At 53.3% G+C, this 263,153-nt stretch overlaps 82 protein-coding genes across 82 annotated transcripts in view; 39 read left to right on the forward strand and 43 right to left on the reverse strand.

Annotated features, from left to right (window-relative positions):
* Positions 1-4,866: 4,866 nt before the first annotated feature.
* Positions 4,867-6,162, reverse strand: TRIREDRAFT_121285 (uncharacterized protein; the record flags this gene model as incomplete). The annotated part of the gene is made up of 3 exons (XM_006964559.1): positions 4,867-4,898; positions 4,961-5,388; positions 5,486-6,162. The coding sequence occupies 3 exons, from the start codon at positions 6,160-6,162 to the stop codon at positions 4,885-4,887; spliced, it is 1,119 nt and encodes a 372-aa protein (XP_006964621.1). The 3' UTR covers positions 4,867-4,884.
* A 2,034-nt stretch (positions 6,163-8,196) lies between these two features.
* TRIREDRAFT_59944 (calcineurin) lies at positions 8,197-10,005 on the reverse strand (the record flags this gene model as incomplete). The annotated part of the gene is made up of 3 exons (XM_006964560.1): positions 8,197-9,114; positions 9,203-9,792; positions 9,960-10,005. 3 exons carry the CDS (start codon positions 10,003-10,005, stop codon positions 8,197-8,199), a joined length of 1,554 nt encoding a protein of 517 aa, XP_006964622.1.
* Positions 10,006-11,800: 1,795 nt separating this feature from the next.
* Positions 11,801-12,923, reverse strand: TRIREDRAFT_60033 (uncharacterized protein; the record flags this gene model as incomplete). The annotated part of the gene is made up of 4 exons (XM_006964561.1): positions 11,801-11,915; positions 11,984-12,116; positions 12,220-12,603; positions 12,689-12,923. The coding sequence occupies 4 exons, from the start codon at positions 12,921-12,923 to the stop codon at positions 11,801-11,803; spliced, it is 867 nt and encodes a 288-aa protein (XP_006964623.1).
* A 1,472-nt stretch (positions 12,924-14,395) lies between these two features.
* On the reverse strand, positions 14,396-15,862 carry TRIREDRAFT_60232 (uncharacterized protein; the record flags this gene model as incomplete). Its single annotated transcript, XM_006964562.1, has 7 exons — positions 14,396-14,481; positions 14,575-14,646; positions 14,707-15,307; positions 15,363-15,468; positions 15,531-15,618; positions 15,671-15,731; positions 15,797-15,862. Coding segments are annotated over 7 exons (1,080 nt in total), but the record flags the coding sequence as incomplete, so codon positions are not given.
* A 1,402-nt stretch (positions 15,863-17,264) lies between these two features.
* TRIREDRAFT_106205 (uncharacterized protein) lies at positions 17,265-19,448 on the forward strand (the record flags this gene model as incomplete). The annotated part of the gene is made up of 1 exon (XM_006964378.1): positions 17,265-19,448. One exon carries the CDS (start codon positions 17,265-17,267, stop codon positions 19,446-19,448), a length of 2,184 nt encoding a protein of 727 aa, XP_006964440.1.
* A 2,460-nt stretch (positions 19,449-21,908) lies between these two features.
* Positions 21,909-24,043, forward strand: TRIREDRAFT_76949 (uncharacterized protein; the record flags this gene model as incomplete). Its single annotated transcript, XM_006964379.1, has 5 exons — positions 21,909-22,648; positions 22,738-22,805; positions 22,881-22,886; positions 22,971-23,596; positions 23,660-24,043. The coding sequence occupies exons 1-5, from the start codon at positions 22,557-22,559 to the stop codon at positions 24,041-24,043; spliced, it is 1,176 nt and encodes a 391-aa protein (XP_006964441.1). The 5' UTR covers positions 21,909-22,556.
* Positions 24,044-24,460: 417 nt separating this feature from the next.
* On the reverse strand, positions 24,461-27,155 carry TRIREDRAFT_121289 (uncharacterized protein; the record flags this gene model as incomplete). Its single annotated transcript, XM_006964563.1, has 2 exons — positions 26,780-27,155; positions 24,461-26,716 (listed from the first exon to the last, which is right to left on the reverse strand). The coding sequence occupies exons 1-2, from the start codon at positions 26,975-26,977 to the stop codon at positions 24,461-24,463; spliced, it is 2,454 nt and encodes an 817-aa protein (XP_006964625.1). The 5' UTR covers positions 26,978-27,155.
* A 502-nt stretch (positions 27,156-27,657) lies between these two features.
* TRIREDRAFT_22050 (uncharacterized protein) lies at positions 27,658-29,649 on the reverse strand. Its single transcript, XM_006964330.1, has 3 exons — positions 29,187-29,649; positions 28,612-29,096; positions 27,658-28,557 (listed from the first exon to the last, which is right to left on the reverse strand). Exons 1-3 carry the CDS (start codon positions 29,601-29,603, stop codon positions 27,960-27,962), a joined length of 1,500 nt encoding a protein of 499 aa, XP_006964392.1. The 5' UTR covers positions 29,604-29,649; the 3' UTR covers positions 27,658-27,959.
* A 459-nt stretch (positions 29,650-30,108) lies between these two features.
* Positions 30,109-30,767, forward strand: TRIREDRAFT_60406 (uncharacterized protein; the record flags this gene model as incomplete). Its single annotated transcript, XM_006964380.1, has 2 exons — positions 30,109-30,347; positions 30,425-30,767. 2 exons carry the CDS (start codon positions 30,109-30,111, stop codon positions 30,765-30,767), a joined length of 582 nt encoding a protein of 193 aa, XP_006964442.1.
* Positions 30,768-31,088: 321 nt separating this feature from the next.
* Positions 31,089-32,033, reverse strand: TRIREDRAFT_60300 (uncharacterized protein; the record flags this gene model as incomplete). Its single annotated transcript, XM_006964564.1, has 1 exon — positions 31,089-32,033. The coding sequence occupies one exon, from the start codon at positions 32,031-32,033 to the stop codon at positions 31,089-31,091; it is 945 nt and encodes a 314-aa protein (XP_006964626.1).
* A 793-nt stretch (positions 32,034-32,826) lies between these two features.
* On the forward strand, positions 32,827-34,098 carry TRIREDRAFT_60215 (uncharacterized protein; the record flags this gene model as incomplete). The annotated part of the gene is made up of 1 exon (XM_006964381.1): positions 32,827-34,098. One exon carries the CDS (start codon positions 32,827-32,829, stop codon positions 34,096-34,098), a length of 1,272 nt encoding a protein of 423 aa, XP_006964443.1.
* A 936-nt stretch (positions 34,099-35,034) lies between these two features.
* On the forward strand, positions 35,035-36,261 carry TRIREDRAFT_60163 (uncharacterized protein; the record flags this gene model as incomplete). Its single annotated transcript, XM_006964382.1, has 1 exon — positions 35,035-36,261. One exon carries the CDS (start codon positions 35,035-35,037, stop codon positions 36,259-36,261), a length of 1,227 nt encoding a protein of 408 aa, XP_006964444.1.
* A 381-nt stretch (positions 36,262-36,642) lies between these two features.
* Positions 36,643-38,904, reverse strand: TRIREDRAFT_76954 (uncharacterized protein; the record flags this gene model as incomplete). Its single annotated transcript, XM_006964565.1, has 5 exons — positions 38,693-38,904; positions 38,615-38,620; positions 37,588-38,538; positions 36,898-37,505; positions 36,643-36,838 (listed from the first exon to the last, which is right to left on the reverse strand). Exons 1-5 carry the CDS (start codon positions 38,765-38,767, stop codon positions 36,643-36,645), a joined length of 1,836 nt encoding a protein of 611 aa, XP_006964627.1. The 5' UTR covers positions 38,768-38,904.
* A 541-nt stretch (positions 38,905-39,445) lies between these two features.
* On the forward strand, positions 39,446-40,372 carry TRIREDRAFT_121292 (uncharacterized protein; the record flags this gene model as incomplete). Its single annotated transcript, XM_006964383.1, has 3 exons — positions 39,446-39,598; positions 39,679-39,867; positions 39,933-40,372. The coding sequence occupies 3 exons, from the start codon at positions 39,446-39,448 to the stop codon at positions 40,224-40,226; spliced, it is 636 nt and encodes a 211-aa protein (XP_006964445.1). The 3' UTR covers positions 40,227-40,372.
* A 395-nt stretch (positions 40,373-40,767) lies between these two features.
* On the forward strand, positions 40,768-42,603 carry TRIREDRAFT_76960 (uncharacterized protein; the record flags this gene model as incomplete). The annotated part of the gene is made up of 3 exons (XM_006964384.1): positions 40,768-41,827; positions 41,873-42,360; positions 42,439-42,603. 3 exons carry the CDS (start codon positions 40,768-40,770, stop codon positions 42,601-42,603), a joined length of 1,713 nt encoding a protein of 570 aa, XP_006964446.1.
* A 1,448-nt stretch (positions 42,604-44,051) lies between these two features.
* TRIREDRAFT_121294 (glycoside hydrolase family 16) lies at positions 44,052-45,875 on the forward strand. Its single transcript, XM_006964385.1, has 4 exons — positions 44,052-44,690; positions 44,769-44,869; positions 44,983-45,652; positions 45,735-45,875. The coding sequence occupies exons 1-4, from the start codon at positions 44,432-44,434 to the stop codon at positions 45,830-45,832; spliced, it is 1,128 nt and encodes a 375-aa protein (XP_006964447.1). The 5' UTR covers positions 44,052-44,431; the 3' UTR covers positions 45,833-45,875.
* A 460-nt stretch (positions 45,876-46,335) lies between these two features.
* TRIREDRAFT_60392 (uncharacterized protein) lies at positions 46,336-47,068 on the reverse strand (the record flags this gene model as incomplete). The annotated part of the gene is made up of 3 exons (XM_006964566.1): positions 46,336-46,689; positions 46,798-46,893; positions 46,988-47,068. The coding sequence occupies 3 exons, from the start codon at positions 47,066-47,068 to the stop codon at positions 46,336-46,338; spliced, it is 531 nt and encodes a 176-aa protein (XP_006964628.1).
* Positions 47,069-47,710: 642 nt separating this feature from the next.
* Positions 47,711-48,963, reverse strand: TRIREDRAFT_3434 (uncharacterized protein; the record flags this gene model as incomplete). The annotated part of the gene is made up of 2 exons (XM_006964310.1): positions 47,711-48,386; positions 48,470-48,963. 2 exons carry the CDS (start codon positions 48,961-48,963, stop codon positions 47,711-47,713), a joined length of 1,170 nt encoding a protein of 389 aa, XP_006964372.1.
* Positions 48,964-50,101: 1,138 nt separating this feature from the next.
* TRIREDRAFT_106219 (uncharacterized protein) lies at positions 50,102-50,527 on the reverse strand (the record flags this gene model as incomplete). Its single annotated transcript, XM_006964567.1, has 2 exons — positions 50,102-50,283; positions 50,350-50,527. 2 exons carry the CDS (start codon positions 50,525-50,527, stop codon positions 50,102-50,104), a joined length of 360 nt encoding a protein of 119 aa, XP_006964629.1.
* A 438-nt stretch (positions 50,528-50,965) lies between these two features.
* TRIREDRAFT_60095 (uncharacterized protein) lies at positions 50,966-51,739 on the reverse strand (the record flags this gene model as incomplete). The annotated part of the gene is made up of 3 exons (XM_006964568.1): positions 50,966-51,052; positions 51,115-51,453; positions 51,518-51,739. 3 exons carry the CDS (start codon positions 51,737-51,739, stop codon positions 50,966-50,968), a joined length of 648 nt encoding a protein of 215 aa, XP_006964630.1.
* Positions 51,740-52,392: 653 nt separating this feature from the next.
* TRIREDRAFT_27398 (uncharacterized protein) lies at positions 52,393-53,948 on the forward strand (the record flags this gene model as incomplete). The annotated part of the gene is made up of 2 exons (XM_006964342.1): positions 52,393-53,771; positions 53,843-53,948. Coding segments are annotated over 2 exons (1,485 nt in total), but the record flags the coding sequence as incomplete, so codon positions are not given.
* A 394-nt stretch (positions 53,949-54,342) lies between these two features.
* On the reverse strand, positions 54,343-57,123 carry TRIREDRAFT_121295 (uncharacterized protein; the record flags this gene model as incomplete). The annotated part of the gene is made up of 2 exons (XM_006964569.1): positions 56,489-57,123; positions 54,343-56,435 (listed from the first exon to the last, which is right to left on the reverse strand). The coding sequence occupies exons 1-2, from the start codon at positions 57,063-57,065 to the stop codon at positions 54,343-54,345; spliced, it is 2,670 nt and encodes an 889-aa protein (XP_006964631.1). The 5' UTR covers positions 57,066-57,123.
* Positions 57,124-62,013: 4,890 nt separating this feature from the next.
* TRIREDRAFT_106223 (uncharacterized protein) lies at positions 62,014-63,549 on the forward strand (the record flags this gene model as incomplete). The annotated part of the gene is made up of 3 exons (XM_006964386.1): positions 62,014-62,536; positions 62,821-63,033; positions 63,263-63,549. The coding sequence occupies 3 exons, from the start codon at positions 62,014-62,016 to the stop codon at positions 63,547-63,549; spliced, it is 1,023 nt and encodes a 340-aa protein (XP_006964448.1).
* A 552-nt stretch (positions 63,550-64,101) lies between these two features.
* On the reverse strand, positions 64,102-64,778 carry TRIREDRAFT_121297 (uncharacterized protein; the record flags this gene model as incomplete). The annotated part of the gene is made up of 3 exons (XM_006964570.1): positions 64,102-64,333; positions 64,413-64,502; positions 64,569-64,778. The coding sequence occupies 3 exons, from the start codon at positions 64,776-64,778 to the stop codon at positions 64,199-64,201; spliced, it is 435 nt and encodes a 144-aa protein (XP_006964632.1). The 3' UTR covers positions 64,102-64,198.
* Positions 64,779-65,701: 923 nt separating this feature from the next.
* Positions 65,702-67,609, forward strand: TRIREDRAFT_60551 (amino acid transporter; the record flags this gene model as incomplete). The annotated part of the gene is made up of 2 exons (XM_006964387.1): positions 65,702-66,706; positions 66,770-67,609. 2 exons carry the CDS (start codon positions 65,702-65,704, stop codon positions 67,607-67,609), a joined length of 1,845 nt encoding a protein of 614 aa, XP_006964449.1.
* A 468-nt stretch (positions 67,610-68,077) lies between these two features.
* On the reverse strand, positions 68,078-70,424 carry fdh1 (formate dehydrogenase). Its single transcript, XM_006964571.1, has 5 exons — positions 70,114-70,424; positions 69,865-69,912; positions 69,300-69,454; positions 68,688-69,232; positions 68,078-68,594 (listed from the first exon to the last, which is right to left on the reverse strand). Exons 1-5 carry the CDS (start codon positions 70,114-70,116, stop codon positions 68,233-68,235), a joined length of 1,113 nt encoding a protein of 370 aa, XP_006964633.1. The 5' UTR covers positions 70,117-70,424; the 3' UTR covers positions 68,078-68,232.
* Positions 70,425-77,741: 7,317 nt separating this feature from the next.
* On the forward strand, positions 77,742-78,485 carry TRIREDRAFT_106229 (uncharacterized protein; the record flags this gene model as incomplete). Its single annotated transcript, XM_006964388.1, has 3 exons — positions 77,742-77,762; positions 77,879-77,919; positions 78,169-78,485. Coding segments are annotated over 3 exons (379 nt in total), but the record flags the coding sequence as incomplete, so codon positions are not given.
* Positions 78,486-78,650: 165 nt separating this feature from the next.
* Positions 78,651-79,582, forward strand: TRIREDRAFT_76971 (uncharacterized protein; the record flags this gene model as incomplete). The annotated part of the gene is made up of 1 exon (XM_006964389.1): positions 78,651-79,582. One exon carries the CDS (start codon positions 78,651-78,653, stop codon positions 79,356-79,358), a length of 708 nt encoding a protein of 235 aa, XP_006964451.1. The 3' UTR covers positions 79,359-79,582.
* A 1,098-nt stretch (positions 79,583-80,680) lies between these two features.
* Positions 80,681-82,408, forward strand: TRIREDRAFT_47127 (peptidase M18-like protein). Its single transcript, XM_006964361.1, has 2 exons — positions 80,681-81,025; positions 81,096-82,408. The coding sequence occupies exons 1-2, from the start codon at positions 80,780-80,782 to the stop codon at positions 82,368-82,370; spliced, it is 1,521 nt and encodes a 506-aa protein (XP_006964423.1). The 5' UTR covers positions 80,681-80,779; the 3' UTR covers positions 82,371-82,408.
* Positions 82,409-82,892: 484 nt separating this feature from the next.
* TRIREDRAFT_106234 (uncharacterized protein) lies at positions 82,893-86,413 on the reverse strand (the record flags this gene model as incomplete). Its single annotated transcript, XM_006964572.2, has 8 exons — positions 82,893-83,617; positions 83,680-83,974; positions 84,031-84,120; positions 84,214-85,507; positions 85,577-85,622; positions 85,699-85,749; positions 85,824-86,051; positions 86,374-86,413. 8 exons carry the CDS (start codon positions 86,411-86,413, stop codon positions 82,893-82,895), a joined length of 2,769 nt encoding a protein of 922 aa, XP_006964634.1.
* A 5,238-nt stretch (positions 86,414-91,651) lies between these two features.
* Positions 91,652-92,599, forward strand: TRIREDRAFT_59833 (uncharacterized protein; the record flags this gene model as incomplete). Its single annotated transcript, XM_006964390.1, has 1 exon — positions 91,652-92,599. One exon carries the CDS (start codon positions 91,652-91,654, stop codon positions 92,597-92,599), a length of 948 nt encoding a protein of 315 aa, XP_006964452.1.
* A 187-nt stretch (positions 92,600-92,786) lies between these two features.
* TRIREDRAFT_106236 (uncharacterized protein) lies at positions 92,787-93,884 on the reverse strand (the record flags this gene model as incomplete). Its single annotated transcript, XM_006964573.1, has 4 exons — positions 92,787-92,815; positions 93,017-93,292; positions 93,524-93,563; positions 93,789-93,884. 4 exons carry the CDS (start codon positions 93,882-93,884, stop codon positions 92,787-92,789), a joined length of 441 nt encoding a protein of 146 aa, XP_006964635.1.
* Positions 93,885-94,089: 205 nt separating this feature from the next.
* TRIREDRAFT_106237 (uncharacterized protein) lies at positions 94,090-96,027 on the forward strand (the record flags this gene model as incomplete). Its single annotated transcript, XM_006964391.1, has 3 exons — positions 94,090-94,246; positions 94,314-95,558; positions 95,780-96,027. 3 exons carry the CDS (start codon positions 94,090-94,092, stop codon positions 96,025-96,027), a joined length of 1,650 nt encoding a protein of 549 aa, XP_006964453.1.
* Positions 96,028-96,994: 967 nt separating this feature from the next.
* Positions 96,995-99,121, forward strand: TRIREDRAFT_121304 (uncharacterized protein; the record flags this gene model as incomplete). Its single annotated transcript, XM_006964392.1, has 1 exon — positions 96,995-99,121. The coding sequence occupies one exon, from the start codon at positions 96,995-96,997 to the stop codon at positions 99,119-99,121; it is 2,127 nt and encodes a 708-aa protein (XP_006964454.1).
* Positions 99,122-99,409: 288 nt separating this feature from the next.
* TRIREDRAFT_60116 (uncharacterized protein) lies at positions 99,410-105,018 on the reverse strand (the record flags this gene model as incomplete). The annotated part of the gene is made up of 16 exons (XM_006964574.1): positions 99,410-99,662; positions 99,754-100,227; positions 100,322-100,798; positions 100,917-101,058; positions 101,132-101,196; positions 101,378-101,449; positions 101,512-101,632; positions 101,694-102,053; positions 102,122-102,284; positions 102,339-103,093; positions 103,169-103,402; positions 103,464-103,746; positions 103,811-104,040; positions 104,106-104,634; positions 104,710-104,840; positions 104,919-105,018. 16 exons carry the CDS (start codon positions 105,016-105,018, stop codon positions 99,410-99,412), a joined length of 4,389 nt encoding a protein of 1,462 aa, XP_006964636.1.
* A 948-nt stretch (positions 105,019-105,966) lies between these two features.
* Positions 105,967-107,700, reverse strand: TRIREDRAFT_59796 (uncharacterized protein; the record flags this gene model as incomplete). Its single annotated transcript, XM_006964575.1, has 3 exons — positions 105,967-106,903; positions 106,975-107,230; positions 107,334-107,700. The coding sequence occupies 3 exons, from the start codon at positions 107,698-107,700 to the stop codon at positions 105,967-105,969; spliced, it is 1,560 nt and encodes a 519-aa protein (XP_006964637.1).
* A 782-nt stretch (positions 107,701-108,482) lies between these two features.
* TRIREDRAFT_47134 (uncharacterized protein) lies at positions 108,483-109,501 on the forward strand. Its single transcript, XM_006964362.1, has 2 exons — positions 108,483-108,744; positions 108,828-109,501. Exons 1-2 carry the CDS (start codon positions 108,489-108,491, stop codon positions 109,454-109,456), a joined length of 885 nt encoding a protein of 294 aa, XP_006964424.1. The 5' UTR covers positions 108,483-108,488; the 3' UTR covers positions 109,457-109,501.
* Positions 109,502-109,637: 136 nt separating this feature from the next.
* Positions 109,638-111,583, forward strand: TRIREDRAFT_106242 (uncharacterized protein; the record flags this gene model as incomplete). Its single annotated transcript, XM_006964393.1, has 4 exons — positions 109,638-109,739; positions 109,905-111,004; positions 111,035-111,205; positions 111,556-111,583. The coding sequence occupies 4 exons, from the start codon at positions 109,638-109,640 to the stop codon at positions 111,581-111,583; spliced, it is 1,401 nt and encodes a 466-aa protein (XP_006964455.1).
* Positions 111,584-112,598: 1,015 nt separating this feature from the next.
* On the forward strand, positions 112,599-113,689 carry TRIREDRAFT_3447 (uncharacterized protein; the record flags this gene model as incomplete). Its single annotated transcript, XM_006964311.1, has 2 exons — positions 112,599-112,739; positions 112,826-113,689. 2 exons carry the CDS (start codon positions 112,599-112,601, stop codon positions 113,687-113,689), a joined length of 1,005 nt encoding a protein of 334 aa, XP_006964373.1.
* Positions 113,690-114,436: 747 nt separating this feature from the next.
* On the forward strand, positions 114,437-116,630 carry TRIREDRAFT_106244 (uncharacterized protein; the record flags this gene model as incomplete). Its single annotated transcript, XM_006964394.1, has 2 exons — positions 114,437-115,261; positions 115,353-116,630. The coding sequence occupies 2 exons, from the start codon at positions 114,437-114,439 to the stop codon at positions 116,628-116,630; spliced, it is 2,103 nt and encodes a 700-aa protein (XP_006964456.1).
* A 1,097-nt stretch (positions 116,631-117,727) lies between these two features.
* On the forward strand, positions 117,728-119,449 carry TRIREDRAFT_106245 (catalase; the record flags this gene model as incomplete). Its single annotated transcript, XM_006964395.1, has 3 exons — positions 117,728-117,743; positions 117,806-118,723; positions 118,818-119,449. The coding sequence occupies 3 exons, from the start codon at positions 117,728-117,730 to the stop codon at positions 119,447-119,449; spliced, it is 1,566 nt and encodes a 521-aa protein (XP_006964457.1).
* A 1,054-nt stretch (positions 119,450-120,503) lies between these two features.
* Positions 120,504-121,908, forward strand: TRIREDRAFT_29716 (uncharacterized protein; the record flags this gene model as incomplete). Its single annotated transcript, XM_006964348.1, has 4 exons — positions 120,504-120,590; positions 120,675-121,487; positions 121,559-121,600; positions 121,681-121,908. Coding segments are annotated over 4 exons (1,170 nt in total), but the record flags the coding sequence as incomplete, so codon positions are not given.
* A 1,588-nt stretch (positions 121,909-123,496) lies between these two features.
* Positions 123,497-125,266, forward strand: TRIREDRAFT_106248 (uncharacterized protein; the record flags this gene model as incomplete). The annotated part of the gene is made up of 2 exons (XM_006964396.1): positions 123,497-124,912; positions 125,210-125,266. 2 exons carry the CDS (start codon positions 123,497-123,499, stop codon positions 125,264-125,266), a joined length of 1,473 nt encoding a protein of 490 aa, XP_006964458.1.
* Positions 125,267-125,703: 437 nt separating this feature from the next.
* TRIREDRAFT_106249 (uncharacterized protein) lies at positions 125,704-128,032 on the reverse strand (the record flags this gene model as incomplete). The annotated part of the gene is made up of 3 exons (XM_006964576.1): positions 125,704-127,278; positions 127,332-127,430; positions 127,490-128,032. 3 exons carry the CDS (start codon positions 128,030-128,032, stop codon positions 125,704-125,706), a joined length of 2,217 nt encoding a protein of 738 aa, XP_006964638.1.
* Positions 128,033-133,158: 5,126 nt separating this feature from the next.
* Positions 133,159-134,618, forward strand: TRIREDRAFT_106250 (uncharacterized protein; the record flags this gene model as incomplete). Its single annotated transcript, XM_006964397.1, has 4 exons — positions 133,159-133,173; positions 133,281-133,376; positions 133,469-134,213; positions 134,278-134,618. 4 exons carry the CDS (start codon positions 133,159-133,161, stop codon positions 134,616-134,618), a joined length of 1,197 nt encoding a protein of 398 aa, XP_006964459.1.
* A 4,426-nt stretch (positions 134,619-139,044) lies between these two features.
* TRIREDRAFT_106251 (uncharacterized protein) lies at positions 139,045-140,036 on the reverse strand (the record flags this gene model as incomplete). The annotated part of the gene is made up of 3 exons (XM_006964577.1): positions 139,045-139,066; positions 139,157-139,663; positions 139,948-140,036. The coding sequence occupies 3 exons, from the start codon at positions 140,034-140,036 to the stop codon at positions 139,045-139,047; spliced, it is 618 nt and encodes a 205-aa protein (XP_006964639.1).
* A 1,819-nt stretch (positions 140,037-141,855) lies between these two features.
* Positions 141,856-143,924, reverse strand: TRIREDRAFT_106252 (uncharacterized protein; the record flags this gene model as incomplete). Its single annotated transcript, XM_006964578.1, has 6 exons — positions 141,856-141,858; positions 141,995-142,000; positions 142,038-142,064; positions 142,847-143,425; positions 143,569-143,590; positions 143,791-143,924. The coding sequence occupies 6 exons, from the start codon at positions 143,922-143,924 to the stop codon at positions 141,856-141,858; spliced, it is 771 nt and encodes a 256-aa protein (XP_006964640.1).
* A 2,194-nt stretch (positions 143,925-146,118) lies between these two features.
* TRIREDRAFT_106253 (uncharacterized protein) lies at positions 146,119-147,044 on the forward strand (the record flags this gene model as incomplete). The annotated part of the gene is made up of 2 exons (XM_006964398.1): positions 146,119-146,485; positions 147,031-147,044. The coding sequence occupies 2 exons, from the start codon at positions 146,119-146,121 to the stop codon at positions 147,042-147,044; spliced, it is 381 nt and encodes a 126-aa protein (XP_006964460.1).
* Positions 147,045-150,190: 3,146 nt separating this feature from the next.
* Positions 150,191-152,714, reverse strand: TRIREDRAFT_3449 (uncharacterized protein; the record flags this gene model as incomplete). Its single annotated transcript, XM_006964312.1, has 3 exons — positions 150,191-151,644; positions 151,811-152,281; positions 152,378-152,714. The coding sequence occupies 3 exons, from the start codon at positions 152,712-152,714 to the stop codon at positions 150,191-150,193; spliced, it is 2,262 nt and encodes a 753-aa protein (XP_006964374.1).
* Positions 152,715-167,431: 14,717 nt separating this feature from the next.
* Positions 167,432-169,974, reverse strand: TRIREDRAFT_121306 (uncharacterized protein; the record flags this gene model as incomplete). Its single annotated transcript, XM_006964579.1, has 2 exons — positions 169,478-169,974; positions 167,432-169,284 (listed from the first exon to the last, which is right to left on the reverse strand). The coding sequence occupies exons 1-2, from the start codon at positions 169,908-169,910 to the stop codon at positions 167,432-167,434; spliced, it is 2,286 nt and encodes a 761-aa protein (XP_006964641.1). The 5' UTR covers positions 169,911-169,974.
* Positions 169,975-172,955: 2,981 nt separating this feature from the next.
* Positions 172,956-173,763, reverse strand: TRIREDRAFT_47136 (uncharacterized protein). The gene is made up of 2 exons (XM_006964363.1): positions 173,709-173,763; positions 172,956-173,541 (listed from the first exon to the last, which is right to left on the reverse strand). The coding sequence occupies exons 1-2, from the start codon at positions 173,749-173,751 to the stop codon at positions 173,072-173,074; spliced, it is 513 nt and encodes a 170-aa protein (XP_006964425.1). The 5' UTR covers positions 173,752-173,763; the 3' UTR covers positions 172,956-173,071.
* A 2,209-nt stretch (positions 173,764-175,972) lies between these two features.
* On the forward strand, positions 175,973-176,839 carry TRIREDRAFT_59830 (uncharacterized protein; the record flags this gene model as incomplete). Its single annotated transcript, XM_006964399.1, has 1 exon — positions 175,973-176,839. One exon carries the CDS (start codon positions 175,973-175,975, stop codon positions 176,837-176,839), a length of 867 nt encoding a protein of 288 aa, XP_006964461.1.
* Positions 176,840-177,428: 589 nt separating this feature from the next.
* TRIREDRAFT_106258 (uncharacterized protein) lies at positions 177,429-178,011 on the forward strand (the record flags this gene model as incomplete). The annotated part of the gene is made up of 2 exons (XM_006964400.1): positions 177,429-177,441; positions 177,623-178,011. 2 exons carry the CDS (start codon positions 177,429-177,431, stop codon positions 178,009-178,011), a joined length of 402 nt encoding a protein of 133 aa, XP_006964462.1.
* A 972-nt stretch (positions 178,012-178,983) lies between these two features.
* On the forward strand, positions 178,984-181,097 carry TRIREDRAFT_106259 (cutinase transcription factor 1 beta; the record flags this gene model as incomplete). Its single annotated transcript, XM_006964401.1, has 3 exons — positions 178,984-179,002; positions 179,121-179,623; positions 179,718-181,097. The coding sequence occupies 3 exons, from the start codon at positions 178,984-178,986 to the stop codon at positions 181,095-181,097; spliced, it is 1,902 nt and encodes a 633-aa protein (XP_006964463.1).
* Positions 181,098-182,522: 1,425 nt separating this feature from the next.
* On the forward strand, positions 182,523-184,674 carry TRIREDRAFT_121308 (uncharacterized protein). The gene is made up of 5 exons (XM_006964402.1): positions 182,523-182,950; positions 183,101-183,333; positions 183,505-183,720; positions 183,818-184,221; positions 184,320-184,674. The coding sequence occupies exons 1-5, from the start codon at positions 182,615-182,617 to the stop codon at positions 184,613-184,615; spliced, it is 1,485 nt and encodes a 494-aa protein (XP_006964464.1). The 5' UTR covers positions 182,523-182,614; the 3' UTR covers positions 184,616-184,674.
* Positions 184,675-184,845: 171 nt separating this feature from the next.
* TRIREDRAFT_121310 (uncharacterized protein) lies at positions 184,846-187,542 on the reverse strand (the record flags this gene model as incomplete). The annotated part of the gene is made up of 7 exons (XM_006964580.1): positions 184,846-185,145; positions 185,208-186,127; positions 186,190-186,527; positions 186,595-186,762; positions 186,852-186,928; positions 186,994-187,177; positions 187,430-187,542. The coding sequence occupies 7 exons, from the start codon at positions 187,540-187,542 to the stop codon at positions 184,846-184,848; spliced, it is 2,100 nt and encodes a 699-aa protein (XP_006964642.1).
* A 2,188-nt stretch (positions 187,543-189,730) lies between these two features.
* On the reverse strand, positions 189,731-191,226 carry TRIREDRAFT_76986 (uncharacterized protein; the record flags this gene model as incomplete). Its single annotated transcript, XM_006964581.1, has 3 exons — positions 189,731-190,083; positions 190,144-191,028; positions 191,194-191,226. The coding sequence occupies 3 exons, from the start codon at positions 191,222-191,224 to the stop codon at positions 189,731-189,733; spliced, it is 1,269 nt and encodes a 422-aa protein (XP_006964643.1).
* A 774-nt stretch (positions 191,227-192,000) lies between these two features.
* TRIREDRAFT_60591 (uncharacterized protein) lies at positions 192,001-192,771 on the forward strand (the record flags this gene model as incomplete). The annotated part of the gene is made up of 2 exons (XM_006964403.1): positions 192,001-192,116; positions 192,192-192,771. The coding sequence occupies 2 exons, from the start codon at positions 192,001-192,003 to the stop codon at positions 192,769-192,771; spliced, it is 696 nt and encodes a 231-aa protein (XP_006964465.1).
* Positions 192,772-192,979: 208 nt separating this feature from the next.
* TRIREDRAFT_121312 (uncharacterized protein) lies at positions 192,980-194,337 on the reverse strand (the record flags this gene model as incomplete). The annotated part of the gene is made up of 3 exons (XM_006964582.1): positions 192,980-193,786; positions 193,869-194,089; positions 194,176-194,337. The coding sequence occupies 3 exons, from the start codon at positions 194,335-194,337 to the stop codon at positions 193,306-193,308; spliced, it is 864 nt and encodes a 287-aa protein (XP_006964644.1). The 3' UTR covers positions 192,980-193,305.
* A 1,492-nt stretch (positions 194,338-195,829) lies between these two features.
* TRIREDRAFT_76992 (uncharacterized protein) lies at positions 195,830-197,567 on the reverse strand. The gene is made up of 2 exons (XM_006964583.1): positions 196,313-197,567; positions 195,830-196,257 (listed from the first exon to the last, which is right to left on the reverse strand). Exons 1-2 carry the CDS (start codon positions 197,481-197,483, stop codon positions 195,947-195,949), a joined length of 1,482 nt encoding a protein of 493 aa, XP_006964645.1. The 5' UTR covers positions 197,484-197,567; the 3' UTR covers positions 195,830-195,946.
* Positions 197,568-199,208: 1,641 nt separating this feature from the next.
* Positions 199,209-200,111, reverse strand: TRIREDRAFT_106267 (uncharacterized protein; the record flags this gene model as incomplete). Its single annotated transcript, XM_006964584.1, has 7 exons — positions 199,209-199,221; positions 199,252-199,259; positions 199,290-199,297; positions 199,543-199,599; positions 199,734-199,844; positions 199,889-199,911; positions 200,038-200,111. The coding sequence occupies 7 exons, from the start codon at positions 200,109-200,111 to the stop codon at positions 199,209-199,211; spliced, it is 294 nt and encodes a 97-aa protein (XP_006964646.1).
* A 2,746-nt stretch (positions 200,112-202,857) lies between these two features.
* Positions 202,858-204,427, reverse strand: TRIREDRAFT_39587 (uncharacterized protein; the record flags this gene model as incomplete). Its single annotated transcript, XM_006964356.1, has 7 exons — positions 202,858-203,219; positions 203,274-203,350; positions 203,429-203,828; positions 203,878-203,980; positions 204,035-204,043; positions 204,119-204,138; positions 204,250-204,427. Coding segments are annotated over 7 exons (1,149 nt in total), but the record flags the coding sequence as incomplete, so codon positions are not given.
* A 2,306-nt stretch (positions 204,428-206,733) lies between these two features.
* TRIREDRAFT_76995 (uncharacterized protein) lies at positions 206,734-208,204 on the forward strand (the record flags this gene model as incomplete). Its single annotated transcript, XM_006964404.1, has 1 exon — positions 206,734-208,204. One exon carries the CDS (start codon positions 206,734-206,736, stop codon positions 208,201-208,203), a length of 1,470 nt encoding a protein of 489 aa, XP_006964466.1. The 3' UTR covers position 208,204.
* A 1,737-nt stretch (positions 208,205-209,941) lies between these two features.
* On the reverse strand, positions 209,942-210,400 carry TRIREDRAFT_106270 (uncharacterized protein; the record flags this gene model as incomplete). Its single annotated transcript, XM_006964585.1, has 1 exon — positions 209,942-210,400. One exon carries the CDS (start codon positions 210,398-210,400, stop codon positions 209,942-209,944), a length of 459 nt encoding a protein of 152 aa, XP_006964647.1.
* A 997-nt stretch (positions 210,401-211,397) lies between these two features.
* On the forward strand, positions 211,398-212,456 carry TRIREDRAFT_121315 (uncharacterized protein; the record flags this gene model as incomplete). The annotated part of the gene is made up of 4 exons (XM_006964405.1): positions 211,398-211,439; positions 211,504-211,522; positions 211,645-211,719; positions 211,837-212,456. 4 exons carry the CDS (start codon positions 211,398-211,400, stop codon positions 212,418-212,420), a joined length of 720 nt encoding a protein of 239 aa, XP_006964467.1. The 3' UTR covers positions 212,421-212,456.
* A 3,069-nt stretch (positions 212,457-215,525) lies between these two features.
* Positions 215,526-224,521, forward strand: TRIREDRAFT_106272 (polyketide synthase; the record flags this gene model as incomplete). The annotated part of the gene is made up of 11 exons (XM_006964406.1): positions 215,526-215,729; positions 215,827-215,959; positions 216,048-216,319; positions 216,533-216,875; positions 217,039-217,129; positions 217,237-217,307; positions 217,376-217,461; positions 217,675-218,395; positions 218,469-218,619; positions 218,685-223,278; positions 223,349-224,521. The coding sequence occupies 11 exons, from the start codon at positions 215,526-215,528 to the stop codon at positions 224,519-224,521; spliced, it is 7,839 nt and encodes a 2,612-aa protein (XP_006964468.1).
* A 138-nt stretch (positions 224,522-224,659) lies between these two features.
* TRIREDRAFT_60067 (uncharacterized protein) lies at positions 224,660-225,607 on the reverse strand (the record flags this gene model as incomplete). Its single annotated transcript, XM_006964586.1, has 1 exon — positions 224,660-225,607. The coding sequence occupies one exon, from the start codon at positions 225,605-225,607 to the stop codon at positions 224,660-224,662; it is 948 nt and encodes a 315-aa protein (XP_006964648.1).
* Positions 225,608-225,819: 212 nt separating this feature from the next.
* TRIREDRAFT_106274 (uncharacterized protein) lies at positions 225,820-227,223 on the reverse strand (the record flags this gene model as incomplete). The annotated part of the gene is made up of 4 exons (XM_006964587.1): positions 225,820-226,164; positions 226,435-226,712; positions 226,950-226,962; positions 227,020-227,223. Coding segments are annotated over 4 exons (840 nt in total), but the record flags the coding sequence as incomplete, so codon positions are not given.
* A 69-nt stretch (positions 227,224-227,292) lies between these two features.
* Positions 227,293-228,828, forward strand: TRIREDRAFT_47153 (uncharacterized protein). Its single transcript, XM_006964364.1, has 3 exons — positions 227,293-227,404; positions 227,473-227,635; positions 227,757-228,828. Exons 1-3 carry the CDS (start codon positions 227,378-227,380, stop codon positions 228,818-228,820), a joined length of 1,254 nt encoding a protein of 417 aa, XP_006964426.1. The 5' UTR covers positions 227,293-227,377; the 3' UTR covers positions 228,821-228,828.
* A 307-nt stretch (positions 228,829-229,135) lies between these two features.
* Positions 229,136-231,043, forward strand: TRIREDRAFT_106276 (uncharacterized protein; the record flags this gene model as incomplete). The annotated part of the gene is made up of 6 exons (XM_006964407.1): positions 229,136-229,282; positions 229,388-229,569; positions 229,695-229,717; positions 229,806-230,428; positions 230,519-230,743; positions 230,798-231,043. The coding sequence occupies 6 exons, from the start codon at positions 229,136-229,138 to the stop codon at positions 231,041-231,043; spliced, it is 1,446 nt and encodes a 481-aa protein (XP_006964469.1).
* A 60-nt stretch (positions 231,044-231,103) lies between these two features.
* Positions 231,104-232,246, reverse strand: TRIREDRAFT_77000 (uncharacterized protein). The gene is made up of 2 exons (XM_006964588.1): positions 232,143-232,246; positions 231,104-232,051 (listed from the first exon to the last, which is right to left on the reverse strand). The coding sequence occupies exons 1-2, from the start codon at positions 232,149-232,151 to the stop codon at positions 231,323-231,325; spliced, it is 738 nt and encodes a 245-aa protein (XP_006964650.1). The 5' UTR covers positions 232,152-232,246; the 3' UTR covers positions 231,104-231,322.
* Positions 232,247-233,536: 1,290 nt separating this feature from the next.
* TRIREDRAFT_22064 (uncharacterized protein) lies at positions 233,537-235,888 on the reverse strand. Its single transcript, XM_006964331.1, has 3 exons — positions 235,470-235,888; positions 234,461-235,208; positions 233,537-234,381 (listed from the first exon to the last, which is right to left on the reverse strand). The coding sequence occupies exons 1-3, from the start codon at positions 235,547-235,549 to the stop codon at positions 234,088-234,090; spliced, it is 1,122 nt and encodes a 373-aa protein (XP_006964393.1). The 5' UTR covers positions 235,550-235,888; the 3' UTR covers positions 233,537-234,087.
* A 2,250-nt stretch (positions 235,889-238,138) lies between these two features.
* Positions 238,139-241,181, reverse strand: TRIREDRAFT_121319 (uncharacterized protein; the record flags this gene model as incomplete). Its single annotated transcript, XM_006964589.1, has 6 exons — positions 238,139-238,822; positions 238,896-239,158; positions 239,223-240,536; positions 240,596-240,710; positions 240,886-241,029; positions 241,080-241,181. The coding sequence occupies 6 exons, from the start codon at positions 241,179-241,181 to the stop codon at positions 238,139-238,141; spliced, it is 2,622 nt and encodes an 873-aa protein (XP_006964651.1).
* Positions 241,182-242,537: 1,356 nt separating this feature from the next.
* On the reverse strand, positions 242,538-243,357 carry TRIREDRAFT_60000 (uncharacterized protein; the record flags this gene model as incomplete). Its single annotated transcript, XM_006964590.1, has 3 exons — positions 242,538-243,062; positions 243,141-243,224; positions 243,292-243,357. 3 exons carry the CDS (start codon positions 243,355-243,357, stop codon positions 242,538-242,540), a joined length of 675 nt encoding a protein of 224 aa, XP_006964652.1.
* Positions 243,358-244,858: 1,501 nt separating this feature from the next.
* Positions 244,859-249,988, reverse strand: TRIREDRAFT_60051 (translation initiation factor kinase; the record flags this gene model as incomplete). The annotated part of the gene is made up of 6 exons (XM_006964591.1): positions 244,859-245,572; positions 245,637-246,055; positions 246,120-247,119; positions 247,175-247,513; positions 247,569-249,722; positions 249,785-249,988. 6 exons carry the CDS (start codon positions 249,986-249,988, stop codon positions 244,859-244,861), a joined length of 4,830 nt encoding a protein of 1,609 aa, XP_006964653.1.
* Positions 249,989-250,751: 763 nt separating this feature from the next.
* On the forward strand, positions 250,752-252,847 carry TRIREDRAFT_106283 (uncharacterized protein; the record flags this gene model as incomplete). Its single annotated transcript, XM_006964408.1, has 2 exons — positions 250,752-250,806; positions 250,914-252,847. The coding sequence occupies 2 exons, from the start codon at positions 250,752-250,754 to the stop codon at positions 252,845-252,847; spliced, it is 1,989 nt and encodes a 662-aa protein (XP_006964470.1).
* A 451-nt stretch (positions 252,848-253,298) lies between these two features.
* TRIREDRAFT_3462 (uncharacterized protein) lies at positions 253,299-254,360 on the forward strand (the record flags this gene model as incomplete). The annotated part of the gene is made up of 2 exons (XM_006964313.1): positions 253,299-253,443; positions 253,519-254,360. 2 exons carry the CDS (start codon positions 253,299-253,301, stop codon positions 254,358-254,360), a joined length of 987 nt encoding a protein of 328 aa, XP_006964375.1.
* Positions 254,361-254,485: 125 nt separating this feature from the next.
* Positions 254,486-255,954, reverse strand: TRIREDRAFT_77007 (uncharacterized protein). The gene is made up of 4 exons (XM_006964592.1): positions 255,709-255,954; positions 255,258-255,640; positions 255,109-255,196; positions 254,486-255,052 (listed from the first exon to the last, which is right to left on the reverse strand). Exons 1-4 carry the CDS (start codon positions 255,936-255,938, stop codon positions 254,542-254,544), a joined length of 1,212 nt encoding a protein of 403 aa, XP_006964654.1. The 5' UTR covers positions 255,939-255,954; the 3' UTR covers positions 254,486-254,541.
* Positions 255,955-256,328: 374 nt separating this feature from the next.
* Positions 256,329-258,074, forward strand: TRIREDRAFT_77009 (uncharacterized protein; the record flags this gene model as incomplete). The annotated part of the gene is made up of 5 exons (XM_006964409.1): positions 256,329-256,357; positions 256,412-256,440; positions 256,866-256,914; positions 256,968-257,399; positions 257,489-258,074. The coding sequence occupies 5 exons, from the start codon at positions 256,329-256,331 to the stop codon at positions 258,072-258,074; spliced, it is 1,125 nt and encodes a 374-aa protein (XP_006964471.1).
* A 477-nt stretch (positions 258,075-258,551) lies between these two features.
* On the reverse strand, positions 258,552-259,215 carry TRIREDRAFT_106287 (uncharacterized protein; the record flags this gene model as incomplete). Its single annotated transcript, XM_006964593.1, has 3 exons — positions 258,552-258,705; positions 258,896-258,982; positions 259,085-259,215. The coding sequence occupies 3 exons, from the start codon at positions 259,213-259,215 to the stop codon at positions 258,552-258,554; spliced, it is 372 nt and encodes a 123-aa protein (XP_006964655.1).
* Positions 259,216-260,292: 1,077 nt separating this feature from the next.
* Positions 260,293-261,916, reverse strand: TRIREDRAFT_3464 (uncharacterized protein; the record flags this gene model as incomplete). The annotated part of the gene is made up of 4 exons (XM_006964314.1): positions 260,293-260,805; positions 260,877-261,621; positions 261,716-261,792; positions 261,893-261,916. The coding sequence occupies 4 exons, from the start codon at positions 261,914-261,916 to the stop codon at positions 260,293-260,295; spliced, it is 1,359 nt and encodes a 452-aa protein (XP_006964376.1).
* A 1,008-nt stretch (positions 261,917-262,924) lies between these two features.
* TRIREDRAFT_60331 (small GTPase of the Rab/Ypt family) overlaps positions 262,925-263,153 on the reverse strand; it is a gene marked incomplete at both ends in the record, with an annotated part of 1,016 nt that continues 787 nt past the window's right edge. The window contains 2 exons of the mRNA XM_006964594.1: positions 262,925-263,034; positions 263,092-263,153. The exon at positions 263,092-263,153 is cut by the window's right edge and continues 41 nt beyond it. Of these exons, the coding sequence (XP_006964656.1) occupies positions 262,925-263,034; positions 263,092-263,153 (172 nt within the window). The remainder of the gene's footprint in view (positions 263,035-263,091) is intronic.

Below are 263,153 nucleotides of genomic sequence, written 5' to 3' on the forward strand. Positions count from 1 at the left end.
TTTGTGATGATTAGTTTAGCTAAGTTTATTTTTATTTTAGGAATTATTATGCTATTATAAATATATAGTATAGCCTTAGTATTTATATATTTTAAAGGTTAATTATAACCTTTATTAATCCTTTTTTAAGATTTTTATATATATTAGTGTTTTTTTATATTATTTTATTAATATCCTTTTATATAAGGATCTTTTTTATAAATCCTTTTTTAATTAATTTACTATATGCTAGGGATTTATTATATTTTATAGTTTTATTAATTAAAAGGTAAAGTAAAGTTTTAAAAAAGATCTTTAATTTAAAAGTATTAAATTAATACCTATAGTTATATTTTATATTATTAAGATCTTATAATTTATATCTTTTATAAAGTCCTTCTTTTATTTATTATTTAAATTATTCTTATTTAGTAAATTCTTTATATTTATAATAAATATAAATATCTTTAATTTTAATTATATTAAAGTTTAAAATTTTATTATTTTTAAATTCCTTATTTATTAGCTAAGTAATAAAAGTATTAATGCTTTTTTTATTTTTAGGTTTTTTTAAAAAATAACCTAATTCTTTTTTATTATTAAAGTAGATTTTATATATATTATTATAGTATATTATTTAGTTAAAATATTTATAGTTTATAATAAGTATTATTATATTAATATTTTTCTTATTTTATAATTTTAAAATAAGTAATTATTTCTTATTATTATTTTTCTTAAAGCTGCAGCAGTATTTCTTAATATATCCCTTTTTTTTATAATTATAATATTTAATATTTTATTTATTTTATTTCTTTTAGTTAATAGTATTAAGGTTTATTAGTTTAGGTTTTTTATTATTATATATTATAAAGTTATACTTTTTTTTATAATTTACTATATTTCCTTATTAAAATATCTTTTAATTACTATATTTCTTTACACTTTATTCTTTTTATTATTTATATAATTAATTATTAATTTAAATAGCTTTTTTAAAAAAGGCTTTAAATATTTTAAAAAGTTTATTTTATATAAGTTTATCCTTTACTTTAAATTTTAGCCTTTAATAATAAAAAACCCTTTTTAATATATTATTTATATTTATTTTAGCACTAATTTAAATAAATTCTGCAGTAAACTTTAAGTATAACCCTTTCTGCTTAAGGTTAAGGAGCTAATTTTTAGCTTTCTTCTTTTTATTTATAGCTTTAAAAATATCTTTAACTTATTATTTAAAGTGCTTATAGCTATTATATATTACTATAATATTTACCTTATATATATTAATATTATTAATAATAGCTTTAAAATCCTATTAGTAAGGTTTAAACTAGTTTTTAATAGCTTTTTTTAATTAAAAAGCAGTAATTTATACCTTTATCTTATTTATTAAAATAGTTATAAAAAAGTACTTAAAGTATATTTTTATATTTATAAAAAATGCTTTAATTTTCCTTATATTTTTATTATATATAGCTAGTATTAGTAGCTTAATAATTTTTTTAAGTTATTTCTTTTAGTATAAAGCTAGTATATTAATAGCTAGTAGTGCTTATTAATTTAATTAAGCTTTTAAAGCTATAATTATATTCTACTATTAGGCTTATTCTTAAGTTAATTATTAAATTAAGTTTTTAAAAATTATAAGTTATTAAAATACTATATTTTTTACTATATTTTAAGTAGTATTATTAAGTTTTATATTTTTATAAGTTATTATATTAACTTATTATAATTACTTATTTTTATTTTAAAGTAATACTTTTTTAATTAATATTACCTTAAAAGTTTAAGGTAACTTCTTAAATAAAAGTTATTATTATATAATAAACTAGGTTTTTATAATTAGTAAAAATACTATTTTTTAAAAAATAAACTATTTAAGTAAATAGCTTTAATAAAAGAGCTATTTAAGTTTATACTAGTAAAAAGTTAAGTTAATACTTAAGGTATATATAATTATATAGCTAGTTAATATATTTATATAATAAATATTTAGGTTTTAATTTATTTATATTATAAATACTATTAAGTAATAATAACTAGCTATTTAAACTATTTAAATAAGTAATATAAATATAACTTATATATCTAGTTATCTTAATATCCTTAATATACTTAATTATTAAGTTTATTAAGTTATCCTTAATATACTTAATAGTTAATTCTATTAAGTAGCTCCTGATTGGCTAAACAGTCTGATATTTATCCAGTGCCGCCTACTAAGGGTGGCCTATTATCGCAACCATAAGGCTGGGTCGTGACATAATACTTAAAAAGAAAGGGGTGGACAAACGCCCTCGTCCAACTTATACAACTCTTTCGGCACGCCACTGGCGGCATTTTGCCTGGTCCGACCTTGACACAAAACGGCTTCAAAGAACAATGCAGTGGCATCCAGAGAGGAGAAAAAAAATCTGGCCATGAGAGTGATTAAAAGGTCATGATCAAAATTGCAGTATGTGTGATGCAACAACACTATAAAATCATCTCCACAAACAATCAAACTGCCCACAAATGGGGAAGTCTACTTTGAGATATTCTATGAGCTGGTAGATAAGAGCAACATGAATTTCAAGGGGTGCTTGGTGTGTCAGAAATATAGAAGAAGAAAAAAAAAGAAGAAGAAAAAAACCTGGTGAACTACAAGGAATGAGATGAAGAATAAAGTTTATGGTCCCGGAGTTTAGAGCATGCGTCCTGGTATCACACGAGGGAAAGAAGTCGGGTTGAATCCTGAACATACGGAAACCTGGCACAATATGACTACAGCACTGCAGTGCAAGAAGCTCTCTTGCGTCAACAGCAAGGCAAATACGTGCAAGATTCGGCACAGAATATAGGTGCAATCATATCGCTTCTTACTAAAGCATCACGCCCTGAAACTGCTTCACACATCAGAGGACGTACGGCTCTCTCCAACAAGACGGGGGCGGATTAAGCATGTGAGCACGACAAGCGAAACCGAAAGGCCCCAGGCCTCTAGGACGTACCTCTCTTCCGATTAAATTCTCTCTCTGGCTGGAGGCTCGTTAAACGTGATGCAGTGGACATGTGGGATCAAGCAGGTTCTCTTCTTCACTGTTTGGGGCAAGCCCAAGCAGCAATGAAAAGGGGGGCGTCGTCGAGTCGGGTTGTCGTCGAGTCGGGTTGTCGTCGAGTCGGGTTGTCGTCGAGTCGGGTTGTCGTTGTTTCGAGGTCGTCGTCATCGTGTCGCCGTCGTCGTGCCAAGATCGAGATCGTGTCGTCGAGATCGTGTCGTCCAACTTGGAGTCATCGTCGATTCGAGTTCGTCGTCGTCGTTTTCGTCACCGAGGGGTTTATCGTCGTTCGTCGTTGTCGATTCGAGGTCGTCGTCGTTGTCGATTCGAGTTTGTCATCATCGTCGTTCGTCGTCGGGGTCGTTCGTCGTCGGGGTCGTTCGTCGTCGAGTCGTCGGGGTCGTTCGTCGTCGAGTCGTCGGGGTCGTTCGTCGTTGAGTCGTCGGGTCGTTCGTCGTTGAGTCGTCGAGGTCGTGGTCATGGATTCGGGGTCGTCGTCGTGGATTCGAGGTGTCGAGATCGTCGTCGTCGTCGTCGTGTCTCGGGGAGTCTGTCCTGTCTCGGCTTGTCAGCATATCCCTCACGGCATGTCGAGCAATGTCAGTCTTTCTCACCTTCCATGCCTCCAAGAGGCATCAGCAAACGAGATGGGGCTCAATATCTCCCCCGTGGCATGAGGAGCGAGCCACCTGCTACACAAGCACCGAGCTGGCACAACCCCAGCACGAGCAGGCGTCGCCCCGGAGGCCGGCGAGGGCCAGGCCTCGAGGGAGAGTCCCTGCACGCGCCGGAGTCGTCTGCCGCTCCAGGTGCCTGTGCGGGCGCAGGTGGGATCTCCTCATGCCACGTGTCGCTCAGTCTCAGCTGCTTTTGACCATCGAGGATATCACGGAGCCGAAGTTCGATGATTGCCCGGGCATCTGGAGCACTTGAGGCGGCAAGCACCGAGCTGGCACAACCTCAGCGCGTGCAGGCGTCGCCCCGGAGGCCTGGCCCCAGGGGGGAGTCCCTGCGCGCGGTGAGGCTGCGTTGCCGCTCAAGGTACTTACCGCCTCAAGATGCGTCCAGATGCCGCAGGCAACCGATCGAATTCGACTCGTGATACCCTGATGGGCAAAAGCAGCTGAGAGGAGCGAGTTGGGGAAGAAAAGAAAGGACCGGAACGAGGGGGGAACGCTGACCCCTTATATATTTTCTGCTTCAGGCACTATGGACCATTGTTGAGAGACCCAGGAGCCTCAACTCATTCGGGCTCTTCTCTTTTCTGTCAATGTTTCCGGCCAAGGACTCAACAACTAGAGTCTTCTCTCACCACGACCAGTAAACCAACAGGAAACTCTCCGTTACGGCTGGTTTCCGGGAAGAAGTCAGCAAAGTCAAATATCTGCTGGACCAGCTACTGGTCAGGAGAGTGTACGAGTTGGCATCGGAGACTATGCTTGCGGATAGGGTCAGTCCTAGTCATCTTCTTGGAAACATGTCGAGCATTGTTGGGAGGTCATCTGAAGCATCTTTCGTACAAGAACAGCTCAACACCTCTTAATCTGTGCGCCCCAAACTTACTTTGACCGCTTGCTGGTCAGCCAAACGCAGAAAGTGTATCAGTTATCAAAGGCTCGGGAATATAATACAATCATCTAGCTGTCTTTGCACACCTCGGTCAGACGAGACACAGCCATAGAGTTCCCAAAACCCAACAAGCGCACTGAGTCAATTCTCCATCAAGCAATTTTGATCATTAGTAGAAAGTCTCGAATCAAAACCAATCTTAAGCAAGCAATTCGCTTCAAGTCCACACCGGAAACCCAAATCCCAAAGCAGCAAAAACGAAAAAGGGGGGGAACCCTATCTCAGCCTCCCCTCAAGTCTTTGGATCTACACACAGTCAGTAACAGAGACCCTTGTCCATCAGACATCACCACCTCACCCAAACTCACCTATGCAAATGGCATTCGGCTTGTCATGCTTCTGATGACACCACACATACACCCTCCTGAACGGATCCGACGACTCGGGCTGCTTGCGCTGGCTGCACAGCCACCCGACCATGCCCTTGCTGGTGGCATTCGTGCAGAAAGTAATGCAGCAGTCCGTCAGCGCCGGCAGCCAGACGTAGCTGTGCGCCTCGAAGCCCAGGTCGGTGCCGCCCTCGTCGTCGATGACGGCCGTGGCGTTGCCGAGGAACTTGTTGGCGGCAAAGGCCTGGAAGGCAAAGGTGTTGGCCGAGGTGGTCTGGTTGTTGAGGAAGGTTGGCGTAGGGGAGGAAGAGGCTGATGAAGTCGTCGAGGATGTTGATGTTCTGCTGCTGCTGCTGCTGCTGCTGGTCGTCGAGCTTGGCGATGGAGAGGTTGATGTTGGCGGGCCGCTGAGAGAGTAAGAGTCAGTATTATGAGTACGCTTTAGTTTGTTTCGTCGATGAGACTTTTTTTTTTTCTTCTGCATCTGGTGAAAGAAACCCTCACCTGCTGGTCGTCGCAGCTTCGTCCACAGAAGATGCCCCCCCTTTGTCCTTCTTCGAGGCCAGTCCTCCCCCAACGCCACCCCCTACCGCCGCAGCCACCACCAACGCAAGCACAATCCCAACCAGGATCCAAAACGTCTTCTTCCTCAACCCCAAGATCCTCTTCTCGGCACCTTTCCCTGCTGTCCCCGCTCCCTCAACATCGACTCTCGTCCCATCGGGCGTCACCTCATACGGACTGCCCCCCGCCACGGCAATCTTGGTCGTGTCCATGTCCTTGGGGATCACCGTCTGCGGCGCGGAATCGCCCTCGAGGTACTTGCGCTTGTACTCGGCCTCGAGGCGGGACAGGGCTTGGGGCGTCTCGTCCGGCATCACCACTTCCGGCAGGCCCTCGTCGTGGGCGGGATACATGCCCATGGTAGGTCCGTAGCCAGAACTGATTGTCGACGACGGACTGGCTGCTCGCTCGACGGGAGGCGGAGAGAGAGGAGGAGAAGTAGCGGTACCGGCAGCAGCAGCAGCAGGAGGAGGAGGAGGAGAGTCAGGAGGAGGAGGAGAGTCAGGAGGAGGAGGAGAGATCAGCTGGCGCTCGTCTTCCGGCGGCGACTGCTTCTGTGCGGCTCCGTCTTGGCCTTTATGCTGGCGCTCGCCGGGTCCATCTTGTGCCGGATCCATAGTAAGAAATATAGTAGTGAAGATGGACAGATCAGACACCTAGTGTGATATTCGGGACGGTGACGAGTCAAAAGGAGGAGACGGACGAAAGCTTCTCGTCAAAACGGACGGGGGGGGCTCCCCAAGCTAAATCACCACCAACCTTGGATAAGAACAGCCCAATTCGACTGGACTAGTCATGAAGAACAGGGTCCTCGTCTGCAGTTTATACCAGCCCAGGACATGGCCAAGACCAATCTCCAGACGAATCCTCAGCCGCCTCATCCTGTCCTTTTCTCCCCTCGGCCGCAACTCCGCTCGAGCCTTTCTTCAAATGTTCTAAATCGAATCCTGTCCTCCTCCTCCTCCCCCCCATGCATGTCTAAGTTGTTAGCTCAGGACGTCCGTCTGCACATCATTTCCCCAAAGGAAACTGACTCAAAAGGGTGGAAATGAACACTGAAGCAAAAAGTCGTGATAGGTCCAAGCTGCCGGGTCACGCCTTTAGTTCCAGCCTTAACCCAGCTCTTGGCTATTAGTATGTACCTATTAACACACACTCATCGTAATTGTACCTCCCTTTACGACCAACTACTACCGCAAAGCAATGACAAGGATTCTCCAGCTCACAAGATGCTCAATCTTCTGTAAACGATCCCTGACTTGCCGAAAATGGCATCGCAGCCTCTGCGCCGTGTTTCATCGCGCCGTTGTCGCACACGTTGCCCTCCTTGGACGAACCTGAGGGGCCGTAAGACGGGCAAAATATTGCCCGGGGCATTACTAGGTAGTACTATCACAAGCCAAACCAGACCAGACCAATGGACGGGACGGGACGAAACAGAAGCATTTCTGACAACCGTCAAAGTTGCAGATCATTGTGTCTTGAATTCTTCGTGTTCTGTATCATCTGTCTGATCACATGCCTGGTTGCCTACACTCCTTGATTCATGCCGGATATCATTGTCAAAGTCTAGAACTCGTCCAAACTCTGTTTAGCAGATACTAGTAATAGTAGTATCCAGTCTTCATTTCCCTAGTCTCGAGACAATTTTCTATCCTCATCAACTTTTCAACACAACTACCCACGTTCACAATCATAAACCACAAACATCAGCCCTCAAAATCCCCAAAGATCTCCGCGCTTGGCAAAGAGAGAAAACCGCCCCCAAGCCTCGCCTAGATCCAGAGATGACAAGGGGGCAACATCAGCTCGTCCCCCGATCCTGGGACTCTCGAGAAAGGATCCGCACTCCTGGCACAGCCTCTGAGACTTCTTGACACGGGCATCATTGCTGACCCCAATCGGTCGTAAGCGCAAAATCCTCTTTTTTTTTTCAGCCGCATTGCAACGTCAATCGTAAGAAATTAGAACAGGCGCAAAAAAAAAAAAAAAGCATGAATTTAAACCTATCATGGGCGGGCCTCTCCCCCCCCTCCTCATCAACAATCAGGGGCCCCATCGTCAACGCTCGCGTGACAGCGGACCCCTATCCTACGTACCAACATATACCTGGTATACTCCTAGTACTAGCAGACTGTTACAACAAGAGGAAAACAAAGACGAGATACAAGTATATCAGAAGCATCGCCGCAGCATGGGATGGTTGACACCTCCGCGCAACGACCTTTGAGCACTGCACGCCTTTGCTTCACAAACACAGCGAAATCACATCATGGAAATGCAATGTCATCGCTTCCACTATCCTCACCCATCCAATGACCCCCACTCTCCCATCGCCAAACCAACCCCGACTCTTTTTTGCTCTAGCCAAAGCCTAGTCTTTGATTCATAATATAACGTTCAAAATGGAGAGGAAAGCAAGATGAGATCGATGATATGGGTAACATGAAAGCATCAAGTCATCGACTCCATTCAAGAGGGAGCTCGCAATTGCCAGTCCGTATCCCAAATCCTTCTAAATCCCATTGTCGCTGCGAAACTTTGCTGAAAATCCCATTGCCCTTTCATGATCTGTTCTTGCGGTCACTAAAAACGTCCAAAAAATTGTCAGTCTCCCGACACAGCAGCGACTTCGTGCCGAAGGGTACCACTTACGTGCTGAGTCTCCGGGACAGCTGGTGCAGCTTCTTGTCATTATCCGCCTCCTCCGCCGCCTTCTGCAGGGCGATTGCCCTCTCCTCCTCCTGATGCTTAACCACTTCCTCGTGGGTCGGGGGAAGATGCTCGTTCTGCAAGTCGACTTTTCTGGCATCCTCAAATGAGCTAATGGCATTCTTGATACCTTCGGCGCCGAGCATAAGGGTGCCGGCGGGCAGTCTTCCTCCCGAGACGGTCTTGAGCTCCGTCACACGCTCTGACTCCTCTCGCAGAACCTGGAAGACGCGCGACATGCGGCCGATGGCCAGAATCTTGTTCTTGATCGCCCTGCGCTTGAACTCGATGGAGTTGGGGTCCTCCAGAGCACTAGCAGTGGACGGCGAGCTGGGCCCGGGGGACTGTGACGACGGCGTCTCCTCCTTGAGCTCTTCCTCCGAGCACGTGCTCAGGATGGCAATGAGCATGTCGGTAATCTTTTCACCCACGAACGGCAGCGACCAGGTGAAGACGTCCATAAAGTTGGGCAGCCAGTAAGGGTGGGGCGTGCAGTTGAACTGTCGAATGTTCATGACATTGTTCTCGTACTTGAGCACAGCCGCCTTGTTGTTGTAGACGTCGAGATAGTTTGGCGCCGAGAAGATGGTCATGACACTGGGGAAGCCCGTCGTCCGCGTCTTGCGGTACATTCTGTAACCGGCATCCTGGGCTTCGTGGGCACGAATCACCGACAGCAGGTTGTTCTTTTCGAGGAACGCACAGGCGGCGTGATATGAGAAAAAGTACGAACAACCACGCACGTGGTTGTGCAAAAAGAAGTCGCTCGACTTTTCCTGCCCAAAGTCTTCGAGCGGATCGGCCCAAAGGATATCGCACATGAGGCCCTGGGTCGGCGGCTCCCTGAATCGATCAATCTGCATTGTTGTGTTAGCCAGCCTCGGTAGTTGAGCGGGACGAATTCCTCCACGCATGTCCTTGGTCTTCAGCAGCGGGATATCTTACACTTCTCAGGTCGTCGAGTGTGTGCAGTTCGGGACTCAGACCACCGTGGATACACAAAAACTGCTTGTTCATAACGGCAGCCAGGGGAAGACAGCAGAATGACTCCATGCAGGCTTCGTACACGGCCTCGGAATACTTGTGCTTGCACTCCAGCTTAAAGGTGAAGTAGTCAGTCAGGTGGCGACACTCGTGGTTGCCTCGCAGCAGCCACAACGTCTTGGGGTAGTGGATCTTGAGGGACCACAGGTAGAGAACGCATTCGATGCTAAAGTATCCTCGATCGACGTAGTCGCCGAGGAAGAGATATCGCGTCTCGGCAGGGTCGCCTCCGACCTCGAACAGCTTCATCAGGTCGTAGTACTGGCCGTGGACGTCGCCGCAGACGGTGATGGGGGCGTCCATCTCGAGCAGGTTGGGCTCGGCACGCAGGAGCTCGGTACCCTTCTTAATGATCCACAGCGCCTGCTCCTCGGTAAGTCGGCCCTCGCGGTAGAAGTGCTGCTTGAGAAAGTTGATGTCGGGCTTTTCCTTCTTGTCGTCTTCGAAGAACTGCTCGTCCGTAGGCTTGAACATGGCCGGCGCCTGGACATCTGTAGACGGGCGGTGCCGCGAGCCGTCAGCGAAGCCATACTGGGGACGTTGCGTGTGCCTTTTGGTGGGCGGCGAATCCGACAAGCAGCCTCCCCATATCGACGACAGCCGCGGGGTAGCTGAGAGAAAGACGCCGACACAAAGCACAGGGTGCAGCCAGACGTACCTTTGCACACTCGCTCGAGCGTGCTGACCTGGTTGCCATCCTCCATCATGTGGATGGTGAAGTCGATCTCGGGCAGCGGCTTCTTCTCCTGAATTGCGCGGATGGCATTGTCGACCTGGGCGGTCCGTCGAGGAGCCTGCTCGGCGTGGTCGCCTTCGGAGTCCATGGCGGGCAACTAGGTAGGTAGGTAGAAGGCTGGAGAGTTGGGAGAAGACCTAGAGGCTCGAGGGAAAGGAGAGGAGAGGCGCGATGGTTTCGGGGGCCTTTTTGGGGGTTTTAAGGGACCAGGACCTGGAGGCCGTCGGGAGATTCTGCGGTCGAAGAGGCCCAGGAGCGTGGCGGGTAGCGGTGAGGGGCGACAAGCAGCAGGCCTGCAGCTGGCGGTTCGGACGCTGGGGGCGAGGCAAGTCTCGTGGGCAGCGGGAGACAGAGAGATTCGACGTGACGGAGAGCCGAGTCGCGGTGTCGAGACGAGAAATCGGAGCGCTGGCGAGGCAGAGGCGAGATCCCTGGGTGCAGTGGTGGAGGCTGACAGGAGAAGAACCTAATGTTTGGGGAGCTGGCCATGGGGTAGGAGGCTGGCTGCTAACCTGCTAAGGCCTCTGCTAGGCCACATCCACGCCGCTAGGGGAACGGAGGTCGTGCCAACTTTAGCACCTGGAGCCCGCTGCTAGAGCCTGAAGCTTCCAGTCTGGCGTGCTGCTGGGCCTCGTACTGCTACCAGCAAAAGGCGAGGCCGAGCGGGACAAGTTGGTGTCTTTGGTACTTCTTTGTGTGTGGTTGTAAGCCTCGTGCTGCCCAATCACGGCGTCACATATTCGTGTTACAATGAGCGCTGATGGCTGTGATTCATACCTAGCCAACTACAGTCTCTTGCTACATATAGAGCATATCGTTACACATAAGTAACTCCTCTCCTACTCCCTACGAGGCATCCAGTGCTTCGTCTTGATGGCATCAGGGACTCTGTGACGATTCTCATGGCAGCCCAGGCTCTGGAGTGCGCCACCCAGTCAAGCCAAATAAAGGGGCGGGGAGGCGCGACATGGATTCATTGACATCACCCGCCACCATCTCAGGCTTCAACTTGAGTCCTACCGTGAATCAGATTAGAGACTCCATCCTTTTGAACAACAACCGCCAGTCTCCTTGTTGTGTCTCTCACAACTGATTTCTCAAACAATGATCAAATTTACTCCTACACAGCTGTAGCACCGAGGCAAACGGTTGGGTTGCTCCCTTCATGTTGCTTTTTATCAGGTACCAACTGAAGCTGCCCCTCCTTTTGCCATGCGTTTTGCAAAGTCTCCTGGCATTGGACCAGCGGAAAACGGAGCCCAGCAGAAGGTCCCTTCATGCTCATTGTGTGCTCCCGCTGCAGCCCCGCCTTCCATTCCGCCGCCGGACCCTGAAGATTTCGAGACTTGATGCTTGTTTGGGCGGCATTGATGATGTAAGCCTCGAAATGGAGAAGCTCGCATCGCTGCTGTTCCATGTCTTTATGTTAGGCAATTGGTGTTGAAGCAATCATCAATTGAACCCGATCCCACCGACTTTGTGCACGATGTATTGATCAAACGACAAGTAGCGCATCATGAAACAGGTATCTGTGACATTTGGCTGATGAACTCGAACTTATATCATTGTGCTTCATTTTGCCTTGATCTCCAAGACGCCAAAGTATGTAATACGCAGCAAATCTACCTGTATCTTATCCTCTATTGCAACACCATCATGTATCATGTCCTCTTTCACATCCTTGGTCTACCTCTTTCTGTTGCTTTTTCTCCCCTTCTTGTTCTTTCTTTGTTTTGTATACATGTTGATCGATCAGGAACCCCTCATGGCAGGCTGTAGCCGCCATCCACAATCATATCCAGACCCGTGGTGTAGGAGCTCGCATCGCTGGCCAGGTAAAGATATGCGCCCTTGAGCTCGCCGACACGACCCTCGCGACTGTACAGGCACAAACATGTCAGTACCTACACAAACGCAGTGGACAAGCAATTCCTGCTGCAACTTACCCCATGACAATCTTGTCCTTCCACAGCGTCTTGGTCTCCGGGGGCACAAAGTTGGAGATTTCGGTAATGATGTATCCGGGAGACACGGTGTTGACGCGGGCAAAGCCCGTCCACTCGACCGCCAGACTCTTGCCTACAAAACAGCCACCTGCGTGTCAGTCTCTCTACTACCATTGAAATTCATCCACAGCCAAAAAACTGTGTGTTATCATTATCATCATCATCCCTCAACTTACAGAAATGAATCACGGCGGCCTTGGAGCTGTTGTACACGGCCTGCAGCTGCGGCACATTGACGATGCTGCCGCTCATCGACGCCGTCGCGATGAAGCTGCCGGCGATGAAGTTGTCCAGGGGCTTCCCGTCAATCGTCGTGCCCTCCTCCTTCTGGCGGCGGAAGTGGGCGCCGGCGCTCTTGGCGCACCACATGACGCCGTCGACGTTGACGGACATGACGTTGCGCGCCGACTCGACGGAGCCGTCGATGAAGGCGCCCTCGGTCCATGTGATGCCCGAGTTGGCGACGAAGACGTCGAGGCGGCCGTTGAACTCCTTGATGATCTCGGTGATGGCCTTGTCGACGGCTTCGGCCGAAGTCACGTTGACCTGGTACGCCTTGCCTATGCATTGTGCGTACAAACCGTTAGCCAACAGCTCTCCTCAAACTTATTGGAATAAAAAAAGAACACCGAATTGGACACGCACACTTGACGCCGTATGTCTTGGCAATGTCCTCGGCCGAGGTCACGGCCTGCTTGTTGCTGTTGTACCAGATGGCCACATTGGCTCCGGCCTCTGCGAATGCCTGGGCCACGGCCAGCCCGATGCCCGCACCCGCACCCGAGACTATCGCCGTTCGGCCCTTGAGCGAGAACAGGGGCAACACTCGCTCGACATTGGGGACGGCGGCGTTGTCGTGCGGAAAGGCGCCGTTCTTCATCTGTGTCATCTTGGCTGAGGTTCGGTTTGGAGATTGGCGTAGAAACGAGGGTCGGAGATCAAGAAAGAACGAAGTCGGTCGAAATCAAGATGCCTGCGAGTGAATGGGGGGGTTATCAAGGAGTGCTGGACAAAGCGACACCATCACCAGTAACACATGCTGCGGGGGAGAGAGAGACAACCTGGACTGGACGCTCCTTTATAACAATATAGGTACTGTACGCTGCCATGCAGTGGCATGTCACCGCCGGAACAGAAGCCACTGCCTTCCCACGGCGGGACCGTCTCTGCAGGTGCGACATTTACGTCCATTTGGCCAAGTTGACGCGCTCCAATGTCGACTCGTTATCCTGGCTCTGGTCTCGATGCTGGACCTCGTCACTCCTCCTCCCGGCTCCAGCTGGGCCCCCATGTGGGGATGCGCTGTCAACGGGGTCACCCCACGTTGGAGTTCTGGAGCCTATCGCCGTATGTATCTTCCAACATGCAGTATCAAGGTGCCTGTCTGAAGATTGTGCAAGTCTTGTCGTATGGATCAGAGATAGGCCAGCTCGTCTCAGATTAGAGGTCATTTGCTGGTGAGGTTATTCTGGCAAGATGCTTGTTGACTGATTGGCTTACACAAATCTGTACCTCATCTCCAGCAACCTCACAGCCCTGCTAATCTACAGTCTGGTACTACAGTACATGTACCTTAGTCTAATATCACTTCAAGATGCTCATCAACTGCTTCTTTCGGCACCCCTCTGTGCCTGAGTCGAGATCCCAAGCTATCATTGATCTCTCCTCCCACCTCTTTTATCCGCACCAACAACAAGCAACAAACTCGCCAGTGGTGGGAGCCGCTTGTTGGGCCGCGCCAGCCCGATTGCCTAGCTAGCTAGAAGCTTCCTAGCGGGATCCATTTCCGCCCTCTTTATGCGATCTCGGACTTTGTTTTTCATTGCATAGGTAGGTAATAGGTAATAGTAGTACTATTTCGGTCGAGGAGTTGAGGCTGGAGAACCCACGTCATCGACACTTGTTGGCTGTGGGGGTGGGGGATGCTTTACTACCTACTCAGTAGTACATAGGTAGGTGAGGATAGTATTCGTCTTCCCTATCAGGAGTTGAAGACTGAAGAAATTGAGTCGATTCAATGCGGGATGGAGGAAAGAATCACGGAGACTGCAAATTGAATATATACACACATTGAATGAATACGAACACTATTTAGGTCGGTGGTATGGTGATGGACGTCGCATTTGTGTGCGCATCGTTGTTTCACACGTGTGCTCATATTTGCTGTCTGTTCCTGTTGTGCGACTTCTCGGTGAGCTAGCTGCACGGGAATCTCTCATCTGAACCGACCGTCTCTTAGCGGACAGCATTTCTTATTCAAGGCTTATCATCGTTTCACTATCTATCAATCATTCGCCCAACTCTAGTACGGGTCTGGCACCAATTGAGCCTGTATATACGATAGTCCAATCGTTACCGCAGTTGCATGTTCGAGGCAATTACATCCTCACGCGGAAAATTGGTCAATTTCCAGCGTGAGACAAAGTCATCTCGACTGACTATTCCACACCATTCATTAGTCGTGGCTCCCATCGCAATGTGCAAGACAGCCACACAATATGGCCAATAAATAGTTGTAGAAAAAGACTCACTATAGGCACCGCAGATGCGCCGCAATCCCTCGAATGCGCTTCTCCCGTGGAGCACTCGCCAGTTATCAAAGACTTGACAGTGTCAGTATTTGAATCTGATCAAAGTCATTCAAGGACAATCCATCCACTTACTTAGGACTCGGCCGGGCTCCAGCTGGAACCAGTATTCGTGATCTTTCCGCTTCAGTATCGCATTCCATTTTCGTGCCGCTTCGTACCACGCATCAACGTCGACATCCAAGGGGACAACACCGCGATCATCGTTGTTCCATCGGATCCTGTGCAGCTTGTCACCGCTGACCTCAATCACGGGGTATGCCATGTCCGGTGCAATCGCCACTCCCTGATTGCCGCTTGCATGCCATGGGAGCTTGACGCTGCGCAGTATCTCAAAGTCTTCTGGCGACTCTCTCCTCAGGGTCTCGGCAGCATAAAACCCATCCACCAGCAGTGATTGTCCACCCAAGACCTCGGAAGCGGGCTTGTTCGTGGGCGGTGTATGGGACAGCAGGTGGAATGCTTGTAGTCCGGCAGGCTCTGTAAAGTATGTCGTGTCCGTGTGTGCTGGGAGGGCCAGATTGGTGTAGGCCGTATCAGCAAGGGCCAGATCGGGGATGAAGTCGTAGAAGCCGCCGTAATGAGTGTTTCGAATGGGGCCAATGCTTTCGAGGAGCTTCTCCGTGTCTTCTGGAGTCTTGGGAGAGTTGACGACGAAACAGAACCCGTATTGGCGCTACTTATGGTGAGCTTTTTGTCATTGGAACATGGAGATTGCAGCATGCACAAACAATCTTGCTGGTCAGCTCGGCCATCCCCGTGGAAGAGCCGCTGCTCATGACATTCTCAAAGTCGACCTCTGGGGGAGCTGAGGATATGGCTGCGCCCCATAAGCTCCTCTCGCTGAGATGCAAGTCAGGCGTCTGGATATATACCGTGAGTCTTATGAGGCAACTTACTCTTGGTTTAAGAGCTCCTTAGGTTGGGTACTCTGGACATTGCTACGCAGCCAAGACCAAGTATAGTGGCTTCTATGAGAGTCCGACCCTGGCGGATGTTAATGAAAGTCATGGCGCGCGTAGTACAAAGGCGAGCGTACACAATATGTCAACACCTTCAGCCTTGGCCGAAATCTCCGTAGGCGAAATGTCCTTGGGTATCTGCAAGCATGTCAATACGAGCACTCCGTGTACCAGCACCGGCGACTGCTTTGGCCAATAGTTACCGCAAAGGTGTCAAAGTTGCGCTGCAGAGTATCCTGGTTTACGCACTGAGCGCAACGGCAGTTGTCGCTACACGGAGAGATTCGTCGGTTAGGGCAAGGCTATTCCATGCTTGATGCTGTCATGTGTAACATGTGAGTGAGTGCACGCACCGAAGCCATAACTTGGACCTTGTAGCACGTGTTAGTGTTTGGGGAGTTCGTAGTAGTAGCTGATGATACAGAGATAGGTAGGTAGGTAGTTACAATTCAGCTTTGACTGATAATCCAGACTCGGTGCTCTGGAAGACGAGCCCTTTGGAGCTTGTCCCGAGCGTTGTCGCATAGAATCGTGGTCGTGGGAGAGCAGCCGAGGCTTGCCGAAGGATGAGGCTACATGCATGCGTGCTGTGGCCTCTAATGCGGCCAACGCTGGAGCTGGAGCACGTTAAATGAGTTATGGTGAAAGGTCAAATTGGGGAGGAAGAGAGTGTGCGACCAACCTCAATACCCGGCCTCTGGATAAGAAAGACATGACTTATAATCGGCAATGAGAGCAAATGACAAGTAAGTAGGAACGGATAACAGCCAAGAGAGGGCATGTCTCGAGACTCGTTCCACCAATTGGGGGGAATACCTCAGCGGTGGCATGGCTCGGGTGGGATCCCTTGTAGTTCGCTGTGTTATGTAATACACCCAGTGAACCTCTCCTTGGTTATTAATTACTATGTAGTAGTCTTTTGCCTTCATTCTTGTCCAAGCCGCTGTTCGCTGTGGCGCCATGCACCCGATCTGCAGCTTTGATGTTGTGCAATCAATGTCCGCGGGTCGCATTCGAGGCCAGTTCCTCACCATGCTCTAGACGACAGCCCTGCAGATTCCAGAGTCCAGAGGCACTTAGGCATCTGTTGCGGGTGGTGTTTGCGCGGCAAGCTGCTCCAATCCTACCTGCATGGTTCATGCATGCCGTCTGCAAACGTGCGCCTGTTTTGCCACGTGAAGAAAGACGGGTTGACGCCAGGCGCTATTAAGTAGCTGGCACGAGCGCACCACTAGAAACAATTGAATTTGCAGCTCTGACCGGACCTCTCTCATGAAGAGCTGCAGCTGGCAAGTCCAAGTCCAAGTTTGAATCGTCCAGCGCCTCTAATAAACAGAAGTTGGGCCCAAGTCGCTGCTTCTAGTCGTGCTTCGTGCTTCATATCAGTCGCCGATCCAGCAACAAGGCTCCTCTTTTATCGCTCTCTTCTTCTCTCCTCTTCTTCTTATCTTCCTCCTTCTGCAACCTGCCTTGACGGCTCTCCCAGCGAGGCGCCTTCGATCGCCACGGTTCTGAACCGCTTTTTTACTCGACAAAAACCAGTTGTACGCCTCCCTCCTGGTCATGGAAACATCGTCATCGAAGCGACGCCGCTGCACGATAGCCTAAAGTCCTGCGAGAACCCCCAAAGAGCGTTGGATACCGAGCAAAGGGAAAAGCAGCTCCTACAGCATGAATTCGCGACAGCGCGGGTTCGACACGTTTTACGACGACCAGGTCGCAGCCCGTCGCCAATTCTACGCGCGAGAGACTGCTGTGAATCGCATCAACGGCGTCGCCGTCCTCGTCACCGTCGCCGCCCTCCTGGTGACTCTGCTCGCCAAGTTCTACAGCCCCGACGGATCGCTCGAGGGCATCTTCTCGCTGCTCGGCACTTTCTTATGGGACGCGCTGGTATTTCTCACGCCTGCGCCGCTGCTGTTTGCGCTCGACGACTGGATGGACTCCTCCGCGACGCGACCGATGCGCGATACTACGAACCAGAGCAATCATGCGGCGAAGAGCGAGGCGATGCGGAGGGTCATGGGCCTGGACCGTCAAGATGGCGTCATGAACTCGGTGCTTCGCGCAAGAACAAGAGCGCTGTCCATGACGGGCAGTGTTCTGGGCCTCAAGACAGACTCGGACCGGCCGGCGGGACTCGGGAACCGAGATAATTCGTGCTACCAGAACAGCGTCCTGCAGGGGCTGGCTTCTCTGCAGTCGATGCCTGGCTACCTCTCAGCGTGCCTCAAGGGTCTGGAAGAGGCAGGGCATGCAGCTGATGGGAATGTGGCTCACACGCTGCGCGCGCTCATTGCAGATCTCAACAATGTTTCGAATAATGGGAAAACAATCTGGACGCCTTCTGTCCTCAAGTCGATGAATACTTGGACGCAACAAGACGCCCAAGAGTACTATAGCAAGGTTCTGGACGATGTCGAAAAGGCAGCGGCGTTGGCAGCCAAGAAGCTATCTGCTGAAAAACTCGCGGGATTGGAGTGTGGCGACTTCAGCAACACGGACGAAGGCTCGACTAGTGAACACAGCGACGACAGTGGCTACCAAAGTCAGTCACCAGGCTCGAGAGCGGACTCTATCAAAACTTTGCGGAACCCCTTGGAGGGCCTTCTGGCCCAGCGAGTGGCCTGCGTGCAGTGCGGCTACTCAGAAGGGCTGTCCATGATCCCATTCAACTGCCTGACTCTCAGCCTCGGTCTCGACAAGAATCACCACGATCTGTACGAACGACTAGATGCATACAGCAAACTCGAGGCTATCGAGGGAGTGGAGTGCCCGAAATGCACCCTGCTGAAAGCACAGAGACTCCTCACTAAGCTTGTGGAGAGAATGCGATCAGAGGGCGCGACCGACGATAAGCTGGGGGAGCCTCTACGAAGACTAGAAGCCGTCCAGCAGGCGCTTGAAGAAGACCAGTTCGACGAAGAGACAATCAGAGATCGCTGCAAAATCGCCGCACAAAGCAGAGTCAACGTGACAAAGACGAAGCAGATGGTGGTCGCGCGGCCGCCTCAGAGTCTGGCGGTCCACGTCAACCGATCCGTCTTTGACCCGTCAACCTTCAACATGATCAAGAACTCTGCGCCCGTGAACTTTCCGATGACGCTGGATCTGGGTCCATGGTGCCTGGGGAGTGCTGGATCCGCGAGGTCCGCAGACAAGGATGCCGCAGCTGACAAGATAGCCCAACACGCGGAGGAGCGCTGGCAACTGGATCCCATGACATCCATGGTCGCGGGAGACATGGGCGAATCGAGGCTGACGGGGCCCATCTACGAGCTGAGAGCGGTTGTGACGCATTACGGGCGGCATGAGAACGGGCACTACATCTGCTATCGGAAGTATCCGCCTCTCAAGTCGCAGAGCGCCGATCATGCAGATGACAAGGCCGTGGCCTCGCCTGGATGCCCGGCCGACAACAAGCCAGCCGAGCCGAGCGCGGAGGACGAGACAACGACAACAACAAATGATGAGAAGCCCAGTTACAATGACAGAGACTCGACTTGGTGGAGGCTAAGCGATCATAACGTGTCGCCAGTCAACGAAGAGACCGTCATGAATCTGTCGCCCGGCGTCTTCATGCTCTTCTACGAATGCGTCGACGCTTCCATGGTTTTGCATTGCGACGACGAAATCGAGGCGCCAAAGTCTGCGAACATTGCCTCGCCTGTCACGATGAACCAGGACGAAGGCAGAGCGCAGAATGGAGCCCCCACTACCCCGGCAGCAACGGCATCTTCAGGGACCGCTCGAGGCGAGACTATCCCTTCGACGGCGGCCGCTCTGGGGGCTGAGCAGTCGGAGGCGGCCTCTAGAGGCACTCCGGAGGCGGGAGATACATCCTCACCAACATGATTTGTTAGTCAACGACGCCCTATGGTTAAAACGGCATGGTTGTTGCAGTTTCTATACTCTCCGTCTTTTCTTCGTCTTATGATTGAATTGCATAGCGTTGGCGTTGGGTGCGGGATTCTGGAAAAAGCATTCATGATAGGATCTGGATTCCGGTTTGTACAACGCTAGGAGTACTTTTATTGGGATCGAGGGCGGATGCCCTCGCCTTGAATTGTCGTAGGACCAGATGAGGTCCATGCCAATAACCACTAGAATTGTATCAACACCAATTTCATACTTTCGCGGCTGAGAAACTGAAGGACAGTGACTTTTGAAGTGGTTCGACCCATATTAAACGGCGATGCCCGATCGTTGCACTGGATCCGTAACGGAAGAGGAGGCAGCACAGCCACGGGGGACTGCCAGCATGTGATATTCGGTACTCTCTCCCGTCATGAAGTGATCATCCGAGTAAGCGTCGGTCGTGCAAAAGATTTCAGCTCGTTTCGCGCTGAGACTCCCTCTCACTCGCCTCTCGTCATTGTTACGCCAAACACCTTTGTGCCACCCAGTGTCGATGGGAGACCTCGACTGCCTCTGTTGCTGCTAGTGGCGCCGTTTCAATGCTCATTTTCGCATTGTCCCAGGGCATGGCCGATCCACTGGTCTGGATAATTCCAAAATGGCAATACGCTGGAGCTTCGCTGGCCGCAGCATTGATATGCCCCGAGCTCGAAGAGCGTCTCACGACGGCAACCGGGACGCTTTGAGAGAGAGAAAAACAAGCAATACGCTAGACAAGGGCCCAGGAATCTCGGCCCAATCGGCGCCACGTTCAAATCGTCCACTGGCGCTTGTTCCCGTACAAAGATGCTACGGGCATGGATGCTCCCTGCAAGGCCCGCTGGTCGGCGGAAAAGCTTGGCGGGCGAGCAAAAGCCCGTTATTCGCTGCGCCGCGATGGAATAGCGCTTTATCAAAGGGTTCTGCAAGGGGGAGGGGAGCCTAAAATGGTCAGGAAACATCACCACAGGGGGGTGTTTTGGGCGTTTGGTTAGAGATGGCTGGACGGCTCCAAAGGGGGGCAAACTACTACTAGGTAGTAAGCCATGGCAGAAGGGCAGATGGCCCCCCCCTTTTATCCCGGTGAGCCCTTGGTAATGCAGGAATGCCGAGAGGGCAAGAGATGCGCCTCGGAAGGGGGACGAAAAGCTGTCTGGCTATCCATTAGCGATTACTGTTCTCTTGAGCTAGACGAGGCTAGATGAGACAGCGCGGGACAGATGGTGGGAGGAGAGATCTTGGTGGCTTTTAAACGGGCGCCCACCCGGCCTTGGGGGTGAACGGATGTGGTTGGGATCTGATGCAACGGCTGTCCGTGATGGATCGACTGAGATCAATGATCTCTCTGCAGATGAACATCCGACGTGGCAGCAGATTAGGCCACTTCTCGCTCACTGCAACAAGGCGCATGACGCGCCCCTCCTATCCGCAGACTGCTGCCAACTCCCTCCCTGCCTACCTACTTACACAGGCTTGGGTTGATACGAGGCGAAGCTATTCGACGGTGGATATGGATGGCTGAGAGCAAGAGGCCGCTAGCACCATATCGGGCGTCTTCCGTCTCCCGGTACGTAAACTTGTTGCGAAGAACGGGTACTGATACCGTCTGAGTGACACCGACTTTGGTCATTGTTTCATTTGCCTGGATCTTGTAATAGAGCGGAGGCCATCCGTAGCGGACTGCCAGTGAGTCGGCAAAATGCAAGAGGCGAGGAAAGGCAGTTTGGATGCAAGTGTCTCAATACGGTTGCAATATTGATTCCGTGGAGGCGGATGAATGAAGAACACAGGCCTCATTAACGGTATTATCCATGCCTTGCCGGCAGAACGCAACGCCCTCAATGCAGTGCGGTTGCCATCACCACTGTAGACGTATGTATATCCACAGGTGCCTTCTTCCAACCCTCGGGCTTTCCTTCCCTTGCATTCATTTCTTTCCACCGCCAGTTCGAGCAAACGTGGAAGTGCGTAACAGAAGTGCGTAACAAAATTGCAAAGTACTGCTTGACAGCTTCTACGCCTCCAGCAAGCGCGCGTGGTCCCAAGCGATACTTCGTATAAGGTACCCGAACTGCTAGGTAAGCGTGCTGCTGCGGCAGGCGCAGAGACACTTTTGCGCCTGCCAAACCGCATCCATTCCCTTGCTGGGGCATCCAAACAAGCCTCTGGCGACTCGGAGAGCTCCTTCCATGCCAACCACATGTGGCAAGCACGGCAGGCGCAAGGTAGCAGTGCTCGCCGGTGGCTTTAACTTTGCCGGCGTGCCGCTGGTCTGGATTGGCCGTTGGACGCTCCTGCCATGCCATCGACTGTTCATACAAGTAAGTGTTCTTTCCCTACCCCTCCACTTGGCACCTGCCTGCCCGAGCTTTCCTTCCTCGGCGCTTTTATCTTTTGTCAGGCCAGCTCTCTCGCCTGCTTCTTCATTCCTTTTCCTGCCTCTGTCTTGTTACGCTCTTTTCACGAGAAAACCATTGTCATCTTCGGTTTTTGGTCTTTTTCAGCGCATTTGGATTTGGCATTTTCTGAGCTTCTGCTCTGTACTGATCTCGATTTCTCTCTTTTTTTCTTTTTGGTCCAGCCGAACAGAACTGCATCATCGACTCCAGCTCGCCCGACGTTTTTTCCCCGGAGCTGGCGCCTCAGTCTTGGCACTGGTGATCTTGACCGGAATCGCGACACCCCGGTAGCTCTGCACAACAGAAGCAGCAGCAGAAGGCGACGAACAAGCACCAATCGATACCAATCGCAGCTATTTTGGCCCTCTGGTCATTCGGCATACCAACTGGAGAAGCGGACAAATATCCCTGCTGCTTTTTTCGCATCTCGATTTGCAGTAGACGGCGGTTGACCACTTCTTGCGCCGTGCGACCCTAGCGGCGGCAGGGTCCGGAAGCTGCGCAGCGCTGTCAGTCGAGTTCGAGAGAAGGGCCAACAGACAAGACATCGTATATCTGTTCTCATCCCTCCGGTTTTTCTCCTGGCGGAACCAGGCAACAGCGCGTCTCAAACGGTCGCCTCTTCAAAAGCCGCAGAAGCTTCACAGCTGCCAGCGGCAAGCCGGCCATGACCGTTTCGAATGGAAATCGCGGCTTACTGCCCATGATGGAGGCCGTGCCCTCCATCAAGGTCCAGGTACCCGTCTGGGCGTATATTGTGTAAGAGATTCTTGTCCGACTGCGCACTGGAGCGGGCGGATGCGGCTGCAGTGTGTGAGTACACAATCTGAGTGCTGACTTGCATGTAGAAATTGGATGTTCTTTTCGAATGTAACCATCATCTTCAACAAGTGGCTTTTAGACACTGCTGGATTTAGTAAGTTTTACAGATTCCAGGGACAGGGATGCACTTCTGAATTGACGGACGAGAGAAGCTAACAAAAGACTATAGAATACCGTAAGTCGTACTCTCGTCGCCCAGCCTCCGAAGCAAGCAGCACTCTTTCTTATACGGCATCGTCATGTACTGACGCCTGAACAGCCATTCTACTTACATGCTGGCATCTCATCTATGCCACCATTGCAACTCAAATCCTCGCTCGCACGACGACGCTCCTCGATTCCCGCCGCAACATTCTCGTCAACGGCCGCCTCTACCTCCGCACCATCCTTCCCATCGGCCTGCTGTACTCCGGCTCTCTCATCTGCTCAAATGTCGTGTACCTCTACCTCTCCGTCTCATTCATTCAGATGCTCAAGGCCGCGTCACCCGTTGCTGTGCTATTCGCCTCTTGGTCCTGGGGCGTTGCTGAACCGAGCTTGTCCAAGTTCATCAACGTCTTGGTCATCGTGCTTGGCGTTGCCATCTCCAGCTTTGGAGAAATTCAGTTTTCATGGATCGGCTTCTTCTTCCAGATTGGGGGCACTTGCTTCGAAGCCGTTCGCGTGGTCATGATACAAGTCATGCTCAGCGGCGAGGGCCTCAACATGGACCCCCTCGTCAGTCTCTACTACTATGCACCAGTCTGTGCTGTGATGAATTTCCTCATCGCTCTCGTTAGCGAATTGCCCAGGTTCAGGTGGGACGACGCCGTCAATGCCGGATTTGGAATGCTGTTCCTCAACGCCTCCATTGCCTTTGTCCTCAATGTTGCCAGCGTGTTTCTGGTAGGCTTGTCCCGTTACATCTCTGTATTAGTAGTCATGCCAAGCGCTAACGTAGGTCCTCAGATTGGCAAGACCTCGGGCCTAGTCATGACTCTTACAGGCATCTTCAAGAGTATCCTGCTTGTTATCGCCTCTGTTCTCATCTGGTCTACCCAAATCACCTTCCTTCAGACTGTGGGCTACATCATCGCCCTTGCCGGACTCACATATTACTCCCTTGGCTATGACCAACTCGCCAGCCTTGGTACAGCATCACTTGCCTGGATCAACGAGTTTCTTTCGATGAATGGCGGGAACAGTGCAATGAGGTCTAAGAGAGCGGTCGTGGTTGGCCTGTCCTCATTGGTGGCAGTAATGGTGGTACTGGAGTTGACCATGAGCGAACGGGGGAGGCGGATGCTGGCTTCCTCGTGGCACGACAGACATGGCAGGCATGGACATGAATGATGGATGTTTATAATGAGTGCAAGAAAGATCAATAGAGAAATATGATGCCATGTGCGTTGACGCTGTGATGACTGGGAAACATGGTTAAGCATGGTCAAAATACGTGAAGGATCTCATATGAAATCATATGAATAACCCCTGTTGCGCGGCAATATCGTCTTCAAAAGTATCTAACCGTAGTGACTAAGACCTGGCGAAGCAGGTCCCTCCCAATTTCCTTTCCGTACCGAACCTCTTTCCCATTCATGATCGAGGGTATCTTGTCTTTAGGTTTGTTGATGAAGCCATTCAGCATTACCATTCCATAACCCTCTAAACTGTTTAGGTATACTAGACGCGCGCGCACACTGAATGAGGTAAAGAAAAAAAGAACATTGAACATGAGCGCCGCTCCATTTCTCCCAATGACGAACCTCCTCATCGACTTCGACTCCGACGGCGGCTCCGGCTGCGATGTCTGTCGCGGCGGGGGGACAGGCTGCGGTCTCTTCTGGCGCGGCGGTCTCTGTCTCTGTCCCGATCGTCGTCGCGGTCGCGATCTCTGTCCCGGCTGTGGTCTCTGCGAGGACGAGGGCGGTCTCGATCTCGGTCTCTATCCCGGTCTCGGTCCCGGTCTCGGTCTCTATCGCGGGGTGCTCGGCGGTCCCGGTCCCGGTCCCGCTCACGCTCGCGGTCTCTGTCTCTGACGCTGTCTCTGTCTCGTTCGCGGTATCGGGCCCTATCGCGGCTGTTGCTCCGCGATCTGCTCCTAAGTCTCTCGTCGCGGCCTCCGGGGGCATATCTGTCAACTCCCTGTCCATCACCTTTTATGCTCTGTCGCGTGCTCGCAAGTGTTCTCTCACCACTACTAGTCTTCCTGTCGTCCACGCCGGGGATCGGCAGGCCCTTTTCTCTGGCGTCCTTCTGAGCCGCCAGGTAAGCCTTGGCCTCCTTCTCCCGCTTCTTGACTTCCTCGAGCTTCCACTCTTCCAGCTCGTCTTTGGATGCCGCGAGCGGCAGGGTCGACGAGCCGGGTCGAGAGCGTGAACGGCTGCGTCGGTCGCTCGTGCGGTCTCGTTCCCTGTCCCGGTCGCGGTCTTTGCGATCCTTGTCTCTATCGGCGGATCGTTCGCGGCTGCGGCGACGCGGGGAACGTGCGTCGGACCTGGGAGGATAGTAGGAATCTGCTCCCCCGCGGCGACTGTCCCTCGACCGGCTGCGTTGTCGTCGAGCCCGGGACCGGCTCCTGTCTCGTCGATCGGCGCGCCCGTGAGACCGCGAACGTTCTCGGCGATCGCGACTGCGGTCCCTACTACGGTCCCGGCGATCAGTCTTGAGTCGTGAGCGGCTCCTCTCGCGTCGCGCAGATCGAGGCCGTGACCGACTTCGAAGTCGCCGGCGCGAAGTGCTTCTAGCAATAGATCGGTCCCGCCTGGCCCTCGAGCGACTTCGGTCCCGTCTGTCATCCCTCCGCCGCCGAGATCGACTCCTGTCTCTGCGTAGCCTCGAACGGCTTCTATCCCTTCTATCTCTGATTCGGGAGCGACTCCGATCGCGTCTTGGTGAATCTGAACGGTGATCACGGCGGCGCCGCTCATCAGCGTCCCGTATACGACTTCGGTCCCTATCCCTGTCTTGATCTTTGTCGTGGTCTCTGTCATGAGTTCGTGATACGCTTCGGCTAGAACGGCGCTCCTCTTTGAGTCCCGCTGGCTTCGGGTCGATAGACGACCTCGAGTCCCTCCTTTCGATTGGTTTCCTAGACTCCGCAGTCTTGGAAGAGTCTCGTCGAATCGGGTTGATAGCTGAGGCTGGACCAATCTTCCTCGGGGGAGGGGCCAGTGTAGTATCAATGTCCATTTCCAGCTTGATGCGGGTCGACTTGCTGCTTTCACGCAATAAATCGGCTAAAGCCTCTTGTTCCAGTCGCTCGTGTTCCTCCTTGGACAACTTCTCCTTCATCTCCTCAGACAGAGCCACCTTTTCCTTGCGGGCGCTTCCGTTTTCGCGGTCACGGTCACGGTCGCGATCTCGGTCTCGGTCTCGGTCCCTGTCCCGATCGCGATCACGATCTCGGTCACGAGTCCTGTCCCTGCTCCTGTCACGACCTCGGTCTCGATCGCGATCCCGGTCGTCGTCGCGATCCTTCTCCCGCTTCTCTCGGTCCTTATGCCTCTGCTCACGCTCCAAGTCGCGCTGTCGCTCTCTCTCCTCGCGCTCTTGCTCGCGCTTTCTGCGGCGCTCGTCCCTTTCTTCCTGGCGTTTGAGTTCGGCCTTCTCTCGCTCCTTTTCTTCCCGTCGGCGCTCTTCCCTGGCGATACGCTTCTTCTCCTCTTCAATGGCCGCCTCCTTTCGCCTGAGCTCCTCTCGCACCCTTTCGCGCTCGGCTTGCTTGGCGGCGGTGTCGGCAGCATACTCTTCGTCCGTCTTGGCGCCGCGCTTCTGCTCTTCGTCGGCGAGTTCCGCGCCAATTTCGGCTCGCCTGGTCTCCCTGATGCTTCGCTCGATTGCGGCCACGTCAATCAGCTCCCCAATGACGTCTTTCGCCTTGTCGTAGACTCCTGATCGTTCCAGCGCGCCATCAATCAAAGCGGCGGCCTTTCTGGGGTCAAGCGTGAGAAGCTGATGAGGATTGCGCTCGACTTCTTGCTCCGCAACCTCGAGAATGGCCTTTGTAACTTGGGCCTCGTAGTCCTGGAAGAAAGACAAGGTTAGCAACAGCAAGGTAGTGCTTCAAAACTCGGTTGGTATGCGTACACTGGCTGCAAACTTGTCCCAAACTTGCTTCCTTATGGAGTCGTACGCCCCTTCTTTCTTGAAGCTATGCGCCAGGGACTCGATCGCCGCTCGAGTGGCCGACGGCAAAGGCAGCTCGGAGGCCTTGAATTTCCGCACAACGGGTTCGGCGGCAGTCGGTCGGTCCGCCATCTTGGAAGGCTCTGCGGGCGTCGCCATTTCACCTCTGGATCCTTCCGTTGCGCGCTTGTTGCGTGGATGCGGCGCGCGCGCCCCCTCGTGATGCAGCGGTTCGAATGGCTCTTCTCATCCGAGATCAAGACATGTCGCCGAAATCAATCAGACACTTGATTTGAGTCGCAGCGGTCAATTCGGTTCCCCTAATCGCATTCGGAGGGCCAGCTTGGGCATGCCTTTGATATATGATGAAGGGAAAGTGCAGAGGAAAGGGCAGACAAGAGGCGGGAGGATCAGCAGGTGAACGCCTGCTCACGTGACGACAATTGTATGTCGGGCTACACCTGCCTTAGGTATGTACTCGGGGCTTCAAAGCGACACCAATAGTTGCATTAATCGAGCGATGTCAAGTTCAAATTTATGCTTGAGTGGCTCTTGTTGAGATTTCCAGCAGCAGCAGAAAATCAATTATACTGACTTCTGTTACTGAGCCTTGATGGGCATGCGCTGCTTTGATATTCTTGCATCGGTTGAGCCTCCTAGTCGTCCTTCATGGTGTCAGAAGAGGGGACAGATCAATGGATCTGGATACCTTCCAGTGCCCTCAAAGAGCTACAGGCCTGATCACAGTTGAGATTTTTTAAAAGTCATATCGTAATGTTACTGTTTGCCATTGTCATTGCATCCATTCAACGCTATAACAGCTACAGAGCAAACATCCTAAATCAGGCAACCAAGTAGTACTAAATGCTCTGCTCTCTAAAACAAAGAAAGAAGGGATGGTGTTCGCAGCCGGTCGTGTATGCGTATAAATGAACGTATAATCATGATGTTATCGTTCCATCATAAAAGTCGTCGAAGCGGAGATTTTTCTTCTTCTTCTTCTTCTTCTTCCTCGTCCTGTCGTCCTCGGGAGATGGGTGTGCCAATATCTCTCCATCCTTTCCCCCCCCTTTTCCATTTTTCCCTTTTGCCCTCACTGGTATACATGCCATTTCGGCTCCTCCTATCTTTGCCTGGTCGTTTAGAACTCGCCGTCACCTCCGTGCCCAACCATATTAGCCATCCAAAGGCCGACCAAGCCCCACCAGCCAATTCGCCAGCCCCTCAAAAGACCTTCCACACCCTGACCCTTCTTGTATGTTGGCTGGAGGTTCTTGGTCTTGACTTTGCCGCGTTTGCTCAACACGGGCTTGGGTGGAATCTCTCGAGCACCCTCCTCGGTGACAATATGGTACATAGTGCCAAAAGTACCATAGTACTTGCCAATGGGCACGATGGTTTCGAGTGCTGGTTCGTCGTCATTGAGAGCTTCCAGATACTCAGGTTCGGAGAGCACAGAGAGCTGGCCTCGGCGGAGGACGGTCTCCAGGGGTAGCTTGATCAGAATTCCCACCGACGAGGCAAAGAACTTGGCAGCGGAGAACGTCATGGGCGCAATTTCGCTTGTGAGCATGAACTTGGTCTTCAGCGCCAAGGGGGTAGAGAGGGTGAAGATGGGGTTGACGAGGGAGTGCAGAATGGTGGGGACGACAATGCTGGGAGGGCAGTAGTAGGATGGCAGGGCTCGAAGGCTTGCGATGGTCCTTCGCTGGCCCTTGAAGGGGTTTGTGAGGATCAACCTGTTGTCAAGTCAGCCTGCGAGATTCAGTAGCCCCTGAACATGTGTCACATACCTCGTGCGGACGAGATCGAGAGGCGCCAGTGCAAGGCTGGTTGTGACGGCGGCGGCGGCAGCCACAAAGAGTGAAGCCCAAGGATACGGAGATGCAATATCCACCAGACGGTCGATGTTGTCCCTGACCCCCAGGTCGGGCACATTGAGGACAGCACTCAGGAAACTTCTTGACCAATTCTCCAGTAGAGACTGTAAGACGGTGTATAGAAAGGTCGCGTTTGCACCCTTCCAGACCCCCCATGCGCCGTCTCTCTGCCATAGCTGCCCAATGACGTCAAGAACAGCGTCGGGGCGACGAAGATTCAAAAAGTGCTCCGGAACAGCGGGCACCTTCTTGGGCGTCGTCGGAGATTGGAGAGGAGACTCTGCCCGTCGAGTGCTGGGTCGTCTCTCCGCCGGGGGCTGGTTCGAACCCCAGGGATTCGGTATGGCGGGGTCGCTTGTTGTGAAGTATGCCGGCTCATCATTTTCGGAATCCTCTCCCTATGATGATTGCCGCATTAGCTCCGATAAGAAAAGACAAGCGACAAGAGTGGTGTATAGCTAGATGTGCAAGGCTACATGAATGCTTACCTCGAATGCCGAACCAGCTCGACTTGGTACCTGAGGGGGGGCAACAGGCGTCTCTGGCTCTGCAGCCACCGTGAGGGCAGCCTTTTCATCCTGATCCCGGACCTGCAGGATCATCTTGGCAACCTCGAAAGGCTGCCCAAGCAAGACGGACATGTACTTCCATATCAGCTCGTCAACGAGCTCCCGGGCGCTCTCGACGACCGACGGCGAATCGGACATGAGCTCCTTGTAGTCGAGGTCATTGAGCATGTTCTTGGCCTTGGAGGCGTACTTGGCGCCGCTCGCCACATCGTAGCTGTTGCCGCCAGAGAAGGGATTCGAGCTCGGGATCGATACCGGCTCAGCCCGCTCCTCGATGGTGGGAGGCCGGTGGTACGGCCGCAAGGGGTTGACGACGTGCTCCTTTGTGTATGACATGGTATGATTGGGGGGGAGGATAGAGGAGAGAGATGCCGGATCTCTGCCTCTTGGACGTCTTCTTTTCAACCCGAGTTGGGCTCCTGTGGTGGTACTCGAGATAAAAATGCAGTCATTGGCAACGCAGAGCTCAGGTGGGAAGCTGAGGTACAAAGTACATTGACAGACTGCTTGCTGCGGTGCCTCCCCCGGTAGATGCATCGTGCAGCCGATAAGCATCCTTATCGCGGCTATTCCCACCGTAGACTTGCAGAGCTTCGGAGTTGCGAGCGTCCAGCGAACCGGAGGCGGTTTATTAACGAGCACGTCCGGCTTTGCTCTTCGTGATTCCACTACCTGAGGCAGTCATAAAACTGCTGAGACCTTGTCTCTGGGCAACTGGCGATTGTTCAGCCCAGGCCAATTCCATACTGCGACGACAGCCACTCGACACTGTCTCACTTGATCTGACTATATATATATATATTTTTTCTTTCTGCCGCCGAATCCCGGTCAAGCACTCCACATGTCGACCTCCAGGACGCTCTCACGAGGCCTTGCGAGGCTATCGCAAGCCGGATGCCGTCCAAGTCTCTCTACGATTGCGCCGAGCAGAGGCCTGACTGCCTCGCCGAATGCTTTGAGGATATGCGCGCCTCTTCCAAGAGCTCTTCCCTCTTCCCAATTGCTCCCGAGCCGCCGCGCATTCTCTACAACCCCCCAGAGGCGGCATGGCCATGTCACCCCGCCAAAGCCCGGTGAAGAGTGAGCAGCAAAACCAGCCTCTCCACTTCAAATGCCAGCGAGGAAAAAGAACAGATGTGGCTAATATCCAAACGCAGGCTCTGGGTCACATTCATCGACAAGGAAGGCGAAGAGCACAAGTTCGCCGTTTCGGCCGGCGACAACCTGCTCGACATTGCGCAGGCCAACGACCTGGAGATGGAGGGCGCCTGCGGGGGCTCCTGCGCCTGCTCGACCTGCCATGTCATTGTCGAGTCGGAGGACTACTACGACAAGATGCCCGAGCCCGAGGACGACGAGAACGACATGCTGGACCTCGCCTTTGGGCTGACCGAGACCAGCCGTCTGGGGTGCCAGGTGAAGATGACCAAGGAGCTGGACGGCCTGGTCGTGAGGTTGCCTTCGATGACGAGAAACCTGCAAGCGAGCGATTTTCAGTGATTGTGCGGGAGGTGGTTGGTAGTGATTACGGCATGTCAGATGCCGGCAACTGGGGAAAAAAGAACAAAAGAAATGACACCCTGTATTTATACGATTGGACAAAATAGAAGTTGGCGGATTGGGTCGGCGAGCCTTGGGGTTGGGCGCAAGCATTCTTGCCCAAAGGAGGGGGTATCTTTGGGATGGAATATTGTATACCTAGTGATGTGTAGATCTGAAGACAGGCCGAACTTCGCTCCCCGGATAGAATAGGTACATATGGAAACAAAGTAAAAAACATGAGCAAAAGACAAGCACGAAACCCCAATGATGAAACTAGCCCTACGCCTCTTCCAACGGCGTCTTCTTCAAGCCGCCACCCCCCGAAGCAATCAAATCCAAGAAACCCTTTTTGCTCATCTCGTTGACCTTCTCCTCCCTTGACTTGGCACCAATGATGCCCTCCTTTCTCGCCGCCCTCTCCGCCTCCGCCGCCTGCACCTGAGCAGCGCGTACGGCGTTGAACATGCGAATGACACCCCTCTGCGCCGTCTTGCGCAGCGTCTTCTCAATGGCCAGGATCTCCGACGTGGTCATCTCCGGCTCGCCCGACTCGTCCACCGACGCCACCAGGACGTCCTTGACGCGGCCCTTTTCCAGCGCGACCCTCTTCTGCTCCTTGAGCTTCCTGCGGGCCTTGGCCTCGAGGGCAATGTCCACGGCGGCCTTGGAGGCTTCGTGCGCGGCGGCGCTCCGGGAGAGCACGGGGTCGGACCGTTTTGATGCGGATAGCTTGGTTGACAGAATCTTGGAGAGCGACGTCGCGAAGGCCGTCGGGTCGTTTCGTTTTGACTTTGTCTTTGGTGCGTCTACGCCAAGGTCAAACTCGTCGTCATCGTCGTCGTCGTCGTCCGACTCGCCCTCTCCTGCTTCATCTTGTCCCTCTTCATCATCATCGTCGTCGTCCTCCTGCTGTGCAGTTTCCGGCTCTGACTCTGATTTTTTGGACTTTGACTTTTTGGCAACTGCCTTCTTCGTCTTCTCTACAGGCGCCTCCTCGTCAGAGCTCGAAGAAGAGTCCTCGTCGGCACCAGCACCATCGTCCGCGGGCGCATTGTGAATGTCGTCGTCGGAATCCAGCAGGTTGACGGGGTCAAAGGCCTGCTGCTGCTGCTGCTGCTGCTGCTCCTCTTCCGGCTCGGAGTCGCTGTTGTAGGCTTGCGCTTTTCGCTGCTTCTTGTTCGGGCGATGTGACTTGTTGTCGTTGCGCCGCTTCTTGTTTGTCATTCCAGCCATTGTGTTTGAACTCCGGTTTGTGCTGGATGGAAAGCAGATGGGATGGATTGATGATGCTCTTTTGCTGGAGAAATCCGAAAAAGTCAAAAGATGCGACTGAATTCTGCCGTGCCCAGCATATTTTTTTCCTCCTGCAGGTCCCTCGCATTGGGGAAGGCGGTGAAATGCCCCGCTGAGAGAGCTTACAGGTGGGTCGACGGTACGTATCCTAAAGTAAGGTAGTACTAATCTCCAGGGTTCCTTTTTGAGGCAGGCCGAGTTCTGGCTAAAGCAGCAGCCCGTCGATTGTCTTCTTTGGCCTGTCAACTCGTTTGAATCCTACAGAATTGCATGATGTCCAGTCCATCCCCAGCATGAGGCGGCTTTGATATTAGGCAAGGCTACGCCGTTTCCGGACCAGACAGCACAGTTCACCATCGACTCTGGCTTGTTGGCCATCATCTACATACAGCAGTGCTCCTCCAGCTTGCTTATGTCCGCCTTGTCGCATCAACTTATACGCCTCACAGCTCCGTGCGCACTCGGCTTTTTGCGGGGCACCGCCGGTGCAGGCGGCCGTCACTACATTCTACTCTCACCAACACCATCTGCTCGACTGGCTGGGCGTGAGGAGCGAGGCTCTGGAATAATCCATTCATTGATTGATTCGCTGTAAGGCTGCTGGATAGTGCATTTTAATTGCCGGTGTTGTCAGGACAGGCTTGGCTCTGCGTTGCAATATAACCGAGCATCTTCAGACCCATCATCGCGTTCTCCCCCTTTTCAGGAGGCTTCACAGCAGACCATGTTCGGACAGTACTCACTCGGTGGCAACCCGGCCGATGGCGCCTTTCGAGTGCCCAAGCTCAACCACAAGAAGTCGAGGTACGGCTGCCAGCGGTGTCGCACTCGGCGGGTCAAGTGTAACGAGGCAAAGCCCGTCTGCCAGCACTGCGAGCGCCACCGGGCCAAGTGCATCTATGATCGCCTCCCGCAGAAGAATAGGGAGGAAGAGACCTCCCCGAAGTCCTTCAGTGTGGCCCCGGCTGGCGAATCGAGGACTTCCGAGACCGGTTCAGCCAAGCACTCGCCTCTGTCGGCCGTGGATCCGCTGGACGAAGATGCTATCGAGACGAAGCAGCGACGGTTGCTGGAGACGAGGCTGATGCACCTCTATCTCACCGAGACGGGGCCCTCGCTCCCCATCGATGACAAGACGTTCAGCGTCTTTGCCAAAAAGATCCCCAAGATGGCCCTGGACTCGGAGGCCCTGCTGTATGCCATCTATGCTCTCGCGGCCATCCACTCGCTCATCTGCCACATCGACGACTCCTTTGACGGGCTCGACGTGCATAGGCGCTACCTCGCAATGGCTGTCCACGAGCATCAGAGGGAAGTCAGTGAGCTCAACGAGTCCAACTTTGAAGTCGTATGCCTCACGTCCCACATGCTGCGCATCAGCACCTTTGCAACGCTGCGCTTCCGGAGCCGCGAGCCGTACACTCCCCCCCTCGAGTGGATCCTGATAACGGGGACGACGCAAGCACTGTTCAACAAGGCCTGGGGCATCATCATGGCGCACCCCGAGTCCATCGTGTCGGGCATGATGAAGAGCTCGCCCGCCATCTACGACGCGCAGGCCAAGTTCGGCGAGGCGCACCGGCGGGGCCTGGAGTTTCTCCTCGAGCGGGATGCCGAGGACCTGGTGGCCGAGCCGTGGGACGTGGAGATCCGGGACGCGTACGAGACGACGCTGAGCTACATTGGAGGCGTCCTGCACCTGCTGCACCCCAGGGACGGCGTTTACGACGTGGATGATGCGAGGCGGAGGATGGTCATCTTCCCCATGGCGGTGAAGAAGAAGTTCCTGGAGCTCACCTCGGAGGTGCGGCCGAGGGCCATGGTGATTCTGGCGTACTATTTCTCGATTCTCGTGATTGAAAAGCTGTGGTGGGTTGGCGATGTGGGCAAGATGGAGGTCAAGGGCATTGCCGCCAACTTGCCGGCCAAATGGCGGAGAATGGTGGAGTGGCCGATGCGGGTGGTTGAGACGGGGAGGATCTTGCCATTGTCGTAATGAGTGAGTCGAACCGGGTCTCCAAATTGTATGAATTCGACCGTGAAGGGAGGTTGAATTGATTATTGTGTGCTCTGTGCAAATGTTGTGTTGTGGTAGAGCGAAGATGATGGCCCTCTCTCTGATACCTTAGTACTTATATAAAGTGCCCAGGAGAAGCCACGGGGTTTCAATCAAGCCCCTTGTGTTGGGACGGCACTTGCAAGCGGATCAATCATGCACATTGACTCGTCTTTACAATGCACGCCATACTATATAGAAACCCGCATATTAAACAATCCAGTCTCTTCGTTCTCGCTTTGCCAAAAGGCTTCCTTCTCCAGGGTGGGACGTTCGCTCTCGGTCTTCTACATCGGGTCTAGCCTCAGGCGAAACGAAACAACAACCTCATTCAGCTCGCTTTCGCTCAGCTGATTGGCGTCGTTCTTCGGCTTCGTTCCGAAGTAATAGCCCGAGATCGAATCAATAACAACCAACATTGACTGCCGACGAGACAGAGCTTCTTGCGTCTGGTACTCTCTAGAACTACCGAAGCTCTATACTATGTTGGCTGATGCATAGGGCTGGGTCTTCGGATTCGTTGCGAATGCGAGGCAACGAGAAATTGGCAAGACGGACTTACACGGGGGGGTCTAGGATGTTACTTGATCATTGTAAGAAGTAGCTTCAGGCAACGCATGAGAGTTGTATATAAACGCTCGATTCTCTCCATCCATGAGTCTCTTGTCGAACAGAGATACAGTACAGAAAGCTTCTTCTCAACCATTGGCTAGACTTACATCAACTCCCTACAAATCCACATATACAATTCTCAACCATCGTATCGCCCTCTTCCTCAGCATCACCACTCCTCAAAGTCAACACATCCCTCATCATACACCATCCAAAAAAGAAAAGAAAAAAATGACAGAACAAAGCAAGCCCCAACCCTCCCCCATGCTCCGTCTCAGCCCCGACCCAAGCTTCCACTTCGAAATCCTCCGCGCCGTCTCCATAGCGCCCTACCAAGGCGCCGACATAGGCGAGGTCCTCACCGCCGCAGCAGCCATCCTCCCCGGCGACTTCGAGAGCTACTACGCTGCCTTCCACTCCCTCGCCCTCCGCGTGCGCAAGCAGGCCGCGACCATCGACCCCAACAAGTTCCCCGTCTCCGCCAGAAACGCCTACTTCCGCGAGGCCACCTATCTCCGCTCGGCAGAGTTCTTCCTGCATGGCAACTGGGACGACGAGCGCATCAAAACCACCTGGACGGAGCACAGGGCGGCCTTTGACAAGGCGCTTGCGCTGCTCCCCGTGCCGGGCGTGAGGGCCGACCTCCGGGCCGAAGGGGGGGAGTTCCGCGTCCCCGTCATCTTCTACGGCTGCGGACGGCCCGGCCGGCATCCCACCGTCATCATGTGCAACGGCTACGACGGCTCGCAGGAGGAGCTGTATCATGTTGCCGCCGAGGCCGCCCTCTCGCGGGGCATCAACGTCATCACGTACGAAGGACCGGGCCAGCCCACCGTTCGCCGCGAGCAGAACCTCGGCTTCATCCACCAGTGGGAACGCGTCGTCTCCGTCGTCATCGACTACGCCCTGACGCGAGACGACGTCCAGCCCGACGCCCTAGGCCTCTGGGGATACTCCCTGGGCGGCTTCCTCGCTGCCCGCGCCGCCGCCGCCATGGAACCGCGCTCCGAGCCTCGCATCGCCGCCGTCATGGCCATCGACGGCGTCAGCGACTTTGGCGCAGGGGTGCTCGAAAAGTTCCCTCCGGAGCTGCTCGCCCTGTTTCAGAATGGCAACAAGGAGGCCTTTGATCAGGCCGTCAGATCAGCCCTGTCGAGGCCCGGCGCGCCGACCCCTTTTCGCTGGGCCGTTGAGCAGGGTCTGTGGGCCTTTAACCTCAAGTCGCCGTTTGAGTGGGCGACCAAGTGCCTCGACTTCAAGCTGGGCGACGCCGTCCGCCATATTGGGGTGCCGTTCTTCGTGGCGGACGCGGAGAATGACGAGTTGTTGCCTGGGCAGGCAAAGGGGCTTGCGGACGAGGTTGGAGAGCTGGCGACATATCACTTGTTTTCAGCCGAGGACGGGGCGGGAGAGCATTGCTCCATCGGCGCGGCTGTGCTTCAGAACCAGGTTGTGTTCGACTGGTTCCAGGACGTGGTGTCGAGAAAGTGAGGCCACGATGCGACGGTAATGGAGAATGGATCCCTGTCTCAATGTCCATGAGTGTCAAGATAATCAAGAAACAGTGTTCCATTCTGAGTGACAAGCGTCCCACTCTTTGCATACCTAGCTATATATAAACTCGATAGAATAACAATGTCCCTTATCTCACAATTGTCAGCATAATGGAAACCAACCAAGACACGTTGACATGGCCCTGTCTTCATCCCAAGAAAACCAAACGAACAACCTGTCCATACCCGACTTTCCCTGCAAGTAGACTCCAGCGTATGTAGATACTTGTCCCATACCATCGACCAAAAATGACACCCAAAATTCATACCGGCAGTGAGCCAAACAAACTCCAAGGTGTTACTTTGTTACATAACGGGCTTACCAACCCCTGAGCCTATCCCAAAAGGACCCCGAAGAAGCATGCTTCACCTCCTCAGGAGGAACCGGCGGAGCTGTGATGGTCGTGTTCCACTTTTCGTCGCCGCTGATGAAGAGGCGGTAAAGAAGCTTGCTCTCGCCGTCTTCCTCTTCAATAGTGAAGGAGCCAAACTTGGACATGCCGGAGTGATGGTATCTATAAACGCGGTCAGGATGACTGGCCGATTTTGATGAGCATATAGGGCCCAGACTTACTGAATCAAGACATCTTCCTCGTCCACCTGGCTGTACGAAGGAATTGGAGAAGCAAACTGGTTGAGCGGACTGGTGGAAAACTCGTAGACGGTCGACTCCTCGGGCCAGTCGGACTCTGGAGGGGGCGGGAACTTGGTTGCGGCAAATTCGTGCCTGTCGCCGGACAAGATGACGACGCCGATCCCGCGGGCCGCGACATCCCACATGGCTTCGAGTATCTTCTTTCTCTCGACCAAGAATCCGCCCCAGGTGTCCTTCACGTTCACGGGCCAGTTCTTCGTGAAAGGGATGGAAGAGGCGACAAACTTCCACCTCACGCCCTTGGGCTCGGGTCGGGCGAGCCAAGCCAGAAAGTCAGCCAGCTGATCGGCGCCGAGCATCGTCTTCTCCGTCGCATTAAAGGGTAGCGAGTTGCTGGAGCGATAGCTGCGGGTGTCGAGCATGAAGAAGCTCGCCGGGCCCTGCACAAACTCAAACCACGTGGCGCCGCGTCGACGCTCGCTCGTCGTACCAGCGGCCACAGCTCGCGGAGGGTTGATTTGAGCCTGGTAGATGTGCCAGGGGTCTACAGCGTTCTGGTACACGCCGGTGCTGTTGGCATCCCAATCCTGTGCGAAGCCGTTGTTAGTCGATACGATATCGAGGCTGACTTGGTGTTCAGTGAGTTCAGTGAAGGGGGAGGGAGTTTACATTGGCAATCTCGTGATCGTCCAGGACATGGATCCAGCTCAAGTTTTGGCCAACGGGGGGCCAGTCCGGAGAGGCGTATACCTGTCGGTATTGCATGCGATATTCATCGACCGACTTTCCAAAGCGCTCGGGAACATCGACGTAGATGAAGTCGCCCAGGAAGAGCATAAACTGCGCACTCAGCTCAGGGAGCCTCTTGGCAAGATTCCGCAGACCTGGAATTGCCAGCGGATGATCAAAGGGCGAGTAAGGGAACCGCGGCAGGATGCAAGACGTGGACAAGAAGGTGTATTTGCCTCCGTTCTGAGTTGGCATCTTGCCAGGCTGGGGCGCCGCAGTCAGCTCGCCCGTGTGATTGTTCGAGGTCCGCCACTCATACTTTTGCTGCTCCGTGTAGCTCAGGAGCGGAATGGTGAGAACACTGGTGAAGTCTGTCTCGTTAGAGGTGGCCTTGACGCTGCCGACGGACTGCCAGATGAGACCGTTGTAGTGCCGAATCTGGAAAGTGACGGGCATCTTGGCCTGGTCGGGCTCGCGGATGAGAAAGTTGGCCTCGTTGTGAGAGACATAGCCGAGGCGCACAAAAGACAGGTCGTCGGCAGGATAGTACCAGCGGGCGCGGTACAAGGCATCGGCCGTAAGGGCCACGAATACCAGGTTGATGAGAAAGCTCAGCAGGGAGCTCAAGGGCCGCTTTGCACTGGGGGCGCCGTAGAAGATGATCTTCCAAGCCGGCACGTCCTTTTCGGAAAAGGAAATCGTCTCCTTCACGTCGACCTCATCCGCGACCAGCTCCTGGTCCGGTTCATCATCCGGCGTGACTACGGTTTCCTTGACCGTGATGTCGACCTCATCATCCACAACTTCAAGCTCCGGCGGAGAAAAGTAACTCGTCAAGAACGCAGGAATATAGATGGCAAACAGAGCAAAGATGATAGACGGCAATCGCGCCTATGATGTGGTTAGGCATGCATGTTATGCTTACTTACTTTCACGGTCTCAGGACGAGCAGGCGGCGATAACTTACGGGAAACTACATGTGGCGTCAGCTCAGAACACAATGTCACCTACATCCCACGGAAGAAGGGGAGAGACTATCACGTACAGCACGGAAGAAAAGAAGGGCTCCTATCCTTATTGCGACCGAGGACGCATTTGCGACGCTCCTTTGGATGGCCATGATGCCAAAGAGGCCAGCTTCCACCCCCGCAAGGTCAGACGGCGAGGGGTCGCTGGGAGGAGCAGGGCGCTTGGAATGATAGCCAAAGAGGGGTTGTGAAGTAGCAGATGCGCGGTACCAAAGATGTTGAAGCTAGAAAATGAGTCTCGTCACCTCATGGCCATGTCACGGAAGTGGAGGAGAGAAGCAGAGGTGGACAGCTCGTGAATGTACAATCGACGTCACTATAACACGGATAACAACAAACTGGGCGCGGGATCACGCCAATAATATAGCGGTGTCTCAGCTGTGGCTGGAGCGGTACGTATCCCGACCTATCCCCCGACCTATCCCCACACGCCGCTTGCCGTGGGCGTTATTACAGGCGATCCAACGCTGGAGCTCTTAGCGGGATAGGTAGGCAAGGTAGGGGAAGGTAGGCATCAATGCAGCGGCTCCAGCAGGCAGAAGGCGGGCGGGTTCAGGGGGCGGGGTCGCGAAATTCCGTGCCGAGACAGCTAGATATGCACATGTACAGTACATGTGGCTTGTCAAGTAGCCGTTGCTTGGGGACCAGAGAGTGGCTGGTGACGAGTGGCTGGTGGGCTTCAACACCAAGACTCGGGCCAGTGTGTCCCATTCACACGCCTCCCTGATCCTGATCCAGCCCTCGACAACGCCGACCTGCACAACCACACGATGAGACTGCCAACGCTGGTAGCTGGCCTGATGGCCTTGATGGCCTCCAATGTCGCCGCCACGGCATTGACCTACAAGCTGACCGCCAACGAAAGGGCCTGCTTCTACGCGGCCACCAAGAACCCGAACGAGAAGATTGCCTTTTACTTTGCTGTGGGTGGCGCCCCCCATTACTGTAGCAGCAATCATGCTGTACTTGCTTCACACATGTACTGACTAACCGCGCGCATTAGGTGCAATCGGGTGGTTCATTCGATGTCGACTACATCGTCGAGGGCCCCGGCGGCAAGGTGATCCTGCAGGGCGAAAAGGAGCGACAGGGCGACTTTGTCTTCACCGCGCAGCAGGTTGGCGAGTACTCGTTCTGCTTCGACAACGAGATGAGCACCTTTGCCGAGAAATTCGTCGACTTTGAGATTGCTGTCAGTACAAGCGAACGGTGGAAACAAGGGATCCTAAGAGACTAATAAGTACCTCTTTCGTCTAGGTCGAAAACGAGTCTCGAACCGCACAGCTCCCCTCCAAGCAGGGCTCATCACCGGAACAGACGTCTATCCTGGAAGAATCCATCTACAAGATCTCGGGCCAGCTGTCGACCATTTCACGAAACCAAAAGTACTTCCGAACACGAGAGAACCGCAACTTCAGCACCGTGGCGAGCACGGAGAAGCGCATTGTCAACTTTAGCATGATCCAGATTGCTCTCATCATCTGCATGGGGGCGCTGCAGGTGTTTGTTGTTCGGTTCTTCTTCCAGGGCGCGCGCAAGGGCTACGTTTAAACGAATGATGCTTTTCTTCTATTTTGCAACGCAAGGCATACGGATATGCAATCGACGACCCGTTTGTCCCGCATGAGCTGGGATGGTATGGACGGAGGCGTGGCATGAGATACCTTGGGTAGGCCAACGTGGCCGGAGTCTTTTGGCTCGAACACAGCTGGTGATGAGCCTCCAGGGCACAACACGGAAAAGGGAGATGCCTCCCAAGAAATGAGATGAAACATATACCTTTAATTGCATCAATTGATCATTCAATCTTGAGTGCCTAATACCTTATGTAGCCAACTGCGAGCGATACACTTGGCCGCTTGGAGTACATACTGACCTAGGTACCTTACATAAGTGGACGTCTGAGGCGCTCACAGAAATTCAAGCCACTTTTGCGGAGCCGAGACTCTTGACTTACGCCACACTATTGCCTAGAATCCCTGTCAGCCCAGCCACACCTTGCACCGCCATACCTGGAATTTCTCAACCCAAAAGTTGGCCATCGCCAGCTCTCGCCGCTTTGCATCCGTCACCTCACGCGACGCCCGGCAAAATGACGTCCATGGCCGCATCACTGCAGGCGTCGCTGCCCAAGCCGAAATACACCGGAGAGGATGAAGAGGCGCCGTCGCGGGCGCAGCAGCGCGGGCCTCGCATCGTAGGGCCGGGCCAGCTAGACGAGACGCAAATCGTCCTCAAGCGCAGCGGCCCTCCCCCGTACGGCCAGCGAGCGGGATGGCGGCCTCGCTCGCAGGAGGACTTTGGCGATGGCGGCGCATTCCCCGAGATCCCCATTGCCCAGTACCCGCTGGACATGGGCAAGAAGGGCGCCAAGACGAGCAATGCCCTGGCGCTGCAGGTCGATGCCGAGGGCAAGGTCAAGTACGACGCGATCGCGAGGCAGGGACACGGCGAGGGGCGCATCATCCACACATCCTTCAAGGACCTCATCCCGCTGAGGCAGCGAGCCGATGCTGGGGAGATTGATCTGTCGCGTCCAGACAAGGAGTCGGTCGAAGCGACGACGGAGAGGACCAAGAACGCGTTGGCAGCTCTCGTCAGCGGAGCCGTGGCGGCGCAGAAGCCCAAGAACCTCAACATCGGACAGCGAAAGGACCCGACCTTTGTGCGATACACGCCGGCAAACCAGATGGGCGACAACTCGAAGAAGCAGGACCGCATCATGAAGATTGTCGAGCGGCAGCGAGATCCCATGGAGCCTCCGAAGTTCAAACACAAAAAGATTCCCCGCGGCCCCCCGTCACCACCTCCTCCCGTCATGCACTCGCCACCGCGAAAACTCACCGCCGAAGACCAAGAGATGTGGAGGATCCCGCCCCCCGTGTCGAACTGGAAGAACCCCAAGGGTTTTACGGTGCCGCTGGACAAGCGCTTGGCTGCAGACGGACGAGGCTTACAGGATATTACAATCAACGACAAGCACGCACAGTTCGCGGAGGCGATCAAAATGGCCGAGCGCCATGCCCGAGAAGAGGTCCAGCAGAGAGCTCTCATGCAACAGCGGCTGGCGGAGAAGGAAAAGATGCAGAAGGAAGAAAACCTACGGGCTCTGGCCCAGAAGGCGCGGGAGGACCGAGCTGCAGCTGGTCGACGTGGAAGAAGGGACTCAAGGGACTCGCGAGACTCACGGGATTCAGGCTCCAGATCACCATCACGGTCTAGCTACAGTGGCTCAGAGTCTAGAGGTTCCGATAGCGAGGACTCAGAAGTTCGGGCCCGAGAAAGGGCACGAAGAGAGAAGCGGAAGGAAGAAGAGCGGAAACTGCGTCAAACACGAATGGGCGCCGAGCGGCGTATCCAGGTTATGGCCCGGGAGCAAAATCGAGACATTTCCGAGAAGATTGCTCTGGGCATAGCCAAGCCTTCACAGTCCAAGGAAACGATGTACGACTCACGGCTGTTTAACCAGTCCAGCGGGTTCGACAGCGGATTCAACGAGGACAATCCGTACGACAAGCCCCTTTTTGCCGCTCAGGATGCCATCAACAGCATCTACCGGCCGCGAGCAAACCTGGACGACGAGGATGCGGAAGCGGGTGACCGGGAGATGGCCAAGATTCAAAAGTCAAGCCGGTTCGGTGAGGCGCTGGGCAAGGGCACCTTTAAGGGGGCCAGCGAAGCAGAGGTCAGTTTTTTTTTTTCATCTTGTCTCCTTTGTCTGTCAGCTCGTCGTAGCATTTGCTAACCGGTGTCTGTTTCACAGGCACGAGAGGGACCGGTGCAATTCGAGAAGGACGCTGCCGACCCGTTCAACGTGGACAAGTTTTTGTCCGAGGTGGACCAGAACTCATCTTCGAAGCGAGGATACGGGCTGCAGGACGAGGAGAGGAGGGCCAAGAAGGCTCGCGTGGAGGAGGATGACGATTAGAGCGAACATGTATCATTTTCTCCATGTCCATTATAATGAATCAGAGAGGTCGACTTTGTTGACTGTCGCTTGCGATCTGGAGGGGTCAGTCAGTTTTTTGCGGTTACGGTTAGATTTGCCTGGAGGGGGGGCGGTTACAGAGAGCCCATCATCACATGGATATTGAAATGCAAAGAGGACAATTACCCTGATATAATACCGATGCAATACAACATGTTACTGTTGACCGTAATAATAGTATCCTGTCAGTCTACAGCACGTGAAATGGTATCACATGTAAGAAAAGAAAAGCCCATCCACACCATCGAGCCCGTCAGAACCCACTCACACTCGGACCGTCACTCACTTGAGTGGCTTCGTATTGACATTGACTTTTGCACTGCCTCCTCCGTTCCTGAATAGTAGCTCGCCTTTTTCCCCTTTTTCCATCCCACCCTCTCTGTTTCTTGCTCTTTGACAGCTATTGGCTCCAGGGCTATCACAGTCGGTGCCTACCTATTACTACCTCCATTCTTGTGCAGAACTGGCTGCGATGTTTCCCTTTTTTGTACGCACCGTCTAGTTAAAATAAGTCGCTGGTGCCACTTAGATTCCCACTTGACAAGTTTGTAACACCGACGCGCGTCATTGTTATAAAAAACTCTGTGTCGATCCGGCTTCATTATTCCCGATTTTTGTTCCTATCTGGGCTTTCCTGATATTCGTTTTCGGTATTGATCTTTGATAGTGAATTTGCCTGCTCCTGCATGTCCGTTGAGAAGTATTTCGTTTGTTTGTTTTATATTTACGTCCGTGACTTAATGTCGGAATCTCCTTAAGGAGCAATGTGGACGGCCCGAGCTAGCTATATACTTAATTACAAGATACAGGACCATTCAAGGCACGTAGGCGTGACGCAAGGAAAAATAAAAATGAGAAGTATTTCCCTCGACGTTGAAAACAGGTCTAGGTTAAGGCAGCGACGACGAGTACTTGAACATTACGGATATACAACCCAGGGTAAGCTATTGGCCTGCCAGGAATACGCATCCAATACGCCCAGTTCGACGACCGGGGAAGCGGGATTCCTTTAGATGCCGGGGGGTGGTTTGGATTGATAGGGCAGTGCCGCTGTATCCGGTCCTTGTCCATGGTAGTGACTGTGCTCTGCTTGAAATATCACTTCGTATTATTGATGAGGCGCAAGAAGCCGTGAGTGAGCAACGAGGTACGAGGCCCGTACTAAATGTCTGCCTTATACATAGGTAGGTATGGTAGTACCTGTAGTAGTACTATGTGGACTCGTAAGAGGTCAATCCGTACCCAACGTGAACCCACTCAGTTCCGTTTTCCCGTCTGTTTCCTCTGGTCTTCTTCGCCTGTCAACTTCACATTCTCGTATTATTTGTGCTTGTCTCTGATTAGAAAGCCTTTGTTGCGCTTCTTTTTCCATCTTCGCAACGTCGCTCTCTTGATTTTGGACTCTGTCCTGAGTCGTCGTTATTTGCCGTGGGCAGCTTGTTGTCACCAACTACCTGAATTGCGCTCGTTATCGCGAGTAGGAGCAGCCCTTTGGTTTCTCTTCCCAAAGAGGCTATCGCCGGAGTGATATTAACCAGACTGCATTCATTGGCCGGGATTGCCATCCATCGACTCACATCGTTCGTTGGTTCGCCTTTTTAGTGAAATTGTTGTTTCCTCTCAGACAAGAGAGACGGGAAGAGAGGGAAGCGAGAGGGTAAAGAGGGAATTATATCTACCACTTTCCTGGCGTGCTATTCGCCCTTACCTTTCCTTTCTCCTCTCTGGGCAAACCAGGCACATCCTTTAAACAAGAGTTACAAGCGACATGGAGCGAGGCAGTGTAAAGCCGGGCGAGGTGCCCCCCGGATATGAAGAATATCCCCTCGACAACCGAGGCCATCGCCAGTCCGGATCCTCATCGCCTGCCCTGTGGAACCCGAGATACTGGTCCAAGAAAGTATGGATTGGCATTGCTGCCGTTGTCGTCATTGCCATTGTCATTGGCGTGGCTGTTGGCGTCACGCAGGGGAAGAAGAGTTCATATCCCGACTACTCACAGTTGACATATACCCTCAAGGATACATGTGAGTCCAGAGATGACCCTTTTCTTCTTCTTCTGCTCGACAATGGTTTCACCATGCTGACCAACTGTCGATAAACAGTCCAGGGAGAAACCTTCTTTGACAACTTCAACTACTTTGAGGGCTGGGATCCTGCCGGGGGATTCGTTCACTACGTTCCGCAGCCTCGAGCCCAACAGCTGGTGAGTGACTACTCTCATAGAACAACCACACACTACATACACACAGATCACGAGAGGGCCGAAGAGTCTCATCCAATCACTGTCCATTCACACGTCGCTAACACGGGCGGTAGAACCTCACTTTTGCATCCCAAGATGCCGCCGTCCTCAGGGTCGACACATCCGTCGGCCCCGGCAGCAACCCCGACGCCTCCACGGGCCGCTTCTCCGTGCGCGTCGAGTCCAAGAAGACGTACAACGACGGCCTCTTCATCTTCGACGTCCGCCACACCCCCTACGGCTGCGGCACCTGGCCGGCCCTCTGGCTGACGGACCCGTCCAACTGGCCCGACAACGGCGAGATCGACGTCATGGAGGCCACCAACAAGGCCGACGACGGGAACCAGATGACGCTCCACACCTCCAAGGGCTGCTCCATGGGCGTCAAGCGCAAGCAGACGGACAAGGCGCTGCAGAAGGACTGCGACTCGTCCAAGAACGGTAACGCCGGCTGCGGCGTCCAGGGCCCAGACAGCACCTTTGGCACGTCGTTCAATGCCAACGGCGGCGGCGTCATGGCCATGGAGTGGCGGGACGCGGGCATTCGCGTGTGGCAGTTTGCGCGCAGCGCGATTCCCGCCGACATTACCGGCCAGAAGCCCGATCCGAGCACCTGGGGAGAGGCGGCGGCGGATTTCCCGAGCACGGATTGTAACGTCGGGAGTCACTTTAGGAACAACTCGATTATCCTGAACATTGACCTCTGCGGCGACTTGGTGTATGGCGTGTGGGATAGCTCTGGCTGTGAGTTGCCCTCCTTATTTGTCTCTTTTGAAACCCCGGGTATCCGATGAAGATGCTGACTCTGCTTGCCCCCTTTCTACAGGTTCCAGCAACTGCACCGATATAGTTGCAAACAACCCCCAGTCCTTTGTCGATGCTTACTGGGAAGTGGGCAAGTTCCAGGTTTACCAGGCCGCGTGAGGGGGTGCGAGGAAGCTGGGCGCAGCTTTAATGAGGGTAAGGTTATACAAGATAATATACCAGAACGAGGCATGGATTCTACATAGTAATGAAAGTAATGGTACGTTTATGAGAAGATGATGCGCGTGTGCTTCATTGTTTAGTAAGCCCGTCCATGGCTCACCGTTCTGAGAGTGCTTCTGAGAATACTCTATAGCAGCCAGGGTATTGTTATACACATGGTATCTCTCCCCTTTCTCCTTGTTATACACATGCTTTCCCCCCCCCTTTTCCTTGATATATCCCCTTTTCTGTCCTCCAAGGGCCTCGCCAAAGTGGAGATATCGTACCTGAAGACAGTTCCGCCAACGCCAGCCCAGATGCTCTATATGTACACTCTACCGGAACTCCCCAACCAATTATAATAAGTCAAAAGAAACAGATGATCCCAAATCCTCACATCATCACCATCACCATCATCGTACCAACTCCCCACCAATTTTTCCATCTCCTTTTTTCCCGTTCTACTCGTCGCTCGGCTGCCGCATGTACGCATCAATCGCCGCACTAAACGCCGCAAACGCAACACACCCGCCAGCAACCGCCTGAGGCCCCGCGTTCTTGGCCAGGATGCCTCCCGTCAGACACCCCGCGGCCACGCCGTTGACGAGGTCGTTCTTTGCGCGCAGCCCTTCGATGCCGCACTCGATGCCGGAGAAGAGGGCGCCGACCTTGCCAAAGTTCTTGGCCATGCTCCACGAGCGCGTGCCCATGTCCTTGAAGCCGATCTTGAGCTGCTGGCGGAGGGGCAGGGATGTGATGGCCGGCTGGCCGTTGGCGCCTTGGAGGGGGCTTCCGAAGGGGGTGTCGTAGGACATCTGCATGATGAGGCCGGGAGTATTATTAGACATGGTCAAGGTGAAGAGTGGGGGGGTGGTGGAAAAGATGGAGGTTCGTGGATGGAGGAGGAGGAGGAGGAGACGTACAGAGGCCATGAAGAGACCAAAGAGGCCGCCCATGCCGAAGCCCATGACGCCTGACATGATGGACTTGCCGTAGCATGATTCCATTGCGCCTTGGATCTAGATACGGAGGATACGTCAGTAAGCCAGATGCTTGAGAGCTGAAGGGTCAGGGGGACCGAGAGAGAGAGAGTGAGAGAGAAAGAGTGCTTACAGCTCGGACGTTGGGGTCTTGGTTGGCGCCCATCGGCGGAAGGGGAGCGTTGCCCCCGCCAAGAGGAGATGGAAAGCTCATGATGGCGAAGTTGTTATAATAATGCTTTGACGAAAAAGAGAGACTCGAGTAGACTCTAGATTATTGCGCGCGAGAATGTTGTTGTACGTGTGAGGGTTGTAGGTAGTAAGTAGTGTGATAATATGCGCCGTCACTGCAGATATCGAGTGGATTGTGAGCGTTGAATCCCGTTTAGCTTCCGATAACGAAGAGGAATTATTTCTGCCGCCCTTGACCGCCTTTGGACCGGAGAGCGTTGAGCGGCGGGGCGGAAGAGCCCCGCTGTGGGGCATTCGACCGGAGCGGGAGCGGGAGGAAAGCCGGAGGTGGGATTTGTGTGACTTGGAGAGGATCGAATGATACTGGGTATATCATCGACCAGAAGCCGAATATGTGATGACTTTTCAGCTTTACACAACTTTGTGGAAGACATCAGATGGTATCACTAAGCGCAACTCTGGATATAGAGTGTTACACATGTGCTTGGAATAATAATAATATTACACAACCTTGAAAAACTCCAGTACGCTACCTTATCCAGATGCCATGTAAAAGACTGACAAAAACTCCAACACATGCCAGCATGCATTGTTCATCTAGTCCCTTCAAAAAAAAAAAAAAAAAAGCCCTCAAACATCAACTCACCCTCCCCCATTCAGCCTCTCACTCATCACAAATAGCAGCCACCGCCTTATCGATCCAAAGCTGGTTCTTCTCATCCTCGAGATACTCCCTCGCGAGCGTCTTCAGCTCCTCCATCTTGGTATAATCCGCCAGCCCAATCTCGCTCTTGCCCAGCGCCGGATTCAGCCGGACGTACCTCGTCTTTGCGTGCTCGGGCCTGTTGTTCAGCGCCGTCATGTGCCGCGAAAAGTCCTTGCCCTTGGCGTTGGTGTTTGTCGCAAAGCCCATGACGGACGCCGCGACGCCGACGAGCTGGAACCACGACTCGGACGGCGACGCGTCGGGCCGCGTGTAGCCCGTGCCGAGGCTGACGACGCACGACACGGGCGGCGCGGGCTCTGCGGGCTCGACGAGCTCGTAGCGGGCGTACCACAGCTGGTCGATTGGGTTGTTGTTGAGCAGGCCGCCGTCCCAAAAGGTCAGCTGCTGTGGGCTGTTGTTGTTGTTGTTGTTGTTGTTGTTGTTCTCGGGCCACTTCACCTCGGGGAAAAAGGTGGGCGCGGCAGAGGTGGCGCGTGTGGCCAGGCTGATGGTGATCTTGTCCGAGTGCTCGCGCATGGCGTCGTTGACCTTTGACTTGACGTGGATGGTGTTGTTCTTGTACGTCCTCAGCAGCACCGTTTCGGCCCTGTTCTGCGCCGTCGTGCAGACAAACCTAGAGATCGATTCATCCGATAATCAGCCAACCATATAATCTAATGAAAAGGCAATCCAGAGGGATGAAAGGAAGAGACTTACATCCTGCCTGCGTTGGGATGCAGCAGCGGCGCCTCGCCCTTGAGCCTCCGGTCCTCCTCGTCAAGCCCATACTTGCCCACCACCCGATCAATCGCCTTCTTCAACGACTTGTCGTCGAACCTGCTGCTCTGCACCAGCGTCTTGCTGTTGTTGATCATGGAAGCCAAGCCGTTGGGCATCCAGCTGGTGATGTTCCACCCCCAGAGCCGCGGGCTAAAGACCTCCTTGGCAATCTCGTCGTACTCGCTGATGGCCTCGGACGCCGTCATGCGCAGCCGGAACAGCATGATGCCGATGATGCCGCCGGTGCTGGTGCCCGCCGCCAGCTCGAAGAAGTCGGCCGGGCGGCACTCGTCCTTGAGCCCCTTGCGCGCCTGGACGCGGGCCATGATCTCCTTGAGGATGATGAGGGAGGCGACGCCGCGGACGCCGCCGCCGTCGAGGGCGAGGAGGCGCACGCCGTTGAGGTGTCGGGTTTTGGGCAGGTAGACCATGTTTTTGGAAGAGGAGGAGGGTATGTGTACTAGGTGAAGGAGCTGATGAAGAAGAAGTTCGGGGGCTACATGAGAGACTGAAAGAGTGCAGCTCTTTTATAGCCTATAGTTTGTCTATTACATGTGGGTTGAAGATGACCATGGCATTGCTGTACACTATAGACCAATACTATTGCGCACACGCAGCAGCTGCTGCACACTATCACCACATACTCGCAGACTATTTACCGGCCCATCCCGTTTCCAGAGCCGCCACAGGGCTAACTATTGCCTCCTGGCCAGCTGAGATCGAGCCCGCTGGTGGTTTCTGCCAGTCTGCCAGTCTGCCTACCGTCTAGACTCCAGCCCACGATCCACCCTCGCGGGCGGCCCGTCCGCTAGCCGCTCAACTTCTTCGCGGACCCCTGGAGATAGGACTACATAGTAGTAGCAGTATTACTAGTTGCAAAATCTTGCGCCTCATGGATTGAGTGATGGATGACCCGGTGAAAAGCTGAATGTGATGATGGACGTGATGGCTGTTGTTTGTGGTTAAAGCGTCTCGGTTATGAAAAGGCTGGTTGCTGCCCTTGCATTGCGCTGGTTGCATGGGTATCTCAGCTGGTGATGATCTTATCGCTAATCCCTCTGAGCTGAGAGTTCTACTGCTGAGACTGGACTTCTTCACTTGTTCATCATCATGTGCCGACAGCTGAACCGCTCCCTGAGTTCTCGTCAGTGTTGGTGACATCAATGTAGAGAACCGAAAGTGGCTGGCTGTGTCCTTGACGCATTGGAAATATAGTACCACAGTCGAGTATCTATGAATAGCTGGCCCAAGGCGTAGCAAATGGTCACCAACAGATGGATGCGTTCCCACAGAATTAACGTGAATTGATCAAAGTTTCTGTAGCTTCGACTTCGAGACTTGGTATCATGCAAATGCACTTCTCTTCTCAGCAGCGAACAGAGTTTCGCCTCTCGCCTCTGCGTCTCTGGGCCTGTTGGACAGCTGTGTTTGCCGGGTGCTCAGTAAACCCTTTCTCTACCATCCGAACCCGTCCAATTGATATCAAGCCTGTCTTCACTCTACATTTCCAGGCTGTCCAGTTTCCCAAATTGATCCGATCAAGCCAGTTGGCCCTTTGGGAAGCTCGCCCTAACAAGCTTTCTCTGCATCCCAGTACCCATCAGTCGTTGAGCTCGCAGGACTGTCCCCAGCCATGGGATCCAGCATCTGTCCCTTGCGGAACTCACCGAGCTCACGCTTGTGCTCCACCACAAACTCGCGAGCACAAGGCGATCTGTGTCCCGTCTGAACGTTTTGGAAATAGTGTTCGACTGGAGAAGTGGGAGCATCAATCAGTATCAAGTTCAGGAGGCTGGTCATTGATCTGTAGGACGCACAGAGCATGAGCTTCGAATACTTGCGGCGCGCATTCGTCCCCATCTCCCGTTGCATGATTTCGGCGCACGCCTTCCAGTCGTGCACTCGATCGGACGGTTTCACAGCCTTTGGCGACTGTGGGACAATCGTCTTCCAGAAGAAGCGCTCTTCCTGCTTGGACCACGTTTTGCCGCCCATTGTGTGCGAGGTCCGTATATTGGTGTCCTGCGAGGGAACGCGATTCGACGAAGACGAATGGGTATGTGGTCCGAGATGCCGAGTATCAGTATGAAATGCCCAAGAGCCGTCGATTGGAGAAGATGTAGCAGGGCTGTTGGTATGGCACCAGGTCTTGCATGATCGATAAAGTTTGCTGCAGACTCAAATGCAAAAAAAGGCCGAGATATATATAGCAGTGAGGCCACGAGGTCAGCACCGCCCGATGCAGTGATTCACTGCATCAGAGCAATCATTTGAGTGTCCCTGCTGACCTCAAGACAGCACAACGGATGAAATTCTCTCGCCACGGCTATCTCCCAGGTTCTGTCCGTGATTCACAGATGCATCCAATGTGGAACCGGTGTATGATGCCCTTGAAGGTAACCAAGCAGCTTGAGCCGATGGCAAACATTGCAATTAGTACTTCTCAGAGACACGAGGCTCCGGTGGTCTGACGCCTCGCGCTTGCAGGAAGCCCGCCAGACAGTGATCGATCCGGGAGAACTGCAATCGTGTTAGCATCACAGGCAAACATCTCTCTAACGGTTCAGTCAACCGGGACTCACGATGCTCTTCTGCTTCAGCGGCACCACGCCGTCCCTTATCCAAAACGCCCACGCGCCCATCATGTTCGCCAGCATCACGTCCGTCATCAGCCTGTCGCCGACAACAGCAATGTGCGACGGATCAGTCACCCCCGTCTCGGGATACTTTTGAAAGTACGCCATGATCTCGGCGCCGCAGCCAGGCTTCTTGGTCGAATGGGGAAGCACAAAGACGCCCGTGTTCTTTTCCACCTCTGCGGCGAGCTTGAGGTCTCTGTCCCAGCTGGTTGCTCCAGCAGTGTTGGAGACGACCAAGAGCTTGCGCCCAGGGTACGCCTGCTTCAGCTTTTCAAAGTGTTGCTATAGCCAGATTGTGTGTCAGTGATGCTACAGAGCCTCAGATGGCGGCGTTTTGCCATCATACCTTGTAGGCGGGATACACTTCTTTGGCGTCGGGATAAGCAAAGCAGTCGTCCTTGTCGAGGACAACGGCCTTGATGTTGGCTCTCCGGCCGTCTCTCTGCAGGGCCGCGTCGAGAGGGATGGGCAGGTCGTTGAACGTTGGCGCAATGTGATGAGGCAGACACAAGCCGGGCTTGAGCAGCAGCTTTGCCGAGTTTAACGATCCATACAGGTTGAAGTTCATTGTGCTTGTTGTTCTTCTTTTTTTTTTTCCTGAGCTATCACACCCAGATATCAGCCTGAAGGCGGAGGAGATTGAGGCGTAATTGAATGGTGACTCAGTATCAGGTACACGAGCTTTAAGAATTCCTTGTTGAATCGGCCAGTTCCATCACATGGCAGTGGGTCGGATTGGCGCTGCACCACCTGCTCGACTTTTAGCGCTTCACGGCCCTGAGCTGCCGCTAGCTTCAGCGCGTCAAGGGACCGCGTTGAGTGGTGCTGCCTTTTGCAGGGAGACCTGGAACTTCAACTCGACCTGGTTCTACTCGGCATCTTCAGTTGGCCTTGACGACAGCATCACAGCACATTCCTTGTTGCGCGAGATAGCAGATGGAAAACTGAATCAATAAAGACATCAAGCTGATCAGCAATTGCCTTGAGACCTCAGCTAGGCACCTTGTTCTTGATATCACCCTCTCGGCCTCTCCAACCAAGCAGCATCACCATACTAAAACTACAGATACATACATTCTCATCGCCATTGAGTCTCGCAAACTCCTTCCAATGGACTCCAACGAAGATGAAGCCGCCGACATCCCCTCTCTAGGCGACAAGATGGACCTCGACATCCAAGAAACAGCCACAGAGCCCGAACCCACACCCACAACCACAACCACACCCACGCCTCGCCGCCGCGGCCGCCCTCCCAAGCCCAAATCCAACAACACCACCCCCAACTCAAAACCCGCCCTCGTCCCCGTCTTCGCAACGCCCACAAAGGCCATAGGCTTCAGCGCCGCCCTCACCCCCGGCAGGGCAGCCGACCGCTCGGCGAGGAGGAAGAGCGCGCGCGCGCTGATAGACCGCGTCGTCGGGGACGCAGGCAGCGATGACGAAGACGACATTGCACGGCAGATCTACGACTCGAGCGATGCCGGCGACGAAGACGATGACGACGACGGCGAGGAGGACGACCTCGAGTCAAAGACGGACGCCGAAGCCGCCACGCCCTCGAAATCTCGCGGCAGACCCAAGGGCCGCCCAAAGAGACAGAGACCCAGGTCGCCCACGCCGCCGAGGGACCTGCCTCCCCACGAGCTGTACTTCCTGCACAACAAGCCCGGCCGGCCCAAGACGTCGGACAACACCCTGTCGTCCCTCAACCTGCTCTCGCACGACGAGTACTTTGCCGTTCTGCGCGAGCACCGCGACCGCCACGCCGACAGCATCGAGTCTCTCGAGCAGCTGCACGCCGAGTCCTTCCCGCAGTGGGCGTTTGAGCTGTCCCAGGGCTTCAGCGTGTGTCTCTACGGCCTGGGCTCCAAGCGGCACCTCCTCCGCAAGTTCGCGACCTACATCCACGCCAACGCCAAGAGGTCGATCAAAGCCGGCGCCAGCAACAACAGGATCGTCATGGTCAACGGCTACGCCCACACGACCAACCTCCGCGAGATCCTCAGCGTCGTCGCCTCCGCCATCGATCCCACCCAGCGAGTGCCCACCTCCCAGCCCGCCGTCATGATCCAGACCATCTCCTCCCTCCTCCTCTCGTCCGCCGCCACCACGAAGAAGAAGAAGCTCACCCTCACCATCATCGTCAACTCCATCGACGCACCCCCCCTCCGCAAGCCCGGCTCCCAGGCCATTCTGTCGCAGCTCGCCGCCCACCCGCAGATCCACCTCGTGGCCTCCGCGGACACGCCTGATTTCCCCCTGCTGTGGGATATCGGCGTCCGCTCGGGCTTCAACTTTGTCTTCCACGACTGCACCACTTTTTCTCCCTTCACAGCCGAGCTCGACGTCGTCGACGACGTGCATGAGCTCCTCGGCCGGCAGTCCCAGCGCGTCAACGGCCGCGAGGGCGTCGCCTTTGTCCTCAAGAGTCTAACGGAAAACGCAAAGAACCTGTTTCGCCTGCTCGTCGGCGAAGTCCTCATCGCCATGGAGGACGAAGGCGACGACGGCGTTGGGTTGGAGTATAGGATGGTGTATAACAAGGCCGTGGAGGAGTTCATTTGCAGCTCCGAAATGGCTTTCCGGACGCTCCTCAAAGAGTGAGCCCCCCTTTGCGTCCTGTTCTGCCGCCATGATGATCGATTCGCTGACGAGCAATGCTACTGTGTAGATTCCACGACCACCAGATGTTGACGAGCCGTAAAGACAATCTTGGAACGGAGTTGTTGAGCCTGCCATTTCGTAAAGAAGACTTGGAAGCCATTTTAGAAGACTTGACTGCATAATCCGTTTCTTTCCCTTTTGTTTCTTTGGTATGTTGGCGTAGGCGCGAGGGTAGCATGTCAAAGGGGGATGAAAAAGGGGGGGAAACAGGCAAACGGAACGCAAAGGAGCATTAGACCAAAAAGATACCAATAGCCGCGGCGCATCAATACTTGAGACTCTTTCATTGCGTAATCAGCGATGTCTCTCTAGAAGTTCCATCTTTCGTTCATGCGAAGGCGATATCTAGCATCAACACCTATCACCTGTCTAACTCGTCATCTGTATCTATACCATCAATACATACAGATGAGGAGGAAAATGGATCGTAACAACATGTGATCCCCCACATCCCGTCAACAATCCCCAGAAAGAGAGAAAAACGCCCCATGCCATGCTTCTATATGCTCAAAATTCAAGTGCTTTCACGCATGTCCAGAGAACCACTGGCACAATGACGTTATCGTTGCCTCCCGTCAGAACCGCCTCCGTCAAGCTGGCCATGGACGAACACGCAAGGGCGTGCCCGGCTCTGGTCGCCATGCTCGTGCCTTCGCCAGCAACGGGCCACTGTCCCAGCCGGAGCCAAAGGCTGGCTGTCGTCAGGCCAAGAAAGACGGCGACTGTGAATGCTAGACTCCCCTCCAGACTCTTGCCGCCACCCCAGAGCCACTTGCGGTGGCCGAAACGGCGCCCAATTAGGGAGGCGGCTGCGTCGCCCAGACCAACACAGACAACGCCCGAGACCATGCTAATCTCTCTGGTAGGTATCTCCCATCCGGCCAGGTAGTCGGATCCGGTCCGCGGCAGAGATCCCAGAGACAGCCAGAGCGGAATGGCACATCCAATGAGGAGGAAAATGTGAGATATCACAACAGGCCCGCGAAAGTCCCTTCCGTCCACATACGGAGCCAGGAAGGAGGCGATCGGCTTGGACAGGGGTGGCAGCTGGCTTGCCCGCAGTAGATCCAAAATCAAGAAGATGGCCAAGACGATGGACAGGGCCAAGGCAACAAATGTCGGATCAATGAATGTTGCTGGGAGAAGCATGCCGACCATCATGAAGTGGAATACCTTGCGCCGGGTGTCGACTTCGTACGTGTTCTTCAGCTGGAAGACGATGGCAAGCCCGACGACCAGGATCGCAACCCAATAAGCGCTTATGAAGAGGCGCGTGTTGGCCTCGCCAAAGTCATCATGGCGCACATGCTGCACCCAACCGAGATGACATTCTTTCGCGCAAAAGGAATCGAGCCGCGGTGGTAAGCAGATCCAGCGTTCCAGATTTGCACTGACCACTCGATATCGAAAGGCAGGCAGGTCGCCGAAGAAATAACCAAGAGCCCAGCCAATAGGCTCATTGCCGTTGAGGGCATATGTCTGTATATATGGGCGGATCACGGCCACTATGATGACCGCCAGGCTCACATACACATACCCTGCGTACAGCCATTTCCTCCGTGCTGCTTGTGCTGGCGTGAACTTGAAATAAGCCCGGACAGAGACGGACGCTGTCCGCTTTCGCCTGCCGGATGGAGTGTGAGTTGCTGCTTTGCGAGCGACCTTTTCAGGGTGAGGTGTCGTGTGTCTCCGAGAGATGCCGCTTGTATTCGTCCATCCATTGTCGCCACTGGGCGAGGGAATTTTGTGTATATCGGAGGGTGCGTCTGCGGTCGCATCGAAAGTTTGGACCCTGGTAGGACTACTGAATCGCACATCGTCCTCGTCCTCATCGGTCGAGAACAGAGCATCGTCACTGTACACCTCGTGAGGTGACCCCAGAATTTCGCCCTTGAGCTTCCTCCAGCTCAACAGCCTCAGCAAAGACTTCCACAGGGAACGTCGCTGTGGGTATGGCTCTCGTCGGAACCGCCATTTGGGTACTCTTGCCAGCACAATCCCCCATCTGATCACAGCACCACAGAGCACAAGTAGGCTCAGGCCTCCGCCCCAGAGAAGGGCCTTTAGTATTTGGATCTGAGGCGACGATGCGAGGAGCAACACGTTGATCAGCGCAATTGAAAGGAGCTGGAGTTCGGTCGTCAGGAGGCTGGTCGTGGTAAGATGATGTAATACGGCGCACGCGGTCCGGTGTAGAGGGTATAGTAAGACGAGGTCCTCTTGCGCGAGGAAAGAATAAGTGGGCGCAAACCGAGACTGATCTGACAGAGAGGGCCGCCAAATCAGAGGCAGACAGGACAGGGCCCAGTGGAGAGAGTCGTATGCCGCGTAATGCTCGAGTTTGGGCACCACTTGCTGAGGGATCGAGCTTATGGCAAGTATCAGGTTCGGGAGAATCACCGCAGGGTTGTTGACGGAGACGAGTAAGGATACATAAATCGTAATCGCTGGGGGATATAGGAGAGGAGCGGGATCGAAGACTGTGGGAATCTTGAATAGCGTGTTCGAGGATGCTTGGCGATTTTTGTAACTCCAGATCGCAGCACGAAGCGGATATAGCAGCAAGAGCCCTCCGTAGAGGACACCAAAGAGATGGAAATCTATAGCCAGTCAGAATCAGATCACAAGTAGAGGGAAATAGTATATGGTGCACCTTTGCGCCAAGTGGCCAGAATCGGTGACAGCAGCGTGTTTGCCTGCACCATGCCCGCCAGGGTTGCAATGATGCCGACCTCAACAGCTCGCTGCACTAGTATCCTCTTTCGACGGATGGCCTCTGGCAGAACAACTCTCTCACTAGGTCTCTTGCCATTATGCGACGCCTTGGGGCCTGACGCGGGCACAGGCTCCTGCAGGACGGCGGGCGACAGCAGGGGCGTCGAGGTGCCGGAGATGACCTCGTTTCGGCCTCTCAGCCCTTTGTGGGGTCGCAGCTTCGGCGGCGGCAGGCCCTTCAGGAAGTGTTCGTCGTCGGCGTCGGTGCCGCTATCGCTCGCTGGCGTCGATTCCTTGGTCAAGGCGGCGAGACGAGATGGTGATAGCTGGGTCGCGTCGCTGCGCAGCTCTGGAGATGCAGGTCGTTCGGCGTGGGAGACGACATGATGCGAGGGGCAGGGCAGCTCGGAGCTCTGGTGGTGATAGGGGTGAGGCGACCGGTCTAGGGCTCGGAGCGCATCTTGCTCATCTGGATCCAGAGTCTCTGCCGACTCCGGGCTGAGGTGAGTTGGCATGTCGTGTGCGGCCACTTTTGCAGGGAATCATTGAAGACGGCTGGAGTGGGATGTTGAAGCCCCGAGGCCGGATGACGTAGGAAGCGTGTGACGGGCTCGAGCAGATTCAATGGCTGCTGCTCGGACGGGTTCAGCATGCACCAGAGTATCCAAGCTCACATTGAAAACAAAAGACGGGGCGAGGAAATGGAATGGGGCAGATTGCAGACGGCACTCAAGAATCGCCAATTTTCACATGAAAGCGACGTGTGCCCAAGCTTGACCGGGACGATGCGCATCCCTGGTGCCGTTTGGTGGCCGGCACCATCACGTGAATGGAAGTCGAAATGCTAGCCAAAGTCACGACGCTGCAAATCATCCGTGCATGGTACATGCAGCTCCCAGCCCTTGAGGGATGGTGAATCTGTCCTCAGGAACGACTCGAGCTGTTAGGCACCTTGCAGGTATAGTATCCGTTCATGGCGACATGATTGGCAGCAAATGTACGCCGTTGGCATCTTCAGCGGCATCTAATATTAGTAGCTGGCCCTGTCGTGCCTGATCTACTCTAGCCATCGACTCGTCTTGCCACTGAACCCTCGCACGGCAGTTCCATCAACTCCATTGTTTCGTTGCTTGATACCTTACCTTACATTCGATGGCACGAATCTAGAGAGTACCCCTCATCGTTGCACCAAGGTTGGTGATATGCTAGCAACAGCCACGTTGAAGCTAGCGACTGACCAGCTGTTCAAGTTTCCATATATGGACCATGATCCAAAGTAGACGCAAAGCTTCACGCCTCAAAAGGATTGCAGCTCCCAAGTAAAGGCATCCCGGGGGAGACGCAAAGATATATGAGGAAGACGGCCACTTCTCCCCTCCTCACAAGGCTGAACAGGGCCGGGAGTTGCCAATGCAATGCAGCTTAGATCGAGACAAGGATGCACACAGCCGCCGATTTGGCAGATACTACTACAGTAATACCAGGATGAAGTGGCCTCGAAATACTGCAACCCAGATTCAGCTGCGGTGGAGATCCTCCGCAACGACCGCAGGCCATCTTCGGCGACATACCAAGGGACACACATTTGAATCCGACGAAGTTTATTGAGGGCTGGCGGTTGCGACTAGCAGCTGGTGAGGGTCTCAAGGTTGTCTCATTGACACACGATAGAATCGTACTCCGTTCAGCAACGCTGGGATCTGGCCGAAGGCGGAATCTGTGCTGATAGCAGGTTGGCACAAAACGAAGCATATCCTACAGGTGTTCCAATGTGTTGTCTGCCCTCTTGGTCCACTCGTTCCATCAAGTCAGCTTCGAGAAGTCTTCACAGAAGCTTTGGTACAGTAACAAGTCCACTACCCTTGCCTGTTGTCTCGATTAATCTCCATGAGGCTGACGGCAGCCGCGTCGCCGAACTCGCCAATCTAGCCCTTGCTTGAGTGCCGAATATGTCTCGGCTGAAAGGTGCAAACTCTGCTACTACTAACCTTTTGCAAGTTGGCTCAAGAGACCGAGTACTAATAGGTACATGATTCAATGGGGCCCGGCCAAGCCTCCAAGCAGTTGTCGTTCGATTCGAATACGAGCCCGCCCGCGAGAGACTTGGGCTGAGCCGGCTCAGTTGGGAGCCTCGGTGGTGATGTCAGTTACGGAGTGCGGTTATTACGGAGTCCTAGGTAATCGTTGGCTAGCTGAACAATTGCCGTCTTAGCAGAAACTGCTAGCTTCTTCTTTTCCTTCATGATACGGGATACCGCTTCGGGGCGATCCCGCGGAGAATAACGAGGAACAAGTAACCCACGCAGCTGGGAGGTAGCAGTACTGCTAGTAACAGGAATACTCGTAGTTCGCAGGACATGTTCACATCTGAATCTTGGTCGCATCCGCATCGGTCTGCTTGTTGAGCGCCTGGAAACGAGATCATGGTTACGAGATGATGCGGTCAAGGAGTTGTTGTCTCGCAAAGGGGTTACACCGCCCCGTTTTCGCAGCCATGGACAGCAGGGCCTGTCCTGTCCTGTCCTGTCCTGTTTGCCTCTCCTGTCCATGATCCCCCGGCTGTGGGTGTGCAAGAGAGGGTTGGTGCTTTGTACGCGGTCACAAAGTACGAGTACCTACGATACGATGCACAGGTCAGCAGCGGGAAAGCCGGCACCGAGGGCGACGAAGCAGCCTGTGGATCGAGATCACGCCACGCCTTTGGTCGACGAACAGATGCAAAGGCGATTCGCGCAGGACCCAAATCGAGGCAAAGCAGTTGTAATTGCTCCGTATGTTCTGGAAGAGAAACCATTGACAGGGACTCATCATCGCCGTACAGTACGCGCAACCATTTGTTTTGTGCTGTCTGGACACAATGGCACGGCGGAAAGGGTGATATATGACCATGACGGCCACGGAGTCTCACCAGGAGACGGGGATGCCACTTCGTACATGCATGCAGGTGCTTCGTACGAGCAGCCACCACGGCGGAGCGACGGCTCCGCCACCAGCATCTGCTAAATAAGGATACGGCACCCAAAGGAAAGAAAAAAAAAAGGATCCGACATCCAAGAGAAAAAGGATCCGAGAAGAGAACACAAGGAGGGGCTCCCTATGTTGTCTGATATGTGACGAGGGCAAGAACCAGACAAGCATCGCCAGTCCCCGACGGTTGATGCCGAGGCGATACAACAGAGATCGGGCAGCCAAGTTTTCTCCGAAGCTCTGTGTGTCTTGGGATGCTTTTAGCCAGTCGGGATCTCAACCAAGCGGCGGTTTGTAGCCTAGCCGCCGGCATCATGCTAGTCATTGACGTCGAATCGCCGGAGGGTGGCGACGCTGTCCTGCCGGCAAGTGGATTTGCCCTGTGCGCGAGCGAAGAGTAAACAGAATCTTGGCCCAGCCCCCAGTAAGACGGGCGGAGAGATGGGGTCAAAGCTCGTGAAACGGCGCCGAGGTGAGGCGTTGCCATACGAGTACAGTACAGTAGTAATCTCATCCATGGCCCCAAACGGCATGTGTCTCTGCGTCTGCGTCCGTCTGGTAGGGTGAGCGGGAGGGATTCAGCAATTGCTCCGAGACGTGATCCTCTGGTGAACAGAGCACTCTGGTGATATCGGCGAGTCTCGCTCTGTGTTCTGCTGGTGTTGATAATAGCGCCAAGAGGCGGTTCGGTTGCCAGTTGTCGAAATCGACGCCGCATGGGGCGAATCAACAATGGGATGGATAGCCTCAGAAAGAAACCCGACCAGAGCCATGCTCGACCCGAGCTAAAAACAGGAACAAGGGCCATGACGTGGCGTTACCTGTGCCGCCTGGTTTGCCGCTGGAATGAAGCTCTGGGCCAATGAATCTGATGGAATCCGTCGACTCAATTGGCTGCTGCTGCTTCACCACTCACTCACTGTTTCAACGGCTGTGCGCCCCCCCTTTGCAGCCTCCTCCCTTGATGGACGGGATCCGGGCTGGATTGTATCACGTCAGGGCGCCAGACATTGAATGAATCCTTCGTAGTTGTTCCTCATTGACTCGCGCAAGCTCCCCCCCAGCGCTAACAACAGAAAGCACTGACGATGGCTTGCAAACCAGCCGCTCTGCAGCTGCTCGACTGAAACCTCGTCATGGTCCCGGCAAAGGCTCCCCCCGTCTGCCCCCATCAGAGCCCATCTGCATCCAATCCATCTCTCCCCCATCGGCTTCTCTTCCCCCCCTGCAGCCCGCCTAGTGGCCGCTAGAGCTCTCCCAAGGCCCAAGCACGCAGCCGCTGCCGGCCAGTCAGAGACAGCAGCCGGCTTGCGTCTGGCAATATTGGCCCTCAACCCGGTCCAGCCAGCCCATGCGTCCCGCTGCTGCCCGCTAATAATGACGCATGGACATTGGCGATGGATAAGCTGCCTGCCTTGCTATCGCCCTGGTCCTTGCATTGCTGTGAGCTGTCATTGATGCCGTCCTTGCCATGCCATGGCAGCTGAAGGCACGGGGTGGGCTGAGGCTGGGAACCGGGAACCTCGTATCCATGGATAGCAGCAGCACGCAGAACTGGTGATACAGGCGACGCGGTTGAGTCGCACGGCCGCCGATACGGACGACAGGCATCCATTGCTCTCTGTTCTCTCTGGTACTACCGTCGCCATTGCCATTACCTATCTACTGTCGTACTATCAGAGTCCCTTATCCTTGATCCTTCTTATCTTCACAGCAAGGAACGCAACAAGGAACAACCTCCTGTGTTGGGCTTTATGCAAGCCCAGTGACTCCGGCCTCCTCGCTCTCCACCAGACCACAGCCCCCCCAAACTTATACTTTTCCGCCGTCGAGGAACCGCCGTCTCTTCTTCCACCACACTTTTCCCTCTCCTCCCTCGCCTGCATACTACCTAGGTATCTACAATCTGTTGCCTCTACCGTACGCATACGGACTTGTACTCCCGACTTCTCACTGCCAACTATTCGTCTCCGTTGGCCCAAGACAGCAAGCAGCTCGATCGATCTGACTGGCTGAGCCAAGACGGGCAAACGTGGACCTCAGCTGCATCTCGCTGCCCCAGATTTGCCCCCAAGCCCAAGAGGAGACTTCCAGACGAGCAGTGAAGCTCCGGAGAGAAGACTCAGGACCCGCATTCACTTCAGAACTCTCTTGCTAGACGTCTCGGGTCCGGCTGGTCGAAGCCAGAAAAGCCTCTCCGCTTTGTGGTGGCGTGCGTCTCGCATCCGTCCAGTCTCGTAACCTTCAAGACACCCCCTGCTCTGCCCTGCCCTGCCTGCAGCTACACGGCAACCGCACATCACTCACTCTCTCTCAAACGCCCCCTCATTCGTCCTCGTCGTGAGACAGTCCGGTATATTATCCGCACTCATGGCTCCCATGGGCTACAGTGACCGTGACGGCCACCTAGAGGCTGGACTTCTGAGGAGCGACCAAGGAGAGAAGCAGACCGGACATCAGCAGCAACTAACCCAGACGACTCCACGCAAGAGCAAGATGGTTTACCTTAGGCGGGCACTTGTCATCGTCGCCGTCGGCTTCGTCCTCGGCCTGGGCGTGGCGACGGCTCGACCCGGCTTCGTCGACTGCCACAGGAACTCCAAGATGGCCGTGGCCAAGGCTCACGGGGCCAGCAGCGAGTTGGTTGGGGAACTCGACAAGACGTCTCCCGACCTGCTTCACCGGCTGCTGCATGCCTATCTCCCCGAGAGATACCAGCACGGCGTCTTTGCCTCGGACGCCGAAGCCATTGATGCCATCCATGAGAACGACCCTTCTGTTGCCTCTGCCATTGTCCAGATCGCCAAGAGACAGGAGGACGGCTCGAGCAACAGCAACACGACCATCCCCAGCAGCCCTTCAAGCACTGCTCCGCCCGCCTCGGCCACGGAGTCGGCGTCGGACTCCTCGACTACTGCGGATGCAAACGCTCAGTCGACGACGGATGCCCCATCGTCCACGCCGACTCCTTCGGACACGAGTGCTCAGCAAACGTCTACTCCTGATTCTACCTCATCGGGTAAGTGCCATACCTACAGATGCTGTAAATAATCGATGCCAAGCAACTGACTTTAGCATTCATAGACGAACCTGCTAGCACCACTGCCGAGTCTACCGCAGACACATCCTCGGCCTCTGCGCCTGCATCCACCACGGCTGAGCAAACCACTGCCGCGGAGCAGACAACAACCAACGCCCCCTCGACTACCGCGGCTCCCAGCACCTCCCAGGCCCCTAGCACGACCGATTCTGCTTCCGAGTTCACTGCTACTGCTTCTGGTACGTCTACTACTACAAGTGAAGATATCACCACTACGGCTGCTTCCTCCTCTCCCACTACCGCTCCGGAGTCCTCCACCTCTTCTGGTAGGTTGTCGTCAGACATCGCCTCGTCTTTTACTACTTCGGATGCGTCCACCTCTGCTTCTGATACTTTGCCCCCTTCCTCTGTGACCTCCTCCCTCCCCAGCTCAACTCCGCCACCGGAATCGACGACGGCGACCGAGACCACTACTGGTATGTCACAGATTTTCGCGCTGTCGTTTGACATTGTCGAGACGGACATGCCAGCCCAGAAGTTGGATGCTGGACCATCTGGATGTAGAAAGGAGACTTGGGGTATCTTGCTGCAGCAAACTGCCTGAAGATTCGTTGGCCGGAGCTGCCCTATTTCTTCCTTACCCTCGCAGCCGCGAGACGCTCCACTTGTGGTTGCGGCAATCATGGCTAACAGATGCGTTGACAGATGACACCATTACCTCGACAACTGCTGAAGCCAGCGAGACTCCCAAGACAACCATTACTTCTGGTTCCAAGACGACGTCTGCCCCCGTCCTCCACACTTACACTAGGACTCTTCCCGATGGCGGCACCACCACGATGACGTCCACCTCGTGGGTTGCCGTTCTGCCCACCAGCCAGGCCGATGGATCAAAGAGCCCCGACCTTCAGAACGCTGCATCCGTCCCCCGCGGCCAGGTGCTGCTGCCTGCTGCCATTGGCCTCCTTGCCGGTGCTGTTCTGATGGTTTAAGCCGGACAATCTCTATCCTGTCCTCTCACTCTCTTTTCTTCTCACTACCTCACTCGTTTTTTTGTTTTTGTTATTTTGATCTGCATAAGCATAAGCGTTTCGATGCTGGGGAATTGGCGACGGCGTATCATTCATTCCTTTATACTTAATCACACGACATCTACGGCCACTTCCTAAACACTCCTTTTTAATCACAACAACCGACTCGGCGGACACATAGATTGGGCAACTGCATTTCTATCTGCATCTCTGTATTTTCTCTGGCAGCAAAACGGATTTAGACTGGGACGGGGCTCCTTACACGGAGAGGGCCCCTGGCAACTGTGAACATGATTGTTTGGCACATATGGCATCAAAAGGGGACAATTGTGTATTTCGGCTTATATAGCGAAGCAATCATGCATGCAATTGAAGCAGCACACTTTCAGGCGCACCTCCCTTTTTTCTAGTCATCTGTCTCGCGATAATGATGAGAACGCAGCTTTCTCAGTGAACATGTCAAGTTTGATTTGAAAGATATGGTGGGTATACATAGCAGGTACCTAAATTTCAGCAACCAGGGACAGGAACGCCCAAAACTCCAATTCCATGCAATACGATGTAGTAGCTCTTCCAACTCTTTCCAACAGCCCTGACCTTGCTTGCGTCCCTAACCAGGTCCAATCTTGGGCATATCGTGATGCTCGCTCAGCCTAGACAGGTACGTGTTGAGCTCCTCGACGCGCTCCTTGTGTGTTTTGAGCAGTTCGGGTCTCGCGCCGGATGATTGCGCAATTTGGAGAAGCTGCAGTTTTTCAAATGTAAAGCCACATGGTCAGCAAATCTCGACAGGAGAGTCGGGAGAGAATGAGGTAATGCCATACCCTCTTCTTCCTGGCTTCTTCGTACCGCCGCTCTGCCTCTGTCTTGTACACCACCGGATCGTCGTCTTCGTCGTCGACTTGCTGCTGGTCCTCTCCGTCTTGTTTCCCTTGAAGCTTGTTCGTCTTCTTCTTCTCCTTCTTGTCATCGTCCTCTACGGGGCTCTTTAATCTCTTTTTGGATAGATCATCATCGTCTTCGTGTGTTTTGGTGAGCGCGGTGCTGCTGCTGTTGCTGTCGGAGCCGGTGGAGAGGTTCTTTGCGAGGTCGGATTTGGCGGAGGAGGACTTCTTCTTCTTCTTGGTGATCTTTGCGCCTTTGAGTTTGAGGGCGCCGCCGCCGACGACTTGGTACTCGTCGGAGCCCATGGTTCTCTTGTACCAGCTGTGCAGTGTTACTGTTTCACTCACACCAGGAAGAGACGCGATGATGGAGTGGGTGGTGATGAGGTGCTCATGAAGCGACAATAGGTAGTGACAATAGGTAGAAAGCGAGGGTTCGAGGTCGCAAGTTCAAGGTTCTAGAAGCCGCGGCTCTTAGTCAGCAAGGAGACGTTGAGAGAAACAGCAACATGGAGGAGAACCGACAATACGACGCTAGACTAGCATGTTTGAAGCATTGAATTGCATGGAGGAAAAGCCGCCCAATTGGAGCGCTGCAAACAAGGGAGGACAGTCAGTACCTTACCTACCTTAGTAGAACAAGGGGGGGGAAGGAACCCAATTGCTTGCTGTTGAATCCTGGTCCTGGCACGAGGGGAAAGCAGCGGCTCGTGTGCGCCTTCACGTTTTCGACGTTCTCTGATTTCAAGGGTTTCCACCGACTTTGTTTCTCTCTCTACCTACTTTATTCTCAGGGGGGGTTTTAAAGAGAAACAACACACTCAATCGCTCATTTCTTCCTGTTCGCTTCTTTCACTATCGGAGACCTCAATTGCGAATATCCTGTTGCGAATTGTGTGCTCGTCGAAGCGGCTTCGTCTCGAGACTGCGCATTCCTTTCCGTCTTTCCTCCATTGGGTGTCTACGATTTTGCGACTTGTCGTCTACGGATACCCAGATTACGACGATTACCCCAAATCCCCACGATTCGAGAAGGCAGGCCTTGGGACGACATGGGCTGTTTCTGCTAAACTCGCCGGTCGATACAATTCAAAAAGCGTGAAATCCCCCCCCAGCGTGGGTGGCCAACATTCAAGAGGGGGAAGCAGTACTGCAAGGAATCGAAAGAAGGAAGGGGAACCAGAACAAGGGCGGGCAACACGCAACAGAAGCAGATCCCGGCGCCCACGATGCCCATACAATCGCAGTCGCGGGACTCGCTCGAGCTCGCGTCGCTGGCCAGCTCCAGCGTGGCCTACGACGGCGCGGCGTCGGACGTCTCGTCGCGCCCCAGTATCTCGTCGTCGCGGCGGCTGTCCATGGTGGAGGAGGAGGACCCCCTGGACGAGGGCAACCCGGCGGCGCGGGGCCGGCTGGGCCGCTCGTACTCGGTCTCGTCGGCCTTTGACTTCGCCGGCAACCTGTTCCCGCTGAGCTCGACGGCGGGCGCGGGCGGATACGCACCCATTGGCGCGCCGACGTCTGCCGGCCTGCGGGCCAGCGGCGGCCTGGGCGGCGGCTCGCTCGAGAAGCTCAAGACGCTGACGTACCTCAACGGCCTGTCGCTCATCATCGGGCTCATCATCGGCTCCGGCATCTTCTCGTCGCCCAGCCAGGTCAGCGCCCGGCTGGGGTCCCCCGGCGCGGCCCTCATCGTCTGGGTGGTGGCGGGCATCCTGGCCTGGACCGGCGGCGCCTCGTACGCCGAGCTGGGCGGCGCCATCCCCCTCAACGGCGGCTCCCAGGTGTACCTGGCCAAGACGTTTAGCGAGCTCGCCGGCTTCCTCTTCTCGTGGGTGGCCCTGCTGGTGCTCAAGCCGGGCAGCGCCGCCATCATCGCCATCATCATGGGCGAATACTTTGTCCGGGCCATCATCGGCGCCGAGGCCGAGACCATCAACCCCTGGATCAACAAGGCCGTTGCGCTCGTGGGCATCTTTGTGGTGACGTTTCTCAACTGCGTCTCGACGAGGGTCGGCACGCGGGTCAATGACTTTCTCATGTTTCTCAAGTTCGTCGCGCTGATTGGCGTCACTGTTGTGGGCATCGTGGTGGCCGTGACGGGCCTCTCGTTCAAGGGGCCGGCGAGCAGCGAGTGGAAGTCGCACGATTGGTTCAAGGGCACGTCTTCGGATCCGTCCAACTGGGCGATTGCGCTGTATGCCGGGCTGTGGGCCTATGACGGCTGGGACAATGTGAGTTGCTGCAAGTAATCACCACGACGTTCTCCAAGAGACTAACACGGCATGCTTCTTCAGACAAACTACGTCGTTGGCGAGTTTCGCAACCCCAGCAGAGACCTCCCGCGCGTCATCCACACGGCCATGCCGCTCGTCATCCTCTCGTACGTCCTCGCCAACGTGTCGTACTTTCTCGTGCTGCCCCTGGCATCCATCAACGCCTCCAACACCGTCGCCGTCATGTTCGGGTCCAAGGTCTTTGGCCCCCCCGGCGCGCTCGTCTTTGCGCTCATTGTCAGCGCGAGCTGCTTTGGCGCGCTCAACTCGTCCACCTTTACGGCCAGCCGCCTCATCTACGTGGCCGGCAAGGAGGGCTACATCCCCGACATCTTTGGCCGGCTGGGCGTCGGCAGCGGCAGCCCCGACAGCGACCACGGCCTGTCGACGCAGCGCTCCCGCAGCTGGCTCTCCAAGAAGTTCCGCAGCTGCTTCGGCGACGAGGACGCAGGCCTCTTCTTCACGCCCGTCTACGCGCTGCTGCTGAACGCGGTGCTCACATCTGGCTACTGCATCGTGGGCGAGTTCAGCACGCTCGTCACCTTTTACGGCGTCGCCGGCTACACCTTTTACTTCGTCACCGTGCTCGGGCTCATCGTGCTGCGGGTCAAGGAGCCGCACCTGGAGCGGCCGTACAAGACGTGGATCGCCACGCCCATCATCTTCTGCTGCGTCAGCCTCTTCTTGCTCAGCAGGGCCGTGTTCGCGCAGCCGCTGCAGACGATGATTGTGGTGGCGTTTGTCGCGGCGGGCATACCCGTGTACTTTTGGCGGATCAGGGGGAGGGACCGGTCCGTGAGGAGGAGGAGCGGCGGCGATGCTGGGGATGCCGAGAAGCCGTGGTGGCGGTTCTGGAGTTGAATGCATTCCTCATGTCCGAGGAGGGGTGATGAAGATTGCCCATTTTCTTTTTAATGATGTCAAAAAGACTAGCACACCATTACCTTTTATAATGTCTTGTTTGCGCGTTGGTTTCTGCTTCGATATGAGGGATTGCTGTCTTTTGGCTGGGTGGAACGGCTTCAAAAGGGGTCAATGACTTATTATGCATAAGGGCGGCGCTGGAAAGGGCATGACTTGAATGCTATGAGAGCTGGAATGAGTATGTAACGCATGTGTGATGGCTGTCAAACAGAGCAGTATTCTGCATCTCATACGTCAGCTAATGAAGAGACATATAAATTTACATCAACACGGGCTGAGTTTGAACATTGCCATGATTATATAAGATGATAAAAGAGACATTCTGCTGCGGGCTGGAGATTTAGAAATAAAAAGGGTTGCAATTGCTATACGCCGTCATTATTTGAGCGTGATATACATGTACATAAACTGCCTTGTTTTGACCCAAGAGGTTTCAAGTTTCCTCTAGGAGGTTTTGCTCCCCTTATTCAAGCCAGACCAACCCATATACTCCCATACTCAAGACAACTCATTCTTCCACCGTCTCCAACACTCCCCCCCCCAAAAAATGTCAACAATCTTTACTGCTTGACAGTGTTGATCTTGTCGCGCTGGCCGTACGACTTGGTGGCCCAGTCGCCCTGGTAGACGATGAGGTCCTCGGGGCGGTAGTCGTGCCTGCCGGACAGGTAGCTCTCGAGGATGGCCTTTGTGCCGTCGGCGTAGCGGCGCTGGGCGTCGAGCGAGGTGCCCGACATGTGGGGGACCATGGCGTTGCCGTAGCCAAAGGGGTTGACGGCGGTGCGCAGCGGGTGGTCGCGGGGCGCGGGCTGGGGGAACCAGACGTCGCCTCCGTAGCCGGCGAGGTGGCCGGTGCGGAGGGCCTCGGCGACGTCCTCCTTGACGACGATGGCGCCACGGGCGGTGTTGACGAGGTATGAGCCTGGACGGGATGACGTGGTTAGTAAAGGGGGAGAAGAAGAAGAAGTTGATAAGGGTGGGGGGAAGAAGAAGAAGATATCATCAAAGTGCTCACCCTTCTTCATCTTGCTAATCAGCTCCTTGTTAAACAGGCCCTTGGTCTTCTCGTGCAGCGGGCAGTTGATGGTGACGACGTCGCACTGGGCCAGCATCTCCTCGAGGGAGTCGACGCGGCGGCAGCCAATCTCGGCCTCCTTCTCGGGCGACAGCGCCTGGTAGTCAAAGTAGAGCAGCTCCTTGCAGCCAAAGGGCTTGAGGCGGCGCAGGACGCGCTCGCCGATGCGGCCGACGGCGACGGTGCCGACGACCTTGCCCTCGAGGTCGTACTCCTGCTTGGCGACGGCGGCCACGTCCCAGTCGCCGCGGGCGACCTGCTCGTGGGCGGGGACGAAGTTGCGCAGCAGGACGAGGATGGTCATGACGACGTGCTCGGCGACGGAGACGACGTTGGAGCCGGTGACCTCGGCGACGGTGATGCCGCCGTTGGTCTTGTTGGCGGCGACGAGGTCGACGTGGTCGGAGCCGATGCCGGCCGTGATGGCGATCTTGAGGTTCTTGGCCTTGGCGAGGCGCTCGGCGGTGAGGTAGCCGGGGTGGAAGCTTTTTTAAAACGTTAGAGTGGATGAAGAGAGAGGGATAGAGAGAGAGGGGAGGGGAGCCAGCTTACGGAGTGGTGATGATGACTTCGGCGTCGACCAGCTCCTGGTCAAACTTGGAGTTGGGGCCCTCCTTGTCAGACGTGGTCACCAGCGTGTGGCCCTGGTCCTCGAGCCACTTGCGGATGCCGAGCTCGTTCTGGGTGGTGCCGAGGAGGGCGGGGACCTGGATTGAGAGTTGAGAGAAGAATGTCAGTCATCATTGGAGTTTGACGGATATTGTTGATAATTGCATAGAAGCAGAGAAGAATTGATCAAGACAAGCTGATGATGCTGCATCGCATGTGAAAATGGACAGTGACATATCGGGAAGCTTGAAGCTCGCCCCCACATGGCCTCGGGTTTCCCCGCATTTTGCTGCAGAGCATCGCCAAGAGCTGGTCTGAGCTCAAAATCTCAAATCCTCTTTTTTGTTTCTTTTTCTGGAATTTTGTAACGAGAGACGGCGATGCGCGGCCCCCACAAATAAGGTCCGAGAAGAAAACAAGACTCGTAGCACCAGGACACAAATTGATTGCAACAGATAGAAAAAGGAAAGAAAAAGAAAAACATAAAAGGAGACGGAGCTGCACTCACTTCTTCGGCGTGCTTGCCGCCATCATAGAGGACGAGGAGGACTTTGACCTTTTCGCGGGGGGCGGTTGTCAGCGTGCGGATAGTAGACGACGACGGCATCAGGCGCGGCGTGGCGGAATAGGAGGAGGAAGCGCCCAGCTTGGGAGCGGCAAAGGCGCGGGAGGTGGAAAACTGGCGCGAAGAGGCCAGGAGAGAAGGGGAAGCTCGCGAGGCGAGAGAGATGGAGCGAGAAATGGGGCGGAAAGATACCATTTTGGCGGTTGAAGAGAGAAGAGGAGTGGAGAGGATTCCTTGGTTGGGTTTTCTTCTTCAACGGTTTCTCTTCTCGGAGGGGCGATAAAAGAGCTTATATATATATATATATATGATGTGTATATATATGTTAATATAAGACGGGTGTGAGGTCGTAATGATGTGGCCGGCTTCGGAAAGTCACAGCTGGAAAATAGATGCCGGTACAGGGGGGGTGGAGAGGGCGGATGGGCTGATCCCGTCGATAGAGGCTGGCTGCTACTTTTCTGATCGAGGCTTGCGCAATTAGCAAGGGGGGGGGGCTCCTATCAGAAAGATAGGGAAGAGTTGGAGAATCGGGTGGCTTGAGATGGGGGGTTGGAGTCGTAGAAGAAGGAGAGCCGGTAGCAGAAAGCAAAGAGTCGCAAGCACCGATATTTATGTCTCGACGACAAGAGAGCAGCATCGGGCCCCCCTTTCACACAAGTCAGAATCGCCTTGTCTACAGCTTTCCGCTTGCCCCCTCTCTCACTTTGTCATGCTCTGCAAACTGACACATGCGAACCCAAGGCAAGCCCCTCATCTTTCTGCTCTCCGTACGTAATGCCTCAAAAGCCGCTCCCCCCCTCCAATCTCACTTGTCTACCTCTTCCGTACGAGTAACTGTTCCGTCACTGTATCCTCCTTTTTTCTTACTCCTCACTTTCCCCATCGCCCTCCTTTCGGGCTTTGGGAACCACCTTTCTTCGCTGCAGACTCGGCATCCCACCGAAAACGGGCCCGCGCCTTGGTCTCGTTCCCTCCCATTGGACCTCGTTCTTTTTTTCTCCAACTGTTTCGTTTTTCCCGTGGCTTCCAACCGGGAAAAAGAACGGCAAGAGTGGAAGAGGGTGGGGATGGGGTCATGAAGGCAAGGGGATCAACGGGTTGCATTTCATCTAGCCGAGAAAGAAAGACGTAACTCTGGCGACGTTGCGAACAGGGCAGAGAGAGACCCGGTGCTGGTCCGTACATATCTCGGGATTTCGGGGTCGTGTTGGAGATGTGGGGGAGAAGAATGACCCTGGCCTGGGGCTTTGGTTAGCGCTGGGAGCGGGGGAACGGAGCTGTGATCTGATGTCTTTGTCGTGTTGTCATTGCTCTCAGTCGTGTCATCTTTGCTACAAGTGTTGTAGGTGAGTGAGATATGAGGTGAATTATTGAGGCTATTCATGGCTTCATCGGTGTAAGTCGATGTCTTGCGTACCTTATGGCAGAGAGCATCGACCGCTTGTTACTGCTGCAACTCGCTTCATCACAGGCTGTCCTGATGCATGCACTCCAAAATGCTACCACTTCTCCACGGGTTTCCCATGACTATCAAACGCACTGCATTTGCTGCTGCAAGACTGTTGGTTCATGCCTTCACACGCAATGCCACCCTGCTAATGCACGGCCAAGACGCAGGTCTTGCCTCGATACGGAGCGCATCGCGTGCGGCTGGATGAGGCAATTTTATCATGTACTTCTGCCGCCAATTACCTGGTACTCCAATCTCGATACTCGTCTCCAGCCATCCAGGCCTCACCTGTCATTGTCATTGTCGCTGTTGTCTGTCTGCAATAGTATGTAGGCTGCGCGAACGTGACAAATTGCCATGCACGGAGCCTAAAAGTTGAGCCGGATACCTACATGTATCAATCTACACATGCAGCCAATCAACTCCCCTCAAGCCGCTCCAACCATTTGCCCTTTTGGTTTCGTCTTCCTTCATGCATGTTCCAATATGTCTTTTCTAACCTCATCACATTGAAGACTGATTGGCTCCATCTCCTCTTTTCCCCGCCTCCAGAGCACCCCTTTGGCCGTTTGTGCTGATGAGGGGTTCCCAAGCTCGAAGCTCGAGGCTGGGATGATACTGTGTTAGTAGTTTCGAACAACAACATCAAGTCCGTAAGCATCCTGCAGCTGACATGCCGCTACCAATTTGTTATGTCGGTTGGTTCAAAGGTGCGGCGTGCCGCTTCTTGCCGCTGAAGATGAAAGCTTGGACCTTGACTTCCTGCATCGACAGTTCAAAACGAGTGCGGAGTGCAAGAGTAGATGTACATTCTAGGCTCTGCTCCAATTCCCGACATCACACAGCGCTCGTGTATTTGGGGCAATAATTGAATCACTTCTTGCAGTTGAGTTTAGCTGATTGTCAAATGGATGGCCAAGATTGGGGTCGCTTACATTCCTTTACCCTGCTATTACAGATATTGAACAAGGCTGGTGACGGCCTCATCTCCGCTGGCCGTTCGACATCTGTCAATTGTCATTGTACCTAACTAAATCTCGAGATCATTGCGCGAGATGCTCTATATCAGTACAAGACTTATACGTCTAGTGTTGAAACAACTATCCTAGACATGTGACCATGGACCAGCTTCAAATTCCCCAAACCACATCAACGCCACAACATTTCCCCAAACACGGCTACACCAATCGAAACACAACCTCCAACAACACCTTCCAGATAATGGCTGTGGCTCAATATGGGACAGCACATCACCTCCGGGCTCATCATACCCCTTCATTCATCTAAATCTCGCGTCTCATGCAGGAACGAGCGGGTCGGTGTCAACGGGTCCTGTCTCTGGATGGATTCATCGTACGACTAGGTCGATTCTAGAAGAAGTTTACTTTGATCTATGCAACTTCCACTGGGAGGACTACACGGCAGACTGTCCTTGTTGTGCCCAATTGGACGGACGGCATCCTACAAGTATCCACTGCTTTATGTTATCAGCATGTCACAATTCGGGCGAGCTGAACGACATCTGACCCCGGGGTGTTGCTGAGTCCACCAAGCAGAACCTGTATGTAGGCATCCTGAAGATGTTGCTCAGTTATTGTTCCTTGCGCAAACATACGAAGGCATAGGTATGTCACCACATCTCAGGCATGCAACTATGCTCGATGTAGGTGGTGTTCAATAACCGAGAGATGGTCATTGACACCCATCACTCTCACCTCTTCATCATGGACTCATGGACTTGTGTTCATATATCAAATCTCACCACAAGTCGTGTACATCGGCATATGAGATTGTAACTCCATATCGATCAAGCGATACCCAAGTACCTTATGAGAACTGCAACTTATACGATCAGCTAGTCTGAGTTTCTATGAGGTATTGGTCGGTAGGTAGCTTCAGCTTCAGCAGCTATGTACCTTCTCGCATCCCCCACGAGATAACATTGAATGGCCTTCCAAAAGACATCTCCTCAAACCTAGATCAATCGATCAACTACCCTATATCGCATCTATCCCTTCTAAGCAAATCCCCGGCGCATCGTTCCATTCGTCCTCATGCTAATATTCGCCGCCTTTCGTCATCGTGTAGGAGAATCCATCCTTTCTCAGACATCAACTTCGCTTCAAGGAATAAGCCCAAGATCAACCTAGTACATGTATGCATAAGACAACACCCACTCGCATGTGCGGGCACCAACAAGAGCCAACAACCATGTCACATCGTTACTTGTATACCCTCAACCCGTCGCATTTGCCTCTACATACCTGACATGCACTGTATGGCAGCTTTCATTTACATGTACCTTAGGTAGTACTACGTGCCATTTGCATTCCCAATTTAGCCACCCGACAGCATGCAGGAACTCGCTACGGGAATCTGCTCCCCCGCTTCTGCTGCTCCCTCAAGGTTCACGCTCTTGTTCTCACCGAACCCGAATCTCCGAACCTCCTCCTCCTCCTCCTCCTGCTTTCCGACCTCCCCGGCCCCCGCCGCCAATAAATCATCGATATGCAATGGACCTCCATTCAAAAGGCCCGCCAGCCCATAATGTGCATCCGGAAACCTCGCGCGCGTGGCCAGGCCCCCCTCTCGCCAAGCTACAGTATCCATCGATCGAAAGAATGGCCAAAGATGCCCACTTCGCCGAAGCTCCTCCATTAAACTCGGCGTTGTCCCTGCGTTGGCCGAGGCGGATGCACTTGAGCGCAGATGGGGGGACATTGGCCTCGTTTGGACGCAGATGCCGCATATACATACTACGTTCGATATTTTCTTTTGCCGCCGGTGCTGGAACAAAAAACCTCTTCGTGACTTCTCTGTCTTGTCGAATGTCTAATGGGAATTATCGCGACAAACAGTATTGATTCCCCTCGTGCAACAAGTTATGAGATCGAGGTTAGGATCACAGCTACGAAGTGCAGCGAGAGGGTGATGTCGGGGCGTCAACCCCCCCGCCCTCCTTACCAGCGAGGCAATTCCGAGCGATTGAGTGCTTACTGCGGGTTCAACTCCGTCGGTCTTTCGGGTCAAGAGTCGAGGCCTAAGGGGGGGCCTTTCGATGGAGATGAAGATAACAACGCGTCATCACTCGGGCTGCACGGCTCGGGGGAAGTTGTTTGTTGCTCGCTGAATGCTGATAAAGAAGCAGAGAGCCCGATCTCCTGAATGGATGCCTTGGAGGAGTAAGAAGACTATGCTTGAGTTCGGCGGGATTCCTACTCTTCCTTTTGTTGAATTTCCCTGACATTAAGTATTCGATGCATCTGCTAATGGTACAGTGGCAAGAATGATAGCCACAGGCAGGCAGCCTTGAGAGCGCTGCACAGGAGAAGCAATATCCAGCAAAGGGTTTGTCCGGGCAGGGAGCGCTCCTGTGCGAATCCCAACACCAACGAAAAACGCTTGTCGAGAACTACAGCCAACATTGCACAAGGCGAACGTGCCTCACCGTGACGCAGCCGAGTGGCCTTTCAACTGGCAGGACAACTCACATTGATGCTCGCATAGTCACGCTCACAACTTGGGACTCCCAAGTTCAATGCCCCAAGTTCAATGTCTTGCGTCTCGCGCAGCAGTCAGAAGAAGACATCCATGGCTCTCGAGACTCTTGGAATTGGGCATCGCAGAGCATCTTTATACGCCTCCATGCGCGACATTCAGGGTTCGAAGATGGCTAGATATAATATGCAGTTCAGGAGACGGTCATCAATGGACGCCCAGGCGCCCTGTCCCAGACCAGCCCCTTCGACCTGGTTGCATCATGACCCCCAGAATTACGAACAAGACAAATGACAGAGCAGGACAGCTCGAACAAAGTGTCCATGTATGGAAGGCATGGGCAACAGCGCTTTTGTCAAAAGGCACAGGCATTGTTGCTATTCGGGCGATTCCACTTCGCTTCTACAGCAAATCCTCCCCCCCTATCTTGCCTACCTAATTCTGCTGCGTGAGACTTTTCCCCATGTGCCGTTGTAACCAAGCTTCCAAAGCGTCCGCCCTTGAATGTGAGAGGACAAGATTGCATGACGCTCGGAGACGGCGTGTTCCCCTCTCCTCTTCCTTCGCCATCCCCTCCAGTGCCGATGGAGTACAGTACAAGCCAAGAGTGATGCTCGTAATGGTTGTTGTGATGTATCTGAGATGCAAAGCTCATAACTCAAACGACGTCAAATCCGGTAAAGCTATCGCTAGCAAGCTTTACTTCTCACCACATATCGTGGCGTCCGACTTTGGAGCCGAGAAAATGCATAGATTGATCGTTCTCTTACAGAAAGATAGGTATTATCAAGTGGAACACCACACAATACACATGTGGTAGCATATTGCTCTGAGCAGCTTACTGTAATTACACAACTCTTTCGATTTTGGGCCTTCTAGAACATTAGAACCTTATCATCTGGACAGCCCTATAAAGGTGATCTGCGATTGAGTGGTCTTCAGTCTTGGACGACATTTCGCTGCAAGCCTCCCTGTTCTTGCGAGTTGCTATTACTACATGTACCCTACAACTCCTATGACTTGGAGATACTTTATTCTCCAAGCCAACTATGAGCTTCAATTATTCTACTGGCAAGAGACAGCTTCTAAACTCAGTACAGAACTTGATTCTGCCGTGCACAAAGCTTGATCGAGCGTACGAAGTCGTCAGGCATTGTCCAAATTGAAAGGCATCGACATACCTGCCTGAATCTGCCGTTGAGTCAACGCAATTCAATCACCAATGTCCATCGACGACGAATAGCCTATCCGCCTCCTTATTAGACCTCCTCCTTGAACCTCTGCATCATACATTATGGAATCCACAGTTGTCCCATTGCAAGTCAAGCCACTACCTACCTAGTCAAGACAAGAAGCATTAAACAGCGGTGTGTTGCACGGCTACCAACACCTCGATTCCCACACAGCACACTTGTCAGAACCCATCTCGCAACAAACGTCCTAATTCAGCACGCTCGACAAGACGATGCCCGGATAGCCGCTCATCGGGGCTGAATAGCCGCAAACAAGCGGGACAGTCGGCCGCTCGTACGTCCACGCTGCCGCTGTTGTTGTTGCTGTTGTTGTTGTTGTTGTTGTCCGTCTCCCTCGCCCAAGCGACAAGGACCCCCCCCTTCGTTCGCCAATCCCGGCTCAGGGGTCCCTCGTATTGCCGGCTCTCGTCCCAAGAGCTCGTGGCTGCAATGCCTACAGTAGAGAAGGGCAAGGGCCGGGCCATCGGTCATTTTCTTGTCCAGATGTATAACTTCCGATGGGCTGTGGCGCATGTCGGCCTTTGGGCAGCGATGCCTGCGGCCATGCAGGAGGCGCTCTGCAAGCTGATTGATTGATGGCCAAGAGACGGGGAGCATTGGACGATTGTAACTCGAAGAGGTGCATGTTTGGTACAGTATACTGAGACGGAACCATGATCCGGACCAAAATCTGCGCATCTTGCATTATTATAACGTGATATTGATGAAGTTTTCCCGAGAAAGGCTTATAGGGTGGTGTATGTGATACGATGCACAGCATCGAAGTACGGGACATTGTGATGGTGCTACGGTGAGCGACGCAGGTTATAGCGATGGGGAGAAGTTGTCGGGTGAGTGAAGTGTCCCTTGTCGACACACAATACGAGACAATCTTCCAAGACAACGAGATCCTGAAAGCCGATGGTTATGGGATACTCGTATAGGCTCCGATATCCCAGATCAGGCACTGCACGATGCCGGACGTGAAGCCCTCTGCTCAGCGGAGGTCATGGCTAGGGCCTGGCAGGGCATCAGAGCATTGATGTTTGTTCGTGAAGGGCTATCGCTTTCTCAAAGCCAATCGGACAAGCCGCAAGGCGACTCTCGAACAATTGCTCGTGTTGAGACGGACTTTTCCCATACATACCGGTCCAGGATTGTTGATGCAGGGCGGGAAGGACAACACCAAACACTCCCTCCCGCCACGAGGCTTCACGATGAAGTTGGGCTTTCTGTCTAGGCACTAAGCATGGAGTCAGTCAGCAGACAACAAATCAAGTCTCCAGCCGCTCCCCTGACAACACCTTATTGCAGGTACTACTAGGAGTAGCATGGAATCTTTACAGTCTGTCTTGAAGAAGAAGGAGGAACATATACGAAGCAAGTGGAAATCCCTTGGACCCAAAAACAAGGTTGTCAAGTACGAGTAACTGCAATGCCGGTACGCGCCGAAACAGGCTGTGCAGCATTGGATTCCATGCTGGTGAGAAGGGGGGGAAAAGCAAGGGACTGATGACGGCGATGAGGGTGACAGGGCGATCATGATGTGTTTTGGGAAAAGCTGAGCCGGATCTCATTGCCGATTGAGACCCGTGAACAGGCTGCCATTCCGGACCTGGGCTCTGGATTACATAACAATGCCGTATGAGGTCGTACATGTATGTATTGAGAAGGTGAGATTGTGTTGGATGGAGTTGTTGTGGCTGGGGCTGGGATACACCGAACCTTTGATGCATCTGCACACCTTCTTCTGCCTGTACTTGAACATCTACAGCACGAGATCAAGGCCGATTCAGCAAGCCCCTACATCAGATAGTATGTAATACACTGATACTTTGGCTAGACAAATTCCTATTACCCGGAATCACCCTTTGATAGATCAAGATGATAGCCTGGCTACCACTTCCCCAACGAGGAAAGAGACAAAGCCTCCCCCATGTCGACTGAATACGAGCATGACGATGCCAAGGGATATTTGCCGATCATGCAGATGGTGGCCGGCATTTTGCTGCCAGCCTCGCCTCACTTCGAGCATAGCGCTGCTAGGGGACTAGTTTAGGGCAGCCTGGGGGACCCGTCTAGGGCGCCTCTAGCCCCCGAAGCGGCCTACAGCCACAGGCCCTTGGCAGCGACTCGCGGCCATCTGGTCATGCGCGATGGCGCTGAGCTTCACAAGGTCGATGGGGATCATGGACCGAAAGATGGGGATGCGATTGCTGGGGGAGAGGGATTACCGGCGAGGGGAAGCTGCTGTGCGTGGGTTGAGAGTGGCAATCTGGGATCCCACCCATGCCAATTCTCCGATGCTTGCTCGAGCCGGAACTCTGCATACGAGTATTACACGGACGGACAAAGAAAGGCCATCTCGAGGGTCCGACCAGGTGTGTATATAAGCTCGCCGCCTTGCCCGATTTCAAGACGAACTCGCTCTCCATCCAACAGCAGCAGCTCCGACCAGACAAAGAAACACCTTCAAGCACAATCTCAAAGCACATTCACAAATCACAATCACAATCCTCACATCACACATCACCACCACCACCAAGATGCTCGCCTCTGCTGCTGTCCTCGCCCTCGTCGGCGCCGCCGCTGCCTCGCCCATGGCCGTCGTCCCCAACTACCCTCCCACCATGCAGTCCACCGGCTTCCGCCTCGTCGTCAACGTCACCGACAAGGCCCGCGACTTCACGCCCTCGATCCAGAACCTCTACATCAACACCATCCACGTCGGCGCCGGCCTGAACCAGGTCGGCCTCGGCACCAAGGACAACAACCCGAGCATCTGGTACCAGAACGGCACGGCCGCCGACTCCCGCTTCGGCGCCTCGACCCTCATCACCGACCAGGGCACCCCGCTCTCGCCCTACGGCCTCTCGCTCGTCAAGAACGAGGGCTCCGCGACCTTGTCCACGGCCCGCGCCGACGGCGGCCTCGGGACCAAGGGCGTCGCCATCTCCCACTTCCCCGAGGGCTACCGCTACCTCGTGCCCGAGACGTACGTCGTCTGCAACGAGTCCCTGGCCTACTACCAGGGCACGCACTTCCTCGTCCTGGAGCAGGCCGCCACCACCGTCAGCTCCACCGGCCAGATCGAGAAGAACATCCCCGAGGGCTGCGCTCCCGTCCGCCTGCTGCCCGAGTGCGCCACTCTCGAGTCCCTCCCTGCTGGCTCCTACTCGAGCCACGAGTTTGCCATTGACACCGACTGCTACCCCGACGTTGCCTCCATCAACTGGAGCCTGTACGGACCTTAGATTGGATGTCGTGCAATGCGACTCTAAAGGGGGATGGGGTTTTCTCTCTCCCCATCAGCATCATCAACAACAACAACACGCGGAGCATCTACTGGAGCTTGGTACGACTGGTTAACTTTGACTTGACTGATTTGCATTTCGAAGCGATGGACATGTTTACGGTGTTTTACTTTACAATACTCGACATCGCCCAGAGCGTAGGGGCGTATAAAGTAATGTTTTAATTTATATAGTAATACACGACTTAATTTCTCACATTCGTCCATCTTCATCCTGGTGCTGCTGATGGATAGGAGGTTCTCTTCTCTGCTAGTGAAATGATTCTTGTTTATGTGAGTAGAAGCTTTTGCAAGATATGGATTAAGCAAAGCACTTGCTTCTATACTTAGCTGGATAGTAGACTGCTCTATTACATGTATGCTATCGTGACTTGCTTCTCATCCAAGTAGAAACATCTATTTGTGTCTACCCAGTAAAAAGAGTGTCTACAAATTCCTTGATAAGTAGCGATTAATTTTACCAGGTATGTACCTTATATCAGTTTAAGGATGCTGAAATAGATACCTAATCCTAGGTTATGCTCTACAATATCCAAGGTACCTAGGTAGATGGTGTCTGTCTTTGGTACTAACATAATACCTTTACTCTCTATGTAGGTATGTGACGACATTCTGACTTCTAGAAGCCTTCCCCGCTGGTCCTGACAATCTTCAATACACAGAATTCGCCAGTCATCCTCTTCTAGCGAACTGTCTTGATACCAGAGGAGACAATGGTCTTTCTCCAGAAGTGGCTGTCATACCAGGCGTGTACTACCTAAGGTAGTAGTGCATGTCCATGCACTCTCCAAGTGCATACGTCAGTGCTCACATGCCGCCATCGTCACCACCTCTCCCTTGCCAAGATGCTACTAAGGTAAGGTACGCCTGTAATCCAATATCTATCGGCCTCGGTCGGTGCATACTTATGGCGCCTTATCCGCTATAAATCACCCCCATGACCGCTGATAGGCCGCTCCCCCTTAGCGCCGCCCAGGGGACCCGATGCCTATCGGAGCTGCTGCTACCCCGGTTTATCTGCTGCGCCATCTGGGGGAACTTGCGCCGCATCTCCTTCCTTGTGACCTCCCATCATCCCCAACCTCTTGTCTCTCTTCCCCCCGTATTATCGCATCTCTCCGTCGCCCTTCATAAATCCCGCCCTCTCCTCCGCATCGGCTTCGCTTTGCTTCCGTCCTCGTCGCAACCATGACACGGCGCGTTCCTTCTTCCCTCGCTCTTCGACACCAAGCCTCGGCTCAGTACCAGGCGCAACCTCAGGCCCAGGTCTCCTCTGCCTCTGCCTCTGCTTCTGTCTCTGCTTCTGCTTCCTTTGCTGCGACTCCCGCCTTGAGCGCCTCCAAGCACTTCGTCATCGCAGACATGGACGGCCGCCCGCCTCTCGACAACCGCGCCTGCGTCAACTGCATCTCCAAGCTGTCGCCCAGCGAGGTCTGCCAGGTCAACTGGCATGTCGACACCGACAACGCGTGCCGGCTGTGCGCCGTGCGGGATCTCAAGCCCGAGGCCTTCACCAAGCCCTTTTGCGACTTCCTGCGCGAAAACCCCACCATCTTCCACACCGTCGAATACTTCAAGACGAAGCTCCGCCAATCCGGCTACGTAGAGGTATGTGCGCCTGTGACGGCTTCCGAGGGCAGTGCAAACGGGAACAGGAAGCTGACAAACCGCCCTCTAGCTCCCTGCGCGCGACTCCTGGGCCGACAAGATCCAGCCCGGCGGCAAGTACTGGGTCACCCGCAACGGCAGCTCTCTCATCGCCTTTGCCGTCGGCAAGTCCTACAAGCCCGGCAACGGCGTTGGCATGATTGCCGGCCACATCGACGCCCTGACAGCCCGACTCAAGCCTGTCAGCAAGAAGCCAACCGCGGCCGGCTACGTCCAGCTCGGCGTCGCCCCCTATGCCGGCGCCCTGAACCAGACGTGGTGGGATCGAGACCTGAGCATTGGCGGCCGCGTCATTGTGCGCGATGAGAAGACGGGCAAGACGTCGAGCAAGCTCGTCCAGCTGGACTGGCCCATTGCAAAAATCCCCACGCTGGCGCCGCACTTCGGCGTTGGCATGATGGGCCAGAACAACCCGGAGACGCAAGCGGTGCCCATCATTGGCTTGGAAAGCTCCGACGGCTCTGACTCCGAGCTGCTTGGCTCTACCGGCTCCTTTGTCAACACTCAGCCGCCGAAGCTGGTCAAGCTCATCGCCAAGGAGCTGGGCATCACATCATACGACTCCATTGTCAACTGGGAGCTCGAGCTGTTCGACTCACAGCCTGCCACCGTCTTTGGCCTGGACAAGGAGTTCATCACCGCCGGCAGAATCGACGACAAGCTGTGCTCGTGGTCCGCCCTCCTGGGCCTTCTCCACTCCACAGAGCGGGACTCGGACAGCTACATCAAGCTGGTGGCCCTGTTCGACGACGAAGAGGTTGGCTCGCTGCTGCGACAGGGCGCCCGAGGCAACTTCCTCCCCCTGACCATTGAGCGCCTCGTCGAGGCTCTCAACCCCACGACCTACGGCCCCGGCCTCATCGGCCAGACCTTTGCCAAGTCGTTCCTCCTGTCCGCCGACGTCTCCCACGCCGGCCACCCCAACTTCCTCGGCAACTACCTGCCCGAGCACATCCCCAAGCTCAACGTCGGCCTCGTCGTCTGCAGCGACAGCAACGCCCACATGACCACCGACGCCGTCTCCTCCGCCATCCTGCACCGCGTTGCCGACCTCTGCGGCGCCAAGCTGCAGGATTTCCAGATCCGAAACGACTCCCGCAGCGGCGGCACCGTGGGACCCATGCTGTCGAGCGCCATGGGCGTAAGATGCGCCGACGCTGGCCTCCCGCAAATTTCAATGCATTCCATCCGCGCGACAACGGGCGCACTGGATCCCGGATTGGGTGTGCAGATCTTTAAGGGTTTCCTTGACTTTTGGGAGCAGGTTGATGGCGAATGGGAGTAATTGGCGTGGATATTCATTGGGGGGCGGACTAGATGTATTGTGATGCGAATAATGTGCCGAGTAGACGAAGCGTGTTTCATTTGGGCAAGAGTAATTTGATAGATACATTTCACGTAGACGGCATTGCCTTAATACAGCGGATAGACATCGTCAAATGATGCATTGGGATGTAAATGTATGTGATTCAACGCTACAATATGCCTCGTGTCCTATTGATGCAAAGTTTCGTAGGATATCGTCTCGACTATAAATACCTAACCCCCAAGTCAACTCTCTGACTGGTCACCCGATACTACCTTTTCTCTTGAATCCCCAGTCTAATTTCTCATGAAAAACAAAATGTCGTTTCAGCGTCATTCAGACAATGATAGGGGGAGGGTGGTATTGCCCCTGAACTGCGAATGCCTTCCTTCGTCGATGCATTTACCCGCTGCTTCATACTACTTACTACTCCATCTCAAGACCACAAGCACTAAGATATAAAAAACGCCTCGAAAATGTGAAACCCTTCAACAAACAAAATCAAGCTGCATCCCCAGACTGGGGTCGCATTCCCGCCAAGCTGCCGCCATCGGGATCATCATCCTCGTCGTCATCATCGTCATCATCAAAGTCGTCGCTTTGCCCAGCGGCACCAGCCCCATCGCCGGTCCCGTCGGCAGGCCTGCGCTTCTTCTCAAAGTCCTGCTTATGCGCTTCGGCCATGATCTTAGAGAAAGCTCGGGTGATGCGCGGGGAGGGCTGTTGTTCGGGACGGCGCCGGAGACTTCCGCTGGGAGCGACGCCAACGGCCGTCGAGCTGCCCGAGTCGTAGGTCGTGGGGCGCTCCGCTGTCTGCGGCCGCGGTTGTTGCGCACGCTCTGATGGGCGCTCTCCTTGCGCTGCTAGCATGGGGCTGGATTCGCTGCTGGCCTGCTCTAGTAGAGGCTCGATGTGGTACGGCAGAGGGACCTCGCGAGAGGCCTTGTACTGCGCGACGTTGGCGCAGTGCTCGTTTTCCACTCGCAAGAGCGACCATATGCCTCGGCGGAAGACTTCCATGAAGCTCACCAGGAAGGAGACCATGGTGGAGTGCTGGAGGTCGTGGGTGAAGATGGCGTAGAAAATCCACGAGAATCGAAGGATAGGATCAACAACCATGATCACGTAGTAGACCCAGCGGTACTTGAGAGCCAGGATGTCACGCAGAGCGACGTGCCGGCTCTGGGGCTGAAGTAGGGAGAAGTCCATGAACAGATCCCAAATGCCTAGACGAGTCGCCTGTTAGCACACGAGACGGTGTCGCACTGGCTCGAAAGCAGCCACTTACTGGTATATAAGCCATTGACTGTTGAAAAGGTGGCAAACAGAGCAAGGTCTCTATTGTTCTGGCGAATGCGGTACATGGAGAGCGTCATGTAAGACAATATGGTGGCAGTATATTTGCCGCAGTTGACGAGATGTGGGAAAATGTTGCGCGTGTCTCGGTAACGTCGAATGCATTGGAGAAAGCGCCAGATGGCAGGCAGTGTCGTCAGGAATCCCAAGAGGCGGGAACTGGTCGAGTTGCACTGCCCAGGACTATGCCAATGATTGGCATACAAGCAGAAGAAGAGCTCAATATTCTGCCTTTTGAGTCAGCTATCGCCCGGTGGTGGTCAGTCAACAAAGCAGCACTTACCGCCATGGAGTATGTCAAGGAGCAATACATGTCGCCCAGGAAAAAGTCGCGGAATTCTACAGGGTATAGACCAGACAGAAGAAGACGCCACTGCCATTTGGTTAGCATTGTGGAAGAGCGACAGACCCCATTAGGGGCTGAGAGGGAGGGGGGGGGTGGTAAGGGGAGGCTTGAGGTACTGACATGCGAATATGCAAACCACCTGCGGGTCTTGTGAGCCATCACAGGAGCGGGGAATAATATGATGACGAGGGTCAAGCCAACCAAAAGAACTGGGTAATAGAGAAACATGGTATCGTTGCCATATCTGCTGAAGTTTGCCCACATGATGAGCCCGAAGACAAGAAAAAAGAAGGAGGGAAACTCAGCAATCCGACGCCAATCGAGCTGGCTGCGCTGGTCGAATTCAAAGATGAAGGGGTAGTTGATGCGGTTCTGCAGCCAAACGTAGCAGTTGATGCAAAAGAAGGAGAAGAGCATGAGCATAAGGAAATAGCCGCCGTACAGCTGCAGTAGATAGCTTGTTTGAAGACGAACTGTTGGATCCTCGTCATTCAGTAGCTCAACGCCGTAGACAAGGCCCTGGATGGTAAAGACAGCGCCAGTGCCGATCAAGAAGCCATTGAGGAATGAGCTGCCAGACTCGTCTTTGGGTTTCTTGTTCATCTTGCGCAGCTTGCCAACCGCCAACTTCTGGTTGCCGCGCTCAAAGTATCGAGCATAGAGGTCCTCGACAGTCTTGATATGGCCTTCCAGAACATCGCTATTGACGAACCAAGCCTTGTTGACCTTTTCGTTCATGTAGCGCATCGGGGGCCGAGCGTTGACGGCCTTGTCATACTTCTTGTTGAGTTTTCGGAAAGCGGTGCGGTTGAGCAAGGCGTACGACTTGAGAAGCTCCAGACTGCGATAGAACTCTTGCACTGCCAACTTGAGCTTTCGCTTTGCTGTCCTATACGCAACCTCGTCATTTTCTGGCCGCCGGACATAGTCCATGCGATCCTCTGGAGCCCTGCCGCCGCCTGTGAGATGCGGCGTGCGCGGCATATCCTGGAGGGCTTTCGAGTTGGGTCCCAGTGGAAAGATTTTCGTCTTGAGCGGATGCATCCAGCTGAGCGACCGGTCAGGATTGCTCTCGTCAACCTTGTGATGTGATGACCGGGATAGAGAGCTGTTGGCCCTCTCGTTGGCGAGTTCCTGTATGCGTCGATTGCGCATCTCATGGAGCTGTTCTCGCAGAATCACCAACCGCTGCCCGGCCCGATCCTCATTCTTCTTGTAGAACGTCTCCACCTTGTCCAGCTCCGCGTCGAGGAATGCGTAAAACTGCTGTTCTTTCTCCCGAACAAGGTCAAGGCTTTGACGTGGAAGGCTTGATATCCGAGCCGACTCTCTGGCGGTAGACATGCGATGAAGAGACTCCTCAGCACTGTCTTTCGGCAGCGTTGCGGCGTCCAGGGGGCCCGATGAAGATGACCTGTGGAGGTCGAAGCGAGCGCTTTTCATCGAAGGACTGAGAATCCGCTTGCCACCCGGTGAGGAGGACGTTGTATGTATGGCGGGAGCAGGAAGCTCAAAGAAGCTGTCATTGCCTATGCTCTGATTGCGATTGTGGCTTGCACCCTGCTCCTCCCGCTGGCCGTCATCGCGGTTATCCTGAAGGGCCACCTGCGAGGGCGACTGCGGGTGTCCTGGGGGAGTGGGCACGAAGCTTCCATACTGCAAACTGTTGCCCTCACTGCTCAGGGCATCGTCTTCTGCCCTCTTTGCAATGGAGACCGGCTCCGACTGACCATGCCATCTCGCGATTGTCGCATCGTCGTCCGTGTGTCGACTGGCCTCGATGCGGGACGAAGGGTGGGGAGTAGGCTCCGTTTGAGGGCTTGCGACTGCGAAGAAGGACGGAGGACGGCGTGAGTTGAGGAGTCGGGGCGTCGAGCCGGAGGTTCTCTGGATGGCCGAGGCAACGGCTTTTACGTACTTTTTGCCAGCCTTGTAGTTGAGATACTTGATTCGCCATTCTGGATGGTGACACAGAGGAGAAGAAATGACAGGTTAGCAACGTGAACTTTGGGTGGGTGCACAAGTCAATTGTTGGCCAATTCCCCTCTTGATCTTGAAGCCCTTGCACTTTGTGCTGCTGGTGGCATCGAGCAGGAGCAGGAGTAGGAGTAGGATTTGATTAAGGAACAGGAACAGCAACAGGAACAGATATAGGAGTAGGGAAGAGAAAAGACTAACAAGACGGAGCAATGCAAGGGGAAAATCTTCAGCAAGAAAAACACCAAAGACAGCAAACAGCCAATCAAGCCAATGTCAGCATCACGACAAGCAAGTGCTTACCAGGAACCGCCTCGCGCTCGAGCTCCTTTGCGAACTTCATGGTCACCCTCGACCTCGATCTGCGGCGTCTTCACCTTGCGCCTTGTGTAGAACCGGGGGAGCTGCACTGCGCTTTTCGCCGCACTACTACTCGTATAATATCGAGTTCGAAACTTCGCACACAAGGACGGAAGCCTCGCCAGGCCCGGCGGCAGGGGCGAAGATAAAAACAGCCGTCGGCCGGGGCTGCAACTCGTTCGCCAAGAGCTTCTTGTCGTTCTTGTCGCTTCTTGGCTTGCCCTCCTTTGGGCTTGGCCCTGGATAGTCGGCAAGGCAAGGCGGAGGCACGGCTGTCTCAGCTGCACAGGCTTTCGCTTTCCAGGCACAGGAATGGGATGAATCCGAGGATGGACCTGTGAGAGTCGGCCGCTGAGACACGTGCGATGCCGCTGTCTTGGGGATGTCTCGCGGGCCCCGCTCTTTTTTGGCTTGACGCAGATGCAAGACCTGGTTGACGTCAAGCCACGGACTAACACGGAGAAAAAGACGATGGAAAAGAACGAAAGAAACGAAGAAAAAAAAAAAAAAGAAAGATGACCGCGTCGCGCGGCGTGCTGCTGCGTGTTGGCTGAACCAGGTCAAGCCCTTACTCTTTTGTGCTGAATGCGTGTTTCTTCGCCTGTTCTGGGCCGGCTGCTATTGATGTTTGGACCCTGGAAGGCTTCCCGTTCAACATCCTCGTGCTACCATGGACTGAATATATACGAAACAGCCTCCTTTTGCTGCCCAAAGAGCGGTGGGCGGAATACCTGCTAGTTCTGGCTGGATTACGGCGCAAAAAAGCGTTATGTCAAATTTGGCCCCCCCTGAGCTCGCCGAATGTCGCTGCCCCCAAACCGCCACTGGCTTTTCTCTCAGCTTCATCCTGTTCCGTTGGGACAGGGGCAGCACCGCACGGATGGATGAACGGTGATGCATCGACGGCTTGTGCGGAGAATGTTTGCTTCACGAGAGGTTTGCACCGAACAGATACAACATGGCGAGACTGTTCACCTGCTGATGCTCAGCTCTTGCGGCCTCTGATGCATATAAAAATTCCGTGAAATCGAGGCATCATGGGGATACAGGGGTCGCATCCTCCCATTCCAGCCCGCACCCAACCCATCAGCCAGCACCAGCAAAAATCACAAGGGCAGATTTCAAAGAGGAAATAAGCAATTCCCTAGTCAACAGATCGGCCCCCAAAACGAGACAGGATCAACATGTGTCGTGCTGAGATCCAGTACCACTTTTGCCCGTGCAGGAACCCGGACTGCAAGGCGCCCAGCACCACATGCCACGAGCAGCGTCCGCCCCCAAAGAACCTCACCCAAGGCCGGCTGGGCCATTACGTGCCCACTGGCGGCCTTGAAGTTGACTCATGCTTCGAATGGGACCTGGAGCGGCTGAGTCCCGGAGCGTCACTCGTTGCGACCCGATGCCCAAAGCTCGCAGAGGGGGCTGCCTTGGTGATCGGAAGCCTTTGCAGCAAATGTCAACACGAGTGTGCTGACAAGCAGACGGGGCCGGCCGGTCCAAGAACCTGATCAATCACAGCATCTGATACTTCTCCCTCCCTTTGCTTGACAGATGTATCATGTCTTGGGTAGGGCTCTGATTCGAATGAGATGCCAAGTGTGGCGCAGGAAAATGTTTCATCAAGGTAAGTAAGGTAAGGTATTAGGTAGGTAGGTATCAAGCTGGAGTTGGCCCTGTGTCGTACCTGGAGGGACCTCTCCACGCTTAGGCGGGAGTTTGTCCCACTCGACAATATGGATTGGGCACCATCAGGAACTGGGATTGCAAAATTGGATGGTAGAAGAGCATGCAGGTGCTACATGCTAGTTTTTGCGAATGAGAATTTTTCCTTTCCAAATCAACTTCGACCGTCCAATAGTGTGACACAATCAACGGGGTGCGTGCTCCGTCGACGACCGTGCCATTAGTAGGTACTCGTAGTATCATGAAGCCCCATCACGCGAACTGCCTTCGGCTGCAACGGTTCTTCTGGAAAGCTATCCGACGGGGGCCATGCAATGCAGCGTGCCTCATTCGGGTCGCTGGATGCTCGTCTGGCAGCTGTCAATTCGACAGAAATGGATTACGTCAACGCATAGTAATAATTTGGCCGTGGATCCGATGGAGAGAGGTCGAAGCGAGTGGAGGAGACGAGTGTGATAAGATGCCGTTGCAGCGCATACTCGTAGTAGTAGATTGCGGAGAATAGGCTGCCCGGTGGTTTTTATGGGTGCAAACAGGGAAGTGGTGCATTAGCGATGGAGTGGGAGAGAGCTTGGTCGAACCGAGTGGCACCGCATTCTCCTCATCAGCTAACGGACGATGGGGGTTTTTCTGTGCGATGGAACATCCTCGACGCTGTCGTTGAAGGTGATGGCGCTTGAACTTGGGGCGTCGTGCTCTGGTAGAGAGGGTGCAGAGACAGATGGCTGCAGATTCTAAGTCAGCTCGAAATTGGAGGCCAATGTCAGGTGTTTCAATCTGAAACCGTGGACATGGAGAAGACCACTGTGAATGAAGAGTCTCAAGGCTGCGAGTCAATCTTATCGCATCGTATGTCATCCGTGTGAGGCCAGAGACACAAAGGCTGCGGCCCCACCGGTGTGAGATTCTATCTCCACGATTGTCAGGTCGAGTTTCTGTCTGCAGCCCATCTCCACACGCGCAAGTGTCGGTCTCACTCCGAGCTCTGCCGGAGGAATGGGCACGACGTCAGGGAAATGGCTGGGCTGAAGTTCGGCCTGGAATCTGGTTCGACGGCACGACGACTATCAATCATCAATGTCTTCGGTGTAGGAGCAACAACGGGCGACCCGTGTCATGATCGTGCCGACAAATAGGCCGCCGCTGGAAGAAAACCTGCAGAAGCCTATTGATGCTCCGTAGGTAGTAGCACCACGAGGGAGGCCGAAAAAGCATCACGCCGTGCGTCTGCTGGCGTATTCGGCAAGGTTTCTTTTCTCCAGATCTGACTGTGCCGCAGAGCCGTAAGACTTCCAATGTTCGCTCCTGGATGCTCCGACAGCCGTTGCGTGGGAATCAGCAGATGGCGCCGCTAAATCTGCCGGCGAGAGCCGGGAGACGACGAGATCATATAGATCCAGGCACGAACTCTTACCACTCGCACAGGCGGTTCCGGAAGGAGGGGGGGAAACAAGGGCCGGTGCTACAGAACCTTGTACGACGGCACTGCGATCACGCTCGTACGCCTTTTTTCTGGGTCTATGTACAGACGGGGGAGATTTCTACAGCCAAGATGCTCTTCATTCCCGGCGATGCCGGTGACATCAGCAGTGGGCTCTTCCATGGTAGCTGCACGACGGTCCACTGAAGAGGGAGAAAATGGCGAGAACCACAATAAAATGGCCGACGCCCTTGCTTGGCAAGGCAGACTCTGACAACCCGGATGGGCTGCTACGTAGCAACCGAGGCGTATTACTGACTACCTTGCCTGGAACAGTACCTAGTATTTGGATGCAACAACTTTGGGCAGCTTTTTGCAATGACATGGATTGAAACACGGCGCGGGACGCCGCAGTGGCCTTTAATCAGAGAGACTCCTTGATTTCTGGGGTGAATGCTTGCATTGCAAGAAGGGTCCCCGAGGGGGGGGGGAAATTGCGCCTATTCGGGAATTGAAACCTGTGTGATTGGATTTTGAGATTGAGAGGAAAACGTGGCATGAAACGAAACTTCATGCCCAAACATGGATAGAGCCTAGGTAGGTAGATGGGACGGGCGGACGACAGCGTTTGGGTGTAAGTTGCATGGACCACGCCGACGAGTGGTTCACTTGTCAAACGCTGCTTTGTCCTATTGCTGTTCAATGTTTGGCGTAGAAGTGCTGGCTAGGTGTTTTACTCGCCGCTTCAACCCCTCTATATCGTAAGGTAAGGTAGTACTAGAAGTACATAGTGTCATAGAGCCTTAGGCGAATGTCACGTTCAGTATACGTACCTTACTACTCGAAGTCCGTCCGTCCTAATGCATCATCGTCATCGCCTATAGCCCCTCCCCTGTCAATCAACTTCTCGCTGCTTCCACGAGAGTTGGCATTGTCCCATCAAAATGCCGAATTCAAATTCCCACCTGTTTCCATCCTCCAGGTAAGCTCAACACTAGCAATCTTTTCACCAGCGCTAGTAATAACCACGCCATGGTGCGAGCGGGCCATCTCGCGCGTGGGCTGCAGATGTTTCTCACCATCCGGGCAGCTAGCGAGGGGAAGGGGGGGAGAGGGGCCACTCGCTCTGTGTTCAATCTCTTCCAATCTCCATTCACTCGAGATGACGCCTGGCAGGTCACCGAGTGAACAGGTAGTAGTAGTACTTGATGTGCTGTACCTGCGAGTTCAGTGAATGCTTCGACGCTACGAGGGTGACGAAATCTACCTATGCTTGACATCTGCTAGGTAGTCATTTCCGGCACTTGTGAACAGCAAGTGGGAGTTTGCTGTTGACCTAACCCGGGCCAAGACGCCACTGCTGTTCAATTCGCCGAGCCCACGACATGTACATCAGCCCCCGGTGCCGTCATCACCGACGTGCAGGTACCGGCTCCGGCACTGGCAATGGCACTCGACAGGCCGGGGGGGCCATTTTGCCTCCAGCTTCCAGGGCCTTTTGCTGCAGCCGTTCAGGTTCTTCCCGCCTCTTCTCCCCCTCCTCTCCAAGGCCCGCTAGCGCTTCAGCTGCCCAGAACCCGTCCAGTTGAACCATTCTAGCCTCTGCAGTGGGACGGGAAGCGCTAAATCCGCTGGGAGCAGTTCCAGGTTCCACGCCCGCCAGGTCACATCAAATATCTCACCCTCCCTCCCACCTTTTTTTTCCTCGATCTCCTCTTGGGCCATATTATATCATACCTCCCATCTTGTGCGCCGCAGCCTTTCACCCAGCTGCGCGTGTCTTTTCTGGCTGCCCTCGGGTACGGCTCATATCTTGTTATTCTTTTCTCCTGCCGCCTTCGTCGACTTGCGGCCAAGGGCATCGGCCAGTTCGGGACTGTGCCGCGGAGATTCGATCCGCGGACCTGCTCCCCGCTGACAGCGCACGACCATTCAAACAACTCCTGTTTCCTCCCTCCCGACAGCCTCTTCCCGGTCTCGCCCGAGCCAAGGGAAGAGCTTGCCTCTGGCCACTGCTCGCCGGGCAGGAAAATGGACCCTGGCAGCATATACAGCCACTCCCGCACGCGGACAACGTCGTCCACCGTCTTCCCACCGCAACAGCAGCATCCCCCGCCCATGCTTTTGTCGCACCAAATGTCGACCCAACAGTTGAATCGGCGATCGCCCTCCGTGAGCACCTTCAGCAACTCGAGCGCTCAGCCGGCCGCCGCGTACCGAACATCGTCCAACTCGGATCTGCGACGCTCCATCTCCAACCGCTCCTTTGGACAGCCCCAGGCGTCGGGCTATGTGGCCCTCTTGCGGAAGCAAAAGGCCACGGTCTGGTGCGATCGCGCCCAGTATGAGGACCCCCGGTTGGTCGCCCAGCAGCGGGCTGCCAAGATGCGCGCCAACTTGGAGGTCAGCGGGGGAAACCGAGCAAGTGGCTCAGCTGGTTCCTCGTCAGGTGGCCGCACGAGCACGGGCATAAGCGCAACAACAAAGGTCGCTGCCAAGATTCGGCATCACGGCAAGACACCTGTTGTAGGCTATGCCAACGAAAATCACGTGGGCGTCGGAGGAGTGCCCATGCGCCTGAGCGCCACCGAAGTCGAGGGCGAGAGCAGCGGGGAGGAAGATTTCGCATCGCGTTCGCACCACCGCCGGACGGGAAGCAGCGGACGCAGCAGCATAGGCAGCAGCAGCCGCCGCAACGTTTCCTACAGGGCCTCCGGAGGCACTGTGACCGGGACCGGCTCTCAGAGCGGCAGGCGATGGAGTCCTGGAGACACGCCCGAGAGGGCGGGCAGCTTGGTCGAGCAGCCGGAGGACAGTACGCCAGTTACTGACGACGGCGCCAGCGGCACAGCCCAGAGCACGCACAGTGGAAGCAGCGCTGAGCGCGCAGACAACGTGGGCGAACTGGGAGCGCCCCCCAGACTTGCGAGCAAGTCACTGATGCACTCCGCCCTGACGAGAGAAAAGAGCGTCAAGTCTCCCGAGGAGCTCAAGAGGCGAGGAAGCGTCGACGAGCGAACAGCTACCCTCACGTCCCAGCGCCTCTACATCGCCAACCCCGATTGAACATCATCATCTCGCATACTTTCTGACATACTTTCGCCTATACCTCTCAACATTGCTACGCGACGACACACGACGCCATCTCATCTGCCCGCCATTCGTTACCTCGAATCAACCTCGAACACCATCGTCGCCACTGTAAACGACAAACTTTCCGATCGCTCGAGCGCACTTGTTCTTTTATTTTTCCCTATCCGCCCTCTCTCGAATCTGGTCTACCTGCATTGTTAGGCGTTTGGATATGTTTTTATCGCTTTGGGCAAGGCTGGAGGCGCTGTCGCCAACATGGGCTCTTTCTTTCTAGTACGCCTCGTACTTTTGTTTACTTTGTACTACATTACACCTTCGCTTCTGGAATTGAGCTTGCTGGTTGAGCGAGCCCGCTGATTGGAATGGAATTGGGAGAAAAGTACTACTTACAGTCGATGTGCCCCCGTGAGGGCAGTTGGAAAAACAAGATAATATGACGTAATGGATAATCTGTAATCTTCTTTTCCCGGCGGGTGAATTTCACTGACAACTGTATCCGGGCATGTGTGGGATGTATTCTGAAACGTCGGAGTGTGCTCTTGTTTGCATGAATCAGCTTGGCACATCTGTCGTCATTGATCTGCTTGAGCCGTCGCATAATGATGCCTTGGCGAATCTTGAGCTCTCTGGGCCGACTTGCAGACAGACGGCGGGATTCAACATACGCTGATATGATTCAATAGCATGATCCGTCCTGCTTTGCATTATATTGGAGTTGAGGAGGTATTTCGAGTTTCTATCCTAAACGACAGCCTGTGAGCTCTCTGTACCTACCGCGGGAGGTTCCATGATTCAGGTTTGGTTGCATAATAAGAAATTTCGTCTCAACTGAAGCAAAACCTCGCAATTGCTACCTTGTGAACATGCATCTTGAGAGCTCAGTGTAATTCCGCTTACATTGTACAGATTGGACACAGAGATTCCATTCTCCTGGCGCCTAAGTTGTCCAGTCCTGTGCTTATCATACCTATGTATGTTCAACGCCGTAAGAGACTGGCTTCCATGAAGATGTGTAAGCTCGTCGTTAGTAATCCCGGCGATTAGCCGTGGCAGCTCGCTCCTTCCTCCCCACACCGATTAACGCGTCAAAGTGGGAAGCGCCAAATTAACGCGACTTGAGCAATCGCGACTCCCACTAACCATCCAATTCTGTACAACACACCCCCAACCTCGAAAGCACTGCCCTGTCATCTCCCTCATTGCAAGCGTCTTGTCGTCGAATTTCCTCTCCATTTTCCAAAAGACCGATTGAAGCCATTTTGTCCTCTGTCTCTCACTTTCTCTGTCCGTGTGCTGCTTCGCTCAATAGGTAAGATCCACTTCCCTGCCTCCGATTGAACGTGCCCCTCTCCTTTATCTGCATGCAAATGGAAAGCAACGTCAGGGCTCCCGCTACTGCTAGAAACAGTCTCTAATGCCATGCAGTGCAAGTTATACTCATCTTAATTACGATAGCAGCGACAATGCCTCTGCTCGAGGTCTCACACAATGCAAGAGACCTCGAATCCTCGGGTCGAAAGAGGACGCACAACGAGTTTGCCGCGGAATCGGCAAAGATTGATCCCGTGGAGGATGCTAAGAACATCTCGCCTGTGGACATTCAAGAGCCGGACCATGATTGTGAGCACACAACAACTGCTGCACTCTAAGAGAGGAAAAAAAAGGACCAATCGCTGACATCTCCCAGCACCCCTCTCTTCCCCATTATCATCGCCTGGCCGCCCAGACGCAGAGAGCGATCTGCCACTGCCATCTTCACCGTCAAAAGCGCCTGAGACCCAAGGATCCTCGGGAGCGGCTGTACCAGACTCAAACCCCGCCTCAGACATGAATCCTCCAGCCAAGCGAAAACGCCTCACAGCGGCAGAGAAGGAGATGCGCGATAAGGAACTTGCCGAGAAAAAGAAAGAACGCGAGGAGCAGGCTGCGGAAAAGGCGATGGAAAAGGCAAAGAAAGAGGAAGAGAAAGCGGCGCGAGCAAAAGAAAAGGAAGAGAAACGAAAATTGAAAGAAGAAGAGGATCGGGTCAAGGCCGAAAAGAAGAGAAAGAAGGAGGAGGAATTGGAGCGAAAGGCTAGAAGTCAGAAGACCCTCGGCAGCTTTTTCAAAATCCCCAGCATGCCCAAGCACACCGACGGAGAAGAGGCGACGAGAGAGAATAGCCCCGCAAAGGCCAATTCATCAGCGGCCAAGGAGAAGCCAACAGTGTCGGAATACTCAAAGATGTTCCAGCCATTCTTTGTCAAAGACAACACTCAACTGGCACCAGCGATATCCCTGATGGATGAAGCGACCCGGGCAATGAAATCCAAGAACCTGGACGACTATATCGCGAACCAGCCCAGCGAAGATGCTCCGCCCAAGTTCGACCCTTTGAGCGCCTTCTCCCTTTCGGCTCTCCCCGCTCGCCGTGGCAAATTACACCAACCGGTCCGTCACCTCATGGAGATGGCCTACAAGGCTACACAAGATTCAGTGACTATGGGCAGTGCAGATTCTAGCAGGATCTACACAGAGGTCCAGGCGGGTCTCAAGAAGATTCCTCTGAAAGTGATTGCCTTTTCTCAAGATGTGCGTCCGCCCTATTACGGCACCATCACTTTCAAGCCCTTCGTACTCGGCAAAGGAAACATGCAGAAACTCGCGAGAAGGTCCATGTCCCGTCGACTACCGCTCGACTACGATTACGACTCGGAGGCCGAGTGGCAGGACGAGGAAGAGGGCGAGGATCTTGATCTTGAGGATGAGGAAGAGGAGCTGGATGATGAAGACGACATGGACGGGTTCCTTGATGATTCCGAGGATGTCGGACTCTCTAGGAGAGTGTTTGCCGACACCCTGAAGCCGGACATTACGGGCCCTTGCTTTGAGAACCAGAACCGCAAAGTCTCAATCTTGACCTTGAGCGACAACAAGATGGAGTTTATCCATGGTGAGATTCCAAAAGTCTGTATGTGAGCTTATTCGAGACTCGGCTAACCCGCTTTCTAGAAGGACTTGATCAGCCATGGGGCATTGACCCCTTTTCCACCAAGTACTGGGAACCCGAGCCTGTCAAGGCTGCCAAGGGCAAAGCGCCAAAGGCAGTCAAAGCCGAGGATGATGCCAAGCTTCCCCCATCTGCTCCTGCAAACGCCTTTGCCGCGTTGGGAGGCGCTGCTGGATCCAGCTCAGCGCCAGGCAAGCTTGTCAAGCCTGAGCTTCTGAATGACGTCAAGAAGGCCATCTTGGACAACAAGGCTCTCTCCAAAGTCGGCATCGTCGATTTCATCTTTCATCAGTTCAAGGATCAAGCCTCACGGCTGGAAGTCAAAAACACAATTGAGCACGTCGCGGAAAAGAAGGGCACCGGTCGAACCAAGGAATGGGAGTTGAAACCCGGCCATGAGATAACACTGTGAGGTACTCTGGTTTTGGGAGGGTCTCGCTGGTCATATCTTTTGCCGTTACGATTGACGAAAATCAGCTTAGCATGGCGTTCTTTGGACGATGACAGGTCATTCCGGTTGTCCTGGGGATTTTCCCCAGCTCTGATTGTGAGCTTTGGGCTGGGACTGATTCGCATAGCTGGAGATTGTGTATATTAGATTTTTTTGATGCCATAGTCGGCACATGTTGCATCTCGAGAGTACATGTAGCCAGCCGGGCAACAAGTTGACTTTGAGCGCTACACAATGGCGTTCATGCCACCTTTCAGCCCTCGCTGGTGAATTGCCGTGCTGGGCATGATTCCTTGTCATCTGCAAGCATCCATAGATTCCCTTTTGTGTAATCTCACCTACCTAGGTACGTCTGATCTAAAGGCAGTAGTAGGTGGTACCTTATTCGGCACGCATAGAGGATCCACGAAATCGCGGGGCTTGCAAAACACATATCAAGCAATTCGCCAAGGCAGATCCCCAGACGCCCCTGTCCGTGCGGTGCGCTAAGCACATGCAGACGCCAGACTCGATTCATTGCGCTTGACCGATCCTTTCCAGCTTCTGCTTCACTTCTCTTCTCTCTTCTCCTGCAACCCTCTAGCATTGCTCCAACCGAAACAGCACGCACGGCTTCTTGCACAATGAGGTGACGAGGCAATAATCTTATTGGACTTTTTAAAGCCTTCTGCATCAACTTCCGCCCTATTCGATTGCGTCATCATCTATCCAACAACCTCCTGAGTCTTCGGTCCTTTCATCCTGAAGAAAGGGACAGCAACCCGTCGTTCCAGGAGAAGCGAGATTGAACGACCGCCCGCAATTGCACAGAGATTGCAATGTCGCGACGATCCAGCTTATGACGAGCTCGCAATAACAGGATCCTCGCCTCGCACCGAACATCACAATCGCTCAATCGCCGTCCGCGCGACATGCGCAGTCGCCCGGAATGGAAGATCCGTGGGGTTCGCCGTGGGCTGTAGACTCTCCGGCCAAGATCGAGCTCCCAGCCGCGCCCCAGACCGCGCACTTTTCCGCCGACCACCTCTTCCCTCGACGCGGCTCTCGCTCGCCGGCGCCGTCGCGATCGCGGTCACCGGCCGGGTGGGAGGATGACGAGGCCTGGGGCGGGTGGAATGGCGGTGCGGCTTCCGAGGGCGGTGGCAGCGGCAGCGGCAAGGAGAGTCCCGGGTGGGGGAGGAGTCCTGGGCTGAAGCCGCTGCAGGTTGCCGCGCCTTCGGTGAGGTCGCTGTCGCCGGATCCTTGGAAAGAGGTGGCTTTGAAACGACTGGACACGGCGGCGCTGGAGGACGGAGAGCGGGAGCCTAGGGAAAGGAGAGCTTCGGAGACGTCGGGTGACGATCGAGCTGTAGATTCTGCAATCAGTCTTGGAGAAGGGCAGGGTCTGCAGAGAGGGAACGAGCTGAAGATTGACACGCCTCTCGTGGTGCCGTCGTGGGATGATGATGCGGACGGCACATGGGCTGCGGGAGCCGCGCCGGAAGCGCCGGCTATCGATGCAGGGATCCCGGCTATTCAGCTCGAACAGCCAGACTTTGCTCTTGACGCTGGAGTGCCAGTACTTGATGCTGTCTGTGTAGAGGAGAAACAGAGCTTTCCTACGGCAGCTGATGAGTCTGCCAGAGAAGAGGAAGCGACTGTATCGCCGGGAAAGTTCGAGGTGGACGACCAACCCCCATCCTTTGCTGCCATCGAAGCAGTCAAGATTGCTGCTGAAGATGTGGCAGTCGTAACAGAACCCGAAATAAGCCAGCCTTCCTTGCCAACTGAGGCTGAACTTGCTGCCGAGTCTGAGGCCTGGCAGCAAGAATCGGAGGTTAAAGTGTCCAAAGCGCCAGCTGTGAGTGTAGTCGATGGCTTGGGAGTACCAGCTCCCACGCTCCCTGAGACTATGGAACATGCTTCCTCGCGGGCATCAAACAAACCGGGCATTCACTTTCCTATCGATCTTACGCTACTCGACGACTTATTCCCCAACACGCCACCCATCACAACTCAACCAGAACTGGTGCCAGATGTCATCATCGACGACACGTTTGCTTCAGGCAGCGAGCGCAGGGCATGGTACCTCATTTCCCGCTTTGGGTCAATACGGAAGCACGACATGGGAGATGATGACAACTACGTGCGAGTAAGCTGGGCCGGGTCTCACATTCGAGAACAGACTACTCAGACGGTGAGGAGGTGGATGGAAGAAGACTCCATCACCGGCCGCGTGGTCCTCGGCAGACGCCTTGGCGGCTCGGGTGCGGCCATGTTCAACTGGAACTCGTCAGCGCCGCCGGTGGAAATCGGAGAGTTCCTGGGAAGGCATTCGAGGAATTCATCCATGACGGTGCACTCGGCAGCCGCATCGCCCACTGCGTCATCATTCGGTTGGAACAGCAGCGTCCCATCATCACCAGCGGTTTCTAAGCATCCCCTTGCCAATGAGGTCCCGCAAGAAGATGCACGAGGGGTGTCATCACACAAAGACATCAAGGCCGACCCGGCTCTACAGTCGCTGTCTCTTGCGCCGCCTCCTCCACATACCGCTCGGGCACATATCCCGGCGCCCATCCACATCCCGCCCACTTACAGCATACAGCAAGACGAGGAGGACGACGACTGGGGCGAGATGATGACTGCCACGCCGACGACTACGACATCATTCACCGAGGACGAAGAAACCGCGAGCAAACGCCACAGCGTTCCTCCTCCTCCTCAATCTGCTTTCCAGTTCGATACTGTAGTCGAAAGCCCGAAGCTGATGCCACCAAAAACTGAAAAGGCTCCGAGCAAGCGGCCGTTCTCATGGCACCTGGGGCAAGCGCTCAGCAAGCCCTTTAAGCGAGGGCCCAAGACGCCCTCTACACCAACATTCTCTAGCCCGCTCTCGAGGCCATTGACGCCGCCCCAGGTTGCTCAACCTGTGACGCCTCGGCATGGGCATGACGGGTCGGCCAGTGTGTCGTTTATTCAGCCGGCGCAAGGGCCTAATTTGAGCGCGGAGGATGAGGACACGGTGGCCAGGCTGTTGGGAGAAATTCCTGATCTCACGTATATGTTGCGATGATATCAATGTTAATGCCAAGAGGAGGATTTGTCGAATATTGGTGATTTAATATAGCATATTGCAATAGCAAGGCGTACCTGGGTTGTGTAGATAATTTGATGGTCATGTACCCTGGGTGGATAGCTCAAATATCGCCTTCGACATAGAACTTGTATAATTTTGATGCGGCGTTTTTATTCATGTCTATCCATTAATATGGGCTTCTAAAGTCATCGTGATCCAGTGACCTTAATTTCCATCATTCATGCTAATTACTCGTAAACTTCGTATATCATGCAAACAGCAAGGCTACTCTCGTGAAATATCGTCTAAACTCCTCTTCTTATTCGTCTTGTCAGAAGCGTAAAGCCTCGCAAACGGACCCCCCTTCATGAGCAACTCCTTTGGAGCACCAACCTCGACCAGCGACCCTTCCTCGAGCACGGCAATGGTATCAAAATCGAGTAGCGAGTCGAGACGGTGGGCAATCATGATGACTGTGCGGTCCTTGAACTCGGATTTGATAACGCGCTGGATTTGGGCGTCGGTTTGATTGTCGATGCTGTTATATATGATTAACTTCTTTAACCCTCATTTTCACTTTACACAAAGGTGGGTAGAGTGTAGTGATGGAGGAGTAAGGAGAAACGTACTTGCTAGTAGGCTCATCAAGAATCAGGATACTGCTCTTCTTCAAAAGCGCCCTGCCCAAACAAAACAGCTGCCGCTGCCCATGCGAAAAGAAAGTCTCGTCGATCCTCTCGTCAAGCGGATCTTTCCCCTTCTCGACCTTTGCCCGAATGACGTCCCAAATCGCCGCCCTCTTGAGCGCGCTCACAATGTCCTCGTCGGCATGCGCGCCCAGCGGGTCGGCGTTGAAGCGGATCGTGTTGGTGAAGAAGAAGGGGTCCTGGGTGAGGCAGCTGAGGCGCTGGCGGACGAGGGGCTTGGGGATGCTGGATATGTCGATGCCGTCGAGGAGGATGGCGCCCGAGGGGGTGTTGGCCATGCGGAAGAGGGCTTGGATGAGGGAGCTCTTGCCGCTGCCGCTGCGGCCGACGAGGCCGAGTCTTTGGGAGGGGGGGATGGAGAGGGTGATGTTGGTGAGGACGGGGTGGGAGGTTGAGCTGTTTGAGATGGAGACGTGGGTTTAGTTGTCATGATTTTTCTTCTGGAATATGAGGAGGAGGAGGAGGAGGAGGAGGAAAGAGGATTACGCACTCGTATTGTACGGATAGACTGACAAAGTCAATAGACCCCCGTGAAGGCCATTCTTCAGGAGGCACGTAGTTTTCCTCGGGGAGCAGTTCCGAAGGTGTAGTTTCTTCAAAGTTCTTGATGCGCGTGACCGCCCCCAGGGAAGTCTCCAGCTGCGACCACGCGAGGATGATGCCCTTGAGATTGAGCCCCAGATTCATCATGTTGACGAGCGCGACGCCGAGCAGCGAAGGATTGAGCTTGCCCCTGAGGACGACGGCGAAGACGACGAGCAGGACGGTGAGGACGGCGACGACGAGGTCCAGGACGAGGGTGAGCCAGCGCTGGATGCAGTTGAGCAGGTACGACGGCTTCTGGGCGCTGTCGAGGAGGGCGAGGTTCTTTCTCGAGTAGGGATGGGTCCAGCCGAAGGCGCGGATGGTGGCGAGGCCGCTGATGGATTCGAGGAAGTGGGAGTATAGGGGGGCTTTGTGCTCGATTCTGTGGGGGGAAGAGAGAGGTTGGTGAGTTTGGGTTGCTTGGGTTGTGTTGATGGGGGGGAGAGAGAGAGATGAGATGAGATGTTGTCGATGGACGAGGGTCGGGTGGGCGGACTTACTCTAGGATGCGGAGTTGCTTGGAGGTTCGGACGTAGAAGCGTTGGATCATGAGGAGGATGGTGATGACGAAGGGGAGGGATGCGGCGAAGTAGCTGACTGCTCCGACGGCGAGGCCGGTGACGCCTATGCAGATTGTGATGTCTGTGTGGTTATTGCCGTCAGTCTTCCACAAAGTTCAAATCAGTGAGAATGTAGTTGGAGGAGATGTAATTACCAAAGAGGAATATGGCGAGGGCCACGGGGAGGTCGATGTCCACCAGACGCAAGTCTTGACTGAATCTATTCGATCGAGGGCCGTTTGTTAGATGAAAGCGAGATATTACAGGATAAAGAAAGCTCGGAAAAGAGGACATGCCTGTTGACGAGCGAGCCAGTCTCTGAGTTGGAAAGAAATGACATGGGGGCCCTGGTGCTCATGTCAGTCAAGTATTCGTAGATACTAGAAGCCTCAAAGGCTCACCTCATGACTGCGTTCAAGATTCTGGTGTGAAACTTTTTGCCGACGGTAGGCCCGATGATCAACAAGAAGTGTCTGAGTTGGTTGTTAGTTCTTCAAGTTCGTTCTTATTCATAAACAGTTGAGGCCCGACTTACATGATTGCCAGAGATATCAGAGTAGCCTCTATGACCGCCAGGAGGGTAAAGATGCTCAGCCAGTATCCGACATCGTTGCTTGAGCGTCCTCGGCCGTCTCCCCACCACGTAAGCCAAACAGCTACGACAAATGTTAGCATGGAATCGAGACAAGCTGGACAGGTTTAAGGCCTGTCGCTTACATCTGAAAGCCGAGCAGAAAGCTTGTCCGCCGATATATGCACCGCCTATAGCCAAGCTCAGGGGCTGCATTGCAGAAAAGTAGTACTTGAAGGTGCTGCGGTCGCTCGACACTGTCTGTTGCTGCCCCCTTTCTCGATCCTCTTCTTTCACGTCAGGCTGGCATTCACTAGGTTTCTTAGTCTCCTCGATCGCGTCCTGCTCCGAGGTCGTCTCATCGTCGCTTTCGGAATCGGGGTCTGTGATGTCGAGGCTTTGGATGTATTTTCCCGTTTCTTGGAGTTTTGCAAAGGATCCTTGCTCGACGACTTGGCCGTCAGTGCCCAAGGCGATGATGTGATCGGCACTGGGCAACAGATGGACTACACAGCGATACCAATTAGAGGACTTACTTCTCATCGTTGCCAAGGAGTAGTGGTACCAGACTTACCGGAATGAGTGGCGAGAATCACAGTCGTGCCGCTGCGTCGGAGAAGTCCGTCTTTACCAAAGACACGCGCAAAGACGATGCGCTCGGTTGCCTTGTCGAGGGCACTGAAGACGTCGTCGAAGATGGCTACGGGCTTCCGCGCGTAAACAGCACGGGCGATTGCCTGCCAGGAGTCAGATCATCACTCTAGCTACAGCCAAAAAGGAGAAGCTCCTACCAGTCTCTGTTTCTGGCCTCCGCTTAACTTGACTCCCTTATCGCCCACGACGGTCTCAACGCCATCCGGCAGGCGGGAAAAGTCTTGGGCCAAGTCACAAGCCTCAATAACCGTGTCGAACCACTTGTCCTCAAAGTGCCCAGACTCGGCCACGATGTTGTCCCGGATTGTGGCGTTCATTACCCAGGGCGTCTGATCACAGAAGGCGACGCTGGGCGTTGAGAGCGACAGCTTTCCCCCTGTCGAGCGAGTCTCGCCGAGGATGGCCTTTAGCAAACTGGACTTGCCGGAGCCGATTGGACCGACGATGATGGTGAGGGATCCTGACCGTGCCTGTGAAAAGGAGACGCTAATGTTGCTCAGCACCTTCTTGTCTTTCCAAGCAAAGTCCCCTCTATCAATATGAATCCGCGCGCCTTCGTCCTTGAAACTCTCCAGGCGGCGAAGCTCAATGCTGCTCCTCGGCGATGCCTCCCCTTCGCTCCACGTTGAGAGCCCAGGCCGTGCGCATATTTCGCGGCTATCGACCCTCTCGCTGAGCAGCAAGAAGTCTTGGATGCGCTTGAAGCATCCAAGGGAAGAATAGGCAGAGGAGATGTTAAAGAGAAGGTTGCTGAGCGGGTTGATCATGACGTTGAGGATGGAGAGCGCCGTGATGGCCTGAGATGCTGAGAAGGACTGGCTGTCGCTGAGCTTGGCGACGATGGCGTATGCGCCAAAGGTAGCGGCCTGGGTAAGACTGACGTTTGCGTTTCCTATACAAAGATATGAGAGGTGAGTCGGTGCTGAAGTGGAAGACTTGAAAGGGGTAGGCTAAGTTGTCGACTTACCGACTGTGTTGGCCCATACTGTCATCCATCGGTAGCGTTTGCCAACCCTGAGGTCGTTGTCGCGCTTCTCCTCGAGGAGGTCAGTGAAACGCTCAGAGTATCCCAGCATCTTGACGGCCTTTATAGAACCGAGCACTTCAGATGTGAAGTTGATGCGATCCTGCGTTGCTTTCTGATAGACGGTCTGGCGCTTGACAAGCACCTTTCCAATGAACCAACACAATGCAAGAGAGACTGCAGAATATGAGTATCAGAAGAGTGATCCCAGTAGGGGAGGAATGCGTCAAGCACCTACTTATGGCCATGGCAATGGGGGCGACAAAGACGAGTCCTAGTTGTGCGTATAGCATCCATATGGCGATTCCGACGGTAAGTGAGTTTGCCCACGCTTCGATCAGCAGAGCATTTGCGCGCTCGGCGAGAGTCTCAATGTCGTTGCCCATGAGCGTGAGGGCAGCAGATTCGTTGAGCTCGCTTGCCGAGAGCCTCAACATCTTGCGGTAGATGAGGCCGATTAAGCCGCCACGAATCATGGCGTTGACTCGAAAGGTGAGATGCTCATACCATGCCGTCAGGATCTAGTTCTCACGAGTTAGCCATGAAAGGGACACAGAGAGTGTCATAATCTTGAGAGTAACGTACAGCGGAACCGACAAAGACAAAGGCAAAAGCGCCAATCAGGCCATAGCCGATATTGTCAGAATGTTCGTCTTTGGGCATCGCGAGAAATCGCAGTGCTTGAGACACGAGGAAAGGCTGCGCAAGAGTCAAGGCAATGGTAGCCAGGCGAGGGAACACTATGCCCACGAGTTCGAGCTTGAGGATCCAGACGGTGTTGAGAAAGAGGGACGCCTTCTGTCCGTCGCAAGTCACTAGCCAGAGTCAGTTCTATGCATGAAATGGAACAAGTGGGATAACCCTCTTTATCATGACATACCCTTGTCCCATCGCTTTGTGAAGATGACGGCCAGCTTCTCGGAGGAGAGCTTCTCGTAAATGGCGGGAAGGTCGTGAAGGGTCAAGACGGTGGCCCAGCCAGAGATGAGCAGCGAGTTGAGCCAGAGGAAGAAGCCGCGGCTAAAGGGCCCGCTGGTGCTCTCCCTCGACTGCTCCTTGCTCGAGTCCAGCAGGATGCGCCTCTTTTCGACGTTTTCCAGCACCAGCAAGGCCAGCTTCAAGATGGTCGACGTCGATAACACTGCCGCGTAGGCGACATTCACAGAGAGGAGCCATTCTGTCCGCAGCCGAGCGGCGTCGAAGAGGAGCGATGTGAAGAGGTACGAGGTAAGCAGAAAGGACGGCCGGATGGACTTGACGTGTTCAATATGTGAGAGCAGGACGATGCAGCAGGCGGCGATGAGGTTGAGGATGGCGGCGGCGAGGGAGAATCTGGTGTTGAGGTGTCGGGAGGAGGCGACGAGGGCGAGGGAGCCGACCTGGATGCCTGCATAGGCACTTGATGCGATCTATGGATGCTGTCAGACATTGTCTGCTATTGCTAGATATGATGAGGCCAAAACCGGGGGTTGGTAGAGACGGACGAGTTTCGGGGTGTAGGCTGATCGACGCTTCGCCTTGTCGGGAGTCCGGAGGAGGTAGATGGCTCTCGGGATGGAGAAGAGGAGGAACAGAGCGGAGGGCAGCGTAGACAGGATGCTCTCCTCGAATGAGACTGTTCGAGAACTCAATGTTAGACCGACTGTCTATAGCGAAAGATGATCCTATAATAGTTGTTGGACGGAGATCGCACGTGTAAAGTCAAAGCCACCCCGACAGCCATCGGCCCAGACCGCCGGGCCGAAGAAGCCATCACCACACGCCGTGGCGTTGTAAGACCGGTGGCGTATCATTATGCAAACAAGTTTGTGTAAATAAAAAAACAATGTCACAATGATGATGGTAATTCCATGCCGCACAACTCGACAAGTTTCAATGCCGTAGGGCTGAAGACAAATTTAAGGTGTTTCAAGGTTGAATCAAGGAGAAAGCATTGCAGTCTTATAACGGAGAGAATGACTAGTATTCGAGAACCCTTTTTAAGCATGAATTAAGTATCATGCTACATCCCATTGGGATTGATACGTCAAATTCGAAAGACGCTGCGCATTTCGCCGCCTAAGAATGTCGAATCCCGACTACTAACAAAAGATCCCAATCAACAAGCGGAGCATCTCGCAATCAAGGCGCTGACGACTGTTGCGGCAATCGTACCCGTTGAGCTAGTAGTCGATCGAGTCATAACGCTGAACGCGATCCTTCCAGCACCAAATAGCGGTACCCGAGAGGCGTGGGCTGTTCATATTAGTCTCGATGCTCGGCCTGTGACTCTTTGGGAGTTTCGGTTCGTTGCTCCGGTTCTAGTAGTAGCATCATCCTTAGCATCATCCTTAGCAATCCAAAGCTGCGGGAGGGGGAGAAGATGCGCCATCCGGAGCCCCTGTGAAAAAAGCTTGTTTCCAAGGTTGATTCGTGCGAGAGCTCGTCAGAGGCCGCGTGATTGCTGCGCGGCCTTGGGCATAGCTGACGGGTTCGCTTGGCGAGTCTGCAAGAGACGCGCACTCCTTGTAATAGTACTATGTAAGTATGTATGTAAGTGAGTTGGCCGACCCCGGTTTAGGCAGGCAAGGCAGGCTAAGCAGGGGGTTGGGGGGTTTCTCAAGCCTTGGGTTGTGGTTGTATTATGCCCAATAATGACAGAATGATGCTTCATCATGGGCCACTTGATATACGCCTTTCTGTTTGAATATGTGCTGTGTATTGTGGTGCTTCACTTGCAGTTGAGCGGATATGCTATGAACCTAATCATCATGAGGATTCATCGGCTCCATCTCGTCATTCTCGTCATCAGCCAAAGTCTTCTTGGCCGGCGGCGGACGCACAAACAGCAGTCCAATCCAAGTAATCATGGACAACAGCGCAATGTAGAACCACGGCAAGCCAGTCCAAACGCCCTTCCTCTGCAGTCCAACATCAAAGCACCACGCCAGCACCGGCCCCCCAATGAATGAACCAACAATCTCGCTTGTGCTGACCAGAGCATACAGCCTGGACACGAACTCGGGCTCGACGTAGTGCGTGACTGTGGCTCGAGCCAAGGGACTTGCAGCCGCGCCAAACGTTTCGACAAAAAGACCAATGATGAACAAGACGACGTTGTGGCTGAAGCCCTCAATGACCGCACCAATAAACAGCAGGATCGTGGAGTAGCGGGTCAGTAATAGGTCCTTGCCGAAGGAAGAGTAGCCGAACCGGCGGGACATGAGCATCTCCGAGATCTTGGGCAGGGTGGCCAGCACGGTGAGGTTGAGGACGCCAAAGGGGGCAAGGAGGAAGCTTGTCTCGGCGAGACGCCATCCAAAGTGCTTGCTGACGTATTGAATGATTGTGCTGGTGTATGCTGTAAATCGTGCGGCCTGGAACAAGAAGGTGAGGAGGGCCAGAGGGATGCTGGGGTTCTTCAACAGGCCCAGCGCCGCTCTGAAGTCAGCCAGGCTGTTGGATAGTTGCTGCTTGAGGGCTTTGAGGGACACGTCGGTGTCGCCCCTCTTTGTCTTCTTGTCGATGGGGAGCGTCTCCGGGATGAAGCAGAAGAGGAGAAGGATGAGAGGGTAGATGGACCACCCGACAAAGACGGGTATCCAGGGGCCAAGCCTCTCCATCAGGAAACCGGTGAGGAGCGGACCAGCCAGGCCTCCGGCGGTAGCACCAAACGTAAGCTGAAGAAAGCTGGCAGCCCTATAATAGTAATCCACAGTCAGTCATTTTGCAACCATAGCCATCGTAGGAGATAATCCAAGTTCTCTCACTTGTCCTTTTCAGAGCTGACGTCGGCAGCCATGGCATAGAGCATGGACAGCACAACTGGGGTACCTCCACCGACCACGAGAAGCAGCGAGGTGACCATGAGCAAGTAAGGGTTCTTGCGGAGAGCATGTTGCGCGACTCGGAGCATCAGCGGGCCAGAGACGGCTGCCAGGCCCATGCCTGCATAGGCGAGCAGGATCGTCGGCTTGCGGCCAACCTTGTCGGCGAGCATGCCGTACGGAAACGTGGTGAGCAGGCCTAACGACATGTATATAGGTATGTATGAGTGAGAAAAAGAACCTCTCGCCAAGGACATTCAATGTTATTTCAGTAGGTATGCAAAGAAAAGATGACAACGCACTCATGATGGAGTTGAACAGCCCCAGCCAGCCAAGCAGATACGCCATCCGCGCCTGGACCTCGTCCGTCTTGCACTTCATCTCGTCAATCATTTCCAGGGAGTCGTCTCCGTAATAGACGTGGCAGACGGTATCCTCGATGAGGCGGTAGATGGGGATCATCAACAGCATGCCGCTGCCAATGATCAGAAACTCCAGAAACGCGATTAGCCTCACTGCCGTCTTGGGCGATTTCACCTGCCATCGCGCGGCCTGGAGAGTGGGAGGAGGCGCAGCCGCATCATGAGGGCGGTCCGAGTCGTCGTGTTGGCGCTCGCTGTCGGCTAGAAGAGGCGCGTCGGCGGGGATATCGAGCAGAACTTCTGCCATTGTGGAGATGTGAGTGTACAGTTGGTGTTGATCTATGTTACATCAGATAATAGACAAGGGAACATGGTAGAAAAAAAAGAGAGCAACGACAAGTCTTTGGAGTTGAGCACGGGGAGCAGGGGCCGAGTGAAAAAAATGGGGGCGATTGATAACCTTGGAAAGCGGATATAGACAGACTAGGCCTCCGGCTGTCCGTCTTTGTGAGGATCATGATCCCTGCTCGGCTAGGTACTACTACTGCTTTAGGGCACTATAATAACGATCAATAGCTGAGATGGAATCAGCCCTCTGTGGGAGAGGATCGTGGCAACAGAGATCCTTTTTACTCATTAGCCTAAACTAACATGGCCATCTCGGTTTGTGCACCCGAGACTGGGCTCAACTGCTGGGCTACTATACTTACATGTGCATATATACCTATGCAGCCCGCTGTGATTCCAGAAGATCCCTAAGGGCTCATGAGCATTTCCAGGACGATTAAAGATACTGGAGAATGATGGATTGGACTGTTGAGTGAGATAGACCAGTCGATTTGTGCAACAGTGAGCCGCTCACTAAGCCATCAGTCTTCACAATGGAGGGCCATTTCATCATTGCGATTCCTAGCATCATAAACCCCACTCAGCGCCGGCTCATCACAGCCAACCTCTCACTACCTATCGATATTCAGTCAACCTCCCAAATCTTCACCATAACCTTCATATCTCTCTCGTGCAATTGCAAACGCATAACTTGAGAGATCTGCCAAAAACCAGAACACTCCCACAATAGAATCATCGTCCCTCACCATGGCCTCTCTGCGAATCGGATTCGTGCCCGAGCACTTTTCTACCCCGCTGCACTTTGCCCAGAAGCACTTTGGCCTCGATGCCACGCTGGTCCCCTTTCCCTCAGGCACCGGCCACATGATTACGGCTCTGCGGGCAGACGAGATTGACATCGGCATTGGCCTGACAGAGGCGTGGATCGCCGGGCTGGGAAAGGAGGGCGTTGAGGGCGATGGCGGATATCGCCTGGTGGGCACCTACGTCGAGACGCCTCTATGTGAGTCTTCTTATCTTCTCAAGATACATCACCACGTATCTATGCCACGTCAAGAGGACCATTCTGACCCAAGCATGCCATAGGCTGGGCCATCTCCACGGGCGCCAAACGTCCCGAAATCACCTCCGTCGACTCCCTCAGGGGCGGCAAGATCGGCGTCTCCCGCATCGGCTCCGGCAGCTACGTGATGGGCTACGTCCTGGCCGACCACAACGGCTGGCTGACCCCCGGCACGGAGCCCTACTCCGACACCGTCGTGCTCAACACGTTTGAGAACCTGCGCAACGCCGTCAACTCGGGCGCGGCCGACTTCTTCATGTGGGAGCACTTTACGTCCAAGAGGTTCTACGACTCCGGCGAGATCCGGCGCGTGGGCGAGATTTACACGCCGTGGAGCAGCTGGAAGATTGTGGCCTCGACCAAGCTTGCGGCTCCTGGGGGAAGCGTGGATGCGCGGGTCAAGGACTTGTTTGAGAAGCTGGATAAGGGGGTTGCTCACTTTAATGCGAACCCGGAGGAGGCGGTGCAGTACATCTCGGCGAACTTGGATTACTCGGCTGAGGATGCGAGGGAGTGGCTCAAGACTGTGAGGTTTCCGGCGAAGACGGAGGGCGTCAAGCCCGAGGTCGTGTCGGGATGCGTTTCGATTCTGAGAAAGGCTGGAGTGCTGGCTGAGGGTAAGGGCATGGACTCCAACGAGATGATTGTGTGAGCATCTAATCGGGCCTTAGAGGGAAAAGAAAAACAAAAGACAAGCAGTGAATGAAGCAACTTTGTGAAAACTTATCTGGAGATGGTCAAGTTGCCTTAATATGCTGACTACCTAGTAGCTTGCTTATACCTCCCTCTCTGGCATCTGCGACCGGCAAGTCTACCGCAAACCCCCTTTCACTATGGCATCTGTCTGTTGCCTGTGCAACAGTTCCTTCCTACTGCTCAGCGAGTACATCTGCCGACATGATTCAGACGCTGGGCTATACGAGATGCTGAATCATGTGAGCTTCACCATGTCAGCGATATTGCGTGACATCTCCTGCACCGATGCTCCTACTTCCCTCTTTACAGCGTCACCTCTCTTTATGATTATCTGAGTCCCTCGATTGGATTTATCCATCATTTTGTCTTTGCGTCTCTTTTTATATCTTCTTCTCTCCCGCTAGCCACCGATGGAACCACCATACGGCGCCGCAGTCGTGGCTCTCTCTCTACCCGAGCTCGTCAGCGAGATACTGGCGTTTTACTTCAACGCCAGAGACTGGAGAAGACCACGAGACAACCTGAACTACGCCGCAGCCATCCGCGTAAACAGTCTATGGTTCGACTGCGGCATCGAGCATCTGTGGGCAATCCCCGATGCCTTCATCTACCTCCGAATTGTGGCTCCGGAGCGGCGGCAAATATACGCCTCCAGGATCAAATACATGAGCGTGTGGTACGCAAGCGAACAAAGACAGATTTACGCGTTCCATGACCTTGACTTCCGCCGGTTGAAGCATTTCACAGCGACGGTCCCCTCGTTGACGTCCTTGGACGTACATGAGATGAGGCACATCTTCGTCCAGTCCCTGCAAACATTCGAAATCAACGGACCTCATGTCTCTACCGATATACTTGGCTTACTGCAAGATGGCTGTCCGAATCTCAAGTGTGTCCGGTTCTATACGTACGAGCATCCAGCCACCACTGCTCCATTTACAGAGTTTATACGAAACATGCCGTGTTTGAAAATATTCGCGTTTGATACGTCTGGGACTTTGGCTGCGTCTGATCGTTCAATCGATGGGGATTTCCTATTGAGCTTGGCGCGCAGTAACGAATTGACCATATTGCAAGTTCCGTGGGAATGGTCAATGGATGCCGCGAGATTTGCATCGAGACGACTTGCAGACCTCGAATCGTACAGCAATGTCAGGCCCTTCCCTTCGCTCGTGGATCTCGACCTCTCTGCCCCATCAAACGCCATACAAACGCTCGCTCCGATGCTGAGAAACCTCAGCCACCTCCATTTGACAGTCAAGACTGCAGATGCCGATCCGATAAAGCCTCTCCGGGAGCTGATCAACCTGAAATCCCTGGAAGTGACATTCAGATATGCCACGGACATTCCGGGAGCCTCATTTACTGGACTTGCAACGCTGACAAAGCTTGAGTGCCTGAAGCTGAAGCCCCTGCACCCCGTGTTGGCCAAGGTGACGTCTTGCTTCTCAGATGTAGACCTCGAGCTGGTTGCCCCCTGCTGGCCGCATCTCCGCACCCTTTCGTTCGGCGTCAGGTGTGTAATCTCGGCCAGGGGTTTTCGATCTCTTGCGTTTCACTGTCGGAAACTGCGCCGATGGGAGATATCCGGGCCACTGAAAGTTGATGAGCTGCTGCCAGACGGGTTCGCCGGGGCTGCGTTGTTTCCAGAGCTGGAGTACCTGCGGTTCGACGGGTTTGCAGGCGTAATATACGACAGAAACAGGTTCGTCTCCATACAGGCATCAACGATTTGATGTTTTGAGAAGACTACTGACGTGCTTGTTAGCAGTTGGGTAGGTCCTGTATACTTTCAATGCTTGCTGGGGTATCATTTCCCTCAGCTCCGGGAGCTCGTCACTCCGCACTGTCGCATGCGGCTGGACGAGCATGCCTTTACGGAGGCAATGCTATAGGAAGCGAGGCATCGTTATGGTATATTTCTGGATGATCCTGACCCCATGTTTGGGATGAGCTAGATGGAGGATGGCTTGTTGAGCGGTTTACATGTCTACAAACCTCCATCTGGTTGCATGTATAAGGTATGCTTTCTAAGCGTTTGCTGCATAATTGCAGCTTCTGGACATATGCCGACAGCGGTTGAGAACTTGTCAGTTATTCTTTAGCAATTATCAATCAGGCTCGTCTATTTTTCGATTTGGATACTCGAGCATTGACATGGTTCAATCAATGCAGCTCAACTCCTTTCTATGGGGCGGAAAGTCCCGAGGCTGGTCTGACGTCAACACGCCCGGCAGTTTCCAGGGTAATGACTTGCGATATCCGGAGCTCTGTCGACCTCTTTGCTCTACTGTATCATGTGCATCAGACAAGTCAGAGAATATTACCCTCCAGGCTGTACATGCCGTCTCTAGTCGAGATGAGGTAACACTGCTTTGATAATCTTGCCATTCCAAGCATCCTCAAAGCACCATCTTGTACATACTGTATGCAAGTCGTCCTTTACCGAGGATCAAGAAAGTCGCCATGTCGTCAGAAGTGACATACACGGCTGATTACAGCCCATCAACGGCAGATACCGACTTAAGCCTTGGCTCGCCACCTACCCCAGACGCCTGCTTATACAAGCGACACGGAACTTGCAGCTTTCGATGTAACCCGCCTGCAACAACCGGCCCGCGTCGGACCAGTCAGCCAAGCTTCTTTTTTGACGTGTCTCTCTCTCTCTCTGTCTCTCTGAAGCCGGGCATCGCGCAGGAGTGCCCGGCCCAAAGTCAATCCAGTGATGGCGCTTCTAGCGGACCGTCGCCCGATGCATGCGAGAGGAGCTGGCCAGTCTGCAGCTCGGGATGTTCCAGAAGGCTTGGGAGGCTTTTGCTTTTGGATAGGGCTTCTTGGCTGACTTGATGGGAAGGGGCTGACTTATTGCAAAAAAAAAAACAGGATGGGCTTGAATGATGTATTGGCGATCTGGGGAGGGGTTGATGGGTATATAAGTCGGGGGAAGACGAGCTGTTGAGGGAAGTTGCCATTCCAGAATTCAGACACAATTCGGATATACTACAACCAGGGTTACTGAGGACAACAATCAGTTCTTGACATCAATTGATACTCATCACCATTCACAAGTTTCCCATTATTACACATTCACAGCCACTATGCCGTCCTTCACCGTCTACACCGGATCCGAGAACGGCCATGTCAAGCCCAGCATCACCACCAAGCCCGATCAGCTCACCGGCGATCAAGTCTTTCTACGAGTGACTGCGTCTGGAATGTGCTTTACAGATGTGCACTATGTAAGTCATCATCCAATATCACCCGACAATTTCATCCCTCTCACTCCTTCTTACCAGCAGCTGCTGACCTGGAACCCTCCTCACAGAAACACGGACCCAACGCCCTCGGCCACGAAGGCATCGGCATCGTCGAAGAGACCGGCCCGGAGACCACATACCTCAAGAAGGGCGACCGCGTAGGCTGGGGCTACCAGACGGGCAGCTGCGGCCACTGCCTGGAATGCCTGCAGGGCCAAGAAATCTACTGCAAGGAGCGAAGCATCTACGGCTCGGGCAACACCGACCAGGGCAGCTTTTCGTCCCACGCCGTGATGCGCGAGGCCTTTCTGCATCCCATCCCCGACGACATGAGCGACGAGCTGGCTGCCCCCTTGCAGTGCGCTGGCGCAACGGTGTTTACGCCCCTGCACGACGTCGACTCGAACGACACGGTGGGCATCATGGGTGTTGGTGGACTTGGTCACATTGCGATCCAGTTTGCGGCCAAGCTCGGCTGCCGCGTCGTCGTTCTCTCGGGGTCTGATAGGAAGAAGGACGACGCCTTCAAGCTCGGCGCCCACAAGTTCGTCGCCATGAACAGCAGCAACCCGGAGGAGCAGCTCGGTGGCTGGACCATCTCTCGTCTCCTGGTGACGACGTCCGCGCAGCCCTCGTGGGACAAGGTGCTGCCTCTCTTGTCGACTCGCGCGCGCATCTATCCGCTGTCAGTGTCCGAGGACAACTTTGAGATCCCGTACATGCCCATCATCATGAGCGGCTTCACGATCCACGGGAGCCTTGTGGCGACGCGGGCTGTGCACCGCAAGATGTTGGAGTTTGCGGCCTTTCACAAGATTGCGCCTGTGATTGAGAGGTTTGACATGTCCGAGGAGGGCATCAACCAGGCGTTTGAGAGGCTTGAGCAGGGCAAGGTGCAGTATAGGGTTGTTTTGCTGCCTTTGAAGCAGTGAGGTATGTATGGGGTTGATGAGTGGTGCGCATAGCGAAGGGTGATTTGGGTTGTTTGATTGTTGGTCTTTTCTTTACTGATAATGGAGAAGTTTATTCATAGTTTGTTCTCATTGATTGTGTATTCTTATATTTCACTACTCCTGCAGGTGATGAATCCACTGATGAGAGCTGATACTAGATGTCTATCGTCAGGTTTTGGCACGCTCCATGTGGTCTAGGGATACTTACTCCATGATATCATGGTCCAGTCAGCTCATAGCTGCCTTTTTTGGATTGTAAGACATTGCTGCTTTCTGCTTTCTTACCGCTGCCAAAATGCGCAATATAGCCTCTGGAGCATCAGATGTAAGAAAGACAGTGTAAGTCATGGCTTAGTTAGTCGGCACGTCTTCTCTGAAACTCCCACGGTCATGGCAATTCAAGCTCTAGTTTCTCATGGCCATATGAAGCTACAGCGGAATCGCTACATGATAAACCAGAAAACTGGAATTTCTCAGTCTCATCTGTCCTCGACCAAGTCAAGTCAAATCCCGTGAGCTCAAGACAGTTTCAGTCGTTACGACAGAGAATCCAGAGCTGACCCCGGTAACCTCGGCTATATCGTCTAAGCCCACTTATACCAAGCTGCTCAATCACACGACACCACAATCTCCGCTCGAATCAACCGTCTCCAAACGCCTTCCTGACGCTTATCTCGCTTGGCTCGAGCAGTCGAGTAAAGAGGAACCACCATCCCTCGAAGAACCATGAGCGAGGTCAAGAGACGCACCCGCACCGGCTGCCTCACGTGTCGTGCCAGGCGCGTCAAATGCGACGAGCAGAAGCCCGCCTGCAACCGCTGCGTCAACGCCAACATCGAGTGCGCGGGATACGCGCCCAAGCGGCACATCGACGTGCGCCTCCCCGGCCAGCGGGCGTCTCTTGCACAGTCTCAAGCGCAGCAGTCCCAGCGAGGTTCGCCTGTAGCAGCGAATGCCAACGATGCCGAGGTGCGCTCTCCGCCACGACGACGACAACGACGACTGGTTCCTCCGGGCCCCGTGCCGAGCAGCAGCCCGCCGTCCGTCCCGGCCGCTTCTTCTTCTTCTTCTTCTCCTCCTCTGGCCGCGGATGACGCCGCCGCCGCCGCTTCTTCTTCTTCTGTGCCACTGCCCCGGCCCCAGTTCCGCCACGATGGCCTCCCGCTGGTCGGCCTGCCCAGCAACCCGCGGCTGTCTCAGCGGCCGTGCGCGGCAGCCCGCGAGGTCCTGGCTTACCACCAGGTCTTCTTCCGCACGCTGCCGCTGCTGTTCCCGGCGAACCACTTGCCCTTCTGGAGGGACCGGCTCTGCGACGAAGCCTGGTGCGTCGAGTATGCTCAGCGCGGGCTGCTTGCTCTGGGCTGCATGCACCGAGCTGCTCTCATGACTTCCATGTATGGCGAATACGACCAGGCGCGGGGGCTGGACGCCAAGGTCATTGCCGTTCAGGAGTACACGCAGGCGCTGCAGGAACTGTCGAGCCATCTCAAGGAGGCGGAAAAGGCTCCTGGGATCTTGTCGGCCGTCATGGTGCTCATGGCCTACTTTGAGGTGAGTAAGGAACTCTGAAGATGAAAAGTAAACCAGCAACTCCTTGAGGCATTGGCTCTAATAAGTGGATGAACGTCTCTGGGTATCATAGTGCTTTGCGAGCAACATCCCTGCCGCATATGGCCATGTCCGCACCGCCAAGTACTACTTGACGAGATACATGAGAACGTATCCGCCGTATTGTTCCAACCCTACCATGGAGGCTCTGGAGACGGCCTTACGAACTCTTGCATGGACCTGCTATTTGGCTGTGCCGCTTCCCGGCATGTTCCTCTTTGGAAATGGCCGAGAGTACAGTGACACGTTGATCGGGGCAAAGATACCCCTCTCACTGCAGCTCTTGGAGGACCTGGTAGAGTATGGCGTTTACGACGAGATATGGAACCTCACTCCAACCCAACAGGAACCATCCGCGCTGCTCAAGAATGTTTACCGGCTTCAAAAGGAGCTACGGTACCGGATCTCATATAATCTCGATCTCTATCCGCATTTAAAGACAGACACAGCAACTCTGGCAAGCCTTGAAGAGTCTGGAGAATGTCACTTTCCCATCCCCCCATCTCCTTTATTGCCATTGTCGCCAGAACTGTGCTACTCAGGGGCATTGTACAACTTCATCCTGGCTCGCATGTCGTGGATTCTCTGCCTGTATGACAAGAACCAAGATGCCAAGAAGCTGGAATCCGAAGCGTACATGTACTTTTACCAAACCATGCGGTTTGCGGCAACCTACGCCATAAACAACTCCAAGACTCTTCCGAACAACACGTATTCAACACACGTTTCTGTTACCAGCGAGGAGTTGGACAGGAGCCTCCTGCCAATGCTCTACATCACTGCCCAGTGCAGCGCCCAGCCGTCGTGGCTTCGCTGGATAGCGCAGTTGATGAAGCAGATTGGGGAGCAAGGGCTGTTCAACGGCTTCGTTCTGTCCGCCAGCCTCCAGGTCTTTCACAAAATGGAAGTGAGCCACAACATCATATCGACGGATGGCATCGAGCGATATCCGAACCCGGCGCTGCGCATCATCTCGACCCTCGTTCCAGAGACGAACGCCCAGGGCTTTGTGTGCTATTATGCGAAGCCTTCGAGAGTCAACAACGGCTGGACTAGTCGAGATACCGTTTCCTATCATCCTATTGCTCAGGCGCGGTTCTCTACTGAACTGGATGATGACCATGCGGCGAAGCGGGAGGTTGAGATGTATGATGAGCAGAGGTCCATGGAGGACCGGTTTACTTTAGAGTGGGTGCTGAGTCGTCCGGTGGCGAGCGGGTGGAAGAGCCGCTTTGGAGAGGTGGGATTCAGCCTTGATGATGTGCTTCGTGACCATATCAACGGTGGCCGCTTGTTGCCCATGGCTCAGTAGATACTAGGTAGGCCATGGGATGTTTGAAATGGACATTGGCCTTGATAGTTCATAGTCTACTGAGCCTTGCACGCTTGCTTCCAACTACCTTTTTGCGAGGGAAGGCCTCTTACTAGACCCCTCTCTTGGATGAGCCGGAGTACTACATCTGCGCTTCAACCGCCTGCCTAGGATATAAGAGCAGCATGGGGCTATCAGGCCCTCCACCTCTAAACTATTATCAACGAAAGACGACGTAGAAAGACGTCAATTATTTATGGAGGACGTTACGCACTCCACAATTGCTCCTGATGGCTTGCGTATCTCATCATTGTGCAGCCCGCACTATCGCTCAAGATATTCCCCTTTCAAGGTGCCATCCAGCGTTGAGCATTATCCGCCAGGAACCCTGACATCATCTGACATCGGATGCACTTCGTATCTACGAGTATTATCTTGAGTGACTCAGCTCAACTGCCGTGAAGATCTACCACTCGAGTCAATGTTATAAATCTTTACAGGATCTAAAGATCTGGCACTTACACGGATAGAAGGGGCTTACAAGACGATGGAGCATGAGCGTGAACAAGTACGGGCTCGCCATCTGTTCCCAGAAATGGAATCGCCTGAGAGGCTTTGCCCGATATGCCAACGGCGAGCGAGCTTCAAGCCGCATGCACCAATGGCGTTCAAGATGATTCGGGTAGCTGAACGGGCTGACGGAAAGCCGCCGGTACGTCACTGGCTTCACTTACACCAGACATCTCGGCCGAAAGCACATGGAAGGAGGCAATTGTATATAGAATTTTTGCAAGATGAACAAGTATAAAGGGAACAGGAGATTCCCGCTGGTAGCTGGATGTAGGAAACAAAAGAATCCCATATAATCAAGATTCTACTTGAGATCGCAGTCAAAGAAGATTGACTATTGCACTTCGACAATGAGGTCTACATCATATTCTGCGTCAAGCCGCCAGAACGGTGTGTATCACCCCAGCTGGCAAACATGTTGCAACTGATTATAATGATATTCAAAAGGCAACTGGCACCTGAATCATATTGAAGACCGCAACACTACATCCCAGCAGACGGTATACACCACCAGCAATGGAGCCCCAATGCCTCACCCGTTCGGTATGAACGATACCCAAAGTTCTTACACACATACCAGCTGATACTGACTTATCATCATACAGAAACACAGCGTGCTGGAGCAGACGGACCACTCCTCCTACAAGATTTCCACCTGATCGATCTCCTATCTCACTTTGACCGCGAAAGAATCCCCGAGCGAGTCGTCCACGCAAAGGGCGGCGGCGCCCACGGCTTCTACCGCACGACCAACCCGCTCGACGACCTCTGCCTCGCCGACATCTTCTCCGCCGAGGGCAAGGAATGCCCCGTCACCGTCCGCTTCTCAACCGTCGGCGGCGAGAGCGGCTCCCACGACCACGCCCGCGATCCGCGCGGCTTCTCCATCAAGTTCCGCACCCAAGAGGGCAACTGGGACCTCGTGCAGAACAACACGCCCGTCTTCTTCATCAGGGGCCCGGCCAAGTTCCCTCACCTGATCCATACCCAGAAGCGGCATCCCGCGAGCCACCTCGGCAGCGGCGACGACTCGACCATGTTCTGGGAGTACTTCTGCCAGAACCCCGAGTCCGTCCACCAAGTCATGTACACCTTTGGGGACCGCGGCATCCCCGACAGCTGGCGCCACATGCACGGCTACAGCGGCCACACGTTCAAGCTCGTCAACAAGCAAGGGTCATGGGTCTACTGCCAGATCCACGTCCGGTCGAAGCAAGGTATTGGCTTCCTGACCCAGGAAGAATCCACGAGGCGCTCTCCGGACGCCAACCAGAAGGATCTCTACCAGGCCATTGAGCGCGGCGACTTCCCGCAGTGGGATTTGTGCGTGCAGACCATGACCCCGACGCAGGCCGAGGAGCTGTGGGAGACGCAGAGGATCAACGTCTTTGACCTTACTCATTGCTGGCCGCAGGGACAGTTTTCGCTTCGCAAGGTTGGGGAGCTTTGCTTGAATGAGAATGTCAAGAATTACTTTGCAGAGATTGAGCAGATTGCCTTTAGCCCATCGCATCTGATTCCAGGTCAGTTTCAATATCTGCACAAAATTGCATCAGCTGGACGGCACGTCATCTTGGGCGAAAAACACTGAACTGACCTTGTTTGACCGAATCTTAGGAATCGAGCCTTCTGCCGATCCTGTCCTCCAAGGCCGCCTGTTCTCGTATCCCGATACGCATCGTCACCGTCTTGGAGCAAACTACCAGCAACTCCCCGTCAACGCCCCTCGCCCAGGCTATCACATGGCCAACTTCCAGCGAGACGGGCCCATGGCCTTCTACAACCAGGGTTCACGGCCAAACTACCTCTCGTCCATCGAGCCCATCTCTTTCAAAGAGCGCAAGACCAACCTGGACGAAACCCATGGTCACTTCGTGGGCAAGGCCGTTTCGTTTCTATCAGAGATTAGACCAGAGGACTACAACCAGCCGCGTGTTCTCTGGGAGAGGGTATTTGACGATGCCGCCAGGGAGAGATTCATTAACAATGTGGCGGGCCATATGAGCACTTGTACTGAAAAGGAGATTATCAGACGCCAGATTGGCATCTTTCGCGAGGTATCTGATGACTTGGCGACCAGACTGGAGAAGGCTACGGGCATCGAGGGGTATTCGGGCATTGGTGGGCTTGTTTTCAACGGTTGCCATAATGGAATGGCGAAGGATTCTGCTCTTCGAGCTGCGAACGGCCAGCCGAGGCTTCGCTTTGACGAGAGTAATGGGGCGCCTTTGGCTGGAACTCATGACTAGATGAGGTCAATGCCAGAAAGTCAGAGTGCGTACGTGTATCATCTGACACTGGAGTTGTGAAGCCAAAACCAGGTGGAGGTGATGTGAAGCGATCAGTTGATCAGGGCGCTCTGTTGGAGAGTCTGACGCTGCTTACCCGTCCATAAGACAAGCATCGGTATACTTCGTGTTGGTACATGTAGCTCATGAATGGCCCCTCAACGCTGTCTGCATGCACCTATGGATAATGCCAGCATCTGTGTAGTAGAGATGGCATCATTTCATGGCGATAAGCTGTGCTTTTGCACTCCGTGTTGGCACTTCCACTGTCTTACACGGCCCGAGACATAAGACGCCATGACCCTACCGTATTCGTTGTGCATGCATGTCTTGGGTGACAGATAGTAGATAACGATGCTCACTGATGTGCTTCTTGCCAATAGATTGATTTTTGACCCATTATCACCAGACAACAACCTCTGTATGACAGCTCGCTCTCGCGTCAAGAAAGATAAGGAGAGATCCACGTTTGAAAAAGAGTCAGACACCATATAATATTAATAGGTAGCGAGTGAGCAACTAAAAGACCCTAAGGCCGAAACTAGGCCTCGACTGACCCTCCACCTCGTCAGGCGGATTTTGTCCGTAAACTCGTCCATCTCATTCATCTCTCTCTCTCTCTCTCTTATGCGACAAAACCCGCAGTCCGGGCTGCGCAAACATAGGCACCGACTGATACCTGATCATTTTTCCGAAGCGCATCATTATCCATGGACACACACAGAATGCACGCGACCGCAGCATGACCGGAGCTTGATCACGGGCCCAGCAGTCGAGAGACAAGCGCAGAGCGAAGAGGCGCCGCTGCCGGTCGAAGCCGAGAATCCCCATAGACGACTAGACGATAGAGAGAAGAATACCATACATTCCGAAGCAAAAAAAAAAAAAGACACACAAAAAAGCGGTGATGCCTTCATCTGACGGCCTCGGCAGGAGACGGGCCTCGCACGGCGCTGTCAGTCTGGCGACGTCGGATGGCCGCGCGCCGGCCGTTGGCTTTCGAGAGGGCCTCGGCCTGGCGGGCATCGCGAGGAGGACGCTGGGGATATCCTTCCTGCTGCTGACCGTCTTCCTGTGGACGCTGTCCAACTTTCTCGCCAGCGTAAGGAGCACCTCCATTTGAACTTGGCATAGGTACTTGAGAGAGCCATGCGGGAAGCTGACGCTCAAGGGCTTGAACTTGTAGTTCATCTTCTCCGACGAAACCTACGACAAGCCCTTCTTCCTCGTCTACTTCAACACCTCCATGTTCGCCCTCTCCCTGATCCCCATGTTCATCCGATACCTCGCGCAGAGGGGCGTCCACGGGCTGCGGAGCGACGTCAGGCGCATGTGGGCGCAGCACCGGTTCCAAGACGCAGCAGCCAGTCCCCCGACGGACGAGGAGCACGATCGCCAAGCGCACGAGCGGCTGCTGGTGGACGAGCGAGACCCGGCGACAACAGCAATGACAGCACGAGCAGCAGCAATGACACATGCAGGCTGGAGTGCCGCCGCTACGGGAGAGAAGCTCGACTTCCGAGAGACGGCGGTGCTGAGCTTCGAGTTCTGCATGCTGTGGTTCATGGCCAACTACCTGGCGTCGGCATGCCTCGAGTACACGAGCGTCGCCAGCGTCACCATCCTCACCTCGACGAGCAGCGTCTGGACGCTCGTCTTTGGCTCCCTGTTTGGCGTCGAGACGTTTTCCCTGCGCAAGCTGGTCGGGGTCGTGGCGTCCCTGACGGGCATCGGCCTCATCTCCATGGTGGACCTGTCGGGCAAGAGTGACGAGAACAGGGGGTCGTTCCCGCACAAGACGCCCGCGCAGATTGCCCTCGGAGACACAATGGCCTTTCTGAGCGCCGTCGTCTACGGCATCTATGTCACGGTCATGAAGCGGCGGGTGGGCGACGAGGACAAGGTCAACATGCAGCTGTTCTTTGGGCTGGTGGGCCTGTTTAACCTTGCGCTGCTGTGGCCGCTCTTTTTCATTCTTCACTGGACGGGCATCGAGCCGGTAAGGACCAGAAAGAGCAATCCATCCCTTGGGAAGAACACAAATGCTGACGACAAGTTTCCAACAACCAGTTTGAGCTGCCGCCCACCAGCCAGATTTGGGCCATCATCATAGTATGTCAAGCCCCCCTCTCAATTCTCAAAGTCCTTCAACTCTTCTGCCGAGTTAGTCGACTCACTGACATTTGCGACAGATCAATGCCGTCGCGTCGTTTGTCAGCGACATCTCCTGGGCCCTGGCGATGCTCCTGACGACGCCGCTGGTCGTCACCGTGGGCCTGTCGCTGACCATCCCGCTGTCGCTCATTGGCGAGATGGTGCAGTACCAGCAGTACTCGAGCTTTGTCTACTGGATCGGGGCCGCCGTCGTCTTTGTCTCGTTTGTCTTTGTTAACCACGAGACGAAGGAGGAGGACACGGGCAAGGCGGCAACTGGCGCGACCGCTGTAGATGCCGACGATGAAGGCGTCGTGTATGGGACGCCCTGATGAAGCAAATGTAGCCCTGGATCTTATCCGGACATCCAAGTCTTTGTTTATATAATATTCCCTTTCTATGTAAAATGGATATCCAATGGCCTTATGAAGACTGTATTTATATTCTCGTCCTTTTTCCCCCCGACCTCATCGTCTTTGGCAGTAGATAGTTCCTGGCGCTAGCGCTACTGAGCTGATAAGGATCGCATTTCGCAGTTTGTCCATGATTCCGCATAACAAACTGGCAAATGCCCATTAATTCTACCTTAGTGTGACCCGCAATATCAACTCCGATGGAGCGCTTAAATCCCGATCGTGGCGAGTTGACGTTAATAAGAGAGAGAGAAAAGAAAAAATGCCCAGGCGGACTTTTGCTGCGACTCTCATGTTCAGAGAGCGTCTCCAGAGTTATTCGCGGCATCTGAGCAATTCTACAAGTACCCTTGCCTTGCTGTCTGGGGCTGAGAGACGTCCTTCAGTCATCTCATCTCATCTCGCCTCGCATGTAAGTCATGCTCGCGCACTGCCATCAACTGCTTGTGTATCACGTTGGATGTGCTCACACTCTTGCCTGGTTGCTTTACTCAGAGAATAAGAAGAGACCAGATACTACTACAGCCGCCGACCCCAAGACAGAGGAACAGACCTGGTCCAGCTGAGGAGAATTACCACATTCAGGGGCCCGTGACCGACAACCGGCCTTTCTCCTCCCCCCCTTGCAGCTCCAAAAGGCACGAGATCAAAGAACCGCGAGACACGGCCGCCGCAAGGCAAGCTTAGCAAGGCACAAGCCGTTGATTTGCGGTTCCGATCACATCATCTCATCCCATTTCCATGCCCTTTTGTGCTTGCTATCATATTCTCGGTGTACATTCATACATATATGCATGCATGCATACATCCATCCATCCACTCATTCTCCTGGATTTACCACTATCTGCACCAAGCTGCTTGCTTACACGGTTACACGCTCACGCAGCACAAGGGACAGCAAGGCAAGCAAGCAACCCTCCTTTGATGACGCAGAGCCTGCCAACGCTTCTTATCTGTCCCCATCCGTCTACTCCCTTGTGCTCTCGGAAAGAGCAAAGAGCAGGGTCCTCGGGAGCTGCTTGACGTCCTGAGGCCAGGGTCTAAGACAAGTGGTGCCTCCTGCCTAGCACCACCTTATTACGTGGGCATCACATGGTATGGACGCATTGTCTTTGGCTTCCTTTCCTCGCTCAACCGCTTCCCCGAGGCTGCCTCGTGTTGTTCTCCCCCCCTCTCTCTCTCTATTTGACCTGTTTCCTTCGCTGAACCATCTGTTTGGGAACATCACCCTTCTTTCTTATACCCTTCTTTACCTACTCGGCTCTCTCTGTGAGACGCTGTGTCGACAACTCGCAAGCATTGCCCCTACAGGATCTCACATATTCCCACTTCATCATAGCACCCTCTTTCGACTCTCCTCTCTGTTTTTTTCTCTCAAAGACGTCAACAACCATAATCTCACTCATCTCCCGCGCGGCCACATCTTCCCCCCCCCTTCACAATGTCCCCTCCCAACGCCGACGATGCTCCCTCAACCACCACCAAATCCCTCGCCGTCGACATCGTTGCCGCCACGAGGCCGATGCACACCAGGATCAACAAGCTGGTGACATCCAGAGTGCCGCTCGCTCTTCCTCCACGGTCCTCCGACCCCGGCGCATACATCAGCGGCCTGCTGCACATTCTGCCCGTGTACATGACGTTTGAGAAGCTGTGGCTGGATATCATCTCCAGTCCTTCCCCCGTTGAAGACGCGGCGGATGGTACACGCCTCGATGCAGAGAGCGGCGACGGGCCTGCACGGGTGAACGACAGCAAGGATGGGAACCTCGAGGTACCAGAACGCGTCCGCAAGATTCTCGTGGCTCTCTACATGCCCCAGCTCTTCCGTTCCGACCGCCTCCGAGGCGATATCAAATCCATGACGGGCTGGTCCGACGAAGTCCTCGATCGCCAGATCCAAGCCATTAAAGGAACCGGCCAACTATCCGCCAATCTCTCGCATATCAAGCAAGCCGTCCACGCAAAGCCGCACGTCCTCGTCGCCTACTCGTACAACCTCTTCATGGCCCTCTTCGCCGGCGGCCGCTATATCAGAGCGTCCTTTGAGAAAGCCGGCAACGAGTTTTGGCAAACTGTTCCCGAGCCCATCAAGCCGACAATGCAGCCCTGCCAGCCGAGGCCAGCTGCTGCTGCTGCTGCTGCTGCTGCTGCTTCAGTTGCGCCCTTTTCTCCGCTGGAGCTGACGGGCGATGATGGCCTCGGCACACAGCATTCTTCTCACGCCTCGTCGTCTTGTGATGAGTTTTTGCAGTTTTGGCACTTTGATTCACCAGAGGACGGCGAGGATTTTAAGCGAGACTATAAGGAGAGATTGCTCACATGGGAGGACACGCTGACTGCTGACGAGAGGGAGGATATCCTGCAAGAGTCTATCATCATCCTAGAGAGCATCGGCCATATTGTCGGTCAGCTGGACGAGGTCTACTCAGACGAGCACGGAGAGAAGGACAACCTTCAGATGCCCAGGAGACCGTCCTTTGCTAGCCACTTCATGCAGGCCCAGTTCGTGGCTCGTCTGCGTGACAGCTTCTTGATTGCCAGAGACAGGGGCGTCGGGAATCCGTTCCGGACTCGATCGGTTGACACGGAGGCAAGTGGAAGGGAGGAGCAAGGGGGCGAGGAGGATGACAACAATCAACACGATGCCGTCACTGGCGCCTCCAAGTCTATCAGATTTGCAAAGACGCTGCCGACACCTCGTCGCAACAAGGGCCGAGACGCCGTAATAGAGGAGGATGGCAAGTTGCGTGGAGGGTTGCCAATGCACATCGTCGATGCTATGGCAGCGAGGCCGATTTTCGCGTGGATTGTCGGCTTGTTGATACTGTATGTGGTTGTTCGCGTCAGGGGCATTGTGAGCGCTTAGTGGGACAGCAGCAGCACCGTTGAGTGAGCGATGAAGCATACAGGCACACGCATGGGATACATCAGACGTATATCGGCGCAGGCCCTTTCGGAAGACGTGCATTTCTGTGATGAAGATGATGATTATGATGGCTCCTTAAGAGACAGACAGACCTAGATACTTGGATACCAGCACTTACTTATGAGAATAACCATTACCTACTTACAATTGTTGACTTTCATCATGGCGTTCATCCTTTGATGTTGTCGAATCTGTTTCATTTCTGCTTTGTCTTACATGTAATAGTTCGACCATCAAGGCTCAAAGACAGGTGCCTCTATGCTTGGCTATGCCCACAGCTAACCCTACAAACGCCACGGCTATGCTTCCAACAATGTTTCCGAAAGACGAGCAAAAAAAAAAAAAAAAGAAAATGCAAAACACTCCCTCTTCCTCCCTTTTTCTCAAACACACAGCGTACATGGCTCAAGAAACGCTTTTCGTACAATGCTTGCTCGTACACTACATGCCCATGTGGCTGATTTTTCCCCCCAGAGACACAAAAAAAAGCAAAAAGGGAAAAAAAAAAAAAAAAGCAGTGGAATCAAAGAGAGACCCACGCCAGGAGACAGAAAGAGGGCTCAAACATGAATGGATCGTCTCATACCTCGGTATTCCTCATTTTCATATACTCATCATCACTCCTCTTGTTCCTTTTTTCCCCTTTCTCTCTTTTTTGGCTCAGTTATTCTTCTTTCTTTCTTGTTTTTTTCTGTATTTCTTTATTGTACTTCTGTCGTTTATTCGTCGTCATCGTCAGGGGTATCCCAATCATCCCCCACGTCAGCCCAGCCAGCCAAGTGTCGCTCGCCGCCAAACTCGCCCACCTGCCGCAAATACCGCGCGCGAGCCTCGTCCTGCTGCCACTGCCGAACAATGTAGTCGTCAGAGGCAGTCACGAGCTTGCCGTCGTGGGACCAGCTGAGGGTGGTGACCTCGCGGCTGTGGCCGCGGATGAGGGGCGTGCCGAGGCGCGAGATAGGGATCAGGGGCGTGGCGGACGATCCAAACGCAGACGGCGTGGAGATGCTCTGCGACGGGGTGGCAAAGGACGGCTCGGGAGCCATGTGGGAGCGTTTGGCCCAGGCGCTGCGGATATATCGTTCGTCTGTCGGGAAGAGGAGGGCGCATCCGTCGGTGCTGCCCACGGCGAGGAGCTCCGAGGAGCCGTTGATGCCGGGCCGGATGTCGCACTTGACGTAGAAGGACTGGGCGCGGAAGAGCTCGTGCTTGAAGCCGTACATGGGCCCCAGGCCATGGGCGCCGTTGGGCCTGCGCTTGGTGGCTCCGTCCTCAAGCTCCGGCGCGTGGCCTAGCATCAGGTGGCTCGTAGAGTAGGCGTAGACGGTGCTGTCCTTGCAGACAGCGTAGAGGCGGGCGGCGTCGGAGCTGAGGGCCAGGGAGGTGATGCCGTAGGAGCGCCACGTGTGGCCTCGTGGCTCCTGAGTCACGGCGAGAGGCGTCTCCTCGGCCTGCCGCCGAGGCTTGATATATCGTGTGTCCCAGAGCTTGATGGAAGCATTGGCCTCGGAGGCAGAGAGCAGGAGGTGCTCGCGGCCCGGAGGCATCCAATGGATAGCTGTGACAGACGCTGACGAAGTATTGCCCTGCACCGTGCGCTCGTGGGCATTGTCAATAGTGTTTACGCCCTTGGCCTGAAGGGGCTCGAGGGAGGTGTCGCGCTGGCCGATGCCGCTGGGGCATGAAAAGCTGTTGACGGGTGATGAGGAGCATCGCAGGTCCCAAATCTGAATACGACCAGCCCGGTCGGACGAAGCAATGACGTTGCCGGCTGCCTCGCCAGGCTGAAATGCAACCTGCCGCAGTGAGTCCCAGTGGCCGCCTCCAAGCTCGGCAGCGACCGTCTGCGTTGGAACGTCGAGAATCCGGCCGCTGCGGTCACCACACGCCGTCGCCAGGCGCATATCATCTTGTGAGAACGCCAAATCCATAATTGCGTTGTCGTGAACGGAGATGTATACGTCGACCTTTGAGTCGTCCAGGTCATCATTCAAGGTGGTGTTGAAGAGACGAACGCATCCCTGCTCATCACCAATGGCTGTGACTGAAGCCTTGTGGCAGCTGGCCAGACTGAATGGAATCGTATTACCGCCTCCGGTGGAGGAGACACAGTGGTGAAGATCGTTGCTCCGGCTGTAGAATGAGGACGTTTCGACCCTCGGGTCACAGGCCGGGTGGCTCAGGTGCTGTCTGCCGTGGTGTAAAGAGAAGCCATGCTCACGATCAAGAAGGTGAGACTCAAACCCACGGTCCCGGAACTTGCGCACGGGCTTGGGCTGATATCCCTCCAGCTGCTGTAGCATAAAGTAAGTAGCGATTCATAATTGAGAACACAAGGTGAGCATACCAAGGGGGCTTTTGGATCCGCGGCAAATAGCCTCTGTGGAGTGAGTCCCGACTTTTCTTGCCCACGGGAACCACTGCGGCTGGCCTTGAAGAAGAGATTCTTGGAGCTTGTTAGCATGTGACACATGTTTCCCTCCATGTGGTATATCCTGAATTTACCAATGTCGCTTTCCGCCTGTCCCCCAAGCTTTCAAGAGTCTCCTTTGCCTTGGCGCCATCCTCGGACAAGCCCTCGGTCATGGTCAGATCCTCCTCGATAATGGTGCCATTGATTAGACCCTGGAGGCCGTACTGCGAATCGCCCGCGATTCTCCTCCTCTTTGCACTCTCTGCCCGCGTCTCCCCCAACAGCCTCTTGTGCTCTCCGCTGACGCCCAGCCGCTCGCTGGGAGAGGGCGGACACAGCGGATCCGAGCTCAGCGGATCGCTAAGAAAGGACATGGGCGAAGCCAGCTGGCGATTGTTGACAGAGGCGCCATCCAGCATGCCCAGGACTGAGCGTCCGCTGGGCAGAGACGACCGGGGCGTAAAGAAGCGGCCGAACCTACGCGGCGTCACCGAAGGGTTTCGTCGTTCCTTGCGCCGCGTCGACCGGATGGGCGACAGCAGCAGGCTGGAGCTGGCTGGAGAAGAGACAATGGCGGGCGGGCTCGAGGGGACGGCATCAGATGCGGTAGACGGGCCATAATGATAATGCACCATGTTGCTCGGGCGGGCGAAGAATTATGGGAGACGACGATGCCTTTGTCCCTGGGCTGAGGCAAAGACGAACACGAACAAGGACAAGGACGCGGGCGAGAGGTGACTGGCGACGGATGACGATGACGAGATGCAAGAGGGCCCTTAGGCGAGTCGAATCATGGCAAGGGAGCCGGAGACCAGAGGTTGAAGAGCTTTTGGAGGCAATAAGCGGAGACGTGCTTTTGGGTCGTAAGCGAAAATGGCTGAGGCGAGGGACATGGACGCAAAGTGGAGAGACGCGGTCTCACGACGCGGGAGCGTGTAAATGGGATTCGATGGCGCGTTTTTGGCGGTTGGCGACGTACATAGAACATGGAACCTACAGTAGGTTGGAACAGTGAGGTGTGCTGGGCTTGCCACTAGACATTAAGCTGCTACAGGCGGCCGGGGCGCTGAAGGGCCGCCTGCCACGGGGGATCTGCAGGGGGCGGCTGGGGGCTTGCAGCGCTGGGCTGTCAGGGCGTTCAGTGGCCCGCTGGAGGTCGCACTACTAGGGGGGTCTTAAAAACAACCACGTCTCTTATAATAGCTCTACTATTACAGGGGGGATGCTAAATTATAAAAGGCTTATTAATTTATAAAAAAAAAGATATATTTATTATAGTATAATTACTATATAAAAAAAGGTATCTTACTTTAAATTAATAAATTTAATATTTTTATAATATAAGGTTATAAAACTAACTATTATAATAAAATAAACACTATAATGCGCTTTATGCTTAAGCACTTTTATTAGCGCTTTTACTATTACTAGCCCTAATGCTTTTAAAAATGCCCTTACTATTGCCCTTAAGCTTAATAGCTTTAAATTTAACTTTAAGGAGATTAAAGCTATATTCCTTTATAATCTTAATACTATTAGCTTTATAAGACAGCTTTTTTTAATTTAAAGCCTGTCTTTTTATTTTTAATATTATAAAGTTAATAGCTTTTTTAATAATCTCCTTATTATAGTTTTTTTAATAAGGCTATAATATTAGCAGCGCCTAATCTTTATAAAAATAGCCTTAAAAAAAAAGCTTATAATAAAAGTAATAGCAGTAATAAAGCTATTTATTATTATTTAGTAAAAGATAATAGTCTGCCTTTAATTAATGCTAAGCAGCTAGGAATTTAATAAAAAAAAGAAAGAGGTTATTACTAAAGTGTAGAGTTATAATACTTACTTAAAGCAGTAATTTAACCTTTTTTAATTAATAATAAAGAAAAGGAATCTTATTATAAGCTTCTTTATTATAAATTTATACTGCTTTTTTTTTTTAAGCTGCCTGTTTATTATAATTATTTTTAATAAGTTAAATTTTAATATTTTTAATAGTTAATAAGCTAAATTTAGCTATAATTAATATCTTTTAAAAGAGTATTAATTTTTTAAGATTCTTTTCCTTTAAACTCTTTATTTTAGTTATTATTATAATACTATTTAATATAAAAGTATATAATGCCTTTCTAACTTTCTTAAAGACTTAAAATATAAATAAAGTTAGTAAAACCCTTAAAATTATAAATACTTTAAAATAATACTAAATATATTTATAATATTAATTTATTATGTAGATATAAAGCTTTAGTATTAAGGCAGTCTTTTAGTTAAAGTGTAATACTATTACTAGTATTTATAAAGTTATAGCCCTGCCTTTTCCCTTTTCCTTTTAATAAAATAAAGCTTAGTTTAATAAAGCTTTTAATAAGCTTTTTAATAAGCTTTTTAATAATAATAGCTATAAGAAGCTTAATATACTATTAGGATTAATAAAGCTAGTAATATTTTATTTATTAATAGCTTTAGTTAAGGAAGAGAGGGTATTTTAAAGTTAGTTTAAGATAATTACTAGGTTATATAAAAAAAGGCCTGTTTTCTTTTATAATAATAATATTATATATTTTTTAAATATTTAATTATAAATTTCTTAAAAATAATAAAGAAAGTTAGTTTTCTTAAAGTTAATAGCGCTATTAGTAACTTTATAATATAATATTTCTTAATGCTAATGCTTATAAGAATAAAAAATGCTAATATTAAGGGGTTAAAGATAATATATAAAATATAAAAGTAAAAGAAAGAGCTTAATATTATACTGCTTTATAAAATAAATAAACTTACTAATATAGTAATTTTTATAACTATTTATAAAAAAGACTTTTATTTTTTTAAAATTATAAAGTCTTATATATTTCTTAAAGTATTAAAGCTATTTTAAAGCTATTATATTTATAATATAGCCTTTTAAACTTATAGCTAAGACTATACTATTAATAAGGCTATTCTTAAACTATTTCTTTAAAAGCTAGACTTTAAAAAAGATAATAAAAGAAGAAATAGCTTAGCTATTAGTTAAGATTACCTTTATAGCAGTTATAAAGACTGTATTATAAGAATTTATTAAAGTTAGATTTTTAATTAAGATAAAAGTTTATATAAGGATTTTAATAAGAAAATAACTTATTATAAAGCTAGTTTTATTAAAATTCTATATATTCCTCTTTTAGATTTTATATTTTATTAAAAAATAGCGCTAGGCATAATAAAAAGACTTAACTATACCTTAGTTTTATATAGCCTTTTTTTTAATATTATAAGAAGTAGATTTATATATATAAAAGTGTCTTTTTATATAATATATAAATCTCTTAGCCTAGGATTATAAAATAATAGTCCTTTTACCTTTAGCTATAAGAATTATATTAGCATAATATTAAAAAGCATAAAGTTAAATATAGTGCCTTTAGGTAATATAGTAATATACTTAAATAAGGATTTTATTTTTCTCTTCTTTTTATAATAAAGTATAGTTACTGCTATTAAGAGATTTTAAATAGCGTTTTTAAAGTTAGCTATAAAGCTTAAAATAAGGAATTTTAAAGGCTTTAGCTGCTAATATAATAGTCTTATAATACCTTTCTTAATATAACTTAGCTGCTATAATAATATAGTATTTAAGGCTTTTAGTATTATACTATAGAAAATTAAGTAAGCTTATATTTAAATTAATTTATTTAATTATAGTAAATTAAGAAGCTTTTAGTAAAGATATTAATATAAAAATAATAAGAAAAAATAAAGATTTAATAGTATAGTTAAAAAAAGAAAATAGGGCTTATATATAGGCTTTATTATAATTATAAAATTAAATATATTAATATTAAATGCAGGGTGTGTTTTTTTTACTTTATTATAACTTTAGCAGGATAACTTTTAAAATTATAGGAGTTATTAATTTAAACTAGGGTACTTTTATTTTTATAAGGATTATATTATAATTTATATATTTATTTTTTTTTATAAATTAATAAGCCTTTTATAATTTAGCATCCCCCTTATAATAGTAGAGCTATTACAGGAGATATGGTTATTTTTAAGACCCCCCTAGTATATATACAGGCGGGTGTGCCTTGCCTAATCCGATCGAGTGTTGACAGGAGGAGCATGCACTAGACATGTGAAAATACATGCCCGATCGCATGCTTTAGCTGGCGATGGCTGAAATGTTTGTTGTGCTGCCGCTTTGCCTTGTTTAAGACGTGATTCCCATATGCCAGGTTTGTATTTTCCAGTTTCCGGTCTCGTTAGCCAGGATAACCTGAAGGCATCACCCGCGCAGGTGCGTTATTCTGTAGGATATTGATTCCTCAGACGATTGGAAGTGCATGTGACAGCCAAGCGCAGCAGTATCAATTGTACCTATGTAGGTGGCTTTCATATAATACCAACCAGCCTTCCCTGGCCAGGGAGGGCCAGCAAGGGATAGTGACAATATATCGCGCCTTGACATAAGGTATTGCTTTCAACTGGTACTACCTAGGTAGTATGTAGCTACGAAGGAGGTAAGAAAGCTGAGCTTGGACCGAATCATCAACTAGTGAATACCTTATGAAGAGAATGGTTTCGCCCTTTCAATCAAGACTGAGATACCAGATAGTATATGCTTGACGAGGCTGATGCTACAGCACGTGGTGGCTCAATCTTACGTCAAAATACCGAACCCACGACACGTAAACACGTCCAGTACATGTTAGTTTTGTCAATATTCAACTGGCATCGGCCAGAGTGCGCACGAATCAAGAGACGAGCCGCTGGTGTAATTAAAGCCAAGCGCGCGGTGACGTGCTTGATGCATGCGGATGACAGGCGATGCCACGTTCTGATAAGATAGGGAGACGTCGACTCTGTACAACTAGAGTACCTTATTATCGTCAAGTTTATCAGCGCCACTTCAGTTCTGGAAGCTCAGAATGAGAACACACTCCTTGAAGGATTCATGATATGTACCTACATTTGTTTGCTGAAGAAGTACTAGGTATGCAGTGCACTGTACACATATGCTGTTCCTGTACCTGATTATCAAGCCACAAGCCAATGCGAATTGCCACTCAAATCGACAAAAGGCAAGCCATGAACAGCCGCGTTTCCACACCCGAAGCTGCTAGAAATACGCCACAACGTCTGGGTTTTCTGTCAACGACGGGACATCCCCATCCCAGCTGATAAGGGACTCGTGATTGACAATTTTACCTATCTGTTGAATGTACTTCGTCCGATCTGTTCAATCTTTGTTGGTTTTATCGAACAGGTGAAGCACGTGCCCAAATACTAGGAACACTTTGCATACCGATCTTCAGTATCAATGCCCCTGTTCATCTTCATCAAGCCACCTCAGCCGTCGAATTCCCAGAGCCTCCTGGTATAAATCACACAGTCTTTCCAAGCTGAAGTGACTTTTCTTCTCAAACATTCTTCTCATCATCATTCAATCTTCTACAGAAACACTCTTTACCTACCGAGATACACCAGGTTTGATACAGGCAATCCAACCTCAAAAAGTGGTAAGTCGCCCTTCTCCGTGGTACGCGCACCGTTGCTAGCCCGAAATCGGCATAGCCGCTGGCATAATCTGGTGCGCTATGGTGTCATTTGCTGCCGTGATTCATCCTCCAACTCCGTCCTCGTGCATTTGATCATCAGCTGCGTCTCCTTGCCTCTCGCCTCTTACCTTCAGCTTGCACTCTGTTATTGACACGATACCGGCAGATATCAACCCGTTCTCTTCCACTCCTCTCCATTGATTCCGGCTCCAGCTGCCGCCATGTGCCGTTTCTTGGTACGTCATCCCCCCGAAGACCCTGAGAATCAACACCAAGAAGAAGTGCCCCAATTCCGAGATCGGGGGTCTTGCGCACACGACTAACACCGACACTCGCTCTCTAGGTCTACAAAGGCAGCGACGAGATCCTGCTCTCGAAGCTGATTCTCGATCCGACCCATTCGATCCTCAAGCAGTCCTTTGACTCAAGGTTGCGACTGGTACGAAGAACCCCCCCCCCCCTTCTCCCTGCCCCTCGCCACAGCCTCACCGGCAGACCCTGGCTGACATTTTCTCTTTCTCGCATCTCTAGGACACGCGACGAGGCCAGAACAACGCCGACGGCTTCGGCATAGGCTTCTACACCGATCCCAAGCTTGGCTCAGCCCCCTGCCTCTTCACCTCGACGATCCCCGCATGGAACTGCACGAACCTCCAGCGCATCGCCTCCAAGACAGCGTCTCGATTGATCTTCGGCCATGTTCGAGCAACGACCGAGGGCTCCTTGAGTGAGGACAACTGCCACCCCTTCACACACGGAAGTCTGATGTGGATGCACAACGGCGGACTCGGCGGGTGGAAGCACATCAAGCGGCCCCTGGGAAGCTTGTTGGCGGACAAGTGGTATCTGGGCGTCAAGGGAGGAACGGACAGCGAGTGGGCGTTTGCCCTCTTTCTCAACACCCTCGAGCAGTTGGGCTTTGATCCGAGTGCTTGCCCGCCCAACGGGTTTGGGCCTACAGTGTTGCGAAAAGCGATGGAGAAGACGATTGCCCAGATCAACGAATTGACAGATTCGATTCCGCAGAGCGTCCTGCAAAACGAAGACGTCGATACCAGGAGCCTACTCAACTTTGCCGTGACAGACGGCCACAGTGTTATTTGCACCCGCTACATCAGCAGCTCCAAGGACGAGGCCGCCAGTCTATACTACTCTTCTGGAACACAGTGGGTTACAAAAACCTCATCGCCGGACGACAGACAATACCAGATGGACAGAAAGGACAAGGGGGGTGACATTGTCCTGGTTGCCAGCGAGCCCTTGACATTTGAGAGAGGTAAGACCATCTCCGCCCAACATCGAGATGCGAGAACGCAATGCTGACTTTTTTTATTGTTTAGAAAACTGGGTGAATGTGCCGACCAACTCAATCTTGACCATCCACCAGCAGACCGTCATGGTTCACCCCATCCTGGACAAGTACTACGAAGGAGACCCGTACCATACTCGCTCCAGCGCCTTTGTCCAGGAAAAGGGCCTCTCTACCAACGAAAAGGCAGCCAGTGGCTCTCAGAGCCCGGCAAGTATTGACGGGACGCAGAAGACGATTGCTCAGTCGTACTTTTCCCGCGGCCTCAGCCCCGACTTGGTGCGCCGATCGCTCACGCCGGTGTCTGCTCGAGAGTCGAGGTTGACGTCTCAACTCCAAACCGCACAACAACTGACTGCAAAGCCACGATGACTTGGTGCAACCAGTGTCTCGAGGTGTTGGTTTGGGCTAAGTTGACATATCGACTTTTCATGGTAGCCCCGACATTAGACATGGCCTTTTTATGATGTTCTTGGTTTTGCTTTCTTTGGTAAATTGCAGGCTTTGAGTTGATGGGCAATTGCTTTACGTGGGATACAGCGGGATAGAGTTTCTATAGGCGAAAGGCGTGGGAATGGAACTGGTATACTTACGAAGGCATTAGATGGATGGCGTTTACTCTTATTGCAGTCTTTTTGCCAACGCTGAATTTCATCTCGGTCATCCGAAATGGTCACTTTGCCCGACATTCTGTGAATCTCGATGCTTGCTGTTGTTGAAAGCATCACTCAAGATGCTGTGTCATTGCAATATCACGACCTCTACCCGAAGTACCAACCCTCCACGCTCTTAGTTCAACTTGTTTAATGTTCTCTGCAGATTCATATCGTCTTTGACTCACCCCGTGTACTCACCACGCCATTTGCATAAACTTGCGGTATCATCAGAGTGAATGGTTCTTGTCAATTGAATCACTGATGTTACTACGGCTGTACTTAAGAAGCCACACCGAGCTCCCAGTTCCAATATGTGTATTTAGAGCCGAGGAGAAGAGATCTCCTGGCTAGAGACCGTTGGGTGATTAATGTGTTTCTCTCAACTCAACATCGTCACAAAGACATAGCATAGCACGGAAGATAGCATTTTACACGGCATGAGACGCGTGTGCTGTTTCGGCACCTGACATTTTCCAAACCTCATACGCGTCCCATGCCAAGTGACTCCCTCTAATTCTGCTTGTACGTGACGTCAAGCAGAACAGATCTTCTAGCTACCTTATAGGGTGATTGGTCAACAATATGTCCTTCATCGCAAATCGCCATAATGAGATAGCATGTCAAAGAATACTATATATACATTGGCATGAGACATGCACTCTTTTCGACGCCCAAATTATCCAAAGCTCATCCGCCTCGAAGAAAGTGTTGACAACAAACCACAACAGTTACAGTCTCATACCATTTCAGATGTTCACACATACAAAATGTAACTTCTTACATTGGCGCCGCCTTCACTGAAAGCTTCCTCAGTGTATATCATCACAGATCATGATGAAAGAGTTCCCCCGAGTCCAACAATGCATGCACATGCTCGCCCCTCCGACTCGACATCAATCTCTATACCCATATCCATACACACTTCCAACACCGCACCGCTCTCAACTCCATGTCCTCGGAATCGCTCATATCAACCACGCCAGTCCCTCAGTTCCAGGGGATTTCTCCAGTAAGAACCATTTCCTCTTAGCTTCAAGGCATTACCATAATTAGCCCAGAACCACAAAGACAAATCAAAGAGTAAATGGCAATATACAAAGTGGAAAAAGAGTCGGGGAATGTCCAACTAGCTCTGTAAACTGCCGTTTTCCCCCTGTCGAGCGTGTCATCAACTAGCTTTCCAAACACTCTGTAGCCGAAAGCCCACGCGAGAAAGAACAGGGCCACTCGGACAAGGCGTTGAGCCCCCCCTAGGCAGCGGTGACGGTTCGTTTAGGACGGCCCTTTTGACGAGTTACTTACTCTGTTCAACACGCCAAGACGCCCACAGCTGTTTTCACCCCCTTGAAATCTCGGCATATGAAGACTTGCACTCCGCCCCCGAGAGAGGGAAACCTCGATAGCCCACCGAGTTGGCGATGGGCCTAAGCCCAGTTGAATGATCATCCTCATGCCATCTACATACGGTCACCAGCAGTGGGTATCCTTATTTCTCACCTGGCGTGCGATTAGAAAACAAGCCAAGGCATGATGCCATGCTGCTTCTTCATACGATAGCCATATACTGCTGCCTCTTATACAATCTCATTCCATGCCATGCTCTGTCCGTCTCATCATAGGATGACCTCGCTTCTCTTCACCCAAAGACAAATCACAACAGGACAGAAAGGTTACCAAGGCTCCTACTCTACCGCTAGCAGAAGAAGTAGTTGAGATGACATCCCCTCCTTCCCCTCCTACTGTACACCCATCGGCCCGCCCGGATCTCAAGATGCGGCTGAGTGCCAGACGATACCTCAGAGGGAAGAGAATCATCAAGGACTTTTTTTGAGCGTTGGTTCCCAGTTTCGACTCCGCAAGATTAGAACAGGGGGAATGGGAAAAGATTGGGCAAGCTAATGAGTGCCGAGCTCTGTGGCAGGCAACCATCTTCCCCCTTTCCACTTTTATGGATTAGTCTACGATTGTGCATCTGCCTTTCTCACGATGTGACATGTCCGGTGCATCGGGCGAGCCACGAACAATAAGCCCTACGGGGCATCGGCCTATGCTTGTTCTCTGCTACAAGAGAACAGGAGTAAAGTCTGCGTAATCGGGAAGGGAAGACGCTCGATACAAGGGACGATCTGGCTCTGCAAGAAGGGGGGACTACAGGCAAGGGGGAAAAGGAAGGAAATATCAGTCAATGCACCGTCGATATCATTCTAGGGCCGTCCAACGTATTGTTACGTTGCATGCCAAGTCTCCAGCGCCTACTCCGTAAGTGACCTCATCAACATCATCTTCTTCTTCTTCCCTTCTTCTTCTTTTTTCTTCTGCTTCCTTGTTTCACCTCGCGCTGACAGAACTGTTTCGGACAGGCTGCAATTGGATGAAACATCGTCTAACGAGGCTGAGCGCTGCCTCGGCGAAACTCGACCACTTCCGTGCAGGGTGTGAAATCGTGCTTTGACGCTTCAGATGTAGCTATTTTTAGTGGTCAGGGGAATCAGTTGTAAGCAAATCCAATAATGACCTGAGGCAGCGTCATAGGAATGTCCAATGCAAATGACGACCTATTACCCGGGACTTGCGGGAGGAGCTGCGATGGATGACCTTGATTGCAAAACCAAACTGAAAGCGGCCTCAGGTATCAATGCCAGAGTATCCCTCGCAATATTGTAATGCGTTAAAAGGATTCAGTGATACTCGAAAAGGTCGTGTATTTGCGAACACGACGAGATCCAGATTTGCCGTTATCCTTTGCTGCAGTCAGTTCTTAGTTGGATAAGCAGAAGCCCGGAGAATCCGACAGCACTTACAATGGAATCATAAATCACGTACGCGCTTCATATGGACATTCCATGTATCGGCGATGCTTCTCGCGGAGTTTCTAACTCTTCCCGCTTCCTGGTCCCTCTTCCGTAAAAGCACCCTGCAAGCCGGGAACCGAACGAGTCCGCCAATAATGCTTCCCTCTGCAAACTACAAGCACGGGGGAGTTTGTGGGGGGGCCGCATATGTCTTCAGTCATCACCTTGCTGCGCTCTCACCTCCTACACATTGCCGAGGTATCTTCATGTCCTGAGAGGGCGGGTGTGTGTAGTGTTCCGTCGTATGAGTCGGCACGGCGCAAAGAGACGTGTGATGTTGCAGCCTCGCACGTCGGGAATAGCTACTGGAGGGGCGCTGCAGTTGCCAAAGAGAGCCTGTAGAAGGGTGGCCTTGTTCGCTTTTGCTGTCAGAAGAGCAAGGATCGGGAGCTCGTATACCTTGCAGACGAGGCGAGAGAGGCACCCGTGCGTGTCTGCGTAGTCTGTTCTGGGGTTGGAAGACGTGTAAGCATAAGAGCACAGTCGAGCCTCTGGTGGTAGGCAACAGCAATAACAGGAGTAATAGTGGGCAGAGCGGATTGGATGACGGCTGCATATTATGCCGCAAATGACAGGGCGCCGGTGAGACTCGCACACAGGTAAGCAGTTGAAGTTGGGCAAAATGTGACTCGGACGGGTAAGATAAGCGAGGCCATACAGGAATCAACGATGGAACATGAGGATAATGCCCGACACCGGTTGAAGAGCTTCACCGAATTGCTGATGGTACGACAGCGCTCGTACAGTAATACTAAAGCTGCGCAAGAGAGGGCCCCCTCTAATGCGAGGGCCGAGCGGAACGTCAAACTGACAAGGCTGACACTCGGCATTCATAGCCCGCGTCCAGTTTTGAGAGGCCGACAATGGCAGGCTACTGCTGGCATCTCACGTCGGCGTCCTGTCATAGCAGCTCCTTCGCATCGCAGTATTCGGGGCGGCGAAATGCATATCATGGGAAAACTGCCGTAAACAGGGATAATTCGTCACTGCTATCTGGCTTCGGACCAATGTTAGCATGCAGGTGGACAACAAGGCAGCGAAAGTTGCAAAATCAAAAGGAGCAAATCTCAATGTCATCTTTCGTTGCCCGGCAAGAATCAGGTACCGCGTCTCGTGCTGGGGTTGCGTCGAGGTCGGGTTCACATGTACTCCCTATGCTGCTCCGTTCATCTGAGGGCCTTCATGCTCAACCGGGACCTGCTCTGCGCTATCTTAGAGAGCCGAATCACGCGCTTGATGCTCGATGCACCCGCCCGCGCCATCAGCCAAAAGCCGTCTGCTTATGGCTACTCACTCGTCAAAGATGGCCTGGCTTGTGACAAGTATACAGGCGGAGAAATAACCGTGGGATGGCAGCAGGGGCTGTGACCGTGGGACGTACCTAGCATTCGTGCAAGCATACCCGAACGAAGCCTGGTGATATCCCGTACGAATTGCTCGTAGTAACGGAGGGCTTGACGATACGTTGGTAGGGGACGGCAATATCAGGTGACAAGAACGAGAGGCATCCCCCCAAAGATGCAAACCCTGTCCAGGCTTGCGGGTAGCATAGTTCTGGCTACTAGGTGTTGATGAAGCCTTGCTGGCATGGGCTTGAAGGGCTGTTGCAGGGCTGGCTGCATCTTTGAGTTGCGGCAGAGCAGGGAAAGCAATCTGCCAGTCGGGCATTTGTCGCGTCACAGGCAAGGGAGAGGCGATTATCCCCGACATGCCCGTTCCTCCACACTCGGGGCCATGTCGGGCGTAATTGATATTGAAGGGGTCCCAAAGCGTCGTTACAAGTACAAGGCCGGACGCCGAGTGCCAGGGCCGGCAGAAAGAGGGTACGGTTCTCGCCGTACTACTGCTAGCATGTATGGAGAGGGCGTGGTTCGTAAGGGTGCTTCTCTTCTTCCAATGATCGACAAAACTGTACTAGCACGGGAAGCCGATTGGATTGTTGAGCCAGGGGTATACTCGTAGTGCTTGGTTCGGCTAGCAAGGAAGATGTTCGTCCGCCAGGATGAGGTTCTCGTTGCTTGGCATACTTCATAGCGGTATTAGTGGTATCGTATGCCGCCTTTTCTGTTTCTAGGAGTAACGGTCAGAAAAGGGATGGGCATCCAGTGCTGGAAATGCAATGATTTTAGGCAGCAAGATGGTGCTTTCTGCAAGGATGAAACAATGGAAACAGAAACATGTTGATGTACTTACCGGTGGCGTGCAACGATGTTGCGTTGCTGGAGCTTTCCCCCGGGACGATATTGACGCTGCGCAAGGGTGGCTTGCCATGTAGTATTCATATTGGATTCAGTTTAGCTCAGCTCCAGCTGCACCCCATGCCGCTAGGAGCTGCACTGTTGGTATGTAACATCAACAACCCGTGGAACGAATCACGCCGCGGCTGTAGCGATTCGGATTGTCGCCATCACGTGGTGGTTGCTCAGAGTGGCCAGGGCTGGGCATCCGATTCTTGTATCCATCTCCTTGTCTCGTTGACTCGGGCTTATCTGGACAATTGAGCTGATGTGCCTGTAGCTGCCTTCCTGCCATGAAGAGGGATGTAAGTGTGAGCAGAGTTCACATACTCGCGTGTACTTACATAGACTCCATGCAACGACACTTATATCTAAGCACATCGTCTGTGTATGGGGGGGCGTAAGAAACGGCAGTGCGCTTGCGCAGATGAACCACCCCGACTGCAGCACGCCTCAACGACAGTTTCCGTTAGTGATGGTTACATGCCAAAGGTGGCGCCTTTTCATGGGGAGAAAAGCAGAAGAGGGGACAAGAGGAGGGGGTCCCTGGAGAGAGGGTGTTGCTATCAACACAAAGATGCATTAGATGAAGCACTTGGGCTCCTCTTGATGGATCGAACAGGGCCTCGACACCGCCGTCTGTGCATGCCTGCACCCGAATACTGGCACTAGCAGATACTAGATACTAGAGCTCGCAAGCCAGCGTATAAGCACTTGTACCTAGTAGATGGAGTACTGACGAAGTGTTGCAGCCGGTGAAAGTATCCAAGTTTTTGTACTAGTAGCAGCAGCCTCGCCTCCAGGGGCTTGTTGGTGCCATCGAGATGTGTGTGTTAAAGACAAGGGGAGCCAAGAACATGGGCCCCTTTTCTGCAGTCACCACGACCATGACCTTGACCTTGAACTTGACCTTGACCTGGTCCATGTCCATGTTCACGTTCATGTTCATGTTCCACAGTTTGAACCTTGACCTTGACGACGACCGTGGTAGCCCCGGCTGTCATGGTTGATGGAGTGGGAAGGATTTTCGGCAATAGCGAGATGGCTGATCGATAAATTGATTACCGGCCTCATTGAGTGACCTGACATCACCCGGATCGACGAACTGGTCCGTTGGCTAGAAGAAAGGGAGAATGGCTCTGCGAAGTAGAGTGGAAGTCATCTGTTCCGTCGATAGGATCACGGACATTCTTTGCCTGTACCACACATCTCGAGCAGGTTCTGGGACGTGATATCCTCCACCGTCCGCATACTGAACAGGCAAATCCGTGGTAGCGGTAACATGAACAAGAATTTAGCCGTGGACGCCGCCTCGGTCCTGCATTTGTCTGCACCCTTTTGGTGCCGCCGTGGCATGACGTCAAGAGTATGGGGGAATGATCCAGACCTATAATTAGGACCCTAAACGAGCGACTTGCGCATACGAGTAGCCTGAGCTGACCAGAGTCCAGGGGACTGGCGAAGGAGCTCGGAGTTCGTGTAAGCCGAGCAATGCGCCCTCTGCAGCTTGTCGTACACTCGGAAAGATGGACGATGCGCTGAAGACTCATCAAGACGTCTCGTCGATATCAGTCGCAAGAAGTCAATCCATCATGATAGGCCGAGGGTACTCGTACGAGAGCCGACAGCGAACCGTGCCGCTTGAGGCATAGCTTCGCCAGCACAAGCGGGAGCATGGGATAGGCCTCGAGACGAAAGAAGCGCCAGCCCAAGGCCTGGTACAGTGATAGGCCAAAAGTCTGCGACCACCTCACAGTGCCTCACCCTATAATGCAAATATATAGCTTTTTAAATATTAAATAATATTATAGTCTTAAAAGAAAAAATTATAAAAAAAATCTATAATATAGCTAATAAGCTATTATCACTATAAAAGATATTATTATTATTATTTCTTTTATATTAAAAAGGCTATATATAAAATCAGTAAGTATAAGAGAAGAAAGTTATTTCTGCTTAATAAAAACAGTAATAATCTTACTGTATTTTCCACTATAACCCACTATAACCTATACTTATAAAAACATATCTTTTTATATTACTTACTACATCTGCAAATCTTAATAAAAAAAGCTAAAATTTAATATATATATAATTTATTACTTAATTAAGCATATATTAAAATTTCTAATAATATTCTTATTATATAGCTAGTCTGCAAGGGTTTAAAAATACCAAGTTTTGCGGGGATACTGTGAGGTGGTCGCAGACTTTTGGCCACAGACTGTAGATGCACCCCTCCCCCTGATTTGTCCCCCCAAGCTCATCCCATCCCGTGGGGCAGAGGCACTGGTGGAATCTGCAGATCCGCCGCAGCCCGGCCGTTGCTAACGCCAACATATCCCACAACCAGGCTAGCCCGTACAGTAGAGGCCTGTCAGAACAGGAACACGTCGCGCTAGGGGAAAAGCTGGAGCAAGTCAAGGGCTCGCTGCTGCTCTAGCCCACGGTGTTTGCGCTGCGTCTCTCTCGTCCGTCCGTGCCCTGGTGTCGCCTCCCCAAAGGTATCGACTGTACTGTATCCTCTGTTCTTGCGCTCCGTAGACAGGTGCCTGAGTTCTCGACCTGGGCTTCGCGATCATGTGGACTGCAACTGACCGGGGCAAGGAAAAGCAGTACATGTACCAGACAAGGTCGACAGGTCTCCCATGCTAGTCTCAGCACATCCCCCCCCTCTTTTTATGCCTTGACAAGACCGCAAAAAAGGGCTTGCTGTCCCGGACGAGTCTTCAGTGCAAGCTCTGGGACTCGGGGCTTGTAAGGCAAAGCTCAGCTCAGCTCAGGGATGTGACCTGGAAATAGCACGAAGCATCAATGACGGATGCCCAAACCGAGTCTCACGAGGAACAACACACCTCTGCACAGTATACCAATGCCCAGGGCACGAGTTGCGAGATGGCTAGTGGAGTTGCGGTCGCACTGATCCGTCCAGAAGGCCTGGCCTCGTCTGCAGGCTGTGGAGCGCCAGTCTGATGGTATGTAGAAGCGACAGCTCTGTGCGGAGACAGGCACAAGTGCTCCGTAGTTCCACTCAAGGCTTGCATGGCGCCGCTGGGACCGTCGGATGGATGAGGGTTGCTTGATGCTTGGTACACTAGTAGGTATGTACAGTATGTCGTCTGTCGCGCGTGTCTGCCCGTGCCTGTGCCTGTGCCTGTGCCTGTCTGTGCCTTGTGCCTGGCTGGTCCTTTGGCTAGCGCACGTGTATGGCGGTGGTGGTCATGGTCATGGTCATGGTGATGCATTGGTGCCTTTTGTCCATATGGCGCAATCGACTGTACGAGTAAGGTACTCTGTCCAGGCCGGCTGGGGTCCTCCTTCCCGTGACTTGCCTCGTGATCTCCTTTGTTATCCGTACCTACCTTATTGTTTGCTTCCTTGCCTCTGGGGAAAGAACCAGCGAGAAAAAGAGGAAGTCGAGAGCGACTGCCAAGCTGCAGTTTCTTCAGCAGCGTCGCTTTCCGGAATATCTGCGCCTCCGGGGCAATAGTATTACCTGTACTCCTCCCACTCTGCCTGGTACCTAATAAACTAAGTATGCCTCACTTGTTGAAGACATCACGGCCCCGACACTTACAACAGCAAGCAGAGCCTGATGCCTGCAATTGCAACAACACGCCCCCTCGACACGAATATTCCAGCATCCCGCGCCCCTGGCCTTGGATTCACTGCTTCCCGCCCCTCCCCCCACAGCGTGTCCATCCGCTCAGTTGGCGCTTTGGCCTCTCGCTCTCCTCACCACCTCGACTCCAGACGCCTCCCGCGCCTCCGCCTGCCACGCCAGGCTCTGTCTAATCACCGAAGCTCGTCGCCAGCACCACGTTTCTCCTTCTGTGGACCGCAGTCGACGCCTTCTGTCTGGTCTAGCGGTCCGTAGCGCTGCAGATGGCGCACCCACGGAGCGTCCGAATCATGGGTTGACTCCAGAAGCATGATATGCTTACTTTGAAGTTCCCCATCCAGCCCTGCGTTAGGCTCAGACGGACTCGAGTACTTGTACTAACACGGGGAGAAGCGGAAGCCCGGCAGCCAAGAGAAATGAACTTTGTCGGGGAGCCATAGCCACCGTGATGGCTGCAAATCCTTGTTTTGTAATCGACATCAGACACAAGCAGATGCTATTTCTGCCGGCGGAAACCTTGCGGGACACGGAAAAGAGAGTCGACTAAGTCCCAGTACTACCTACTTAGTCCTAGGTGTTGTTGACCTTTCCTCCAGCCGTTAGTCTCGACCCCAGCACCCCTTCATGAGTCGCTGTCTACGGCACTCGTGGGTGTAAGCGCCAACGTGGCTGCTCTTCTCCATGTCTTGACTAGTAGTTGAGATCCCGATGGAAGTGCCGAACGTCCATCAAGGTCCGTCGACTTGGCCAAGACGGCTCCAAGAACTTTCACGCCGGCTTCACTATCGAGGATGACAATCCACATCGCTTCTCGCCCACGTTCTCCCCTCCCTGCCTGGCTGCCCTCTTCCATATCTGTCACTCGCCCTGGTCGTTCCGCGGTCCGGGCGGTCGTCGGTAGCGAGCCAATCACAGGCACCCAATCCGAGAGGCGATTACTCTCTCTGGCGAATCTGCTGTTTTGGCAGCGCTGGCGCCAGCCGTTCCCTTTTCTGGTATCGAAGGCTGACTGTCGGATAAGCTGGGTATTGACATAGATGACATGAGACCAACAGCAAGGCTGGCTCATCGCTTGCTTGCGGCAACCAGGCTTGATTTCGGATCATCCAGTGCTATCACAAGGAGCCATCTACAAGGAACCGGAGACGGCGGGACATGGACAGCACGTTAGATGGATGTCAAAGTACCTATCCATTCATCGCATAAACTGTTCTCATGGCCGCTTCAGAGTAAGAACCCCCCTGCTGGGTCCTTTGGCTCGCTACTAGATACGCCTCCACAGACAAGCCTCACGCTCAGACCACTGCAATCTCTGTGCTTACGCTCTGATCTGATACTATCTCCCAGAGCCGTCGCCACCTTGTCTGCTGCTATTCCCGTCGTGACTGGCTAAGCCAATGAGCGCGAGCGGCCGAGCAAGATTGCTTGGAGATGCGGAGTTTTTCTGCTTCCTTAGCTTTGCCCTTTGCTCGTTGGCGATCTGTCGAATTTTCGGAGCAGGCAAGTACTCGACTCTACCATCGGTGTCCAGCCTCCCCTGGACAACAGAGTGCCCGGCCTGTCAGGCATCACAGCCCGATGACATACTTTAGCCGACGAGACCCGGACCTGGTTCCCCTGTACACTTACACAGAGCCAGCCCCGGAGAAATTCTACACATAGTATGTCTCTTCTTATAATAATTATTGCGGCAGTATGATGCTTGAATCATGAACTGACCAGGTTCCAGATATCGCGCAATAATTACGCACCGATACAGCACGCTTAGATGAAGGAAATAGGGCAAAGGGAAATGATCTCATAGCAGGCTGTGGAGCAACGGGACGCTCGTCTTACGACACAGTACGCCCAGCAGGTTGCTCGCCTGTATCTCTCCCGAAGCATGCCATCGGACGAGCACCTGCCGACGACGGTACGTGCCGCGCCTCTTCCACCCTCTATCACCTTGACGCTCACCGTTGCCCGCTGTTTAATACACGGAGGAGCCACTCTCCGCTCTGATGCTACAAACATGTAGCAGATGATGGAGAAATCCCACCACACAGGCAGGCGACAGAACCACCAACAGCTTCCATGGAATAAAAGAACTTCCTTGTCCAACGCACCCCCCACCATCTGCAAGCTGATCGGGATAGGGAGAGGATGTGCACAACAGAACGACCGATGTGAGAAGAAGGGTACAACACCTTGATGGACCCTGAAAATCTCACCTCCCTCGCCGGCAATGTACACACCATACCTGGATGAACCACACCCTTTCATCTTCGAGTTAGCTTGGCTCGTTATCACTGGCCCCCAAAACAAACTTCCCGTTCATGCGGACCGTAGTCGCCCTCGACCTCGAGAATATTCCGCTTACTCGAGGCATCTGCCGAATCTGTCCCGCTGCCACTAAAATGTTTTGCAACAAACGCGCTCAGCCCGGGAGTAGGTGAGGGAGAAGAGCGCCGAATCTCGATTCGTCTCACTCGCTCACGCCTCTTGAAGTTCATACCAATCCGCAACATGGTTGGCGGACTCCGAAAGCCGCAACCCACGCCTTGTCATCACCCCATTGCCTCTTCTGACCCCTCGTCTCGGGTCTCGGGCCAACTGGTTCTGATGTTCGTTCGAACCACACGCCCCCCTTGGCAAGTCCATGATACCATGGATGCGCGTGAAGAGGACGGAAATTCCTCCGTCAACTTGTCTTCAACTGTCTCAAGCCTTGTGCACTCCCTCTACGGCGTACAGAGTCTATTTCTGTTAGTACCACCACTATTATCACCTCTCTCTGCCACTCCGCTCCTGGCAGTGCTACGATGCAGGTGCCTTGTTCCTGGTGCCTTGCAGTTCAATAGTCAACTGCTACCACGCTACGAGGCACTTACTCGTAAGTTGTTTACTCTGGGTTAGTCGTGCCTCTTGCTCTGCATCTTCCGTTACAGCGGAATGGGCATACGGAGCCCTTGATGCAGCCGGTCCGCGGTAACCCACCGCGTGGAGCGCGTTTGCTTTGGGCTTGTTGAAACCGGCCACCCCGAAGGCTAACAGCAGCGGCATCGACCACGTTGACGCAGCCGTCCCTCTCGTATCTCATAACATCGTTGTCAAGTGTGATTAGTGCATGCATGTTCCTATGGATACCGAGGCCGGAGAGGACTTGGCATTCTTGATAGCCAGCGGGAACATGAAGTGTCAGTTTCCGGTGAGCCGATCTGGCGTGCTCATGCACATCACCCAGCTACAACTATCACACACATTATTACACGAGATAGCAGTTCGTACATAGGTAGGAACTACTAGGGGGGTCTTAAAAACAACCACATCTCCTATAATAGCTCTACTATTACAGGGGGGATGCTAAATTATAAAAGGCTTATTAATTTATAAAAAAAAAGATATATTTATTATAATATAATTACTATATAAAAAAAGGTATCTTACTTTAGATTAATAAATTTAATATTTTTATAATATAAGGTTATAAAACTAACTATTATAATAAAATAAATACTATAATATGCTTTATGCTTAGGCACCTTTATTAGCGCTCTTGCTATTACTAGCCTTAATGCCTTTAAGGATGCCCTTACTATTACCCTTAAGCTTAATAGCTTTAAATTTAACTTTAAGAAGATTAAAGCTATATTCCTTTATAATCTTAATACTATTAGCTTTATAAAATAGCTTTTTTTAATTTAAAGCCTGTCTTTTTATTTTTAATATTATAAAGTTAATAGCTTTTTTAATAATCTCCTTATTATAGTCCTTTTAATAAGGCTATAGTATTAGTAGCGCCTAATTTTTATAAAAATAGCCTTAAAAAAAAAGCTTATAATAAAGGTAATAGTAATAGTAAAGCTACTTATTATTATTTAGTAAAAGATAATAGTCTGCCTTTAATTAATACTAGGCAGCTAGGAATTTAATAAAGAAAAGAAGGAGGTTATTATTAAAGTATAGAGTTATAATGCTTACCTAAAGCAGTAATTTAACCTTCTTTAGCTAATAATAAAAAAAAGGAACCTTATTATAAGCTTTTTTATTATAAATTTATATTACTTTCTTTTTTTAAGCTGCCTATTTATTATAATTATTTTTAATAAATTAGATTTTAGTATTTTTAATAGTTAATAAGCTAAATTTAGCTATAATTAATATTTTTTAAAAAAGTATTAATCTCTTAAGGTTTTTTTTTTTTAAACTCTTTATTTTAGCTATTATTATAATACTATTTAATATAAAAGTATATAATACTTTCCTAACTTTTTTAAAAACTTAAGATATAAATAAAGTTAGTAAAACCTTTAAGATTATAAATGCTTTAAGATAATACTAAATATATTTATAATATTAATTTATTATATAAATATAAAGCTTTAGTATTAAGGCAGTCTTTTAGTTAAAGTATAATATTATTACTAGTATTTATAAAATTATAGCCCTGCCCTTTCCCTTTTCTTTTTAATAAGATAAAGCTTAATTTAATAAAGCTTTTAATAAGCTTTTTAATAAGCTTCTTAATAATAATAGCTATAAGAAGCTTAATATACTATTAAGATTAATAAAGCTAGTAATATCTTATTTACTAATAGCTTTAGTTAAGGAAGAGAGGGCATTTTAAAGTTAGTTTAAGATAATTACTAGGTTATATAAAAAGAGGCCTGTTTTCTCTTATAATAATAGTATTATATATTTTTTAAATATTTAATTATAAATTTCTTAAAAATAATAAAAAAAGTTAGTCTTCTTAAAGTTAATAGCGCTATTAGTAACTTTATAATATAATATTTCTTAATACTAATGCTTATAAAAATAAAAGATATTAATATTAAGGGGTTAAAGATAATATATAAGATATAAAGGTAAGGGGAAGAGCTTAATATTATACTGCTTTATAAAATAAATAAACTTACTAGTATAGTAATTTTTATAGCTATTTATAAAAAGGACTTTTATCTTTTTAAAATTATAAAGTCTTATATATCTTTTAAAGTGTTAAAGCTATTTTAAAGCTATTATATTTATAATATAGCCTTTTAAACTTATAGCTAAAACTATATTATTAATAAGGCTATTCTTAAACTATTTTTTTAAAAGCTAGACTTTAAAAAGGATAATAAAAAAAGAAATAGCTTAGCTATTAGCTAAAATTACTTTTATAGCAGTTATAAAGACTATATTATAAAAATCTATTAAAGTTAGATTCTTAATTAAAATAGAAGTCTATATAAGGATTTTAATAAGAAAATAGCTTATTATAAAGCCAGTCTTATTAAAATTCTATATATTCCTCTTTTAAATTTTATATTTTATTAGAAAATAGCGCTAAGTATAATAAAAAGACTTAACTGCACTTTAGTTTTATATAGCCTTTCTTTTAGTATTATAAGAAGTAGATTTATATATATAAAAGTGTTTTTTTATATAGTATATAAATCTTTTAGCTTAAAATTATAAAATAATAGTCCTTTTACCTTTAGCTATAAGAATTATATTAATATAATATTAAAAAGCATAAAGTTAAATATAATGCCTTTAAGTAATATAGTAATATACCTAAATAAGGATTTTACTTTCCTTTTTTTTTTATAATAAAGTATAGTTACTGCTATTAAGAGATTTTAAATAGTATTTTTAAAGTTAGCTATAAAGCTTAAAATAAGGAACTTTAAGGGCTTTAGCTACTAATATAATAGTCTTATAGTACCCTTTTTAATATAACTTAGCTGCTATAATAGTATAGCGTTTAAGACTTTTAGTATTATACTGCAGAAAATTAAGTAAGCCTGTATTTAAATTAATTTATTTAACTATAGCGGATTAAGGAGCTTTTAGTAAAGATATTAATATAAAAATAATAAAAAAAAATAAAGATTTAATAATATAATTAAAAAAAGAAAATAAGGCTTATATATAGGCTTTATTATAATTATAAAGTTAAATATATTAATATTAAATATAAAGTGTGTTTTTTTTACTTTATTATAATTTTAGCAGGATAACTTTTAAAATTATAAAAGTTATTAATCTAAACTAGGGTACCTTTATTTTTATAAGGATTACACTATAATTTATATATTTATTTTTTTTTATAAATTAATAAGCCTTTTATAATTTAGCATCCCCTCTATAATAGTAGAGCTATTATAGGAGATGTGGTTATTTTTAAGACCCCCCTAGTATAGCAAGTAATAACAGGAAATATGCCAAGATTAATGTTAAGATGTACAAGTAGCTTCCTGGCAGCTGACGCGACCAATATCTAACTCGTTGATTCTCCAAATAGGCACATAGTATATCCAGAATTTCATTGCCGCTCATCATATATGTCCAATAAGCTATTATACAGAGATTTTTTCCCTTTTTACCATCATGCAATAACATACAGGTCGACTGATAAACGAGAAAAGAAATATACACACAGGGGTAAAAATCAGAAAACAGACCATAGTACCTAGAAAGGCCACGTGCAGAACATGTACAGTCGAAACAGGAAGGAAGAAGATTTTTTAGACATGACCGTTTCCACCCGCCCACGATAACACCACAAGGCATTATGCCATCGTATGTTGAAGAGAAAGATTCCAGGTAATCAGAACATGATCCACTCGACCCCGGCGCCTGGCCCGCCCAGGCACTTAGTCCAGTTGAAGGGACCTCTGGCAGTTGCCGCGGCGTCGTAATAGCAGAGTTTGGCCTCGCTCTTGACATCGTCCCCTGACCACAGCCGCTCTAGTACAGCCAGCGCTGCCAAGTTGTTCATGTAGCCAGATCGGCTCATGATGCCGCGACACTTGTCGCGGATGATGCTCTGCTGAGACTCCACGATGCATTCTGACCCAGCCACGAACAGGGGCCACAACAAGAACTTTTCTGCGGCGCTACTGGCCTCCAGACTTGTTGCGTGATGTATGACCTGGCTAACCAGATTTTGGAAGTTGCTGTGTGTAGAAGGCTCTTGTGGGTTTGCTAGCCGTTCAGAGTAGAGCAGAGCCGCATATCGGAATGCCTCAGAAACAGATCCCAGGTCGCGCACCTGGCCTGTGGTTGGTGAACATGGTAGTGACATGGCCACTGAGGTCGCGTCGAATCGCCAGTCCTGTAGCTCTTGTCGTGCGGCTTTCCATTCCCTCCAGAAAAGGTATTGGCGTTCATCAAAGGATACCGATGAATACATCGCAGAGGCGAGCATCTCGTCGTCGTTGTCGAGCTTAGTGGTCAAGTCGTTTTCGCCTGAGCGCGGAGTCAAGCTCGGTTCGGTGCGTCCATGGGCCTCTTGCTGCTGTTGAAGTGGCTCGCTCATGCCTTGTACGGGACGATGCTGCGATAAGAGGTTCAGGCGACCTAGTTTGCCAATTGTCTTGAAGAGCTTGCGATCACATCCAATTATGTTCTCGGATCCTGCAGGCAGATCTTGCACGTCCGGAGAAACTCCCTCGAAGCCAGGCGCCAGCTGTGCTTCCCGTTCGTTGATGCTAGCCGAAATGGCGTCAAAGTAGGTAAACAGAGCCTCCATCCATGTAGAGTCCTTGGGAGGAGTTGAGTCTCGGGATTGCCTCATGGCAAGGATCTTGCGCACGCCTGCAAACTGCGTATGGAACTTTGCAATGCCGGATTCGACCATTCGATAGTGACAGAGAAGAAGAATTGTTGCGAGTGCCGAGTCATGGCACAGCCTTGATGGATCGCCGAGCTGCTGATTCAAGAGATGAACGGCCATGTTTCGGTGTTGTATCTCTTCAGAAAGTGACTTATCCTCCAGTTCGGATCCAGAAGTCGCCTCGGTGGTCAGCTTCTCCGCCATAAGAGTTGCGAGCAACTCGCTTGTTCCGTATCCCAGGCTCAGTCTCCTCTTCATTCGCAGATTGCAAGCTGACAGCGCACAGATGGCATGCTGCACGCTTGGGCTCTCTCGTGCTAGGCGAAGGACATGTTCTCTGAACGGGTTGTGGGGCCCATCTATAAAGACCATGGAAGGGGCCATGGTGATCCTGAAATAATCCATGAAGAAGGGCATCTTGGCCACCAGAGCCGTCTTGCCACCAGCTTGTCCGAACCATTGAACCTGGCCACTGCTATGGCGCCTCTGCAGCGGTACTTCTCTTCGTACAAACCGCGGGGAGAAGCCACCCGCGGCGCCGGCTTCGACTTCAGGAACACCTGCTCGCGCATTAGAAGGGGTAGGCCGGGCAGGGCGCCATGTGATGCTCACTGAGGCTTTCACACCCCCGCATAAGCTTGTGGCCAAGGTGCGACTCAAAGGGATCCATGTGGTGGTGACTGAGTGCGTGATGGGCCTCGGAGGGGGCATAGACCAGCCCGGGATAAGACGTAGGGGCGCGGCAGTGGTCAAGCACCAGCACGGTTGGGGGGCTTTGCGCAATAGGGGAGCTATGCTGTGCAGGATATCCCTCGTACAGGACAGTCGGGCTGTGGTTGAAAGGAATCTCTTCGCGAGCATAAGATTGGCTCAGAGGAGAAAGGTAGTCCACCTCGCTGCCGACCGACTCGCACGACGAGGAGAGCGCATCGGTGCTGAGATGGAGAGGATATCTGGTATATCTTGGTGTTCCGTCTGGCGAGTGCACAAGGCTGGGAGCATAGCCGACGCTTCCCCAGCTGCTCTGGGACAGCGATGGGGCATGGCCGTGGTGGGAGATGGAGAGGTAGTCGTACGCGGGTACTTGGTATGCCGGAGTGCTCGGCGTCGAAGCCGTATGTGTGGTTGATGGAATATCAATTGGGCTTCGAGCTAGTTTTGTCGAGAGAGCGGCGGCACTGGACTGCGCCCTTGCCCGAGAGACGGGCGACTTCTTCGGCTCGCGGGTGACTGGAGGTGCCTTTGCAATGGGCAAGGAGAGCCCGCGAAGCTTGCCGCGGCTGGCAACGCCGACACCCCAGGTAAGCTGAGTCTTGTAGCCAGAGCATTCGTTGCCGATCTCGAGGCATTGAGAGCAGTAGGGCCGGCGTCGATCGCATTTGACATTGCGCTTAGAGCATGTGAAGCAGTCGTCCGTGGCACCACCAGCAGGGGCGCGTCTTCTGCGCTTGCGGATGGTAGCCGCCGTGTCCTTGGCAGCCACGGCCACAGTGGGTTGTGCTAACGGAGCAGTCATGTTGATGGAAGAGAGGGTTGAGAATAGAAGAGAGTGTCGAGGTTATGTACAAGAGGTTGAAGGCTTGTCTTTTCCTTTCTTTGGTCAAGAGGGAGAGAATGGCTTGCTTGACAGGTTGTAGATTGCAGTAGAGTTCTTCAGGGAGGGGTGGGTATAGTTGATGTCGACGCCAAGTAATGGCTGAAGACAGATTGGAGAGATGTGAGGAAGGTTGTGAAGAAGAGAGAAGTGAGACTGCGTAGACCGTACTGTGGAAGAATGGATTATGCCAATGAAGCAAGTTGTGCTGGGAGCATGAAACCTCAGTTGAGGACGGGCATGACGGAGGTTATGTATGAAAGGGACGGAGTTCTGTGTGGTGGTGTGAACCGGCGAAGTCATGGACCCGGGTGATATGGCACGGCTTGCAAAGCATCAAGGTCAGAATGGCACTTGGCAGTAGCGGCAAAGGCAGTGGCAGCCGGGACGCTTGTGCCATGGATCGTGAACAAGGGGCGACTTGCAAGTGATTTCACGGTGGTGGGCTATCTGGATTGAATCCCCGTTCTCTGCAGTAAGAGCCAGCAGCCCTGGGCAGAGAGGAGATCAGCGGGCCTGGCACATGAAGAGAGCCTAGGCTAGGGCCGGGATCCTTTCTCCAAGGAGGGGTGTGCAGACAAGACCATCCTCGGTCGGCCCTCTGGCTGGCATCCCAGGACTCTCGAGTGACAAGGTGGCCCAAGTCAAGAGAGCCGCAGACAGGGTGGGTGGTAAGGCATGTGCTGCATGATGGGGAAACAGGGGGGTCGATTAGGGCCGTTCTGTCTTTGATGCCGGTCCCCTGCCACCAGGGCAAGCCGGGGTATGCTTAGATGGGGGTCGTCGATTGGGGAAGGGATGCGAAAGGGTGTGCGGCATGAGGTTTCGTAGATGAGGCGGGCAGACACTTCTACCCAGCTCCGCTGCCACCAGCCAGCAGAAATGCAGAGACGACCCCTCAGGGCACCTTAGGTCAATGCATGGACTGGCATTGGCACATGGACAGTGCTTGTGAATGGACTTCTGGCGCGCAGGCCACCCCCTTCCCATAGCGTTCGGGCCAGCAAGAGTATCTGCAACTTGCTGCCAATCCTGAAGATGAAGAATGGTTGAAACTCGCAGCCATACACGGTTGTGTGCACGAGTTGAGCGAAACGTTCCCTCTGACTTTATTCTTGGACGGAAGATGAAACTTGCCATCATCTGTTTCTGTTTCCGTCATCCTCGGTCACGCCGTGACCGGTAAGTCAGCCGTCACGATGCTCTTGCGTGGACAAGCGCAGCTTCGACTCTTCAGGTCCACATCAGGGAACTCTCGTAATAGCAACAGCCGAGGATATGAAGCACGGAGTAGCACGGAGTGCGCTTATTTGGTAGCTTGCAAGCCAACGGGAGTCCCTTGAACGGAACAAATCGAGAGCTGACGGACCTACTCTGCCGGCACCGCCCTTTGACTGAGACGAGGTGAAATTAGACAGCCGTCCTTGGGGGGGACTCAACCAGGTCGGTCTGGCGCACAATGCTGGGACAAGACGTCTTCTGGATCCGGAGCAGTGAGGCGCTAAGAGGCCCTGGAAGCGGCTACAGTTGGTGTCTAGCGTTGCTGTGGGCTCCCATTGCACAGGTCCTTTTGCAAAACCCACTGCGAATCCACTCGGAGCCGGCGTTCACCACGCAGATACGTCTCGTACTGTGACTCCATCGTCCTGCCAGACCCTACCAATACTGCTTGGTGCCTGGTAGGACCTGGTAACAGTACTCGCGGAAGCCTTGCCTTCGGAGGCGGCCGCCGCATCCCAGTATCCAGTCGTCGTGATAATCGGTCCATGATGGGGAGTGCTGGACCTGCGCCCATGAGGAGTTGATCGAAGCGGCAACATCAAGTAATAACAGTTGCAGTCGATCGAAGAGGCGATTTGGCCGTGCAGGTGTTTGGGAAAGACGCCTGGAGAAACTTCCGCTACTCGAGGGTACGAGTATACATGGCCAGTAGTGTCGGCCGAACCATCTGGTGCATCCGGCCACCGTTCAAACGCCCGAGTCCAAGTTATTGAGCGAGAGTTGGTCAAAGCGGTTCTAAATCCTGAAGGCCATCTACTCCTCGTACGAGCCTGGTGAAGGATGTAATGGTACCTCGCCAGGAATAGCAAACGTTAAACAATCCCGCAGTCAATGCTCTCGAGAGGGGCATCTGTGAGACGACGACGAATGACGCAAATGGGGAACCGTCAGTGTACGACGTTCTGCTTAGGACGAGCCCACCACCACTGCATGTGAGCAGCGGGCATACACTTGGTCTCGCCCGCACGCAGCAGCAGCTGGCGATATCATCGGCGATGAACAGCGCACCCGGTTGTCTGACTGACTGGCTGGCTGGCTGCTGGCTCTGGCTGACCGACACGGTGCTTGCTGTCTTGTGGGGGAGCGGACGCGGGCCGTTGTGTTGGTCTGGTCCATTCGTCGCCTGGAGGGCTAGCGGACAAGCAAGGTGTGGTGTCGTGGGAGATTTCGTCCGAATGCCGGGAAATTTTTTGCATCGGCAGAGGGAATGACGCCCCCAATCTCACAAAGAGAAAACTCCCGCCTCTGCTGGCTGCAATCGTCATCCCACGCTCACTCCCTCATGCCCGGCTCAGCCCACTACTGACTCTGCGCCAAAAGGGGGCATCTCACGCGGAAACACAACGCCACCACTCACCGGCCAAGCACGAAACACTGCAGGCACAGCCGAGTAAACGTCGTAGTAGTAGTAGCTGATTGTCAGGGCCGAGAGCGGGTAACCAGCTTGTCGGGAGCTGTGCTCCGGGGCAGCAGCAGCATGTCGGCGCCCCGAAGGGAGGAGATGAGCACTGTAGGTGCGACGCTCGGTACAGTATGGAGGAGAGCCGCCTGGAAAAAGCCACCAACCGGATGGCCCTGTCGCCCAGGCGGACTAGTCGCAGGGTCGGAGGCTAGCATCGTGCTGTTGGCCCGACCAGCGATAGATGCCGTGGCAGAAGCCGTTGATCTCATCTGACACCTGGGCTTGGCCCAACGGTGAAGAGAGGCTTGGTCTAGCCCTCTGGGCTACTGTCGACTAAGGCCCTGTGCTGTCGATCGACGCGTCTCTGTCGTTGGCTTCTGCCCTGCGAGGCGTTTGTTCGCTGCAGAAGACGAGGTTCAAGGAATGTGAGAGGCTGGGCTTGCCCTGGTGCACCCGTTTGGCTTTGGCTCTTGCCGCCGCTGCCACCTTTGAGTTGCTGCTGCCAACTTTGACCGTGAATGCTTACTGTAGGTACATGTGCATGAAGACAGAAGGCGCACCCTCGGTGCTCCGTGCTCTGCCCCGTGCAGACGAAATCCGTGTCACAGAAGTACTGGGTACGAGAGTGAGTGTAGATCATTCGGTACAGCCAAGTATAAGTTGCCAATGGCAGGTACCTATCCAGCTGGTACGGGGTACCGCAGCATGCCGTGCCCACCGCCTGGCAGTACCCACCTGGCACTTGCCCACTTGCATGCCAAGACGTCCATGTCCTCTTGCCCTCTGAAACCGACAGAAGGAGCCTTGAAGTTATTACGGAGCACCTACTTAGGTACCGAGAGCACCTGCACCTGCACCGGCACCAGTAATACCACCACCATCTTGAAGGCCCAGGGCTAAACGTTCCCCCTTCAAACCGACACTTTTTCTCGGTTGTACACCAGGCATTTCTGGAAACACGGCTGGAGCCTGTACCCGTGTCCGGTTCACTCACGATGCACATACCAGCGATCAGCACCAGAGCATCGACAGATAGCCGCCTCGAAGATCCTCCGATGCAAGCAATCTGTCTCGTCGGTTCCTGTCACGCCGCGGATCACCATCTGGAGCGCACGTGTGAACTCCCTGGGGACTCGGTGTGGTTGTAGCCACTGGCAGCTAGCAAGTCACGGCAGTCACAATCGCTCGATGGCGAGTGGAGCGGCGCGATTAGATGAAGGACCATCTCCAGCGCCCGAGACAGTGTCAGAATGGAGCAGAAGAGCGATGCTGCGTGTCATTGGACAAGGCGACAGACTCTCGGCACACAGTGAGGACTTCTCTCTGCGGCAACCATCAAGGGCATCACTTGATTTCATGCGGCATCGACCGGTTGTCGATAACAAGAGTCAGTCGACACCACGAGTTCCAACAGCGATTGTGACGAAATGTTCGAGTACCTTGGCTCCGAGTGGCGGCCTTGCACGGGTCGACCCCAAGCGCGGCGTGGCATACCTGGCAGAACATCCGCAAGACGTGTACGAGTCAAGGTCATACTGATATCAGCCGAAGTCCTTCTTCTTATTGCTTTGGTGCTGCTAATCAAATGCCCAAGTGTTCCATTGCACTTCAAGTTGCTCCGTCCCGTCTGAGGGGCCGTTAGCACAGCGAAACGGAGCGCCGCCTCCGTACAAGAGGTAGGTCTAGACAACGCTGTTCGAGTAGCATATGCGGAGGGGCGTTGCACCCCTCCCCCACTACTAACGTGCCAGGGGACGGAGAGTCGACACGCCAGACAGAAATCGTCCTTGTATCAGACGTATTCGCTTTTCCGCCTCGGTCCGGGGACATGGCAGACTAGGTCGACGCCGCAGCAAGGCGGTTGTTACAGTACACCGGCCTAGGGCCCCTGCGAGGATGCCCGAAGACCGTGGTGTCTGCTGCCCTTGAGATGCATGGCTCGAGTAGTAGTACTTGTGCGAATCGCAGCCTCGGCCTTATCAGAAGATGCCTGCTTTCTATCACATCAGATTCCCGCTCAGAAGCACCTGGCTGATCGCTGGCCTGTCCTGGCCTGATTCAGCGTCTCACTGCTTTTAACGCCGAGTGTCGCCCACCCGTCCCACGCATGTATGTGCAATTGATGGAGCATCAAGCGCAGGAAGTTGACAGTCTCTCGCAAAGTAGGAGATTGAGGCTTTTGCGACAGGCGTGAGTCGAGCTGAGCAGAGCTGAGCAGGGTTCATGGTTCTTGCAGCAACCTTAGCAGATTGCCTGCTGAGGCACATGCGCCTTGTCCTACTGCTATTCGTGCCACCAACGTATCGATTCGCTCTTCTAGAAGCATGCTTGCCGTTGCGCCCAAGCATTGGTCGTTCATTTCCCCTAGCCTGTACGTATGTACGTTCATGCGATAGCCACGCGAAAGTCGACAAGGGCTATGAGAACTGCTTTCGAGGCATGTCTGGTCCAGGTGGATTGCCGTTTCCTGTCGGCCAGTTTATCCTCCCTTCTCATTGCTTCCTTAATCTCCCTGTGCCTTCTGCTGATTTTTGCACTCGGCTCCAAGCACCTGAGCCTCCAGTGAGTACGCCGTGGCCATGCCCACCAGTTGCTTCATAGCAAAGTGCAGGCATGGTGACACCAAGACCTCAACCTAGCTCGCCATAGCCTCCAGTGTACGAGTGGGCAGAGTATGCAGCGAACTCCTCGCCCTGCCAGCAGTTTTGTGCAAGATGAGTGTCTATCAGCTCGAAAGCTACAACTGTAGGATGTGTAGACGGCCAACCTTCCTACCACAATGATTGCTGTGGAGTGGAGTGGACGGAGCATACCTTATAACAGCATCACGCGTGCATGTGCCTTGGTTGGCTTTGCATCTGTTACGCACGAAAGCTCACTGATCAGATAGACTTGCCTCGCCCGTTTCTACTGGTTCACATCAAATTATCTGTGCCACTAGCACAAGGTGATGGCATTGGAGTTATTCTTCGCATCGTCAGCTGGCGCCGACAAGGAGATGACAAGTTGTGGCAGCGTGACCGGATTGGGTCAACAGGTGGCGGCTTTGGGATGTCGATCACCAGTAGCTCCACCAAACAAAGCGCGTATCGACCCTTGCTTCTTCGAGACATGCAGCCACGAGCAGCATCTGAACAAGTCTGGCGAGCTGCTCAGGCCCTTGGTGTGTCTCTAGCATGGCCGTTCGACAACTCTCGTCTCTCGCTTCTGGTCAATTGCTGGCGCCGAGGCCAGTGTCAAAAGCAGCCAACGGGAGAGGTCTACGAATACAGGTCTTGACCTGTGTGCCCTGCCAACCGGGCACCGTTCGAAAGAAGCTCACCAACACCAAAGAGGAGTTGGAAGAAGAGAAGCAAAGGGCGGTTTCAAGCCACAGACTCTGATACGTCGGCATCCCAATGCATGTTTGTCTGTCTGCTTAGCCTCTAATTTGACTCGCTAATTCTTCCCCCCTCTTCTTTCTTTTTGCTTCGGGATGAGGCATGGATATCAACTGCTTTGCAGATGTCCTGAGCATCATGGCACGTCTTCGAAGACCCGGGCACGTCCTCTGGAGCATCGTGGGCCGCATCATCAGGCTGCAAACCCCATTGTGTTCAGGCTGCAACTAGTTGGTGCCGCACGGGATGGCCAACTGTAATCTCCCTGCCGAGCCAAGGATACGTGACATACATATATCACATACTGCACCCTTTCTGCTATCACGATGCTAACAGCAGCTCCTTCTGGCCGGGCACTCGAACTTCCTGTGCTACCTGAGCAGACTGGCATATTGCCAGACATAGCCATGTCCAAAGTGTGAAGCATACGAGATGCCGTAATGTCCGTAATTGCAACATGCACTACACGGTAAGCAGATTTGTCGCTCCTCCTCGGAGGCCTTATCATCTGCCTAGACCGAGATGCAACAGCGTTCGGCTGCGGTGATATCCATCCGGCTTGCCCGTGTTGCATACAACGATGGCGTTATCACCGGGTGGGGGGATACCTTATTGATCTGATTAAAAAAGGGAAGGGGAGAAAGGAGAGAATCAGAAGCAGAGAACGGCTCGAGCATCTTGTGCTTGTCAGCCCACTTCCACTATTACCTGTGCAATCTATTAGGTAGGCGAAGTGACAGACAATGGAACCTTGACAGGCGATAAGAGCTGCAGTGACGAGCGGCTTCTGGTGCGTCGAGCTCCAGCTGCCTGCCTTAGCAGCTTGCTTGTGGGTACCTACCTATGCCGTGTTCTTTCGAGGAGACGCAGGATTAACAGCAGTGGCCGGAATCTCACAGCTTTCTCTGTTAACGCTCTGTTCATCCGAGTGTATACTGATACAATAAAAAGAGCGCGTGGCGCGCAGACCAAGCCCTTTGGAGACTGTGCAGATCCAGGGGCCGAAGGGCGAGTCGAGCTAGAAAAGGCGCGGAACGCGGCGTAGAAGTCCAGGACAGCCCAAAGTCTAAGCCTCCGTGGTTGATCCAAAAGTCCCTCTGCCGCTTGCACCAGACGCATTGGTGGCGCTGGATGGGATGCTTGTTTGGGCGAATTGGCGCTGGATGCCGAGAGATCTTCCCGCGTCAACAACGCTGGCTGGCCAGCTCAGGTGATCTTTTTGCCCCCCCAAAGAGGTCAGAAAAAGTGATACCTCTGCGCAATTACTGTAGTACTTGCTACCGAAGTTCCTAAGTACCTACCTTGGTACGCTCTGAGTGCGGGCAACGGCGATTCATGTCCTCTATGTACCTCCACTTTCCGGCGCCCTTTCCCCTTTGCTCTTAACCTTATCGATTGGCTTAAGCGAGTGCCTGACGAGCGCGTCGTTCCTTGGCCGTGGGGGCAGCGGCTTATGTAAGGCCCACGTCGACCAACGCCGTCAAGCGGGGTCGCTCTGCTTTCGATTCGGGAACTCTCGCTGTCTGCCCTTGATGAACGCCATCCTTTCACTTGAACCACCTGTCAAAGCTGAGAGGCGGTGGGATCCTCATTCGGCCATCAAACTCTTGGCGACTCAGCAAGAGCCCAATGCCGGAGGAACCCCTCAATGGGGATAGCATCACGATCTCTGGGGCGGAAAAACGCCCCCCAGCTCGATCCTGAGCTGGGGGACAAAATAGTGGCTCGTCAACGACGGCACCAAGGGCACCAAAGCCTCCTACCGACTATCCGGCCGGACTTCCTCCGATGGCCCGCCTTTGGGGAGCGATAATGAGGTGTGTAATGTCTGCGGACATGCCATTTGGACCTTGGCTACGGCTTGGTCAGGACGAAGACCGCCAAAGGTATGATGTTTGATATATCAGCTGTCCTCCTATCCGCATCCTGACACCCATTCCGTCGCGCCCCATGCACTGGTACACCCAGAAGCCCGATGACGTTGATGCCCGAACCCGGCTGTTTCATCTTCTAATGGTCAAGCAAGGTACGAATCCCTAGATCTGGGCTTGGCAGAGAGAGAACGCCCATGCCTGTACAGTAGGCGCATGGTTGCTCCTGAATGGACCTACATACAGACATACAGTCGAATGCCTAATCGTGGGCGATATCAAAGCTGGGTCGTGGAATTTTTATCGTTGCCCCCCGATTGGCTGAGGAATGGAGAGTCAACCGGGAGTACAACGTTGCAGCGATGCCTCGACGTCTCTTTGTGCATCCTATCCCATTGCCACCCTCCTTCACCTTGCGATGCCACGGAAGGCCCGTCAAAGCAATCCCCTTGGCTTCGAAGTCGTTCTCCGTGCCGATTACTCTTCGTCCAGCGTTGTGATATCCAGTCAAAGTGGCGCGTCCCAGCTTGGCCTTGTCATGTCCCCGCGCCATCTAGGACTCGGGAGGAGAGGGGCTCGCCAGCCATGGTACGGCCGACTTTTCGCGCAAAGCAACTTTTTCCTTCATCTTCTTTGTTCATTCCGCAAGTTTTCGGACTCGCGCTACGAGGATGGTTCGTACCTGTCCCTAGCCGCCCCTTCGGAGCCGATTCAGACGGATTGCTGTATTGCAAACGGAGGACTGACTGATTGATCCTAGTGCCAACGACGGGTCTTGAAAACTGGACCTGGTTTTCCGGGGTTGTGACTTGGCCCTTTGATTGGCTCTTGAGTTTACGCCCCCATGGCTTCGACTCGCAGACTTATAAAGCCCCCGACCAGGGCGTGTGCGGAACAGACCGCTAGAAGGAAATCACCCCGATGATGAGCCGTGCAATAGCGGGGAAGCTGCTCTGGCCGTCGCTGTGGACGAAGGCAAAGCGGCCGTCTCGATGTTCCCCAGACTCAAGCAGACGCTTTCTGCTTGTCGGCTGACATGCTTCCCCGCAAAGACGCATCGATTCACTCGCCAACAGCGTCCTGGCAACCCTTGACCCTGATGCCAGTTTCCAAGACGTAATGGCAAGTTTCGCCCGAAGGCAGGCGGCAGACAGTATGTCGGAGCATTGACCGACTCACGCCCCTGATGCTGAGCAGTTTCGGGGAACCTACAGGCAGGCAACTCTGTACGTTTACAATTATCGGCCCGTCAAATCAGAATTCAAGAACCGCGGGAAGCGTTCCAAGGGAGCGAAAGGAAACTAGTATTCTGCTGGACTATTGGTTTCCCGTTTACATTCCTTTGACTCGTTCTCCGCTTAAAGAGGCATGGAATAATACTGCATTGTTCATGGAAGTGGTCCTACATCCCCACGGAAGGAACTGAGCCATTCGAGCGCAGCCTGTGGGCCAAAGAACGTCCCGCAACTCCTTGCTGGAGAACCGACGCCATGAACTTGTCAAACCACGTGGATTTGATGCGGACTGGATGGATTGTCTCTCATACTCTCCAGCAGTTCGTCACGGCCTCTCCTTGGCGGGAAGTCCAGGACGCAGCGTTGAACTAGCACAGAGAGGTCACTGAGTGCAACCCAGACTCTGTAGCACAAAAGTTCCCAACCTCAACAACCTGTTTGTGAATCAGAGGGCCTCAACCTACGACACAGTATTTCGCAGTAGCGCTAGTACTACTATTACTACCAATGCTTGCGCAGAGTCCCCCGAACCCAAATCTAATGGGCTGCCACGAGGTTTGGCTCTCAGCGTCAGGAGACTTGCTGCAACACTCACAAGATGCAGAGTCCGCATGCTTGCGTAAAGTAGGTATGCCTACAAGAACTTGAGTCCTTTGAGCCTAGTTGCAAGGATACACCCGGATCTCCATGCCTTGTTGTCTCAACTCCACCCTCATGTTTACAGGAAGAAAATTTTCTTGGTTCAAGTTTTTTTCGGACTGCACAACCATCAAATTGTGATGATGCCATCTGATGGCATGCATGAAGCTCTGCAAGCGAACAAGTCACCCTCCAAGTCTTTCTGACCCTTGTTCACGCGCCGCCATCTGGCAAGCATGGTGCATATCACTTGTCCTATCCCACCTGTTGATCGTTTCCCATTATCGACATCGATCCCCTCTGCCACGCGAAGTTGGGCTAGAAAACGGGCGTACTGGGTGGCATCTGGCCATTTCGCTGCATCGGCGACTGACCATTGCTCCCTTGGCCACCATTCGAAGGGCCCTGGCATGTTATGCAGGTGCTTCATTCCCCTTTCATCAAGCTACAGGCCAGCCAGAGGCAGCTACTCAGCACACCAGTCGAGCTGGCCGCATGCTCGGACGCAGGGTCGGAGAGCTCAGATTCGTCAACAGCTTTACTAAGGCCAACTATCACATTCTTGGTTATTACAAGGCCACACAAACCAAATGCCCCAAATGCCACGCATGGACTCCGCGAGCCCAAGAGCTGTGCCGAGAGTAACCACGTCTAGTCAAGCACGCAATGGATAGATTGTTCTGTACAGTCTAGTGCTTGCCTCTCTCTGACGGCTCAGCAAAGGCTCCGAACACCAACTTTGATGGTCAACAAACTGGACATCGGGAGCGAGAGGGAAAGGAGCATGGGACATGAGGGCAGCAAACACGTACGGAACTGTGGTCACCAGGCCTCGCCAATGTCAACCTTAGTCGGCGGCAAAAGAAGACGACCTGGACTTTGATCCCGGCAATTCCACTTGGGAATAGGTGGCGGGCGCCAAAGGTGGACAGACCTTGAATACTACGCTACGACGATACGTCCACGCTGCACGCGGGTTTCCGAATTGAAAGCGATGCATGGGCAGTGGACACACAGCGTCACATCCGCAGTCCACGGCTGCACTGCAGAGACAGGCTAAAGGCGAATCTGCAGAAGATAGATTGGAGGGCGAAAGTTATTACGGGCGAGTGCGTAACAAACGGTTAGCATCAAGCGTCTGCGGAGCACTTGGCCCTGCCCCGGCTCCCCCACACGGGACTCTGGGTGCTCTCGTCGGAAATCTTTGACGTTCTTTTCCATGCTGTCTTCACTTAGCACTCGCTTTTGTCGTTGAGCTCCGGAATTCCTGCATTCCGAGCAAGCCCATGGTGCATCTTTCTTTCACGGTGGTGGGGCTATAATGGCTGGACCAAGCAGCATACATGATGAATCCTTCTTATTCACGATCCTTACAAGGACACCGGACTTTCTTTCTCATATCATCACATCCCCCCCCCCCTTCAAGGAGGAGCAGTCGAGAGAAGCGATAGCTCGCGGAATGTCTTTATGCGAGAGACGACCAAGGGAAAAGAAACCCCCATCGAATTTCGCATGTCCAAGACCAACTCCCCCCCCCCCGGCATCTCGTATGCGGCGACACCCGTTGACGGTCGACTTATGTACCCCGGACCGTGGCTGTCGAGGTAACATTTCCTTTCATGCGACATGGAACGCTACATTTGAGGTCTTGACTGACGGGGGTGGCGTTGCTTCGTACAGCCCAAGGAATACCCCTTGTGGAAGGTATGGAACCATTCACACGTCAAACAGGCAAACGCTCTGTCCTGAAGCTTCTCGAATGAGGGTAGCTGGTGGACAATGTGCTTGACCTGCATACCAAGCCTGCAATCAAAAAAAGAAAAGCAGTGCAAGCAAGGTCCATGTTTTGCAGCCGTGAAGCTGCGAGTTTATTCCCGTCTTTCTGGCTCTCGGTCTGTTGCGTGCTGTGGTACGAAGCGCCCCAGTTGGGCTGCCACTGGTCTCTTCGCCTCCGCTCGAATCGGGCCCCTTGCATGAACTCCGAAGACGACGAAGATATGCGGTGGGATTCACAGCCGCAGTTCCCGAAGCCCTTTGGAGGGTGGCGGCAAGAAGCCGATGCTCCTCCTCCAAGTCCATCGTTTGCATGATCCGGTCGCACTGCACCTACAGTTCGGCAGCGGCAAGCCTTTCGATCTTGCCACGGGATTGGCCGCCAGCATCGGGCGCTGTTCATCAACTCGTCCGGAAAGCAAGCCGGCCTTTGAGATCAATGGCTCGGACTACTCCCGACGGCCATCTTGAGCTCCTCAGCAAGAGCCCATTTCACGATACGCGCTGAGGTGTCGCACCGGTTGTGGAGACACCCTGTCCTGCCTTGCCCTGCGATCGCTTGACGGGTTTGAAAAGCTGATCAGCTTGCCCTTATCTCCACCTCTCATCGCTGGTAAGCGCAAGGCAATGAATCGCTTCTTTTGCCCACGAAAAGCGACCCTGGTGGGAGGAGAGAGAGTCAGGGCAGAGCGACGGCGGCAGGGTGCGAACGAGACGTCAAGCTTGCCTGCAAGCAAACCACGCAGCTTGGCAGCGGGCCCAAGGCAGTTGACCGACGTGAACTGTCTCGCCTCGCCTGCTGAGTGTCTTTTTGGCGCATACTACCGGCTGGTCCGTCGATTCCCTTGTTGGAGCCGGAGCCCGGAGTTGACCAGGTCGCGGTAAACAGTATTACTATGCTGCTAGGAGGCAGTGATCGTCGATTCGCGTCCCCCCTCCTGGCCCCCCCAATAATGCGATGACAACGGGAGGGCAGGGTTCTGGTTCTGTCAAAAAGGGTCCCATTCCTAGTAGCAACGAGCCTTATCGCAGCTAGACTTACACGCATTACCACATACAGCATAGGTACAGATGCAACGCTCCCGTACGAAACAGCTTCGCGGGCAAGGGCAGAAGAAAAAGAAAACGAACTTTTGGCTCTACTCCACCCCTCCCAGATACACACACACACAGGAAGAGGGAAAAGGCTCTGGAGTGGCAGTAACAAAAAGAGACAACATGTACAGAGGGCGAAATGGCGAGCGCGGGGTTGCGGTTTGTTACCATGAACGAGAAACAATGTCCTTTTGCGGCTTTCACCACCCTCTCCCTGTCTCTTGGCGGTGCTGCCTGTTCAGCTGGTGCCGGCAGACCCGTCAATGACGATGTGCTTCGCTTCTGCCATCCATTCCTCTTTTCTCTCGCCTGGCTTTTTGGTTCGGTAATACTATGCTTTTGCTTCTTCTTGTGCGTGTGGGTTTTGAAAGCCATTTGCGTCTGCACCTGCATAGAGTGGAGTTTATCACATGGGAAAAACAAACACTATGGCGTGGCTATAAGCCAGTTGGAGAGTTGCCGAGCCTTTTGGCAGCTCATGGCTATCGTTAAAGGTGCCATAGTTGGAAAGGAAGTAAACAAAGTCCTGTGGGGATTTCGTGTGAATCCGCGACTGAACTCAGGGTGACTCTGACGCTGTCATGGTTGCCCTTTTGTCCTCTTCTCGCTCTCCCGCCGCCTTATCCTCTCTCTCTTTTTCCCTCACCCTCTCTCGATGCCATCCTCTCCGTTTCTACTTTTCTGCTCTTCTCTTTATTTTACACATTTCCTCACTTGCCTATCTTCTGGTGCCGGGTGTGATGGTGTAGTCCGCATCCACACCAACATCTCAAAAGGGCCGCTAGGATCGTGATAAGAGATCAAGCTTCTGATCATGTCGAGATCCTCTCTCCCTCCCTCCCAGAGTTGTCACACCATCATCCCCATATGGGTGGCGATTTATTACCCGCTCCTACAAGTCTGCGGCGCTTTCATAGCAGTGTACTTAAGAGAAACACCAAGAAAAAAAAACGGAGGATAGGGCGAGGCGTCCTTTTCCAATGATTTATCTGACTTATGCCCTGTAATGGGATGGAATTGCTCGATCCTACTCCAAGGCATGATATTTTGAGGTGCCTGAACGTACATGTTCCGCGTGAACCAAAGAGAACAGTCACCGATACTGGAAAAGAGGCCTTCACAGTGAGATTGAGAAGTGAGGTACTCGCGTAGGTATGCCCTAGGCAGTCGAAAATTTCGTCGTGTGATTCATCTACAAACCCCCCTATGGTTCCTCACCAAGATGCCTCTGTCAATCCTTCAGTCAGTCAAGTGGCTCTCTTCCGGAGCAGAAGATGCACCCAGTCGTCTGTGCCCCAAACGGGCGATCCCGTAGATGTGTGTCTCGTGAAAGCAGCACAAGAGGATGGAACAGCGACCTCACTTCCAAGATTATGAGCAGATCATTGTTCTCTATATAAGTATCTTGTTCGCGATATATGAATACAGACGATTGATCCTATCATTACATCAAAAACAGTTGGATTGAAACAAGAAGTCATGGTAGACAGGAAGCAACTTACAACATGGGGCAAAAGGGAACAAAAAGGACGCGCATTGTCGAATAATCTCAACATGCAAGCAAGGCATCATCATCATCATTGAAGACTTCTTAGAATCATGGTTGTCACACAGATTGCCTTGAGAACCATAGCAACAACACTTCATAATGGTGAGACAAGGTATAAATATTAATCGCGATATAGGAGACATCGATCCCATGTACCTCTACAGAAGCCTCGCGAAGGAAGAAAAAACAATCCACAACTCTGGGCTGGGTAATAAGGTATATAGCATTATGGGGCCAGGCGACGGACACCATCGAACCCTTTGATCAGTGATCCGCCATCCGTACACGCACTTTCATACAGACACGCGCCCGCGCACTCGTCATCTCCTCTGTCTATGTGTGCTTGAGCTTCTCTTCTTCTGAATTAAACATAACCAAAGTGTACAATGCTCATCTCGTATTCACATGCAAAATTTACAACAAAGCAGCAGCCACGGCTCCGGCCAACAGAGCCACCGCGGCAGGTGCGCGGAACCCAGCAGCTCCGGCCGGGACAGGAGGCAGGCCAGACTGGGCAGGCTGAGAGGGAACGCCAGTGCTGCCAGGGGCGATGACGGTCGTCAGTCCACCGCTAGGGAAGGGAGCCGGAGCCGGCGTGACAGCCGGGGGGTTGGCAACCGGAGTAGAGACGGCATGCTCAGGCGGAGGGGGAGGCGGGTAGTAGGCGGACTGGGCCGGGCTGGTGGCGACAGGGGCAGTGGGCGATGGCACCACGCTGGGCGAGGCGGGAGACGAGGCGGCGACAGAGGGAGTGGGAGTGGGGGCCGCAATACCAGGGATGACAACGGGGGCCGTCTGGGTGACAATGGGAGTGACAACAATAACGTTAGGCGCCGTCTTGGGGTTGCTGCAGGTGTTCTTGCCTTGGCTGCAGGTGTACGTGTTGGGCAGCGTGAAGGTTGCAGTGATCTCGGGAGCTGCGGGCTTGGGAGGAGCCGTGGGATGCGGGCCGTTCTCAACGGGGCACCAGGTCGTGTACGCAACGACAACCTCAGTCGTGACGTGGCCAACGGGGCAGTTGGTGACTGAAGGCGGGCACGAGGTGACAGTGTACACGTTGGTGGTGGTGAAGGTCGATGTGTACGTTGCGGAGGCCGTGGTGGCGTCGCCAGAGCCAGAGCCAGAGCCAGAGCCAGTGGCCGCGGAGGTGGTGCCGGCAGCAGCAGCGCCGGTGCTGGATTCCGAGGGGACGGTGCTGGAACCGGCGGCGGCGGCGACGGAGCTGAGGCTCGGGATGGGGTAGGGGGCGGTACCGTTGCTGAACCGGTGCGAGGTCGTGGGCAGAAGTCCGGTGGTGGCGGGCGCAGTGTTCAGCGGCACGCTGGTGGTCTCGGCGGCGGCAGAAGTGGTGGCGGCCTCGGAGGAGGTGGTAGCAGCCTCGGAGGTGGTGGCGGCCAGTTCAGACGTCGAGGCGGCAGCGGAGGTGGCTGTGGTCTCCGCAACAGAGGTGGTCGTGTCGGTCTTGACGGAGGGAGAGCACTTGCCAATGGCAGAAGCCGGGATGGCGTCGGGGCCGGAGCCGATGGGGATCAGCTCGTCGCCGCAGTCCTCGTTGGCCGCAATGTGGACCTCCTGGTTGTCCCAGTCAAAGACGACGTAGGCAGCGCGCAAAAAGGTGTCGCCCAAAACAGGGAAGTTGTCGTCCTGGGACACACCGAGCTTGCAGATGCCCAGGTCAGGCTGCTGCCAGATGAAGTCCTTGTACTCGACGTCGACCACAACGTTGCCAAACTTGAAGTTGACACGGCCGGGGGTGTCAATGATGTCGCAGTCCACAATGTAGTCGCCCGAGGTGGACTCCAGACGAGCAGAGGGGAAGGCCTCGAGGATCTTGTCCATCAGGGGGCCGGGAAGGGTGCTGACGGTGTAGCCGCTGTCGAGGAGCACCGGCTGGCCGTTGGGCTTGTCGAAGATCTCAAACTTGGAGCCGTCCTCCTTGGTGATGCTCATACCGTCCATATGGACCCAGTAGCGGGTGTAGCCATCGGGGGACTGGGCGGCGGGGATGATGGGCTTCTTGGCAAGGGGGCCAGAGAACTTCTTGATATCGATTCCGCCGTAGGTGACGGAGCCTCGGTCGCTGTCGAGGCCACGGATGTCGAGACTGAAAGCCCTGCTCTTGATGAAGCCCTGCTTGACCAGGTTGTCAATGACAAAGGGGTAGGGGCTCGTCCAGCCGCTGAGGTCGGGACCGGCACCGAGGATACCGACGGAAGCAAACTCGCTGTCAGTGGCAACACCGAAGACTTGCTGATTGATACGCAGAGCTGCATTTGCTGGTCAGCCATCTTTATACTCCCATGTCTCCCGTATTACCCTCCCAATCATCAGGTCGTCCTCAAGCTGGCATCGAAGCAAGCTTGAGCTGAGTCTATTGGGTCCCTCTTGACTCATAGATTCCACCATCACGACGGCTCCTCAAATTTTTTTTTTCTTCTTTGAAAGGGACATTTCACTTACAGCCAAGCTGGACATAGTCGTAGCCGTAGTTGAAATCAACAAAGCCGGTACCATACTTGATACCTCCGGGAGCCTTGGCGTCGACAAAGGTGGTGGAATGGTTGTACTGGCCAAAGGTCTTGCAAAAGGCAGGGTCCGTCGCCTTGCTGCACACGGGGTTGACCCAGAGCTCGGAGGAGCCAGTATCGAAATTGACGCTCACTGCCTGCGGTGGTGTGCCAATCTCGAGCTGGATGCTGTAAAAGTAGCCAGTCTGTTGGGACATCAAATCGGCGCTATCCTGGCGCCTGTGAAGGTGCTTCGAGGTGGCACCCTTGGTAGTGGTGAGGGTATATCGCATAATTCCATTTTGCTGGGCGACTGTGTCGTCGATGAATTCGAGGGCTTGAGCCGCAAGCGGCAGGGCCGCGAGGCCGTAAAGAGTGGAACGCATACTTGTAGCGAACGTATGCAATTGCCGGCGTAAAGAATGACCGGCAAAGAGGCTGTAATAATAAGAAGAAGCACGAAGAAGAAGGAAGGACTGAAAAACAGTTGGACACAAAAAGGGAGCGACTTAGGCGAGAAGGAGGGAGACCTCTGAGGTCGAGATGGAGAGCGAGGGAGCTGGTCCAGGGAGCATTATGTATAACCAGTTCGGCGTCCCGTACCCTGCCTGCGCAGGTGGATAATTACTCGTAGTCGACGAGCGAACAGAGAGACGACTCGACAAGCCCAGGCGATCCCGGGGCCTTGGCGTGGGTCCCAGCATCCATGTCTGTACCTGTATGGCGTCGCTTGGGAGCAGTCAAAACGGCCACAGGGTTGCGCCAATCCAGGGACGAGCAGGACGGCTCTGCCTGCGTCTGTTTGGGGCCAAGCCGCGGCAGTGGATATTAGTCGTGGGCGCACAGAGGAAATGAGCAAATGAAGACGACCGGGGGGGACCAGAGCTCTCCCGCGTTCTCACCTCCTCGATGTGGCGAATCAACGGTTGCACACACGGGCGAGCCAACACCACAAGAGGCCTCAAGCTTCAAGCTTCTGCAGTCCAGCGACCGAGTTCCTGCAGCGGGATACGGACGGAGCGCTCGGTGGCACCAGATAAGCTTCAATCGAAGCTAGAGTGCTAAATAAAGTTGTTGGGCGTGAAGCCGGTCTGCTTCGATCACCTGTGCGCGCCTCCCGTGCGTCCCGCAGCTGCAGACGATATACTACTAAACCCATTGCTTTGCAAAGCTCAGATGGGCGCGTAGACGGGCGCATCTATCCGAACTCCTTTTCCCCCCTCCTTCCTTTCTTCTTCCCGGCCAACTCATGTCTGAAGGCGCCGGCTTTGTCAATTTGGGCGAACAAACATTCAGCTGCTCTGCTGTCCCGTGCAAGCTACCGAAAGAGGAGGGGAGAAGACATGCTTCTTAGGGCCTTGGCGGCAATCCTGAAATCAGGCCAGCATCTGAGGTCGCTGCTCTGCAGGAATCGGAATCCCAGCGAATCCCATTTTGCGCCAATCACATGTCCTGTCGCCCGATGCACTTGTCGATCACGCTCATCCGTGAGGCTGCGCCGGTCAGCATCAGAGCGTCCATCCGGGCACCGTCACCCAGACTTGTGTGCGGAGGGCGACAGCGTGGCCGCGGTAGTAACACCCAAGAGGTAATAAACACAGGCAAAGTTTCGGAAGCATGAAGTGGGAGAAACAAGGCCCAGCCTAAACACCGGGGCGAGAGGACAGGGATCGAGTCGTAAAGGGGCCGCCCCAGCTGAAGTCTGGAAAGCTATTAATGACGAAGGGGTCGCGAAGCGGAGAAGACGAAACATGACGGATGGCTCGCCAAGCCAGACACGGGAGGCGACAGCACCGCAGCGCGCGTCGGGGCATTTGGGGGGGCTCTCTGCTGCTGCTTTCTGGCGTGCTGACGCGTTGGTGATGATCAATAGAGGCTGCGAGAGGGGACTCTCGTCTGCTTTGCATTGTGATGATGAGTAGGTAAGGTAAGGTATCCTGGCTGTTCCTCCATGTTGCTGGTGATGCTGAGAAGGAGGAAAGACACAGAGACCGACGCCCAGAATGGGATGGCAAGGATGGCTACCAGCCTGGGTGGGCAGGAAGCACCTGCAGTGGTTGCCACCATGTTTCGGTTCCTGCATTAGACCAGCACGCTTCCCGCCTAGCTCTGGTCAGGGCTGGCGCTCCAGCTGCCCCTATTGGCCGCTAGCACGGCAGCGCTCTGCAGGGGCCGCCCATCCCTCTTGCCCTCCAACTTCCCGCCTCAGCCACGCATCTAATAGTTTCAATCGCTGTGAGGCCCGTGATCGCCGCAAGGCACTGCTACGGTACTGTATGTATTGTGCTAAGTAATAGTAGGTAGATGGATGATAACGTGCTGATGGCGCATCTCGACTTGACTTGCGCATCTGTGGTGCTCATCTATTACCATGGAAATGAATGCCGTTCTGTGTTCCCGGGAGATGCTCCGCTGGTTGCACTGTGGCTTCATTGTGGCTTCTTACCTAGCTCATGGATAACGGATATACCAACCTACGCAGTACCCAGTAGCAGTACTAGGTGAGTAGGGACTTTGCTTCCCCAGAGAAAGTAAGTCAAGGTAGTATTACTGCTGCTGAAAACGCTGGTTTGAGATGGTTCGCCTGGTTCGGAATGTCGGAATCTCTTTGACGGAGATTGACCGTGCCAAGCGTTCCGTCAAATTGGGTGCAAGATGAGAGGATAAAGTGTGTACGGGGTAATCTCAAGCTAATCAAGCAAACCGATCTCCCAGCAGCTGAGATGGCTTCTCTGCCTGGTGCATGGATTCAATCTTGGCTGTGCCTCGACTTGGAGATGACACATGAAGTAGGACTTGGTACCCTAACCTACCTTGACTCTCTCGGACGAACGAGCTTGTTCAGCTGCGATGCTGGCCACTATACGTACTTGCTAACAAGATCTTCAATGTGAGGTAACAGAGCAAGACACGGTCAGATCCTCCGGTATCTCGCTTAGACGTGCCCAAAACTCGGCGCATAATGGAACACAGACGACAGCTGAGCGACTTACACGGGAGGAAGCCAAAGCTCGATCCGTGCAACGGCACAGCCGCAAAGCCGCGTCGCCGGTCTATGACGTTGCACCAGACGTCAATCGTTGCCTTTCTTCCCATAAGGAGGGAATCAATTGATATAAATAAGTGAGATTTGTGTGTTATCGAGTACCTTAACTGGTATCGAGCTTCAGCTGAGAGGCGAGTACCTTGTTCACAAGGCCCGAAGAAGAGGCGATGCATACAGCACTGTAGCCTACCTATGGTACCCGATGCACGAGTTGTATAGAGACGGCAGAGATGGACCTATTCAATCAAGACTTGGCGACATGCAACATACAGCTACAATTAGCATTAGGATTTGGTATGCGCATGATAGACGAAGTGATTCTCTTGGCTCCAGAAATACATCTCTTTCTAGGGTAGGCTCCAAATGTGCTTTTGAGGCAGGGCATGACAAATGCAGACAGCGGGGTATATTTCGTCAAGACATGGCATGATGACTAGGTATTTACAATCTATTCTACCCCTCACACATCTCCGTTCCCATCGCAAAACTATCACCCAACATCTAGGGCGCGGGCTGCTTAATGGCCTCGATAATCTTGTCCTGAATCTTCTCCGGCTCCGTCGTGCTCGCCCAGCGGCCGATCACCTTTCCATCGCGACCGATCAGGAACTTTTCAAAGTTCCACTTGACCCTCTCCAAGCCGAGGAGACCCGGCTTCTCCTTCTTGAGCCACTTGTAGAGCGGGTGGGCGTCGTCGCCGTTGACGTTGATCTTGCCCATGACGGGGAACGTGACCTTTTGCTCGAGCGAGCAGAAGTTCTGAATCTCCTCGTTGCTGCCGGGCTCCTGGGAGCCGAACTGGTTGCAGGGGAAGCCGAGGACGACAAAGTCGTCGGGGTACTCCTTCTTGATGGCCTGGTAGACGGACTCGAGGTTCTTGTACTGGTAGGTGAAGCCGCACTTGGACGCGGTGTTGACGACGAGGACGACCTTGCCCTTGTACTGGGACAAGTCCACTTCGTTGTCGGCGCCTATAAAGATGAGAAGTACGATGCGCTCGTTAGCAAACGAGGAAGATGATTTATGCATGGGGTTTGCGGTTGTGGCATGATGGCTGGCGCAGACTGCGGGGATTGTCGCAATCCTGTCGCAAAAGCTGGCGAAGTGGGATTTCAGCGACGGGAAAGGGAAGTCTTACCGTCAGGCACCTTGAAGTCGAAAAAGCTGGTGGCGGAAGACATTGTCGAGGAGAGTCTGTTAAGCGTCGGAAGAGCAACTGCGCGCTGGTGCTGGTGGTGATGCTGGAGGTGATGCGAGCTGGTGGTGCGATGGTGATGATGATGATGCAAAGTCGAAAAGGCCGAGGCAGAGGATATATTATATGCGACTCTGGAATCGGTCCACTGATGACGTTTTGCTGCTAGTAGTAGTAGTGGCGCACGGCACGGAGCTGCCAGTCGGGGTCTCGCCGTTGGCAGAGTCCGGGCGACGAGCAAATTGGAATTTGGACAACGGGGCATTTTGCACTTTTCGAGCTGTCTGTCCGATGACAAAGCCGGCGGTGCAATCGAACGAGTGAACCAAGCAGCAAGAATGTCCACGATAAGAGCTCTAGGAGAGGTATTGTTAGGTAAAGCTCAGCCTTCCGGGACCTGTCGGCTCATCGATTCTGGCTCGGCCTCGGCAGCCCCACGGTGGCAACGGGCGTGTTTCTCTGCGCAGAATCTCAAATACTTACCTCGACCCTCCGGACTCCGAGAATTAGGTAGGCTGAAGTGTTCTAGTGGACAAGATAAGGGTATTACCAATGTCTGGATTGATTGGCCTGAAGCAGTCCATTCTTCCGGTTTGCGGAGAGACACTCGAACCCTCTTGCTTGGGTTCTCCATGACACCATACCCACCGCACCGGCCGGAACGGAGCACTGAATTTGTCCGCAGCAAGAAAGAGGCAAAACTGCTGGACCCCGCACCATCATGTGCAAGTGATCGTACCAATGTCAAAGAGATTTGTTGATGGCAGCTTGATCTCGTCCATGTGTGTGCGTTTTCGGCTTCTAGGGGCATTATTTTGACGAATGCGAATGCGAAGAGACGACAGCTGGCCTGCGTGATGTCATGGGCCAGCCAGATGAGGCGGCTGCCTAGTCTCCGGATGGCCAGAAGCCAAGCCGGGACAGACCTGAAGGCGGATTCTCTGATTCGCGGCCCGGCGATTGAGTGCTTACATGAGGTTGATGAGGTACAGGCCCATGGACTAACAAGTGTTGAGCGCGCGTGTATTCCCTCACAGACTGGCAGTATTGCAGTTATGTTGTTTCCAGTTATTGCTGGGCTGCAAGGTATTCAAGGTGCTGTCTATAACTGACTTCATGTTGCATTGCTGAACCCAGACGTGGGAGGCGTTTCCCTTGTGGCAGATGATGACTGGCTCTTCGCATGATGATACATTACCTTTGTCCGTTGATATCTCGTCTATAGCCGTAACTTTCTGTATGTTACCAGCCTCACAATGACTGCGGCACTGGATGCAAGTGGAACAGTCAGCACCGTAACACTCTTGACTGAGCTGTGTGTTTGAACCCCGTTGTATCGAGGAACAAGGCTGACACTGCCAGATCCTCACAAGCCACTCTTTCGGGCCGTTCAAGCCTCTGCTGGGATAATTGGCATCATCGGTACGGCATCAGTCGATGCCTTCCAAAACGTTCAGCCACCTATCCAGAGTTGACGAAGACCTGGAAGTTTGTCACTGCAAATGGCAGCACCCTTACTCGCGGTACTTCAGTGGCATGACCTTGGGTTCGTCAACCCAAGATGATGCAGCTCCGCTATTGAATCACTGATCCAGATAGCCCGAATTTTGGCAATCTATCGGGAAGTTTATATTGTCCGTCATAGTTGATGCCCCGGCTTCCGGTCTCTACCACGGACAGCACGGCTTATGTCCGACCCTACCCTATTGGCGGGTGAGAGTCCTCCGATGATTGTATATCAGACACGCCTCTACAGAAGAAGGTCATCTTACCGACAACGATGAATTGTCCGCAGATAGTATTCTGTTCAGCTCAGGGAATCAATACGCGATGAGTATGAAACTAGTGTACCTTGTTTTGCGCCTTGATTGTAAATGCACTAGTAAATGGCGGAAGATCGTCATGCCGGACTGTTGGTGACGTTGAGGTTCGCACAAGACTATCAGGCCTCCTTCTCACAAAGAGAGGCTTGAACCAGGCATACTGCGTTCAGGGAAACAACAACTACATGCAAGGCTTATGACTCCATACGTAGCCTCGGACCAGTCTACTTGCAAGCCATCACGAACATAATTGAACATGTTTTTCAATTGGAGCCAATTCTCTCCAGAGACGGACATCCCTTCGCAAGAAGGCAAAGTGATTGTGGTCACCGGAGGGCAAGTCGACTTCTCGATTGTCCAACGATACTTAGCAACCAAGCTCACATGAGTTACCATTACAGAAACACGGGCATCGGCAAAGAAACCATCCTTCAGCTCTGCAAACACTCACCGAAAAAAGTCTTCCTCGCCACCAGAAACGAGGCCAAGGCCAAAGACGCCATCGCCTCCATCAACTCCCAGCTACCCAAGCCCGCCGATGTCGAGTTTGTGTCGCTCAATCTCAGCAATCTGGCCTCTGTCGCTTCTGCGGCCGAGACAATTTCTCGAAGCACAGACCGGATCGACCTGTTGTTTCTCAATGCCGGCATCATGAACATGCCGCCGGGCAAGACGGACGACGGATTCGACCTGCAGCTGGGCACCAACCATGTCGGCCACTTTCTCTTCACAAAGAGACTGCTTCCCGTGTTGAAGGAGACCGTCGCCAAGTACAACACTGATGTTCGAGTCATTTCCACCTCTTCCTTAGGAAACGCATTCGCGCCGTCTTTCGACACAATGATTTCCTCCGAGAAGCTCTCGTCGCAGGGCCATTGGACGTCGTACGGCGCTTCCAAAGCAGCCAACATCCTCTTCGCCGCTGAGCTTGCCAAGCGTCACCCGGAACTCATCTCCGTGTCTCTCCATCCCGGCATGATTCAGACGGATCTGTACGCGACGACTACGTCCAACAGCTTCCTCCTGCGAACCTTGCTGCGTTTCTTCGGCCCTCTTGTGTATCATGACGTGTCGTACGGCGCCTTGACGCAGCTGTGGGCCGCCACTGTGGACAAGAGCAAGCTGAAGCAGGGCGGATTTTATGTGCCCGTTGGGAAGCTGGATAGCAAGAACAAGTTTGCCGTTGACGATGATATGCAGAAGAGGCTGTGGGAGTGGACGGAGGGGGAGCTGGAGCAGAGGGGTTACTGAGCGGGATTGGCTGCCCGAGTTGAAACTGTGTGATTGCAGTTATACAGAGCTATGAATTACCGTTGCGATGTACAATATTCTGGATACTCCCTTGTGTGAACTGAGGCATGGTAGAGTAGAATTAAGCGTATACTGTGTAACGGTGAACACTGGCTTCAACGGGATAACCCTTACTTTTTCATATCGACGTCCCCTAAGATATCGCCAGATATGTAAAAGCCGGCCAACATCCTTCGCCCAGCGCAAGCCAAGGTTCTTGAACGGATTCATCCGGGACTTGGTCCGGAAGTTGGTCCGTTCATCAAGCGGGAATCCGGGACTCTGGGCCGGCTTTGTCCGAGTGCGCCGAAAATTGGGGACCTCGGAATGATTGCCAGATCCAGCTCCGCATTACGCCGTGAGCCCGATTGGGAGAAGATATGAAATGCAAGCTCAAAGGGCAGATCGTTTATAACCTGTACTAGTATGACTCTTCTTTGACTGTTTCTCGCATGATCGACTTTGACAAGATGGGATTCCCCGAAGCCATCACGGGAGGATGCCTCTGTGGCTCGATTCGTTACTCGATATCTGCCTCTGCTGAGACACCATGGCCGCCTCAGGTATGTTCTTGTATGTAGTTTTTCTCACACAGCCTCACTATAACTGACCCTTTTCTTTTCCAAGTCATCGACTTGCCAGTGTAAGTGTGGCGTGCATACATACCTAGGCAGATGGGGATGTCGACATGGGTCTCTCCCTATGTAACACGTCGCTCACTGCTAATGGACGACTTTCTCACAGGCACCATGTGTCGCAAGTGGACGTCATCCCTCATTGCCCAATTCATCATTGTGCTCCCATCGCAGATCCAGCCAGCATTCGACAGCCACGAGACCTTTGAGGAGTACGAATCGTCACCAGGCCGCTATAGAGGGTTCTGCAAGCGGTGCGGGACGTCGCTGGTCTGGCGGTCCGCAGATGACGCCAGCACAGTCGACGTCTTTTTGGGGACGGTGGATGAGAAATGGCTCGTTCACGAGGATGGCGGCAAGGTCGGACAAGCGCTGGCGAGGCCCAATGGGACGCAGTTTTGGATGGAAAATGCCATTCCGGGAGTTACTGATTTGGTCAAGGGGGGCAAGGAGTTTCTTAGGGAAGGGGAGGATGGGTGGGAGAGGAAGAAGGATTAATAGAGCGTCAAGGGCATATAGACTGGAGCAATGGCTGGATCAAGGGTCAGCTGCGTCTTGTTGTTGCTTTCGAGATTCCAACGTGAGCAACCTTCCTTGGCGTCGGTGTCAGGGAGGAAGGGAGTAAGAAAGATAAAAGAGTGGCATGAGGACGCGTATTGAACAGTTCATGTGGGAGAAACTGAGGGGGATCGATTGTGTTGCTAATACTAGTGGGTAGAGCTGAACTCTACACCCACTTATTGTCTTGGATCCGAGTCGAACGGACCGAGGCTAGCACCGTCGTCATTGTCTGATCACCAGATCTTCGTTCGGCTCATGAACCCAGATAAGTGGGAAGGTCGTGGACTTTGAACAAATCGAAAGACAAGGTCATGTCTAGTATTTGTTCCCATCTCGTACCCCGCGTTCTCGTCAGTCTAGAGTCTATAGTTCAGCCCCTGACCTGGAGAATCTGGGGAACCCGCCGGACCGCTGTGGTACCCCCCCTGTGGATGCCAGGCGTGGAGCCGCCGGACCGAAGCCCGGTGCTGTTGAGTCCGGGAGGAAAAAAGGACGAGCTGAGAGACCCGGCATCGGTCACCGCTCGCGAGGAAAACAGCGGTGATTGATATAGTATATGTATGTCCCCTCTCAAGGCCCAGCAGCAGCTGGGGGGAGGGAAAAAGACCTCGGCTATAAACCATTTCTTAACCCGAGAAGACGGCACAAACGCTGAGAGTCCCAACGCCCCTGGAGTCGCATTGCAGCAACCAGTAGGTAGTTCGAGAGCAGCAGCCCTACCGATGGATCCCCTGGAACGGTTCAGCAGCGACAGCAGCTCTCTTAGCCCAGAGCCGCATTCGTCGAAGCAGCCTGTCCGCAGAGCTAGCAAGGCCTGCCTGGCATGCAGGGCGAGGAAGGTCAGATGCGATGTCACGATACGGTCGCCCTGTGGGAACTGCCAGTGGAACGGACAGCAGTGTGTGACACATGCTCGACGAGCCAGAAGGTCGGTGAGAGGTTAGGAGGGCCAAGAGGGTGAAGAGCTCTGCTAATATCGAGCATTACTACTAGACGGAGGAGAAGGCCAGTTACAACGGCAACTCCCTGTGAGACGGGTGTTACAGGAGAGACTGCCCCCAAAGATGGCCCTCGCGACCTGCTCGAAGAGTTTGCCATCGAGTCTCACTGCCTGGACGCGCCCATGTCGATGGAAGACCTGGAGCTTCTACGAGCAGACATTGAGTCCGACAAGTCGCCTCGAGACTCATTGTCCGACATGGTCGATACGTTTAACCTGCCCAACTATGTCCGACCCCTGACGAGCCTCCCTCCCGACGACATGGAGTTTCTGCACGCCGAGGGCGCCCTGACTCTGCCCGACAGTGCTCTCCAGAACGCGCTCCTCCGGGCGTTCTTCGAATACGTGCATCCGTATGTGCCGACGCTGGATCTCGATGCTTTCTTGCACTCCATAGAGACACCTGATGGCTCCGCGGGACAAGTGAGCTTGTTGCTGCTGCAGGCGGTCCTCGCAGCTGGAACGGCACATGTAGAGCTGCATCACCTCCGGAATGCCGGCTATCAGACGCGGAAGCAGGCTCGCACGGCGTTCCTCAAACGAGTTCGAGTAAGTCCCATCACCTTTCCCCTCCCCCAAAGTCATGACTGCTTTATTGCGTGTGGTCAAGAGACAGTTGTTAATCGACTTTTACAAACGGCAGCTCTTGTACAAGTACAACTGCGAGCTGGACCAGATGGTCCTCACACAATCGCTCCTCCTCATCACCTCCTGGCAAGACGCCTCCGACGAGCACGGCAAGACGTGGTTCTGGATCGACGCGGCCGTCTCGCACGCCTTCGCGGCCGGCCTGCACCTGGAGCCGTCCGTCAACAAGCCGAACCTGTCGAGGCGCAAGCAGCGGCTGCGGCGGCGCGTCTGGTGGTGCTGCTTCATCCGCGACCGGCTGCTGTCGCTGGGCATGAAGCGGCCGCCGCGGATCAAGGACGGCGACTTCCAGGTGGCGATGCTGGACGAGGCCGACTTCCAGCCGGAGCAGATCCGCAGCGACGACGGCGACCACGCGCGCTTCGAGGCCGTCTGCGTCTACGTCCGGAGCCGCAAGAAGCGCGCCGAGCTGGCGAGGATGTGCGTGGCGCAGGCGACGCTCTGCCGGTCCATGAGCTTCCTGTCGAGCAGCATGTACGTGGCGCCCCACGACAGCCTTGCTGTCCCGTCGTCGTCGTCCCAGGAGGCCGGGGCGACGAGGGCGAGGCCGAGGGCAGACGACGGCGGCGAGCAGAAGCTCTTCACGACGTACATCCGCGACCTGCTCGAGTGGCGCGACGGGCTGCCGGAGGGCGTCTCGTACCGGCCCATCTCGAGCAGCGACATTGGCCGGGACGGCAACACGAGCATCTCGCTGGACCGGGCGGTGCTGCACATGATTTACTACGCGGCGGTGCTGTGCCTGTACCGCTCGCGCTTCGTGGCGCTGCTTCAGCAGCAGCAGCAGCAGCAGCAGCACGGGGCGGGCGACTCGTCGTCGTCGTCGTGGTCCATGGAGAAGGAGTTGTGCAAGACGTACATGCAGCACTCGGCGAAGCGCATCGGCGACATCGCGAGGAACATTTACGACCACGGGCTGGATCGGCTGCTGCCCAGCATGGCGGCCAACATTGCCGTGTCCGCCGCGAGCGTGCACCTGCTCGAGCTCAGGGGCCAGCTGCAGGGCTGCGGGACGGAGCCGAGCTATCGCCAGAGCAGGCGGCTGATGCAGTCCATGCACGACATTTACGCGGGCGCTGATTTGTCGAGGGAGTCGCTCAAGTGGCACGAGGAGGAGGAGCAACAGCAGCAGCAGGAGAGGAGAGAGAAGGAGGAGAAGGGGATGAGCTGGAGTAGCCCCGGCGGAGAGGTAGCGGCTGAGACAGGGGGGAAGGAGGAGAAGGAGGAGGAGGACTATCTCGTGGCTGACGCGGACTGGCTAAAGGACTTGGAGGCGGCGACGTGCTGGTATGTGGCCGAGCCGTATCGGGCGGACAGCTTCTTGCAGTATCCGGGAGAGGGACTGGATGTGGTGAATGAGTTTTTTGCTTTCTAAAGGGGGGACTACTATCACGGACATTATCACGGAGTTCCAAGGTGTTGGGGATGGGTATTATGCAGATGGCAAATAGCATAAAAGAGAGGCAGTTGTGTTCCTATCATGGCAGCTGATGCTCTCAGTCTTTTCCTTGAACCATGAATATTTGCCCATTTCTTTGTTTTCATGTGAGCCACATCACTCTACCGTCTCCTACTCCCACTTACACCTCTCGCAACCCCCCTTGATAGACATCGGGTCCTCTATCCAATGCTTCAGCTCCCCTCCACTGGCCACAACTCTCAGGAACCCGTCCAAGGCCATCTTCAACGCCATCTTAGGTCCGCATTGTCTCATAATCAACAACATGCGGGGGTGTTCATCCTCTTCCAAGCCCTCGCACCCGCTCCTTGAGGAAGTTTCTCAAGAAATTGCCTAATCCGGCATGTGGCGATGCCAGCTGCAACCCCAACTCCCCAGCTATGCTCTCCAATACACAAATCGAGGCAAGCCCGGATCCAAGTTTCCATACATTAGCCTTAAGTTCTTAGCTCCCGCTGCCGCTAGTCAACCTGTTCGTCAACTGAACGCGATTCCCATAGATTCGCTCGTTTACCCCACAGAGATGCCAAGTCCCTGTGCGGCCCCGGAACGCTGGGATTCGACCTCCATTGGCTCGATCCTGTCTCGGTCCGCCTTGTCCATCCTCATGGGCTTCAGCGGTCCGATGGAAGATGCCTTGGAATACTATGGGCGGAGAAAGGGTGAAATCGGACCTGAATCTGGGGTAGTACTAGTGGTAAACAAAGTGAGGCTTAATAAAAGACGAGGCGGCGAGTCTTGATTCGGTGTGGGCGGTTGATGCATTGCATGAGGCTATACCGGGGACCCAGCGCCATTATTGGCTAGATATCTGTAACTAGGTACTTGATATCAGTCGTTTACACCTAACTACTTACATGGGCGATCATATTGTTGTGAATGTACTTTGGTAATAAGCCACGTCTTCTCTCTTGGCTCCCCAACGAGGACAAAGAGAGGAGCACAAGATCCCCAGTGCTATACTAACGCCTCATGTGATGTGCCTAGACAGACGAAAACCGCCGTCCCAAGCACCAGTGGCTGGCATTTGTTTGTCCTACGGACCGCATCTAGCCCTCTGAATGTCTGCAGGGAGGGGAGGGGGCCTTTGTTGGGGCTGAATCCTCTGTTTCTGTGACACGATGTACGAAGTGGGCGATATGTAAGGGGGGAGAAAAAGAAAGAGCCAAGCTGGCATTGCATGAAATGACCTCGTTGATAACGTCTTTGGGCAGAAAGACAGTTACTCCCAACTAGATAACATCCCCCCCTCTTCCAACCTTTTCCTCCTTTTCCTCTTCTTCTTCTTCTTCTTCTTCTTCTTCTTCTTCTTCTCCGTCCATATACTCTCGTCGTTGAGAAACACATACCTACCCAGTAGCAGGCTTCCAAATCCTACACAACTCACAAAACACACACACACACACACACATACACACATCCATCCATCCACAATGGCCCCCTCCGCAACCTCCCCTCCCCCAACCACCACAAACAGCCAACCGATCGACCTGGGGAGCAACTACGTCCAGATCATCAACGGCAAAAGCGCTCCCACGGAACACGTCCGCCACGGCATCAACCCAGCCTCCCTCGAGCCCAAGCCCGACGTCCCCGTGGCCACGCAGGCGGACCTCGACCGCGCCGTCGACGCCGCAAAGGCCGCCTTCAAGAAGTGGTCCCGAGTGCCCTACGAGGAGCGCCGGGCCGCGGTCCTGGCGTTTGCGGATGCCATTGATGCGCAGCGCACCGAGTTTCGTGACTTGTTGATCTCGGAACAGGGAAAGCCTGTACGTTTAGAAAACATTCCATCTTTTTCTTTTGTTGTTGTCGTTGTTATATATGAGACCTTCTCTCTCTCTCTCTCTCTCTCTATCTCTCAGAGCTAGTTGAGGAAGCTGACCTGGTGTTTCATGTTATTTTGTGTGTGTGTGTTCTAGATCCCCCAAGCAGATGGCGAGACAGACGCCGCCATCGAATGGATCAGGGGCATGTCCAACATCAAGCTGCCCGAGGACGTCATCGAGGACAACGACAAGCACACCGTCACCACCCGGTACACGCCCCTGGGCGTCGTCGCCGCCATCGTCCCCTGGAACTTCCCGCTGCTGCTGGCCACGGGCAAGATTGCGCCGGCCCTGCTCACGGGCAACGTCATCATTGTCAAGCCTTCGTGAGTTTCTCTCTCTCTTCTCTCTCTCTCTCTCTCTTTCTCCCCTTTCCAGTCCCAGTTGTACCTATTGTTATACATATCTTGGGAGATCATCAAAAGACAGAAGGAAAAAAAAAATGTAGCGGTGAGGTTACGTGAGCTCAATACTAATTCGGACATGTGTGTTATTAGGCCCTTCACTCCCTACTGCGGCCTCAAGGTCGTCGAGCTAGCGCAGCAATTCTTCCCTCCAGGCGTCGTCCAGTCTCTCAGCGGAGACGACAACCTCGGCCCCTGGCTCACGAGCCATCCCGGCATCAACAAGATTAGCTTCACCGGCTCCACGGCAACGGGAAAGCTCGTCATGCAGAGCGCCTCCAAGACCCTAAAGAGAGTCACTCTCGAGCTGTATGCCCTCTCTTACGTCCCCCGCCCACCCCCTTCTCTCTCTCCCTTCTTTCTAGTCAACACATCAAGCGTCTAACAAGAACTCATTTGTGGACAGCGGCGGCAACGACCCAGCCATCATCCTCCCAGACGTCGACGTCGACAAGGTCGCCGAAAAAGTCGCCCTCTACGCCTTTCTCAACTCGGGCCAAGTCTGCCTCAACCTCAAGCGCATCTACGTCCACGACGCCATATACGACCAGTTCCGCGACGCAATGGTCAGGCACGTCCGCGCTTACGCCCTCGGCGACGGCGCCCAGCCGGGCGTCACCCACGGGCCCCTGCAGAACGCCATGCAGTACGACCGCGTAAAGACCTTCTTCGACGACATCGAGAGGCAAGGGTGGAAGGTCGCCGTGGGGGGCAAGATTGAGGCCGCGCCTGAGAAGGGCTACTATATTGCGCCGACGGTGATTGATCGGCCGCCGGAGGACTCGAGGATCGTTGTTGAGGAGCCTTTTGGTAAGTAAGATTGAGAACGAAATGCTCACTGCCACCATCAACTTCACCCATGAGCATCATCAAGGTATAGCATACTAATCTCTTTCTGTTCTCTTCAGGCCCCATCGTCCCTCTCCTCTCGTGGTCCTCGGAAGAAGACGTCATCGCCCGCGCAAACAACACCTCCATGGGCCTCGGCGCCTCCGTCTGGTCCAACGACATCGACAAGGCCGCCCGCATCGGCCGCGAGCTCGAGGCCGGCACCGTCTGGATCAACACACACTTTGAGATCTCGCCCATCGTGCCCTTTGGCGGGCACAAGGAGAGCGGCATCGGCGCCGAATGGGGCATCAACGGCCTCAAGAGCTTCTGCAACGTCCAGTCCATGTTTGTCAACAAGCATGTCGTCAGCTAGAGGGGGGGCTTTCCATGGTGTAAATTGGTAGACGCGCTCGTAGATTAAGTTTTTTACATAATGACTGCTCTCAAATCGTGTCATATATCCAAGTGCCGTTTTGTCCGACATCCATCGTGTACATAAGTCATCACTGCTGGACTCCTGAATGGCAAGATATACGTCGTTCCACCGTGTATCATGTAACAGGCAACAAAGAAAGCGAACCGACATCAAAGACCTCATAGACCTCATAGGGGTACGCTATTCCCGAGAAAGCCAACGTTTGGGTCAGGGTTCGCATTGGGCGGCGCCATGCCCCCGAATGCATCGTTATTCTCCATCCCCATCTGCGTATCGAGCGGGCCCATGAACGTATCCGTCGATAGGGGCGGCGGCGTTATTGCCGAGTCGTTATGCGCAGACATGGCCACGTAGTCGACCATCAGCCACAAGGCAGACTCCAGCTTGGGATCGACGTCGGGAGTTGTCGAGTCCAAAAGGGCCGCGAGAGAGTGATAGTTGGCATCGAAGAGCATTAATTGAAGGTGCTGAAATAGCAGGTGGGATGTCAATACGAGCCGAAAACACGCACTGGATAAACAGGACTCACCATTTTCGAAGCATGGTCCCATCTCCTCCCCACCCGTTCCAGAATCTGTATCGACTTCTGGTAGTGGTTAAGTAGCTCCGGATCCGTGACTTGTCCCTTTTCTTGGTCAATGTGGATCGCCAAAGACAGAATGCCGCCGGCCAGGATGGAGGCATATGCATAAAACGACGACTGCACGTGGCAGCCAGACGCGATGGCGTCCTCCACGACGCACGATATCGAGCGAGCGTGCGTACAACTGACTTCGAATGAGCGGGTCAGAAATTTCGGCGGCACCTTGCAGTTACCCTTCTTAAGCCTCATCCGAAGAAGAAATGGGTGGTTCAGGAGGCAGTGGGTGGTGTGGAAGACGATGCGCGCAAACACCACGTGTTCAAGCGATTGAAAGTCGAGGGTCCCGTCCGGCTTGCGATGCTGCTCTACGATTTGGGGTATCGTGGTGGTCTCGATTTGGAGGTGGTGGTCGATGAGCAGCAGAAAGGTGTTGAGCAGGGTGAAGTCGGACCTGGGATCCCACGGTGGCATCTCGTCAATCTCGCGCCCGTGCAGGACATAGCGAACGCAGCGTCCGAGAGCCGTCGCAGCGAGAATCGTTTGAGTAAAGGTGCTGTTGACCGTTTCAGTCTCCGACTTCCAGTTGATGAGCTGGTGTAGTGTCGGCGTCTTCTTCCAGAGGCCCCTTCTGAACGTGTCCTCGTCGGTGGGCAGCTGTACGTGTATGTCTTCTTCGGAAATGGCGGGCGGGCGGCTCTGACCGACCGAGACCAGCTTGTCCAGCAGATAGATGGACCAAAAGGCTCGCCGATGCTCCTCCTGCTCAATCGGCGACAAGGTGCTGGACGGCTCCCTCATAAGCTGCAAGTCTTGCGCAATGCGGACAGCAAGTCCAATCTTGAGCCATCCCGAGCTTGTACGACCACCTATACAGATGTTCAGTTACCGATTTGATTACCTTGGCCTCTTGACAAAAGCTGCGACTTACACGTGAAATCCACCACCCCGAGAATGTTACTAGCCTGTGCAACCGGTAAGCTGGGGTTGTTTTCGACTGTGAGGTGGTCATTGAGGAGAGCCAGCCAAGCCTCTCTAGCATATGCCTCGGTAGCCTCGCGACGCGACCCACGGAAATATTCAGAGTCTGAGAACTTGAGGGCGGATGCTAGAATGGCGAAGAGCAGACACTTTGGCACAAGGCCATAGTTGAGTCTCTCTCGAAAGCTCTGCTCGTGGAAGTAAGAGTACGGCTGATTATGGACGTGGAGAAAATAGGTGTCGATGAGGTGAGCCATGACAGGGGGAGGCGGGGTAGTGTTGAATCTCCTGCTTCCGTGTCAGCGAGCTATTGCAGAACATCAGCATGAAAAACCTGGCCTGAGGAAGAACGCACATTGCATTCGAGATGTCGGAGACGGGTTCTGTTGTTTCAGGGAGTGAGGGCGGGAACTGATGCTGAGGGGGCGATGGCTCTGTGAAATCCGGTGAGAGGTCTTGGTAAGTGCGGGATGCTGCCGTCAGATCAGGGAAAGCCCCCGATGCGCCACGGTTTTCGCCATTTCTGTGAGCAGTATTAGCAGACGCTGATAATGAAAGGAGTGCATCGTGCATCGTGAGTTTGAACTGTCCGATGTGAGGAGGAAAACGCACAGGAAGCCCAATAAGCCCTGGCTGTGCAGCTGGGCAAGTTGCGATTCAATGGTGTTGATCCTGTTGAGCAGTTCAGGCTACATCGATGGTCAGCACGCGCGTCTTTTACACAGCTGGAGATTCGCAACACTTGGGTTCTCACATCAACGACGCCGGCGCGGGGGAAAAGCGTCGACGTCGAGCCCGTGGCAGGCGGAGATCTGCCCTTTGCGCCATTCCCAGCGCTAGAGGTCGAGCTCGGGGGGTTCGTGGCGGAGTAGGGCTCGTAGTGACAGACGCGATCGACTCGGCGGCAGTTCATGCAGCGAGGGCGCTCGCCAGAACACCTGGTTTTGCGATGCCTGGAGCATTTGCGTTTCGCACACGCAAAAAGTCAGTTGACGATGCAAAAATATTCACAGCCCGGCCGTCAGCCCCGTCTCCAGGCCAGAAAACCAATACACCGCCACTCAGCGCAGCCTGGGGCCCTTGAAAGGCCCCCCCGAGGCCGCACTCGTGCGAACGGGCAGCGTCTCTTCCCGACCTGGATCACGGAGCAGCGACACAAGCAATGATGATGATCTGAGGTTTCTGCGCACCGACAGTTCGTGCATGCCTGGCGGATGCGGCGGATGGTGTTGACTATCGGCGGCTGCCGCGAGCGGGCATCGGACCGGTCCCAGGCGAACGCATCAGCTGCTGGTTCGGACATTGTGCTACCGCATGCTTCGGAGTCGAGCGGCGAGGACATGCAGCCATCACCTGGCAGCTGGGGCGCGATGCAGGGCAGTTGCAGTGGCAGTGGCAGTGGCAGAGGATGCAGAAGATTGGATGCTGGCGGGTGCGATCAGATGCTGATGCTGCCAGAGAGGGCGCTGCTGGCGGTACTGCTGGATGCTGGTTGCTGCTGGTGCTGGTGCTGAATAAATGTTGAGCGGGGTACACAAGGTAACGAACGCCTAGCGTGCCTGCATAAAGTTTGCTGGGCGCGTTCACGTTCGCTCAACTGCGAGGCCACGGTAGCGGGAGAGGTCGCGGGTACTCGCAGTTGCCAGCAGAGCGACCTGCGGGAGGGCGGGCGCTGGGGTGCTGAGTCGATGGGGCTTGGGCGGGCGTGGCAGCCTGTCTGAGCCGTGGTGGCAGCCTGCTTGCAGCCTGTTTGCGGTGTGTGCCGCTGCTAGTGCGCGCCATGAGTCAGCGGCTGACGCAGCACGCGCTGTACCCTGGGCGCCAGATGCCGGTACCCGATACCTGTGAGGCGGGAGAGCGTCTTGCCCAGCCGTTTGATCGATCACTAAACGCTCTGCAGCACTCGGTGGTGGTGATGGAACTCCGAGCATCATCTCCAAGCGGTAGTGCACAGTAGGGTTCCATGCACATCACTCCTCCTTTTCTTCTTCTTTCACTCTGCCATCCCCAGCTCGCCTCCGTCCTCGATTCTAATTCGTCAGCATCCGGCTTCGACTGGTGAGCCGGCGGCAGCGGCGTCTATCTGTCCGTCGGCCACCTTCCGGCCCTCTGTCGAGCTGCAAGCCCTTCAAAGGGGTCGGATCCTCTGCGCCCCGGTTGCGGCCGAGTCGGCAGGCCATCTGGCTGAGCTGCTGACAAACAAACCAAGTCGCGGGTCGCTCGCGAATGGTGATGAAATCCCGCCTGCATGATGAGCTCGAGATGGCAATGCTCGATGTCGTCTGTGGCGCAGCCCTCGAGCTGCACACAGGAATGCAGATCTTGACGGTATCACGTCGACTGTCCCCTTAGAATGGAAATGTCGTCTTCTGAAGCCTGCTCGCGATGGATCATGCAAGTCATAGTGTCGTTGTCTCGAGGTAGTATCGAGCATGAGCCATTCCAGGCATTCCGGGCATGGTCCCGTCGTGTAGGGATCGTATCCAGTCCTCATCGCGCAGCAGACGCAAGGTGACGGAGTCCCTCTGGAGCTTCTTCTCGCGGCCAGCGGGCCAGAGAGGCGTAAACGCCGAATCGTATCTCAATATCGACTCCTCAATCCTTTGATGCCACGATCCAACATCGTGATGATGGAGTGTGCCAAGTCGTCATTATGCCCTGGAAGGTATTAGCTTACTTCCACATCGAGATGAGAATACGACCATGAACCAACAATGTTGATGCGAATGATAGCGATGTGAATGATGGGCACGACTTACCAATTATTTAATGAGGCTTGAGCTCCGAGCTCGACGCTGAAGAGGCCCATCTGCAAATCAGTGGGTGTTTGGCCCCTCTCACGGCCGTATACTCGTACAGCGATGGGCGGTTCGGGCTAATCCGGTGATCCCATCATCGTCGACAGCCCGCATCTCATTCTCCCCAGACAAGATCCGCGACTTCCCATGCATCGTAACTTCCCCTGAAGATCCGGCAGACGAGTTCCGCGAGATAGAGATATGCAGATGATAGAATTCTGATTTTGCCAGCGCGTTGTTGACGGTGATGCGGTGATACCCCTCCATGGCCGGAGCAGGTGGCCCGGTCCGCAGGGCGGTCCGCGTGGGGCAGCCTTTCTTCCGCAACGTGCTGGTGGATATCAAAGGATGGATTAGTAGATGCTTTATCAGATTTGACATTGCATGTCATGGTGAATATGGCCTTCAGCTTTGAGGGTTGACACTTGTGGATAATGGCGCCAAGCACAAAATGACGTCCAGGCTCATGGTCTGTGGTTGCTCTCAATTCTTGTATGCCTGCGATACCCTCCTGGAACAAGGCGGCATCCGCTATTCAATATACCTATACCTATTTGCCCTGGACCTGACAGTGGAAAAAAACAACAACTGGTCGCTTCCTCGATGCTTTTGCGTAGATGCTGCCTAACTGGAATAAACACGGCTTCTGCAAGTGCGGTACCATTGTCATGTATGAGAGGCATGGCCGCTATATCATACCTTGAACTTTCGCGGGTCAAGATTCGACACATTGGCACTCTTGGCCTCGCCATCAAAGATGTACTCGGACATTAGCTTGCCTGTTCCCGGACCATTCTGAATCCCCCAGCACGTGTGACCAGCAGCAACCCACAAGCCGGGCGTTGTCGTTGGCCCTATGAGCGGGCCGCTCTCTTGTCCGAACCGAATATGCCGTGGCAGGTAGCACGCTTGTTTCGCCTTGACAGGTGCGGCAGCCAGCACGGGGCTCACGGTTGCAAAGTAGGAAATGATGTCGTCGCAGTAAGCCTCCTCGACTTGGACCTGGTCAGCCGTCTCTGGGAGCGGTACGACGCTATCGGGCTCTCCTGCAGCAAACATTCAGTGTCACCATCCTCCTTTTCGGGCGGGGAAAACACTTGACCTACCACAGGCATATGCCTCACCAAAGGGTCGAGCGTAAATCTCCGGATCGACTCTGCCCTTGTGGAATCTCTTCTGCCCCATCTTTGCTCGGTGCTCGGGGACAAAGTCGGATGGCAGTTCGATATCGGTGAACACTGCGTACGGAGTGACGTCGACTTCGTAGACGACACTGTGCGCTCTCAGGCCTTCAACTTTGGATCGTGGGAGCACTCTCCCGGTCCAGGGCCCCGCCGCAACTATAATGTCGGTTACGTCGGTGATTTTGCAGGTTTCGTTCGTTGTCCGGTCCAAGTACTCGACTCCCTCGACGCCAGCTTTCGAGGTGATGAGTCTCGTCACCTTTGCATTCGTCTTGAAGATGGCACCACCCTGCTGAGCCAACTCTGCAATCGACGTCGTGAAGTGGTATGGATGTACCTGCGCAGTGTCGGAAGCTCCAGGTGACCCCATCTCTGCCCATCCCCTCACCACCTCCCTGTCAATCCAGTCCAGGTCTGCGGGGAGCTCTTCATCCTGAAGCAGCTCCTTGGCCGCCTCGTCTTGCTTGGGAAGCTTCTCCCACGCTTTGCCATCCTCGTCCACAGGCTTCTGGAGGTTCCTGAGTTTCTGTTTCGTAACTACCGCCTCAATGCTGCCGCACTTTACTTTACGGTAACCCCAACGATTGGCCCCGCCATGCTCAGCGGCAAGCTCTGCATGGAGTCTAAACGACAAAGGAACGAGAGACGCAGGATAGGCCCAGAGGCCAAGAAGGCCGCCCGCCTTGCCAGAAGCACCCTGAGCTACCGACGGGGCGGCCTCTAAGAGGGTGATGGTGTGCAGAGCCGGATTGAACTTGGGATGGCGTGTCAGGTAGTAGGCGGTTGTGCTGCCAATAATGCCGCCTCCTGGGACTTGAAGTCAGATATAGTGTAGCAAGCCAAGCGAGCCCATGCCCGAGTCGTGACATGAATTGACCGTGAAGCGTCACGACTCGAGCCGTGACGTCCAAGTTGTAGGCGGGAGTTTTTTCGGGCTGAGTGGTAGGGCGATAGGGCAAAAAAGGCACATACCGACGATGACAATATTCTTCTTCGCCTCCATGATCAGTGAGAAGCGTGTGTTCGCATAGATGGAGGAGTAGCATCAAGCAGTGCAGGTCGAATGTTGAGATAAGGTACTCCATGGGAACTGATGTTGGTGGGGATTCATTGAAGTCACTTGGATAAATGACGTAAGCCATTTCCAACTTCCAGTGCCGGTCCGTCAGATGAGGACACAAGCTGCAGCTCAGAAATGCGAGAAAGGACTTGGATAGCATGACTTTTGGACGTCTGTAGTGCGAAGATGTTTCAAGAGGCACAAGATTCCCTTCTATGTCTCGATGTACTAGCAATTTCCTACACGCATACTTTGGGCTTAAGCGTTCTACTTGTGGGAACTGTAAGTGGCTGAACTGTTGCCGGATTCAGGCAAGAGCCGACCATCATGACAAAAAATAGTGATATACCTAATCATATATCTACTTCAAAGGAGAGAGAAGCACTATCTGTACTACGACTCATGAAGCAAATTGCAAGTCGAGAACAATCGCATGCTCAGCAAGAAGTCAAAGCTCAGTGTCTGGGGGCATATGGACCCAACTACCTACCTAGTAGTACCGTGAACCCACTTCGCCCGCAGTGGAAAAGGACAAGCGCCCACTCCCATCCATTCTTATCGATAAGCACGCTATCAGAAATTTTGGGCGGCCTTGTACCATTATTATCCAAAACCTCCCCATCACCAAGCCGAGCGCAAAAGCAGCATCTGCAATTCCACTCTTTCTCGCCTTTCTTTCCCCTCAACTCGCACCCCTACAGTTTCAATCAGTCTACACAATGGGCCGCGAACTACAAAAGAAGAAGCGCCGCTCCGGCCGCCCCGCCGTCCGCCAGTCAAACAGGACCAAGAAGATCCTCAACCCGCGCGGCAACTCTGTCATTGCGAAGAATTGGTACGCCGCACTTGTCCGCCGAAAATCTTCCCAAACTACAGCCCAACTAACTGTCAATTCCTTATTATTATACAGGGACAAGAACGAGACGCTGGCACAAAACTACCGCCGACTAGGCCTCCTCGCACGCCTCAAGACCCCCACCGGCGGCACCGAAAAGAAGCTCTCCTCAGAACAATCATCATCCTCCTCCTCAGCGCCCCTCGCGACAACGACGTCAAAACCAGACCCCTTCGCCATCGCGACAGCCGAAAAGGCCATTCTCTCCGAAGCCAAGGTCGAGCGCGACGCGGCCGGCAACATCGTCCGCGTCCTCGGCCGCAAGGCGAACCCGCTGAATGACCCGCTCAACGAGCTCGACTCCTCGTCCGAGCAGGAGGATGACGGCGACGACGGCGAGGAATGGGGCGGCATCAACGATGACGGCGTCGGCACGACGGAGGTGGTCAAGTCGCTCATCGAAGAGGCCAAGAACCCGGCGCCGCCCAAGGTTCGGTACCTGAGCGAGCGCGAGACGGAGTGGTTGGAGTCGCTGGTGGCCAAGTATGGGGACGATACGAGGGCCATGGCGAGGGACATGAAGCTCAACCCTATGCAGCAGACGGCGGCCGATATCGCGAAGAGGCTGAAGAAGTTGAAGGCGCAAAAGGAGTAGAGCGTTGGGTGGTGGACTTTCTCGATTTTACTAATTGTTGTTGTTTCTAAACACATGTACATGCGCTGCAAAGGCCAAGATGGGTGCATTATAAATACGGCGTTGGGGTCGTTTGAATATCAAGATCAAGGTGGTCATTCATTCATCGGATAATTACCGTAACCGCCTCTCACATGTGCCTGATGTAGTAGGAGAACAATCAAGGACTACAAGTTACGATTCGTGTGTGAATTCCGGCCTTTCTATATACACCCTGGTATCTCATCAACCTTTCGTCATGTTGTAGATGCCTCCAAACAAGAGTAAATAAGGAAAGGAAAAAAAAAAATAAACGGGATGCCGTCCAACGCCGTAGACATACTTCTACCCCAAGCAAACAAAAGCATCCAGGCCCACTAGAGAGATCCTCCCCAGGTTTATATAGTTGGGTTCATCTGTCCAAAGTTTCATTGATAGTGCCCGCTACCGTCGTCATACATCTTCCTTTTATAGCATTGTGCCTGTCATGAGTTTCTTTCATCCCGGTTCTCTCCTTTAGTGCTCTATCCGATCATAGTCAGCAGAGGGAAACAGGACTGGGCCATCGGCATAAGTGTCTGAGTGGTTGCCGCTGTACGGTCCAGGCGAAGGCGTCTTGTGCTTGGCAAAGTCGGTGCCGAGAGTACTTCCGTGGTACTCCGTCTCGCTGTCGAACAGGGGGTTGCTGTTGCTGCGAGGGGGGAGAGCGCCGTAGCGGTTAGGGTCGTCAAAGTCATCGGCGTTGTAAGGACGGTTGTCGCCGTAGCGGCTGTTCATGCTGGTGTTGTTATCGTCGTAACCGGGGGCATCGTGGTCGTCCATGTTGACTCGCTCGTAGGCCTCGTCGTCGTGGGGAGCCATGGAAAAGGCAGCCTTGTCGGGGTCGATGTTGTCGCTACCGCCAATCTTGCGGCTGTCGTAGCCAGGGAGACTGCCGTGGAAGTTGTAGTACTGCAAGGTGTAGGCACTGAGAAAAGCGGTTCCTATCCAGAGGAGACTGTGGTGGACACATGAGTGAGTCCATAATATTCAAACATATTCGGGGGGCTTTGTCCTCATATCGTGGAAGGAATACGTACGTCGCAAATACACCGGCGGCAACGACGGCCTTGCTGATGCCACAGCTGCCGCCGCACTGGCCAGAGCTGTTGTAGGCCGCCTGGGTAGAAAAGGCAGAGAGCCAGATGATGATGTAGAGGCCATCGACAGCCAGCATCACATATGGGTTGGCAAATCTGCGAGTGCGCTCAAACCGAGGAGTCATGATGAGGTAGATCCAGCCCGGGATGGAGAGGAAGCACTGAGGGAAAGGGATAGAACGTTAGCGCCCGACTCGTGTTCTCTTTCGAGGAGCTGTCTGGCCCTCTGCGCTGCGCAGACACTTACCACTGCGAAAGTCCATCCGTTCAGGCCCACGATGCGAGAAGTCTCGCCGCGGAAGACTGCAATCTCCAAGCAAAACACCAAGAAGCCCAGGACGATCTGGAACGAGTGAAGGCCCAGCTTCAGATTCGGCAGAATCTGGGGGTCGATTTCGAAGAGCGCCATGGTGCCGACGTCGCAGCGGTCGGCAGAGGGGCTGGTTGTTCAAGGACGAGAGACAAGGCTCGCACGATGTCTCGAGCAAGGCGCAACGATCGGAGGAAACGTGGATAGTCAAAACTGGTGGTTTGCGCAGCAGAGAGAAAAGGTCGCTGCTTTTCTGTGGCCGCCGCACCGGGAGATCAGCAGCAAAAGGTGGGAAAGCCTGGGCTGGCTGGAAGCTAGCAGGACTGAGGCTGAGCGGGATGGCGGCTGGCCTCCGTTTATGGTCAGCGGCTACCAGAGGTCCGGTAGGTAAGCTGATCGTATGTACCGGATCAGGGACAGGGACCTTTGTTTGCGCTTTGGCGTCGGTAACGGCAACAAGATTCGGTCGGAGCGGAAGAAGCGCGAGGGAGCAAGAGACAAACAAACGACTCTGTCCAGGCACTTTGTTGAGAGAAGTAACGCTGTTTGAGTGGAAGAAGAACGAAGAAACGCAGCGGTTTCAAGCAAGGAAAAAGGATGGCGGGGGAGGGTCGGGTCAGCTCTCATGGAGCCACGCGTTGCGGCAGGCCAGGCTATTGACATGATTGACCTCTAGCTGGGCTTTGGTTTGCCTGGGCTGGAGATCGGATTGAGCCTGAGCCACACAGCCACAGCCGCGGGCTTACTCTGGGGGTGTGGGTGATGCTTGGAGGCTGCGCCACGCCGTTTGATGGTTTATTACTGTACTGGAATCGATATCCAATGAATGCTTGTTGGTTCTGGTTTCCAATGCCCGGATTAATATTGGTGTGTTTCTCTTGTGGTTCGTTACCGAAACCTGTATTCTGTTGCATCACCAGAGACAAAAGGGAGCCCGCTGAGACTGAGGCTGAAGCTGAGCGGAACTCGCTTGGGCCTGGTCTCGGCATTAACGCACTGGGCCCTGCATTGTTAGGTGACCTTGAAGTGACAGTACTTTGACTTTTTCGCACTGAGGAGGGCTCGTATCGACAACACTAAGGTAGGAATGCGAACAGTCCCTACGTCATTGCCCCATGATCCATCTTGCCCACCAGCTTCACATGGGAAAAAACAGCTTCATCAGCCAATACTACGTACTAGAACGCGACGACGGAGTTGCAGTTGACTACCTCGCCCGCTTCGACATTGGCTTCGAGGCATTTCCATGTTACCTGCGGTGACGCTGCTCTCAACCATCCATTCCTGCATGCTGGACTTCACCATCGGGGGCATCATCGAGCTGCCGGAAGGCCCCCCGGATCGCACCCCTTCTGCTCGCCATATTAGCGGTTCTCCGGAGAGAAGACTGCTCAGCCCAGTATGAGAGTAATGCAGTGTTGACCCTAGAGAACCTTATCTTTGTTATGCTTCACGGCTCCTGCCGCTGGTGAGCGTCTGCTGTCAGCATCTGAAGTCTTTTCCATGGCTGAATGATTACACGTATAACTCTCTCTTCTTAAGATACCTCTACTAAAGGTAGCCGTCGTGGACTAGGTAGGTAGGTACAAATCTATCCAAAATGCAATACAGGAGTGGTTACTCCAAATTAAAAGTGCTCAGGTACCTAGACAAAGAAACAGGGAGCTATAGAAGAAATTATAGCAAACAGATTATACGCCAGTCATCTTCACCGTCTAGAAAGAGTCTCGTGCAACGTATGCTGCCTCATCAGCGAAACACAAATCAGAGCCCCAATGGCCAGCGCGAGCATGAGGAACCAGACGCCTCTGAAGGCATCCATGAACGAGCTCAGCACCCCGTCATGCCATCCCGGCGGCAGGTGCTTGAGAAAATTGAGGTCATCGCGAATCTTTTGGATGATTTCCGCTGCGTGTGGCTCGTCGCCGAAGCGCTTCCACAAGCGGTCGTTGAGCACGTTCTGGTAGACGGCTGAACTGACTGTGATGCCAATCGTACCGCCCAGACTCCGAGCAAGGTCTGACGGTGTCAGCGTTAGTATAACATCCCGTTGCGATGAGGCGAGGAAACTTACAGGTTGCTGAGGTGATGACTGCCTGCTTACTGTGATCAACGGCCGCGATTGCTGCTAGCAGCGTCGTTGTTAACATCGAACCATATCCTCCTCCGAGCAGGAAGACTGCAACCATCGTCGCTTCAGCGGGAGTGCTCTCATTCTGTGTAGCGTAGATGAGGATTCCAGAGATAATCATGAGCAGACTGCCAATGCCCAGGCCAATATATCGGCCGGTCTTCTTCATGATGTACCCGGCCCCGACGGAGCAGATTGAGATACCGATAGGAGAGGGCAGAATTTTGAGCCCCGAAACTGTTGGCGAGTCGCCGCGGACTTGAAGATACAGCGGAACATAGAAAACGCTCGCCATGACTACCATGGTCGACAGAAAGTTACACATGCAGGCGGACAATAGGGTGCGGTCCAGGAGGAGCCGGACGGGAATGATTGGCTGCGTCGCTCTGCTTTCCCACCAAAGGAAGCCGGCAAACGCGACAAGGGAGAGCGGGATCGTCGTGAGCGGTAGGGGATGGGTCCAAGGGACGATATTTCCTCCGGAATTGACTCCCAGCAGCAGAAGGATAAGGAAGGACACCGTCAGGAAGACGCCGCCAAAGTCGATGCGCGCAAGGTACGACTTGTCCGACTGCTTGGGCGGCACCCTGACGAGGATACCTACGGCCACGGCAGAAACTATCGCCGGAGGAAACTGGACGAGAAAGGCCATTCTCCAGCCGAACTTCGAATGGTCGTTCATCAAGCCTCCAAAAACTCCGCCCAGCATTGCGCCAGAGCCGTAGCAGATGTTGCCAATGCCCTGCACCACGCCTCGGCTGCGCAGGGGGATCAGGTCAGATCCCAGAAAGGTCGAAATGCTCATCAGGCCGCCGCCGCCGATGCCCGCGACGACGCGGCCCAGGATCATGACGCTGGAGCTCTGCGCCAGGCCGCAGATGAGGTTGCCGGCGGCGAAGAAGACGTTGCTGAAGACGAGGCCGGGCCCGCGCCCGAATATGTCGGTCAGGCGGCCTGAAATTGGCTGACAGGCGGCGTTAGAGACGAGGTAGGCGGTGGCGAGCCAGGAGAGCAGGCTGAGGGACTGGAAGTCGCTCGAGATGGGCGCCGACAGCGTGGCGATGATGGAAGAGTCGATGGCGCCTAGGAAGACCCCAAAATAGGTGATACCCATGATGAGGCACAGCCGGGAGAAGGACACTTCCTCGGCCAGCACCGTCGTCTCCTCCTCCTGCTGGTCATCGCCGTTGCTGTTGACGTCGCCCGCTAGCAGCCTCTGGTTTTCAACCTCGCTCTCGGTGCGCCGATGCCGCTCGAGAATGGCCGCTGCTGCTGCTGCCGCTCCTGTCAACTCGCTGCCGCCGCCAGTTTTGAATCCATTCCCGCGACCATCTGAAGATCCATACGCAGATCCGGATCCCAGGAGCGGCGTGCGTTCCGACTCGACTTGTTGTGCAGGCATCGTCGACGTCTCGTGAGCCCCCGTCAATCAGCTCTCCGGTAGTCGACTATGAAACAGCCAATGGATAAACTGGTGGTGATATATCCAAAGTGTTATGGTGCTGACATATCTCAGAACCTAATCTCGATGGTTGACTCATACTAGCGGTTTAGTAAAGTTGTGTGGCTGGTGCCGCGGAACCGGGAGAAAAGTGGCTCAACCTCCGTCGGAACAATCGTGGGGGCGAACGAGGTCCGGGAGTACTGAGACCCAGCTTCGCCTGACATAACACTCATCCCTCTCACTTGCTGGCATACTCATTTCCCTAGCCCTATCACACTCTGATTGTCGAAACCATCGAGAAAGTCGCTCCTAGTCTCGCTCTTAGCACCGGACAGCATCATCTACTTTGAAGAAGGATCAGACCTCACGATCTGTCGGTCGTGGGACCGTCTGGACGAGATGTCTGAAGAACTCCGTCCGGCCGAGGCCGAGAGGGTACTCTTCGCTGGAAAGGAATCACCGTCACTGAGCTGGCTAACGGGAAGATAAGGATCACATTCCCTGGGAATGATGAGTCCATCTCCACGGTGGTGTCAGAAGAAGCAAAGGAAATGATCTGCGAGGCACCCGACCTTGAAAGACAAACCATACACAAGAAAGATTGGGTGATTGTGAAGGTCCTTCCGAGAGGTCGAGACCTTTAAAAGCACTCACAGTTCGACATGGATGGACCTACAAAGAGAACCATCTCGCAGGGTGATCCCACGACAATCTGTGATCTCATCACCTACCCCCAGCTAGCAGACCCATACAATGAAAATGTCTGGGATGACGGACACGAGGCGTCCCCCCATAACACCCGCGGAGAGCGTCCCCGGCTTTCAGTACCGAGTCCCCTACATACATACGCACTCTAAGGTTCCCACCTCAGCTACTTGACATCCTGACAAAGTTCGCCTCCCACTTCCCAGAAGACATGTTAACCATGGACTTGCTGCTGTTGGCACTTATGGCATGGGCAGACATTAAGGTGTCAGCCAAGTCAGCCCAGGAGACGTCTGTCTGGGTGGTGGAGGCCAAAACGAGAACGACTTCAGACGCCTGGGAGTATGGCCGAGTGTCTGCTGCTTTACCCACACTGGTTGAGGTGGGTGGAAGTGATGAAGCTCGCAGAGTACCCCCACCTCTGCCGATACATGAGATGGTTCATGGACCGTGACCGAAGCAGGTCTGGCTTAAATTTTTGCCCTCCTGCAGGGAGTCAGATCTAAGGCTCCCGCTCTAAAGGTCGGCGCCCACTTTATCATACTGCCTCACTAAATGCCCAGCTCCTATATGCCACCTATGCAGAATATCAGTCCTTATATCCCTCTTTATTAAGCTAAGATTTTACTATTAGGTCTTCTTAATATATATCTCTTAATTTTAGTAGTATTATTAATCCTAGTTTTAAATCTAGGCTCTAGGGCTATAATAGCTATAGTATAAAGTAATTAACTATAGTAGCTATAGTAGCTATAGTATAAAATATATAACTATAGTAGCTATAGTATAAAATATATAACTATAGTAGCTATAGTATAAGATATATAGCTATAGTAGCTAGGCGTCTAGCTATACTAGACTAGGAAGTAGTTAAAGGGCTTAAGGGAAGAACCCCTATAGTATTGCTAGAGGTATTAGGGCTATAGAGGCCAGCCACTGCAGTAATAGTAGGAGTGACAGCGGCCTCTGTTGTTATGTCAGTCTCTTGGGCTGATGTCACTGTGTTGAAGTATGAAAGACTTACTGGCCTCCTGCTTGGCATACCTTTTCAGGTATGCCTCCCAGCCCTTAGAGATTCCGCCTGGTTTAATGTCAGCATGGAAATTTAATGACAGCGGTGAATTTCAAGAGCAGTGATAGAGAGCGGCGATGGGAAGCAGTGATGAAGAGCGGCGATGGAGAGCAGTGATAGAGAGCAGTGAATCAGAGACATACTGCGGTGCGTACGGGCAGCGACCTCACGTGCTCTTGCAGCACGGTGACCACGGAGCTCCTCAAGCCGGATGATTTCGAGCATATCTTTTACGATTTGATTCTCCATCTGTACTTCATGGTATCAGCATGTCGTGCAGGACGAGATGAGTACATACTTTGAGAGGATGGCAGAGGAAGACTAGTATCATGTCAGCCCGCAGGGTCACGAAAATGGAAGAGGGGGATACTCGCGAGACACGTGTTTTTGAAAAGAAAAAAAAAATAAGAAGAAAAAAAAAACTGGAACACATGGTCAGCAAAGAACCTTGCACTCGAGAGCAGCAACGCGGGGGGAAACCTGTCGGAGAGGAGGGTTCGGGGAGGAGGTGCGGGTAACATGTTTACCTTGTCGTTGGGCCTGAAGAAGAAGAAGAAGAAGAAAGAGAGAAGAGAAGTCCGAGAGAGGTGGAGGGAGAGAGGGATTTTATACTCGCTCGCAGCATGCTGAGTCACCCAGGCTTCCTCTCTTTCCTTCCTCTTCTCACTCACCTTCCAACTTTCCCATCAGCTTGTGTGCTCGTATGATAGATCTTCTTGCTAAGGTCAAACTTGGCTCCAGGTCGACTGTGACATCTGGGGCCACTGGCGAAAGAGATAGTCCATGAAGTTGAGTGCCCGAGAGCACTTATTTGAATCTCCATAGTCTTGCAATTTATAACATAGAATAATTAGCTAGAGCGCCCGGAACGTCTAAGAGACCTGCAATCATGTAGATGGACGGTGAGTCGAATCTCCCCGCAATTGACCAAGAGAGAGGACCACGCCAACCGAGATCCGTCCGTGATCCACATTGCATCGCTGTTGTTGAATTGCATCTTCCTGTCTCAATATCCCGAGCGCGGTCTTGCACCTCCATTATCTTGCGAAGCATGACTTAGAAGTCGTTGGAGCTGTGATCTAGTTCAGCCCCAGCCGATTGAATTTGAGTTTTGACAGCGGCGTGCTCTTGACGGGAATAGGCTCGGTACCTGCCGATTGTCGCGCAGGTTTATCGACCTCGATATGGGGCAGGTGACGTACGACGTGGGTACTCGCAAGCCTCTGCCCATTCGGCATGAAGGTCCGTAATCCATGACGAGGTAGTCGGCGAAAGTAGATAAGGTAGTCAACAGTGCATGAGTGACGACCAGAATGTTCAGAGAAGGGTGCAAGTATTCTCCCAGATACTACCACGTACCTCCATTATTTCATATCGAAGCTTCAAGAATTGAATCTGTGCTTCACAAGCCCTTGCAACCCTCCGATAGATACTCGTAAGCTGTTGGGCTACCTGCCCTGGAGACCTCGTTCTCGCACCACCAGGCTACCTTACATTTAGCAGATCTAGACCAATTCGCTTACCCCGCCAATCAAGGTTGACAGGTCAGGCGTGCCTGGCGATTATTCTGAAGTTTATCTTCAGCGAACCTTGTGGGGCACGCCATTCATTGCATGTAGGTATGTAGACATCAAGATATCAGTCAAGCGAAGAGTTGCTACTCCAGCAATGAAGACGGCTCTGGGTGCATCTTGCAATGTGACTACACAATCCTTGGTTATCTCTTGTTGTAGGCTGTAGATTGCATTCCCATGTCTACCTTAGTTGAGGCTGCACCGTCCAGAGTATCATGCTCGTGAGCTTCTCTCCTCGTATCAGATTACATGTATACCATATAGTAGCAATTGCACACGAATTTTGCGCCCCATTGCCATTTTTAAAACAACGCAATCAGACGTCTGCCAGCAAGCAGAGCTGTTGAGACTCACGACGTGCAGCCATTCATTTGTCCTTTGTTTTATTTGTTTCCCTTTGTCCTTGCCAGCAGCACCAGCAGCACTAGTATAAGGTGCGGCAGCACCAGCAGATTGTAGCTCTAGAAGGAGACTAGGACATGGAGGGCGTACGCCCCTAACAAGAAGAGACCCATGCGCAAGAAGAAAAGACAGCGGAATAAGAGAAAAAGCAAGAGCAAGAAGAAGCAGAAGGAGGAGATAAAGAAGACTATAAAGAGCAAGCGCTCTCCTATATAGGACATGATGATGTGGATGTTAACCTTGGGGTGGGGGCTCGAGTGCCGATGGGTTGAGACTCTGTGGGGATTGACGGGTCGATGCTAACAAGAGCGCTGATCGAGGATCTAAGTTATGTTCGAGCTATTGTATACTGACGGAGGATCATATATTTGCCCTTGGTCAGTTCTTCCACAACAGTGTTGCCGTTCTTCATTCCGAAACATTGTAACGAGCTATACTGCAGCTGTGGATCCAATGCCAGTGTTTTACACGCACGCCTCTATTCTCTTCTCTCGTCTGCACGCATCGTGCGAGCCGTAGGTTGGAGAGTGTTGCTTCCCTTGTCTCGGCGATTAATGTTGACAGCGCGCTTAGATCAGTTCCGCGTATAAGGAGGATGTGTAATACAAGGTACATACATACATACGTGTACGAGTACCGTGATGGCGGTTCCTCGGGCCGTGATGCCGAGCCGAGGGTGGGGCCGGGGTGGGGGTGGGGGGGGATGGACTCCCAATGGCTTCAAGCGGTCGACACACGATCCGGGAAACAGGAATTTGATAGCATGTCAAGCGGCAAATTGGGACTGTAACAAGTTGTGTCGTATTTATGTAGTGTTACCAATCAGCAAACGGGTTCCCATCATATGCGCATCGCCGAAAAGACAAAAACTGGATACGCGTAAGCCGACGCTCTAAGCTGGCATCGCTCTCTTCTATATACATATAAAGGACGAAAGACGTAGCACACAGATACAGAGGGCGATTGATAATCCCCTTGAACCGGCATCGAGGTATTAGATACTATCGACTAACAATAAAGCTTTTGTAGAAACGAAGGACAAGAAACTAAACAAATAAGAGCCGGCCACACATTGCCCGTGGTGCCAGCGCCTCGGCCGAATAACTAGCAGGGGACATTGTATAATATATAGTGGTAACAGGGGTAAAGGACAGTGTTGAAGATTAAAATCATTTTTTTCTCTTCATGGAAACAGGGTATCATGGAGCCGTCCAGAGCAGCCTCGTTCATGTGCAGTTCGCGTCCCGTCATTGTCCACACGCTCCTAATTACCCCAACCGCCGTTCTTGCTATCAGTATCGCTGATGGAGCGGTTGTCGTTCGTCGTTATCGTGACGCGGGTGGTTCGAGTAATGGCCTGTCCGTGAGATCCAGCGTGAAGATGCTCCGTCGACTCGGACAGGTTCTTCATGTTCATGCCCTCCTCCTCGAGCTGGTAGTAGTCCTTGTTGGCCGAGACAGACGTCTTGGTGTTGCCGCCGCGGGCGAAGCTGCTGCCGGTGTGCTTGGAATTACTGCCGGAGTGCATCATGCCGGTGCCCTTCTTGAGGGCCGGGATGATGCCGGCTTCCTGGATGATCTTGGGGAGGCAAGGGACGCAGAGAATGAAGAAACCGCACGTCTGCTCAGCACTGGCCCAAAAAACTATAGGACCTAAAGAGCTGTTAGCTTTTAGTTATCTGGGGTAATGGAATATATATAGAGGACCTAAGGAATAGATGCTGTCTGGATCTGCCCCGTGTTGAATGGTGACGTCGAGTCGGAACGCTGCGGCAACAATGGCGCTGGGGGGAGGAGAGTTGTCAGTTTGGTCTGAATTCTTCAGGCTGCGGGACGAAGCATGGGGGAATAAGTGTACGTACAGGATACCCATGCTGAAGATGGATGCAACACCGAGTCTCTTCTGCCAGGACATCTTCAGAGTCCAGATGGTGTGCTGAGGCAGACAGAACATAGCAAGGTCGGACCCCAGCTGGATGCTTGCCGAGATGACCTGCAGATAGAACAGGTTGAAGCATTTGCCCTCCACTCTGAAGTCCCAGATACGCTCATGAGGAGTGCACTGCAGATTCAGCGCAATGGCAATGGCGATTCCAGAAGTGACTTGTATAAACGAGATCACACAGACGCCCCAGAAAAAGGGGCTTTTTGCCTTGTTAGTAGGGACAAAGAGCCGAATCCACTCAATCATAATCGCAACTTTCAGGAGCGGTAGTACGATGGAGTAAAAGACACCGTAGACGAAGACCCACTGGGTTGTTTCTCATGAGTTAGCTGTTGTGCGTGGAAGATGTTGGATATAGAAGCCTACGGACGTATGTAGTTGGAACCACGTCGATCAAACGAACATTCCACGTATGGACCATGTAGCCTGGATACTTGAGCATCTTGAAGCTTGAGAAGATCGCCCCAAACTTTCAAAGGTTAGCTGTCATGCATGGAAGCTGTTGGAATCGAAGATGACCTACGTAATTGCCCTAGAGAACAAAATCGACGAGTGGTCAGTCAAGGGAGCTTCTCTCGCCTCCTTCACAGTGGTTGATTAGACGAACATATGCCAATATAGCCATCACTGTAACGCAAAAGAGTCAGCAAGCCCATCTATCACCTGCGACATATTCATGTTCCGTGCGAGTCTGGACGTTTGAGATTTCCAAGACTTCAGCGGGAGGGAAACACTCACTTTCTTCTGCTTGAAACTTTTTCAGCATCACGACACGGCCGTACATTCGGAGGAGGAAGAATATCGTGGTGATTACGAAAGTTCCCACCTGAACTCCCAAGGCGAGGTGGTTGCTGTTTGGCGGGTTGTCAAGATTCGAGACCTCGCCAGGAGGTGGAGGCATGGCAGGACCTTGCAGAGGATCCATGATGAATGTGGTTTTGGAGACTTTTCGGAAGTGGTCAAAAAGAGCGTATAAGTGAAGATGGGATAGAGGACCTCCTCTGTTCCTGGAGCTAACGAAGGACGATTGCGAAGGTGAAGAGAGAAAGCCCCAGAGCAAACAGAGTCAACTGCTGCGCGCCGCGCCTTGATCAGAAAACTTTTTGCTTGAGATTTTTCTTCTCCTTCCTCTTCTTCAAGGTTCAGGCTCGTGGAAGTGGGCGGGTCTCGTTTAAAGATAAAGTTGTCAAAGGGAATGGACTGTGTTGAAGATCAGGAGGCAAAAAGATTGCTCCAGACCTCCTCCTCATTCCTTTTTTGTTTTTTGCCTTTCCTTCCTTTTTCTCTTGCACGAACGGCACATAGTAAAACAAGGCAGTACGGAAATGATCTTCCTGCTTGCTCGGCTGCACCTATTATTACGGCCAACGGGCCAATACTACCATGGATCCGGGATTCGAAACCGACATGGTCAGGCCACTCAGACTGCTTACAGTCAGGTGAAAGACTGGGGTCACAGAACAAGGACGCAAGACAAACTCGGCATGGTCGAGTCTTCTCTGAATGGGGCATTTCGGGTCCTGTTCAAAGTTGCCTGGTTGACTGGCGAGACTCTGTCCAGGTAATACGAAGTACACACTCTCTTTCTTGTGAACTTTTGGCTCGGCCATTCTGCATTAGCCTGGTTTCCACTCCATGCCGTCTTCTCTCCTGGGTAAGACGCCTGAAAAAGGAATACGTTGATCGACCTCCTGAGATGACCCTTCAATGACAGTGATATCCTTTGATCTACATCGACCCGAAGTGAGGAGAAATCAAATCAAGTTCGCTTATCCTCTTGATCCCCCAGTCTTTGCGGGTGGCAAGCGGACAACAGACAGACATCAACAGGGAATAGGCAAAAAGTCCAAGCACACGACGAAAACTGGAAGACGTCCGTATTACGGTATTAAGACGGGAGGAGTCTTCCTCCTGCTCTCGGGTTGCCTCACCGTATGCGCGTACTCACCCTCCAAGTCCCTCTTTTTTTTCTCAAACTGCGCAGTAAGTTATCGTCTAAGTGACTTTGCATGTGCCTTGCGCGAATTTGTTGGACCCCCCTGGTCCGGCATTCATCTATGAAGTGAACTAGCTTCCCACCTTTTTCCAGGCTAATGCAGCAACCTCTCTTCCGGAAAGCAAAACCGAGCTAAGGGAGCCGGGATATGGGATATCGCTTCGACTTAGAGCCGGGGCGGGACGACCGCGTAAAGTCGCGGCTTGTGGGAACGGAGTGGCAAGGGGTCCAAAAGTGCCCAGAGAGCTGCCGAGCGGTCTTGTCTTGCCCGCGCCGTTGAAGAAGGGGGGAGCTCGTGCTCGCACCTGCAAGCCATCTGCCGGCTGAGACAATGCGGAGAGAGGTGCTGTATTAAGTAGGTTGCCGCTAAATAAGAGCAAAGGAAACGTGTGCCGGAGCTATTCGACGTTGATATCGGCATGTGTAGCATCGATGCCACCACCCACCCGACGCTGTCAAGTGTCATGCAGAAAAACGCCACCTCGCCTCTCCCAACATACAAAATAGAAACAAAAAAGGGGGGACTTTGTACGTATGCATTTGTGCTTTTCTCCCTGTGTGCTGGGCCTGCAAGCTGAGCAAACCCCCCCTTGAAAGCTCCACCATCAAGAGACGCAGCCGCACCGCGGCGGTTGTTCCGCGCCACTTCGGCTTGATGCTACATTGCAGAGGAGCCGTTGACCCGGGTTCATGAAGCTTGCCAGGGTTCTCGTTGCCGGCCATATCAACTCGTAGTGTTGCCTGGCCTGCAGCTCCTCCTCCTGAATCCCCGCTCACGGCTGGCACCAAGCTTTCACCGCAAACAATGCTGGAGTCAAACTGGGGATATCTCGGGACTATCACATCTGACAAAGTCGGTCTCAAGGCCTTGTCGCTTGGGGTCGCATAAAGCAAGTTATCAAACGCTGAGCTAGTGTCTCTGTGCCAGAACGGTGGCTGGCTCAGGGGTAGCACCAGCGAGGCCCCAAAGGATCAGCTCAACGGAGTGCGGGTTGTTGATATCGATACCGCCACGAGTCCGAAGAGGTAGGTTGGTGGTATATATTAGAGGCCAGAAAGGAGAAGTCGAGAACAACAAAAGTCGGAAAGACGCAGAGGAAAAAGGAAAGATTGTACCAATCCCTCCTACAATACCTACCTAACGCTTCCCATCCCCTCTTTGTCACCACCTCCTCCTTTCCCGGTCCATTCGCTCTTACTCAATTACAACAAAGTCAGCCAAAAACATGGCCCCAAAGCAGGAAGTCTTTCATCTTCACCCTCATGGGTGGGAGAACGATCCCGCAAGCGGGGAAAAATTCCAACTTTCGACTCTGGACTATCTTACAGCTATGTCGTACAACAACTACTGCCTCTTCTTCAAGATGGACGACGCTATGAAGCCTCGGGCCGTGGAGACCATGAAGGAGGGCCTTGAGCGGACACTTGCTCAGGCGAGGCACCTGTGCTGCACCATTGAGAAGAAGGAGTCGGGCAGCGGCTACGAATACGTCAAGACCAAGGACAGCACGGTCCGTCTGTTCGTGCAGTATCTCGATGCCCCCGAGGACGCGGACAAGTACCCGTCCCTGGAGGATATTGAGAAGGCCAACTTCAGCGCCGTTGCCCTGGGCGACCTTAAGCTCTGGAGTGTCGAGCCGATGACCTACGGCGAGAAGCCCGAGGCTCACCCCGATAATCATCCCGTCGTGGCAGCATTCAAGATGAACTTCGTCCGGGGTGGATTGGTATTAATCCTTCATCACCACCATTACGCCGCGGACGTGATGGGGTGGGCGGGTTACACCCGGCAGCTGGCAGAGAACTGCTTCGCCGCGTTCAACAAGACCGAGTTCCCCTCGTGGGACCCAAAGAATCTGGACCTTTCCCTGCTCTGCAAGCCGGAGCCCCCTGAGGACCAGAAGATTGACGGTCCTCCTGCTCCGGAGCGCCACCCTGACCACGTCCAGGGTGTCTGCTTGCTCTTCCACCTGCCCAAGAGCAAGGCCGCCGAGCTGAAGAAGTTGGCCCAGCCGGAGGAGGGCCAGCCGTGGATTTCCACGTACGACGCCTTTGTGGCCTACATCTGGCGCTCCATCACGCGCATCCGCGCCCCCGTCTTCAACCCCGACCCAGACTCGAAGCTCTTCCTGTGCGAGGCCGTCGACATGCGACGGCGCTTCACCAACCCCAGTGTCCCTCCGCGGATCCGGGGCAATGTCATGTTCGCGGCCCTGTCCACGACGGCCCCTGTCGAGGCGCCCACGGCGGCCCAGATCATGTCCGAGTGGCCGCTGTCCAAGCTGGCGCAGTACATCCGCGCCCTGACCAACAGCGTCACCCAGGAGAGCCTGGACAAGACGCTGGAGATGGTGGCCACCATCAAGGACAAGACGTCGCTCAACATCCGCATCGACTCCCTGCCGCCCTTGTCGGTCCTCTTCACTGACCACCGCGATGCCATCATGTCGACGTCGGACTTTGGCTTCGGCAGGCCCATCACCTACCGCCACCTCACGGACCGCGTGACGGAGGGCGTCATCCTCATCTACCCCCCTCGCAGCAGCGATCCCGCCTCCGACGAGGGCCCCGAGTTCTCCTTCTTCTACGAGAAGAGGCTGGCGCAGGACCTCATTGAGGACAAGGAGTTTAGCAAGTACTTTGAGTACAGAGGCGTTGATGCGGAGGACGCCACTGCCCCGGCCCTCCTCAACTGATACCCCCCTTTGGGCTGGGGCTGCACCTTGTTCAATGACTTCCTTCTTTACTATTTGAGCAGGCATATGATGTGTCACGGAATGATCAGACTGGGATGATGTTTGGACAATCTTACATACAAGTACTTTGTAATTAATACATACACGATGAATCCATGCAAACCCTCGTCTTGTTCGTACTGTGCATGTAACTCGATGGCCCTCCATGGGTGCCTGGGACCTGGGACTTAACCCTCGCCCTGAATAAATCCCAGAGTGGTATCTCCCGAAGCCCGTGTGTCTGGAGGAGCCGATGCGACATGTTACGTGGAGGCTCGCGTTGCGTTGTGGTAGCGTGATGGCATCATGCAAGTATCGGACGATTCCTGCTTTCAACGTCTCTCGTGATGGTTCCTTTCTTTTTCTTCTCACTGGGGCCCCCATCGAAGGCAGACAAGTGTACAGCTTGGTTTTAACCTTGCCAATTCCGACTGCACTCAGGTTACAAATGGTCACCGCTTCTATGATCCGTCTGCATACTGCAGTACAAGTCGTTGTCTCGAGCCATAAGCGGCTGTGGCTTGATACCCCGGTCACGATGGCAAGGGATTCGGCGGCATTCGAGAACATGTAAGAGACCTAGGTTTCGGCAATGAAATTCCCCGTCGAGGGCAATTCTGGTGCCCGGGATTGTTCAAATCGGCATCGGCATCAAATTTCTGATTCCCGAGGGTATTAATGTCTCACTTAGTTGAAGACAGAGTCCACGTCTGCAAGTAATTATCGTGCTCTTTTTTTGCCTTAGCAACCCCCTCCCCTCTCTCCTCTGCGTTACAACCAGGCAACACAGGCTTTGCACGGCAACCTTCAATGTCGGTCAAGACAAAGGGACACGCCAAGCATGCAGAGCGCGGATTTCGCATCTGCTGTTGGCCACAGAACAGACAGACGAGTTGGAATATCACGGGACAGCTGTTAATACTAGTATACTAGCCGAAGCTAGGGCGTGGGTCGAAGGATTCAGGGGGGGGAACAAGACAAACAGACCTTTACCGGTTGCAGTCAAGCTCAAGTGCCGAGCCGAAACCTGCATCCTTGTTCCCTGCAGGTTTAGCAGCGTCAACTAGTATTAACGGCAAAGCTCTTCTCTTCTCTCTTTGCTTCTTCCCAGCTTCTTCTTCGCCTACTCTCTTCATCTTCTCTCTTTCCCCCCCTCACTCAACGTTTAGTATTATCAGACTTGTTCTCTCTGAGCACGTTTCACCATGTCGTCCAAATAGTCTAGCGTTGCCTGCAAGAAAGCGGACACTCGGACTCAACTTTATCGTCTAAGCCTCTTGTCGATCACCTTGTTTTTAGCACCGGCGACGAGTTTCCAGGCTCCCGTTATGGAGTCTGGAACAGATCCAGCAACTCCAACCTTGGCCAGGGGATCTTAAGCCGTTGAGCAAAGTTCCCCTGCCCATCCTTTCCCCCTTTTTTTCTTTCCCTCATCAGCTTGTTATGGAAGGGATCTTCGTTGAGAAACTCGGGGCAAGGCAGGGGACAAGAAAGTGGATGCACGACTCCCGTATGTAAGAAATATGGTAAGGTTGTATACCTATGTGTGGAAGCATGTGATGATACTTGTTATCAGTTGTAGGCGGATAATTATACGGTGTGTAATACATGTGGTTCCTGAATTGCAGCGGCATGACATTCTCGTACTTGCGCCTACTACTTTACTCAATCCGCCAGCAAATAGATACTTGATATAACCCTACAGAGTCATCTCTTTCCAGTAGATCCTCACAAATTTGATCTTCTGGATGAACCAGTCGCCATCCTTGAGCTTCCACGTCTCAAAGTAGTGTCCTCCACCGGTGCCATGTAATCCCTTATCTACCTCCTTCGTTCCCACGAAATACTGGACCCCAAACACGGCACTGATCTCGTCCGGGGCCACCAGCTCCAGCTCGGGATATCCAACGACGTGCATTGTCTGGATGGGGGCAAACGTCTTGCTAAAGTAGGCGACCCAGTCCGCGAGCGAGGTCCAGTGGTAGTCGGTGTCGTTGATGTGGATGACGGCGTCCTTGTCGTCGACTGCCTTGAACTCGAAGTCGGGCAGAAAGACCTCGTCGGCCAGATGCCACGCGTTAGAATCCGCCAAGCGGCAGTATTTTGCCTTCTTCCGTACTATCGTTTCCGCAGCGCCGGCGGGAAGTTCGAGAGCCATGGTGCTGATCGGGACGAGTGTGGAAGGTCGTCGAACGAGGCTTTACACGTAATGATGCTGTAACGGCGGTAACAATAGTGGTTACAGGTTGATCAGTGACGAGATAGCGTGAGTACTATGTACAGTACTCCTCTTCACACTTGTAGCCAGCTAGGTATGCAAACGCAGAGTGAGAAAGCCTCTCCCCTACGAATGCTGGTCGAGCTTGTTGAACTGTTGGCTGGCGTGCTGCTGTTATATCTCTGAAAGCCTTCCTACTGTTACTAAAGAACCATGGCAACTGCACCTTTAACCAACAGCATTGCAAACAAGAGCCAACGACTGGTTCGCATGAAGTCCGAACCCTTACCAACTCGCAGTGAGAGGAGAACCTATCACAGAAACATGACTCTCAACCATCCTTCCTTTGGACAACGCGGTACGCACTGCATATACCTACGTGTACAACTACTACTGCAACCGTGTGAAAACGGAAAGCCTAGATGCAGTACTCCGTACAAGGACTGTCTGAAGGATTGCCAAGGCAAGCAACTGACGAATCGCTTCGCCGCCCAGGGAGATGGGACTTCATCAGAGGCGCAACATGACCCTGGTAACTGGAGCCCATATGCGGAGCATCCTGGACAAAGCCAGGGGGGGCGGCTGGGCTGACAATAAGCGACCCATGCTGGCTTCCTGAAAGACTCCAAGGGGTCGCAACTGCGGGAAAAAGGCACAGAGGCGAGACGAATTTCCTCTCAGAGAAAATCGCCAGTCTCCCGAGAATGCGGCATGTATTCCGTATCCGTACCCTGGCGAAGAATGAAGTCGGAGCTGCCAAAAGCGAAGCGCCAAAAGTGTATGTACATGTATGCACTTGAGATGGTTGTTGGTTACACAAGTTGACCACCCCCCCTTTTTTTAAATAGAGTGTCGCATTCTGCGATTGAGTTGCCGATATCGACCTGCACATAAACTGTCGAGTGACGAATTAGGCATTTAGCAGCTTTTAGCAGAGATGCGGTTCCTGTGTCTCCATGGCCGCGGAACCTCTGCCCAGGTAACGTTGAGAATGAATGTTTGCCGCGGAAGGGTATTAGCTAACGATGACCCTTGTCGACTAGATTTTCGAGTTGCAGACTGGTGAGTTTTCGTGGGCGTTGCATCTGCTGGTTCGCCGCCTCTATGCATGTACTGGCATAACTGGCACGAATTTCTACTTATAACAGTGCTAACATATTGATACTCTGTTGCTTCGACTCTAGCTAGACTCCGAGAACAACTCAGTGACCATGAGTTTGTCTTTATTGATGGCATTGTTGAGACAGAACCTAGCGAAGGTGAGCTTTCCACCACATCCATTACCTACCCTGAAAGAAAAAAAAGAAAAAAGAAAATAAGATCCCACGTCTTGTGGAAAACCTCGCCTTGGCATCTAATCAAGGTCGACTCTGCAGGGGCCGAGGCCGTAGCCGACGAGTTCTTCGGCTGGTTCGACCAGCCCGTCACCCCAGCCCATACGCGGCAGCTCCTGCTGGGCCTCATCGACTTCATCACTGCCGAAGGGCCTTTCCAGGGGCTCATGGGCTTCTCAGAAGGCGGTATCGTCGCGGCGATGCTGCTTACGCACGACGCCCGAAGCTCCTTCGCGGGCCTCGAGTGCGGTATCCTGATGAGCGCGGCGCCGCCGCTGGACCCGGCCGGGATCCTCGAGGAGGATCCGCCGACGCTTCGATGCCTGACCCCTGCCGGCGTCGTCGACGGAACCGCGATCCGCGTCCCCACGGCCCATGTCATTGGCTCCAACGAGCCGTTTGCCCACTTGGTGTCGCTGTCGCCCCTGGCCGGCGTCCTGATCAGCAGCGGCCTGGAGGATCCGGAGGAGCTGCACCAGCTGCTGTTTCAACTGTGCGACGGCTCGCGGCGGGAGAGGTTCTTTCACCAGCTGGGGCATGAGGTGCCGGGGGCCAGGTTGGACGAGGGACTGGCGGGCACGGTCCGGGTCATTGAGCGGACGATTGAGAGGGCACAGTCGGGATGAAGGGGGCCTGTAATTATTAACGACATGGTACGGGATAAGGCTGGTGTTATCATGTACGATGTGGTACGATGGACATGGAGCAATCTGCCGGTAGTCGTGTTCCACGGTAGTAAAAGGGAGGGATACCTAACAGCAGTCGGTATCGAACGTAGTAGTATTACTGATCACGGTGTGTGCAACATCCCATCCCCTGAAATGAAGCGTGTGGGGAGAGAGACAAGAGGGACAACTTCAGTTGCTACTATTCCAGGAGTCTGGCTAAACGGGAGATGGCTCTTTTCACCCACAAGGGGTATGATATTTCGCAAGTCCTCTTCCCTGCACAAGCAGCAGAGCACAGGCATTACTAGTACATACATGTAAGGTCAGTACAGAAAGAGAATAGTAGACCACAAGCATACATACATACGACCATCTTGCCGATGCCCTAGACTTCTCAACTCTGCCTAATGAGGCCTGTTCACCGTAGTTTCCTCCTCCCTCATATGTACAAGCAGTCCATGGCATCATCTCGTCTACATCCGCCAGCCGCTTCAAGTTCGTCCGTGCCTCGCCTAACACATAGACCTTGCCCTGTCCTGCCAGAGGCTCGGCATTCAACTACCGCTGCACTTTGTAATTGTGGCTGAAAGAGGGACAGAGAGAGGGGGGGGAGCAAGAGAGCAAGATGCAAGTCAGGGTGCTGGCTAGCCTCTCCCTAAATTAAGACCCTCGGCCCTACTTGTGCGTTAGGTCCTAGTAGTGCACGTAACAACAGATGTAACATCTTGTTCTGTCCCGGCTCAACGGGCCGGATCAATCAGTCTGAAGGTGAATGCCGGTCGACAAAGGTCCCAGGATGGTGAACCTGGGACAATCTGATGCCACAACCCGCGACTTGCGAACAGCGAAACAATTGCTGATTGTGGTAGCATAGCCTTTGTGCAGTACACAGCATCAAAGTAAGCCTCTCACAAGCGTTGTCGTAACTTATCATCGTCAACGCAGACCTCTTGTTTCCACCTATGGTAATGATGTATGTATTACGAAGGGCTAAACCAGGAGACTTACTCGTGTTTTACGATCTTTGGCTCGTAATACGATCCCCAAGCCACCAAATCTAACGTCGGTGCCTCAACTGTAGACTCATTTGAAGCACGGTCCGCAAGTTGGCAGAATACCTACTACTAGAAGGAGGGGGGGGGGGGGGGGGGGAGGGGTGAGGAGGAGGAGGAGGAGGGGCGGGCCGCCGGCAAATATCGCAAGCCCCCCCAAAGATGGAGCACCGATGCCAAACCCCGTTTTCACAACTGTGGTCCGGACTCTGTCGTAAATCTGAATCTTTGCCAAATGAAGGGTTCGGTATCTGGATTCCGAAGCGACGGTCACCCGGCAAGACAAAGACAAAGAACAAAAACAAGAAAAAGCAACTTCCCCGGGGTCCAGCGAATGGGCCGACTTCGCTAAGGGATATGGAGCACATAATACCTCACCTACCTTATGTAGTGATGGAGAACAGTCATAGTACTAGTACTGGTATTAGCTACTTTGAAGCTTTTCCGTAGGCGAAGACAGCAGAAGAAGCGAGGCCCAGAGGGCGGCCTTATCGAAGAAAGGCCACGTCAGGATCGTCTCGAACAGGTGATGATCGGGGAAAAGCACGTACGGATATACAGTCCAATCGGCTGTTCAATGACGGCAAATTGATACATCACATACATCATACGAAGCACAGACACCCGCTGCTCCTTTGCTTCGGATCCAAGTACCGGCCCAGGTATCTGGGTTCTGTAATGATAGAACCTCATATGATAGGCCGTGTTTCAGTTTGCACTTGCATCGCGCCATCTTGGGAGGGATATTCGGGGTGGGTTCCGTAGACCGAGATGCTGTCATGATTTGTTACCAACTAACTGGGGCAGGTCTTTCTATCTGCTACTGCTACGCTCGACTATGACCAGGCTGAACTACCTGGTCGTATCAATGGCCTGTTTGCCCACCCTTGTGAGGCCCATTCTCGACCACCACCAGTAATACTGTATGCGGGACGAAATGGGCCAACCTGCTATGCTAAGCCCACTTTCAAGCCTGTACCCCTTACAGATACTGGGTAGCAATACGCAATTCCACCTCTGGAAGTAATACCTAGTCGTACCTATGTGCGGATACATGTACTTGACCGGCCAGTGACGGTGGGGGTCCCTTCGACAAGTGATCGGGGCTGTCCAGTTCCCTGGGCCGTGTCGTTGGGTGCATCTGTACCGGCAGGAGGGATCAGTGACAGCTCAACCAACAGCCCGTCTGTGCGTTCCCCGACTCAATGCATCGATTCTGCATGAATGCTGTTGGGTCTGTCGTTCTAGAAAGAGGAGCTTCGAGATTTGACGTGCCACTGCGGGTTCATGTTGTCAACCAACACACTGGCACGCCAAACCTTAACCCAACACCAGAGAGAAACATATATATAGCTTCTGTCCAAGGAAATCTAAGGGAGAGCAAACCCTGGTGAACCGGATAATGAACAACTACTAGGTAGTCAACTTGTCGTCTAGTACGCTTTGCTAGCCCTCCAAACAACCTGGTTGTAACCGAGAGATCCATCCGGACTTCGTCCCTCCTCCGCCCCGGACACAGCAGGCGCCATGCCAAGGAGGAAGATTATCGTAACTTGTACAAGTAACAAGTAAGCGTGATCCGGGCAGTTAAGTTGCTTTTTCGCCGACTGTGTCGATAGGGGTGATCTATTCCAGGCTCTCGCTTGATCAGATGGAGCAGCTCTTACGGTGTCTGGTCTGCTTTGGAACCTCTTGGAATCTTTGAAGCGCCGACTTAGCCTCCTTGGAGTGTTTTATAAAATTGGGACGCTCGTGTAGACAGAGAAACTGGAAGAGTAGATAAAGGGTATCCCAATCCTCAATCAGGTTCTGGCCGGCTCCCTCATCACTCTTGTACAGATATCAAGGAATTGACCGCCATCACAACAGCTCCAGCACCGCTACAGTCGGCCTCATCTTCCTCGTCCGTGGCGTCTTCCTCTTCATTTTGTTGAAAACAAGCCTCCTCTTTTGTGCCTGTTACAGTCTCCAGACACACACTTGCCCAAACTCTGTGCTCAATATTGCCACCATGTCTCAGCCCGCGACTGTAGTTGATATGCCCACCCAGGCAAACGATGACATTGCTGTTGTCGGCTTTTCCTTCCGCCTCCCCCAAGATCTGAACGACGACATGAGCTTCTGGGAAGCTCTGGATAACCGTCGTAACCTCATGACCAGCTGTCCCAAGGACCGCATGAATGCCAGGTCTTTACTAGACACGAATGCCAGCAAGGTACGGTTGCTTCTCTGTCTCGCCACTTGGCTTTATGTGAGGAGCGTGAGGAGCCGTCATAATAACTTGCCGCTTGTCACTATAGCCGTATGCTCAGGGAGCCCACTTCATCACAGACGATGTCGCTTGCTTCGATGCTCCTTTCTTCTCGGTAACAGCGAAGGAGGCTGCGGCGATGGACCCGATGCAGCGCATGACCCTGGAGACTGCATACCGAGCCTTTGAGAAAGGTAAGCAAGCGTGTGACACCAAAGGGGAGAATATGATACAATACTTCTCTTCCTCTTCCTCTTCCGAGAATGAACTGACACTTTGTAGCCGGATTCACGACAGATGCCCTGAGAGGCTCAAAGACGGCTGTCTTTCATGCGTCCATGTTGGAAGACTACGCGCGGTTGATGGCAATGGATCCCGATAACGTAGAACGAACGACTGTGACTGGTGGGACGGTGCCGTGCATGGTCCCCAACCGCATCAGCTTCACTTTCGATCTGCGTGGACCGAGTGTCCATGTGAATACTGCCTGTTCCAGCGGCTTGGTTGCCGTAGATATGGCATGTAAGACGATTCGCAGTGGTGATGCGTCGTGTGTAAGTGGATGACATAAGCCCCTGATCCCCTGTCCCTGTCACTCCCCCCCCCCGTCACTCCCTGTCACTCCTTGTCACTCCCTGTCAGTTCCCATTGCCCCGAAGCTGGGTGAATCGGAGAATCCACAAGGAAGCAAGAGACGGCATAATACGCTCCCGCCGTGGCGTTTCAACGGGCGGCAGAAAGGCTGATTTGTACCTCATGCACGACAGGCGCTTGTCACTGGTGCGAACCTGCTGTTGGACCCTACCATTTTCCATCTGCTGTCCCACCAGAACTTCCTGTCGCCGGATAGCCGGTCCTACAGCTTTGACCAGCGGGCCAACGGCTATGCCAGAGGCGAGGGCGTCATTGCCGTTGTGCTGAAGCCCGTCTCTGCGGCTGTTCGGGATGGAGACATGATCCGGGCCGTGATCCGCGCCTCGGGCTCGAATCAGGATGGACACACTCCCGTCATCACGCAGCCCAGCCAGCAGGCCCAGCAGGATCTCATCCAGCACGTCTATCAGCAGGCGAATCTATCACTTGCCGAGACGCGATATGTCGAGGCTCACGGTGAGTTGCTTAATCAGCGGATGAAGTGGTTGAAGTTCGAGATAAGGATTAGATAGGAAGAAAGAAGGAAAAAAGCAGAAAAGAAGAAAAGAAGAAAAGAAGGAAGGAAGGAAAGAAGCTGCAGATTTGCTGACAAAAAGGTCTCGTGACCGCTCGGATGCAGGAACCGGAACGCCAGTGGGAGATCCAATCGAGGCAAGAGCCATCGGCCGAGTGTTTCGCAAGTTCCGATCCGCGAAGGATCCGCTTTACATGTGCGTTGATCGCCTCACCTTCATCTTCTCCCCTCCAGTGCTTTTTGTCCTCCTCTTCGAACTTCGGTATTCCATCATTTCACTGACACGGCTTGTCATTCTCACAGCGGCTCCGTCAAATCAAACATTGGCCATCTTGAAGGTGCCAGCGGCCTTGCTGGCTTGCTGAAGGTCATCTGTAGGTCTCCAGCTCGATCTCTGGTCTGGCATATCCAGTTGTTTGATATACTGACTTGCTGCCTCCAGTGAGTCTTGAAAGAGGCTTCATCCCCCCGAACGCACTATTCGAGACGATCAATTCTGCCATAGACGCCGAATTCTGGAATATCGCGGTACGTCTCAGTCTCCCTTTCCTTCATTATCTGGTATCCTGGCAATACCATTTCTATTACCATAGAAATCATGCACTGGATGGGAAATCTAGTGATTGACAGCACATTAATTCTCCTTTATACAATCATCGCCATATACGCCTATTTTTTGCTATATGCTTCTAATTACAAGCGTGGAGTGATTTCAACTGACTTATAATCTTCTCATCTCAGATCCCTAATGCAAGCATTCCCTGGCCTACCAAAGGCATTCGTCGGGCCTCGCTCAACTCCTTTGGCTTCGGCGGCTCCAATACGCATGTTGTGGTTGATGATGCGCTCTCCTACCTGAAAGAGAGGAATCTGCCTGGCAACCACTGCACAGCTGGGGCTGCTGGCGACGAGGATGCGGCCAATGGCTCGGTGGAACTGCCACCATCTCCAGTTTCTGACGACTTTTCAATCACGGTCGACCAATCCATTGCAGATCTCAAGAAGATTGCGCGTGCCACGGTAGCTGCTGCTATACCTTCGCCGTCAATCACAGCCGACAGTCTCCCCCGGCTGCTTGTGTGGAGCGCCGCAGACGAGCAAGCAGTCAAGCGCTCTCTGCGCGACCAGGAGCTCTTCTACAAGGACAAGATAGCGGGCAACCGTAACAAGCTGGATCGCCTCGCCTACACATTGGCGGCTCGCCGGTCACACATGCTCTGGAGAAGCTTCGCCATTGTAGCAGAAGACGGCCTTTCAGAGAATCAAAATGGCACCGCAGACCTTGATCCCGCGAAGCCCATGAGAAGCTCCCCAGATGCTACGCTAGCCTTTGTGTTCACTGGGCAGGGAGCCCAGTACACAGACATGGGATGGGATTTGGTCAAGTATCCCGTCTTTGCCGACACGCTCCGGCAGATTGACAGCATCTACCAGAGCCTTGGATGTGCATGGTCGATTTTTGGTATGATCTATCCTGCCCCGCCCGTACTTGAACCCCTTAGAATGTGGCTGACAATCAATGTCCTTGACTCAAGATGAGTTGCGCTCTAGCAAGAATATCAACCTGCCAGAATACAGCCAACCGTTGTCGACAGCGGTCCAGATCGCCTTGCTGGAACTGCTGGCCAGTTTCGGCATCGCTCCCAAGGCTGTTGTCGGACACTCCTCAGGAGAAATTGCCGCTGCGTACGTCATGCGTCGTCTGTGTGTCATTATTGAAAGTCTGCTGACATGCCCTCCTTGTGTTGTAGCTATGCCATTGGTGCACTCTCATTGCAATCTGCATGCAAAGTCTCGTACTTCAGGGGCCAGCTTGCAGGAAAGTTGCGAGCCGCTAACGAGGCATCTCCTGGGGCCATGATGTCTATCAACTTGGCAGAAGCACATGTTTCGGAGTACCTCTCCAGGATTGGTCCTGAGGCCAGCTCTGTCTGCGTGGCTTGTATCAACAGCCCTCTCAACTGCACACTGTCCGGTCCCGAGGCGGCTATTGATGCCATCAAAGCGCAAGCTGATAATGATGGCATCTTTGCTCAGAAGCTCAAGACCGGGGTTGCATACCACTCGCGGGCTATGGAAGCTATCGCTGACGAATACCTGGCGCTGATGGGATCGCTCGAGGGCGCCTCGCGTCAGGATCTCAAGGTTGCTAGCGGTATTCCCATGGTATCATCCGTCTCGGGCAAGGTGGTGCGTCCGGCTGCTCTGGCCAAGGGTCAATACTGGGTCAACAACATGGTTTCTCCGGTTCGCTTCGCCGATGCCGTGCAGCTGCTGACTCAGGAGCCATCCAAGGTCAAGGTTGGGCTGAGCAACATTACTGATCTCGTCGAGATTGGCTCTCACCCTGCCCTGCGAAGAGTAGCTCAGGATACGATCCGACAGACAGGCAACAAGAAGCGCACCATCCGATATAGTGCTGCACTGCAACGATCTCATCCTCCGATCAAAACGACGTTGGAGCTTGTGGGACAGCTGTTCTGCTGGGGACACAACGTGTCCATAGCTGCTGTTAACCAGACGCCCGTTGCTCAGCCTGGCGGTGCCTCCAAAAAACCTGCGTTTCTCGTCGATACCCCCGAGTACCCCTTTGACCGGTCTCATAGGTACTGGGTCGAATCTCGAATTAGTCGTGACTTCCGGTTCCGTGGCAATGTCAAGGGTGACGTGCTTGGAGCTCGAGTATCCGACTGGAATCCTCTCGTTCCTCGCTGGAGAAATATGTTGGCCGTTGAGTCCGTTCCATGGGCTGGCCACCACAAGGTCACCGATACGCTTTTGTACCCTGCAGCTGGAATGTTGGTGATGGCAATCGAGGCTGTTCAGCAGATGCTCCCCGAAGACCGGGAGGTAGCCGGCTTCCTCGTCAAAGAGGCCGACTTTATCCATCCAATCATCCTGAAAGAGAAGTGGGAGGATAGAACCGAGACCCAAGTTCATCTTCGACCCTTGAAGACGCTATCGTCGGACGACGAGGATGGCTCTGCAATGTTTGAGGTGGATATCTTCTCCTACTCGTCTGACGGCTGGAATAAGTGCTTCCGCGCCAGCCTCAAAGTAGACTACGAGGAGCCGACGAGTATATATGGCAAGGAGCAAAGGCAGCTCCGCCATGAGAAAGCCCGTGACCAGTACAGCCAAGCCGCACAATCATGTGTCTTGCCCATCGACTCTGCCACCCTATATCGCGAGGCGGCTGAAGTTGGCCTTCAGTACGGAGAATGGTTCCAACTTCTGCGAGACGTGGGCTGGGACTCCAAAGCTACCGCGGTGGCTCGTGTGGACGTCTCCAAGGATCGGTACAAGACCAACAGCCTAGTGCACCCAAGCGTTCTTGACCAGGCTTTTCACGTGTTGCGAGTGAGCGCCGGTCAGCAGCCGACTGCCAACGTTCCTGCTCGTTTGAGGGACGCTTGGTTTGCCTCCAGCTCCAAGTGGCAAAGCCCGGAGACTGGCCATATTCGATGGATGGCGACGTCCACTTCGGCCGCTCATCTTGACGGAACCCAGGGCTATGGTGAACAGGGCACGATCGTTGCGCTGGCTGACGACGGCACTGTGCTTTGCACGATAGAGCAGGCTACTACGGCGTCCATCTCCAACAGCGCAAAGGCGGCGGACAAGAAGTTGCTCTACAGTGTCGAGTGGAAGCCGCAGCTGAGCATGCTCGAGCCAGAGCAGCTGGCTCGCATCTGCAAAGCTGATTCCTTTGAGGATGACGAAACAGCCATAGTAGAGATTCACCAAAACATGTGCTTGGCGCTGGAGCTCTACTCGATTCGAGTGCTCCAGAGGCTGGACCGAGCCAAGGTCCCGGAGGCATTGGCTCGCCACGTGGACTGGATGGAGTACCATATCGGCAACATGAGCCCCGAAAACAGACGGCTCGGAGAAACCATTAGCGACGACGAGCTGGAAGCCCGGCTCCTTGATGTTGAGAAGTCTCGCCCGGCTTGGAAGCTGTACACCACCTGCGCGCGGAGGCTTCTCGAGATGCTCTCAGGAGAGGTCGATCCTCTGCAGGTGGTGTTCGGATCAGACCAGGCAGAGCTCTTCTATGCTGAACTCTTCCAGAAGCTTTGCCAGGATGGTCGGCTCGGCACCTTCTTGGACCTGGTCGCTCACGAGCGCCCTGCTCAGCGAATCCTCGAGGTGGGAGCAGGAACGGGAGGCATGACGAATCACGTGCTATCTCTTCTGCAGCAGCGGGAGGAACGAGTAGGAGGGTCTTGTTTCTCCGAGTACACGTATACAGACATCTCCCCGATGTTCTTTGAGCGTGCACGTGAGCGATGGCCCGATCTTGCGTCTCAGGGTCGCCTGACGTTTAAGACTTTCAACGTGGACAAGCCTATTGATGAACAAGGATTCGAGCCTGGCTCCTATGACATCGTTATAGCAGCTAGTGTGCTCCATGCCGTTGAGTATCTTGAGAGCAGTCTGAAGCAGGTTCGCAGGGCATTGCGGCCTGGAGGTCGCCTCATTCTGCTCGAGGTCATTGATCCCGAGGACATCGCCACCAACTTCATGGCCGGTCTGGTGCCAGGATGGTGGGTTGCCAAGGAGGACTGGAGGCCGCATTCAGCGGCTATCCCCGAGAAGTTGTGGGACAAGTGCTTGCGAAACAATGGATTCTCGGGCAACGATGTGATTTTCCGCGACTACAAGAGCGAGGCCTGTCACATTGTCAGCATCATCCTCACCACAGCCGTTGAAGAGCCCAAGCTGGCCCCTGCGGTCCAGCCCGGCAAGCTTGTCATTGTCGTCGATGAGCAAAAGTCCTATCTGCAGACTCGGATGGCCGATCTGATACAACAACAGCTGGATCCTCAAGGTAGCAAGGCTTCGAGTATCTGTGCCTTCTCCTTGGACGAACTTTCACAGGCTCTCGAGAATGTGACCGAGGAGGACACTGTAGTTTGCATCGCTGAAGTCAACAGTCAGCCTTTGCTGGCCAATCTGACGGAGAAGAGCTTCAAGTGCCTCCAGTACCTGGTGGGCAAGGCATCCAGGCTTCTCTGGGTCACGGCTAGCAGCACAGACAGCGAAGAGTATGCCGACTACGGTGCTGCCCAGGGGTTCTTCCGCTCGATTCGGGTTGAGCAGTCCAGCAATCGAATCATTACGCTGTCCATGGAAGGCAAGCTCGAATCCCTCAAGATCGCTCAGTTGATCGAAACCGTTTTCGATGCCAGCTTTGGACCCTCGCCTTCTGACGAGGTGGAGTATCTCGCCAAGGATGGCGTTCTGATGACTGGAAGGGCCATCGAGGACGTATCTGGCAATGAAATTCTTTCTTCTCTCTTGTCTCACCAGTTCCAGGAGAAGACCTGGTATGATGGACCAGCCCTCCAGCTCTCTGTCGGCTCTCAAGACGGAACAAACAAACTGCAGTTTGTTCGCGATAGGCAGTACGAAAGCACGCTGACGCCCAACGAGGTGGAAATTGACGCCAAGGCTTGGGGTGTTGATCAAAGAGACGTGCAGGTCGCTTTGGGACGCCGGCAAGAGCTACACAACGGGATCCGACTGGGAGTTGACTGTGCCGGTATCGTTACCCGCGTTGGAAAAGGTTGCGAGTTGTTCAAGCCCGGAGACCGAGTACACATGGTGGCTCCAGGATGCATGCGGCAATATCCTCGAGGGGACGTAAAGGCTGTCTGCAAGATTCCTGAGTCAATGTCTTTCGAGGAAGCGACGTCTGCTCTCATTCCCGCCATGACAGCGTATCACGCCCTGGTTGACATTGCTCGCCTCGTTGACGGAGACAAGGTTCTGATCCACGCGGCTGCTGCGAGTGCCGTGGGCGAGTTTGCCGTGCGTGTGGCCCAGATGCAAGGCGCCCATGTTATTGTTACCTACTCAAATGCACAGGAGCGAGATACATTGAAGAGGATGGGCCTGGCGGAGGACCACATCCTGGACAACAGCACCCTAACCTTTGCCCAGCGTGTCATGGAGCTGACTGATGGAGAAGGGGTGGATGCTCTCTTCAATCTGCTTGCCGAAGACGAGATTATCCAGGCTTCCTATGAATGCCTGGCCTCCAGCGGTCGCTTCCTGGAGATGAAGCGCTTCAACACCGATACTAATGCTACTATTCCCATTGGCATTTTTGACCGCAATGCCAGCTTTTCCGTCATCGACATTGTCAACCTGAGCCCAAAGACGATGGGTAAACTCTTGAAGAAGACAATGGAGCTTCTTGAACAAGGGCGCATTGGACATGCTCAGCCATTACGTACTTTCAAGGCATCAGAGGTCGAGGACGCCTTCCAAGAGCTCAAGGGAGGCGAGGCACTGGATCGTGTCATTATCATGCCACAAGATGACGATGTGGTACCGGTGAGTAGCTTGACACGATTTGACAGCCTTCTATCTGACGAGACACGCATACTAACTCTTATTCAAACAGAAACTCATCCAGGAACAAAGAAGCTGGAGATTCGACGAAAACGCGTCCTATCTGATTGCTGGAGGCTCCGGTGGTCTCGGCCGAGGCATTGCCAAGTGGATGGCTGACCGCGGAGCCAAGAACCTGATCCTGCCATCTCGATCTGGAGCTTCTTCCAAGGCTGCCAGACAGACAGTGGAGGAACTGACAGCTCGCGGCGTCAAGGTTGTGGCCCCCAAGTGCGATGTGTCTTCAGAAAAGGAGCTTGCCGACCTTCTGGACGAGTGCGCTCGCACCATGCCGCCCATCAAGGGCTGTATCAACGCAGCCATGGTGCTTCAAGGGGCCGTCTTCCAGGAGAGCATGACGTTTGCCCAATGGGACCTCACGATGAAGTCCAAGAGGCAAACGTCGTGGAACCTACACCGGCTCCTGCCAGCGAATCTGGACTTTTTCATCATGCTGTCCTCTCTTGCTGGCGTCGTAGGACAGCTGGCCAGTGCCAACTACTCGACGGGCTGCTCCTTCCAGGACGCCCTGGCGCGTCAGCGTCTTGCTCGGGGACAGGCGGCCCTGTCTCTCGACATTGGCTGGATGCGCAATATTGGTATTGTGTCCGAGACGGGCGAGTACCAGAAGCAGCGCGAGTCGTTTGACGACATGAAGCAGGTGGACGACGTGGAGCTGCTGGCGCTGCTTTCGGTCTTGTGCGATCCAAGCGCTCCTCAGCCCGCCATTGTGTCGGAGGCCAGGGGTCAAGTTTTGTTTGGGCTCAAGACGCCGATCGACTGTCTGGCTCGAGGCCGCAACCCGCCGCCGCTGATGGAGAGGCCATTTTTCGGCGCCTTTTCCGTTACCGCTGCCTCAGGCGCCTCGGCAGGCGTAAACGCCAACGCAGAGGCGGCCGTGGGAGTTCGATTCCGACAGGCTTCGGACTCTGGAGAACGCACCCAGGTTGTGCTGGACGCCCTTGCTGGCAGGCTCGCGCGTGCCATGTCTATTGCGACTGGCGATGTGGAGCTGAACAAGTCGCTGTCGCACTATGGCGTCGACTCACTGATGTCTGTTGACTTGCGCAACTGGATCCTGCGGGACTTTGGTGCTCTGCTTACTGCTTTTGACATCATGGGTGGTGCGTCGATTTCCAAGATTGCGGATATGATTGTTGAGCGCAGCACGGTTGGCAAGGCGTAAGCGTAAAAGTGCAGAGCTGCACGGAGAGGATTGTTAGATGTATGCTATATAGGTTAAGGAGCCAATATATACATGTTCGACAAGTATCGTAATTCTTTGATTCATGAATCTCTAAGTCTAATACTACGTACCTAATGCCTACAAAGTCTTCTCAATCTCCATGGCCTCCCGGATGCCCTCCTCGATGGCCGAGACTCGAGCCTGCTCCAAGCGCTTCAGGGGCCGCCGAGGATAGCCTCCGTATCCATAGTAGGTCTGGATGGCGGATTTTGTGCCTGCAATGGCGGCCTTTGTGAGGGGCCAGTCGCCGCGACTGAGGACCTTTTGCAGCTTCTCGGCCTCGTCCCTGTTGCCCTGGGAGTAGGAATCCCAGACCTTGACGCACAGCTTGGGCATGACGTTTGCGCCGCCGGCGATGATGCCGCTGCCGCCGCTGACGAGGGTCTGCAGGGTGAAGTCGCACATGCCGCCAAAGGCCATGTAGCCCGAGCCGTCGCGGAAGGGCGTCTTTGCGTCGGTGGCGAGGGCGACGCGGGTGAGCTTGCCGGTGTTGCCGCAGGTGAACTTTGTGCCGACGATGTTTTTGTGCTGGGCGAGCCTGATGAGGAGGTCGCTGTCCATGTCGATGCCGGAGACGGCGCCGGGGTAGTTGTAGAGGACGAGGGGGATGGGGCTGGCGTCGGCGACGGCGACGAAGTAGGCCTCGATGGAGGCCTCGTCGGTCTGGGCGCGGTAGTAGGAGGGCGGGAGGACGAGGGCGGCGGCGGCCCCGGCGGCGGCGGCGAGCTTGCAGAGCTCAATGGTGCCGCGGACGCTGCCCTCTGTGGCGCCGAAGAGGACGGGCACCGACTGGAAGCCGGCGGCGTCGAGGGCCTCGCGGGTGGCGGACAGGACGGCGATCTTCTCGTCGCGGGTGCAGTGGACGGCTTCGCCGTTGGAGCCCATGACGACGAGGCCTGCGAGGCCGGCCTTTGCGAGGCGCTGGGCGTGGTGCTTGATGGTGGGGATGTCGATGTCTTCTGATTCAGGGTGGAAGAAGGTCATTGTCGGGGCGTAGATGCCGCATGGTAGGGATGGGGGGGCCATGGCTGTTGTGATGGAAGGATTGGAGATGGAAGAGAGAGAGGGTTAAGGGGGGAAATATAGAGAGAGGGGGGAGTTTTGAAGGTTGAGGATGAGGATGATGAGAGAGAGAGAGAGGGAGCACGCGTGGAGATGGGATAGGTTTGAAGTTGTATATTCGCTAGCAAGAATGGATCCCTCGGTGAACCATCTATAATATATGAATGATAAACATATCAGTAATACTCTGTTTTATGCTTGGGGAGAGCAAGAAAGAATAGCCGCTTATAGCCACCGGACGTCGAGGAGGAGACCATTTCGGAGGGGAAGCCACCGAAGAGGTGCGATTCCAGCTGCTGCGGCTCGGCCGACTGAACCCCGACTCCCACGAGGACGTGATGCGCTTTGAGATCCGAAGACGGCGGGAGATTAGGAGTAGGGAATAGGCCGGCAATCGAGGAAGAGGCAAGCTTTGCTGGAGAATAATAGTAGCGAGCCTGGATGAGAAGCGTGGGGTTTGTTCTGGGGAGGAGGGAAAGTATGGAGTACGAGTGGAGATGGTGATGTGGTGAAGATGTTTGCTATATGATTGGGGGATAATTCAGTCTGGAGCAGCTTTCCACCATTCACAAAGACGAGAAACAATGAGATGAAAGAAAAGGCTGCTCCGCTGGAGGTACTTGTACTTTGGCTAGCTCGAGTCATCCCGTCGGTAGTACGGCAGTACGGTTATTTTCTAGGCACTACTACTAACATGTTCATGTTGCTGGAGAAGAAGAGAGGGAGGGGGTTCATGGCCGTCGGGTTTATCCAGCCCGATTGGACGAGAGGGAGGTTGTTGCTTTAGGTACCTCAATTGACGATGGCAAGTTGGGAGGCGGCGGCATGGGGGGATGCTTGTGTAGATACTCATTCAGCTCGTCCGTCTTGAGAGCTTTGACGTTGAGATACTGATGATGGTTGTTGAACAGAGACTTCAAGTTTGAGCTTGGACCGAGCTGGAGAAAGCAGACGGCGATGCTGAAACTGGATGATGCGGGGTCATGAGTGTGGTCAACGCGGGGTAGATGAAGCGATTTCATCAAAGAGAAGCATACTCGTATGGCAACACTAGACATATATCGCGATACTAGTAGATATAAGCAGATGCCTGATTTATTAAGAAGTATCGAAGTGTCGAATAGATTAGACTAGGTAGGTAGATTTAGATTGCGATACTTGTTGAAGGTATCAATCACTTGCAGTATCTCAATGTCAGCTGTGGTAGAGACAGATATAAGATGCAGCATGTTTATATGTGCATATGCAAGCACTCCAGACAATCACTGCATCTAATGATGAAGCTTTTGTCAACCATAAAACTCACAGTTCCATCTGGTCTATTATATAGACTCAACATATATTAGAGACAGTCACGTAAGAATAATCAAACAAACGCATTCCATAAGCGAGCACGAGGGATCCAAAGCCTGAGCCCGGCCTTTCTTTATCCCTCCAATTGCTGCCCCGCCAAATGGCCCCTCAATTCCTCCGTGCTGCTGCTGCTGCATGTCACTGCATCGGAAACTGCCCGCCTCGCGCGAGGCACGGGATTCGCAAGGCTGTGCCGTTAAGGCAGAGGTGTTTGTCTTCTCCCCTACCTAGTATTTCAATCAGACATACCTCTTGACGATATTCTCTGATTCTTTCTCTTCTTGAACTCTCTCTGTTATTAATGACACCTCTCTCCGTCGTCGCGTAGCCTCCTTGCGTTCCAGCACACACAGACAGTCAACGACACCCCCTTCCTTCATCATGGCGGCCCCTCTCAACGTGTTGATGGTAAGGCCTCCAAGCTTGCCCAAAGATTGAAACGAGCCCATTGGGCTGACAGTGCATCGCCAACACAGGTCGGCACCGGCGAGTACACGACTGGCTTCGTGGGCGGCGGTGCTTCCGGCTCCGACAAAAAGGTGGGCGTCGTCGGCCTCACGCTCTTTGACCTGCGGCGGCGAGGCAAGGTCGGCAAGCTGGGCATGGTCGGCGTCAACGGCAAGAAGTTTCCCCAGATTCGTATGTCTCTCTAGCTGTTTCTTTTTGCAAAGATGGTCGTGATCACAGGGAGAGAGAAGAGAAGAGAAGCGGAGAGGAGAGAAGAGACAGAGAGACAGAGTAGAGACTCACTGCTACCCAGGGGAACACCTGCACAAAAACATCACGCAGGTCTACAACAACCTCGACACCTCGTTCGACTCGTTCCCCGACAACAACACGGTCGACGCCGACGCCTACAAGGCCGCCATCGACCAGCTCAAGCCCGGCGACGCCATCACCATCTTCACCCCCGACCCGACGCACTTCCCCATCGCCCTCTACGCCATCGAGCGCGGCATCCACGTCCTCATCACCAAGCCCGCCGTCAAGCTGCTCGAGCACCACCAGGAGCTGTCGCGCAGGGCCAAGGCCAAGGGCGTCCACGTCTTCGTCGAGCACCACAAGCGCTTCGACCCGGCCTACTCGGACGCCCGCTGCAAGGCGCGGTGGCTCGGTGACTGGAATTATTTTTACTCGTACATGGCGCAGCCTAAGTCGCAGCTCGAGACGTTCAAGTCGTGGGCCGGCAAGGAGTCGGACATTTCGTACTACCTCAACAGCCACCACGTGGACGTCTGCGACTCCATGGTGCGCCAGCGCGGCTACCTGCCCGTCAGGGTGTCGGCGACGTCGTCCAAGGGCGTGGCCACGGGGCTGGGCTGCGTCGACGGCACCGAGGACACCATCTCGCTGCTCGTCACCTGGGAGCTGCAGGGCCAGCCCGGCAAGCGCGCCATCGCCGTCTACACGTCGTCGTGGACCGCGCCCCAGCGCGCCGGCGTCCACACCAACCAGTACTTCCACTACCTGGCCCGCGACGGCGAGATCCGCGTCGACCAGGCGCACCGCGGCTACGACGTCGCCGACGACCGCGCCGGCCAGATCCAGTGGTTCAACCCCTTTTACATGCGCTACGCCCCGGACGAGGACGGCAACTTCAACGGCCAGACGGGCTACGGCTACATCTCCATTGAGAAGTTTGTCGACGGCTGCCGCGCGGTCAACGAGGGCAGGGAGACGCCCGCCGATCTCGACGCAAAGGGCCTGCCGACGCTGGACAATACCATTGCCACGACGGCCATTCTCGAGGCCGGACGGCGGAGCATTGACGAGGGGCGCGAGATTCAGATTGTGGTGGAGGATGGCGTGTGGAAGCTGGTGTAACGGGAATGAATTTGGCCAATGATGATGAACGAACAAAAATAAAACTAGAGAAGACTGTTTATGTCTGTTGGGTCAATTTGTTGTGCCTGAAGTGAAGCCGTCTTTTTGCTTGTGTTGTCGTGATGTTCATTGTCTTCTATAGGTGGGGGTTAACATGTGCTGAGGTGTATGTATGTACTCTGATGGAGGAGACTAGGTGAACCCACTACTACTAGCAGCAAATTCTGTACATAATCTCACACTCACCACCAGACAGCTCAACCCTTCAAACACCCCATCAAAGGAAAAGACAACAAAAACAAGACTCCAAACAAAATGCCAGACGACGACGACGACAACGACAACCTCTTTTCCACCAACCAGCCCTCCATCTCCAGCCTCCTCACCCAACTCCGCCGCAGCACCCTCACGCCTCGCAACCGCCTCCAGAGCATCCACGCCGACGCCTCCTTTGTCGCCGAGGTCGCCTCTGCATTTCCCACCTACCCTTCCTATTCCCCTTCCCCTTCCTCTTCTTCCGCCTTACCAGCATCATCTGGACCAGGATATGATGATGGTGCGAAAAAGAAGAGACAAAGGAGAAATAGGCCGCTGGTGGCAAACGAGCGCTGCGGAAGCTGGTACATTCCTCCCGGGAAAAAGGACGGCAGCGCCTATTTCAAAAGCACGGACGGCCATGAGCGGGCGTGGAAGTTTAGCACAAGGAGGCTGAATTTACATCTGATTGACATGATTGAGAAGAATGACGGGTGCGTCTTGCTCTATATCACTTTGTCGTCCCCCCTTCTCTCTCTCTCAGCTTCATACCCAGCGTCTCTCTCTTACGGTTCGCCTATATGAAGCTTTCAGCTAACATGATCATATACACAACCAGCATCATCATCGTAGACTCTACCCGTCGCGGCAAACGCAAGTCCCTCACCTCTCCAAAAAAAAAACCCCATTCATCTCAAAATCTCATATCAAACACTAACATTGCCGACAGGAATGCCAGACGCCCTCTCCACCACAATCCCCATCTGGTGCACCGTCCTCAACCTCGCCCTCCTCCCATCCCACCCCCTGTCCTCCAAGCTCTTCCTCCCCCCTTACCTCCCCGCATCAACCCACGCCCAAATCACCGCCCTCATACCCTCCTTCCTCTCTTCCCTCAAGGAGCTCAACCTCAACCTGCCCACGTCCCTCACGAAGCCCCTCCGTCCGCTATGGATCACGCAGGACTCTTCCCTCCCTTCACCACCACCCTCAGGTGACTCAGAAGAAGAAGAAGACGATCTCGATCAAGACCAGGGCGTCATCTTCCAAGACTACAGACCCGTCATTTGCTGCACCGCCAGCAGGCGAGTCGTCGGCAGCGAGGTCGACCAGGGGGGCTACATCCAGGGCGCCGGCGACGACACGGAGAACTGGGCCATGGGACTGACGCCCGACGTCTTCTGGTCCAATGCCGATGCTCTGCTCTCCGCATCAGACGCTGAGCTGCCCGAGCTCATACCCAAGCTAGTTCAAGAGGCCAAGACTGCCAGGACATCAGCAGCTCCTTCGGGGGTGGGCGGTGCCGAAACCCAGGCTTGCCTTCCGAGAAAGCAGCTCACGCCGTACATCTCCGTCCGAGCTCTATCACCCCTCGACCTTGCATCGTCACCGCCATCGCCAACAACACCTTCGTCTCCATCATCAGAGGAAACGAAAGACAAGGCACCAACTGAATGCCTCATCCTCCTCACCGAAATCCAAACCCCAAAGGAATCATGGCTCCTCTCCCCGACGCTGCTTCGCGTCGGCCTCGGCAAGCACAAGACGGCCAGTCGGAACCTCCGCCTCGCCCTCTCTGACATCTGCTCCTTTGCCGCCGAATTCCTCCACAAGGCCAACAACAACAACAACAACAACAACAAGCAGCAACAACAACAAGTCGCCAATGTCGTTTCAGACGATGCGACGGGCAGCGATGGGGGGCAGCAGCAGCAGCAGCAGCCGCCGCCTCAAATTGTCGTCGCCTGTGACTCGGGCAGGGACCTCTCCGTGGGCGTCGCCCTCGCTCTGTCATGCTACTTGTTTGACGACAAGGGTCGACCCCGTGATCCTGGTGAGGGCCCGTCGTTCACCAAGACGCTGGTCAAGATGAGGCTTGGGGCGGTCATGACGGCGTATCCCGAGGCGAATCCGAGCAGGAACACGCTGCAGAGCGTGAATAGCTTCTTGATGGACTGGAGGAGCTAGCCTTGAGAACTTGTACTGTTCACGTTGATACCTAGGTATGATACATAGGTAGAGAGAGCTGGGGTTCAACAAGCGTCAATTCGTTGCGTCATATCTATTCATATCTAGCCTTGCCATTTTGTTGGTCCTTCTTGACCATCTTCTCGTGATCCTGCATGAACCACGCCAACAAGAAAAGCGTAAATCATCAAGTGCCCAGCTCCTCCAATGTCTCTGATATCATAGACCTTTCAAGCCGTCAAAGAAAAAAAAAGGGGGTAAAAGAGAAGAAAGAAAAATCTACACCTCGCCACTCTCAATCTTGGCCAACGCCGCCGGAAACTCGCTCCAGTCCCGCATAATCACGACCGCGCCCGCATCCCGCAACACCTTCTCCATCTCGTCCTTCTTGCTGTCCGCATACGGGCCCACGTACCCAATCGTCTTGATGCCCGCCCTCGTGGCGCTCAGCGTGCCGCTCTTGCTGTCCTCCACCGCGACGCTCTCGTCAGCGCTCTTGCCCAGCTTCTGGAGCGCGTGCAGGTAAATGGCGGGATCGGGCTTGCTCGTCGGCTTGTCCAGCGACGTGGCCGCCGAAAACACCACGTCGCCCTGGAAGAAGCGGTCCTGGCCGACCTTTTCAATCGACGCGCGCACGCGCCGCAGCGCAGACGACGACACCACCGCCAGCTGGTACTTGCCCGCCCGCTGCAGGGCCTCGAGCTGCTCGTCGACGCCCGGGCACGGCCGCAGCGCCGCCTTGAGCTTGGCGATGACGGCGTCCTCTTCTTGCAGCACGTACTTTTCGAGGTCCTCGGGCGAGATGTCGATGCCGTGCGTCTTCTGCAGGGTGAGCAGCATGCCGCGGAAGTTTTGGCCGACGAATTCCTGGATCAGCGTCTCGCCCGTGAACTGGACGGTCACGTTGCGCTCGGCGCAGATCTTGTTGATGAGGTCTGCGCAGGCCTCGAAGGCGAGCTCCTCGGAGAGGACGAGGGTGTTGTCGCAGTCGAAGAGGAGGGCTTTGATCTGGGGGGGTTCGGAGTTTGGTCAGCTGTTGCTGTTGGGGAAGAAAGGGGGAGAGGGAAGGCTGATTCGATGGGATGGAGATGTGGCTTACTTCAGGCATTTTGGGCAATTCAAGGGGGGGTTTGTTTCTTTGATCTTTACAAGAGAGGATGTTGAGAAAGGGAGAGAAAAGGAGAGATTGGATCTTGTAACACCACGAGAGTCGACGTTTGTCTATGTATGAAGGAGGAGAAAGAAAAGATGGAGGAAAGTGGAAGGAAGATCAAGAGGGAAGGCATCAAGTATATAAGCCAAGGTAAGCCAAGCCCAAACTCGGGCTCCCCCACACCCGTCAGAGAAAAAGGCACCAGGGCCTCACACTCAGCCAGCTGTACAATTACCTCATGTGAAACTCGGCGAGGGAAATACTTTTACATTACATACTCTAGGACGTGTGGAACGGTAATTTGCACACATCTCGCCTGGCAGGTGGATGTATATATCGTTTTGAAATCTTGTTTGTTTCCATATCATGGAGGACACTTCATTACTACCTACGTATAAGCGTCTTCTTGACGAAGCCTCCAGAAACACAGTCAAAGCATTACATGTATTTATCATGCATCACTCGTCCCCATCGAGCTGAACCCTGACCCCAATCCAACAAACAATATGCTATGCTCTTCTACACACACACACTCTCTCTCTCTCTCTCTCTCTCCTCTGCCCTCCATTGCTGTACCTCGTCCGCCCTCTCTCTCCTCCAAACATCACCATCACCCATCACCGATTTACCTGCTTTTTCCCGCTGTCCCTGTCCACTAACATGCCTCCCCCCCTGTCAAAACACCGTCCCTCTTTACCCCTCCCCTCCCCCTCGCAGCCCACAGTGTCGTCATCGCCCCTCTCTCCACCCCTGCAAGAGAAAACGAGGCCTCGTCTAAGTGTGCTCCATGCTACCTCCGAATTTGTCACGGCAACCTCTTTGCAACTTGTGCCTGAGGATGACAGAAGAGCCTTGAACATCGGTACCTAGTCCATAAACCCGAGTTATAATATCCCACTGCTCAACCGAAAGCTTCCAAAAGGCCATCTTCCGATAGCATCATAGAAATCACCCTAATTCTACTCGACTCAACAGCGTGAAAGTGACAACACAAAGTAGTAATCAATCCAAAGTGTTGTTGGGTTTCCATTATCATGATCATCCTCCCAAGCTGCTCGTGACCATCCACCTTGAAACGCAACCTCTCGCAGCTCGACACGCCCGTTGTGGCTGAGACCCGGCATGTAAGGGCTTTCTCCAGCACATCACCTGCATCTCCCCAGGTCCTTCACGACCGCCAAATATGACATGTTGAAAGTGCAAAATGAATGATGATAACCACAGATCATATCAAACACAAGTGTCAGTTGGAACTGCATGCAGGGCAAAGCTATTTACAGTCATGGTCACGTAGGGCACGCGGTTATAAACAGCTAGAATAGGCTACCGAGACGCAGTGTGTGTATCAAAAGCAATGACATTTTCCTCCGCTGTCAAACCAAACCCCCCCGGTGCTGTATCACCGCAACACCGGCTTCGACATCATTGTACTGTGTATCAATCCATCGCACTTGCTCGGCTACAAAATCCTGGGTGATATCGTCTCACTCGCGTCAACAGAGAAATCCACCGCGTGCCTTGAACTCTGCCAGTAATGCATCCCTAAACGCCTCTACTCCTAAAGTCAATGCCTCTTGTCATTACAAAAGGTGATTGCAGAAAGGAACAAAACAGTAAGAAAAAAAAAGCAAAAAGGAAACAGTGGAAAACACGCCGGCTTTCATCGTCATCGTCAGCGGCATGTAACGGCTGTCAGGGTGTGCCTGGTTGCGCGGGCATTCAGTCCCGACCTTGTGCACAAAGGGTCGCGCGGCTCGGTTCTCGAGGTCCTGTTCATGTCCCGCATACCAAGCCCTCTCTGTCTTTGTGTCGATTTTTTGCGTATCGTTTTAGTGTTGAAACTCTTTCAGGCATTGCAAGCAAGCGTTTGAAGAGCATCCCATTGCAACTCTTACAAAATCTCCTTGAGCTTCTGCTTCTGCTCTGGCGTCAGGCTCGTAGGGAAGTTGACCTTGTACCGGACGATAAAGTCGCCGCGCTGGCCGGGCTTCTTCGACAGGGGCATGCCCAGTCCGGGATACCGATCTTCGCTGCCGGGCTGCGTGGGGCCGCCCTTTTCTATGCTGATCTGCTTGCCGTCAATGGTCGAGACCACCCGCTTCCATCCGGTCAAGGCCTCCTTCAAGTCCAGAGTGACCGTGTGCACGACGTCATTGTCCTCTCGCTTGAACAAGGGATGCTCTTTCTGTAAGCCAGTGGGTTAGCGGATTCTATTCGAGACACATTCCAAGGAACCATCGATTCGGATAATCAGAGAAACTTACCTCTTCGACAATAAAGTGCAGATCCTGTCTACCACCCTCGACTTGGTCACCAACTCCGTTAAACTTGATCTTTGAACCCTTCTTCAAGCCAGGCTTGATGGGTACTTCGAGGATCTGATCGGTCTGCACGCGCTTGCCAGTTTCATCAAACGTCTTGCGCTTGATCTTCATCTTCTTCGTAGTTCCGCTGTGCAGCTCCTCCAGAGTCAGGGGCAGGGGCCGCTCAACCGTCGTAATCTCGGGCGTGGGCTCGCGCCGGGGCTGCGCATCGGCAAAGTTGGACCTCGTCCTTGTCCGGCTTGGCCGCGGGCCGCCGGCGCCGCCAAACGACGAGAAGAAGCCAAAGTCGTCATCGTCGCCGCCGCCGCCGGTGTGCATGCCGCCGCTGCGCGTGAACTCTGCAAACAGGTCCTCGGGGTTCATGAAGTTGTAGCCCTTGCCGCCGCCGCCGCCGGTGCTGAAGTGGAAGGTCCTGGCACCGCCGCCGCCCGGCATGCCGCCGCCAAAGTCGAAGCCGGCGAAGCCACCAGGCATGCCGCCGGCGCCGGCAAACGGGTTGGCACCTGGAGTCGCGCCCTCAGGCGGGGGGGCACCACCGCGCAGCAGGAACTCGAGGCCATACTGGTCGTAGATCTTGCGCTTCTCCGGGTCGGACAGGATCTCATAGGCTTGCGAGCACTCCTTGAACTTTTCCGAGGCGTTGGGGTTGTCCTTGTTCTTGTCGGGGTGCCACTTCAGAGCAGCTTTTCTGTTGCGCAGGTTGTGGTCAGCATCAGGCTTTCGTCTCTTTTTGTGTCCGTCTTGAGGTCGTGTGATGGTAGTAGCTGGTTAGGCGGGATAGCTGTGGTGGTGGGGGGTGGAAGTGTCATGCCAATAGCCGTTTGTTGGCCCAATTGCCACCCAGCCGCCAGCTTGTTTTACGCCCAGGTATGACGACAGACAAGGGTCGAGCGCAGCCAGCAGATGGGGGAAATGGGAAGCAAGAACAAAAACGAAACCAGTGACTTACCTGTATCCTTTCTTGATCTCGTCCTGAGAAGCGTCGGGCTTGACGCCCAGGGTGTCGTAGAGCTTGGTCTCCTTCACCATGGTGATGATGGAAATGGGTCGGAAGCTGTCTACTATGTAGCAGTGGGGGGACCGAACCCAGCTATTGCCACGGGAAGTGAAGCGTTAAGAATCAATGCAAGACACGAGACGTGGAATCGTTGAGGAATGATTGCAAAAAGAGCAGGGAATAAATGGTGATGTCGCTCTTTTTATTCTGGATGGAAAACGTGGAGATGAGGGGTGGGTGAAGGTGGGAAAGAATAGAGGTGAAGAACAAAGGTAGAGCAGCGTTTCGAAGAAAGAAGGAATCGGGCTGTACCTCAGGTATGTATAGGTGAGAAATGGAGGGGAAACTGGGGAGAAACAAAGAGTGAGAGCGGAAAACCAAGAAGTGAGAAGAAGAAGTGAGCACGTCCTCGCCCGCTACTAATATTGCCGCCAGTGGTCAGGCTACAGGCCACAGGCCACAGGCCACAGCACCACAAAGGTGAGCCGGTTGGTGGGGCCGCCGCCAATTGCTGGGACCTTGTAGAAGCTTCCCGGCCACCCAGGCGATGACGCACGACGGCCGTGATGGAATATGTAGGTATGGACTGAAAATGAGCGTCAGGAGTATGTATGTATTATCGTGTGCTTCCTTTTTGGATCGGCGGGGAAATATTAAGTACGGAGGAGGCTGGCGACTAATTTGCACCGAGGTGTTTTTCTTAACATACTGGCAGGGCCAGTCTTGATGATGATGATTATGAGAAGCAGGGACGACATGATGCTCTCTATTTGTACTCGCACGAACCTCTAGGTAGGGAGCAGTCGAGGATGCGGCTTTGCTTGGCCAACGACCTTTACGAATTCTAGACCACCAATCACTACTCACATTCAAGGGGATGATAAGACGGCAAAGAGGCCAAAGAGAGGGAAGAAAAGAGGTGGCGGCGCGGACAACGGTGTCAAATAAGATGGATGCGATGTGATTGATGCACGGAAAACAGCGTGCAGCGTGCAGCTTCACGACGCAGGCCAGCGCAGCAACAGGATGGCAATCCATATATTACATCTCCCCCTACCTACACCTCCGCACGCTGTGCTGATGCAGCAGATTGGAGGATTCTCAAGAAGGGATTCAAGAAATTGAGGGGACGCCGATAAAGAAGGAGACGGCAACGATATTATTTTTTGCTCCCTCTCTCTCTATGGACGAGCTGAACTGGTTGGCAGCGGGTGAGCTCTCCTCCCTGTTCGGGTCGCCTGGAGAAAGTGGCTCGGAGTTTGGGGCCGGTGATGGCATCTTCTTTTTCGCCCTTTGATGGACGATGCACGGCGTTGACCTCTCAACTCCGAGGGCTATTCTCCGCCTATTCTGCCATTACCTCCGACCTCTCTTCTCCATCTCGTCTCAAAGAATAGACAGTCTACCATAGATATGCACAGCCTCATGGCACGGCTATCACCAATCCCTCAATCCTCCTCCTCCTCCTCCCCCTCCAACCACACCCGAAACCCATCCGCCCCCCGCCAACCGCTGCAAGCAAAAACCATCAAATGGATCCCTACTGTACGAGTACATGTAAAAACAGCTCGCTGGCAGCACTAGACCCCAGTCGGCAATGACCCGTCAAAAAGACGCAACCCGACGGCCGAAACAACACACACTCTCTCTTCTTCCCGTCAAATCATCAGCTGCCGATGCGCTGTCTATCAAACATTGCGAATGAAACCCGCGTTTCCCCTCCTCCTCCTCATCCCGCTCATCAGAAAGCCCCAGCCACTCCAAATATCCTCAAATCACATCAGGACGTAGTATCGAAATAAACATAAACAATGACAAATTTCCTTTTTGTTCATTTGCCCCTGCATTGTCTGGTGAAATGCTTCTCAGGATGTGCGCTTCAACTCCAGGTATCTCTGCCTTATTGGAGATACTAAGGCTAAGGTACCCAGGAACATTTCAGTAAATTCATACTATACGATGATACATGCCACCTTTGCTCAGAACACGCGATAGCATTAACATTGCATTCTGAGCTACTCGGCTGAAATAAGACACTACGAGAGAATTTTTCGCTCAAACGACATCAGGCAAGCTGTAGCACCATCGTGAGCGATATCCTGTCACAATCGTACGTTGGGTACCTACATACAGTCCTCGTGCAGCTTTCAGGCAAGCTTCCTGCTGTAGCTCCTCTCCACGCTCATGGAACCTTCTAGAAGCTTCCATTTGCTCACCCAGTCAAACCACCGCAACTCGAAATGTTCGCGGCTCCAGATCATACTGAGACACTGAGACAGGGACGGCTCCCACGTGTATCTAAGGTATCTAATGAACCGACGCGGTTTCCCAAGTAGATGGGAGTGAATTCACACAATCGACTAACAAGGCAAGGCAACAATGCAATGCAATGCAAAACCAACTTGCAGGCCGCTGAAATATGCTACAATGCCAGTCAAAACCATCAATAGCAAAACCCTTTTGCTCTAGGAGAAACCCCCCCTCCACTGCCAATTGATGGCCCTTCCTCAGTAAGGTTCCTTTCCTGAAAAATTCATTCCAAAGGCAACCCGCAGGACTGGATTTTGGCCCTTTGCCTTCGCTGCAAAACATCGAGCCGTATACAACTTCTTGCACTGCGTCTACTCCTGGGCATCCGGAATCTCCATGTCCATGCTCAACTCCCTGCCTCCATCGTTCCCCAGCGGTGGCGGCCGTACAAGTGACGGTGGTCTAACCCGCTCTTGCATCTCGGGGGCCTTGGTCGCCGCATCTTCTACGTGGCTCTCCTTGGGAGGAGTAGTAGTTGTAGTAGGGTTTTGCACTTCACCCTCTTCCGCCGCCAACGTGTCTGGAGTCAGAGTTGCAGACTCGACCGTCATCTGCGCCTGGTCCCGGTTTGGCAAGGGTGGCGGGATTCCATGACCTCCAAATGGTGCCTCTGTGCTGGAACCGCCAACGTATTCGAGTGTCTCTTGAGACATTTCTCCCAGCTCCTGCTCCATTCGGTCGTCAAATACAGGCTCAAACGGGTTCCTGTCCTCGCTACCAATCGACGCTCGGTTGGTGTCCATGGAGTCCATGCTATCTCGATGCTTTCTCTTAGAAGGAGAGATTGGGTCCGGATACCTCCTTTCATCCCTGCTGTCCGGCGCGGGCTTCTTAAGCTCCTGGCGGAAAGCCTTGTTGTCCGACCTGACAAACATGTTCAGAGCATCCGACAAGGGCGCCTTCGGAGTAGAGACTGCCTCTTCCGTGGCGTATACGAGCACCGGTACCTTCGTTTCGTGCCAAATGTCTCTCAGGACTCTCTCGACTTCTACTTTCTACAGGGAGGAAGGGGGAAGCGTTAGCATGATACTTGTCCATGTTGTGAAAAAAGGACTGCAAGCCACGTACCTCTGACCTGACCGGCACATCCTCGTGGGGACAGTATTCTAGCCGCCACCACTGATCAACTGCTGGTTTCAGATCTTCTGTTTCCGTAGACTCCGGCTCCAGACGTTGGCAGACGTAAATCACATCTCTCTCGGTCGCCACGCCTCGCAGCTGATACTTTTTGCATGTCATTGGCTTTGGTCGGCCTTGTTTGTCTGGGTCTGTCAGGAGCCTTCCCAAAAAGCGTTGCTTAGCTTGAAGCTGCTCTAGCTGAGCACGGAGGTCTATAATGGCACATTAGTATACGATTCTGGCCGTCTTCTCTTTGAGGGGTTTCAATCTCGTTACCTTGTGTTTTTGCTTCCATATCGGACAGTATCCGCTGTGTCAGTAAAAGCACGTCGTTGACCTGTCCGGAAAGATTGACCTGCTCCTCGGTCATTTGACACGGAGCATCCCGATAGTTGGGATACTTGCTCGTGTCGAATCCCGCAGCCTCCATGCCTTGGAAGCGCCCAGCAGTCTCAAGGTAGTCGGAAAACGCCTTCCATTGGCCCTGAGCCTCGCGAATCATGTCCAGCTTGTTGAACGACAGCTGATTCCAGTCATCCTGCCATTCCTGAAGGCGCCGCTCCTCCGTGGTCACACTATCAATCGCATTCTTGGTATCTAAAATCGCCATGGCAATCTTTCTGGCCTCCTCCTTGCGGCTGGCTAGATAACGCTCCGGGTATAGATGTGTTGGAATGTCGAACGAGTCTTGGGGACCGTGGTTACCGACCTTGATGACAAGAACCTCGCCCATTTTCCTAAAGGTGGCGATTTTGGCCTTTTCGTCTGCATCGTGCCACGACAGTATGTCGCTCCACATCATGTGGTCAAGAGCTTCGTAGAGAGTCTTGATGTGAGCGTAATCGCCCCTCGAATGGTCAAAGCTGAGCACACCAAATTTGGCCTCTTGGTGGACCACATCATCGTCCACGTCGAGCAAGATGGCCTCTTGATATAACGGTTGCAGCTCATCGCTGGTGTCTCCCAGCCTGGCATAAAACTGCTTCTCCATGCCAGATTTTGGGTCTGGGATCAACTCCGCTAGCGTGCTGACCGTTGCATAGCTCCTCTCGGTCGCGTCGAGAAACGCCATAAGTCGATGGAGTTCCTCGTCAAAGTGAGGCTTCATCACAGAACCGTCGCCCTGTGCCGTCCCGTCGGCGTACACTTGGCGAAGAGCCTCCGGCGGTAGAATCTCCTGTCCATTCCACCATTCGCTGTTGAACCCGTATGAATTCGCAGGAGAACCATATTGTAGGAGGATATTTCTCGCCAATGGGATCTGATGAAGGATCGTCAGCATCCCCCCCAGGCTGTGGAATCCCTCAGAGCTGGACCCCTGCACTAAAAATGCTGGGCTTGCAGGATCTCGCTTCCTTTGAGATGGCAACGGGGCATTTTTCAGCTGCGAACTGTTCTGTCCAGCAATGACCATAGCCCAGTTATCCTGATCGTAGTCGGAGCGGTTCGCGGGGCCAAAGTACGGCGTTGAAGTCGACTGGTCAATGATGCCGGTCTCTTGTGGAGGAAGAGACAGCCCCGCTTCCTGTGCCGATTCTCGCAATGCTCGCTGCATATCCTCGTCCTCTTGAGAATGAATGTTGTTCCCTCCTGTTGGTCATATCAGATTTAGTCTTTCGGAATTGGGGACAGGGGGCGCAGAGCACTACCTGCTGTGTCACCCGCAGACCACTCAATCATCCTGCCGAGCGGGGATCTGTTGTTGGATCGCGAGGGGGGTCTTGACGGTGCTCCAGCGGTATAACTAGGCGGAGGCGTCACTCCCTGTATGATATCATTGCCGTTTAGTGATTCAATGTGGAATGCTACCCCAGAGCGTCAGCCATCAGACGGTTCTCATCCATGCAGTAGGACGCCATGCATACAAACGCCAGCATTGTTGCTGTTCGCACCGTCTCTATCCGCAGAAAACATGGACTCGTTCCACACCGAGGTATACTTTTGTCGAAACTGCGGTCTCCATGTCAGTAACGTGCTGTTCGGCCATCTGATTGCTCGCAGAGGGGGGTGTGGTGGAGTCGCATACGCTCTCGGAGTTGTCAAAGTATTGCATGACGACGGTCTCGACGTTTCGATTGTTATTCTGCATCCCGTTAGCTACCGCAACGAGGTTGCCACGAAACACACACAAACCTTGAGCGCATTGATGATCATTGCACGGTCGTCGATCGGGTTGAGGCCCGCAAAGTCGACGACCTGCGAGATGTCATCTTCGGAGGGCTCCATGGACGCCATGGCGACTGACGGCCGCTCGTAGCTCGGTATGGGCAAGAGTCGAGGTTGTCGAGGCGAAAAGAAACCGCTGTGCTTGATGTGAAGAGTCGACTTCTCGGACCTGAAGAAGGCCTGGATCTAAGTCCTGTCCCTGTGCCCTCTGCTTCTCTGCCACTCTGCCTCTCTGCCTCTCCCCTCTCGTTTGGCGGGACAGGAATGGTGAAGCCTAGCCCCAGAACGGCCGTCGTGCGCAAGCCAGAGACATGAACGAAGCTATCGAGTCCGGCGATCCCAGGCGAGCAAAGAGAGACAAAGGTCGAGAAAAGCAGCAACGAAGAGTGAATGAGCGATGCAAGCAAGCTGCGCAAGCTCTCGCCTAGCAGACAGCTGGAAGGTAGGTAGCTGTGGATGTTGGTGAGCCGAGTTACGGTAAGTTGCAGCGGTCATTTATTAGGTAAGGTCCATGCATGTGAGCAACCCGAGTGACGCTGGGCTGGGCTGGGCGATAAGATAAGAGGCGGGTGGCAGCGGTGGACTCGGGGGATCGATGAGGGGCAGCCAGGTAGGTACTAAGGAATCAAAGCAGCTGAGTGCTTGTAATGCTGCAGAACATACATGTTACTGCATGAGATATCCATTCCAGGTTGTTTATTAGTACTAGGTGCTGCTAAGGTAAGGTACATACTAGAAGCACGAGTCAAGAGGCAGCGGATTACTCGGATCAAATGACTTGGCATATATGCCGGTGATGAATCAGATGGCTAAGTAAGCTACCTAAGTGAGTGAGTACCTCTACATCAACCAGATGGGAACCCAATCTTGGTCATCTCAGCTTCACCTCTATTGATCCAATCAGTTTGATTCTCCTTGGCTGGTCGCTTTTGAATCACTTCTCCCAATGAGTAAATTAAACAGTTGTCTGTTATATGCTTGATGTACCAGCGCGTCTATACGCTTCTGTCTTCTAAGGTATGTATATGCTGCTCTCTGACTCGAGCCACAGTAAACGATTTAAAACACGCTAAGATGAGATGCAGGTGATGGCTCAAGAACGCAAAAGGAAAAGGGAGACGCAAAGCAAAGAAGGAGGAACAATAGACAGAAAACAAGGAACAATCCAGATCCCTCCGTGGTCCAAGAGTAGAAATGCCACGCCGTGACACCGAAACGTCTCGCTGGCTGCTTCCACGCCGCGGTGAAAACAAGCCGCCAAACGCCGTCAAAGGGATACGCTAGAAAGGTGGGCAGATAATAGGATGTCCGTCCGAGATTGGGCATGTTGTCACAGACCAGTCGTGCCCCTTGCTCCTCCTCGAAGGATCGCTTGACGCTTCAGCAGGCTAAGGGGGACGGACGTCTCGTAGGATCTCGAGATGCTCATTTGTCATCATCGTCCTCATCCTCTTCCTCTTCTTCGTCCTCAAAGTCCTCCATGTTTTCATCGCTGTCGCTTCCGCCAAAGTCTTCTTCCTCGTCTGACATGTTCCAGAAGTCCGAGTCATCCTCGACCGGCTTTACAGGTGCGGGAGTCAGTTCAGCCATGGTAGGCATATGCGCGCCCTCCGGGATATGCTTCTGGGTCGCCGCGACCGTGGCCTTGGCCAACGAGTTATACTCGGCGCGATTGTCTCGATATAATACACTAGCGTCGACGTTGGCCGCTGAGTTGATCTCAGGGTCGTCCAGTAAGAGGAGGACAGACCGAAGGACTGACTCGACTCCGTGGAGGACGTTCCACCGCTCACTCGCAAGTTCACCGGACTGCTCGTCTTCGCCGGGCTTGTGGAGGATGGAGATGCAAAGGTTGCCGTCGGGATACACGTTCGGGTGGATGATGTTGGGAGTGAGGAACTTGAACGCTGGTGGTTGGTACGGGTAGTCGGACGGAAATCTCATCTCGGCCTGGAAAGTCATGTCAGCCTGTCAGACCGTCCTGGCAGGACACGCTGCCACCGATGGGTGAAAGCTAGGCTGCCTTACCTTGAGAAAGGCCCCATGCCAAACGCTGTCAGGATTGACCACCCACAGACCGATCCTCCACTTGAGAAGGTTGGCCTCGTCTGTCTGTTACGCCTTGTGAGTAAGACGATTCCTGCGCAAGACAGGTTCCGATCGAGCCAGGAGCACCTACTGTGATGTCTACCCATTTCTCCTTCTGAAGAGACTGCAGCTCCTGCATAAGACGCTTCTGGGCCATGGTGCTGAAGTCTGTGTATGGATAATAATTGTTTATCTCGTCTCGTCTCCGGTTTCTTTTCTGCTCTTCGCTATTGCGCTCTTCTCAACACACGGAAACTACGGCGTCTGGTTGGGTATCGAGGAGGGCGATTCCAAGGGGCGGATGAACGGAGGGCCGCAGTTTGAGGACTCGATGTCGTCGTCCGCGGATAGGCGCTGGGGTGCGGCTGGGAGGCGTAGGAAGGGGGGCGGCAAGGGTCGTCAGATAGTCGCGGTTCAAGGTTTGAAGAGATAGAAGGGAGAGGCAAAGAAGAGAAGGATGACAGACTCTGGCGAGCCGACGAGGGTAGATCTGCTGGCGGAGGAATTCCCGAACCTCAGCCGAACGCGGCCACGGCGCCAGAGGAGTGACGGCATCAGGTGGCTGCAGCAGGTGACGGCCGCAGGTCCCGGGCGGTGAAACCTCTGGAGGCGCCTGTGGGCAGCGGCTAGAGTTCCATGGATGCCCCGTCGCATCGACCCCAGGACCCTCCCGTCTGCTGCAGGGGGGCTGTTGGCGCTGGACTTGGGGGGTGATTTCTGCCACTCTTTGTTAGGGGAAGTTGGATTAGGCGCCGTTTTACGGAAGACTCGCACCGTCATTGGCAGATGAGGTCACTGCCAAGTAACGCTCCCGGCGCGCTGGTTACTCGCGGTACTTGCTCGGTACCGATCAGCAGGGGTGAAGCCTGATTCAATGTCGGGTCCGATCCATCAAGAAACCGCTTCAAGTCGTGGCCTCGAGTCTGGATCAACCTTGCGTCTACACGAGTGATTTCCACCGCTATCAAGAATGACTACCTACCTTGAATTCTGCCGCCAGAAGGGATTCAATATAGCCGTTGATCTGACTACGGAGGAGCCCCGAGAGCTGCTAACTGCAAGTATAAACGCCGGGCATCGATCTAGCATTCAAGATCTGGCCCGTCATTCTTACCGTCATCAAGCCACCGACAACAAGTTTTGCAAAAGGGATTTCAATTGCAACTTGAGGAGACCAAAGGGGACGCTAGTGAATTTTCCATGTGATTCCACATAAGAAAAGAAATATGACGCAGGCCTATACACCCATATAGAGGGTGACTCGCTTCCGCCTCAGCTTGGTAAATTTAGGGTAGCGCACTAGCAACTGGGCAGACAGATGTGAAGTTGGGCAGCGACCATAGCATTGCAGTTGGAAGAGACTTGTTGGTGCTTTGAGGGACTTGTGATACGCCACGAGTTATTGGGCAGGTAAGCATCATATTGTCCATCTCCCTTGCATAGGTAGGCAGTAAGGTAGCGTGAATGCCAACACCAAAGTCCGGAGCTCGACATTCATCATTTGCAAATCGTTGCCGTCCGCAAACGGTACCTTATCAATCCAGCGCATACAACGTAATACATACACGGCATCATCATCACCAACATGAGCAAACCAACATCCATCGCTCAAAACAGAGCAAACTCATGGCTCAACACCTCCCAGTCGCATCCGCCACTCATCCTGACAAATCGTAATACATGCATGTGCCTGACCGGAAATTGTACAAGAACGAATGCTTCGAGCCATTCTTCTTTTCGTACTTGTACCTCCACGTGTCCAGCTGGTCGTGGATTTCCCGCACGTTCTTCTTCTCCGAGGTACTCACGCTATGTTCGGCCTTGCGCCAGCTCTCAGGGTCCGACAGCTTGGTGTTCTGCACCAGCTCCATCAAGTGATCGCTGGTCTCGACAGCCAAGATGGGGCCTTCCAGGAACGAGTTCATCAACGAAGCCGCTGTGATTTGTGCTTGTTCCACCACTGTTCGTCGGTTAAACTTCTTGCTCTTGGTTTGCGCGACCAGAATCTTGACTTCCTGCTCATGTTCCTTCTCGCCATGTGGCGCAGACTCGGGCGCTCCACGAAACTTGGCCGCCGCCTTAATGTCTCGGTCTCGAATCTCGGGCTTCAGCCAAGAAATGAGCTGCGCCATGGGAAGGTCCACGTCCGGCACATCCTTCTTCCCTACAGTCTTGATTTTGAGCATAGAGTCTTGCTTGATGATGATGATCCAGGAGTAGCTCTCGTCCCGGTGTTTTGACATCAGGTCTTCAGGAGACCTCGAGTCTCTCGCGAGTTCTGCGCTGACATCGTGTGACCAGAGCAGCCGCAACACCTCAATGCCGGAGGAGCGGAGGGTGGCAGGATCAAAACTGGCCACCAGTATATCGCACTACAAGTTCATTGTCAGCTGGGGATTTCCAAGATGTCTCGGATGATGTTAGTAGTCCACTTACTCGCTTACTGCTGAAGATACTGCTCACGTCTTCTTCGGCTTTCCGCAGGAATGAATAGCCGCCTGATTTAGGCGTCTTCGCCAGCCTTTCCCACGCCAGGCTGAATCCGACCGCATGTCGCTTCTCGAATTGTCCTCCAATTTTGGGGCGCTGCTCGTTGATCAAGTGATCGTATCGGCCACCTGCCGCGAACACGTCCTTGGCTTTCCTATCGTAGATGCATGAGAAGAGGATGCCGCCGGTATAGAAGGCTTCCTTGAGACTGTTGAGGGGATTGATGTAAATCTTGGTATCGATGCCCAGTCGCTTAGTATACTCGACCACTTCCTTGAGATGCGCTATGGTCGACGAGGCACGCTGATACATGTCGCTGCCTTCGAAGACGAGCTTCAGCTTTGCAAAAGCCTTGTTTGGTGTGTCTGGGACATCGTATAGTTAGCAGTCTGTGTCTGTTGATCACTGTCACGCGCGGCGAAACCGTACCTCGGAAATCGAATCGCTGAAGTTCGTCAATACTAGTCGCTGAGATGCCAACGGCAGGTGACCGCAGCTCCATCCTGATTTTCTGCCATGTATGGTTGTGAATATTGAGTCTGGACAGAACATCTGCCGCTGCCCTTCTGGAGGAAGTTGGAATGCCGCAATACTCAAAGATGAGCTGCAGGATATCAGAATGCCCGATATGGAAGCACATTTGCGATGCAGACAAGGATGGAAAAGTGTGGAGAATTTCGTCCAAGACCTTCAAGACTTCGGCTTCCTTCAACGCGAGATCCAGCGTGTCCGTTGTCACAATGTCAAAGTCCACTTCGCCAAACATCTGAGGCTGTCCTGTATCTTGCTTGTCTCTAAAGACGCTGCCAAACGTATAGGTACGTTGCAATGGGTGGGACTGTGAATGCTTTGCCAGCATTCGAGCGTGTCCCATTGTAAGGTCATAGGGAAGCTGCAGAACGGTGCCGTTGGAATCAAGAAGCCGTACGGCATTGTCAGCGTAGTGCGAAGACTTGGGGTAGATGGACGTTCGTGTTGCTTCGAGAGCTCCATGCCGGCGGAAGATGGCCACCAGCGCATTCTTGACGATGCTTTGGTTCAAGAGCTCGGCAGCACTGGGCGTGACACCGTTCATGTCCCATGCGAAGTTCTTGGCTGCCTCCACAGGCCGAGCAAAGAGCGTTGCAAGCATCTTCTGATAGTACGGCGAGTTGGGGTCCGCCAGCCCCGCCAGAGTCCGCCTGATGGTCTCGCTCTCCATCTGGACGGGCAATTTGCCGCTTTTGAGAAGATCAGCGCTGGATGGCCGCTCCTTGGGGTTGTGATTTACGAGTGAGAGAACAATCTCGGTCTGTGTCTTGTCGGTAGGTCTGAAATCTGAGGGGAGGACAGGAACAGGGCGTCGAAGCTGCCCAAGAACGTCGGCTTTTTGCATACCCATCATCGGCATGTAGCACATTTCGAAAAAGATGATTCCAAGAGAGTACATCTGAACAAAATGTTAGCTTACAGAAGACATTCTACAGGAAGCGGCCAGAACATACGTCGACTTTGGTGCTATACATTCCATTGGATGCGGACCTCACTTCTGGAGCGGAATAGTAGGCGGTCCCGATACTCCTGGTCATGTCGTCGGCCTCATAGCCGTTGGCAGTGGCTCGATCCACAGAGAACTGACCGCTGGTTGCCAAACCAAAGTCACCAATCTTGACATTGTCCACGCCATCTGCGCTACTGGCAATAAATATGTTTTCCGGCTTCAGATCGCGGTGAACAATACTGAGAGAGTGGATATGAGATAGACCCTCGAGGATCTGCCTGAATAGGCGCCATACTTCTGGAGTGTTCTTGTAGAGCTTTCGTGCGATGAGATCTCTCAACGTCTAGCATCTGGGTAAGTTTCTGCTCCATAGGTCATTATTGTTCAGTTATACGTACCCGCTTCTCGCAGTACTCCATAGATATGTAGAGAACAGTCCGGTAGGACCGATGCATGCGAGTGCGCCGCTGAATGGCAGCTAATCTCTCCTTCTCTTGATTCTTGTCACGATGACCTGCAGAGTCCATGATTGAGCTCCCATCATCGTCCTCTTCGTCATCGGACAAATCATGGTCTTCGTCGTCATCCTCATCCTCGTCCGAATCATAGTCAAAGTCTGCTGCGGCATTGGACGATATGAAGTCAAGACCACCAGTGCTGGTAGCAAACTGAATGTCAATGCCTGCTGATTCGTTGCCCGTGTCCCGGGTGTCCTCAGTGTAGTCCTCCGTTGACGTTTCACCCTCGGTATCCGTCGAATCGGGGATTTCTTCAACCCAAGTGTTGTAATACCGTACGACTGCGGGATGGCTAAGCTGTGAAAGCAGTCGAACTTCTTTGAGAATTTCCGTCAAGCTGGCTTGCGAACGCTGTGTGATTTTCTTGATGGCGTATATCTGCCCATCCAGCTTCTTCCGGGCTTTGACGACCTCGCCGAACCCGCCTTTGCCAAGTCTTCCTTCTTCCACAAAGTCTTCCGTGTATCGAGAGACAGCCAAGGACCGAGTCGTCATCGAGTCTCTCCTAAGCCTCACGGGAAGAGCCTGAAGAGAGTTGACGGACGGGCTGTGAGCCAGCATGGCAGAGCTGTCTTCAAACAAGACAGGGGCATCAGTCGCTAGAAACTCACTGGCGCCAAGTTCGAAAGCCCTTGGTCTCTTCTGCCTATCGTCTTTGAAGAAACGACTCACTAATTCCTGGAGGGGGTGGGAGAGCATCACCGACTCCATCAGGTTCTTGGGAGACGAGTACTTGCGAAGCACATCCAGGCCAAATACCATCTGCACAAAGACGATACCAAAATCCCAAATGTCCGACTTGGACGTGTACTGAGGTTTTGTAGCTGCAGCGATCTCTGGCGGCAGCCAATACGCAGATTTTGCAGTTGCGAGCCCAGGGGGGCCTTGCTTTTTGGAGCCGAGGTTGAGGATTTCTCTCTGGTATGAAGCATCGGAGATTTTGGGTATAATTTCTCCAGTGGACTCCCTGAAGAGGAGAATGTTCCTGGAGTGAATGTCTTGGTGTGCAATGTTCTTATTGTGAAGGAAGTTGAGAGCATCCAAGAGATCCCTCGTCCAAGAACGAACTTTTCCTATCTCGAGATGGCCGGCCAGCTCCAACAATTCCTCCAGGGAGCCTCTTTCCGCCAGCGGCGTCAGGACCCTCACTGTCCATGCGTTGGCTGTCGGACGATCGGCAGCTACACCGCTTTCGACTTTGAAGTCCAAGATATCGACTAGATGTCGATGATGGACCTTGTTGCCAATCTTCAGGTCCTGCAGCCGAGATTCCAGAGACTGCAGCTGCTTCTTGAACTCTTTCTGATCCTTGCCGTTTGGGCGCAGAACAACTTCCTTCAACGCCAACTGCTGATTGCCCTGACCATGAGAGAGTACCGGACGAACAGTATACACGGTGGAAGCTTCTCCAGCACGAGGATCAGACTTGCCTGTGACGGACCTGAACGTCAAGGCATTCCCCATGCGGTCAGTCATAGTGCAGAACTGATCGAACTCGATCGTCTCACCGTTCGATACAGAGGATGAGGATGGCCTGTGTGGACTGAGGCCATTTGAGCGGCGACTGAACCTAGACTCTCGCGCCTTTTGCTTCTGCCGCTGCAGCTCCTGTTGCAATTCTTCGGCAGCAGCCTTCTCCTTCTCCTTCAGTTCCTCCTCTTCCAGCTGCTTCTCCTTCTCCTTTTGCTCCTGCGCTAGCTTTGCTAAGGCAGCTTCATGTCTGTCCCGTTCTTCTTCCAGCGAAGGCAGCTGTTTGCCGGATGCCTTTGCCTGCGCGGCATCTTCAAGGATGTCCTGAATACCCTCGACAATCTTGTATATCATTTCTTCTGCTTCCTTGGCGAATATTCTGGGCTGCGTCTCCATGAACTTTTGAATCTTGAACGCAGTGACCTCGCGGAGATATTGCTGGCCTTTGAGCGTCATGAGCGGCGGTGTCTTTGGATACGTCGCCGTCAGAGTGAAGCCGACAGTGACGGCAAGCTCTTCATCGCTCGGAGCCTTGATCCGAATATCGAACGAAGGATCGGACTTCTAGAACTGGGTGTAAGTCGAGACGCGCCGACAAGGAACGAAGCCTGCTAGGGGTAGAATACCTTCCAGGCGCTATGCGCCGCGGTGTGCTGGATAAAGTCATCTCCATAAATCGCTTCTAGGGCAAAAATCTCGTTCCTCTGGAGCTCCTCGTACTCAATCTTGGTCGTCGCATCCGTGCCGGTGGGCTTGAGGCCCGGAAAGCTTGAGTCATCCTTGGGGTTCTTGGGCGGCCCTGTCAGTATCCCGGGTTTCTTCCACGCCATGGTTGCGTGATACCTGGGTAAGAGCCACAGCAGAAGCCGTGACGCTTTACACAGAAGAGGCCATGATGGGCACGTTCAGTAGGGTCGAGGTGTAAGGTAGTAGGTAGTATGGCTGGTGTGGAGGAGGAAAGATTTCCAGCTTGAGAAGGGGCCAGTATCGGCTGAATGAAGCTATCGATACCAGGTGGCGGGGCAGTTTCATCACCTGGTGCCTCCAGGCTCTCTAGGTAGGTAGTAGCGCCTTGCTCTGGTACCTAGGCTCCCCCCTGTGGCCCGGGTCAGCACGTACCAGCGACAGCTCTCCAGGCCGCTAAACCTGTCCACGGGTGCCTGTGCAGGGCTGAGCTGGAGGCTTCGTCCAGTGGGCTACAGCGGCCGGCTGGCGATCGATCCCATCCATTTGATGAACTCCACTGTGCTGAGACGTCGGGACGTGGACGCCGCTAGGCCGATTGTGCATCTGAGGCCCGCTGCCACTGGAGAGCTCGGCATACCGTCCTGGAGCTTGCGGCCGCACTGTGCTTCCATCGATAAGGGAAAAATACAGTAGGTAGCATTTCGTCACTGGCCAAACACACCGACAAGCAGACACAAGTAAACAAACACATCGATCCTCCCCAGCCACCGAGCTTCGACCTGCAGACACGGCAAAGTCCGGGGGCTGAGGGCTGCACACTCATTTGACTTTTCCTACAAATACACCCTCAGCTCTTTGCAGATTCTTTGTCGAGAAAGTTACAATCGTTACGGACTTTCGCCCAGGATGCTTGGCTGGATGCTGGGGCGCGGAGACCACGCGCCGGACGCGGTCGACGGCGGTAAGTGAGGATATATGCATCTCCATGCAATCATGATGGATCATGATGCATGCATGGACGTAGTGATCGAAATCTGATGGCTTTCTGTTGTTCTTCCGCCCCATTAGACACAGCCCTACTCGATCAGCCAGACACTCCCGCTCCCGTCTTTGCAGCCAGATCCCTGAAGAGCGCGCTCTTCGGCACACCAATTCGAGATGCACAACGATCGTCGCGGGATAGGAGAGCAGCAAAGTCAGCATCTGTAACGGCAGAGCATGGCCTGGATACTCCGTTGAAGCCGCCGCCGCCGGGCATCCTGCTGACGCCTGGTACCGGAACGTCGAGACCAAAACGCGTGTCATTCAACCATGAGCTCGCTACGACCAAGACCATCTCGCCGAATAACGAAGGACCTGTAGTCGGAAAGAGAACCCGCCTCTCCGATGTGCTCGAAAAGGCGAGGCGGAAAAGCACCACCAACGTATCCAAAACAATCACGCCCCAAATCGTCAAGGACGAGTCGGATGAGGAGGACTGGGAAGAAGAGGAACATGACGACCTCGGGGATTTTGGCGCCAACGACGTAACCCTGGACTTGAACGAGCCACGATCCCAGTCTGGCATATATTGGAAAGAAGAGTTCGAGAAATACCACCGAGAGGCACGAGCGGAGATGGAGAAGCTTTTGAAATACAAGAAACATCTGAAGTCCTACGCGGAAGAGAAAGACTTGGAAGCTATCCACCTGGCCCAGAAGCTCAAAGAGGAGCAGGAAAAGGTTGCTGCCATGGAGAAGAAGCTGGCGGAGAGCGCAAACCCAACGATGTCGAAAAGGAAAGGCGAGATACTGGAAGCCTCGACAACTGTCACAGACTCGAACGCCCTGGTGACCCAACTCCGACGTAGGATCCGGGAATTGGAGGCAGGAGTGCCTGAAGAGCCGGAGGACGACGACGAAGCGAGAGAGTGGAGGCGGCTTCAAGGAGCGACGTCCCCAAACACGGCAAGAACTCTGCTCGAGACGCAGCGAGAACTGCGACGATCCCGGGCGCAGTTGAAGGAACTGGACGCCTTACGAGGCCAGGTATCCTCACTCAAGGCTCAGTTAAAAGTTGCCGAACAGCGCAAAGCTACGGATTACATTGCCAAAGACGATGTGTCTGACACGACAAAGATGAGGGAGCTCAAGGCGCAGCTTCGGTTAGCAAAGGAAGAATCGGCGAGAAAGGACGCTGAGTTTGCGCAGCTGAAACAAGACTTTGATCTTTTCCGAAAAGAGAGCAATGCTCACGAGGCTGATACAAAGGCCGTTCTCGAGCGCGCGCAAACCAAGATTTCGGATCTGAAGAAGGAGCTCAAGACCTTGAAGAACAAGGGCACTGCGGATGAAGCTCGATCAAGAGGCCGGAATCACACATCAGGGGGCGGCAAGGTGCCAAGGGACAGCGAGGACGAGGACGTCCTGCCAAGGCTACCCGCCGTGACAAACGGTACGCGGAGGAGTATCGACGTGGCTGATCTTGAGCAGCCCAGACATCTGTTTGAAGGGGCCAACTCGAAGTCTCGGACGTTACGGGATAAGTACCAGACTGACAGCACGCCGGGTCAGTCCCGAGCAATGGCCAAGCCGAGAGGCGCAGTCGAGTCATCGGGCGACCGCCTCAACGCTGATAAGTCAAAATGGCCATTTCTGGCGCCTAAGCAGCCGAGAGATCGAATCTCCGTCAGCGAGGCCGCGCCGATCGTCTCGGATGAAGACGATACTGCCCCCCTTCCCAGCATATCAACCGTGGTAAAGCCCACGGCTCAGATCAAGAAATCGGCTTCAACGGAGGACGATACAGACGTCCAGATTGACCTTTTGCAAGATCGCTTTGCCCGGCTAGGCGGTCCCGACACAGCTGAACATAGGTTGAAGGACGTGTCCAAGACGAACAACATGAAGGGGCTGTTGCCGCCTGAGCGACGGGCGGCCGCGCTGGCTCGGATCGAGAAGAGGATGGCCGAGAAGAGGGCGAAGCGACGAGATGGACTGGACAAGGAGAATGTCAGGCCGTAACGCGCTAGAGTTGTTTCATTAGCAAGTGTATATGAGGATGGATTTTGGTTTTTTTTTTTTTTCAGTATCTAATTTTGGGATCAGCGTTGGTGTTTTGGGACAGCGAGGCAGAGGGTGGCTTATCAGCGTTATTTATTGCCGTGAGAAGCGGATTGTAATGCAAACCCAACGGGGTGCTTGGATTTTTCACTTATAAATATCTTGTGTCTTATCCTCCTAACCCCTTAAATTTATCTCCATTTTCCTACTTTTTGTTATCTATCTCATGTAGGGTCTGTGGTTCGCATTGTACCTGTAGGTATGTAGCTAGATGGCGGACGTTGACGCGTGTAAGGCGTCTCCTATCGAGCGGCTATCACACACGATCTACCTACCTTACCTACCTAAATGATGATGTGTCAACCGCCCAATCTTGACCTCTACATGAACCCTTCCACAACATTCCCCGGAAATGGCATCGCAAGATGAAATCGAGACTGAAATCGCGCTGCTCGAACGTCGCCTGCAAGAGGCAAAAGCCCGTTTAAAAGCTCTGAAACCATCATCATCAACAACATCATCATCATCATCGTCCAATTCCAACAGCAGCATCCCGTGTAAGTTCACCTACTTCACTCCCCTCACTCATCATTCCAAGAAATCAACCTCTCAACTCACGCCGAATCCAACAGCTCATCCCTCGCCCTCTGCATTCTCACCCGCCTCCTCACACACGCACTTCCTCCTGCTCCTCTCCGACTCCGCCCTCCCCATCGGCTCCTTTGCCTTCAGCAGCGGCCTCGAGTCCTTTGCCGCGCACAACCGCAGTGCCGCCTCGTCCTTCTCCTCCTTTCTCCCGCTCTCGCTCTCGTCCTACGCGTCCTCCACGCTGCCCTTTGTCCTCGCCGCGCATCGTCGGCCGCAGTGTCTCGCGGAATTAGATGACCAGCTTGATGCGGCTGTCATTTGCACCGTTGGTCGGCGCGCGAGTGTCGCCCAGGGAAGGGCCCTGCTGAGCATATGGGAGCGCTCCTTTAAACCAACCAACCTACCACCTTCCACTTCCTCAACCTCATCCTCATCCTCATCCTTTCATCAGGCCGCCAGCAACAACAGCAGCAGCAGCAGCAGGAGCAGCATCTCGCCAGACGCCCTCGTGCTCAGCAACTTCTCCGCCCTCCTCCGCCGCGAAAGCACCAAGTCCAGCGCCGGCGAGCCTCCCCTCGTCTCCGCCCACCTCGGCCCCCTCTTCGGCGTCATCGCCGCCGTCGTCGGCCTCTCGCTCCGGCAGACGGCCTACGTCTTCATGCTCAGCCACGTCAAGGCGCTCGTCTCGGCCGCCGTCAGGGCCAACATGTTCGGCCCGTACCAGGCGCAGAAGATGCTCGCGAGCGAGCACGTCCAGGCGCTCATCAACGCCGTCGTCGAGAGGGAGTGGCATACGTCTGTGGAGGAGGCTGGGCAGAGCGTGCCGGTGATGGATCTGTGGGTTGGGCGGCATGAGCTGCTTTACTCGAGGATCTTCAACAGCTGAGGATTTCTACATGTTCAACAGCGGAGGCTTCTACATATGCATGCAGGGTCAAGTTGTCTTGCATCTCAAACTGGTATCATTATAAACGCTGTACCTATAGAGAAACAAACCCTTTACCCAAATCTAGAATATTAAACGAAATTCGAAACCAGATACCACCAGAGTAATCAAAAACGCCATTCTACTCATCGCTGTCGCTGTCATATGCGACCAGAGGCCCTGTAGATGCGGGTGCCGCTGGTTTCGATGCCACTGCGACCTTGGCCCTATTCAATGCCGCCAGAGTGCTACTAGAAAAGACACCGGCGCTCTGCTGGGGCTGCTGCTCATTCTGCTCTTGCGCTGCTGGAGCTGCTGTTTCCCCGGCCGTTCCGTCTTCAATCATGGGGCGTTGCTGGTATTCCACTTCGTATCCTTGACGCCCAACGGGATTGACTGCGTTGGGGCCCTGGGCGAAATGGATCTCGTCGGGAGCCTCGTAGCCTTCCAGGCCATAACTGCTCTCAATCTTCCTCCGTTTCCTGGCCTCTGGATCTTTGCCCTCTATTTCGGCGACGAATTCGGCTGGTAAAGCTCTTCTAATTGCTTCGGCAGCTTGCTCCTCGATCCGTCGCGCTTCTCGGGCTCGCGCCATGGGATTGGGATCGGCCGTGGCCCATCGGACGTTGAGCACTTCGTCGTGGTCGAGGGATCTAGCATTGGTTAGTGATGAGGCGTTACATCGTGACACAGGAGGGCAGATACATACTGATGCGCCATGGCCTCCTTGGCGAATTCGGCATTTGCCTCATTAACGTACGTGACGAATCCAACGCCTCTCTGGTTTAACACACGGACTATCGCCAATGGTCAGCACATGCCAGGATTTAAAACATCGTAGCTTGCTAAGATACTTACTGCGTTCAATGGGGCCCCATTCGGCAAAGTGACGCGCCACAATCTCCTCAATGTCGTCTGTTACGTGTATGCGGCCGATGTAGATGGTTCTGTTCTGACGCATGAAGCTTCCAACGCCACCCATGTCGTCTCGGTAGTCGGCAAACTTGTCTCTGCCAAAGATGTCGACGTTGGGCGCCGAGACGTCGTAGGGTCCGGGCAGTCGGTGCAGGTACATGCAGTCGGCTCCTCGCGGGCACAGCCCCCTGGCGAAGAAGAGGCAGAAGTAGCTCCCGGCCACGCTGTCGGCCTTTGTGTATCCGCTGTCTCGCGCAATGTTGCAGCGCCCCTTGGCCTTTGTCTGCTGGTATGCCTCGTGATCGCCGCCCGCCCATTTGTTGTACCTGCCTTGGTGTCAGCCGCGCCGTCCTGCACAGCAATTGAGCGCTCGCAAAGACTAATAGTGACTCACCAGATGTTAAAGGTCGTGCCCGTCTGTGGTGGCGGCTCGTTGGAAAAAGTGCTCGGGTCGACCTGGGGTCTGGCTGGCCGCCGCTTCCTGCGGATGATCTTCTTGACGACCTTCTTCTCTGTAGGGGCCGCGACCTCGTTGCTGCTGTTTGTTGTTGCCAGAGCCGTGCTCTGGTTCTCTTCTTCGGCTGCTGGCGCCGTTGCGACACCGTCTTCGTGTTGGTCCGTCATGATTCGGTTGAGCAAGAGAGACAGATGATGGTTGAAATCGCGATGGCAGAAGCAAGTTGGAAGCAGCAATTTGGCCCAGCTTGACGCGCACAAGGCTGCAGAACACATACTAGTGGCGAAAGAGGAAGGCGGTGGCGCTAGTGCGAATCTGATTACATGTACATGCGGTACACAGCCAAACGCCCCTCCAAACTTCTTTTGCTCCGTCTTGAGCCAGAGCCCCGCCATTATCAAATCTCAAGGTCGACTTCGAAGCCTCTCGGTTCCCTCACAAAGGCTCGACGACATCGATACCTCTCTTACTGAACTCATCTCCTACTGTTATTCCCCCCCTTCCACTCATAGACACACAAAGACGGTTCTGCCGTCTATAAATAACCGGGCTTCAAGATGGTGAACATTACAGAAAAGATCAAGGAGTGAGTAGACCGGTTGGTTACATTATGAGAGGCCGTGGCTGATGATATGTCCAGGATCGAGGAGGAGATGAGAAAAACACAAAGTAAGCATCTTCACGAGAGACACTCCACGAAGCCCATTATCTCCCCTTGATAGCCGCGGATGCACCACCGAGGCCCCTGTATAAGTGCGGAAAGCATGAGATGGCGAGAGAACAGCAGTTATACGACGGCGACGGTGCACTTGGCGGGCCATCTATCATGCAATTGAGATGAGACAATGGACATGGCACAGGCTCAAGTTTCCGAGATTGGCCCGTTCAAGTGTATCTTCATCTTTACAACCTTACACTTCTCTCCATCTATGCTGGGCATAAACCGTCGAACCTCATTGCATCTTACAAACAATCTCATCATCTTGGGGCTCCAAAAGAAAAAACTTTATCAATTCATGTCAGTCTACGGTCTAGCTAACGATGCAAACAGAAAACAAGGCCACCGGTATGTCCACGAATGATGCCCTGGTAAGAAACCGAGACTAACAAATGGTCAGAATACCATTTGGGTCTGTTGAAAGGGTAAGTCGAGAAAAAAACCATGTCTCGAAGAAGCAACCTCCTAACGACACTAGAAAGCTTGCACGTCTCCGAGCGCAGCTGCTAGAACCAGGTCCCGGAGCCGGCGGCGGCGGCGGCTCAGGCTTCGACGTGAGCAAAAGTGGTGACGCCCGAATATCCCTTGTCGGCTTTCCCTCAGTAGGAAAGTCCACGTTCCTCTCCAAAGTCACAAAGACGAAATCCGAAGTAGCCTCATACGCATTCACAACCCTCACGGCCATTCCCGGAGTGCTGGAGTACGGTGGTGCCGAGATCCAGCTGCTCGATCTACCCGGTATCATCGAGGGCGCTTCCGAGGGCAAGGGCCGAGGCCGACAGGTCATCTCGGCCGCCAAGACGAGCGACCTGATTCTCATGGTGCTGGACGCCACAAAACGGGCCGAGCAGAGAGCGCTGCTGGAGGCCGAGTTGGAAGCCGTCGGCATCCGGCTGAACCGCGAGCCCCCGTAAGTGAGAACAACAACATCAGGGAAAAAAACGTCTCTGTGTATCATAGGTCCCTATGTCTCATCGGCTGACAATCCTTTCCCCCCAGTAACATCTACCTCAAGGTCAAAACGGCCGGCGGCATGAAAATCACCTTCCAATCGCCCCCCAAGCGAATTGACGAGAAGATGGTCTACAACATCCTCCGCGACTACAAGATCCTCAACTGCGAGGTGCTCATCCGCGACGAGGACGTCACCGTCGACGACCTCATCGACGTCATCATGAAGGACCACCGCAAGTACATCAAGTGCCTGTACGTCTACAACAAGATCGACAGCGTCTCGCTCGACTTCCTCGACAAGCTCGCGCGCGAGGACCACACCGTCGTCATGAGCTGCGAGCTCGACCTCGGCATCCAGGACGTCGTCGACCGGTGCTGGAAGGAGCTCAACCTCATGCGCATCTACACCAAGCGCAAGGGCGCCGACCCGGACTTTAGCGAGGCGCTCATTGTGCGCAACAACAGCACCATTGAGGATGTGTGCGACAGGATCCACCGCACGCTCAAGGACACGTTCAAGTATGCGCTCGTCTGGGGCGCCAGCGCGAGACACATTCCTCAGAGGGTGGGCTTGGGGCATGTGGTTGCTGATGAGGATGTTGTGTATATTGTTACGGCATGGAAGGCGTAGATGTAGTAGTAGATTAGCATAAGAATAAGAATGTTACGAGACATTGGCAGTCTTCTTTACTCGTTATCCAAGACCCTGCTGCAAGTTACTTCATGATTTGTATTCCGCACCGATGATAACGGAAATAGAAGAGATGAGGACTATTCATATTGCCCCTTTTTGGCATCACCTCAAGAAGGCATATCCGTGGCTCATTAAACTATCAAACGCCGAAAGCCACCTTAAAAGACAAATTCCTGCGATAAACCTCTATCCTTATATTCCGACGGAGGCCTCGTCCCAACCCAGATTCCCACTCAGCCGTTACCCAGGCTGATCCGTTTCCCGTCCCCACTTGTCATCCATTTTGACTGGGGAAAGGGGTCGTTAAAAGACAAAAGAAAGAAGAAAAAACACCCAAAATCGAGAAAGCAACGCAGCCGTTACTGTACAAATACCAGAAGAATCGCCGTCGCAAAGAGTCCGCCCACCAAATACTCAGCGAAGCCGCGACTTGAGGATAGGCTCGCTGCCGGCACTTCTAGCACCGAGCGGATTCTCGCCTGGAGCAGCGGCCGCCCTCACGCCGAATGGATTCTCGCCTGCGAGCCTCTTAGTGCTCGTCTGGGCGAAGAGTGACTTTGGCTTGGCCCTGGAACACGAACGAGACTTGTTAGCCTTTGTGCTTTCCAAAAGGGGGGCCCCGTGTTCAATCGTCTAGGCATATATAGGTGATTGTCATCGGAAGGGGCCTTTATTTTTGGGTGGCTTCCGTGGTGAAGCTGGGGGAAATAATCGAGGGAGATGTAGGTTCGAAGGCGAGAGAGAGAGAGCGGACATACTTGGTGACTTGCTTGTTGCGCAGCGCCGAGAGCTTTGCCGTGCAGGGACTCATGATTGTGTCCGAAGGCGAAATGTACTGCTTCGTCCTGTATCAAACCATCCCCAACAAGGGGTCAAGTCAGTCAAAAGAGCAACTCGAAATGTATGTACATCAAAAGCAGAAAGGGAGGGGAAGGGGCTCGGCGTACGGCTCTTGGGCAATCCTGGACTGAAACACCTGGCGATGGTACTCCATGCTCTTGACGCCCTTAGCGGGAGCCTGGCCATCGGCAAGAGCGGCGTTGACGTCTCTGTCGCCGAGGATCCTGGTGCCGGACATGTTGTTTGCTCTAATCAATGTGTATCTTTTGTAGAGGGGATGTTTTCTGTCGTGTAAAGGGAGTTGGTGGTTGTGTCGTTGCCGAGCAGGATTGGCTCTAGATTTGTGTGTGTGTGTGTGTGCGTGAAGAAAGTCGTAGCAAATCAACCAGAAAAGGTCACCGTAAACCGTGAAAAGAGAAGAGGAAAAGGTAAGATAGAAAAGAAGTGAAAGGTATGGGGGGTGGGCAGCCGTCCGGTTTTGTAAAAGGTTGCAATGCACAGCACTTAAGAAGAAGGCGACAAATGTCAATGCAAGTTTCAGCTTTCTTGATCAGGTATCAACCGAAGAGGATTGGGCGGATAAAGAACAAGGAAACAACAAAAGGGAGAAGAAGAAGAAGAATGACGTCCACGCTTCATTCACGCAAAAAGGTGTCGAACGAAGAGAAGTAGCGGAAAGTAAACGAATGCCGGACGTTGGCTAGGCAACGGTGACCTTCTTGTTCTTTTGCCACTTACACAACTGACGCAACCCCTGCATTTTTCTTTGGGCCTTGGTATGTATGCATGAAGCGTGTGTGGAGTCACGGCAACGGACACTTGTGGCCGAAGCTGCTACTAGCAGAGGGGAGTGAGAATTATCTTGGTCTTTCTGTTTGGATTGGATTGGATTTATTATTGCCTGGACTGGCAAGACTGGGGTTGGTTTCTGAAATGTAAAGGGGGAATAAAGAGTCTGTTTCTGAAGTTGGTGGAAAGTCGTGTGAGTCAGGGGGGTGTGGCATTAGGGATGAGGTGTTGACAGACGGTGTGTTGGACGTTGGTTGTCTGTCTACACTGCTGAAGATGGGACGAAGGCGGCGAGGAGACATGCTAGAAGAAAGCTACTAGTAGTACTATATAGCAAAAAGTGTAACCATCATACATCCTATACGAACCATGGCGTCTTGTAACTCGTCATTACATTTCGTCTACCGATAGTCTGCATATCCTGGGTAATCGCTAACATCTGCATTGCCGTCTCCAGATGGTTTCATCTGGCATATCTTACAAACCCATAGCACATCAGAATAAACCAATAGTATAGGCATCTTCTCTACAGCTTGGCACTATGCTTAATCTTGGAGCCAGGCTCGGCAATCTCAGTGCCGTATCGCTTCAGCAGCTCCTGCGTCTTGGCCTTCTGCCACTGGATCTTGGCCGCCGTCTCCTTGCCGCGCTTGTTCTCGTTGCGGCCCATCTGCTGCAGATGCACCTCGTCGGGGCCGTCAGCCAGGCGGAGCGTCCGGATGCCCGCCCACATGTTGGCCAGCGGCGTCTCCTGAGAGACACCGGCGCCGCCAAACGCCTGCACGGCGCGGTCGATGACGGTCAGCGCCGTCTGGGGAATCAGCACCTTGGCCTCGGCAATCTCCTTGAGCGCCTTCTTGGGGCCCTCCTCGTCCATCCTGACGGCCGCGTTGAGTACGATGAGGCGTGCTGCGTCAATCTCGATGCGCGACTTGGCGATCCATTCGAGGATGACGCCGTGCTCGCGGAGGAGCTTGCCAAAGGGCTTCTTGCTCTCGTCGTTGACGCGCATGAGCATCCAGTCGAGGGCATTCTCGGCCTAGGATAGTTTACCGTTAGTGGAAAGGAACCATCAGGTAGGGTCAGGTGGTAATAAAGCAGCAGACTTACAGCGCCAATGCAGCGCATAGCGTGGTGGATGCGCCCAGGTCCCAGTCGGCCCTGGATAATCTCAAAGCCCCTGCCCTCGCCGAGCACCAGGTTCTTGGCCGGCACGCGCACATTCTTAAAGGTGATGTGACCGTGGCCGTGGGGAGCGTCGTCGTAGCCGTACACCTTGAGCATCCTCTTGATGGTGATGCCGGGCAGGCCAGCGGGGACTAGAATAACCGACTGCTGCTTGTACGGATCGGCGTTGTTGGGATCCGACTTGCCCATGACAATGTACAGCTTGCATCGGGGGTCGCCCGCGCCGCTGGACCACCACTTGGAGCCGTTGAGGACGTAGTCGTCGCCGTCGCGCGTGATCTGGAGCTGGATGTTGGTGGCATCCGACGACGCGACCTCGGGCTCCGTCATCAGGAACGCCGAGCGGATCTTGCCCTCCATCAGGGGCTTGAGCCACTCCTCCTTCTGCGCCGCGTTGCCGTACTTGGCCAGCACCTCCATATTACCCGTGTCGGGCGCGGAGCAGTTACACGCCTCCGAGGCGCTGCGCGAGCGGCCCAGCCACTCCGCCATGAGGGCGTACTCGACGTTGGTCCAGCCAGGCGACTCGGCGTAGAAGCCCTTGGGCAGGAACATGTTCCACAGGCCCAGCTTGCGCGCCTTGTCCTTGAGCTCCTCGATGATGGACGGGTGTGTTTCCCACCGGTTATCGCCCTCGCCTATCTGGGCTTCCAGCACGGGATCGGCGCTGGAGGTCACTGTTAGCCGTGGGATCGCGAGATGCGTGTCGCGGAGCTGTCGAGTGTCGTCCGGGAGAGATGTGGGATATGGTCAGGGCTCACGGAATGCATTCTTCCTCGACAAACTTGGCCACGATGTCAATCTTTTGTCGCGCCGCCTCGCTGACGTGCTTTGAAACCTGCAATCAATCAAACAGTCGAGCTGTCAGCTTCAATTCCATGGCTTGATATCCGCTCGGGGAGCGCCTGGGTCGATGGGGAAGTTGATATTGAGCTTACAATGGATGGGATCCGAGCTGACATTGTGACGAAAGACGGGCGGTATCAAGTAAACCACGAGAACAAAGAAAGAAAGGGTATAGTAGGAAAGATGGATGAAGGTGGAGAGTCTCCCCGCAAATGCTGAAACCGTGAGACCATTGAGAAAGTGCTGCAAATGGTGTGATATTTATCTGACGGATGAGCCGAGGCGGAGAGTCGACCTGTCGGGCCACGATTCGGTGGAGAGAGTCTGGGGTAAGTCGCAAGCCGAGGTGCAGAGTGGGGGGGCGCTTCACCGACCCTGATAGGCGCCTGGGGCGCTGTAGCTGCAGTGACTTTTAGCGGGCGATGGGCCGTTACAGAGCACCAGGCCTCTGTATCAGAGCTGGAAGAAGACGGGAGTCCGATGAGGTCAACCCACCTAGTCATTGCAAGATGATGAAGCTGCATTCGGTTGATATTTAATGCCCAAGATACATCATAGACCGGATTCAAAAGACAAATGCAGGGTCCGATTGATGCAAGATATATAACAAACCAGTAGCATGGAATCGCTTCCAGCTACGCATAGAATCTATAGCCCCAGTGTCCTTGACAACGTAAAGTTAGGTAGAGAGGTAGCATGAGATGACCAAATCGAAAGCTCTCCCCTCTCCCCTCTCCCCTCTCCCCTCTCCCCTCTCCCCTCTCCCCTCTCCCCTCTCTTCTCTCCTGCAGCCACCAGTTAGGAGCCGAGGCTATAGCTGATGCCATTGCCATTGAATCCCCCTCGTCGACAGTTCCAATCGTCCGCAATCCTTCAACCAAGAAAACAAGAAAAAGAAATCAACCCAGACACTAAAAGAGCAAAAAAGGATAAGGAGACAGAACAAAAGACCAAAGAAAAATTACTGTCCCCGCAAAACACCAACATTGCTTCGTTCCTCCATACTTTGCATCCAGACAAGAAATTGTATCGGGTCCATGACCGGGTATGTCGTTTCTGGTTATTCACGCTCAATCTCTGATCACTGTCGTATTCATCCAAGTATCATGTCGCCCTCTTCTCGTTTAGCAAGCACATCCGTCACGGTCGTTGTCGATGTGGATGTTGATCGGGTCATCAAAGTCGCCGCTGTATTCCTCAGACTCTTCTTGAGCCAAAGCATTTCGAGCAATAACTGCCGACGGTTAGCAAAAGACTCTCTCACGGCCATCACAAGCAAGGCTTGTCGTACCCTCAAATGCTTGGTCAATATTGATGGCCTCCTTTGCACTCGTCTCAAAGTATGGGATGTCG

The sequence above is a fragment of the Trichoderma reesei genome, assembly GCF_000167675.1.
Source record: "Trichoderma reesei QM6a unplaced genomic scaffold TRIREscaffold_7, whole genome shotgun sequence".
Taxonomy (NCBI): Eukaryota; Fungi; Ascomycota; class Sordariomycetes; order Hypocreales; family Hypocreaceae; genus Trichoderma; species Trichoderma reesei.

What these genes read in the sequence shown, in the direction of transcription:
- TRIREDRAFT_47153 (XM_006964364.1), top strand. Translation starts at nt 227,378, where the DNA reads ATGGCGGCCCCTCTCAACGTGTTGATG. An exon ending in CCCCTCTCAACGTGTTGATG is followed by an intron (nt 227,405 to 227,472) that starts GTAAGGCCTCCA and finishes TCGCCAACACAG; the next exon opens with GTCGGCACCGGCGAGTACAC. An exon ending in CAAGAAGTTTCCCCAGATTC is followed by an intron (nt 227,636 to 227,756) that starts GTATGTCTCTCT and finishes ACTGCTACCCAG; the next exon opens with GGGAACACCTGCACAAAAAC.
- fdh1 (XM_006964571.1), bottom strand. An exon ending in GCGGCAAGCACGCCGAAGAA is followed by an intron (nt 69,455 to 69,864) that starts GTGAGTGCAGCT and finishes CTCTCAATCCAG; the next exon opens with GTCCCCGCCCTCCTCGGCAC. An exon ending in GAAGTCATCATCACCACTCC is followed by an intron (nt 69,233 to 69,299) that starts GTAAGCTGGCTC and finishes GTTTTAAAAAAG; the next exon opens with CTTCCACCCCGGCTACCTCA.
- TRIREDRAFT_121308 (XM_006964402.1), top strand. Translation starts at nt 182,615, where the DNA reads ATGGCCCCCTCCGCAACCTCCCCTCCCCCAACCACCACAAACAGCCAA. An exon ending in GTCATCATTGTCAAGCCTTC is followed by an intron (nt 183,334 to 183,504) that starts GTGAGTTTCTCT and finishes GTGTGTTATTAG; the next exon opens with GCCCTTCACTCCCTACTGCG. An exon ending in CGTTGTTGAGGAGCCTTTTG is followed by an intron (nt 184,222 to 184,319) that starts GTAAGTAAGATT and finishes TGTTCTCTTCAG; the next exon opens with GCCCCATCGTCCCTCTCCTC.
- TRIREDRAFT_22064 (XM_006964331.1), bottom strand. Translation starts at nt 235,549, where the DNA reads ATGGTGAAGGAGACCAAGCTCTACGACACCCTGGGCGTCAAGCCCGAC. An exon ending in GAGATCAAGAAAGGATACAG is followed by an intron (nt 235,209 to 235,469) that starts GTAAGTCACTGG and finishes CCTGCGCAACAG; the next exon opens with AAAAGCTGCTCTGAAGTGGC. An exon ending in TGCACTTTATTGTCGAAGAG is followed by an intron (nt 234,382 to 234,460) that starts GTAAGTTTCTCT and finishes ACTGGCTTACAG; the next exon opens with AAAGAGCATCCCTTGTTCAA.
- TRIREDRAFT_47134 (XM_006964362.1), top strand. Translation starts at nt 108,489, where the DNA reads ATGGCCTCTCTGCGAATCGGATTCGTGCCCGAGCACTTTTCTACCCCG. An exon ending in CTACGTCGAGACGCCTCTAT is followed by an intron (nt 108,745 to 108,827) that starts GTGAGTCTTCTT and finishes AGCATGCCATAG; the next exon opens with GCTGGGCCATCTCCACGGGC.
- TRIREDRAFT_121294 (XM_006964385.1), top strand. Translation starts at nt 44,432, where the DNA reads ATGGAGCGAGGCAGTGTAAAGCCGGGCGAGGTGCCCCCCGGATATGAA. An exon ending in ATATACCCTCAAGGATACAT is followed by an intron (nt 44,691 to 44,768) that starts GTGAGTCCAGAG and finishes GTCGATAAACAG; the next exon opens with TCCAGGGAGAAACCTTCTTT. An exon ending in AGCCTCGAGCCCAACAGCTG is followed by an intron (nt 44,870 to 44,982) that starts GTGAGTGACTAC and finishes CACGGGCGGTAG; the next exon opens with AACCTCACTTTTGCATCCCA.
- TRIREDRAFT_47127 (XM_006964361.1), top strand. Translation starts at nt 80,780, where the DNA reads ATGGACGGCCGCCCGCCTCTCGACAACCGCGCCTGCGTCAACTGCATC. An exon ending in GCCAATCCGGCTACGTAGAG is followed by an intron (nt 81,026 to 81,095) that starts GTATGTGCGCCT and finishes ACCGCCCTCTAG; the next exon opens with CTCCCTGCGCGCGACTCCTG.
- TRIREDRAFT_22050 (XM_006964330.1), bottom strand. Translation starts at nt 29,603, where the DNA reads ATGTCATACACAAAGGAGCACGTCGTCAACCCCTTGCGGCCGTACCAC. An exon ending in GAGCTGGTTCGGCATTCGAG is followed by an intron (nt 29,097 to 29,186) that starts GTAAGCATTCAT and finishes CAATCATCATAG; the next exon opens with GGAGAGGATTCCGAAAATGA. An exon ending in CTCGATCTCGTCCGCACGAG is followed by an intron (nt 28,558 to 28,611) that starts GTATGTGACACA and finishes ACTTGACAACAG; the next exon opens with GTTGATCCTCACAAACCCCT.
- TRIREDRAFT_76992 (XM_006964583.1), bottom strand. Translation starts at nt 197,483, where the DNA reads ATGGGTATCACCTATTTTGGGGTCTTCCTAGGCGCCATCGACTCTTCC. An exon ending in AGTCATCACCTCAGCAACCT is followed by an intron (nt 196,258 to 196,312) that starts GTAAGTTTCCTC and finishes TGACACCGTCAG; the next exon opens with ACCTTGCTCGGAGTCTGGGC.
- TRIREDRAFT_77007 (XM_006964592.1), bottom strand. Translation starts at nt 255,938, where the DNA reads ATGACGGACCAACACGAAGACGGTGTCGCAACGGCGCCAGCAGCCGAA. An exon ending in GGCACGACCTTTAACATCTG is followed by an intron (nt 255,641 to 255,708) that starts GTGAGTCACTAT and finishes ACACCAAGGCAG; the next exon opens with GTACAACAAATGGGCGGGCG. An exon ending in AAGGAGGCCATGGCGCATCA is followed by an intron (nt 255,053 to 255,108) that starts GTATGTATCTGC and finishes AACCAATGCTAG; the next exon opens with ATCCCTCGACCACGACGAAG.
- TRIREDRAFT_47136 (XM_006964363.1), bottom strand. Translation starts at nt 173,751, where the DNA reads ATGTCTTCCGCCACCAGCTTTTTCGACTTCAAGGTGCCTGACG. An exon ending in CGACTTCAAGGTGCCTGACG is followed by an intron (nt 173,542 to 173,708) that starts GTAAGACTTCCC and finishes TCATCTTTATAG; the next exon opens with GCGCCGACAACGAAGTGGAC.